Below are 288,358 nucleotides of genomic sequence, written 5' to 3' on the forward strand. Positions count from 1 at the left end.
CCCTTGTCCTTGGATTGGACAAGGGCTCGGAGGGGGAGGGGAAAGCTTGGCTGCCCCTCCCCTTCCGAGACCCCCCAATCCATGGACCATGCGGGCTGGTATAGTCAGGGTGCGGAGCCCCACGCGGCCGGTGCTCCGCATTCTGGCTATCCCAGCCTGCATGGGGGACAAGGGGTTAAAGAGGTCTGGGAGGGGGGACCCCACGTCGTTTTTTTTTTATATTTCCCACACTCAGAACGAAGTAAGTAAAACTCTTCCCACTTGGGGGAATCTATGAAAATAATACACTATTGTTACCTGTGCAAAAAAACACTGACATTTTCTGCATTTAAAAGACATTTTCGCCCTTGAAACTTAAAAATCGATTTTTTTTTTTAAAACTATAAGGTCTTTTTGAAAAAAAATTTTTTCCTCTTATTCCCACTGATCCCCTTAATATACCCTGGGAATTTGGTGTTCCTAAACTTTAGGCAGGCTTTGCTATTAGCCGTTAAAGTCGGCGGGTTTTTAAATGTTTACATTTTTCCTTTGAAACTTTAACATCGATTTTCTCAAAAACTATAAGGTCTTTTTGAAAAAAAATTTTCTCTTATTCCTCCTGATCTCCTTAATATATTCTCCAAATTTGAGGCTCTTAGCATTTAAGGGGGCTTTGCTATTAACCCTTAAAGTCGGCGGCTTTTTTATATTATACGGAGCGTTACAGTTTAACGCGAAATTACGGTAGCGTTTAATGCGAAATTACGGCATGAACGAAACGCGAAATTATGCGTTGAAAATTACGCTTACGGTATTTTCAATTACGATTTTAATGGCAATTACGCTACTGTAATTTCACATCGTAATCGCAAATTTCGCATGCGTAATTTTAGTAATGCGAAATTACGAAAATTTCAGCTCAACTCTAGTGTGAAGTCCTTAGCATCAACACCAGGGATCTAGTCTAAGGTCTGAGCGCTAGCACACGAGGTATTCATGACAGCAGACGAGGAGCAACTGACAAACAACTCCTTTTATGCTGGGAGCGCTTCTGCAGCGCCACCCAGCCGCCCAGCCAATCCGGCAGCTAGCTGGAGTCAGCTGACCGGCGAGTCAGCTGACTCTCCGTCTAGCTGCATAAAGGTCCTGCCGCCGGGCGCGCACACGCGTAGCCTGTGCCCTGTGTGCGGCCGAAGGACCTGTCTGTGACAGCGAGGCGGGGACCGCCGCCGGCTGACATGCGGAGGCGGCGGACATGCCGCTCTCCGCCACGGTGGCATCCCCGCCGCTTGTTACAAGGATCTTTATAATCCCTCTGTGCCCAATTTTGCTAGTATTTGCTTGTATGTACATATGTTTACTATTCCATTAGCATTTTAGAGCATTGATCTTTAGAAGTTCACCAAAATTATGGTTTTGTTTTGACATAACAGGATTTGTTTTATTTTCTCTCTGAATTCCTTGGTGAAGGGCAGTTAAAAGCCATCTTTCCCCTCTTTACAAGCCCAAGCTCTCCCTCTCCAGCAGTAAGCGAGGCCGAGGTTTTGCGCCACCTGTCCATGCAGAATGCTAGGAAAGCCTCGGGCCCTGACGGGGTGTTCCCAGCTTGCCTGAAATCCTGCTCACGGCAGCTGGCCCCCATTCTCACTTCCATATGCTCCAGGTCCTTAAGTCAAGGTCCCTACATGCTTTAACCCCCCTGGCGGTAATCCAGAGCTGAGATTTACCTGCTTAGAGCGTTAAGCCCAAAACCGCCACATGCTGCCTTTTCCTGGGTCCTGCACGCATTCAGTGCTGCCAGCGGGACCCAGGCTTCTCCCCGGCCGCCGGGATCCCCCTACCTTCATTCTTCTTCTTCGATCCCTGGTGGCCAATCAGGATGGCCGAGCGGCGTGACGTCAGGTGGCATGACGTTATCGGGGGGTGGGTAAAACAATGAAAGTGGACCTAAACCTTTGCACAGGGCACAAGTGAAACAGAGAACTGTGCCCTTTCTGATCCCCCATCTGGACCCAAATCAAAAAAGTGTGCATACATATATATATGTGTAACCATTTAAAAAGGGGTATTGTGAGTAGGAGTGTAATTTACATGTGTAATGGGAAATTAGCATGTTAAGTGTACTGTGCCTTTAATTGTAGTGAGACAGTGGAACTAAAATGGCGAATAGATAGGCCTAAAGCGCCCATATTGTCGCATAGACTGGTTTGCTAGGCAACCCAGTACACAGAGCAGGGAACCTTCTAGAAACAGGGAGGAGAGGACATAGGCAGAGGGGACGTGGCAGAGGCTGAGGGAACTGGTTGATACCAGTTGACCTCACAGATTGTTAGTCAGTCAGAAGGTGGCAGTGAGGGAGGAAGGAGGCAAGTGAGAGCAGCCATAGCAGCCACCCCATGAGGCAAAGTGGGGGCCTGGCGGCAGCATACAGACCACCAACAGTGCGGTGGGCAGCGGTGACAGAAACAGGCAGTTACTGGAGACCAGGGTCAGGTGCCAGCAGGCAAGATCTGAGCTAGCGCGGAAGGTGTGAAACCCTTTCAGATCAGAGGAGTATAGGCCTTGCGTCAGCAGCAAGCCACAAGTTGTGATCAGAAGGGGCCAGCATTCAGTGGAGGTTTTCTGAGTATAGAGACAGTTAACCCGAGTTGCTGAAGGGAATATTCTGATGGAAGTGATGTGACTAAAATCTGCCTGTCTGATAAAAGTTTAAAGAGACAGTAACATTGTGATGATAATCAGCTTATTAATGCAAGACAGTGCTGCCCTGCTGAAGAAACAGAGACTGTAACTAAGTATATGAAGTGTGAGTGCCTTTTGTCATCAAAAAAGTGAATAGCCTCTGATAGCCCCCTCAGAACAAATACAGCTCAGCCGCTAGCAGTGATCCTGACTCAGAGACATTTTTTCTGTCAGCCTGTTTGTAATGATCCGCTCAGCTGCCTGCGCAGGCAGGCAGCTTTTTGACCACTGTTCAGGTCTGCATTCTGCAGGTCTCTGGAAGAGAGACCTTTTGTCAGTTTTGCAGCTTGCTGCTGCTGAGGAATTTGCATACGTTTGTCATGCAAATTGCCTAGCCACATCCTTTGTAGGCTTGCTCTATATATACCATGTGATTCCACAGTACGTCGCTGGTCATAACGGTTTGTCCTGTGAAACACTCCTGGAGTGTCAGCCATGCTTACTGTTTGAAGATTAGCTTAGAGTAATTCCTGGGACTGCACTAGGCATCCTTGCTAGAGCAGTCAGGATTGTATTATTTGTATTGCCTGTTCTGTTTGTCTGTGGGGTACTAACCAGAGCAGCGGTTGTTACTGGTAGGCCCTTCTGTTCATCTGTCGGTCGTGCTTGGATCGCACTAGCCTCTAGCGGTAGCGGCTGTGGATCCTTCTACTCTCTTGCTGTACTTGGATCGCACCTGCTCTGGCGGAAAGAGCAGTGGATCCAGCTCGCTCTGTTTCTATACTTGGATCGCACTCGCTCTGGCGGAAAGAGCAGTGGATCGTATCTCTCACTTATTCCTGTTTTCGTGTATCTGTCTTGTCTGATACGAATGCTTGCTGGAGGCTCGGTGAGGTAACCGTTAAGCAAGCGCTCGCGTTCTTTGTTTCATGTTTGTCTGTCGGTGGTTAGTTAGGCGTGCTTGTCTCTGTTGTGCTTAACACGCGGAGACCGCGCGGTAAACGCGTTCGCTGTTGCGAATGAGTGCGGTATTCGCGTTTAGTTATTTTCCTTATCTTCTCATTGTATGATTTGCTGTGCCTTTGCTACTCTCGTCCCCTGTCTTGCTTAAACCTTGTGTCACCTCTGGCAATCGCCTCTCTCGCAATTGCGTTCCTACTTTGTTTCTGCTGTTGTGTGTGCACCGTCGCGGGTTGGTGACTAGATTGGTGCACATACATACATTCTGTCCCTGTGCTCATTCTCATTTGCAAATCGCTTCCCTTGCGATTGCGTTCTCACTTGGTTTGCTCTGTTGTGTGTCCACCGTCGCAGGTTGGCGGCTAGATTGGTGGGCATACATACATTCCTCACCTGTGCTTATTCGGTCTTGTGTCGCTGTTAGCAATCGCCATCTCTTGCGATTGCCTTCTCATTTGATCTTCATGGTTGTGTGTTCATCGTCGCAGGGTGGCGACTAGATTGGTGGACACACATACCCTCTGTCGCTTTGATCTCTCTCTTTCAGGGCTATCTTGCCCTGCGTATCTTCCCTTCGTACAATTCCTGTCTGGCGTCTGTGGCAGGGCAGAGGAGCTGTTCCTCTGCACTCCACAGCTCCACCTGCCGACAGGAATTTCCCTCTACAGGTGCGTTGCACCTTTTGCTGGGTCCCCTCAAGTTATACGCTTGTGGAGGATTTCCGCAGTGTCAGCGCACGTCCTGTGCGCTGATCACGGAGAGAATTCCACAATCGTTACACTGTTCAGTTATAAGTCATCAGTTCTTCAGTTGATGTGTTCGTCAGTTGTTTACTAAAAGCCTGATATAAAAAGTGAGTCAAAGGGTTATTTCTGTGTTACCTAAGTGCACTGCTTAAGAAAGAGAAAGTGAACAAAAGCCGTGGAGATAAAGAGAACCTGTCAGTGAAACGTAACTAAATCTGTTAACCTGTCAGCAGTAAAGGAGAAGATTGGAGGAGGAGTTACACTGCATCTTGCGTTACTAAGTGACTTACAGTGAGAAGTGGAATGACATCTGACAAAGATAAAGAGTCAACAGAGTGGAAATACAACTTTTGCAATATAACAAAATTAGAGCTTATTCAGCATAGAGTTCAAATAACATAAGAAAAGAGCGATATTAAAGAAGTGAGATATTGATGGTATAGCTGGGTGCATTGGTCAATTTTGTGTTTTATTTTGTTATCTTTTATTTCTCTAACCCTTTTTGATTATTTGATTCTTTCCTTTATTTTGTTTATTATTTTGGGATTCCCTATCCAATAAAGTGGTGCTTAAGAGATACAGTAGTTTGAGTATTACAGTATAAAAGAGCAAAAGTCTGAGAGATCTTCTGAGTAAAGTGAACATTCTTTTGGATGCCAAATTGCCAACCAACGAACTGTGGAAATTGCTTCAGCACCGTAGTAAAGAGAGTCACAAGCCCCCTAAGGTTTTGCTGAGCAATATAGCTTGGACTTGGCTACAAGGGACTGAGACTGTATAGGAACTGAATTGCCAAGTAGACCTGTCCCTACCCAAGCCCCTATACCTCAGTGAATGGTACTGTGATAAAAAGATGTTGTACTGTAAAGTGGTTGATGATTGTAAAAGAAGACCTGTTGTAGCTCAATTTTATTTAAAAGTTTCTGTGTAACTTTTTATCCCATTGCTTTTACCGGTGCACCGGCTGTGAAGAGGAGAAGATTGTATTTTGACCCGTGATGTACAAGGAAAGTGTAGTTTTGTGTTGAGAGTTATACTAGTTGAGTGAAGTTACCAGTTGATCACTGTTAGGTCACAAATAAATCCTTGATATTCGCATCTGAGTCAGTGTCTGGTGGATTCCTCTCACCCGGGGCTGAGTGCTAACGGATAAATTGGGTTTCATACCCCTGGCAAATTTTGACTTAAAGAGAAACTCCGACCAACAATTGAACTTTATCCCAATCAGTAGCTGATACCCCCTTTTACATGAGAAGTCTATTCCTTTTCACAAACAGACCATCAGGGGGCGCTGTATGGCTGATATTGTGGTGAAACCCCTCCCACAAGAAATAAGAAAAGTACGTACTTTGGCAGTTTCCTGTCTGTGAACCTAGCAGCATTGTGGGAAATAGCTGTTTACAGCTGTTTCCAACTGCCAAAAAAGCATGCAGCAGCTACATCACCTGCCAACAGTAAAAATGTCACCATGTAATAAATGTCAGAATGTAAATCAGGGGTTTACAATATTTTACAATGGGCAAATACTGACTAAATCATTTATACATAATTATTGTAAAAATGAAGCACTTTTTTATTACATTAGTTTCACTGGAGTTCCTCTTTAAAGTTACATTTTATTTAACCAGCAATTAATTTTTTGATGGGAAATGACATAGGTGTCTCCCAAAAGATTATAAGACGTAGAAGAGGCATTATTGAGGGGAAAGAAAAACCATTTCTCAGCTTTTATTTACATTTGAGCAAAAGGTGTCCATTCCAAAATTATTCATACCCTTCTCAATAATCAATAGAAAAGCCTTTCTACACAGGTATTTTTGCCCATTCATCTTTAGCAATGAGCTCCAAATCTTTCAGGTTGGAGGGTCTTCTTGCCATCACCCTGATATTTAGCTCTTTCCACAGATTCCCAATTTGTTTGAAGTCAGGACTCTGGCTGGGCCACTCCATAACGTTAATGTTGTTGTCTGCTAACCATTTCTTCACCACTTTTGCTGTGTGTTTGGGTCATTGTCATGCTGAAATGTCCACTGATGCCCAAGGCCAAGTTTCTCTGCAGACTGCCTGATGTTGTCATTGAGAATCCTCTTGTATTGCTCTTTTTTCATGGTGCCGTTTACTTTGATTAGGTTCCCTTGTCCATTGGTTGAAAAACACCCCCAAAGCATTAGGTTCCCACCAGTATGTTTGACAGTGGGGATGGTGTTCTTTGGGTTGAAGGCTTCTGCTTTTTTACGTCAAATTAAGGAAACATCATTGTGACCGAACAATTCAATTTCAAAGTATTCTTCTTTGCCCAGAAGAGCATTTGCAAAGAGAGAACAAGCTGGTGTTCAATACCACCAAAACTGTTGAGATGGCCATTGACTTCAATAGCTGGAGCACCACCACCCACCCAATCCTTATTGATGGGTCTGAAGTTAAAAGAGTTCCCAGTGTCCGCTTCCTGGGCACCATCTGAGTTGGAAGGTGAACACCATCTCAACCCAAAAGAAGGCCCAGCAGAGACTTTTCTTCTTACGACAATTAAAGAAGTCCGGCATGGCCCAAGAACTTCTACTCCGCCACCATAGAGTCTGTCCTCTGGTCCTCCATCCTCGTCTGGTACGCTGGTGCCACTGCCAGCAAGAGATACAAAATATAGAGGGTTCTCAAAACAGCGTAGAAAAGTTTTTCTGTTGAGCTGCCCTGTGTTTCTAAAACCATTACCGGGCATGACACCAGTCATGCTTGGCGAAGCACATGATTCTGATCTTTGTTGTGATATTTACATTTTTTTGCCATTATCTAAATTGGATTGTATGTTAACTTTTGAACATTCAGAATGATAATTTTCTATACTTGCGAAATTTGACAGACTTCCCACCAAGACTGCCTGGCATCCCATCATATTCCAGGTAATGTTTGTGGGAGTGTCAGATAATAAATCACTTTTTCTAACAGAAGTGTGTTCTGCAGAGTGCCTGCAGCCTGTACAGCCTAGGCAGTACATGCAGTATTCCTGCCAGCACTCAGACAGCAGCACAAAACAAATGCTTTGCTAAACACTTCTTTGTAGAGAGACATTTGGTTCAATAAGCAATATGAGGCTGTGGGTTCTAACATTCCCCACTCCCACATGCATGGGGCTTAAGGGATTCTATGCAATTTTGGAAAAACAAAATACCAGTAAGTTGTACATTACATATAATATATATATATATATATGTATGTGTATATATATATATATATATATATATATATATATATATATATATATATATATCATGTTTAAAGTGAACCTCCGGACTAAAAATCGACTCAGCAGCACTGAAAAGGCCTGGTGTTTCTTTAACAGTTTCACAGCATCAGAACTTTGTTTCTCTTATACAAGCCTCATTTTTAGCTGCACAGAAGATAACTGCCCAGGCTTTTTTCCCCTAATGCTGTGCAAAGCATGATGGGATTTCTGATGTTGTTCTCGTTCTATTGTTTTGGTGAAATTTTTTTTTTTTTTACATTTTGAATTTGACATTTGAAGCCTAGCGTGTGCAGCTGGGAGGGGTAATCAGGTCACAGGACAGTTGGAACTGTGTCTCCTGCTCCTTGTCACCTCCTTTTAACCAAAAAGATGGCTGCCCCCATGACAAAGATGGCAGCCCCCATGAATCACAAACATTTGCCTGTTCTTTTAAAACAGGATGGGTAAGAGATTATATTACCTATCTATTCTAATTAACATAACTAATGTAACTTGATGACAGTATGTTTGTTTAGGCGGAAGTTCCGCTTTAACCCTCCTTAGCGTATGTGTCAGGCATACTGGTTGCTGGCCTCAGGAGTCCCCCATGCATAATTAATGTGATACCATGCATGTAAAGCTTAAACTAGCATTAGGCTAGCTAGTACAAGGGTCCAGCTCCACCCGATTGCCTGCGATCCCCCCATTAATACATTACCCAGCCTGGATCCAGCCATTGAGCTGCCTTCCTGCACAGCTCTATGGGGAGAATCGGGTTTGCGCATGACGTTATGATATCGGCGACGTCATGTGCGATCCTCCCCATAATGAAGACCGGAGCTGTGCGTTTCGGCTCAGGTACACTTTAACCACTTCAGGACTCAGCCTTTACCCCCCCTTAAGGACCAGCACTGATTTCTGAGATCTGTGCTAGGTTGGCTCTACAGCCCCCAGCACAGATCAAATACCATGCAGAGCGACCAGATCCCTCCACCGCAGGATTCCCCCTCTCCCGCTCCTCCCTCCCTGCCCCGGAGATCGGAGCCTGCACAGGAACGGATCTGTCCTGTGCAGCCTCTAACAGGCTCCTGCCTGTCATGTGACAGAGATCCCCGGCCGCTGATTGGCCGGGGATCGCCGCTCTAGTACAACGCTGCTACTGTTAGCAGCGTTGTAAAAATGTAAACAAAGCGGATTATTTCCGCTTGTGTTTACATTTAGCCTGCGAGCTGCGATCGGCAGCCCGCAGGCTATTCACGGAGCCCCCCACCGTGAATTGACAGGAAGCAGCCGCTCACGCAAGCGGCTATTTCCTGATTAATTAGCCTGCAGCCGGCGACGCAGATGTGCGTCGCTGGTCCTGCAGCTACCACTTTGCCGACGCGTGTTATGAGTGCGCGGTCGGCAAGTGGTTAAAGGGAACCTAAAGTGTTGAAAAAAAAGCAAGTTTAACTTATCTGGGGCTTCTCCCGACCCCCTGCAGCCATGCTGTGTCAATGGCCACTGCGCCTGCGCAGCCCTGGCAGCACGCGACCTCCTTCTCACTCCTGTCACTGGGAGTGCCCTGCGCAGACGCACTACAAGAAAATGTCTACTGAGCAAGACGCTCCTGGCGCAGGGAGCGTGATTGAGGATGCATATAGCCAGGGCCACGCAGGCGCAGTGGCCATCGACTGGATCAGTCGCAGGAAAACAACAAGTCAGTTGCAGTGGGGGACCGGAGGATCGTTTTTTCCATGGCGCAGGCACAGTATGGCTGCAGGGGTTGGTAGAGGCCCCAAGTAAGTTAAACTTGCTTTTTTTAAACACTTTAAATTGCATTTAAATTGTTCTCCTTTCTCATTCCAAAAGTTGGGAGGTATGACAGTGTAGTATTTAAAGTGTACCAGAGCTGAATAAAATAAATACAACAAGCAGAGATATATGAGGTCCGGCACTGCATCAATTACCCGTTGTGGTCAGAGGAGGTTGTGGGGCATGGTGGTAATTACGGCCCGCCTAATGAACGTTTCGCTTTGGCAGCGTCTTCAGAGGCAGTGTGGTGTTTTTCTACTGCCATAAAAATAAAAGTGTTATAGATAACTGGGGCTTCCTCCAGCCCTATCCGTATGGATCGCTCCCACGCCACCGTCTCCAGAGAGATACGAAGAGGGCGCACTTCACACTTGCAGACTGGCTGCGAATAGAAGAAGTTACAAGATCTGCTACCGGAGCAGAAAGAATGCTGAGGACGGCGGATGGGGCTGGAGGAAGCCCCAGGTATGTATAACACTTTTATTTTTACTCAGCTCTGGTTTCCTTTAAGGGTGTTGTCTTTGATGTTGGGTTTGAGCCTTTGAGCAGTGGCTGCAGCGCTAAAATGATTTGAATCCGCCAGGAGAAAAGCGCAATATAGATATTCTGTGTCTTGTCTAGTTAAGCTAGGTACACAAGAATCTAGCCCAAGTATAGGACCCTCCTAACGTTGCCTTGATCCAGCCTAACAGATGACACCAGACCAACCTCCAGAAGTCGCTTGTCTTCCATCCTCCAGCAACAGACCTGTTGGAACCTGCTATCCTGTAGGCTAGTGATGAGTCGGTACAGCACTCGGCCCTGAACCGTCAACCGAGGAATCAGAGTCCAGATCCCTGCATGAAACAGCTTTACTGAAGCAATATAAATTTAAGGTATGCATATTGTTTTATAAGTAAGTGGGGATCTCCCGGCTTCATCTTTTTAGCGGAAATCAATCACTCTGTTATTATAGTTTCTCCCTGAGATGAATGAAAGCATGACCTCCCTAGACACTCTAGACATAAACAGTACTTACATATTATACCACACTGACAAATTCGGCAGCCTCCTGTTTTGTTTACTCCCCTGGCGAGATCGAACCATAATTAAGCTGAAGGTCTTAGCTTGCGTTTGCACCAGGTCCCGACAGAACAAGCTCGGCCACACTGTGCAGTTGCAGCGACAGCCCACACCTGCACAGTAGCATGGAGCAGCTTATACATGGAGGACAAAGCTGTGCGCAAGAAGCTCCATGCTACCGTGCTGACATGGGCAGTCAGTGTGCCTGTGCAGTATGACTGCGTTTATTCATGGACAATAAAGCGCTTAAACCAATCGACAAGCCCTTGTACAATAGGTTCAGGGGGTCCCAGTGCTGGAATGGCGAGCTCGAGGGGGATTCCAGAAGCTTCTGGATTATCTGGAGGCTTCACTCTACTGAGTTATTAAGTGTCTTGCTTTGGCCATTTTCCCCCCATAGGTACACTTTAACCACTTAAGCCCGAAGGGTTGAAATTTTTTTACATCCGAGCAACTTTCACCCCCCATTCATTTGCCAATAACTTTATCACTACTCATCACAATGAATTGATCTATATCTTGTTTTTTTCGCCACCAATTAGGCTTTCTGTGGGTGGTATATTTTGCTAAGAGCCACTTTACTGTAAATGCATTTTAACAGGAAGAATAAGAAAAAAATGGAAAAAATTCATTATTTCTCAGTTTTCAGCAATTATAGTTTTAAAATAATACATGCCTCCATAATTAAAACTCACGTATTGTATTTGCCCATATGCCCCGGGTATTTCACCGTTAAAATTATGTCCCTATCACAATGTATGGCGACAATATTTTATTTGGAAATAAAGGTGCATTTTTTCCGTTTTGCGTCCATCACTGTTTAGAAGCCCATAATTTATTAAATCATATTGATATACTCCTTTGACATGAATATTTAAAAAGTTCAGACCCTTAGGTAACTATTTATGTTTGTTTGTTTTTTTTTTATTATTGTAATTTTTTTTTTTTTTTTTAATGTAAACTTGTATGTGGGTATTTTTTGGTGTGGGAGGTAAACAGGGTTTTTTTTTTAATATATTTATATGTTTATTTGTAATTTTTTTTCTTTTTAGGTGCAATTTGCTATTTGGCCACAAGATGGCCAGAATCAAAAAGTCCTGGGAGCGATCGATCTCGCTCCCAGGCAGAAGAAAGGAGCCCAGAGCTCAGAAAAGCCGCAGCGTCTGAAGAGACGCTGTCGGCTTTTCTCCGGGGGGGTCCGATCAGCGAAAGGGATTTATAATCCCTTTCACTGATCGGTGGGCTAACGGGCAGCAGCGGGGGCGCGCACGGGGGGGCCCGCGGGAGCGCGCGCGACCCGCGGGAGTGCGCGCAGCCCAACTGGACGAGAAATCTCGTCCAGTTGGGCTTAAGTGGTTAAACACGTAGGCCGCTGACTACACAATATTCCATTGTGCTTTAACCTCCCTAACAATAACCCCGTCAGGCTCAGGGTGGAAAATAGAAGGCAGGAATGGTAATCCCAAACCTGAATCAGAAGGTCTATGTGGGACATTGCGGGCAGCAGGCGTTTCAACCAAGAGATTTACAGTTCAGCAGCCTACAGGCACATACGCTCTGGTGCCCTAAACCCTGGCCCTTAACCTCTTGCCGACCGCGTCACGCAGATGGGCGTGGCCGCGGTGGCAGCCTCAGGACCGCCTAACGCCGATTGACGTAAAGTCCTGGGGCTCTGTTTTGCAGGAGATCGCATGCAGACTGCGCGCATCTCCTGCTTGGGGGTCGGAGCCCCGCCCCGCCTTCAGTCTCCGAGCGGCTATTGCCGCTCGGGAGACTGTTAGACGGCGTGATCGCCATCTATTTACATGTACATCGCTGCGATCGGCAGCAGCGCTGTACTGGGGACAGCCGTGTCATACAGCTGTCCCCCTGGGGGGCAAGAGAGCGATCGGCTCTCATAGGCAGAAGCCTATGACAGTCGATCGCCGTAATTGGCTGGCTGTGGGGAGGGAGGGAAGAAATTTAAAGAAACTGTGTTTTTTATTAAAAAACACTGTGTGATTTTTTATTAAAAAACACTGACAAAAATATTTATACAAAAAAATAAATAAACATGGGGGGAGCGATCAGACCCCACCAACAGAGAGCTCTGTTGGTGGGGAGAAAAGGGGGGGGGGGGAATCACTTGAGTGCTGTGTTGTGCTGCCCTGCAGCTTGGCCTTAAAGCTGCAGTGGCCTATTTTACTAAAAATGGCCTGGTCACTAGGGGGGTTTAGCACTGCAGTCCTCAAGAGGTTAACATCAGCCACACCCCCTTTTATTAAATACAACTACAAGGTAATGCAGATATTACCAAAGACAAGTAGAGATTACCAACATATTACAGTTGTGTTCAAAATTATTCAACCACCAATGCTGTAAAGGGTTTTAGGGAATTTAGTGTACATTTGTAATTGTGTTCAGAATGAAATCTTACAAGGACTTTTTAAAGAACCAAATGCAACTAAAATGACATCATTTGTTTTTGTAATACAGTATTAAATGTTTTTTTTTGTGATGTCTTCATTGACACAATTATTCAACCCCTTAAAGACTACCACTCTTAAGAACAGAGGTTCATTCAAGTGTTTTCGATCATCAGGTATTGAAAACACCTGTGGATGTTAACGAGCAGCAATGAAGCATAATAAGCACCAATTAGGCAGATTTAAAATGACTGTGATACTCAGCTCCTTCTAAACATTTACTGGTGTGTTTACAAACATGGTGAAGTCAAGAGAATGGTCCAGAAAGACAAGAGAAAAGGTGATTTATCTTCACAGGAAGGGCAATGGCTATAAGAAGATTGCAAAGATGTTAAACATACCAAGAGACACCATAGGAAGCATCATTCGCAAATTCAAGGCAAAGGGCACTGTTGAAATGCTACCTGGTCGTGGCAGAAAAAAGATGCTGACTTTGACTGCTGTGCACTACCTGAAGCGCAAAGTGGAGAAAAGTCCCCATGTGACTGCTGAGGAACTGAAAAAAGATTTGTCAGATGCGGGTACTGAAGTTTCAGCTCAGACAATAAGCCGCACACTGCGTAATGAAGGCCTCCATGCCAGAACTCCCAGGAGTACCCCCTTGCTGTCTCCAAAGAATAAGAAGAGTTGATTGCAGTATGCCAATAGTCATGTGGACAAACCACAAAAGATTTGGGATAGTGTTCTGTGGACTGATGAAACAAAATTAGAACGGTTTGGGCCCATAGATCAATGCTATGTTTGGAGGAGGAAGAACAAGGCCTATGAAGAAATGAACACCTTGCCTACTGTGAAGCATAGCGGGGGGGAGGTCAATCATGCCAATCCGATTGAGAACCTCTGGTGGGACTTAAAGAAAGCAGTTGCAGCGCGCAAGCCTAAAGGTGGGTACACACGTCAGATAAAAGTCTTTGGAAAATGAAAGATCACAGACCAATTTTACCCCCTTTCATGTAGTATGAGAGCCATACCTACACAGTCTTTTCTATGGAGCTGAACTCCCCATCAGACAGAAATCTTTGCAAGATGCTGCACACAAAGATGCTGTACACACGCAACAGATCAGTATCTGCAAAAGATCTGTTCCTGCAAACCGCATTCATAGTCTATGATATCTGCAGATCTCATACACACCTTGTTTAACGGACAATTATCTGTAGACCAGATCCACCAGGTTGGATCTTCAGATCGGCAGATAATTGTCTGATCTGCAGATGAATGTCCATTAAACAAGGTGTGTATGGGATCTGCAGATGTCATAGACTATGAATGCACTTTGCAGGAATGGATCTTTTGCAGGGATTGATCTTTTGCAGATACTGATCTGTTGCATGTGTACAGCATCTTTGTGTGCAGCATCTTGCAAAGATTTGTATCTGATGGGGAGTTCAGCTCCATAGAATAGACTGTGTAGAGTATGGCTCTCATACTACATGGAAGGGGGTAAAATTGGTCTGTGATCTTTCATTTTCCAAAGACTTTTATCTGACGTGTGTACGCACCTTAAGAATGTAACTAAACTGGAGGCTTTTACCCATGAAGAATGGGCTAAGATACCCGTAGATCGCTGCAAGACACTTGTGTCAAGCTATGCTTCACGTTTAAAAGCTGTTATAACTGGAAAAAGATGTTGTACTAAGTGCTAAGAATTAATGTCACTTGGGGGTTGAATAAAACTGATAATGATGTGAGCACAGAAAAGACATTTGTGGTTATTTCATTATAAATGTTATATTTGTCTGACGTACAAGTGCCTCTTTGATTTAATTGTAAACAAGATGACTGAAATGATCAAAATCAATGTCAAACTGGCCAAAACACTCAATTTCAGTGGGGGTTGAATAATTTTGAACACAACTGTAGGTAGCCCCTTCAGTATTGGTTGGCAGGCATGTCCCAGCATTAGGTAGTCCCCTCAGAATTAGTTGCCAGGTGAGTCCCAGCATTAGGTAGACCCCTCAGTATTAGCTGCCATGTGTGTCCCTGTATTAGGTAGCCCCCTCAGTATTGGTAGCCAGGTGTGTCCCAGTATAAAGTAGCCCTTACAGTATTGGTAGCCGTGTGTGTCTGTATTAGTTGCCCCCCTCAGTATTGGTTGCCAGGTGTGTCCCAGTATTAGGTAGCCCCCTCAGTATTGGTAGCCATGTGTGTCCCATTATTAGGTAGCCCCCTCAGTATTGCTAGCCAGATGTGTCCCAGTATTAGGTGGCCCCTTCAGTATTGGTAGCCATGCGTGTCCCAGTATTAGGTAGCCCCCTCACTATTGATAGCCAGGTGTGTCCCAGTATTAGGTAGCCCCCTCAGTATTGAGTGCCAGGTGTGTCCCAGTATTAGGTAGCCCCCTCAGTATTGATAGCCAGGTTGTGTCCCAGTATTAGGTAGCCCCCTCAGTATTGATAGCCAGGTGTGTTCCAGTATTAGGTAGCCCCCTCAGTATTGAGTGCCAGGTGTGTCCCAGTATTAGGTAGCCCCCTCAGTATTGAATGACAGGTGTGTCCCAGTATTAGGTAGCCCCCTCAGTATTGGTAGCCATGTGTCTCCCATTATTAGCTAGCAGTGCCAATGTAGGTAGCAGATGTCCACTTGGCTAGCACATGAGTAAGTATCTGCTCAGCCTCCCCCTCCTGTGTGAACTATTTACCTTCTCTCCATTCTGCTACAGATTAGATGGTGCCTTCCTCCAGTCCTCTACTTTGATGCAGGCGGCCTCTTCTTGTGCTCGGCCGCCTGATGGCTTCGCCGCCCCCTAAACCTCCCAGTCTGCCACACAGGAATAGGGTCCATCCAGTCCTTCCCGTTGGTGCTCAGCTGTCTGATGGATCTGCCTTTCCCTACACCTCCCCACCTGCTACACACAAGAACTGCTTACACGGGTGCAGGGCTGGAGGTGGAGCATGTCGTTCTCGCAAAAAAGCAGCATAGTGGGTGAGTACACAGCGGCACTCATAAGGGGCAGAGGTTTAAAGGGGAGAGAGCGGCATTTGTTTGTTTTCTATTGGCCCTGGGTGAGGCCAGCCTCAAAGACCGGTGAGTGAGCAGGGGGCATGGGGAACTGGTGCTGCTGATAGCTATCACACTAATCATTATCTGTACCCTGGCCACTTCTGCCTCTCTCACACAGGCTGCTTACAGGCACATGCCTACAAGTAAATCTGGCCCTGCTAAGGCCGGTTCTAGACTTTTTGCCTGAGGCAGATTTGTGAGGTTGCACCCCCCCCCCTTCCGCACAGCACCCAGCAATTTGCACAGCATGTAATAGCTGTGGTGCGACCCAAAGAATAAACACCCCCAGTATAGGTTAGCCAGGCATAGGTGCCCCAATATAGGTAGCCAGGCAGAGGTGCCCCAGTAAAGGTAGCCAAGCATAGGTTCCCCATTATTGAAAGACAGCCTGCCCCCCCCTCCCCTCCTGCACCTCCCCTGCATGGAGTTCGCATCCCTGCTCTGTCCAGCGTGTCGGGTGGCGGCAGTATTTCACTCTGCAGACCAGCGTGACCACCACAGTGAACACAGGAGAGCGGGGTTTCCCTGCCTGCTAGCGTGCGTATACAGGAACTTCCTATATAAGTGCAAGCAGGCAGGGACACACTGCCGAATGGAGTAGAATGGAGCAACAACAAGGGACCAGGCCAGCTACAGGGGGCTGAAAGAGCCCGCGGATACGTTTTAAAGAAAATAAATGTCAACCTCCATATCCTACTCTCCATAGTTTTCCTTTAACCACTTGAGGACCCACCCTTTACCCCCCCTTAAGGACCAGCGCTGTGTTGAGTGATCTGTGCTGGGTGGGCTCTGCAGCCCCCAGCACAGATCAGGGTGCAGGCAGAGAGATCAGATCACCCCCCTTTTTCCCCACTAGGGGGATGATGTGCTGGGGGGGTCCGATCTCTCCTGCCTGCATGTTGCTGGCGGGGGGGGCACCTCAAAGCCCCCCTCCGTGGCGAAATTCCCCCCTCCCTCTCCTACCTGCTCCCCCCCGGAGATCAGGGCTGCACAGGACGCTATCCGTCCTGTGCAGCCAGTGACAGGACGTCCCCTGTCACATGGCGGCGATCCCCGGCCGCTGATTGGCCGGGGATCGCCGATCTGCCTTACGGCGCTGCTGCGCAGCAGCGCCGTACAATGTAAACAAAGCGGATTATTTCCGCTTGTGTTTACATTTAGCCTGCGAGCCGCCATCGGCGGCCCGCAGGCTATTCACGGAGCCCCCCGCCGTGAATTGACAGGAAGCAGCCGCTCGCGCGAGCGGCTGCTTCCTGATTAATCAGCCTGCAGCTGGCGACGCAATACTGCGTCGCTGGTCCTGCAGCTGCCACTTTGCCGACGCGCGGTATGAGTGCGCGGTCGGCAAGTGGTTAAAGCGATCCGAGCACCATCTACATAAAAACACTTAAAATGAACCTCTACCTAAGGAAGGTTCGTAACTGGCGGTGGCTTTGTGTGGACAGTGGTAAATTAACTTACCTACTGGGGCTGCTCCGATGCTGGAGCTTTGTATACTGGGAGACGAGCGTGCCCGGCCATTACGGCATGCCGAGAGATGTCGGCATGCAGCAGGGCTGGGAACGTCACATCTCCTGGCATACACCAGGAGCTAAGGAATGGGCTGGACTTGCAGCCCCTTTGAATTGGGGCTGTGATGCCTTCCTGGAGGTGGGGGCTACAGCGCAGCCCTGTAGGTATGTTAATTTACTACCCTTAGGGGGAGGTTCATTGTGAATATTTTTATGTGGATGGTGCTCAAGTTGCTTTAAAATAAACCTGAGACAACGCAAAAGGATTTATACTTACCGTATTTTTCGCCGTATAAGACGCTCCGGAATATAAAGACGCACCTAGATTTAGAGGGCAAAAAACAGGGAAAAATATATAAACTAAACCTGGTGCGTCCATATTTCAGAAGCGTCTTGTACATGACCTCCCCAAATGGTGTCCTCCTATGTCCCCGTGTTTCCTCCTGTATCCCCCATGTCTCCCCGTGTGTCCTCCTGTCACACCCATGTGTCCTCTTGTCTCCCCTAAGGGTCCTCCTGTCAACCCCATCTGTCCTCCTGTCTCCCGCAAGGGTACTCCTGTCACCCCCAAGTGTCCTCCTGTCTCCCCTATGTGTCCTCCTGTCACCCCACCATGTGCCCTCCTGTCACCTCTATGTGTCCTCCTGTCACCCCACCATGTGTTCTCATGTCACCCCACCATGTGTCCTCCTGTCACCCCATGTGTTGTCCTGTCTCCCCATGTGTCCTCCTGTCACACCCATGTGTCCTCTTGTCTCCCCTAAGGGTCCTCCTGTCACCCCCAAGTGTCCTCCTGTCTCCCCTATGTGTCCTCCTGTCTCCCCTATGTGTCGTCCTGTCACCCCACCATGTGTCCTCCTGTCACCTCTATGTGTCCTCCTCCTGTCACCCCATGTGTTGTCCTGTCTCCCCATGTGTCCTCCTGTCACCCCATGTGTTGTGTGATGTCTCCCCATCTGCCTCCGGTCTCCTTCATGTGTGCATCTGTGGCAGTCTCTCCCCTCTTGCTTCCCCCGCCCCTGTGAACAGCGGTAGCGGCAACAGCTTACCTCCTCCATCTTGCCCGCGGCGATTGAAGACATCCGGCTTCGCTGCGCGGCTTCCTCTAGTGTTGGCTTCTAATGACGCGTCATCAATGACGCGTCATTAATGGAGGTAAGCTGTTGCCGCTACCGCTGTTCACACGGGTGGGGGACCCGGAGACAGAAAAAGGAGGGGGGAGATGCAAGACGGGGGAGAGAGCCACAGATGCACACAGGCAGGGAATCCCCGATGACGGCGGGTCAGCGGTTTGTATCGGAGGACGGTCAGAAGTCGGGGATTACCTGCCTTTGCCGTATAAGACGCAGGAACTTTTTCTCCCCATTTTTGGGGGGGAAAAAGTGCGTCTTATACGGTGGAAAATACGGTACCTTGGGGTTCCTCCAGCCCGTTGTAGTCTGTTGGCTGCCTCAATTTCCATCTGGTTCCCTCTGTTCTCTCACCGTCAGCTCTAATAGTCACTGACTGCAGCGCAAGCGCTGCCCTAGCTATGTGACTTCTCCATTGGGGTGCCATGGCTGGGAGCCTTCTGCACCTGCACAGCTAGTCAAGGTTTGTAACTGTGCAGGAGCAGAATAATGCTCCCAGTCATGGTAGCGCGATGGAGGAGGCGCACAGCAGCGCAGTGGTGCAATGGATGGGATCGGAAAGGCATTGAGGGAGCCTACAGACTACACGGGGCTGGAAGAAAAACCCCAGGTAGGTATAAATTATTTATCATTTATGAGTTTGTACACCCAACTAAGGATATTGACAAGCCATGTTGTTTTGTTGTTTACTGTTACAGTGCCAATAAGTTCTGATCGGCACTGTTGTTGTGTTATTATATTATGCAAAAACCTAATACAAATTATTCTTTCAAAGTATAAATTATTTTGTGTTGATAATCTTTAAACCATTCATGTTTTGGAAGTCGTCTCATAGTTGCCCCTCTAGTCCACCTGTTAATAATTTAATTAAAACCAAAGCAACTGAATCTAATCAACAGCCCCCTCTGCTACTTAACTGTCGAGATCAATATTTCAGAAGTTTTATTGACTTGATGCCATACTCTGTTTTAAAGGTATTCTTTTCATTTTTCTGAGCAGTTTATAGCACAATTTTCATTTATTCCTGTGTCCTGTCTATGTAATCTTATGGTGGCCATACATGGTACAATTTTTTCATCCAATCTTACCATTTCTATGTAATATAAGGGAACTGCCTAAATTATCCTTTCAGTATATTCACTAAATTTACCCTTATACTACATAGAAATGGTAAGATTGGATGAAAAAATTGTACCATGTATGGGCACCATTAGCTTGTTTTGTCCTCTTCACTGTCCTCATGGCCTTCCAAGAACCAACACATCAGCTGGAACATAACCATTTGTAACTACCTAATACATTGTGCTACATTGTATTCCCAGACTCTGTTGCCTTTGCTTATTTATTCAATATCTGTTGACCTTCTTGCAACAGTAGAGTCCCGGTTATCCAGAACCCAAGTAACCAGCAGTCTCAACCAGCCAGCATAAATCACCATCAGTACTCACATTGGTGAAGGACAACTTCTTAGGCCGCTTCATAAAGACTGGGGTCTACAGTCCCCCCAAGGAACTGTACTACTTTCAATTACTGTATTTTAACATTGAATACAGAGTTCATGGTATGAACAGAGTAGGGTATAGTATTGTATTAGCTGGGCCCATTTTTAACCTTGAGTCTCAAGCAACCAAAAAGCTTGCTTATCTGGCTTCAGATGATCCCCGTCGGTGCCAGATAACTGAGATGATACTAAACTACGTGTAAGTGGTAACAATTGGTCAGTGATTGAAAATGTGTAACAGGCTTTAGAAAGTTGGGAGATATGCACTGACAAAGGACCTTGGTTAAACTCAGAACTTCCTCTCTGCTCTAAAAGATATGCAACAGCATAATAACCTTTAAAGAAAAACATTTCTTTGTTACAGCTGATACAATTCCTGAAATAAATCTGCAGTGTGTCTACTACTTGCTTTTATGAAAGCAGACATTTTGTTGACATTCTGTATTTACAAATTAGCTGCTTTGCTGTGGCAGAGCAGCTGACACAGCTGAGAGATCAAATTACAGTGGTGCCTAGTCAAAGATGAGGGGGAATTAGATAGGCTAAACAGGGAGCGCCCATTGTATCAGTCGGACTGCTGGGTAGATTGCAGTCAGGCTTTTTAAAATAGTACCATCTAATTGTGTTGCTCTGCTGCCCTATGCAGAGCAGCACACAGCCTGTTAGAGGAGGCAAAGGTAGAGGCGCGGCACGAGAGATCCAGGGGCGGACCTTCCGTATCTTCCTTCCAAGCCTGTCCCGTTCCTCGATGGCCGCCGCTTGTTTGTCTGACTGAGTGTCCGCTTTCCTCCCCTACATCGGGATTATCCTCACTGGCATTGCATGCCCGGTGCAGATGCCTCAGAACAGAGGCGACCCGCAATGGAAAGGAGAGTATGGCCTAGCAACTGTGCATATACAGGATGTAAGCACTTCCTGTATATGCGCGGTTATTAGGACACTGCTGTCCTCAACACTGCACGTTGCAGCTGATCTGAGGTCTCCACGCCAGGCATGCAGCGCCACGAAGGAGGATCCCGGTGTGGTGGAGGAGGGAGGCCCCCACTCGGTGAAGTAAATTAGCGGTGGCCGGGTGAGGGGCATACCTGGCTACCTATACTGGGGGCACTCAAGTCTGACTAACCTATTCTGGGGGCACCTATGCCTATCTAACCTATAGTGGGGGCACCTATGCTTGGCTAACATATTCTGGGGGCACCTACACCTGGCTAACCTATACTGGGGGCACCCATGCCTGGCTAAAGTATACTGGGGGCACCCATGCCTGGTTACCAATATTAGAGGCATCTATACCTGGCTACCTATACTGGGGCGAGGAAAGTCTTTTTGATACTGTGGTAGGGGGAAGGAATCTGCATCTGCCTTATTGTGCCTTGATTGGTGTGTGTGCGTGTGTGCGTGTGTGTGTGTGTGGGGGGGGGGGGGGGGGGAGTATGCAAATGACCAATCATGCTGTGATTTGGGGGGGGGGGGGGGGGAGTATGCAAAGTTTTGCATTTTAAATGTTGGTAGATCTCTGGGGCTTGGTAGCTCGCTAGTCGAAAAACTGTGGGCACCCCTAGACTAAACTCTCTAAATACATACAGGGTGCATTTCTCTGTGTTTTCCTTCTGTTCTGTGCAAGAGTTCCGGTCCACTTTAAAAGGGTAGTATGAAACTGTGAGACTGTAAATACACATTTACAATGTACATTTGTCCCAAAAAAAGGATGACTTTTTCCCCTGTATGGTATTGTACAGGCTCTGATTCAGGTATTTTTATTTGTATCTATTTGTTCATGTAGGCTATCGTTTAAGAAAGCTGATATGAAATTGCAACTAGTGTATAAAAATGAATGGTAATGTGTTTACCTGTATGTGAACTCTCTAACCTATATAGCATACTGCAGATTTGCTAGGTGTCTTTGTGGATGAACTGGATGCTGTTTCCCATGTAATGCACATTGCTCAGCCCCTGCACATGTTTCATACACCGATGTACACAGTACTTTCATCTCTTGCTTTTATTCAGGCGTACATGCTGCTGTGTGTACTTGACGCATGTTAAAATTATTACAGAAGCAACTAGCCTTACACAGAATAAGAGATTTCAGCCACACAAAGCAATCTTGGAAATATTCTTTTTTTCTCAAGCAAACATCCATTATATATCTCACAAACAACTCTCTCCCTATCTTGCATGCACTCCTCTCACCCACAGCTGTGTCAATGCACATTGTACAGGGTCAGACATCTGGGCTGTTGCCGGGCAACGCAGCCCCCCCACTCGCCACTTACCTGGCAGTGAGGCACCCCCCCTGCAGGCAAATCTGGAGGAGCAGCAGTGACCTCCACCCCCCCACTAATCTACAGCAAGGCCAGAACAGAGGATTAACCAGCACTGTGCCAGAGAGAACCCTGCAGAGCTTAGCAATGTAACTCTTTCCCAGCCAGAGAGGCATACAAAGCATAGCAATGTATAGCCTTCCCTGCCAGAAACAAAACCCTGCCGAGCGTGACAGAGTAACCTCTTCCCTGCCAGAAAACCGAGACACGTTAAAAGCCTGCTAGAGAAAAACTCCTCCTGAAAGCTGTGAGACGAGGAAAGTGTGCTTTCTGAGCCAGCATGTGCAGTTTCCCTCACAGCTAGGCATAGCAATCCACTCTATTTCTTGTATCTGCATGTAAATGTATTTCTAAACCAAATATATATGTGTGTATAATTGCACATACACAATATATACATACATACATACATTCACACACACACGCTCACACACATAGCCCCACACGAGCAATGAGGTGTGTATGAGATCATTAGTATTGGAGGGCGATAGTTATGTAGGCCTGGGGGATTGTGGGAGGACAGTCTGTTCTGAGCAGGAAGGGTCATAGAGCAGCAGGAGATTGTCACACTGCTGGCACCGCTAGGAGAAAGAAGCTGACGACTGGGACATCAAGAGCTTGGTGTGAACTGGTTGGGAGGGGGGAGAGCAATGGACAGTGATCACAAGCAAGGCTAGAAATATAGCACGGTGAGAAAATGCAGACAGCAAGGAGGAAGGGACAACCGAACATTGCTAGAAAAAAAGTGGTTTATCTCTGGAACTAGGCCTAAGATACATGGGGCAGGTTAGCTTGGGTAGTGGTACTGACAAAATGTTCTTCTTGGTTTGCTTGTTGTTATAAGATTTTTGCTAGACAAAGACAACATGTTTTCTAAAAGAGGTATACACAGTATACACTAAACTGAAAAGAGCAACATGTAAATATTGCATACTGCAGCTGGCCCAGCATATAAATGGGGCAGTCACCTTAGGCAACATAGTTGTTGACAGCCACATCATTACTGGTACAGTGCTGTCTATACAACATTTATTAACAATCAGGTTGTCACTGGCCTGAGGCAGCACAGATATAACGGGCACACAGTGAGAGAAGGATCAACTCCCATGTATGCAACCAGATAGGCCAATCAACAGGGACAGTGGATAACAGGCAGTGATGTCTGAAGAGTGGGGCGCCTCCTACCTGCTCAGTTGTAGTGGGTACAGTGCTGCTGTCACACTGTAGTAACTGAAAATCTGTGAAGCCACTGTTGTCAGCCACCCATATGAACTTAGGCTACATACACACTTGAGATAAAAGTCTTTGGAAAAGGCAAGATCACAGGCCAATTTTACCCCATTCCATGTAGTATGAGAGTATACTCTACACAGTCTATCTTATTGAGCTAAACTCCCCATCAGATACAAATCTTTGCAAGATGCTGCACACAAAGATGCTGTACACAATCAACAGATCAGTATTTGCAAAAGATCAGTCCCTGAAAAAAAATCCGTTTTTCCAAAATGCATTCATAGTCTATGATATCTGCAGACCCTCATACACACCTTGTTTAACAGATATTCATCTGCAGATCAGATCCACCAGGATGGATCTTCAGATCTGCAGATGATTGTCAGATATGCAGATGAATGTTAAACAAGGTGTATATGAGGATCTGCAGATATCATAGACCATGAACGCATTTTGCAGAAACAGATCTTTTGCAGGAACAGGTCTTTTGCAGATACTGATCTGTTGCATGTGTACAGCATCTTTGTGTGCAGCATCTTGCAAAGATTTGTATCTGATGAGGAGTTCAGCTCAATAGAATATACTGTGTGGAGTATGGCTCTCATACTACATGAAATGGGGTAAGATTGGTCTGTGATCTTGCCTTTTCCAAAGACCTTTATCTCAAGTGTGTATGTAGCCTTATGCTACGTACACACATGCGACAACAATCGTTCGTGAGAACGACGAATGAACTTTTAATTGATGAAAGAACGACCTAAGTAAAGTTAGTTTTAAAAGGTGTGTAACGATCTGATCGTTATAACGAACGTTACATCAGGTAAAGCAACTATTGCGCCTGCGCATAAAAATGAGAAGTTTCACGGAGAAATTGTGAAATGCGCATGTCAAGCCTAGTACGAACGACCGTTTCCAACGATGTACTACTTTTGCAAACGATCGTCGTTGGATAAAATCCGCCGAGACAGAACTTTCTTTTGTAGCGATTTGGCTCGTTCGTCGTTTGCCTTAATAGTTGGTGGTTCGTTTTTTGTAACGATCGTCGTTGGTAAAGATCGGGGAACGATCGTTACAAACTACTATAGTCGCATGTGTGTATGCACCTTAATACTATTAGCCATAGCCCCTGATATCCGTCCTGCGCCGCATGCGTGTACGCACCTTTAGGCTACATTCACACTGGAGTTGCATTCTCTGGAAAAACAGGATCTCACCAGAGGGGAAAGGTTATATGTTATGCCTGCGGAGCGACACATACAGTGAAGTATATAGTGCCAGGGGCGTAGCAATAGGGGGTGCAGAGGTAGCGACCGCATCGGGGCCCTTGGGCCAGAGGGGCCCCGAAGAGCCCTCCCTCAACTACAGTATTAGCTCTCTATTGGTCCTGTGCTCATAATTATCACTTCTATAGATACTGTGAATGGTGGTAATCACTAACAAACTGCTCCCCATCCCCTTCTTGCACCTCTGACACTGTAGTTGCCATTGGCAGGTTTTGGTGCGCAGTGGCAATTTGTTATGTATAGAGTGCTTGGGGGGGCCCCACTGTAAAACTTGCATCAGGGCCCACAGCACCTTAGCTACGCCACTGTTAATAGTGCATAGAAAGTTTCACTGCAACGGTCACTGCACATGCTATTCAGTAATGCACTGCATGCATTACATTATTGCCAACAGATCCATTGTACTGCTCTGCTAACGTGCCGATGTGAACATAGCATTGCAATTACTGTAATTGCATTGCTTTCGAAATGGCATTATATTGCCCGATGCATGGAGCCAGTGTGAAAGTAGCCTAAAGGAAAAATTGCCACAGAGCCAAGGTCTTTCTGCCTCAAGCAATATGACCTGTAGATTTAAAATCGCCCCTGCATTCTTCTGGTAATCTCTGAAAAATTGTGAATCACCAAAATTATAACGCTGCATTCTTACCTCCCTTTCCCCAACACTGATGGGTGCCTTGAGACACTGTTGCAAAATGTGGCAGGTCATCACTAAATATACATAATATACATAACCTAGGAAAACAAAGCAAACTGTAAATCACATAATTAGTCTCTGCATAACTTTTGGTCAAAGTAGATTGCAGTCTTTATGTTGGGCTGTAGCGCAGCTGACAGGAAAGCAGGCAGTCGATGAAAAGAGGCAGCTAAAAGAAGCAAGGCTTATTAGAAGGGGGCAAAGTTAAATTGGAGATCTAAAAAGGCATGACTAAAGGTGGGTACACACGTCAGACCATAGTCTTTGGAAAATGAAAGATCACAGACCAATTTTACCCCCTTTCATGTAGTATGAGAGCCATACTCTACACAGTCTATTCTATGGAGCTGAACTCCCCATCAGATACAAATCTTTGCAAGATGCTGCACACAAAGATGCTGTACACATGCAACAGATCAGTATCTGCAAAAGATCAATCCCTGCAAAAGATCCATTCCTGCAAAATGCATTAATAGTCTATGACATCTGCAAATCCCATACACACCTTGTTTAATGGACATTCATCTGCAGATCAGACAATTATCTGCCGATCTGAAGATCCAACATGGTGGATCTGATCTACAGATAATTGTCCGTTAAACAAGGTGTGTATGAGATCTGCAGATATCATAGACTATGAATGTGTTTTGCAGGAATGGATCTTTTGCAGGAACAGATCTTTTGCAGATACTGATCTGTTGAATGTCTACAGCATCTTTGTGTGCAGCATCTTGCAAAGATTTCTATCTGATGGGGAGTGCAGCTCCATAGAATAGACTGTGTAGGTATGGCTCTCATACTACATGGAAGGGGGTAAAATTGGTCTGTGATCTTTTATTTTCCAAAGACTTTTATCTGACGTGTGTACCTAAGCAATGCTAAAAGGACCTCTTTCACAGTGCAACGTTAAAGTCGCATGTTAGAAAATGTTTTAACGTGGACTAACGCACAGCAATATTAAGTCTGTGCAACATTCACGGTGCACACGTTGCGTTGTGTGTAACGTGTAGCAATATTTAGAAAGTGCTGCATGCTGTGCGTTTAGCAATAAATCTGTGTTGTGTGTGTTGCACATGTGCAGTAATTTTTTTTTAATGTAACGCATGCGCTGTTTTCGTTCCATCACTGTGCGACGAAAACGGCGCACCAAACGCAGGGCTAAAGAATGTACTATAACGTACAAGTTATAGTCTTTCAATGCGTTGCATTAGGGGCACATTATGCGACCTTAACGTCGCATCAAACGCAACGTCCCTGTGTGAAAGAGGCCTTAGGGTAGTAACACACTAGACAGAATCGCATATGCGGTTTCCACTATGAGCTATGGAAAACACATATGTGATTCTGCCTAGTGTGTTCCTACCCACAGTGTTTGTGAAGTATTTTACCTGCCAACTGACTAGGAGTCTTGAAATTGACTCAACACTGCCGGTCTTGCCTGGGGATACTACAATTTCATGTTTCAAAAAAATGCTGACTATTTTTGTGTAAATATCACACTTGCAGCTTACTTGTAATAGACATGGTCACACTGCAGCTTTCCTGCCCAAGCCTCCTGTGAGCTGTATCTGTCTCTGTTAGGGTCCTCTCTCACTGAATCAGTTGCCTCACAGCAGACAGAAATCATTGCTTCCCAACATAATGCAATGATGTTTCTATAATACATTTCCATAGGGTGCGGTGATCTCACACGCCTGATCTCTTCCAACGACGGGTCGTCAGACCCGCCCGCGGGGAGGCCGTTCTACCGACAGTTTCCCTGTGTGTACAGTCTGACGGCAGGCTGATAAGGCTGGTTTTGACTGATCAGCTCGGCAGAACGGCCGCCCCACCCCACCGCCGTTGGAAGAGATCAGGCATGTGTACGCGCCTTTACACAAAGCATTGTTTGCGTTCACTGGGCAATGTGCACGTTTAGGTCTCTTCCTTCACTTTTGGCTGAACTGCTTGTTTGCCAAACAGTTCAGCTACCCAGCTGCCGGCCACAAGCACCATTTGGCTGCAATTACAGGCAGCCGAATGGCAACATTTGGTAACACCATGAGTCAGGGTCGTGCAGAGGGCCCTTGAGTGGGGGGCCTCGCCCCCACCACCCCATGCACAGTAGTACCTACATGGGGTGGGGGACTTTCCCCCCAACCCCCTTGCCCTGCAGTGACATGTGACCTTAACCCCCCCTTCCCCCTGTTCTCCAACTGTCCCAAATCACCCCCCTGAGCCCCTCCGCTTGATACATATATTCAGTCAGTCACAAAAGTGCTGGCTGCATTCAGTGGTGTGGAGGCAGTGCGGTGGCCACAGGCACTGTGGCCATTTTGTCACTCCAGGTGAGAAAACCTGTGCCCCCCCCCCCCCAAAAAAAAATGAATCGTAATGCGGCAGCGTTTCACTAGAATATAATCGTAATGCAGCAGCGTTTCAACAAAAATAATCGTAATGCGGCAGCGTTTCACCAGAAAATACACGGATTGTGGAAGCGTTTCACCAGAAAATAATCGTATTGCAGCAGCGTTTCATCCAAAAATAATCGTATTGCAGCAGCGGTTCACCCGAAAATAATCGTAATGCGGCAATGTTTCACCAGAAAATGATCATAATGCGGCAGTGTTTCACCAGAAATTACACAATGCGTGCAGTGTTTCACCAGAAAATACACATAGGCAGGGCTCCACTTTCATGAGGCACAAAGGGGGACAGAAGGAGGCACAGAGCGACTGAATATGGCACACAGGAAGGAGGCACACGGGGACACAAGGAGGCACATGGGCAACAAAAGGATGCACAATGGGGGACAGAATGAGACACAAAGGAGGACAGAAGGAGGCACAGGAGGACAGAAGGAGGTACACAGAGGGGCAGCGGGTGGTACAGGGGGACAGAAGAAGGCATGAGGGCCACAAGGAGGCACAAAAAAGGACAGAAGGAGGCACAGGGGGAGTGAAGGAGGCACACGGGGACAGAAGGAGGCACAAAAGGGGGGGGGGGACAGATTGAGGCACAATGGGGGACAGATTAAGGCACAAAGGGAGACAAAAGGAGGCACAGGAGGAAATAAGGAGGCACAAAAAGTGGCAGAAGGAGGCATGGTGGGGGACAGAAAAAAACACAAAGGGGGCAAAGGGAGGCACAGGGAGACAGTAGGAGGCACAAATGAGAACAGAAGGATGCACAAAGGGGGACAGAAGGAGGCACAAAAGGGTGACAGAAAAAGGCAGAGGGGGATGTATGGGGACACAGGGAGGCAGAGGGGGACATACAAAGCCACAGGGAGACAGAAGAAAGCACAAAGGGGCACAAGGGGACAGGAAGGCGCAGGGGGCAGAGGTAGCACATGGGGACTGAAGAGGCACATGGAGACAGAATGAGGCACATGAGGACAGAAGGAGGCAGAGTGGGACTGAAGGAGGAACAGGGGGGCAGAGGTAGCACAGGGGGACAAAGAAAGGCACAAGGGGACATAATAAGGCACAGGGGGACAGAAAGAGGCAGTAGTGGCACAGGGGGACTGAAGGAGGCACATGAAGGCAGGAGGCACAAAGGGAGACAGGAGGCATAAAGGGAGACAGAAGGACAAACAGGGGGTCAGACATGGCACAAGGGACTGAAGGAGGCACAAAAGGAGGGACAAAGGGGGGGGGGGGGGGAGGCACAGAAGGACACAGTGGCAGCTGCCTGCAACTTACGCTAAGCAGAACACCCATGGAGGCTTAGTCAGGGGGCGTGACTTCTGTCAGGGGGCATGGCTTCATCCAGCAACATGGCGCCCCCAGGACCAATGGCACTCCAGGTAATGGCCTGTACTGCCTATGCCTAGAGGCTCCACTGGCCACAGGTTCCCCCTCCTCATTTTTGGCTAGAGGAGTATTGGCTGTCATGTGGGTGCTGAATGCAGATGCTGGGTGCCTTGTGCGTTTTGGTTGCGAGTACAGAGTGTCATGTAGATTTTGGCTATGGGTGGGTATTGAGTGTCATGCGGGTGTTGATTGCAGGTACTAAGTGCCAATTGAGATCTGTGTGCATGTATTGGATGTCATGTGGTGCAGGTACTGGGTGTGACATGGGTACGAATACTTGGTGCCATGTATGTACTGGGTGCTGGCTACAGGTGGGCATTGGGTGTTGCGTGGGGTTTTAAATGCAGGTACTTCGGGTGCAGGCACTAGGCAGTGAAGTCCTATGGTCGCACCTAATGCAACTTTTCTGCATCGGTATGATAGTATCATAGTGGAACGTGCACAGTGCGGTAGGACTCTAAGGGTCAGGGTTCCTTCCCACTGGCTATATTTCTAGCATTTGAAGCCTTTGCCAGCATTAGAAAAATGCAAAATACTTTATATAGCCTGTTGACGTTAAGCTTTCTCAACCAGGGTTCCTTGAGAACATTGCAGGGGTTGCCTTGCATTTCTCCCTGCCCGCCCTGAGCCCTGGCAGGTCCAGTGGCTTTAATAGATGTGATCCCTGCACGAGTGGAGTGGTCGTTAGTTACAAGGAGCGGGCGTAAGTTATCAGCGCATGCTACGCTGCACTACCGCAGCATGGTGTGCGCTGAGCTTGCGCTCCTCTCATTAAAGGAACACTATCGATACCCAAGTGTTCTAAAATGACAGTGTGCAAATAATGTCTAAGTAGCTGTGTAAACATTTTCCTACTTTTCATGTTAAATATCAGAGGCAAAAACTGTAATTTATTGAGGGTAGGATTTAGCTATATTGGGACAAATCAATTGCAGAAGGGGTGTCTGCTTCAATGCACAGCCAGAGTTGCATAGCAGACTACAGAAAGCAAATCTCAAACATATCAAACTCTGAAAGCAAAAACAGTATGAAAAGCTGTGACAATTAGTTACATTTCCTCTGCTCTCTTCAGACACTTCAGTCAGAAACACAGGAGCTGCAGCTGTTGGGAGCTCTCTTCTCTGTCACACACAGAGCTACACATAGGGCTTGATTCACAAAGCGGTGCTAACCTACTTAGCACGTCTAAAGTCTTTAGACGCGCTAACCAGGGTGCTAAGTAGGTTAGCACCGGATTTCTCAATCAGATCGCGCGCTAACTTTGCGCGCGCAAAGTTTTATGCGCGCAAAGTCCCATAGGCTTTAATAGGCACTTCGCGCGGAGCGCCCTGTGCTCTGTGCAGTACGCGCGTAAAGTTTTACGCGCATAAAGTTTTGCGCGCGTAAAGTTTTATGCGCGAAAAGCTTGTTTAGACGTGCTAAGGGGGTTTTCACAGGCGTGCTAACAGTTAGCACCGCTTTGTGAATCAAGCCCATAGAGTTAACTGATCAAGTGTGAGGGGAATTTCCCCTCTCCTCATGGCTCAGTCAGCCATCAGTTTTGGCGTCAGTAAACTTTGAATGTATTTTGCTAACAGTAAACAAAGAAGTTGTATGTATACACCAGTACTTAGCAGCACTTCCCAAACAATTCCTGTGTCAATTGAAAAAAATATGTGAATCGATAGTATTCCTTTAAGCTGCGCTGCTAAAGCAATCCCATTGTGTAATAATCACAACCTGTGTTGCGCTACTTGCATAGTGCACATCACCATAGTAACACAGGTGTCACCTAGGTAACCAGAGTTATGCTGAGTAACACACACTAAGCACTTGACACAAGTAAGGGTAAAATCACTGTGTGCTCTCTGCGCATGTAAACTTTACTGATATTTAGCGGGTATGGCCTATAATCCTTTATGAATAATGGCATTTAAAGGAGTTCTCTGGTGGTGCTAAAAAAAAATAAACACAGACACTTACCTGGGGCTTCTATCGGCCCCTGGCAGCTGTCATGTCCCACGCCGTCCTCCTACGATCCTCAGTTCCCCACTGCCCAACCGCTAATTTTACCACCACCAGAGAACCCCTTTAAAGGGAACCAGAGAGGATCAAGTATACATACCTGGGGCTTCCTCCAGCCCCATACGCACGGATCGCTCCCACGCCGCCGTCCTCCGCTGCCTGGATCCGCCGATACCGGGTCCCGTCATTACCGCCAGTCGGCCAGCGGACGCGGCCAATTCTCTGCATCACAGGGGGCTCCCTCCATACAGTTACGCATGTGGCTGCCTACGGGTATGGAGGGAGCCCCTGTGATGCGGACAATTGGCCGCGTCCGCCGGAAGTGACGGGCCCGGTACCGGCGGATCCAGCAAGAGGAGGATGGCGGCGTGGGAGCGATCCAGGCTTATGGGGCTGGAAGAAGCCCCAGGTATGTATAAAATCTTTTTCTATTTTAAAAATGCATTCCTCTCTGGTTCCCTTTAAAAACTACCCCGTTATGTTGGTATCCTTATCTTAAAGAAAACCTGTAACTAAAAAAAGTTCCCCTGGGAGGTACTCACATCGGGTGGGGGAAGCCTCTGGATCCTATCGAGGCTTCCCCCTGTCCTCCTGTGTCCCACGGCGGTCTCGCTGTGCCCCTCTGAACAGCGGGGATGTAAATATTTACCTTCCCGGCTCCAGCGCAGGCGCAGTATCGGAGATAAGTGGAAATAGCCAATCGCTGTTGGTCCGCTTTGCAGCGCAGACGCAAATCTTCTGCACCTGCGTAGTAGGGCGGACCCGTCAGAGATCGGATATTTCCCCCTATCTCTGTGCTGAGAGCCACAACAGTGCCACCCGCTGGAGCCAGGGAAGGTAAATAGTGTATATCAAGCCTTGTCAGGTTTGTCGAGCCAGGATTGCGGGAGACTTCGGGGGAGCCAGCGCTGGATTGCCTGCAGCTGCAGGGACGGGGGAAGCCTCATTGGGACCCTGAAGCTTCCCCCTCCCGAGGTAAGTACCCCCCAGGGGACTTTTTTTTTTTATTACGGAATCTCTTTAACCCTCCTGGCGGTCTAATGATTTCCGCCAGGAGGCAGCGCAGCAGTTTTTTTTTTTTTAAATCATGTAGCAAGCCCAAGGCTTGCTACATGATAGCCGCTGCTCAGCGGCATCCCCCCGCCCGCTTCGATCACCTTCGGCGATCTCCGATCAGGAAATCCCGTTCAAAGAACGGGATTTCCTGGAGGGCTTCCCCCGTCGCCATGGCGACGGGGCGGGATGACGTCAGCGACAACATTGGGAGTCCTGATCCACCCCTCAGCGCTGCCTGGCACTGATTGGCCAGGCAGCGCACGGGGTCTGGGGGGGGGGCGCGGCACGACGGATATCGGCAATCGAGCGCGGGGTGGCGGCGATCGGTGTGCTGACGCAGCTAGCAAAATGCTAGCTGCGTTCAGCAAGAAAAAAAATGAAGCAAATCGGAGAAAACCTCCTGCGCGGCTTACCCCGAACGTTACCGCCAGGAAGGTTAAGTATTTCTTGACACATATTTGTTACCAGTACACCACAATTGTGTAAATGCCCCAGAAACATTCCTGAGGCCATTTTCACAGCGTAACACTGCTTACCGCGCCACCTATGCGACGTTCACAGTGCGGCGTGCATTGCAGAATAACGGGTTGCAGTATAGTAATGCAATGGATGCATTGTGTTACTGGTAAATATGCGTTAACAGTAGAAGTGAAGCGTAATTTTCTTCACTGTACCCGACGTACTGCAAGCATAACTTGCGGTGCCACTGTTCTGATCCATTGCATTGCATTCCGGCTGTCACAGAAAATTCAACACAATGGCCACTGGAATATGCCTTATGCTTTGCAATAATAACACAAAAAAAAAAAAAAAAAGCTTATTCACGCATATTTCATATATACCTCTCTTCTTTCATCTCAAAAATTACTATTAAATATTAGTCCTAACAAGTTCAAATACAGGGTATGCATATCATGAACGACAACCTAGGGTCCAAGCCTGGCGATGCAAGGCCAGATTGTGTCCCCCCCCCGGAAGGTGAACTGCACCACGCCAGTTCACCAGTCACAGCTCGCCTCTTGCAGGCTGCTGGAGCCTGTATGCCAGCAGAGGCGCTACGGGAAAATGGCTACCGAAGCCCAGTACTAAAGTCTATTTGTGTCTCCAGTGCTGGGCTCCAGCTGCCATTTCCTGTAGCCCTGCTTTGCCTTGATGGTGCAGGAGATTTGTAGCTGGACTTGAATGATCAATCGGGGAGCAACGCTGGAGGCCTATACAGGAGTCTTCTTCCAGGTCAGTACATTAGTTTTCTTTTCAGGTGCACCATGACTAATAGAGGACTCTATCTGAAAGGGGACATTAAAGAGGAACCCTGCCTCATCTTTAACCACCAAAGGACCATAGGCTCATCCGTGACCATGCCATTTTTTACAATTCAGTGCTCTGCAGCTTGCTGCAGAGCCGAACAACTTTGCACACAAATGAATCCCCCCCTTTTCTGCCAACCAACAGAGATTTCTGTTCGTGGGCACTGATCGCTGCTGCAGACTTTTTTTTTAATAATTTATTTGTAATTTAATTTTAAATAAATCTGGCTATTTTTTAATTATTTTATTTCCCCCCCCTACCTTCGCCAATCATATCGATCCTCTCCCATAGGCTGATGCCTATGAGAGGGGATCGCAATCGGAGCCTCTCCAGGGGACAGCCGAGTGACACAGCTGTCCCCAGTACAGTGATGCATTAGATCGCAGCGCTGTACAATGTAAAAATATGGTGGTTTCGCTGTCTAACAGTCGGTTAGTGGTAATCGCCGCTGGAAGGCTGATGACAGAGCAAAGCTCCGTTACTCAAGAGGGGGATGCGCACACATCTGTGTGCACGATCCTCTGCAGACCACTCCCCAAAAAGTTTACGTTGAACGGCGTTACGCATTCCTGGGGGAGGTCCTTGAGGCGGTCGTAAGGTGGTTAATGGGGGAAACAATGCTTAATATATTTTTTTTTTTAAAGGGAAAAATTATGCTAATTATGTTTATTTTGTGTATCTTGTAAAAACGTTGCCCCATTATATTTATTTTCTTGGGAAACGCTGCGCATTAGGTGTATTTTGTGGGGTACGGTGCGCATTATGTGTATTTTGGAGGATATGCTGCCACAACATGTGTTTTATGTGGGGTACCGCTGCCACATTATGTGTATATTGTGGAAAATTGTGCCGAAATTTGTGTATTTTGGAGGAAACACTACCACATTATGAGTATTTGGGGGAATTTGCTGCCGCATTATTGTCTTGCTGTCTGAGGGTATCTGCCTGCTATCACTAGTGCCAAAGAAATCTGGCTGCTTCCATTTGCTGTTTGTAGAGGAGGACATTTCATCACAACCCAAGGTAATTATTTGGTTACTGAGGTTTTTTAATGTTTTGTTCAGCTACAAATTTTCTTCTATGTATAAGTGCAATACAGTACTCATGTAGGCTAGAACATGGAATGGTGCTTTATACCAGAATGTTCTTTTTTTAAAAAATATTCTGGTATAATGCACTGAGTACTGACCAACATGACACCTTTATCATTGCGCATAAAAGTGGAAAACAAAACTATAGCTGAGCATGGTTGATTTTTCACTTTAGCCTACTGTTCACTTGCTGTGTGAGAGGGTCTGCCTGCTGTCCCTGGACTGCCAAAAGAAGTCTGGCTACTGCTATGTGCGGTTTGTGGCTGGGGGGAGGAACGCTGTCTAAATACCTTTAGGGTCACTTTGCCTGTGTTTTGGGAGAAAACCCTGACCCACTGTCTTTGCATTACAGTTACATTACAATTAGATCCGCCAACATCCTGTCACGGCCACCCCATTTTCAGCACACACACTTGTTGCTATTCTGGTCCAGCCCCTCGGTCAAACTTCAGAACCCCATGTGGCCCTCGAGTCAAAAAGTTTGCACACCTCTGATCTAAACTGATGCATTACATGGTCTACATTGTACTGTAAAATAATGTTTACATTAGATGGCCGTTGTCTAAATCAAACCTTTATCATCAGTACAATGTCTGTACAGGTGCCCTCCTAGGTGGTCAACACAACTAAAGACAATAGCAATTGGACACAGATTTGTTTTAAGCCTCATCTACACACGTAGATGAGGCTCCGATCCGGTGGCTCGATTAGCTGCCGGATTGCCTCTTCCGCGTCCCCGCTCGCCCGCGCCGGATTCGATACCCGCTTGTCCCTGCGCCGCTTATCTTCCGCTCGATTCCCTGCCATTGTCCCCTCGCGGGGAACGAGCAGGGAATCGGCGGTAGCAAGATCCGACCTGTTGGATCTTATCAATCAAGCCACATTAGCGGCTCGATTGATAAGTCACATCGCCTCCACATCTCCCCGTGTAGACGGGGCTTTACAGGGCCAGCTGATTTTATATTTGTCCACAACACAAGACAGTCTGTGTTTCGCTCCCCCATAGAGGCAGTCATAAGCTCGGCATTCTCTTACAGCTGAACATGTAACCTGAAGAAGCAGGCTAATCCTACAAATGCATTGTATGTGTCAAAGTGTTTATTAATTTAAGATTGTTGTTTTATTTTGTCTGGTTAAGTGGCTACTACCTGCAGTGACTTGGTGCACCACCACTAGACCTACCATGCCTAATGCTATATAAAAACAGCCTTTCATTGCCACAAATAAGCTTTTGCGATTGCCTGGGGTGAAATCTGGCATGAGTACAGGAGTCCCCTGATATGCTCAGATAAATTAGGTAGCTCAGCCTACAGCAACCTGATGATCAGAATCTTTTAAAGGGTTACCTTTTAAAATGATAATGTATAAACTGTAGAAGACAATGGCATGTCATGTGACTGACATTTGGAGAATTCACAGACGTCATTCAGCAGTGGACTTACCGAAGCAGCCTGGTTTTCAGACACTTCTGTAGACTTATGCCGGGAATACACGATGCGTTTTTGCGTTCGTTTTTGCCATCGTTTTCGCTTTCGGTAGATTCTACTCTCGATTCACTGCTCGATTCCCCTCCCAATTCCTTATCTTTTCTTATCAATTACATTCACTTGAATGAGGAGAATCGAAACGAAAGTAGAATCGACCAAATCCGACAGGTTGGAATTTATCTATCAAACCCATCTATCTAAAGTAAAAACTTAACGTGTATTCCCAGCATTATGCTGCATACACACTTGAGATAAAAGTCTTTGGAAAATGCAAGATCACAGACCAATTTTACCCCCTTCCATGTAGTATGAGAGCCATACTCTACACAGTCTATTCTATGGAGCTGAACTCCACATCAGATAAAATCTTTGCAAGATGCTGCACACAAAGATGCCCATACACACTCAAAAGATCATTATCTGCAAAAGATCTATTCCTGCAAAAAATCCATTCCTGCAAAATGCATTCATAGTCTATGAGTTCTGCAGATCCTCATACACACCTTGTTTAACAGACTTCATCTGCATATCTGGCAATCATCTGCAGATCTGAAAATCCATCCTGGTGGATCTGATCTGCAGATGATTGTCTGTTAAACCAGGTGTGTATGAGGATCTGCAGATCTCATAGACTATGAATGCATTTTGCAGGAATGGATTTTTTTTTGCAGGAACAGATCTTTTGCAGATACTGATCTTTTGTGTCTGTACAGCATCTGTGTGTGCAGCATCTTGCAAAGATTTCTGTCTGATGGGGAGTGCAGCTCCATAGAATAGACTGTGCAGGTATGGCTCTCATACTACATGGAAGGGGGTAAAATTGGTCTGTGATCTTTCATTTTCCAAAGACTTTTATCTCAAGCGTGTATGAAGCATAAAGGTGGCCACTAATGATCCAATCTATTTCATACAATCTCACCAATTCGATTTAATATAAGGGATTGCCTAAAATATCCATTCAATTTATTCACTTAATTTACCCTTCTACTACATAGATTTGGTAAGATTGGATGAAAAAGACTGGATCATTAGTGGCCACGTTAAGGGATTTCTTTCCCATGCTAGCCATACACTATGCAATGTCTTTAATGGATCAGAAATGTAATTCAATAAGAACATTAAACACGATCCATGTTGCACACCATTTGAATGCAGGCTGGAATTATTAGCATCTCATTGACTGTCTTTAGGTGGCAGCATGCCTGGACTCACCCATGTTATAGTCCGTAATCCCTGAACTATATAGAGCTGAACTAAAGTGCTTGCTTTTTTTCCTCCAATAGTGGAGTTTCACTCTAATGGCATACAGTTATAAATGGTTTTATAATACCCACCAGTCACATGCAGGAAAATATTACATACAATCTCAGTATACATTGTAGTGGAAGGAAAATAGTCAGGTCATCAAAGTACAGAGTTTGAAAAATTACTGATCTGATCAAATTGTCCTGTGTGTCTCCAGACAGTCCCTCTTTGGGAACAAAGTCCCACTGACCCTCTTACTTCTGCATGTGTCCCGCTTTTCAGGACTGATGTACAGATCTGTGTATATCAATGTATATTTCTGCTGAAAACTGTGTTTGACTTTAAATTAATACACTTCTTAATTTCAAATGTTAATATGAAGAAAAACTAGTGATAATTTAAAGGATCAGTGTCTAAAATTACATCTTTTGCTTATGAATATTTAGTGGTATGTGTGGCTAGGGGTGTTATTACAGGTGTGGCAGGGGCATGTCCCCATTTTTTAATCACAAAAAGTTGGGAGGTATGGAGTAGTTAGTGCTGCCAGCAGCAGCCAGAATTTCCTATTTTAAACCAACTGATAGTACGGGCTTAAACAACTGTAACAAATGCCTGTTTTACCCATCCCCACTTACAGCAGGTGGCCCATCTTGGATGATGAGCTTCTCAAATTTATCATCTCACATCAAAGTGTAATCTGTAATACACGCATCAATTGTTTTGGCCAATTTGATCACTTTGATCATGTCTTTCAGAAATGTCTTGCCTCCAACATACCAAGTTGATCATTCTTATTAATTTTGGACAGTTTATCAAATGAATGGGTGATTGGTCATGTTGGAAAATCTACATCTAGCATGAGGGAGGAGAAGAGGACGTTGATGATTGCACAGTATTGATTCCAGATTAGATTGCAGCATCACTGCATGGACATTGTGTTAGAAAATCAATCACTACCAAACTCCTTTCCAATCAGGAAAGGCTGGATCACATACTGTATATATAGTGCATCCAGAAAGTATTCACAGCGCATCACTTTTTCCACATTTTGTTATGCTACAGCCTTATTCCAAAATGGATAATATTCATTTTTTCCCTCAGAATTCTACACTCAACACCCCATGACAACAACATGAAGAAGTTTACGTGAGGTTTTGGCAAACTTATTAGAAATTGAAAAAAAACCCTGAGAAGTCACATGTACATAATTATTCACAGCCTTTGCTCAATACTTTATCGATGCACCTTTAGCAGCAATCTTTGAACGGGATTTCCTGATCGCCTATCGCCGGAGGCTCGCTACATGATTTAAAAAGAAAAAAAAAAAAAGCAAAAACGGCAGCGCTGCCCCCTGGCGAGGGTTAAGCTCCATCAGGCTGGATAGGAGGCATCAGTGCACAGCCATTAAGGCCCCGTTCACACTTGCGGTTCTCTGCCAAACGGACCGGATGACCTGACCGGATCCGGACCGGAACCGTATGGTTCTGATCCGGATCCGGTCAGTTTGCATCAGGTGTTCATCAGGATGCGATCCGGATCCGTTTGGCAAAAGATAGTAGAAAAGGAATAAAAATGTTGGGGTCTGGGAGGTCAGCAGAAGGTGGACCTGTGGAATCAGGCCCTCCGCTGTTTAGCACTCACCTCCACCTCCGACATACTGCCAACATCTCCAGCACGTTTAAAATCACTGCTGCTCCACTCCAAAATGCTTGCCCATGTGTCCCCATCCAAAATCGCTGCTTCAATACGCATAGGAAGTGGGGTAGAACATCCAGATTTTTAGCCAGTGTGTTGTGCGCTCTCCGGTTCTCATTGGTTTGTATTGGCCGGATGGTGCAGTCCGGCTCCGCTCCGGATACGGCTGCCGGAGGAGCCGGACCAAAAAATAGCGCATGTTGGGTATTATGCCGGAGTCCGGATCCGGTCCGGACGAAACGGACGCATGTGAACGGACGCATAGGCTTTCATTGCTATGCCGTGCGTCCGTTCCGTCTGCGGTCCGGCTCCGGCACGGCGATTCCGGACGGCGACCGCTAATGTGAACCGGGCCTAAGACCCCTCCAGAGATGTTCAATCGGATTCAAGTCTGGGCTCTGGCTGGGCCACTCAAGGACATACACAGAGTTGGCTGTGTGCTTAGGGTTGTTGTCCTGCTGAAAGATGAACAGGACTAGGGTCTGAGTTCAAGACCGCTCTGTAGCAGGTTTTCATCCCGGTCTCTGTACATAGCTGTAGTCATATTTCCCTTTATCCCAGCAGCTGCCCAGTTCCTGCCTCTGAAAAACATCCACACAGCATGATACTACCGCTACCATACTTCACTGTAGGGATGGCATTCACACCAAGTGTTCAATCTTTGTTTTATCAGACCAGAGAATTTTGTTCTCCTCTCTCCACAGAGGATCTCAGAGTGACCAATTGGGATCTTAGTCACCTCCCTTATGCTAAGTACACACTATGAGATTTGCTGGCAGATTTACTGTGAGATCAATTATTTCCAACATATCCGATCTGATATCCAATCATTTTACAAATGTTTTCAGTTCACTTCTATGCAGTGGTGGACACAGCCAGCAGTGGGCCCCTGTGCAAAATTGTAATTGTGGGCCCCCTATGACCTGCGGCGTGGCTACAAAAAATAGTGGATAGAACCTGCGGCGCGTAGCGCCGCGGCAAAAAAATGGGCGTGGCAATGACCGGATGAGGGCGGAGCTAACTGTAACTTAAAGCGAACCCGGGGTGAGGGTTTATTTCCTTTTAAACAATACTAGTTGCCTGGCGGCCCTGCTGATCTATTTGGCTGCAGTAATAAACTGAATTACACCAGCAACAAGCATGCAGCTAATCTTCTCAGTTCTGACAATATTGTCAGAAACCCCTGACCTGCTGCATGCTTGTTCAGGGTCTATGGTTGAAAGAATAGGAGGCAGAGGACCAGCACGGCAGCCAGGCAACTGGTATTGCTTAAAAGGAGAGAAATATGGCAGCCTCAATATTATTCTCACCTCAGGTTCCCTTGAAAAGTGCAACGCAAAGACAGTGGGCCCAAGTTTTGGTGACCCTTTCCCCAGAAAATTCACATAATTGTGCAGGTTTTCTCAAGAAAATACACATATATGCCCAGAAAATACGTGCAATCATGTCAGCAGATATGCCCAGAAAATACGTGCAATCATGTCGGCAGATATGCCCAGAAAATACGTGCAATCAAGTCGGCAGATATGCCCAGAAAATACGTGCAATCAAGTCGGCAGATATGCCCAGAAAATACGTGCAAACAAGTCGGCAGATATGCCCAGAAAATACATGCAATCAAGTCGGCAGATATGCCCAGAAAATACGTGCAAACAAGTCGGCAGATATGCCCAGAAAATACGTGCAATCATGTCGGCAGATATGCCCAGAAAATACATGCAATCATGTGGCAGACCTGCCCAGAACATACACCTGCTAATATAAATAAAACAAAAACATTTACTCACCTGCAGCAGCAGACCTCCTGTCCCAGCCTCCATCCGGCGCGCAGTTCCCATGGGTGGTTGGGTGGATAGGTAGCCTAGTGGGTGGGTGAGTGGGTTGGTAGCCTGGTGGGTGGGTGGGTAGGTAGCCTGGTGGGTGGGTAGGTAGCCTGGTGGGTGGGTAACTAGCCCGGTAGGTAGGTAGGTAGCCCGGTGGGTGGGTAGGTAGGTAGCCTGGTGGGTGGGTGGGTAGGTAGGTAGGTAGCCTGGTGGGTGGGTTGGTAACTAGCCCGGAAGGTAGCCGGGTGGGTGGTTAGGTAGGTAGCCTGGTGGGTGGGTAGGTAGGTAGCCTGGTGGGTGGGTTGGTAACTAGCCCGGTAGGTAGCCGGGTGGGTGGTTAGGTAGGAAGCCTGGTGGGTGGGTAGCCGGGTGGGTGGGTAGGTAGGTAGCCGGGTGGGTGGTTAGGTAGGTAGCCTGGTGGGTGGGTAGGTAGCCGGGTGGGTAGGTAGGAAGCCTGGTGGGTGGGTAGGTAGCCTGGTGGGTGGGTGGGTAGGTAGCCTGGTGGGTGGGTAGGTAGCCTGGTGGGTGGGTTGGTAACTAGCCCGGTAGGTAGCCGGGTGGGTGGTTAGGTAGGTAGCGGGGTGGGTGGTTAGGTAGGTAGCCGGGTAGGTAGGTAGGTAGCCTGGTGGGTGGGTAGGTAGCCTGGTGGGTGGGTTGGTAACTAGCCCGGTAGGTAGCCGGGTGGGTGGTTAGGTAGGTAGCCGGGTGGGTGGTTAGGTAGGTAGCCTGGTGGGTGCGTGGGTAGCCTGGTGGGTGGGTTGGTAACTAGCCCGGTAGGTAGCCGGGTGGGTGGTTAGGTAGGTAGCCGGGTGGGTGGTTAGGTAGGTAGCCGGGTGGGTAGGTAGGTAGGAAGCCTGGTGGGTGGGTAGCCGGGTGGGTGGGTAGCCGGGTGGGTGGTTTGGTAGGTAGCCGGGTGGGTAGGTAGGAAGCCTGGTGGGTGGGTAGGTAGCCGGGTGGGTAGGTAGGTAGCCGGGTGGGTAGGTAGGAAGCCTGGTGGGTGGGTAGGTAGCCTGGTGGGTGGGTAGGTAGGTAGCCTGGTGGGTGGGTAGGTAGCCTGGTGGGTGGGTTGGTAACTAGCCCGGTAGGTAGCCGGGTGGGTGGTTAGGTAGGTAGCCGGGTGGGTGGTTAGGTAGGTAGCCGGGTGGGTAGGTAGGTAGGTAGCCTGGTGGGTGGGTGGGTAGCCGGGTGGGTTGGTAACTAGCCCGGTAGGTAGCCGGGTGGGTGGTTAGGTAGGTAGCCGGGTGGGTAGGTAGCCAGGTGGGTGGTTAGGTAGTTGGGTGGGTGGTTAGGTAGGAAGCCTGGTGGGTGGGTAGGTAGCCGGTGGGTGGTTAGGTAGTTGGGTGGGTGGTTAGGTAGGAAGCCTGGTGGGTGGGTAGGTAGCCGGGTGGGTAGGTAGGTAGGAAGCCTGGTGGGTGGTTAGGTAGTCGGGTGGGTAGGTAGGAAGCCTGGTGGGTGGGTAGGTAGGTAGCCGGGTGGGTAGGTGGTTAGGTAGCCGGGTGGGTAGCTATCTGGGTGGGGGGCCCGACTCCTATCCTCCCTCCCTCCCTCCCCCTCCCATCCTCACCTCGGGGGGCCCCCTCCCGATATGCGCGGCGGGAGAGCGAACGGCAAATGCAGGAAGTCTTCAGGGCTCTCCAGGCATCCGCTAGAGGCCCAGCCGCTGAGTCTCCAATATGTCTCCAACTGGAGACATATTGGAGACTAAGCGGCTGGGCCTCTAGCGGATGCCTGGAGAGCCCTGAAGACTTCCTGCATTTGCCGCTCGCTCTCCCGCCGCGCATATCGGGAGGGGGGCCCCCCGAGGGGAGGGAGGATAGGAGTCGGGGGGCCCCCGGGGGAATAAAATAATAAAATAAAAAAAAAAAATACTTAATGGGCCCCTGAAGAAAACGGAACTTCAGGGGCCCTCGTGCGGCGGCACGGCCGTATGTCCGCCACTGCTTCTATGGGAAATCAATCAGAAAGCAGTTCGGACAAGTTGGAAATAATCAATCTGACAGTAAATCTGCCAGAAAATCTCAGTGTGTACCTAGCATAAGTCCCTTCTTCCCGTTCACTCAATTTAGATTGCCAGCCAACACTAGGAAGAGTCCTGGTGGCTTTGAACTTCTTCCACTTACTGATGATGAAGGTCACTGTGCTTACTGAGACATTCAAAGCAGCAGAAATTTTTCTGTACCCTTCCCCAGATTTACGCCTCCAGACAATCCTGTCTCAGAGGTCTACAGACAATTCCTGTGACTTCATATGCTAGGTTTGTGCTCTGACATGAACTGTTAACTGTGGTACCTTACATAGACAGATGTGTGCTTGTCCAAATCATCAGCTGATTTTACCACAGATGGACTCCTATTAAAGCAAAACTGAAGTGAAGTGTATATGGATCCGATAATATTTCCTTTTAAGCAATACCAATTTCCTGGCAGGCCTGCTAGTCTATTTGGATGCAGTAGTATCGTAATAACATCAGAAACAAGCATGCTGCAGATCCAGTCAAAGCTGACAATAATGCAAGCAACAACCTATCTGCTACATGATTGTTCAGGGTTTATGGGTAAAAGTACTAGAGGCAAAAGATCAGCAGGATAGCCAGACAACTGGTATTGCTTAAAAGAAAATAAATATGGCAGCCTCCATATACAGTAAATCTTACTTCAGACTTACTACCACTACTACTTACTTATGATCAGGGGAAATATGATGCACATGAGCTCAATTTTGTGCTTCATGGCAAAGGCTGTGAATACTTCTGTACATGTACTTTTTTATGTTTAAACAATTTGCAAAGATCTCAAGTAAACTTTTTCCGTTATGTGGTGGTGTGTGTAGAATTTTGAGGGGGAAAATTAATTTAATCCATTTTGGTAAAAAGTCTAACATAACAAAAATGTGTAAAAAGTGATGCATATTGAATACTTTCTGGATGCACTGTATCAAACAAACAACAAACACAGAACATTTATATCGCGCTTTTCTCCTGGCGGACTCAAAGCGCCAGAACTGCAGCCACTAGGACGCGCTCTATAGGCAGTAGCAGTGTTAGGGAGTCTTGCCCAAGGTCTCCTACTGAATAGGTGCAGGCTTACTGAACAGGCAGAGCTGAGATTCGAACCCTGGTCTCCTGTGTCAGAGGCAGAGCCCCTAACCATTACACTATCCAGCCACCACTCAGGACATTGTTGTCCTGTGTATGACTAGCACCATTCCCGCTTTGTAGGAGATTGTAGTAGACTAATACAAAGACTGATTCTCAGGCAGTTATACTAACAGCATTATATAAAATAAATGTAGTGATATTTAATAAATACGTAACTGGACTGTGAGGTGTATTATTTTATCTTTGCCTGGAGTTTCGCTTTAATATGCATTCAGATTATGAACGATTTCTGAAGACCTGACAGAGCAACATCATGAAGAGAGTAGCATGAGCATGATGGTGACATAAACGGTGGAATAAAGATGATAAACGATATCATAAAGAAAGCCAGAATGTGTGAGGGGAGATAAGGGACAAGCAATGATGGAAGATAAAAGAAGGAAGGTGAGCAGAAAAAAAAAAAAAAAAAAAAAAAAAGAGGAAATGCATTTCAGAAAGGGGGAAGAGCAGGAAGGGAGGGTGAGAGGGAACAGAAAGCTGCTGATGAAAGAGAGGCAATACAAAAGAGACTAGTAGAAAAAGTCCTGATCACTGTCACCTTGGATTATCACGCTCCTCAGATAACACAGTGTTCAAATTCCACAAGCCAAGCACACAACGCATACGCAGCCATTCTCTCAGTGAAAGCACAAAGCCGGTTTTGGACAATACACAATTTATGAGAAATCCTTATTTACAATAAATAGTTTTAACCGCCGAGGTTGGTGGTGGTAGGGCTTTTAACATAACGCAAGTTCAGTGCAGCCGCTAGATGGGAGAAAGGGGTGGTTGTGCAGGATTAGGGGTATGTGAGGTAAAGGGAATGGGTCATGTAACCCTTTCCTTGACAGAAGCTGCCAATCCAGTTTAAGGCTGCTCTGCTCACATGGAAATAACAAATTAGATTTTCCACCCTCCCACCATCACTACCTCGCCCCTCACATACTCCCCATTTCCGCATAATTTTTTTTACATTTTGATACATTTAAAAAAATTTCTTATGTACAATTTTTGCTGGTTTTGTGAAGATAAAACAAAACGAGAGGAAAAAAAAAAAAAAGATAAAAAAAAACACAAATATCTTCATAGGGGAGGAACCAGAGGAGACGATGTTCCAGAGCTCAGGGGGAGACAGGGAATGCACTCGCGATGTAGCCGGTGCTGGCTCAGAAGGGGATCAATCCCACAGCGTTTCTTCTGGCTTCAGTGGAGGGAAGGGACTGAGCTGTGGATTTAAGAAAAGAAAGATTACCTGTAACTGGAATCCAAGACAAGCTTACGTACACATAAATGCAAATGAATTCAGCTGAAAACTAAAAACAGGTGTTGGTATTGCCTATAGCAACCACCTATCAGTTTTCTCTGATGAAGAGTAGAAACCAGGGCCACCATCTGCCTGGCAGCTAAAAGCAGCACAACAACAGGATGAATAAAGCAAAAATGGAGCAGACTGCAGAAACCAATCTGAATCCTTTTTATTGAATAAAAACAAAACAAACAAACAAAAAAAAACATTCATCACTCCAAATTTAATGCAGATTACAGTACATGCAACTTGGAATTGAGCTAGTCAAAACTGTCAGGAAGTGAATGGTATTATCCCAAGCTGCATACATGTTCCATTAAATTTGCATGCAACCTGAAATCATTAGCATCTTGCTTATAATCCCTAGTCAGCACATTCACCATCTCAACAGCTAGAACTGTATGTAGAGTAACACAGCAAACACATGACTTGGTTCTGCCTTTGTGGGGGTGGGAGTGTACCTAAACTTAGAGATCTACCTAAACTGAGGCACCGATAATTGAGACAATAGCAAGACAGCGTTACCAAATGTCTGATCCTACCCCACAGTGTGCTGATGCCCATTATTTTGGGGGTTAGCAAGGGTCTTAACAGCTCTGCACAACCCTGACCCTACCCTCCAGTCAATTATGTTATAAGGAGTTGTGCACTTCCACAACCCAGATGGGCATGTAATAATGGTATCTACCATGCTTCACAGCTGGCTGATTAGATGGGCAGCGCACATTATTGTAGTGGATAGCACTCTTTCCTTGCAGCACTAGGATTAAATTGTGAGCTCCTTTTGAGGGACAGTTAGTGACAAGACAATATACTCTGTACAGCGCTGTGGAAGATGTCGGCGCTATATAAATACTAAATAATAATATGCTCCAGGATCCTGCCTTTCTCCTTGCGCTGCTCGCAAGTTATTTATATAAATAAAACCAACATGTAAAAAGACACACAATAAGAAGCAAAGGTATGGTTCTCAAAAGGACCTGATCCCACAGTTGTGTCCGCTTCTGTCCACTTTTCAGCATCTGTAACATTGATGTGTAACTGAAAAGATGATTATTCTGAACAATGAAGACATCCTATTATTTCAAGTAACCTGTATATAATGCAGCTACAGACATGTCCCACCCACCAAACCATACTCCGTCCTTAGGTGGTTGCACTTTCTGCATCTATACTAAGCAGCCTTACCACTTGTTCCCTTTCTAAAATGTCAGGTTCACTCTAAATGAAGTATAAACTTTTAGAAATATGCAAGCTGCTTTGCTAATGCCTTATAAAAAGTGATACTTGTCTGGCTGTCACCCTGATCTTTTGCCTTCAGCACTTTCTGAGCCACTAATCTGTAATAAGCATGTGGCTGGTGACATCTGAATACTCATCCTGAGTGTGTGACTCACTGCGTTGTGGATCGGAATGATGATTGCTTTTAAAAACACATGTGCCTTCTCATTGTCCTGCATAGACATTTTCTTTTAGTAAGTATTAGGGCCCATTCATACTAGAGTGTATTGCCGGCAATTTCGGCAAAACGCTCAAGCGCTAGCGCTTTTTAAAGCGCTAGTGCTGTAATACCCTATGGGCCCGTTCTTACTTGGGCGATTTGCATTAATAGCCGGCGATTAACGCAAATCGTAAACCGTGTAAGCCTGCACCATTTTCAGGCGATTTCCCGGCGATCGCGTTTCAGTGCTATAGAAGCGCTAAACGCGATCGCGGGAAAATCGCTGCAGTGACCAGTGATTTTTCCTCGATCACGGAAAAATCACTCCTTTTAAGTGCAAATGGGGCCTAAGTTTATTTATTATTAATAATCTGTAACTAGAGTTTGGGCAGGCTACCTTCTTGTTTCAGCAAGGTATGGTCTGTGAAAGCTTAGTAAGCATAGAACTACCCAAATGTCACTTTTGCGTCCAACAAGGCTACTTGCAATTAATCATCTTATTTTTACACTGTGGTCATGTGACCTGAAATAGCCCAGCATGTTCTATGGGCAGGACAACCACTCCTGCTTGGCTGAGCATTACTAAGTTGCTCAGACTGCAAAGGGATGGGTTGAGACAGACTTCTTAGAGTAGATTGCAGAGGTGGCTTTGGTAGTCTGTGCTGCAGGAAGCAGCTGTGCAGGGACTCTTAACTGGCTACTTAAAGGAGTTATCAGGGATTTTTATAGAAAATATTTTATAGAAAATAAACGCTACTTACCGGGGGCTTCCTCCAGCCCCAAGCTCCCAGGACCTCCCTCGCCACAGTTCTGCCTTCAGCCGTTCGCCGGAGCTCCGACCCGGTCCCCGGCGATGACGTCAGAGCGACCTCCAGGTGCGGCGCTGTCAATCATCGGCGCATGGGCCGGAGCGGACTGCGCAGGCGCAGAACCACTGCACCTGCGCAGTCCGCTCCGGCCCACGTGGTGGTGATTGATTGAGCTCCGGCGAACGGCTGAAGGCAGAGCTGCGGCGAGGGAGGTCCTGGGAGCTTGGGGCTGGAGGAAGCCCCCGGTAAGTAGCATTTATTTTCTATAAAAATCCCTGATAACTCCTTTAAAACAGATTTGAAATTAGGAGCTTAGGAGATAAAACAAAGCTTTGCCTAGGAGTACCTGTACAGAACTAGGGACAACATCTGTGCCTATGGGTAGATTTTAAGACTGGAAAGTCTGAAGATTTAATGAGGAGGGTTTTCCACTGTCTAATTTGAAGATGCAGTAATGTTTAGCCCCTGAGATGTTACAGTTATCTGAAGAAAAGTAAGTCTCCATGGTAAGAGTTGTAAAATTTGGGGAAATTGTGAGTGTACCACTAGGAATGATCAATGAGATGCAAATAATTAGGAGTTCATGAAGGATTATATATATATAAATATATGTGGCTTGAAAATTAACCAACCAAATTGATCCTTCGTGGGACTCGATTGGTCTATTTTTGCATTCACAATGTATGAACTCAGGAATTATTTGCATCTCATTAATCATCCCTAGCAACACCACAGGAAAGCTGCACATATTTACTGTTGCATATTTAACATGCAGGGCTGTGGAGTCGGTACAAAAATCATCCAACTCCTCAGTTCATGAAACCACCGACTTCAACTCCGACTCCAGGTACTCAAAATGGCTCAGACTCCTCAACTCTGACTCCTTAGTCTAATTCTTACCAGGGTTGTGGATTTGGTACAAACATCATCCAACTCAGACTCCTCAGTTTATGAAACCACCAACTCCAAGTACCCAAAATTGCTCAGACTCCTCGACTCCACAGCCCTGTTAACATGTCTTCTTTAGTTGCTGATAATGGTTACCACAAACCCCACCTTATACTAGCCCTCGTTTTCTAGCCTGGTATTACTGTGAGGAGACAGACATCCCACTATGGGACAAGTTTAGTAGGCACCAAGCAGTACAAGCAGGGCTATGTAGTCAGTACAAAAATCATCTGACTCCTCAGCTTATGAAACGCAGACTTCAGGTACCAGAAAATTGCTCCGACTCCACAGCCCTGAGTAGAAGGCACAAGTCTCTACAGATCTTTCAATGGAGAGAGAGGCGTGGGAAGGTTAAAAAAAAAAACCATCAACAAAACACAGGCATTAACCACTTCAGGACCACAGGCTTACACCCCCCTAGTGAACAGGCCATTTTTTCACAAAACAAGGCTGTGCAGCTTTGTCAGCTTGCTGCACAGCCATAACACCACACAAATTAAATTTTTCCTCCTCTTCCTGTCCTTAGTAGGCCACTCTGTCTCTGATCGCTGCTGCAATCTTTTTTTTTTTCCATTAAAAAAGAGAAAGGCTTTTCCCTCCCTCCCCCCACTCCGTCCTAAACTAGCTCTGGCCAGCGATCTGTCCTCTTCCCTGCCTCTCATGGGCTTCAGCCTATGAGAGGGCTTTATTTCCGCTCCTCTCCAAGGGACAGCTGAATGTCCCCCGTACAGTGCTGGTGGAGATTGCAGCGCTGTACAAACGTAAACAAAGGAGTTTTTATTTCCCTTTTGGTTAAAAACAGTCTGCTAGCCATGATCGCGGCTAGCAGGCTGATCACGGAGCTCAACTCCATGACACGGCAGGGAACGATCATGCATGCGCGCGATCGTTCCCCGCTAAATTACAGCTCTAGTAATTGACGCAATTAGCGTTAGTCCTGGGGATGCCACCTTGCGACCGCCAATTGGCGTTAGGCGGTTGTAAGGTGGTTAAAGGAAAATGAGCTCCTTCTCACTTCCTCAAAAACTGCTTCACCTAATTATATTGTGAGGTCATTGCTAACATGAAGTCAACTAATAAGGCGTAGAGACCACTAGCAAAAACAGTGGCCCATACGCATTTCACTTTTTCTCCTGAGTTTTCTTCTCGGTGATATTTTCACACCTGGTCATAAAATGCATTTTATACCACCAACAAGCAAGAAAATACTCAACATAATTTTCATAGTACTTTTTCACCAACTTTTAGGCACTTCTTCAATGGTACCATGCTGAGAAGTTATTTTAAAGAGAATTTGAAAATGATCTCCTAGGAGATAAAACAAGAGAAAAAGTTAATTTAATATGGGCCATCTTCAGGATAGAAATACCAGTTATATGTGCCCTTTCTTGCACTCTAGTTAAGTCAGCATGAGGAGGAATTAAAAGATGTTATATCCCATCAGTTTGTTTTCAACCAATAAAACTGAAAAGAGACAAAACAGACATCAATGCATGCTAAAGTGGCTCAACTCATTATCCAAATATGATCCATTATTTTGAATGCTTGAAACGCTAGCAAAGAAATATACTCAAGTGGACCTGCATTGAGAGATTATGAACAACCCTAGGCAGACCAAATGGTAAATTCCAGTTGTTATGCTGATCTTTTGGCTACAGTAGTTTAAGCCTTGTGAGGTCATAATAATGACAGTCTGATGTCAGTACAGACATAAGGCTATGTTCACAGTGGGACATTGCAGTGCGTCAGACAATATAATTCCATTGCTAACGCCATTATATAGTAATATAGGATAATATATAGGTAATATAGGATAAAGTCCTCTACAAAGCTGCGAAATACAAACTGCAGAGAGCCATTACCGACGCAAAAAAAGATTATTCACAAAAACTCGAGGAAAAATTTTCTAACGCCGACTCATCCACAATATGGAAATCTCTACATGAAATTACCAGCTACAGGAGGAAATCTCCTCCCCCCTCACTACATAACCTGCAGCTTGTAAATGAGCTGAATACATTTTATTGCAGGTTTGACACTACCAACAAAAGCCAAACACAACAAGTCAATTTGCATCTCTGCCACAGGCAAACTGAACACTCTTCCTGCCAGCCAACGTCTCCACCCCCTGCGGTGCCTCAGCAACTACACAACACAGGAGGCCAGACACAATCTATTGACCTGTCCCCAGATGTGCATGCTCTAACAATATGCCAATCAGATGTAAACAGACTCTTTAAAAAACAAAACACCAGGAAAGCAATGGGACCAGACGCTGTGTCTGCGAAATGCTTGAATCTCTGTGCCGACCAATTAGCGCCTGTATTTACAGACATATTCAAAGCATCTCTAGAACTCTCAATTGTTCCTGCCTGTTTTAAAAGCGCAACTATTGTACCAATTCAAAAAAACCCCAAAACCTGCATGTTTAAATGATTACAGGCCTGTTGCGCTGACATCACTGGTCATGAAAGCATTTGAAAAACTGATAATGACTTATCTGAAATCCATCACAGATCCCCTGCTGGACTCTTTGCAATTTGCCTACAGGCCTAACAGATCCGCAGACGATGCCGTGAACATGTGTATGCATTATGTACTACAGCATTTAGATATCCCAGGAACCTACACCAGGATTTTATTTATAGATTTCAGCTCTGCATTTAATACCATAATTCCATCACTGCTGCACAGCAAGCTCTCCCAGCTACATATACCTGAATCTCTCTGCAAATGGATAACCGACTTCTTAACCGACAGAAGACAGCGTGTTAGACTTGGTAAACTCACATCAAGCTCTCTGACAGTCAGTACTGGTGCACCCCAGGGCTGTGTGCTTTCCCCACTGCTGTACTCACTTTACACAAATGACTGCATCTCCACAGATCCATCTGTTAAGGTTCTGAAGTTTGCAGACGACACAACAGTTGTTGGTCTCATTCAAAACGGGGATGAGTCTGCATACAGGCATGTGGTGGGACAGCTTTCCTCCTGGTGCAGCAGCAACAACTTGGAACTAAATGCTCTCAAAACCATGGAGATGATAATAGACTTTAGGAGATCTCCCCCCCAGCACCTCCCCTTAACCATAAATGGATCCACAATAACCCAAGTAGAGTCATTCAAGTTTCTTGGGTCCACGATCTCAAACGACTTAAAATGGGACAACAACACTGCCACTATTGTCAAGAAAGCACAACAGAGAATGTACCATCTACGGCAGCTGAAAAAGTTTGGCCTACCTCAAAATCTAATGGTGCAGTTCTACACTGCAATCATCGAATCAACCATAACATCATCTATGACTGTATGGTTCGGCTCCTGCTCAGCATTAGAAAAGGGGAGGCTGTAGCGCATCATCCGATCAGCGGAAAGGATAATTGGCTGTAGCTTACCTTCCCTGCAGGATCTTTACACTAGCAGGTGCAGAAAGAGAGCAACCAAAATTGCCTCTGACCCCTCTCACCCAGCTCACTCCATCTTCCAGCGCATGCCTTCAGGAGTAAGATTCCGGTCAATCGCTACCAAAACCTCTAGACACAGGAACAGTTTTTTTCCTCAAGCGGTAGCCATACTTAACCACTTGAGGACCCACCCTTTACCCCCCCTTAAGGACCAGCGCTGTTTAATGGGATCTGTGCTGGGTGGGCTCTGCAGCCCCCAGCACAGATCAGAGGGCACACAGAGCGATCAGATCGCCCCCCTTTTTACCCCCCTATGGGGATGATGTGCAGGGGGGGTCTGATCGCTCCTGCCTGCAGGCATTTAGCGGGGGGGGCACCTCAAAGCCCCCCTCCGCGGCGAAATTCCCCCCTCCCTCTCCTACCTGTCCCCTCCCCGGTGATCCGGGCTGCACAGGACGCTATCCGTCCTGTGCAGCCAGTGACAGGACGTCCCGTCACATGGCGGCGATCCCCGGCCGCTGATTGGCCGGGGATCGCCGATCTGCCTTACGGCGCTGCTGCGCAGCAGCGCCGTACAATGTAAACAAAGCGGATTATTTCCGCTTGTGTTTACATTTAGCCTGCGAGCCGCCATCGGCGGCCCGCAGGCTATTCACGGAGCCCCCCGCCGCTGATTAATCAGCCTGCAGCTGGCGACGCAGTACTGCGTCGCTGGTCCTGCAGCTGCCACTTTGCCGACGCACGGTATAAGCGTGCGGTCGGCAAGTGGTTAATGCTGAACCACGTTAGAGCTGCTAGGACTGAAAGTAATCAGCACAGAACTAAACATGAACAATTCTCACATTGCTTACTGCCACTATACTTATAATGTCCTTAACTTGTAATATTCACACTGTCTGTCCTTGTATTGTTTTTGTTTGTGTTTGTTAAGCAACTGCCAAGACAAATTCCTTGTAGGTGCAAACTTACTTGGCGAAAATAAATTGATTCTGATTCTGATTCTGATATAGTGGAATATGTCAGTATAATGCGGTGAATGCAGTGCGGCAACATATAATATGTCTGTTATCGGCTGCAGTGAAGCAAACTTTATATGTACTGTATGCTTCACACTACATATATCATGCGCAATGCGACTTTTCCCTTCCGCACCAATCTAGCTTTATAGGATACACATTGCATCATGACACTGAACATAGCCTTACCCTGTTCCATACTGATCCCTGCAATGAACTGTGTTGGCTTTATTCAGATAAGTGCCCATGCATTCCCCTGCTACGGAATGTCTCCCGTTACCACCCTCCCATTTCATAGAACAGTACAGGTCTTTAATGCGATCACTGGCAAGCATCTACAGAGAATGATCACAAGACATTGTTTCATGGGAGAGGTGTATGTACACATGGCTGCAGGACCATCCCACACGGTCAGTTCTGCTGCTGAGACATGCTGCTGCAACCCATCTCCAGTGATACAGTCATGTAACTAGCACATTTCTAGGACTTCAGGGGGGATTCCACCTCTAGTTGCTCATCCACTAAAGGCTGCTGGCTTTTTTGAGAAGCGAGGCCCAGCCCAGCCTGCTATCAAACAGCTTTGCAATTTTAGAAACCACTCGTGATTTCCTAATCATGAAAAGCCACCAAAAAAAAAAAAAAAAAAAAAAAAAGATTCCTTGAGCGATCGTAATTTGGCCCTACAGCCACTGAATGTGATTACATTGGAACCCCTGCCAAAGGATTCTACTGTTGTATTGATTCCATTGTTGTAACACACTGCTCTGCTGTTACCGAAAAGCTTTTGCCTATTGAAGCCGGAAAACTACCGAACTTCTACCGCACCTGTGAACATTTTTATGAATTAGCACACAAAAGTCTAAAATACCGAATGTGGTATTTTAACAACCAGATTTCTTTATCGCACAGCCTTTTATGAATCGAGGCCAAAGTCAGAACAGCAGACTGCTGCATGTCACTTCTTTCCACAGTAATTCATACACACTACTGCATTATTTACCGAGATATAATCCATGGAACAGTAGGAACACACACTGCCGAGGTGGAACCATGGATGTCAGGCTCTACAGCTGGAAGTGTCTCAATCATGTCTCCACAGCTTGCTAAACCTGTGGTTAAAGACTCACAGATAATTGAACCCTAATATCCAGGAGGCGGTGTTTATTCACATGACGTAACAGATGTCCATTCACAAAACCAACAACCATTCGAGGCCACGGCGGGTCCCCATTCTCAAGATATCTAACGGAATAGTAATAATCATTACCTGAAACGGCCCCAAAATACTTGGTGTTTTGAATGGACATCTGTTAAGTCATGTGAATAAACACCACTTTATTCGTTACTCAGTGTGCAGACCATTTAGATTTCATTACTGACTGTATACTGGTCCAGCACCTCGTATTCTGGTATGGTGTTAGACTAATATGCAGGAAGACACGGCCTTTACACATATCCATTAATGACGTTTTTAAATCAATCCTGTGAACGGTGCGGCATAATTCCCAACTGCATGCTTTGGTGTAATATTGCTCCTGCATTGATGGTGGAGTCCATGCTCAGAATTTACCTCACAACTGAATTTGCACCTCTAGTGACCTAGCCTCAGCAAAAACTACAGGACGCCAATTTCATAAAGCTGGAATTTATGAAGGCCGTCACTAAGGAACTGCTTGTATCCAAGGCTAAACTCACAGAGACGTGAATTGGCACAAGGAGCAAAAAATCTGAACCCACTGAGAAATGGAAAAACTCCAAGAGAAAATCCATTTTTGTTGAAAAAAAAAAATTAATGCTTTCAGTTTGACTTTATACATTGAAAGGATTAATGACAAACCTTATTTCAGCTTTACTAATTTGTTATTGTTTGTAAAAGACATTTTACAGTTTTTCTAACAGAAAAGTGTGCCAAAGCTTGTTGTCAATGCTTTAGTCCAGGTGTTACAAATGAGGAACAATGGCTTTTACACTGTGCAACTAATTACGTACAGCAATATGGGAGTTTCTGGACAGTCTTGTGGCAACAGACTGCTGGTTCTGAACGGATCAAGAAGGGCACTAGGGCTGAGCTCTGCAAAGCTCCTATATTCGGAATACAAATTTCCATTAAAACGTGCGGGTTGTGGCAAGGGGGCAGTTAACTTACCCATGTTGCCACCTATAGCTGATGCACTCCTTGTCCCTCCAATACTTCCTTCTTCCAGTTTTAAAGGAAAAAGCATTGGAAAGACTGTCTGCGATGGAGGCCGATGTGGTATAGTGCAAAGAGTACTGGTGCTATTGATTGTACAATCTTACCAACTGTATGTAGTTGAAGGGTAAACTGAGATAGTGTATGCTGAATGGATACTTTAGATAGTCCCTCATATTACATAGAAGTTGTAAGACTGTACAATCATGATTGTATCATAAGTGGACACCTTTAGGTGGCAAGGATGAGCAAATCCAGCTTAATTTCAGTTTTGGAAATTCACTGGCCATACAATATCAGCCATTTTCTATAGATTACATGTTAGATTTGATAAACATTTAATCTGAAGAATAGCTATTAAAAAAAAAAATCAAGGTTCTTAATGTTTAATCACTGGAACACTGATTGGGGAGAGGCCACTCTTTTTCAGACTGACTTGGGTGGGCGAGGTGGTGAAGCAGGCACATGTGGCCTGAGCTTCATATAGCTTTGTACTTCATAAACCAATACAAAGCTAGCAGTGGCAGTGCTCAGATCGACATCATGTCTACTGACATCTCATGGAATATCAACTAATGCACAACAGAACCCAAGTAAACACATGACATCAGTCAGATACTGATCATTAACCTGATTAATAATAATGTATGGTTGCACACTTATGCAGCACCCATCTACATTTATCGCAATTTACTCATGTGTAAATATGGGAAATTTAAAGCAAAGGTTAATCGTGAAGAGTCCTCCTCAAATCTATATTTATATTGAGAGAAAGTCGAAGGAAGCTTTCCACCTACATTTCCGTATACATACAAGTATGGACAGCCTGAGATCAGTTGTGTTAGGCCTCTTTCACACGAGAGGTTGAACTGCCTGATATTAGGCAGTTCAGCCTCCCAGCAGCAAGCACAACTTTGGTGCAATTTTAATGCATCCGAATGGCAGCATTTGTAACTACCTCTGGAGGTACAGACAATGGCCAGACGCTGTAGTACCGAACAAATAAGATGCTAAATGGTCACTAGAGGTATCTGGAGCTATGCAGAATGCAGCACATACGACAGGTACATTGTGTTGGGTCCAGTTATCAAACATGTTGATTGAGGTGTGCTTGATGGGTTAAAGTCTGGGGTATATGGAGGCCTGGGAACGAAGCTCAAAATGTGACTCAGAGATGGCAACCATCTTCCAGGCCACTGTCCGTAATCCTGTGAAAACAGCAGCCGTTGTGTCTGATGAACCCTTCTGAGCATGGATGCTGTCACCAGCCATCTGCTCTGGAGTCCCATTTGTAACGGGGTTCGCTGTACAGTTGTTTGACACACATCTGGAATCCTGGTTCATTTTGGCAGCGAGTTTCATCACAATACACATAAACCACAGCAACCCATGAACAGTTCAGAAACTGACATTTCCAAAACATTGTTGCCCTTGGCCTAGTAGCCATTGATTATGCCTTTTTATGACTTTTCCCCAGGACAGCCATGGTTGCTATATTAGCAACTTGCTGAAATTCCACCTTAGATATCCAAACTCAGTGCATGACATGCATTAATTTATTGGCTGTGAGCAGGGCCGGGCCGAGGCATAGGCTGGAGAGGCTCCAGCCTCAGGGCGCAGAGTAGGAGGGGGCGCACAATTCATTCAGCTGTCATTCCTAATTGTGTTTGAAGCAGAAAGAAATAAGAAAAGGGGATACATAGCAGTGACTGCAAGCCAGATAACTAGATATTAAGGTGTTGGGTAGGTTGTGGGCCCTGTGGCCCTCTTAGTCTAATGGCAATCAGTGTGTGATGGCTGAAGTGGGAGGGATGGAGGGGCGCACTTTGGTGTCTCAGCCTTGGGTGCCGGAGGACCTTGTCCCAGCTCTGGCTGTGAGTGCCTGATGCCAGAGCAAGGCACTGGTCATAATACCATGATCCCATTGTGTATTATTCCCTGTTCTTAAAAAGGTGAAGCTTGGGTCAAAATGTAAATAGTGGCTGCCTCGCAAGCGCTTTGAGTCCGACTGGAGAAAGGCGCTATACAAATACTGCCATTATAAATACCTAAGGAGAAGGAAACCTGACTTTCCACACCTTCCTCTGGTCCTCAGTTGCTGAGTGCAGACCGGACCCCTCACTGTAGGTAAGTATTTAACTTTTGACCCATGATTCACCCTAGTGACGCTGTCTGTGGGGCATAACATAAAATATCTACAAATGTACTCCCGACAGTGATAAAAAATAAAATCAGAGTTTATAAAACTTATACTCTAGTGGAAAGTAGATTGAACGGTTTGACTGGAGTTTCACTTTAAATTTAACAGAAGCCCATGTGTTTAATTTTCTGTAAAATGCTAGCTAAAATGGAATATTTAAATCATTCAGGCTGCAGCTACAGAGCAGAACGGAAACGGTGGCCAAATAGTAAACTGTCACAGCTCCCAGTGGAAATAGGCCCTAAAGCCTTGTGCAGACTTCAGTTTCACTTCAGGTGATAATCTGATAACTGTACCGGCAACCTGACCTTTATTCTACCCTTGTGCAGCATAAAGCTATGTGCTCACCTACAGATGGATTAGGGATGCGTGGCGACGTGATGAAATAGCAGATCCTCGATCCATCTCCCATAATCAAGTACCGTGAGAACAAACGACGGGGCAACAAGACTTCAAAGGTTTGTGGTAATTTGCGTGGGAGATAATAGGGATCGGAATGATAGTCTGTGATGGGTTCCGCTGTGGTGGTCGCAATTGCTGCATGTTGCTAAACATAGTTTATTCAAACTTAAATGATATTGCAAAAAGCAATTGTTGTGGAAACAGTCGCTGGTCATTGGTAAAAATCGCCACAAAAATGTTGTCGTGGGTACGGGCCTTAAGACCTCCTGCTGCTCCTCTTTAAAGGACAATCATATGGTTTGGCATGTCTGTACAGGGTCACTGTACAGCATGGAGGAAACCGTCAAGTCTGTATGTAGCTTAAGCATCATATGGACCATGCCACGGACTTTTTAACTGATTCTGATAATCTACATGTACTGTCCTAAGGGAAGAGAAGGAGGAAGATGGTGGCAACTTCCCTCAACATCTGGAGAGAGAAATGATGCTAATGCCAGCTGCTTATTATCTGTGTTCCTGGTTGACAAAGTCGTAAGATGTTTGTATAGACATCAGACTGGAGGCAGGAAGGATCAAAATTGTTTTTCAATCTAATTGTCTGCACACACCTTCCAACAGTGAAACCACATCATTACAGTCAAGAAACTAGCCAAATCTGAATCATGGGGTGACACTAAACTGGCATTGTTGAGTGGTTTATACACTTAACTGCATGAAATAAAATATACCCACTTAGTAAAGCACTTAATTCACATTCAGACACCAAATGTTTAGCCATTAGGCTGCTTTTCCACTTGCGGCAATCCGCTCAAAAAAGCGGATTGCTAGCGTTTTGCTGACCGCAACAGAACTGCGATTAGTATGTAAATTGCAGTGCTCCTTTTCCATCAGCAATTCATTTTTGCACAATTTCACAAAAGCAATCGTATGCCTGCACTATCATTGGTGCAATAGTGTTTCATTCCCGACGGTTCATAGCACAATTCTGGCAAGTGGAATAAGCAGGTTACGCAATCACAAATGCAGTGCGATTGCGCTTGCAAGTGGTAAAGCAGCCTTGAAACAGCTAATTAAGTTGTACAGTCTAAATATAATAATCCACCAATTTTTTTTTTTACTTTGGCTTTCGCCAAGGCAAGCCAGATTTCTCTCCATGTGCTCTCCCACCTGGGCAATAATATGAAAGCATAGACTGTACATACAGGGCTGGTTCACTCATGAAGCAAGGTGGAAACACTTGCATCAGGTGGCAGAAGTCACAGCAGGAGGGGGGTGGGGGTTGTGTGTTATATCCTTACAGCAGCAAAAAGTCTAGAAGCGGCCCATGTACATACTATAGCCTAGTTATTGCCTATACTAACACCCTAAGGACGCTACATCATGGCTACATGTTCAGTCACTCCCAAATGTGTGCTTAGTTTAAGAATTGACACACTGCAAATGTTTTTAGCTTTATTGCATCTGTCTTATAGTCTGCAGATACGGACACAGTTCTTTGCAATATTTTCCTAACTGCAAATTAGCAGGGCTGTGGCGTAGGTACAAAAATCATTCAACTCAGACTTATCTAACTTAACTTTATGAAACCACCGACTCCAACTCAGGTACCAAAATTGTTCCAACTCCAAAGGCCCTGCAAATTAATAGCTTCACTTTATCCTAATATTGTTTACATACATCCTTTTTAACTTTTTGGGGTTTTTTTTGAAGACAGAAGACATCCAGAGGCTCCTTATAGACAAGCTTTGGTGGTGAGTTCATCAAATCCCATTGGGGATATCTCTCCCTACTACCTCCCAAAAAATTCTTATTCTCTGGGGTAAAAGGCCAGTGAGGTATTATCTAGCAGTAAGTACAGGTAACCCGGTTGGCAGCCTTCGTTTCAGTGATTTGCTAAGTTCTGATGCTACTTGGCTATCCTCTATTGCAGTTCTGGGTGCAGCAGCATCTCTTTTGCCTGTTGTCCACCCTTCATAGAGGAAAACGGACAGTTCAAAACAGGTTCAAATGGCATTTATCGATGGAGTACCTTAAAAGTGTCCTTGTACAATACAATCTGATTTGATAGAATAGCACAGAATTATGAATAAACCGATACAATACATTATGAAATTCTACAGTAATTTTCTCTTCATTGATGTCACTACCAGCCGGTTCTAAGATCACTGTATGTATTGCCACACAGTGCAGTAGACACCGCTCTGCACACTCTTCTTTGCTGACATTTGGGTTCCACATTTACAATGTTCTCATTCACACTAAAAGTGAGGCCGCGCAGATACAAAGTTCCTGCTGCTGGTTGCACTTTGATATGGTGGATACAACTTACTGCATTCTGAAATGCACTCCCATATAGCCATCAGCAATGCCACGCACTATGCATTGCTCAGCACTGTTGCATATCTGACTAGGCCGTATAGATATTTGTGTCTTCTCTGATTGTGTTTGTGTGGTAATTTTAGAGCACAGTAACCATGTCCTCCTAGTAGAGAGCCTCTGGAAACTGAGGACAGCGTGCAACTCCACTTTCACAGAAAATTGCTATAAAGATATCAAGTGTTCAACAAGGCCATTGTACTTTTCAATTTTATGATAAAGTAATTATCCATTTCAGTTTGCAGCCAGCTAAGGATGACTGACTGATGCTGAAATTGCTCATTACCATAGTGGAATTCATACTCTCTTTTTGGAACTTAAGCCGGGTACATACTTTCAATTATGATTGGCCACTCGCTGACCAATTTTATCACCACCATGTAGTATGGGAGTTTACCGAAACAATTTGCTCATAGTATTATCCGTTGAGCCTCATACTACAAGGAGGTGGTAAAATTGGTTAGTATTTGGCCAATCATAATTAAAAGTGTGTACCAGGCTATAGACACAGCCTCCTAGACCCTTATCTTGCTGAAGGTATAATTAGTTTCACAGTGGCTGAGCTTTTTACTTATTTTCATTACCTGGACCTGTGACATGGCAGCCAACTCAGACACTTCCATATCACGGTTTCTGTAAAGGATCCTGCAGAATAACTGTTTTGCATGCGTATGTTTTAATGAATACATGAGGCAAAAAATATATCAGATTCACTTACCTGGGGCTTCCTCCAGCCCCTAGAAGCCTATGTATCCCTAGTCGCAGCTCCACAAGCAACTAGTCTAAGGTCCGTAGCGGATGAGCGAGCACATGGCCGCAACACATGACCTGTGCAGAACACTCTTGTCTGGGTTGGCGGATGCTACGGAGGGGACCCCAGGAGAATGGCTGAGAGCAGAGCTGCAGATGGACACAGAGGCTTCTAGGGGCAGGAGGAAGCCCCAAGTAAATCTGTTTTTGTTTGCCTCATGCATCTTTTAAGGTCAATTTTAGAGATGCAACAACAAATCTGTCAAATCCCTGGAATCTTTATGCAGATCTGGGATTTGAAAATTTGAATCTTACCCTCCATTTGTGCAATTTTAATCTTACAAATTTAAATGTTGCTGGTAGTGACAACTGTCGACTTCTAACAGTTGCACCCCCGCCACCAAACAAGCTGGAGAGAGACACAGCAAATGCAGATGAGAGAAGCGGCACACTGCCTGATAAGCTGCTTCTAGAGAGAGACCTGCTGCTGGTGGAGGCTCGGAGTGGCCAACCGAGGAGGGGGGCAATACAGAAAGCCATACTTATCAGGGGGCACTATACACTGAGGAGGGATTTTACCCATTTAAAGAGAACCTGAACTGAAAATAGTCAAAATAACCATACACAGGTCATACTTACATCCTGTGTAGTCTGCTCCTCAATCTCTGTCTCCTCTCCTGCATCCCAGTTGTCCACTGTGATCAATGGAATTCTCTGTCCTCCATTTTAAAAATGGCCATTAGCCAATAACAACTTCCTGGTCAGCACACTGTTAAACTGTAATATCACCCACTAGAGCCATAGGGAAAACATGGACATTACCTTGCACATTCAGTTGTAACTGACAGCTGCTGATACTGGATAGAACTGACAGTAACTGGTATATTTCAGTTCTGACAAAATATTGTCAGAACTGGAAGGGATCACTGTAAGAAGAAAACGGTGAGCTTCTGAGAGGAACTGACTCTCATCCGTACGGCGGTCGCCATCTCCACCGCGTATGCCGCAGGTTAATTTCCCGCTGTCAGCTAGCACCTGCTGAAGAACGCTCCAGACCATGTGAGCGTGATTGACAGCGGCACTCGCACAGGTGCAGTGAATGCCGACCTGGCGAGGTCAGCATCCGCACTGGAAGGCATCCCGGGACATGTCAGCCGCCAGGGGCTGGAGTAAGCCCCAGGTAAGTAAAGCTTATTTTGTTACTTTTCCCTGATGTTTCCTTTAATCACTTGCCATGCCTGGATCATACATTTCAATTAGTTATAAAAGATTTATAGAAGGTTTACTCGCGCAAGTTAAGAAGTTATAGAGGAATTGTAATGAGAGAAAACAAAGAAGGAGAAGAGATAGGGCAGCACTGTGGCGTAGTGGTTAGCACTCTCACCTTGCAGCGTTGGGTCCCTGGTTTAAATGCAAGCCAGGGCACTATCTGCAAGGAGTTTGAATGTTCTCCCCATGTCTGCGTGGGTTTCATCCGGGCACTCCAGTTTCCTCTCGCATCACAAAAACATACAGATAAGTTAATTGCCCCCCCCCCCCCTAAAAATTGGCCCTAGACTACAATACATAGACTGCATGATACGTACATAGACATATGACTATTGTAGGGATTAATTATGAGCTCTGAGGGACAGTTAGTGACTCTCTCATATATATATATATATATATATATATATATATATATATATATATATATATATATATATATAAAACTTTTTTCTCTTTTCTGGTGAGTGTGGTATAGAAAAAAAAAGCTGCCTCACACACTTGAATTCAATGGCCCTGCTTTCTGCTTTTCTTTCTCTTTTTTTTTTTGCACTTTTTTGCACGTGTGTGATCATAATTACAATGTATTCTGCCACTGATTAAAATCGTGGAACGAACGTGAAAAGTCATGTATGGGAACAGCAAACACACTATGGCAAACCAAAATCAATCAGATTATGCTGCCAATAAAGATTTTTTTTCAAATCTTATGCTGGGTTTATGCGCCGGTATCGAGCCAGCGGCTCAATGCCGGCGCGTCACCACTCGTCCGCACGGATCGATTCCAGCTCGTCCCCACGGGAGCTTCTTATCAGCGGTATCGATCCGCCACGATGATCGGACAAGTTGGATCTTATCAATCGAGCCATCAGCAGCTCGATTGATACAAATAAAGTAACCGTGTATGCCCAGCATTATGGCTCGACAGTGAACAATTATAGTAGAAGTGATAGAAATCTTTGATTTTTTTTTGATAGAACTACTTTTGTGGCCAGTTTAGTGTTATCACTCATGTAAATAAACAAAAGCTGTAGCATGGTCTGGCCAGTCCACTAGGGTAGGAGCTATCAGTCTTCCAAAATCCATTTTTGCCAATTAACATCAGTAAAACGTGATTTTTTTTTTAACTGAATCCTTTTCTAATTTGGAACCGTCTTACAGAACTGTACGTGGATCTGATGGGATTTTTACATTTCAGATTTGTTTCACAAAATAAAAAAAAAAAACAAGTTACAGAAAGGTTTAATGAGCTTACAATGTCACCAGATGTGGCATCAATTTCAAACCTTGTGTCCACATCTCCAGTAAATTCCAAGAACTAAACTTCTGCAGGGTGAGATATCATCTGGAAAAAGAGTTTAGCTTTAACTGGGTGGATCTTGGTTTGTTATGTCACATAATATGTCTTGCCAGATTTCTGCACTATGATGATATCCTAATTCAGACTCCAATTTTGTTTCATAATTGGGAGGCTGGATTGCTTAGTTTTATTAAAAGTAGAAAAGGCAGTACAGATGATTCCCAAACAAGAATAATTTCTCAAAAATTGTTAATCTTCTGATTTCTTCTATTTTATTTACCGTACTTTTTTACTAATTAGGAGTTTGAAATGTGAAAAATTGGTAACTTGAGCAAATTTCAATACGTTTAGCTTGGTTACTCCATACCTCATATGCAGGATTTGTTGCAACTGCATCACACCTCCCACAATCTTAGGTCTTACATTTTATTCTGTTAGATATCAATATTCCAATAAAAATACATATACCCTACTAAAAAACATAAAAAACAAACAAACAAGCTTGCTTCCTGTATGGTGATTGAAACTGAAGTCCTTAAAAACCTGTATGGTGTTTACTATAAAGTTCCAACAACTTGAATCTGGTTAGTGCCTTGAAATGTCCATCAGGTTGTATATATTGATTCATCTGATTGTACTCAATCCCAGAACAATCCATGTTAATTGCTTAGCTGGAAATACCATAAATGTCCATGTGCTGATCAATCAAGTCAGGCACACACAAACAATCCACATTTCAATTTTACATTTTTTGGAAATTCATAGCAAACACCATACAAGCAAGCACCCTACAGTTGAGTACAGGCAGTGAGCTTTTTTTTTTGGGGGGAGTGTTTTTTTTTTGTAGGGTACAAGGGTATAACTAGACTTAATAGGGCACCCCTGCAAAAATGATAGCATGGGGCCCCCTCGGTCCCCAAACGCATGAGGGTCACGTTATTGGGAGCCAGCGAATGGCAGCAGAAAGTGATCTGCTGTGAAGCAGCGCCTGAAAGCAGGAAAAAAAAATACACATGCTCCCTCTACTCCCTACTCACATGGCAGGAGGAGGTGGCGAAAAAGGAGGGTTTTTTTGCTAACTGGCTGCACTTGCAGTTGGGGAGAGGGAGGAGGAGGGCCTCCATAGTCCCTGCGATGGCAGGGGTGATTGTTACACCCGTGCTAGGGTATATGTATTTTTATTGGAATTTTGATATCTATTGGAATAAAATGTATATTTGAATACATTTAAATGCACCTAAGAGCTAATGCCCCTGTCAATTTACATATTATGTTGCTGGCAAGGTACGTATTATGTAATATGAGGAAGAACATATGTTGATAATTAATACATTTGGGCGCTGCCTCACTATCTCAAACTGAGGAGTCAGAGTCGGAAGTTTTTATACAAACTCTTAAAAAGACTCTGAAGCGAGTCTAAATTCACTTTTTTAACATGCAGTCAGAGTAAGAACTATAACCCCTGCTAAAACGTCACTATCCCGCAGCAAAACAAGGGGTTTATACCACCCCAAATCCCCTCTGCAAAATCCACAACTTTCTTGGTTGTGGATTTTGCTACTCCTGGAGGCAGAGCTTTCAGCTGCAGCTCTGCCTCCATGCGCGTCAATCGCCGCGCGGATCTCCACCTCTTCCCCACCCCTCTCTGTGAAGGCAGATTGAGAGGGGCGGGGAGAGACGGCGATCAGCGGGGATTGACGCGCTGAGAGGCAGAGCTACAGCCATAAGCTCTGCCTCATCAGGAAGCGCTCCCCAGAGGTAGAAGAGGGCATTTGGGGGGTATAAACCCCTTTTGCCACGGGATAGCGGCGGTTTAGCAGGTGTTCTAGTTCTTAACATGACTGCATCTACAGAGAGCGCCTTCTTAATCCTGAGTGGGGACAGGTCTAATCTCCTCACCTGCCTTCATAGTGGTTACCTGGACAGTAATCCTTGTTTGTGAGTATAACCTACCTATACTTACCTTCCATCCCCAATTTACAGTACATACTACACTATACTGGGCTCTCGGCGTCTTCCCTTATATTCTATCTAAAGATAAGTTTCATGACTATGTACTCTAGCACAAACTTCAGAAAATGACAGTGCTATTTAAATGCCCAGTAATTTAGTTTAAAGGAAATATCCAGGGACTATGGGGCCAAAATAAAAAATCCAAATCCACTTACCTGGGGCTTCCTCCCGCCCGTGGCAGGCAGGAGGTGCCCTCGCCGCCGCTCCGCAGGCTCCCGGTCTCCTCCATTGGCCGACCCAACCGGCTTCCTGATCGGGCCTCTTCAGCGCGCCACGCGGGCACGCTGACGTCATCCAGGCTGTACAGCGCAGGCGCAGAACTACTGCGCCTGCGCAGTACAGCCCGGAGGACGACCGATGATGTCAGCGCGCCCGCGTGGAGCGCAGAACAGTTATTGAAGCGCAGAAGAGCCCAACCTGGCAGCCGGCCTGGCCAGGTCGGGTTGGCCACCGGAGAAGCCCGGAAGCCTGCGGAGCGGCGGCGAGGGCACTTCCTGCCTACCACGGGCTGGAGGAAGCCCCAGGTAAGTGGATTTGGATTTTTTTATTTTGCCGGAACTTTCCCTTTAAGATGGAGATTCATTAGGATGCTATTTGAACTTTATGTCCTCAGCTGAGACTTTATGATATAAACTCCAACTCTTCAGTATATGATTTTACTGACTCAGACTTCTCTAATTTGCATATAACAAACTTGTTGATTGAAAGTATTTAACATAAAATGAATTTCATCACTGCCAAGGCTTATGAATTTTAAAGCTACCGTATTTTTCGGACCATAAGACGCTCTGGATCATAAGACAAACCTAGGTTTAGAGGTCAAAATCCAGGAGAAAAAAAATATGCTAAACCTGGTGCATCAATGGTGCAGGGGCATCTTGTGAAGGTTCTCCCCTCAATTATTTCCCCTTGTACATTTTGTGTTCTCTGTCCCTTCTGTGTCTCCTCTAGTCTGTTCCCGTGTCTGCCTTTACCCCATGTCATCCAGTCTCATTGTCTGTCACCCTGTGTCTCTTTACTCTCTATGTCCTCCTCTGTCCCTGTGTTTCCTCTGCCCTGCTGTGTTACCTGCCCCCGTGTCACATCCTTAATGGTTTCCTTCCTCCAAGCCTCTGCCCTCCCGTGTCAGACAACCTGGTGTCACCTGTCCTCGTATGCCTGTCCCCAATGTCCTCCTTCCTTATGTCTCTTCTTTCCTGTGTCAGTTAACCTGGTGTCATCTGTCCTCATATGCCTGTCCCCAATGTCCTCCTTCCTTATGTGTCTGCCCTTCTGTCAGCCAACCTGGTGTCACTTGTCCCCCTGTGTCACCTGTCCTCATATTCCTGTCCCCAATGTACTCCTCCCTTATGTCTCTTCCCTCCTGTGTCATCCAACCTGTGTCACCTGTCATATTGCTGTCCCCAATGTCGTCCTCCCTTATGTCTCTCCCCTCCTGTGTCATCCAACCTGGTGTCACCTGTCCTCCTTGCTTATGTCTCTGCCCACCTGTGTTGCCCGCCCCCATCTCACTTGTCCACAATGTCCAGCTGCCTGTCACGTCCCCCTGCCGCATTAAGTACAGGCATATGTGTCCTGCATCCCCTCATTATAAAAACCGCTGTATATGAAAGAAAGATCGATACTTACCAAACAGCTAATAACGCGTCAGGAGTCCCACGCCGAGATGAGAAGCCACGCATTCAGTTACCGATCACCGGGACTCGCTTCAGCTTAATCCAGCGCTGTGCAGCCAATAAGGAGTGGGAGCTGCATCACGCTCATCCAATCACCGCTGCCTGCTATTCTGACAGGAAGCGCTAGTGATTGGCCTCCGGGACCATCGCTTCCAGTCAGAATAGCAGGTGGCGGTGATTGGATGAGCGTGATGCAGCTCCCACACCTGATTGGCTGCACAGCGCTGGATCAAGCTGAAGCGAGTCCCGGTGATCGGTAACTGAATGTGTAGCTTCTCATCTCGGCGTGAGACTCCTGCCGCGTCATTAGCTGTTTGGTAAGTATCGATCTTTCTTTCATGTACAGCGGTTTATATGAGGGGACGCAGGACACATATGCCTTTACTTAAAGGGAACCAGAGAGGAACGGGGGGGGGGGTGAAAAAAAAGATTTTATACATACCTGCATACCTGGAGCTTCTTCCAGCCCCATAAGCCTGAATCGCTCCCACGCCGCCGTCCTCAGCTTCCTGGATCCGCCGGTACCGGGCCTGTCACTTCCGGCGGACGCGGCCAGTTGTCCGCATCACAGGGGCTCCCTCCATACATGTACGCATGCGGCTGCGCAGTTAGCAGCCACAAGCGTATCTGTATGGGGAGAGCACCCTGTGATGCGGAGAATTGGCCGCGTCCGCCGGCCGACTTGCGGCAATGACGGGACCCGGTGGCGGCGGATCCAGGCAGCGAAGGACGGCGGCGTGGGAGCGATCCGTGCGTATGGGGCTGGAGGAAGCCCCAGGTATGTATATTGCATCCTCTCTGGTTCCCTTTAACGCGGCAGGGGGATATGACAGGCAGCTGGACATTGCGGACAAGTGAGATGGGGGCGGGCAACACAGGTGGGCAGAGACCTAAGCAAGGAGGACAATGGAGACGGGAACACGACACGGGGAGGACGATGCAGGGCACCATAAACCACCTTTGTTGGGCACCTTTGTACCATAAGACTCAGGGACTTCCCCCCCCCCGCCCCCCCACCCCCCCCACCCCCATTTTGGGGGGAGAAAAAGTGCGTCTTATGGTCCGAAAAATACGGTATATTAAGAAAAGACAAGACACAGAACATTTTTATTGTGCTTTCCTTCTGGTGGACTCAAAGCACCAGAGCTGCAGCCATTATTAGGGTGCACTCAATAGGCCAGAGCAGAGTTAGGGAATGTTGTCCAAAGTCTGCTTACTGAATAGGTGCTGGCTTACTGAACAGGAAGAACCAAGATTTTAACCCGTCTCCCGTGACAGAGCATATGGCATCTGCTTTTAGAAACATGAAGTTCCTGGCCAGGAAGCTGACACTTTACCGTCAGCCATCCCAGCACTCTTTAATTTTCTGTAAATTATAACTTCTTTAAATGTAGGATGAAAAATTGTAATTTCATTTGGTGCCATTAAGGATGCATTCATACTACATGCATTGCATAATTTTGAATGTGAACTCAGTCCCAATACAAATATTTAAAATGATTCTAATTACCAAATTCTAGAAAAGTAAAATACTGTAACTTGCGGCCATCTTAAGTCTTGTGGAGGGGACAACACGTACGTCCACTTTTTTTCTGGATCAAGCTGTTGCATCAACGTTTAGCCTTGTACCTCTGCCACAGGCCCACACAGACTTTTCAGAGCGTTGGCCTAAGCCAATTTATCTGCTGCAATTAATATTGATAGCGGAGACAATATTAACTCTTCATAATCTATTTGTGGTGGAGGTGGGGTTCTGTCAGAGCAGGTAGGCATATACTGAACCTAGTTTAAATGTGAGGATTTAAGATCGCCATGAGATGCCAATAATCCCCCTTGCATGCAAACCATATACAGCTTGGTCTGCACACACCTTGGAAGGGACCTATACAGATGTTGGCTGTCCCATCTACTTACATACCCACTATTCTGGCAGCAGAACTGGCTCGCTACTGTCCAGGAAATGCTTTTGAAAAAGATTCTGAGGATCCCCGACAGGATGGACTAGTCCAAACCAGGTCAGAGCAAAGTACACACAATCTTGATTGACCAATCTTACAACCTCCATGTAGTATGAGTGCCAACAGATTTAGAATATTTTGAACCAATTGTAAAGGTAAGCTCTCAAACTACATGGAAGAGGTAAAATTAGCCAATCCAGATTGAGTGTGTGTACCTGGCTAAATACTAGGCAATTTAAAGCAAACCTGAAGTGGGAAAAACAACTCATGATATAATGAATTGTACATGTAGTATGGATAATGAATAAAACATTAGTAGCAAAGAAAGTTTCATATTTTTATTTTCAGTTTTATAGCTTTTTTCCCCCCATAAAACTGCATCAAACTGTTACACATTTAAAACCACACGTCTTTTTAGCTATAAAATAAAGCAGAAATAATGACCCTTTGAACTTTCCTGCAGTAAAACCTTATCTCAAGCAGTCTCTCACTTCTTTTCACAGCTGTCTAAGTGCTTCAAAAAATAGGACTGTAGTTAACACAGTGGGTCGAACAGCTCAGAGACGTTCTTTTGCATAGATAACAGAAATGTAACTCTTCCTGCACTGGAAAACAATATGAGACTATTCTTTGCTACTAATGTTCTATTTCTTAACTATACTACACATACAATTCATTATCTCATACGTTTATTTTTGCTTCATGTTTGCTTGACGTGATGGATATATGGGGAAAGAAAACTTGTCATAAGGCATTTTACTCTGGCAGAAATGTACATCTTACACAAATGCGTTAAAAATGTTACTTTTTTATTTGCTTGATATCTTCATTTCAACCTGCAACAGGTAGAAATTCAGTTTTCAGTCTTTATCAAAGTTGCCACTAAGCCATTTTAGGTGAGAAAGATAACGCATAGGTATTTACTTTTCTATGCCTATTTCATAGTGCGGGAGTCACCACAGTTTGACTACAGTATTTGGCTGTAATGCTGGGAACACACTATGCAATTTTCCAACACGTAGATGAGCTGATTCATTTCCAACAGGTCCGATCTGATTTTCGATTTTTTTTTTATCAATTTGTACAGAAGTGATGAAAAAACTATCGAAATCAGATCAAACCTGTTAGAAATTATCCATCAACCCACCTATCTGAGGAAAAATTTGAGATTTATAAGGTGATGTATCTGAATTATGTCCACACCGCGCGGAGGCTGACACAGGACAGGTAATGTATAAATGCACACCGGGGGAGCACATTTATACATTGGGTGGCAGCGGTGGGGGCAGAAATGACGGCACAGCCAATCCCCTTAAAGGACCACTATCACGAAAATCGTAACATTTTAAATACATGTAAACACATACAAATAAAAAGTAGATTTCTTCCAGAGTAGAAGGAGTCATAAATTAGTTTTCTTCTATATTGCTTTAGCTTATGGTAGAGTTAGAAATCTGACAGAACAGACAGGTTTTGGACTAGCCCATCTCTCCCCATGGGGGATTCTCGTGGTTTTATCTTCAAAAGCACTTCGTGAATTGCAGTTGCTCTGTTCAACTGCCAAAAAAGTGTGCAGCAAGCAATGAGGCTGGCCATTGTATAAATCCTTTTCAGGGTATGTCTGTGTCAGATTTCTACTACCTACTGTAAGTGAAGCAACATAGGAGAAAAGCGGCTCATTTTACTCTGGAAGAAATGTACTTCTTATTTGTATGGTTTACATGCATTTAAAATTTTAAGATTTTCGCGATAGTGATCCTTTAAAAGCTTTCATGCTGAAATCGGATGGGAATCAAACAGACAAATTTATCTCTAATCAGATTGGATTAGAGTTAAATTTGTCTGTCAAATATGTCCATAATCTCCTGATGTTATGGGCACCTTCAGGCTCCACAATTCTACAGCATTCACACTGAGCCGCTTCCCTACATAAGAAAGAACACAAGAAACAATCACCTTGCAGTGTACTTATTAGTCCTTGTTAGGGGACAACCTAGAGCTGCAAACTATGGATAATAGATTTTGCCTGTCTTGTGGATGGACTTTAACTTACCCCACTGCGTCAACAACACTACAGGTTTTCAGGATTTTCTCTCTGGAACCAAGCAGCTTGCTGTATTAGCCTTCTTGCAAGATAACAAAAATGAACTGTTAGGGCCCTTTTCCACTAGCAATCGCAAATCACAAACGTCAGCGATTGCGACTTTTCATTAATTTTGTTATGAGATTGTGATTTTTCATTAGCATTTCATTATCTCCCTTAAAATCGCTCCAGAAAGCGATTGCGATTTGCGAATCAAATCACTATAGTGGAAATTACTTATGGTCTCTATGATAAAGAAGCAACCCTAGCGATTTAAAAATCACTAGCGATTTGCAATTTTGCGATTTAGCTGTGCAGCGGAAAAAGAGGCATGAGGATAGTTTAAAAATCACTAGTGGAAACTGTTCATGTTTGCAATGGCAAAGTCTAGGAGTCAGATTTTCTTTCCTAAATTTCAATGAAAACAAGTTCCATGTGTCCCCACATATGGCAAAGTTGCAAAAAAAAACATCTTTCTCCTGTGACATGTGGGCTTTTACTGTTCAATACATTATGGATTAATAAAGTGGTGGTGGGGCCCTAATCATTCCTGTGTCATGTTGTGCTTGCAGCCCATGAAATGTACTGAAAGGAGCATTTAACGTGGTTTCAAAGTGCACATGGTGTGCAAGTCCTACAGTTTACATTAGAATCATCAATTCATGCTTTCCTGGAAGTTGGCACAACCCTTCTTTCCTAATAGGCTGGCTCCTGGAGGACTACAGGGCAATCAGAAAGCATTCAGACCCCTACGCTTTCTAAGTATATGTCAGCTCTGTGCTAAACGCATTTTCTTGCCTAAACAAAAAAATACTCAATACCCGATAGTGACAAGGTGAACACAGGATTTTAGCAACAAATATCACACTGACAAGTATATAGACCCTTTACTCTGTGATTGCTGCTTGGAGCTTTCTGTGGCATAATTGGACAAGCTTTGGGCACCAAGTTTCAGGGATTTTCTGACTGACTTCTCTGCAGAATCTCTGCGAGGTTGCATGGAGAAAAAAATAAGCAATACCTTTCAGCTCTACATATTGCTCAAGTTAATGCCAAATTGTTTTACAAACTGCATCTAAAGCAGGGGTCTCAAACTTGCGGCCCTCGATACAATATTTTGTGGCCCTCGCCGGCAAAAGCTTCCTTATAGTTCGCTTCAGTGCTCCCAAGTAATCCGCCGCATCCCCGCCGCTAAACGAGGGCTGCAGAGCCCCCAAATCACCCAGGGGGCAATCCGCCGGCATTTCCTGAAAGGGGCAGAGCTTTCAGCTTCAGCTCTGCCCCTCCTGACGTCAATCGCTGCACGGATCGCCGCCTCTCCCCGCCCCTCTCTGTGAAGGAAGAGTGAGAGGGGTGGGCAGAGGCGGCGATGCGCCGCGATTGTGAAATTCCTTATGCGGCCCAGCCTCATCCTGACTTTGCCTCCTGTGGCCCCCAGGTAAATTGAGTTTGAGACCCCGGATCTAGAGGATACCTGGACATGTGACAAGAGATAAACGTGTATCTATAGTGCTATACCTGCATACAACTAGGCGGTGTTCATTTTTCTTACTGTAAGGCTAAAGAACTCAGGTATGTAAATGACAGTTTCTATCCAGCCAGACCTAGTAGCACACACTGATGACTAGTGCAACGTTTGAGTGAAGGGAATAGACAAAAACAAAGTCCAATAGTTCATAAATGGTCATTCAACTAAAACAAAACCATTAAACCTATTTTTAAAGCTTTTAAACACACAACAACAGAATCTAAAAATGGGGTCTTATTTAGGAGTAGGAAGATAGATACACTTGTTTATCTCATCAGTTTACTTACATTTGAGGACCGAAAGGCTCTTGCCCCTCAAAGGATAACTGTTAGAAGAATAATATGGAGGCTGCATTATTTTTTTTCTTTCCTTTTAAATACCAGTTGCCTGGCAGTCCTGATTATCTAGTTGGCTGCAGTTGTGTTTGAATAACACCCGATATAAGCATGCAGCTAATCTTGTCAGATCTGACAATAATGTCAAACACCTGATCTGCATAGGCTTGTTCAAGGTCAATGCCTAAAAGGATTAGAAGCAGACCATCATCAGAATAGCCAGCACCATTGGTGTGCTGATCCCTCGTCGCGTACCTCTGATAGCTTCCCCAGTGCCATCTTCCATGTCCGTGTACGGATTTTGCCTCTCCCTCAGCGATGACATGTCCCCCGCCGATCGGCGTTGCTGAAACCAGGGTCACAGAGCGTCAACATCTCACTGCAAGCATTTTTTTTTAAGTTGAATTCAATACAATAACCTGTATTGAATTCAATATTTTAAAAAAATTGATTGCAAAAAAAAAAAAAAAAAAAAAAAAGGTTGAAAATTATTGGAAATTAATTGAACCACTTTTTGAAATCCTTTGGAATTAGAACGCCAGGGGGTTAATCTAATTGCCACAGTGTAGAAACTTTACACATGCCATGCTTCCGGATGTGAAATACACATCTTAAAAGCAGGAACCCAAGAGGTGAAATACAGCCTAAAGGTGCGTACACACGCATTACTACAGAGAACGACAGGTCCGTCAGACCCTCCCGCTAGGCGGTTGATAATCTGATAATAATCCGAACATTTGTATAGCGCTTTTCTCCTGTCGGACTCAAAGCGCTCAAGAGCTGCAGCCACAGGGACGCGCTCAAGAGGCCCCCCTGCAGTGTTAGGGAGTCTTGCCTTGAACTCCTTACTGAATAGGTACTTGACCTAGCCAGGATTCGAACCCTGGTCTCCCATGTCAAAGGCAGAGCCCTTAACCAGTACACTATCCAGCCACTACATAACGGTTGTTCTCCCGACAGTAGTGCGTGTGTACAGTCTGTCTGCAGACTGATAAGGCTGTTTCTGAACGATCCGCTCAGCACCTGTACGCACCTTAAGGTATTCAGGGGAAGCCTTGTTGGTTCCGCTCTCGCTGTTGCTGCCTGGGGAAGATCTCACTGCTTCTGCTTGTGAGTCTCCATTAACTTTGCTCTTATCGCTCTCTTATCACCTCTTCAAAGCAGGCGGTATTCTTCGTGCCATTACCGCCTGCTCTAATCTTTATGAATTGACATTTACTGACATGTGTTGAGGTAATTACCGCACAGGTCGGTAATTTACCTCGCTGCTTGGGAATTTCAGCTTTTCATGCGGTAACTGCTTTTATGAATAGACACTTTGCTAAGTGCTCGGTAAAGTCAGCTGTATTCTGCATTACTGCATGCGGTAATGCTTTATGAATGATAGCCATTGACTCTATCCTTGCCATGTTCATTCAGGGGGGATGCTGCCTCACTCACTAACTGGGAGTGGGGGATGCTGCCTAATTGGGAGTTGGGTGGGGTTGTCACTGATTGTTTGGAGGAGAGTGCTTCCTGATGGGGAGTCTATTTGAAAGGGGTAATGCTGCCCAACGTGGGGGTTGCTGAGTATTTGGAGGAGGGATGCTGTCTAATAAGCATCACTAGCTACTTGGGAGGAGGGTTGCTGCCTAATAAGGGTCAAAACAGCATTTCAGTAGTTGTTGCCAAGGGGTGCCTTGAAAAAAATTCCAAGCCATCAAGTTTGCCCTCAACCAAAAAAAAAAGTGAGAACCACTGTCTTAAAGAGACTCCGTAACAACAATTGCATCCTGTTTTTTTATCATCCTACAAGTTCCAAAAGCTATTCTAATGTGTTCTGGCTTACTGCAGCACTTTCTACTATCACTGTCTCTGTAATAAATCAATGTATCTTTCCCCTGTTCGACTTGTCGGCCTGTGTCTGGAAGGCTGCCAAGTTCTTCAGTGTTGTGGTTCTGCTATGAACTCCCCCTTCCAGGCCCCTCTATGCACACTGCCGGTGTATTATTTAGGATTAGAGCAGCTTCTCTCTTCTCTATTATCTTTTACAAGCTGGATAAATCGTCCTCTGAGCTGGCTGGGCTTTCACATACTGAGAATTACAGACAAGGGCAAAGCTGTTTACAGGAAGAAACAAGCAGCCTGAAACTTCAGTGCATGAGAACAGGGGAAAGAAACACACAAATGATCTCTTGAGATTCAAAAGGAATGCTGTATACAGCCTGCTTGTGTATGGATGCATTTTCTATGTGTGGACATACTGTACATCAACCTACTTCCTGTTTTGGTGGCCATTTTGTTTGTTTACAAACAAACTTTTTAAAACTGTTTTTCACCACTTTTAATGCGGCAAGGAGCGGCGAAATTGTGACAGAGGGTAATAGGAGATGTCCCCTAACGCACTGGTATGTTTACTTTTGAGCGATTTTAACAATACAGATTCTCTTTAAGGCATATATTAACTGAAGGGGGCCACAACTATATCTTAAAGGAAATACTATACACAAAACTGGGAAAAATCGCAACATTAAGTCCATCAATGCTGTGTCACTTCAACATGGTAAGAATCAGCCTGTAATACCAGCTTTGTTTATTCAAGATTTACTGCAATCTATCCTGGTCTATACTTGTGTAAACAGGAATAAGACATAAAAAACTAACTAGCTCTACCCAGCAGCACAGATATAACAGGCATATTCATATTCAGTTTGATGCTTTACTTAGAGATAAGAGACCGAAAAGCCCTACCACTAATAAGCAATGCTTGGTGAAATTTGCTTCTTAAAACAAGGAAATTTGCAATACTTCAGCTATAAGTGAACATTTGTGGTTACCCACAATGCACCACTACTGAATATGCAAATTATCCCTTTACTCTGTTGTACTGGTCCAAGCCCTATCCCATATAGCCATATCAATCCCTGCAATGTACTGATGAGAGCCAAAAGCAAGAAGCAGGCTGTTTACATGTGGGGTTGGTGTGGCTGTGTAATATTTAAAGCTATAGGCTTGCATACACCAGCGGTTCTGGATGCTTGCCTGGCTTACAGAGGCGAAAAGGGATAATTGGTATATTCAGTAGTGGTGCATTGTGGGTAACCACAAATGTTTACTTGAAACAGAAGAAAATTTGCAATAATTCAGCTATAAGAAGGCAAATTTCACCAAGCATTGCTTTACTTAAAATCTGTTTTTCATGCATTGAGTGCACTAAAGTATTCAACAATTAATGCACATCGGCAGCATTCAAACCTACATAACAAATAGCCAAGTAATTATTTGCAGATTTCCTGGTTGCATACCCATTGTGCCCCTTTACAATAAGGTCAACGAAATGCAAAGAATTCCAAGTTAATGCAGGTTAATGCAAATTGTGTATGCAACTTTATGCAGCTTGAAAGTTGACCAATTAAATTCTACTCTTGCAGGATTTAATTTGAAAATGTTCAAGCAGCATACATTGTCATACATTTGCATAATCCTGAATCAATGAATGAATTATTTGCATCTAACTGACCATCTCTATTAAAGATCAGCTCACCGGGAGGTTACTATGATTTGTTTAATGCTCTTTTAGGCCTGGTTCACATTATAAATCGCCAGTGCCATCGCAAGCGCTGATCGATTCATAGGGTTTTTTTTAAGCGCTTTTACAAGCACTGTCAGAACGATTTTCGCTTAGAAAATCGCTTTTCTAAGCTCTTTTGTGGAGCAATTTTTTTTCACTTCCTGACTAATGAACTCTGACCCAGAAATGAATAAATACAGTGTATTTATTCATTAAAGCGCTCGGGAAATCGCAATTCAAAACTGTTTTCAAATGCTTTGCAATTTCCCTATACTTTCTATTGAATTGCAAATGCTCAGAAAATGGTGCAGGAGAAGCATTTGCAATTGGAGAGAAAGCTCAATGCTTGTGTGAGAACACTCACAAACTAACATTGCACTAGCGCTGCTAAAGCAATTTTTAAAATTGCCAGCGCTAAAAAAAAGAGCGAAATCTCTTTTAGTGTGAACAAACACTTAACTCCACTTATCTAGATATACCAGGGCAGTTGCGATCAGGCTCAGTCCCCTACTGAAAGGCACATCTCGGCATGAGCATGTTATACGGGCCAATCTAGACAAGGAGAAGAGTATTTTCCTGACTGTTTCCTGGGCTACGACTGCTGTTGAACTGTATTAGAGAATATATCATAGGATCAGTCAGCAGAACTTTTCAGAAAGCAATTGCTCATTTTAATTGTATGCAATTATCTCTAACATGCAACAATATTGAAACTAACCATACACAAAATCGTACAGGCATTTTGTGAGTGGCGATACACTAAGGATATCTGTGCACTTTGTTTAATTATACTTTGTCTTGATTAACTAAGCACCTAAGCACAGAGCCGGTTGTGTTTGCCGCCTGAGTGTCCTGTTGCAAGCCGTTTTGAGTGCAGTCTCATACTTTTTGCAGTACTAAGTTTGAATGTATGCTGCCCACGAGTCTCATGCAGGTTGTTGGTAGATTCCGACAAGTTAGTTTCCCACTACCTTTTTCCTTTAGCACAGATCCCTGCTCTTTTTCCCATCTCCAACATGTAGTCTAAGCTTTCCAGCCACAATTACGAATGCTTAAAAAAATTATAGGAAGGGTCACTAGTGGGAGGGATATAGAGGCTGCTATACTTCTTTCCTTTTTAAAAGGGAGCCTGAAGCAAATTTAAAAATAAAAAACAGGTACTCACCAAAGGAGAGGGAAGACTCTGGGTCCTATAGAGCCTTCCCATTCTCCTCCCAGTCTCTGCATTCCCCCAGTCGTTGACTGCTCTCTTCCACATTGGGTGCGCTTCGGTAATCTTCTGAAGCACTCGGGCTTCCGAATATGGGCTGCTCCATATGGCACAAGCACAATATAGAGCCTACGGTCCGAGTGCTTCCAAGGACTGCTGAAGTCTCCCTTGGCGGGAGATTCAAACGGAGGAGCCTGCGGGGAACGAGGACACCGGGAGGAGAAAGGGGAAGGCTCTATAGGACCCAGAGCCTTTCCTCTCCTTAGGTATCTGTTTTTTAATTTTTGAAATTGGACTTTTAATTTTTAATTGATTTTCTCAAAAACTACAAGAAAAAAAATGGCTTTTAAACTTGTATAAGCAGGTACAGGGGGCAGGGGTGACTCAGAGGAGGACACTGGAGGCACAAATGAGGTATAGGGGACAGAGATGGCCAAGTGTTCCAACTTCAAAACAGATTCAAGCTAAGAACGAACCTACAGTCCCTAATCTCATTCGTTAACCGGGGACTACCTGTACATCACATCAGATGGAGAAAACTGGACATTCAAACAGATCAGTTTTATGTTGTAAGCTCTTTAATCTGTTGTACACCGAAAATCGCATTCAAGTGTTTTTACTGAGATCTTCCTTTTCTATACCAATCTCAAGTGCTGAAAAGAATGGTACATGCAGTGCATTTGATTTTCTCTGGTCTGCTTTTGGAAACAGCCCTTAGGCCTGGGACCTACTTGCTAGCATTTAAGAGCAATTTTGCCAAGCATTTTTTAAAGCAATTTCAGAGAATGCGATTTTGGGTCTAACATTCTCTGAATGAAATTGCTCTGGAAATGCTGCATGTACTGTGATTGCGATATTGCCAAATTGCAATTGTTTCTGTGGGATCGCATCATTAGGCTTTCAGTAGCAAAGCGCTTTAGGAATCACAAGCAATTCCTAGAAAGCATAAATCACTTCTGAAAGCGCTCTAGGCCTTAGAGCGCACAATCTCATCTTGCTGAAACAAAGTCACTGTACCTCGTATTTTTACTATGAAATTATTTTGTTACCAATAATGAACAAGATTACGACCTCTGACAGCAATTCTCAGATTATGCAATACTACCCTTGCTCATCTGTGATACACCCTTGACTACTGAACCATGTGCTTCCCCAGAGTCCATGATGTATTGCTTCATGACCAGGCTTGTTAATATTCATAGATCACAGAGAGACAGGAAGTCCAAGGCCCTTCTGGGAAGTGAAATCAACCTGGGAAATGGAAATTCTTAGATATACCAGAGCAATCTGAAGGGAAAGATAACCAAACCACCTGTGACTGCTAGACCAGTGTCCTACATGCTGTGTATGTATTAACTAGCTGAAAATACAGGTAAAAGCTGCTGTTGAAAGAATCATGAAGGTGTAACCATGACATGGATTGACTACCTAATTTTCAACATATCTGCAGGAACATTATGTTATTACACAAAACACAGCCCCAGTGTTTGACAGACACTGGAAGTAGTGCAGGGTTTGAAAATAAATTGCTCCTGCTCTGTGCAGCTAATTTGCTTAAAGTGAACCTCTAGACTAAAAATCTACTCAGCAGCACTGAAAAGGCTTGGTGTTTAACAGTTTCACAGCATCAGAACTTTGTTTTTCTTACCCAGGTCTCATTTTTAGCTGCATAGAAGAAAACTGCCTGGGCATTTTTACCCTGATGCTGTGCAAAGCATGATGGCGATTTTTGATCGTGTTGTTCTCCATCTGCTGTTTTGGTGCGTTTTTTTCTTTTAATTTTGAATTTGGGATTTGAAGCCTAGCGCACAAAGCTGGGAGGGGTGATCAGGAGACAGGACCGCGCACTCATACCGCGTGTCGGCACAGTGGCAGCTGCAGGACCAGCGACGCAGTATTGCGTAATCAGGAAGTAGCCGCTCGCGCGAGCGGCTGCTTCCTGTCAATTCACGGCGGGGGGCTCCGTGAATAGCCTGCGGGCCGCCGATCGCGGCTCGCAGGCTAAATGTAAACACAAGCAGAAATAATCCGCTTTGTTTACATTGTACGGCGCTGCTGCGCAGCAGCGCCGTAAGGCAGATCGGCGATCCCCGGCCAATCAGCGGCCGGGGATCGCCGCCATGTGACAGGGGACAGCCTGTCACTGGCTGCACAGGACGGATAGCGTCCTGTGCAGCCCCGATCACCGGGGATGAGCAGATAGGAGAGGGAGGGGGGAATTTCGCCGTGGAGGGGGGCTTTGAGGTGCCCCCCAGCAACATGCCAGACAGGAGGAGCGATCAGACCCCCCCCTGCACATCATCCCCATAGGGGGGAAAAAAAGGGGGGCGATCTGATCACTCTGTGTGCCAGCTGATCTGTGCTGGGGGCTGCAGAGCCCACCCAGCACAGATCACAAAAAATAACGCTGGTCCTTAAGGGGGGGGGGGGGGGGGGGTAAAGGGTGGGTCCTCAAGTGGTTAATGGACATGTACCAGTAATATCAAGGAATCGAACCACACCTGACATATGTATACGGATATTGCTGGATTGCTTTAGAGAAACTACCATAAGATTTCCCCCCCCCCCCACTCTCTAAGTATTGTTTTATCCATCAAATAAATGAGAGTTAAAAATTCATGTAAATGGGGAAAGTAGGGATTACCAATCAACAATTCGTAAGTGTTCTAATGATAAAAAAGTAATAGCCCAATTTGACTGTACATCCGGTTATAAGTATATTCTATTTTGCTCCTTCATTTGTATATTGAGGCATCATCTGAAGCACATTTAATATTTTGATGGTACAACTATTACAGGTTTTCCATTGTTTACGATAATTCTCAACTTTAAAAAATCAAAATTATTTGTTCTGTACCAGATCGGCAGAGCTCTGCCGCTTGGTCATATGTTTATTTAAATGTCAAACTGCTTTACACTGACCACATAATTTGTAATCTAGCTGTGCAATTTTTCCAATATCTGTCTTAAGATAAGGGTACAAATGTGCAAATTATACTATAGCTATCTTCATTTTGGTATTCATCTCACTACCAGATGGTCCAGCATTATAATCACATTTCTTCAATGTACATAAGACTGGATTGCTAGCCTATCCTGTTGTCACCCTATTAGGTTTGGTTCACACATAAAAAGAGAGCACTGTGGCGTAGTCGTCATCACTCTCCCCTTGTAGTGCTGCGTCCCTGGTTCACATCCCAGCCAGGACACTATCTGCACAGAGTTTGTATGTTCTCCATGTCTGTGTGGGTTTCCGGTTTCGTCCCACATAAAAAAAAAAACATACAGATAAGTTAATTGGCTTCCCTCTAAATTGGCCCTTGCCTACAATACATACACTACATCAGTGCCGTCCAACTGGCGGCCCACGGGCCACATCCGGCCCGCTCATCTCCGTGAGCTGCAGGCATGGCTTCCGCTATGGGCGCCATGCCTGCAAACTCATATCGTGCACTCTGCTGTGTCCCCCGGCTGGCGCTGCCTCAGCTCAGACCTCACAGATTGCGGCGACTGAAGAGAGCAGAGTGCGCATGGTACCCGCATACACGGAGTACGTCACATGCGGAAGTGTCATCATTAGTCACTTCCGCATGTGAAGTTCCTCCGCGCGGGTGCTATGCGCACCTCTGCCTGCTTCAGTCGCCGCGATCTGTGAGGTCTGAGCTGAGGCAGCGCCAGCGGGGACAAGGGACGGGAGAGGACGGCACAAATCGTAACGGGCGAGGCACTGACTGGACACCTCGCTATCTAACTGGGGGACACCTGTCACTACGTCAGCTGGAGGGCACCTGTCACTATCTAACTTGGGGGGCACCTGTCACTATCTAACTTGGGGAGCACCTGTCACTACCTCAGCTGGGGGGCACCTGTCACTATCTAACTTGGGGGGCACCTGTCACTATCTAACTTGGGGGGCACCTGTCACTATCTAACTTGGGGGGCACCTGTCACTACCTCACTTGGGGAGCACCTGTCACTATCTAACTTGGGGGGCACCTGTCACTACCTCACTTGGGGGGCACCTGTCACTACCTCACTTGGGGGGCACCTGTCACTATCTAACTTGGGGGGGCACCTGTCACTACCTCAGCTGGGGGGCACCTGTCACTATCTAACTTGGGGGGCACCTGTCACTACCTCAGCAGGGGGGCATCTGTCACTATCTCATCTGGGGGGACATCTGTCACTACCTCATCCGGCCACACCACAGCATCCCCGCCAGCCCGGCCACAGCATCACTGCAAGGCCTTTCAGCCCACACATCATCCCCAATGCGGCCAAAAACAGTATAGCCAGGCACAGCAGCCAGTAGAGGAGAATTTAAAAGCCAGGTGAGAGGTGTCTACCATATTAAGGGGGCATTCTGCCTATTTATGTGAAATGCTGTCTATTTATGTGCCTCATGATTGCTGAATTTGTCTTGTTGGGTGCCTTATGATTTGTTGGGGGCATCATGATTGCTGAATTTGTCTTGTTGGGAGCCTCATGATTTGTTGGGGGCCTCATGATTGCTAAATTTGTCTTGTTGGGGGCATCATGATTGCTGAATGTATCTTGTTGGGGTCCTCATGATTGCTAAATTTGTCTTGTTGGGGGCATCATGATTGATGAATGTATCTTGTTGGGGGCCTCATGATTGCTGAGTTTGTGTTGTTGGGGGCCACATGATTGCTAACTGAGAGACTATGGAAAAACTGAATCATTATCATATGAGACAATAGCATTAAACCTACTTTTTTAGCTTTTTAAAATGGAAAATAAAGCTGGGAGGTTCTAAAAAAAAGAATACATTTTTCAGGAGTAGGATGGATGAAATTGTTTATCTTCACAGTTTATTTTCAACTTGGATTTTCCATAATGTTCATGTATGAGTTAAAACGTTTGTATGTAGTTTAAATTGCTGTTGCCACTTTGCGATAAAGTGACTTTTGGGTTGCAGTGTGGGCACTCGTCCTCCAAAAGGTTTGCCACCACTGTCCTGATCTAATGTCCCACATTGCTAACTTCATGTAAATTAGTCTCCACCCGTGGCCACACCCACATTCTGCTCCATGGCCACACCCATTTTTTGGCGCGCGCCGCTCTACGCACAATGGAACCCTTTTTTTTCGGCGCCACACAACTTCAAATGCATTCTTGAATTGCTTTTTGTGGGGATCTGCTGGCAAATTCATTGCGTGGAAAGTGCTGCCAATCTAATTGTCCTTTAATTGCATTTTTTTCCTGGAGGAGTCCTGTGGCTTCAGCAAGAACCTTCGGCCCTCCACCATGGGGTCTGAAAAAAAAATGGTCCTCCATGCCCATGAAGTTGGACAGCACTGCACTACATGATACAGACATGTGACTATAGTAGGGATTAGATTGTGAACCCTTCTGAGGGACAGTTAAAGTGGAACCGAGAAACTTTTACACATTGCATATTTAGATTCCTTTCATATAGTTTATAGGGCATTCCTCAAGCCAAATACATTTTTTTGTTTTGTTTTAATACTTTAATTCCCTATAAACTAAACAAGCCTCGCCCACAGCTTTTCAGAGAGCCTTGGCACTCAGTCCCAGGTAGCATGGGCTTATGGGAGCTCAGTCTGGGCAGGAGGAGCAGGTTACTAGCCAGAGATTTCAGAGGCGGAGGGGAGGAGGGAGGAGTGAAATTTTCCACAGGCTTAGGGCTGAAGATGCTATCAGCTTGCCTCAGTGTGGTGTGACAAACAGAACATGGCTGCTCTCATTGTTTCACAGCAATAAATGATCAAACTTTTGAAGCATTTTTGCAGCTAGATTTGCTGTGTAAACTATCTAAACTTTAGATAAGATATATAGACAAGTTACTTGTTATAGCTAGTTTTTCATCTCGGATCCGCTTTAAGTGACAAGACAATGGCCTCCATTCACTAAGCTTATCTCCTGTCTTTAATAACGTTTCTAGAGTTTCAACGTGGTGATGAGGCATGTTGTATTTTACCTCAGGCAAACCAAAAGTTAACTCTTGTCTAAGTTAAGGAGAGATCTCTAAAGTTAACTCTTCAATCCTTAAAATAACTCCAGAATTGTGAAGTTAAAGACAGGCCCTATATACTGCATGTGGAAATAACTACAGAGGAGGTAACTTAAAGCGGAACTGCAATATAGAAAAAAAAAATAAAAATAAACATACCAGTAGATTCTAAATAAATTCTTATAAACTATCTGTCTGTATGATTTTTGCCGCTCCCCGCTGCTGCAATCACTGTATTTTGTAATTTTTATTCATTTCCTGGTTTCAGCCAAGATGGCCGCAGTGCCTGATAACTTCCGGGTTACTGCTCCTCATTAGTATGTATTTTTTTTTTTTTTTTTTGTGGTAGCGTGCACGAGAGGATTACAGCACTGCACATGCGTAACTTGTCCTCTCGTGCACTCTCAATCAAGAGCACAGCTACCATTGTGAGTACACTTGTACTGTTTGTAATAACCTCCCTAGCGGTTAAGCGGTAAGAAGGAGCCTGGCTCGTCCAGCTAACAGTTGCTGAAAGTGGTATGGACGAGCCAGGCTCGTGAACGCAGCCAGGGAGATTTGTAGCAGCTGATACACCCTCCCTCCACTGTGCATCCCTTCCTCCTCCTCCTGTTCCCCAGCGTTAGGCTGTAAACCCCCCCTCCCTCCACTGTACATTCATTCCTTCTGATTCCCCAGCGTTAGGCAATACATCCACCCTCCCTCCACTCTGCATTCCCTCTGATCCCCCAGCGTTAGGCTGTAAATCCCCCGTCCCTCTGCTGTGCATTCTGATCCCCCAGCGTTAGGCTGTAAATCCCCCCTCCCTCCACTGATCTCCACCTATTGTGGGCAGTGTCCCTGGCAGCGCAGTGAATAGGGCAGGGGATGATTTACTCACCGAGGCTCTTTCCAGCGATGACTGAGTATTCTTCTCTGCATGCAGCTCTGGGCTATTGTAAACAGTACACGCGGCTGACTGTATACAATAGCCCAGAGCTGGATGCAGAGAAGGATACTCGTTCATCGCTGGAAAGAGCCTCCGTGAGTAAAACACCCCCTGCCCTATTCACAGCGCTGCCAGGGACACTGCCCACAATAGGGGGGAGATCAGTGGAGTGAGGGGGGATTTACAGCCCAACGCTGGGGGATCAGAAGGAAGGAATGTACAGAGGCCTGTCTCCTCCTCGTTCATGTGTCATATCAGCGCTCACGCTGCGCTGAAGGAACGAGCGTGGAGTGGCACTGGTGGGGCGGAGAAAGGGCGGGTACCTGGCCTGAGGGGAAGTAAACCATTTTGCAGGGAGAGGAAAACTGACTCGTCTGCCTGATTTTAGCATCGACTTATAAGTCGATGCTGTTTACCGGCAGAATCTCGGGATGGAGAGAACACACAAAAAGCTCCATAGGGCGCACAGACAGGGCCGGCCCGCCCATGAGGCGGGGTGAGACGGGTTCCTCAGGCGGCAAGAAGTGGAGGGGCGGCACCAGATGACGTGGCTGTGATAGCGGGGGTAGCCAGAGCCGCGGTGAGGGCAGCTTGACCTCTCCCTCCCTCTCCCCGGGCCGCCCTCCATGCTCCCCCCTCGGACTGCAGGCAGCAGAGTTAGCGCACAGGGAAGCGCTGCTGTACACAGCTGTTACTCACCTCCCTGGATCCGATCGCCGCTCCCGCCCTGCTGGTCTCCTCTCTGCCTAGCCAGCTGATACACACGCGGCTGCTTCCTGTGTAAACAGGAAGCAGCGTGTGTATCAGCAGCGGCTACATTGCAGAGAGGAGACCAGCAGGGCGGGAGCGGCGATCGGATCCAGGGAGGTGAGCAACAGCTGTGTACAGCAGCGCTTCCCTGCGCGCTAACTCTGCTGCCTGCAGTCCGAGGGGGGAGCATGGTGGGCGGCCCGGGGAGAGGGAGGGAGAGGTCGGGCTGCCCTCACCGCGGCTCCGGCTCCCCCCTCTGCCATTATGAGGGGGCACCTACCTACTTAACCTATACTGGGCAAGCTACCCATCTATCCTATACTGGGGGGCACCTACCTAATCTAACCTGTTTTGGGTGCAGCTACCTATCTATCCTATACTGGGGGGCACCTACCTAATCTAACCTGTACTGGGGGCCAGCTACCTATCTATCCTATACTGGGGGGCAGCTACCTATCTAACCTATACTGGGGGGCAGCTACCTATCTAACCTATACTGGGGGGCAGCTACCTATCTAACCTATACTGGGGGGCAGCTACCTATCTAACCTACACTGGGGGGCAGCTACCTATCTAACCTATACTGGGGGGCAGCTACCTATCTAACCTATACTGGGGGCAGCTACCTATCTATCCTATACTGGGGGGCACCTACCTAATCTAACCTGTACTGGAGGCAGCTACCTATCTATCCTGTACTGGGGGGCACCTACCTAATCTATACTGGGGGGCAGCTACCTATCTAACCTATACTGGGGGGCAGCTACCTATCTAACCTATACTGGGGGCAGCTACCTATCCTATACTGGGGGGCACCTACCTAATCTAACCTGTACTGGGGGCAGCTACCTATCTATCCTATAATGGGGGGCACCTACCTAATCTAACCTGTACTGGGGGGCAGCTACCTTTCTAACCTATACTGGGGGGCAGCTACCTATCTAACCTATACTGGGGGGCAGCTACCTATCTAACCTATGCTGGAGGGCAGCTACCTGTCTAACCTATGCTGGGGGCAGCTACCTAATCTAACCTGTACTGGGGGCACCTACCTAATCAACATATACTGAAGGGCAGCGACCTAATCTAACCTATACTGGGGGGAAGCTACCTATCTAACCTATACTGGGGGCACTTATCTAACCTGTATTGCGGGCACCTACCTACCTAGCTAGCCTATACAGGTGGCAACTATACTGGCTACCTATACTGGGGGCACCTACCTAACTAACCTATACTGGGGGTACCTACCTATCTAACCTATGCTGGGGGCAACTATACTGGCTACCTATATTGGAGGCACCTACCTAGCTAACCTGTACTGAGGGCACCTACTTATCTAACTTATACCGGGGGGGGGCGCCTGCCTATCTAACATACTGGGGGCAACTATACTGGCTACCTATACTGGAGGCAACTACCTGGCTAACCTATACTGGGGGCAACTTTACTGGCTCACCCATGCCTGGCCACCTATACTCAGGGGGGACCTATAGCTGGCTACCTATACCGGGGGGGGGGGGGGCGCAATTTTTACACCCTCGCCCTGGGTGCATTTTAGCCTAGAAACTGCACTGTTGCCGCCGGCCTCCGAGTCCGACGACTCCGAGCTCTGCGGCCTCTCCTGTCTCCTCCAAGGCTGCACGCTGGTGATGCTGCCTAGTGCCTAAGCCTGCTGATTTGATGGCGGCGGCTGCCGCCCGCTCTGCTGCCCTGGCTGCGGCTGATTGTCACGGTCAGTCACTGAGCAGCGAGCGCCGCCGACGTGACGATGATGATGATGAGGCTGGCTGGCTGCTGCCGGCCGCCGCTCACTGGCCCAGCGCGAGATCCCTCAGATCCGAGATGGAGCATGCCCGCCGCAGACCGCAGCCGTCTGTCCCCTGCCAGTGCAGGATGCATGCTGGATGCGGATGCCCGCCCTTCGCCGCTGCCAGACCCGGAGGGAGACCCAATCCCTGGTGAGTCAGTCACACTTTGCTGCGTCACTCAGGCTTTCCTTCACGGACACGGTCGGTTGTGTGGGGGATGTAATGTTATGTAGAAATATTGGGGGGGGGGCCTTTACGATCTTTGCCTCAGGCAGCAGAAAGTCCAGGACCGGCCCTGCACACAGAGGTATGTCATCGTTAAAGGTACATACCCATATTATCACATTGTATTAAAAAAAGATCCTTCAGTTCCGCTTTAAGGACTGAAGTGATAAGATAACTCACTGTGAAAACGTATCTCTACACCTTAATAAGGCAAGCTTCTTTAGTGAATGAACACTGGAAATACAGATCGATGTGTAGAGGTAAGTTTTCTCTTGCCTTATCTCCAGCAGGATCTTAGTAAATGGAGGTCAAGATCTCTGTACAGCGCTGCGGAAGATATAGGCACTATATAAGGAGTAAATAATAATAATAATAAAAAAATAAATAAAAGTGTCCAGTTCCGTTCTGTTTTTGACAGTTGGCATCAGTTTTGTATGTTTCTTTGGTTGTGTTCACACATAAATCTATACATTTCTGGTCCACTTAGTTTTGTCTTTGTTTTGTATGGGTGTGTTCACACATAAAAGGTGTACAGTTCCAATCCAGTCAGGTAAAACGAATGCTGGGAATACACCATGAGTTTTTTTGACACATAGATGGTTTCGATAGATAATCTCCAACAGGTCTGATCTAATTTTGAGCGTTTGCCTGATAATTTTCTCATAGAAGCGAATGGAATCGATCAGAAAAACGATCAGAAAATCAATTGGCCAGTAAATCTGCTCCCAAAACTCCTGTATTCCCAGGATAAGAAAATTGCTGCGTAACCGACAGATTTAGGTGTGAACCAAGCCTAAGAGCGTCTAACGCTATAGAAGCAATATCCAATTGTGGTGAGAAAATGAGCAGCACCAAGAAAGATTTTTTCTTTTTCATCTTGGACTTCACTGACAACAGAATGTACAGTCGATTTAGTCAATTTAAAAACATACCATGGACCAGCTGTAAAACAAACCTTGACAATGCATTTTAGACATCAAACATTAATAAAGTACAAACAGATAAACACTTTAGAACATCTTGGGTATGTTTTTGGAGTCAGAGTAAAAAAACATTTTTTTCACAGCACACCATGACATTGTTAAGCCTATGTCTCACCTCACCCCATTGACTCCGCTGCTCCTGATGACTCTGGACATGCCACTCCCCCTAGAGGGAGGTGACTGTGAAGTTGTCCTCTGGCATGTTCTCGGGTCCCATGAAGCCACCTTTTAGGTTTGGGGGTGAAAGCACTGGGGGACCCTGTGGGGGAAAGGCTGGGTAACGATAAGTATCCTGGAGCTGCACCATGGAGTCTCTCTGCACAGGGGAATGGGTAATATCATTGATTAAGGGGCAGGGATATGAGGCTCTATGATGCCCTCTTACCATGTCCAGTGTCTCTTTGTCTCTTTTAGGGCTTGGGATATGAGGACTCAAGCAGGACACACCTTCTGCTCGCCTGCCCATAAAGTCTGAGAGTAATCCTCCCTTACCATCATAGGGAGGACTGCGGGGTGGATACCAGTAGGCAGCGTTCTTGCAGCTGGGAGGGTCATAGCGGTGGTGTGTTGTGGGTTGTGGAGTAAGTTGTTCCCTACAAGAGGGTAGATGGGGAGGCAAGCTGTGTTTCAAGGGATCACAGGATGCATGTGGAGGGGGCACAAGTTTTCTTCCCTCCCCTGGCCGCAGTTCAAGCGTAGGGGAGCAGTTAGGGGAAAAGGGAGAGTCTTGTAGAGGGTGATCATATCCCAGTCCATGTGGAGGTGGATGGGGGACACCAGTATTGGTGCTGCCAACAGTAGGGAGATGGGAAAAGTGTTTGCTAGCTTCAAGCTCTGTGGAGGGAGGGCCCAGCCCAGGAGAGTCACTCTGGAAGCCAAACGTGCCATCTGAAGGGGTTGATGGATTCATGGAATATGGTCCAGAGAAATCACAAGGAGGTTCCCTCTCACCCACCCCATACGCCCGCGAGTGGGAGGGCAGAGGTGACATGCTGCTGTCTCCACTATAGCAGTCCAGTCCTAAATCTGATGTGTCCTGAAAGAGGGAGCTGACTGAGGTGGATTGTGGAGGAACAGGGGGCTTTGGGGAAAATTTAGCTTTGCCTGAACCCCTCTCTTTCTTGTTTGCTGTGCAATTTCCACCTCTTCCCCCTCTTGGACCCCTTGGGCCACCTCCTCTCTTAGTGGGGAAGCCAGCAGGGGGAGCAGCAGCAGATGATGAAGATGATGAAGGGGAGGAGGAGGAAAAGCCAAGGTGATGGTGGTGGGATGGCTCAAATATATCCGTTTTCTTCCTGCGTCCTCTGCCAGGTTTAGCGGCTTGGTGAAAGAGGACAGACTGATTCCAGCTATAACCTGGTGCAGATGAGGTGTCATTCCAGTCCATCATCAATTTTTCAAGGCTGGAGAGGCTGGACTGGCCTTCACTGGATGATGCTTCACTATTGGCTCTACGGTAGCCAGCACTAGGTTGAGTATACTGAGTACTATCAGAAGAGGACTCCGACATGTTATCAGTGTTTTGCTTGGCTTTTTGTGGTGTATAGTTGCTTATGTCCAAGATAACATTGGATTCAGACATGTGGCAGTCAAAACCAGGCCCATAAAGCTGCCCAAAGTTATCAGCACCCCAGTCTGACTGTCCATAGCCCTGTCGAAATCCCCATTGGCTTGATGCTACCGATGATGGGAAGGTTCGGCTGTTTTCACCAGGAAATAAAGGCCCAGACGCTTTAGGCAGCATGTAACCTGCAGGTGAAGAAGTGCCAGAGCGACTTTCACTTCTCAGTGGTGGAAATGGGGGCAACTCTGATGTGTTGAAAAAGGGACTTTTAGTCACATTAGACCCTGAACCTGTTGCAGGCAACTGCTGCTGCTGTTGACTGAAGCTAGCGCTACTGTGGGCACTTCCTGGGGATGATGGAAGGCTATTACCACCACCACTGAAGGAGAAGCTGCAGTCCTTATTCCCCAAGCAGTCAGGTGGACCAGGGTACTGCTTGTTTGGTGCAAAGATTCCATGGCCTGGTAAATTCTGTCCACTAGATCCTTGGAAAGCTCCAAACTGAGAAAAGCTTCCAGAATGCTGGGAGTTTGGAGAACGTGACAACAGCTTTTGAAAGGCATCAGATCCACGGCACTCCTGTTGGGTAAGTGGCCCATAATTTGTATTCCCTCTGTTAGGAGGGAATGGTTGTCTAGAGGTTGCTGAACTTTGGTATGGTGATTCTGGGTTATTAGATTTCCCACCCCGTGAACTAGGGTATGACTGTAGTGCTCTTGGATTGGGAGAGGCTGATGATCCAGAGAAGGCAGATGCAGATTTCCTTGCTTCTTGTCTTTGTGCAACAGAAGAGAAATCTACAAGATCAGATGAATCATCAGAGTCCAACAGAGATCGGAAATAACCTGTAAAAAGCCCATGGCGGTCCTGCCCCCCACTTTCACTCTGGGAAACAGATCCAGTACTAGCATAGTATCCTGGACGGGATGGTGACCCGTCATGCAAAGCAGAAAAACTTCTGTGCTCATTTCCTTGATAGTTACAAGGTCGGGCACCTGACTGACTGTTGGAAAGCTGTGACATCCACTGACCACTTTTACCTTCACCTCCCCAGTCTGACACACCTTGATAGCTAGGTTCTTCTCCCATATCACCAAGGAGAGCACCATTTTTTCGAGATCTTCTCTTGCGCTTGGGTTTTGCATTAGGGTCTGGCTCAGGCTTTGGCTGTCTACGCTTTCGTGGTTTTAAAGGGTCAACAGGTCTTGGTTTTGTCTTTTTCTTCCCAATGCCTTCAAAAAAATCACTGAAAGAACATCGAGATAGCTCTGCATTATGACTATTGCAAGCACCTCTCCGGCCTGGGCCTCCACCACGACCTCCTCTACGTCGATAACCTTGTACTCGGTGAAGATACTGAGATATATTGTGGGTTTCCGGTGCTTGATGTACTGACTCCGGCAATGTTGGTGTCCAACAGCGAGGAGGTGACATACGTGCTGCTCCCTGATTCTGCCGGTTGAGAAAAGCAAGCTTTGCCAGTACATCACTGTATTCAGATTTGCTGTCATTGGTGTCTGCCACATAAGAAGGCTGAGGTGATGGTAGCTTTTGCTTTCTTCGCCTCCTTTTTTTCACAAACTCTCCTTCTGAAACTGGTTGCAGAGGCATGGGAGTAGGTGGAGGCGGCAATGTTGGTTCAATAGGAGGTGCTTGAGGAAGGGCTGAAGGTGCATCTCTAGCTAACACCAAATTCTTGGGAGGCCGACCTCGCCTTCTCTTAAGAATTATTGGAAGTTCACCAGGTGGAAACACCATTACAACATTGCGCCCATTGTTTTTCATCTTTAGAAGAGAGGTAGGACCTGGGCCGGATCCCCCGATTAACTCTCCCCCCTCCACACTAAGAGTGCTGCTGAAAGAAGATACTTTATAGCTTGTCTTATTTCTCCTTCCCATTGGCATTGGAATTCTGGCAATCCGAACTACCATCTTGCGTATGCCCCTACGTTTTGGCTTTGGTGGGGGCCCTTGCTGTACATCAACCACTGTTGCAGGTGGCTTCTGAATTGCAGGAACTGGAAACAGCGCACTTTGTTCATTAATTCGGTAAGCTCTGGGTTCTTCTGGAGTGCGATGATAAGGAGGCATAAATGCACGGGACAAACTACTCTCAGATGCTCTTGGCCTTCCAGGTCTTCGTCGGCGACCTCTGCCTGGTCTATCACTTCTGCGGCCTCTGAGACCAAACCGATGACCACCTCGATTAGAAAATGGCATTCGTCTGAGGGTTTCTGAAGTTTGAGTAAAGAGAGGTAGCATCCATTGCATGTCTTCTATTTGCTGCTGTACAGTATCTTCCGTTTCTTTGTATTTCTCTTCCACTTTCATACACTTCTCTGCCTCAATGTCATCATCTGAAGACTCCTCTTTATCATCCTGTCTCGTCACCTCCTGTTTCTTAATATCTAAAATTAGTTCCTGACTTTCAATTATTTTATCCTGCTCAACTTCATCTTTTAATTCTTCTTGGCTTTCTGTTTTGCTTGCTAACTCGCCCTCCAGATCCTCAATCGATGACTCCTCCTCTTGTTTGCTTTCCACCTGCTCCTCTGCAGACTCAGACTCAGAATCTTGTTTAATTTCTTCTTGCTCCTCACATGAGGACTCCTCACCCTGTATATTAAGCTCCTCCTCAAGCTCCTTCTCCTGTTTACATTCCTCCTGTTCCTCAGCAAATTCCTCTTCTTGCTTACTTTCCTCCTGTTCTTCCCCAGATTCCTCCATTTCTGTTTCATTCTTACTATGCTCATCACTTGAGGACTCCTCTTTATTATCATTTTCATGTATGGTTACATTACTTGGACTTTCCTCCTCTTTATCACTACTCACATCTTCCTCTTCCTTTTCTTGTACATTGTCTGTAGGTTGTGGCTCCATCCATGCAAGAGCTGCAAGCTCTCTAAGAACATTTGAGCTGTCAGATTCAGAAGGGTCTGGGTTGGAAGATACAAGGTTTGACTCTTTATCAAGCGTCTCTGATGGTTTTTCTTCAGGGCTTCTAAGTCCACAAGCAAGGCTTTGAGAAGAAAAAAAACTGTATTGTAATCCTGGCTCCACATCTTCAGGCTCTGATGGAGGGCTGGTAACATGGCTGTAATTAAGGCGAACACCACTGGATCGCAGGTCATTTGATAATTGGCTAAGGTCTTTCATGATATCCATTAAACGTACAACTGGCTGAAGATTGACACGACCATTGCCACATTTGCTTTTTAATAGGGCAATTATTCCATCAACACCTAATTTGGGTGTTCCTGCTGATGAACGGCAGAAGGATTTGCTTGAACGCCCCCAAGACTGCTGTGATTTGGTGTCTTCACCTTGGTTTTCTTGACTGCCAATGGTGGTGTCTGAAAAAAAAAGAGAAAAAAATATGGTGGCTTAACTCCAAATGATATTTACTTTATCGAAAACACAAGTTATTCCCATATGGATGGAGGCATGCTACTGGGGAACTATTATTTACATAGCGCCAACATATTCCGCAGCACATTACAAAGCACAGTAAGACAAGGGGAACATAGATACAACAACAACAAAAATGTACAACAGAGTCCCAAGCAGCACACATATTGTGACAAAAGCCGTAAACATTAGGAGGATGAGCCTGCCCTTGCGAGCTTACAGTGGTGCCTGATGGTAATTCACCCTCCCATTTCCATGGAACACAGGAACAAATTAACTAACCAGCCCTGCTTATAAGCACATCTGCTTATGTAAAGTCTTGAGAGTGATCAGAATAAAATTCAAAACCAGTGACTTTGAAGTCAAAAGATTGATTTAAAACAGGGTTTCCCAACTCCCAATTTCTTTGTCCTTAGGGCCCACCAACAGTTCATGTTTTATTGAAATTCACAGAGGTAGTTAGTTAGGACTACTGATACACTAATTGCTGCATTTGTGGATATGTGATGTATTCTACAAAACATGCACTGTTAGTGGGCCTTGAGGACAGGGTTGGGAACCACTGGTTAGACTAATCAGAGCTAATCCAGTCAATTGATTATTCTGATTCTTTACCCGATTGGAAGTTGATTAATTGGAAGCTAAAAGGAAAAAAAAAAAAAATCTTTTCACACATGAATGATGGTTCCTCTGCCCAATACTTTGTTCCAAGCAAGTTTCTGTGGGCGCCTGGATACATCAGTTAGTCAAATGCACCTCTTGTTCCACCTATTTCTTTAGACTGTAAGCACCCAAAGGCGTATTTTGTATGGATTCTATTTTGTATCAACTCTGTATTTCGTATATTGGTGTATACCACTGTCTGTATTATTTTGTACCCCATGTTTGTTTCTTACTTTGTACAGCACCATGGAATATGTTGGTGCTTTATAAATCAATAATAATAATAATAATGGAGCAATGTATGCAGGACTAATACGGGTTTACAGAATGTCCAATTGCTCAGTGAATAAGAAAAGAGTCACTTTCAATCTGCTGAAGAATGCACTTCTGATTAAGGGGGGGGGGGGGTCACACTTGTGTCCATGGAAAAACGAAATTGTTTTTCGGTGGACAAATCTGCAGTGTTGACCGACAGCCAGCTGAGAGTAGCTGACTGTGAGCAATAGGGAATCACATGCAATGTTCAAAGAAAATGCAGCAGTTCCACCATTTTTACTTCCACAGTGAGAAAACACTGCTCCCACCGCTCTGTGATTGCGCATTGGTTAATATTATGTGCGTTTTCACATTGCAAAAAAACCCATGCGATTTTTAGCAAGTGTGATCCCAGCTTAAAGGGAAACTGAGGAGAGATGAATACGAAGGCTGACATTTATTTCCTTTTAAACAATGCACATTGCCCCGCAGTCTTGCGGATCCTCAACCTCTAAAAAGTTTAGCTATAGACTCTGAACAAGCATGCAGATCAGCTGCATGCTTGTTTCAGGTGACAAATACAGACATTACCGATGCCAGAAGATCAGCAGGATGCCTGGAAAATGATAATGTTTAACTACCCAACAACTGCATCACACCGATAGGTGTGAACGCGGCGGCTCCTCCAGGACCACACAACACCAATTGACATTCATTCCTGGGGGCGTGGTGTGCAGGGGATTGCGCGCTCTGCTCCATCATCAGTCTCCCAGCGGTGATCACCGCTAGGAGATTTTTAGATGGCAAAACCGCCGTCTATTTACACTGTATGCCTATGAGAGCCGATCGCTGTCGTTGCCTGGCGGGGGAGGGAAGTAGGATCTGAATAAAAATAAAAAATAGGCATATTTATTAAAAAAAATAAAAAACAAACATCCCAGCAGTGATCAGAGCCCACCAACAGAAATCTCTGTTGGTTCTGTTGGTGGGCAGAAAAGAGGGGGGTGGAATCACTTGTGTGCTGAGTTCTACGGCCCTACAGCGAGTCCTTAAAGCTGCCGTGGCCTGAATTGTAAAAAAATAGCCTGGTCACTAGGGGAGTGTAAGCCTAGAGTCTTCAAGTGTTAAAAAGTAAATAAAGATGACCTCTATATGCCTTTTACTTTAGGTTCCCTTTAAAACATAATTTGATCTTTTTAATCTAACCATTCATTAACCAGGAGTGAAAAGTCCTGTGTGCCAGCCACAATGCTGGGTGTTTTTAGCAAACACATTTCACAGCAGAGTATTCCATTACCTTATAGAGATTGATATGGATTCTGCCATTTTTACTGTATTTTCTGGACCATAAGATGCATGTTTTTCTTCCCCCCCCCCCCCCCCCCCCAACAAAAAAAAAAAGCTGGGAGAAAAAGCCACTGCATCTTATGATCTGAATACACTGCCTGCCTGCATTTAAACAGACCCTTACTCTGCATTCTTCTGGCTCTGCCGAGTTCCATATTATCCTCTGTGGGCTCTGTGCTTCTTTCTGCCGCCCCTTGTGGTTTCCGGATCAAGCACAGAGAAGGTTATTACACCAGGATCAGTTTCCTGCGTGGAAAGTCTGTCACCCCATGCAGAAAATCCACCCCCAGACTTCCATTGGGTCCCCACTGTGAGTGACTGGCAAGATCTGACAAAGAAGCTCTGCCCCCAATCCGGCATTCCAATGTCAGTCTTGCAAGAGCATGGTGTCCCCATGTATAGCCATATGCTTCTGGAGCCAGGCTGTGAGGAAGAGATGCCGACAGAGTAACAGCTGCCCCCGCCGGAGCCTGTCCATCGGCAAATCAGCATTGCAGAAGGCAGTAGCGGCAGCAATAAGGCAGATGAGGAGGGCGGCAGTCCAGAGCTGGATGTATCCGCGGATCAACTACAGCAAGACAAGCTGCTTCCCATGAATGACCAGATTTGAGAGCTACAGACAGACAGTACAATACAGACTGTGGTACTGCCAGTTGGCGACTGCCACCTTACTCCATCCATCAGTGCTGCATTGGGACTTTTAAAACCATGCTCCGATTGACTTGTATTAAAATCGCAGTAAAATAAAAAATAAATAAATAAATCACAATTGTGGCAATTTTGCCATGATTTTATTGATGCAAGTCAATGGGAGCATGTTTTTTTTTAAAAATGCCAGCGCAGTGCTGACAGATCCAAAAGAGCTCACAATGTGGCTCAGGCAAAGCACTTTTACCAGCAAAAGCTGTGCTGCGAGTCAGGGGCAGGTATCACCACTACAGATGTTGCGAACGGTTCGCCTGCGAACGGTTCCAGGCGAACTTTGGGTGTTCGCGTTCGCCTGCACCAGGCGAACTTTTGCGAAGTTCGATTCGCCCCATAAAGCTCTATTGAGCAAAACTTTGACCCTCTACATCACAGTCAGCAGGCACATTATTGCCAAACACACTGCTCTCACTGCTGGAGGCCCGCCCCCCTCCCTCCTCCAAGCAAGGTCCTTATACCATTTGACTCACTTGTCTGCCTATACTAATTAGTTAAGGGACAGCTGCTACCCACCTCCCTCCACCCACCTCCCTCCCTCCGTATTCCCACCTCCCTCCTACCGGAGGGAGGAGGGTCTCATCTGCCAGGGAATTCCAGTATTTCAAAAGCCAGCTTATATACCGTGGCTGGGGATTGAACCCAGGTATCAGTGTATGGTAGGTAACTCCCATATCCATTATACCACCAACACTTCTAGCTGAAGCTAGCTGAAGCTAGCCTAGCATGTACAATGTATGCTCAGTCCAAAAGAAAAATAACATTTATATCATGCTTTTCTCCTGGCAGACTCAAAGCACCGGAGCTGGGGATTGAACCCAGGTATCGGTGTATGGTAGGTAACTAACATATACATTATATCACCAACACTTCTAGCTGAAGTTAGCCTAGCATGTACAATTTATGCTCAGTCCAAAAGAAAAATAACATTTATATCACACTTTTCTCCTGGCAGACTCAAAGCGCCAGAGCTGCAGCCACTAGGGCACGCTCTATAGGCAGTAGCAGTGTTAGGAAGACTTGCCTAAGGTCTCCTACTGAATAGGTGCTGGCTTACTCAACAGACAGAGCCGAGATTCGAACCCTGGTCTCCTGTGTCAGAGGCAGAGCCCTTAACCATAACACCTTCCAGCCACTGCTTAAGGTTATGTAGCACCATCCAGCCACTGCTTAAGGATATGTAGCATGGCCTTGCCTTTCGTGTTCAACAGTTGTCCAAAGAGAACCCCAGATAGCCAGGTAGATTCATCTCTCTCTTTCTTTCTCGCTCTCTAGTAGGGATGGTCACCGCTTTCCGCGGAATTGTATTTTTGCGCATAAATGGATTGAGCATAAATGGTACATGCTAGGCTGGCTTCAGCAGGTAGTGTTGGTGGTGGCAAGGCCATGCCTGGCTACATATCCTTAAGCAGTGGCTGGATGGTGTAATGGTTAAGGGCTCTGCCTCTGACACAGGAGACCAGGGTTCAAATCTCGTCTGTCTGTTGAGTAAGCCAGCACCTATTCAGTAGGAGACCTTAGGCAAGTCTTCCTAACACTGCTACTGCCTATAGAGCGTGCCCTAGTGGCTGCAGCTCTGGCGCTTTGAGTCTGCCAGGAGAAAAGCATGATATAAATGTTATTTTTCTTTTGGACTGAGCATAAATTGTACATGCTAGGCTAGCTTCAGCTAGAAGTGTTGGTGGTATAATGGATATGTTAGTTACCCACCATACACTGATACCTGGGTTCAATCCCCAGCCACGGTATATAAGCTGGCTTTTGAAATACTGGAATTCCCTGGCAGATGAGACCCTCCTCCCTCCGGTAGAAGGGTGGAGGGTGGGGCCAGGTATTAGAACTCTTGAAACATGTATTCTAACATTATTCCAGCCAGTAGAAAATTTTGAAGTTCGCATCCCCATTGAAGTCTATTGCGGTTCGCGAACTTTTTCGCGAACCGAACTTTTCGCGGAGGTTCGCGAACCGAAAATCGGAGGTTCGCGACATCTCTAATCACCACATAGAGATTGTAAGCTCGCAAGGACAGGGTCATCCTCCTAATGTTTACTGTTTTTTGTTGCAATACTTGTGCTGCTTGATACTCTGAAGTACATTTTTTTGGTTGTTCCCATTGTTCTCTTATTGTGCTTTGTAACGTGCTGTGGAATTTGCTGGCACTATAGAAATAAAAAAATAATAATTATAATAGAGATCATTGTCAAAGGCACTCCCTTTTATTCAGCTCAAAGTAAAAACTTTGTATGTGTGGATAATTAATAGAACATTAGTAGCAAAGAAAGACAGCTTAGGGGAAAAATCTTCACAAGACGCTCCTGCACCATGGACGCACAAGGTTTAGTATATTTTTTCCCTGTTTTTTGTCCTCAAAACCTAGGTGTACCTTATGGTCCAAAAAATACGGTAATTTCTTTTAAACCATAATACCTGCCTGTCCTGCTGATAGTTTAGGCCTTACAAACTTCTGAACCACACATCTCAAACAAGCATTCAGCCAGTGTTGTCCGAGCATCTGGTCTGCATACTCTTTCTGCATCAGTGGCTAAAAGTAATAATAGGCACAAGACCAGTATAACAGCCTAGCATTGATTTAAAGCAAATAAATATGGGTGCCTCCATACCACCTTCATTACAAGGTGAATTTATAGGGATCCTTATGCCTACAAAATAAAATCTGTTTTACTCACCTGGGGCTTTTACAAGCACCCGTGCCCTCGCAGTCACCATCAGATCCTCCTGTTCCCCACCGCCAGCTACTTCCACTTTCGGCAGACAGTGGAATTTTATAAAATGTTTGATGAAAAATCTGCAGAGAGCTAGGACTGTCTACTTCAGGGCTGTCCAACTCCAGTCCTCGATGGCCACAGCCATGCCAGTGCTAAGAATGGACTAAGAAAGGGAGAAACGTGTTCTTCTTGATGAACCTCATCTTTCCCGATTCAGTCCAATTAATGTGTGAGGACCTCTGCCCTCTGGGACTAGAACTGGATAGCCCTAGTCTACTTCCTGCTTGCATGGCTTTACTACCGCTAACCATTGAGGGCAGGTTTATGAAAACAGTGCTTAAAGAATTTGAAAAAACTTTATGCAAATCAGTGGCAGAAGTGGTGCAGTTGCTCAGAGCAACCAATGACAATCGCTGGTCTGGACAGCGGCTCCATTTTTGTTCCAGCTTTTCTTTGGCTTTCACAAATCTGCTCCTCTGTCCATGTGCTGAGCCCTTGACTGGCAGTCAACTTGGACATAACCCATCTCTGTTAGGAACCTTGTCGAATAACTGTACATTTGCAAGGGTAAACCATGAACTTTTAATTTACAGAGTTGAACTAAAGGGATTACCATAACCCACCAGTTATCTTCAATGTCCATCTTGATCACAACTCTTGTTCTTGCTTGCAATACCCATTCTGCATTTCAACCCTTAATTAGGACTGAATTAAGAAACCTACACAATGGCCTCTATTCACAAAAATATTCATAAGTGACCTATTTATCACCTTTTTGATAAAAATAACATTTCAAGCACATTTACAAGTAAAATAATCACTCAAAGTTGTTCCTTATTAACCTAATTTCAATACTACTTTTCTTACCTTAATTATATTACCCCTTAGCTGGCTGCAGTGTTCACCATGAACTTACCTCCATCTATATTAACCCCTCATCTACCTGCGCTACCAACCTCACCCGTGCTTGACACAAACAAGCACAGGCATTTGTTACACAAGCTCTAAAAATAAACTAAAAATGTAAAAAAAAAGTAATTAAGTGCACTCATTAAAGCAAGGCAGATCTCTCCCTACAGCATACATACATACATACTTACTTTCTTGCCTTTCCTGCTTTGCACTCCTCCCGCTGTACTTGTGGTCTCTGTAAGGAAAGTAAATGTAATGAAATGATAAATAACAGATAAGCTATGTAATGGGGAAATCTGACAGAGAAAAAAAAACTGGAACATTTATAAGTATTTTTTTTTATTAAGCCAAATCTATTAAAAAAAAAAAGAAAATTCTAAAGCAGCTGAATAATCTACCTATTCATGTAAAAGGAAATCCCATAATTTTCTTTCCAAAGTGTTGAGGTAATTAAATTCTGAGTTTCCAACCATAACTCTAAAGGTGGCCATACACTGGTCGATGTGCCATTAGATCGACCAGCTGACAGATCCCTATCTGATCGAATCTGATCAGATAGGGATCGTATGGCTGCCTTTACTGCAAACAGATTGTGAATCGATTTCAGCCTGAAACCGATCACAATCTGTTCAGCTGCTCCTGCCGCCTGTCCCCCCCCCCCCCGTATACATTACCTGAGGCTGGCTCCCGGGCGTCTTCTCCGCACTGCACCGCACCGCTGTTCTTGCTCCATCCCGGCGCTTCCTGTGTTACTCCGTGACCAGGAAGTTCAAATAGAGCGCCCTCTATTTCAACTTCCTGGTCACCGGAGTGACACAGGAAGTATAAGCGTACACTGGGACATGCGGAAATGCGGTGCAGCGAGGAGAAGAGGACCCCGGAGCCAGCTTCAGGTAATGTATACATGCTCGGATCGGGCCCGAATCGTACGCCGCAAGCGACGCGCTCCTACCGCCGGGCGATCGAGGGTAATTTCCCGCACGGCGCGATCGACGGTCCGATCCGATTTCGGGAGGGAATCGGATCGGCGGGTGCGTTTAGCGCAAGCGATTGGCAGCAGATCCGATCCCAGGATCGGATCTGCTGTCGAAACGGCCGTGAATCGAGCCAGTGTATGGCCTGCTTTAAGAGTGGTTAAAGACCAGCAAGATTTACGTGGGCTACTGAAGGATTGTGTCATATAAAATGGTTTTAAGTCCTGCTACAATAGTGAGGAAGCATATGGGTGTCAATTATTGTAAAGCCACGCCCATTACTTATTTCAACTTCACCACGTGACCTCCACACTTACTGGATTATGCATCAACAGCTGATATGTTAAGTGATGTGGCTAATGTGTTATCCAGTCAGTCTGTGGATGACACAGGACACTACTATGTGGGGTTGAGAAAGAAGGGTATGCAAAAGCAGGGGAAAATCCAGGAAAGGGGACAACAATAATAATGCTATGCAACCCCAAGCAGTTCTAACCAATTTATACACACTGTCCAAAATTAAAAAAATTTTATGGAGTAGTCTTTATCTGTTGATAGCTGATTGAGCTACGTGTAAAAACAGAGTTTTTAAAAATTACTTTAAGCGTGCTTCAAATAAGTTTTGTGTAGGTTGTGTATTAACGCTTTTTATGCCCAAAGGCCAGTTTCCACTAGGAGCGGTGCGATGCGGCTACATAGCCGCATCGCACCGAGTATGTGCTGAAACACATGCATGCCAGTGGAAGAGTTTCCACTGCATGCATGTTGTGCAGAGCGATCAGAGAATCTGCAGCATGCTGCAGATTCTCGCACGGCCGCATCTGCGTCCCACCTCCTCCATTGACTTCCGCATCAGGAGATGCGGAAGTGATGCGGCCGGCGGTGGAAGTGATGCGATGTGGCTAGGTAGCCGCATTCGCATCACTTTGTAATGGAACCCGGCCCTTATAGCTCAAAGAGTGTAGTCACAGTTATTTCATACTTCTAACACTTGCTAACAGATACTGCAAACTGCTAAAGTTCTCTGTGTTGCAAATTATAGTGGCAATGCTGCACATACCAAGCTGCCACAGTCTATTGTAGTGACAGCTGATTTAGTGCCCCTGAGACATTGCATGCAGCATTCTTTAATATGCAGTTTTCAGCGAACACAGTGAATCCAGTGTAGGAGAACTTGGCGCACAGGGAGTAACTTCGGCGTCGTCAAAAGACCTTTAAAACACAAAATATTTCATTCCCCACCATCAATGGTGGCCTGAAGGGGGGAATAGTACTCAACACGGACGGGACTTGTGCAGCGGCAGGATCAGCCATATACCAGCTGTATCCTGCGCCCAAGTCTACCGGCGCCGATTCCTCTCCTACACGTGTTCAGATCGAATACCTGTATGCACACTCAATTAATTTGTTACATGTCCTCTGCTGTAAATGCTAACTCTTTAGCAACCCCCCCCCCCCCAACTATGGTATCTCAAATTAAAGACAAGGAGTAGTTTTTAGACCAGGGTTGCAGGATTGTTTTCCTCTGATGTTCTCCACATCCTTTTGACAGCTAAAACAATTAAGATTTTTTTTTGGCCGTCAGCCTGTTTATATAAAAATCCCATTTTCTGCACCTGTCTAAAGGTACCCCATACATCTAGCGATGACAGGCAGATTCGAGCAAGAGACAAAACTCTCGCTAATTGATTAGGATTAGAGAGAGATCTGCCGGCTGCCCATAAACCCCAGGCCGATTCCCGATCAATTTCATGTTGAAATTGATCAGGAATCGTTCTTGTGACACCGCATCCAGCCACCTTGCCGACACTATACCCCTAACGTTTAACCACTTAAAGGGACACTTAAGCCTGGAAAAAAAAAAAAGTTTTACTCACCTGAGGCTTCTACCAGCCCCCTGCAGCAGTCCTGTGCCCTCGCAGCCACTCACTAATCCTCTGGTCCCCCGCTGCCAGCTAGTTTTGTTTTTGCCAATAGGACTGGCCACATTCCCGACTGCAATTAGCGCTATTGCTGGCAGCAACACGTACAAAAATATGCGTTGCCGCGTTACCAACGCATACATACGCGGCAACGTGCATTTTTGTACGCAGTGCGGCCCGCAATAGCACTAATTGCAGTCGGGAACGCGGAGAAAGCTACGCGTGGCCAGTGCTGTTGGCAAAAACGAAACTAGCTGGCAGCGGGGAACCAGAGGATGAGTGAGTGGCTGCGAGGGCACAGGACTGCTGCATGGGGCTGGTAGAAGCCCCAGGTGAGTAAAACTTTTTTTCAGGCTTAAGTGTCACTTTAAGGTGACCAGGCCATATATTTTTTTATTTTTTTTTTACAAAATATGCCACTGCAGCTTTAAGGCCTCGCTGTAAGGCCGTACAACTCAGCACACAAGTGAACCCACTCCCTTTTCTTCCCAGGATTGTTTGTTTATTTTTTTAAAAACATTTTTAATTAACATTTTTAATTTATTTCCCTATCCCTCCCTCTGCCAGCCTATGACAGCGATCGGCTGTCATAGGCTTCAGCCAATGAGAGCGGATTGCTCTCCTGCACATCCCAGGGGGACAGCCGCGACACACGACTGTCCCCAGTACAGCGCTGCTGTAGATCGCACGTTTCGCCGTCTAACAGTGTCCTAGCAAAGCCCCGTGAACCGGCAGGGACCGATTGCACATGCGCGCGCGTTCCCTGGTAAACTGCAGCTCCAGGACTTGGCGCTAATCGGCGTTAGGCGGTTCTGGGGCTGCCGCCGCAGTCACGCCCGACGGCATAACGCGTTTGTTAGGTAGTTAACTGTAGAAAACATTTGCAAGGGAACATCACCAGGCTCCCTGCCAAATGTGCTCTTTGCTACTCCATTCTCAACAGTCCCTTCTCCATCAACCACCATCATCAGCAATTACCAGCTCACCTTACCAGCAGGAAAGTAAAGGCACCAATTCATGATATAACCTTGATTGTACAATTTTACCAAATCTATGTAGAACAGAGGTGCCCACACTTTTTTGGCTTGTGAGCTACTTATTAGCAAGTCAAAATGATCTACCTTCGTACAATTTGAGGAGCACACTTGTATATACAGAATGGAAAATGTAGTGGGATAGGGATCTACCAAGAAGTCCTTCTTGGTAGATCTACCAAGAAGACCTAATGGGCACCGCTATAGAGAAAGAATAAAGGAAGTACTTTGTATGGATACTTTGGTCTCTCATATTACATAGAAATGGTAAGATTGCAGAGTCAAGATGGTCTCATTAGTAGTCACCTTTAGCAACTTTAAAGAGCATATGCTGGAACTTCATTTGAGAAACAATACTGAAACATTTCAATACAAGATTGGATACAGTTGCCAACATCTCAAATCAAAGCCAGTCACACCAGGCAACTTTAATCAAGATGTATATTATGGTTGAAAAGAGCAAGGGAGGCTTAAAGGACTTATGAGGCAAATATTAGAAAAAAAGTTAGTTACCTTATTGCAATATCAGACCTCAGGGCAGACGATCAGTGCTTCCCCTGTCACTGCCATTTTTATTCTGATTCACCAGCGGTTCTTTGTTATGCGCTCGTACGCGAGCCCGCTCACCAGCGGCTCCTAAGTGACTCTCTGCTCAATATGAGCAAGCGGCTCTTCAGCGATCGTGCATATGACAGTTCTAGTTAAGCCAGCTCAGTGTTGCTAGTGTGTGCTGAGGGGGCGCTGCCCATCATGTGGATGGTCACGAGGGGGAGGCCCACGTCATAATCACTCCAATGCGCACAGAGCGAGGACGGCCCGCAGACAGGGCTGGAAACCTGCGCAGCTGCACCAGCGGTATGCAAACTGCGCAGGCGTTTGTTGTTTAAAGCAGCAATTCTTATCCCATCAGTTCAGGCGACCCTGCAGAGGGTCAGGGCCTGTAATGAATCCTGGATTTAGATAACAGAGCGCCTGACACTGACAGGGGAAGCATTGATCATCTGCCCTGAGGTCTGATATTGCAATAAGGTAACTAACTTTTTTTTCTAATATTTGCCTCGTAAGTCCTTTAAGGTAGCCATACACTGGTCGATTTGTCATCAGATTCGACCAACAGATAGCTCCCTCTCTGAACAGAGAGGGATCGTATGGCTGCCTTTACTGCAAACAGATTGTGAATAGATTTCAGCCTGAAACCGTTCACAATCTGTGGTGGTGGTGCTGCCCGCCGCTCATACCCCCCGCCGCATACATTACCTGCTCCGGCCGGCGCGACTCCCCCCGGTCTCCGCTGTCTTCTTCTCCGCTCTGGTCTGGCAGGCTTCACTTCTTCCTGTCTGGGGGAAGTTTAAACAGTAGAGCGCCCTCTACTGTTTAAACTTCCTGCCGGGACAGAAAGAAGTAAAGCCTGCTGGATCCGGAGCCCAGCGCTGAGACGGAGCAGCGGTGACCGGGGGGATACGCGCCGGCGGAGCAGGTAATGTATTGCAGCTGTATTGCGTCGGTCGTCGGGCACTTGAAACGCCGCTAGCGACGCGCTCCCTACCCGCGGGCGATCAACGGTAATTTCCCGCACGGAGCGATCGACGGGATTGATCTATTTCGTAACGAAATAGATTGAAATTTAGCGTTAACGTTAATGATTTGACAGCATATCTAGCAATGGTCAGTGCAAAGCAAACTGTGTGCAGCTTGGAACTGGGTAAAAGGTGCATTTGAGGGGACAAATTCCAAAATGCATACAATTTGCTTGCAAGCCAGAATTACTGGCAACTTGTTGATCATTTCTACTGAAGTTTTCTCATGACCCAATCTCCCGATTTCTATGCCCCATAGGAAAGAACTGCATGCGAATTGCAGGAACATTAACCACTATTCCACTAATTATATTTCTAGGGAAATCCTGTAGAGGCATTTCCAGGGGTATTCATTCCTGTGCCAATAGATGCATTTCCAAGGATATGAACCACTATGCCTCCAGGGACATTTTGACAGCACTTTCAGTTGTTAGTGCATCAGTAAGCTAGGAAACCTGTGCTTCCATTAAGGGAACTTTGTGGCTCCTAGCTTGGACTGACTGGCTCTAGATACCATCATAATGCTCACCTTGTTCGTGGGTGTCTGCATGCCTGGGTCACTCTGCGGCCCCTCTCAATCTCTTTTGGATGAGAAGTACGCTTCTCAGCAGGAGGGTCTCCATTTTCCAGGCTGGAAGGAGCAAGGTCAATAGAACTGACATCTAAAGGAAAAACAAAAAAGATACACCTTATATTTCTGAAAAACACCTGCACCTGGAGCTGTAAAATGGAAATGACAAGAAGTTTGTAATACATGTGTGCATTTGTTTCAACAAGCATGGAGCTCTTTCAGACCAGAATCCAGGCAGTTAGGTGCTCTGGATTGACAGGCTTTACCATGGACAGCTTTTTCCCACTAGAGCTGGATCTCCAATGGCCAGCTAGAGCTGACAGTGTAATGTTCAGTCCTATGGTCTGTTTGGAGTCCGGGGCAGATGTGTTTCTAACCATAGGCTTCTATGGGAAAGGCATCCGCTATTCGAGAATTATTGTGCAGGTTCAGTGCCTGTTTTCAAATGCGGCAAGAAGGACACAATAAAAAAGGGTCAGTTTTTCACTTTAGCGGGAATGGTGCCGAACTGGGATAAGAGATGCCAATGACAGTTTTCTGCAGCAGGGATTTTCTTGTATTTTAAAGAGGAACTGCAGTAAAAATAACGTAATGAAAAAAAGTGCTTATCCTTTACAGTAATTATTTATAAATGATTTAGTCAATGTTTGCCCATTGTAAAATCTTTCCTCTCCCTCACATGGCGACATCTCTACTGCTAACAGGTAATGTTTGTGGAAGGAGATGCTGTTTTTTTCCCACAATGCAACAAGGCTCCCACAGTGTGATGTCAGTACCTAGGTGCTAACATCACACTATGGGAGGTGTTTCACCACAACATCAGCCATACAGAGCTCCTGATCTGTTTGAGAAAAGGTAAAGATTTCTCATGGGAAAGGGAGTATCGGCTACTGACTGGAATACATTTCAATCCTTGGTTACAGTTCCACTTTAAACACCTTGAAATGGAACAATGATGTGAACAAGAACCATTAAAAATAATAGATTTCATTTTACTACTTCATTTTGGAAGCTTTGGTAATGCAGTGAAACATAAGCACTGAGGCTTATGTGAAAGAACATGGCGTATGTGAATGGGTCATAAATGAGTTGCTTACTTGTCACATATTGGAGGAAATGTTGCCTTACTTTTTTATGCACAGTACGTTTTTATCTTCGTACCGATTCTGATCCTATTTCCTCCTTCTACCTCTTCCTATTTATATTTCTTGCCTTCAGTTTCTCCCTCTATTCCTCAGTCCCCTGCAGTCTCTTCACTCCTGCTTCTCGCTTTCCTGTTATCTGTATGTCAGTATCCAGCAGAGTGGTGTATATATAATGTGGATCCCTCCTCCACAAACTGACACAAGTCCTCACCTCAGGGCTGTATGCTCTCCTCCTCCTTTCCAACTTAATCCCATGATCTCCTCACACCTTCCCTCAAGGCTTCATGCTCCTTTAAATTCACATTTCTCCAACTCGCCTCAATCCCCAAGATCTATTTAGTCTGTCAATTTTTTATGATCTCCCACCTCCTCACAAGTTCAGTCCACACTACGTCCTGCTCAATAAGAGTTTTTCATACTATTGCCACTCTGAATGTGTATGAATTTATGCCTGAACAGCTGCAAGCTGAAACTAAAGAAATAAGTCATACTGGACTCTGTGCACCTGCACACACAAGGGTTATGGCTAACAAAGATTTGTGCGTCTTGGTTTAGAGCAATACATAGAAGCCTGACGGCTTATAAAAGGGTCTGCTAAATGCTGGTTACATGCAATGCAACCTAGTGTAGCTAGTGGTATGTGCTGTAATAAAATGCTACCCTTGTATGTCAATGCCGATCTCCATATGACACAAAGAATAGGTCTGCATCTTTAAAGATGCATGTATATCAGTCATTTCTGTAATTAATGCTCATCCTTACCATATACAAGCACACCTGTCATGTGTAAAAAAAAAATTGGGAACCATCATTGTTGACTTGAAAAATGCTAATTATCTGGTTGCACGAGTCCCTGCCAACAATTATTTTTGAGTCATCCATCTGAAACAAGTAAGATGATCAAGGGTGTCAGGAGTGGTTGAAGGATATGCATACTTTTTCCAGGTGAATAGTCTGCACAGCATCAGTGCAAGAACTAGCATTTCTTCTTAGGTGGCAGGCAATACTACTGCTGAAATGTATCACAGGACAGTTATGCTTCAGCAAGGTATTCTGTAAAAGGCTAGAAGTTACAATGGTATCCTCCATTACCATAAAAACACAAAAAGGTTAAAGTGCAACTGGACGGTTTAGGAGGGGATTGCTCTATGCAAGCTGGGAAGCGTCTGTTTGCAATGCTGGTAAGTATACACAAACACGTGTGCTGATAAAAAAAATATTAAGATAACTAGTCTTTATGGAGAAAGCAGAGGAAACAGCTTGACTATCTTAAAGATGGTATTTTCAGGACAAGCAGCTCTTCACTGCTATGTGATGATGAACATTCATTCAAAAGGAATTAAACAACGAAGAACTCTCTCTGTAGGTACAGTGAGCACAAGCAGATAGCAGATGCACAGGTAAATACTTTACAGTACTACTGCAACACAGGTATGTTTTATACAACGAAGACCATTTTCCTCATGGGTGTATGTGCTGTAAAATGGTTCCGAAGCATACACCTATATAGTCAGACATCAGGAAGTTTGCTCGTGTCACAGCTGAGTGTATGTGTGGGGGAGGGTAGAGGGCAGACAGATGGTGCAGTGATGAGAGGAGGGAACAGGCATTGGATTCCAGGCACAGGACTAATTATAGCTGCCCTCCTCCCAGAATGCTTTGAGGCAGAGAGCACTCAGCCAGGGAACCACATCCTGGCAAAGCATTCCCTTTCCAGCCAGAAAGCCCTGCAGACCTTGGCATTCTGACCAACCTCTTTCCTGCTTGAAAGCAGCATGTGACAGTGTAACTCTTTCAGTGCCAATGTCGTGCACTGAAGCCCTTTTATTTACAAAGGCCCTGCTCTATGTCCATTGTTAATCAACAGGATAGCAATACTGATTTCTGAAATTCACGTCTGCTAATACTAGAAAAATACATACAAGTGTTTCCTAGGAGGGCAATAAGCCTATTCACTTTAATATTGAGATCTAAGTAGCTGACATTAAGCTAATGTGTATAAAACTAATTTATTATGTAATGGTTAATAAATTAACAGGCCATACTTTTGTACATAGCCGCACTGTGCCTGTGGGATTCCAATTAATACAGCAGAATAAGCGGTTATGGACATTTTAGCATGTTAAAAAAAAAAAAAACTGTGCCACCTCCTCTCTACAACATTTTAGATTGTAAGCTCTTGAGACTGTTCATTCAGTTTAAGACCTGTTCAAATCAGGAAGTCCAGCAGAGTGAGCGGCTTATACATTATAAATGTAATTGAGTTTTGGAGATGGCAAAGGTATTTATTTATTTATATAGCACCGACACATTGCGCAGTGCTGTACAGAGTATATGGTCTTGTCACTGTCCCTCAGAGGGGCTCACAATCTAATCCCTACCATAGTCCTATGTCTATGTATGTATCGGGTAGTGCATGTATCATAGACTAGGGCCAATTTAGAGGGAAGCCAATTAACTTATCTGTATGTTTTTTGGGATGTGGGAGGAAACCGGAGTGCCCAGAGGAAACCAACACAGACACAGGGAGAACATACAAACTCCTTGCAGATGTTGACCTGGCTGGGTTTCAAACCAAGGACCCAGCGCTGCAAGGCGAGAGCACTAACCACTACGCCACCGTGATGCCCACGTGTTGCACAAGTTACCCATGGAAATAGTTTCTCACAAATTTGTGTGGTAGCTGATGAAAATATTTTTTTCCCACTAAAATATTCACCAAGGTGAATGTAATCAGCATGAAGACTGTAAAAAAGTTAGTTTGCGCAGAAATGCTTTCACCAGTCGATGCAAGTGACAGGTTGCTGAAGAGATGTAGCCCAAGTTTATAACCGGTAAGAAAAAAAGAAATAATAAAAATGAATCCACGAGACAAGATTAAGGTTACAGATTCCTCATCCTTGGTGAGCGATGCGCACCGATTGATGAGAGAAAGTTGAGAAGCAGGTTCCTCACCTCCATGTATTATGGATAGAGAGTGACCATAGTGAATCACTATGCTAGTGTAGGGAGATCACATCTTATGTAAAAGTGCAGAGGAAAATCTATTCTTCCCACCAGATGTCTCTCTTTGCTTCTTTTCTCACTACAAAGGCCTGCACACTAACTCCTTCCTTCCCTCCCTTTCTGTCTGTCCTGTCTCCTCTGTCTCTCTCATCCTTTATTTATCTGCTTCCTCCTGTGTGCACAGATTAGCTGCTCCCCGCTGGATCCGGGATCTGTCAGACAGGCAGATAAAATACACAGCTACAAACAGAGAGGGGGTGTGCAGATACTCAGCATCATTATACAGCTCAGCGTGTGCATTTTCTGTACAGATACTAAGTGCCACTCTCTGTTCTAACAGGATGCCGCTGTACCGGGCGTTACATGAGGTAGGGCAGAGGGAGCAGGAGCATGTTGCCTGGATACCGAATGTGGAAGTGGGTCATGCAGCAGTGGGGACATGGTGACATCCAAACGTGGAGGGCTCACCATTAACCCTTAGTCTATCAAGCTCCTCATACACTTACGCTGGAAACACAAAGTTAGCTGATACTCAGGTAAAGGTCTAGTCAAACGGAATAGTAAATCAGCACAATGAAAGGCAAGATGCCACAGATTCTCATTCTCTACATAAGAAAGAGAAAGCACTTCTGCTGTTTTAACATATACCTTAGATGGATTTAAAGTTCATAAAAAAAATCTCTACTAAAGAAATGTAGAAAACCTAAGCCAGTGACACCCTTACGCTCTAAAGGTGGCCACTAATGATCCAATCTTTTTCATCCAATCTTACCATTTCTATGTAATATAAGGGAACTAACTGAAGTATCCATTCAGTATATTCACTCAATTTACCCTTATACTACATAGATTTGGTAAGATTGGATGAAAAAGATTGGATCATTAGTGGCCACCATTAGTCACACTACAGAACGACGTCTAACGCAGAAACCAGTCCCCGTTTGTGCTGGAACGGAATGTGATGACTGTTTGCAAAGTTGCATACTGTCAATACTGTGCATCCCCATGAAAGCAATCCAGAGCAGACCAAGCACTTGTTATCATGCTTGCACAGCAGATATCTCTCTGACAAAAATTATTAATGAAAACCAGTCATGGGAAAAGCATGGTCTATGTGAAAAAAAACTACTGCAGCAATATGTGCTGGACACACATTACTGCTTTACAGCCCACTTTCAAGCTTGTTACAGTGAATGTTGTCACAACTTTTGTAAGGATTCACAGTAACCCCTAAACCTCTAATGAGCATGTGCAAGGGTGACTTCTGGACTTCTCTGGTGCTGAGGCTACATTTTGTTCACATAATCTACACAAGACAAACGCATCATATTAGCTGTAATCCTCCTTGGTTTATCGTACACGCCATATACCAGGTGTGTGGAGTTTTAAGAGGATTGATTTTCCTTCCCAATGCCAGAGCATTCCTGGATTTTTTTCTCTTGAGCCTGTACATCTATAGACACATTATGTGTGCAGGAAGCTTTTATTCCTAGCTGTCTCTGGCTAGAAGGTGACAAGGTCACATTCTCCCCAGAGCTGACAGTGACATCATTTGACAGAGGAGGGGTGTTAGTTACTGACAAGGTATTGTGTTACCATAGGTACGACTGAAATGTGCAGAGCTTAGCAAGGAAAGGGTTACACTGCTACGCTCTGCAGGGTGCTTTATGATGCAAAGCTCTCCAGATCTCTGTGTGTAGGAAAAGTGATTGCAGTGAGAGAAGTGACAGGAAAGGGTTACACATTGCCACACTGCAGTGAATGGTCTCTCACAGTCTGACCTCTCTCAGAGTAATCAGTTCAGTGATTCGGCTCTGCCGGCTAGAGATGGCTATGCTGCTGGAGATTTCTAAATAGAGAGCAGATGGGCCCCAGCATAGCTGGCTTGGCCAGTCATAGTTCTGATGCGGAGAACAAAGCCATAGAAGCATGTTCTTTTCAAAATGGACTTTTGTAGCATTTTCACAGCTAAAGTGGTTATTTTAATCACGATCCACCAACAAATGTACCCTCCTGATCTGTGAACTCTGTCTGCTGAACATGGATGGACGACTAAGATCTCAATCTTTTGATTAAAACAAATGTATTTATCTTTTTCCAAATAGAGGGAAAAAAAACAGACAAAAACACACTGCAGCACATCCTGCATGGGCCCACACACCTGACCCACAGCCTTGCCTGACTGAAATATCAAACAAACAACAAAACACACACATTGCAGCACATCCTGCATGGGCCCACACACCTGACCCACAGCCTTGCATGACTGAAATATCAAACAACAAACAAAACACACACATTGCAGCACATCCTGCATGGGCCCACACACCTGACCCACAGCCTTGCATGACTGAAATATCAAACAAAACACACACACTGCAGCACATCCTGCATGGGCCCACACACCTGACCCACAGCCTTGCATGACTGAAATATCAAACAAACAAAACACAGAACATGCAACCTGACCCACACAGTTTTCCACTTCTGTACTGTTAGGGATTCACCACATGCATAAAAATGATTACCCTCTGCATCATCCAGCCCCAACTAACAGAATCAGCACTCACTGTCCACCATCCTTCCATCGCATGCAGTTAAACATGGGCTACACTAGGAAAGATTAATCACTTGCAATCAGGGGATTTATCTCCTTGTAAGAATTTGCTTCATTTGCAGTATAGGATTTAAATAAGGGCTTGTCTTAAGTGTCATGCACACACTAGACTCAACGCTCGGGGCCGTGTCGGGTGAGCATCTAGCATGTAGAGGTGTCCCACACAGTCGTTTAATTCAGTATTCTGGATCTGTAAACGCAAGCAAAGGCTGAGGCAGATTGAGTTCAACCCACCCACTGGAAGCTGTTCCATTATGCGGCATGCTCTCTCTTTCCAAACCCCCTGCACCCCTCCTGAATTAACTCGTGACCACAACCATTGCCCTAGGAATCAAGTTCCAATCCCGATGGACACTAGTTATAGTGCATATTTGTGCAACCTTTAGAGTCTACAAAGTACAGTTTTCTGTGAGTGTTACCCCATTACACAATCAAGGGCTCATTAATGATTATAAGGTGGTATTACAAACAAATACAGACTAATAATGCAATAAAGAGCTGAGAACAATACTTAAAGGTGCAATGACAAACACTGCCAACATGGCATCTCTTTGAGGCAAGGAACACACTTGACTGTTTTCGTGCGCGTTTTCTGCACAGAAAAACTGAGAACTCATGTTAATCAATGGGCTAGTCCACACTTAATATCTTGTTCGCACGCAGAAAAAAAACTGACATTCTGCATCCTGATTCTGCACATTTTGTCAGTTTTCTCTATCAATTACATCAGCTGCCGTGAAAAACCGTGCGCGTTTTACTGCATAGTAACACTTGGTGTGCAGAAAAAGTATGCAGGAAAACGCGCGCAGAAAACTGAGAAACAAAAGTGTGTTCCCTGCCTTAGAAGTAGCGGGCTAACTCTTTGGGGTCACAGAGGTGTTTGCAATTGGCCAATCAAGGGGATGGTTACACATCAACTTTAGATAGCCAAATCCAACTATTTTAATGGATAGAGATATTCCCCTGCTTTCTGGCAGACATGGCCAAAACCTTTACATCAGGGGTCTCAAACTCAATTTACCCGGGGGCCGCAGGAGGCAAAGTCAGGATGAGGCTGGGCCGCATAAGGGAGTTCACGTGTCCCCGCCGCAAAACGAAGGCTGCAGAGCCCCCAAATCGCCCCGGGGGGCAATCCGTCGGCATTTCCTGGAAGGGGCAGAGCTTTCAGCTTCAGCTCTGCCCCTCCTGACGTCAATCGCGGCGGATCGCCGCCTGTGCCCGCCCCTCTCACTCTTCCTTCACAGAGAGGGGCGGGGGGAGAGGCGGCGATCCATTCGGCGATTGACGTCAGGAGGGGCAGGGCTACAGCTGGAAGCTCTGCCCCTCAGCGCAGTCGTGGATGTTTGCGCGGTGGATTTGGGGGGCTGCAGCCCTTGTTTAGCGGCGGGGATGCAGCGGATTACTTGGGAGCACTGAAGCGAACTATAAGGTAAAATGGGCAAATATAGTTCGCTTCCGTGTCTCTTTTGCCGGCAGGCAGGGCCGGTTTAAGCAACAATGGGGCCCCAGAGCAAAATAAACCTGCCCCCCCCCCCCCCCAACAGATACCCTGGAACAAAAATCGGCATTAAGGGACCTTTTTTGCAGCTGGTATAGTCAGGGTGTGAAGCCCCAATCGGTCGGAGCTCCACATTCTGGCTACCCCAGCCTGCATGGGGGACAAGGGGTTAAAAAGTTTCAGGAGGGGAGACCCCACATAATTTAAAAAAAAAAAAATTCCCACACTCTAAACATAAAAAAAGAAATTGGGAAAATAGGAAAAAATGCCAGGAATCTTCATACAGCCATATTGCGGCTGTATAGCGATCCCTGGCCAAAGCGCTGCGGCTGCATATGGACCCCCTGGAAACCCTGTCAGGAAATGTATTGCTCTTTCTTTTGATACATGTAAAATTACACTACCGTTAGGCTTGCTACTAAAAGTGACATTTACCGCATTTAAAAGTATACTATTTTCCTTCGACACTTTAAAATCGATTTTCTCAAAAACTATAAGGTCTTTTTGAAAAATTGTTTTTTCCTCTTATTCCTAATGATCTCCTTAACATATCCTGCAAATTTAGGGTTTCTAGCATTTAAGGTGGATTTGCTATTAACCATTAAAGTCGGCGGGTTTTTAAATGTGTATTTTTTTCCTTTGCAACTTTAAAATCGATTTTCTCAAAAACTATAAGGCCGATTTGAAATTTTTTTTTCCTCTTGTAGCCACTGGGGGCCCCTACAAGCTCTGGGGCCCTGGGGCCACAAAATATTGCATCGAGGGCCGCAAATGGCCCGCGGGCCGTGAGTTTGAGACCCCTGCTTTACATAAAAGGAAAGGTGCTGTCAGGGAACCAATCACTTCATCTTCTGTTACCCACTTCCTACCTTTCCCACCAAAAATGCCCACTGACATTCAGAGTGCACCACAGAAGCTGCACACGCTGTCCTTGGCATGATCTGTGCTGGAAGGTAAAGGTCAGCTTAGGAAAGCACTGTGAGCAAAAAAGTCAGTGCTGAGCCCATTTGCAGTGCCTTCTTGCTACTGTGGTACACCTCTGCAAATCACACATTGAGCAGTTGATTTTGTTATGCAGGAGATTTTAGCTTAGTGTTATATTCATCTTTTCAATTGCATGTGTCATTCTTGAGTAATGGCCACTTGCAGATAAACTGTGAGACCACATTCCACAGAGATGGTTTACTTTCCATTATAATATTCTTTGTAAATATGCTTTATTATAGAATTAAGAAAGGCAGAGAATAAGGTTTCACAATCCAAAGGATGGATCCACACTCAGACTTGCTGGAACTTTATAAAAACCTTTATTGTCCCATCACACACACGTAATATATCTGACAGATATTACCAACAATCGTTTGGGGCCAATCCAGTCCCCTTTGTCAAGGCATGGGACAGACAAAGGGGAACAGATTGGCCCCGAAATGATCAATGGTTACACGGTCAGATATATTAAGTCCTTTGGATTGTGAATTTGCTATGGCCTAGGGATCCTGCACCAGCATCCACCCCCCACAGGGGTGCTGTTCCCCCAGAGAAGAAAGTTTGTCTCCAATACAAACTAATAAAGTTATAGTAGAACAGCACCTACAAGACATTTGTTGTTATACATGAAAATGCAAAAAAGAAAAAACGAACAAGTAGACTATAAGAGTTTCAAAAACAGAATGTACATTATGTGTGAAAAAGTGCTATAGCCACTTTAATCTACATGCCAAGAGGAGAAGAGCTGGGCACTTAAGACTTCAATGCTTACCATCAATGGTTAAGACACAAAGCAGACAGACATTAGTAGGGGTAGGTGTACGCTGTGTTGGGCTACACTACACTAGCCACTGATTAACAGAATGCCATTAAAAAGATCTCTCAAAGCTACTCCTGAACCTGGTTATAACTATTCTAGGTAACCTGCTAGAAAACAAACACCCATAATTTGTTGGTTCATAATTCTGCACAAAGCAGGAATAAATATATTGCATCGTCACACCTCAATTGCTTCTCTGGGTTTATTGCAACTGCGCGTTAAATTACACATTAAGTACTGATCCACCTATCAGGAGGGATGCTGGCAATACATACAGTAAGTGAGGTCTGGAGTTTTCACTCACAATAGTTGGCATACAAGGCAGCTTTCACATTATGCAACCTAAGAAAACTACAGAGTAATAACAGATATGTCTCTAAAAGCAGAAAATACACTATTTAACCACCCTGGCGTTCTATTAAGATCGCCAGGGCGGCTGCGGGAGGGTTTTTTTTAAATAAAAAAAAAACTATTTCATGCAGCCAACTGAAAGTTGGCTGCGAGAAAGCCCACTAGAGGGCGCTCCGGAGGCGTTCTTCTGATCGCCTCCGGCGGCCAAAAGTAACATGGAAGGCGGCAATGAGCGGCCTTCCGTGTTTTGCTTACTTCGTCGCCATGGCGACGAGCGGAGTGACGTCATGGACGTCAGCCGACGTCCTGACGTCAGCCGCCTCCGATCCAGCCCTTAGCGCTGGCCGGAACTATTTGTTCCGGCTGCGCAGGGCTCAGGCGGCTGGGGGGGACCCTCTATCGCCGCTACTCGCGGCGGATCGCCGCAGAGCGGCGGCGATCAGGCAGCACACGCGGCTGGCAAAGTGTCGGCTGCGTGTGCTGCTCTTTATTTCATCCAAATCAGCCCAGCAGGGCCTGAGCGGCACCCTCTGGCGGTAATGGACGAGCTGAGCTCATCCATACCGCTAAGGTGGTTAAGGCAGCCATACACTGGTCGATTGCCACCAGATCGACCAACAGATAGATCCCTCTCTGATCTAATCTGATCACAGAGTGAGGGATCTATTGGCTGTCCATACACTGCACACAAATTTGAATTTGTTTCAGCATGAAATCGATTCAAAACCTGTGATGCCGCCACTGCCGCTAGCCTCGCCGCCCCAGGTCACTCCCTCGGCTAGCAGCAATAAAATTATCTGTCCGCCGTCGCGAGTCCCTGGGATCCATTCAGTCACACTTCTTTTGGTGTCCTCCATGTCCTCTTCACTTCCTGTCTCATCCTGTGGTAAGCAAAAGTAGAGGGTGCTCTACTGTTTGAACTTCGGCTTGTGACAGGACGTGATAGGAAGTGAGGAGGACATGGAGCAGAAGGCCAGCCGGAAGAAGCGAGACTGAATGGATCCCGGGGACTCGTGCCGGCCAGACATGTGATATTGCTGCCACTATGCTGCGTCGGTCGTTGCTGAACTAAACGGCACTAGCGATGCGCTCCCAACCTGTGGGCGATCAAGCAAAATTTTCCGTCGGAACCGATCGACTGAATCAATGTCAGATGGCAAATCGGTCGACCAGTCAGCATTTGCGTTATCAATTTCACAGCAGATTCGATCATAGCGATCGAATCGGCTGTATATCAGTGGAAATTCGAGTTAGTGTATGGGTACCTTAAGCCCCGTCTACACGGGGAGAGATTGTGGCGATCTGCCGGATCGCCTCTTCCGCGTGCACGGCGCGTCCCCGCTCGGCGCGCGGGAATCAATACCCGCTCGTCCCCGCGCCGCGCACCTGCCGCTCGATTCCCTGCCATTGTCCCCTCGCGGGGAGCGACCAGGGAATCGGCAGTGCTAAGATCCGTCCTGTCGGATCTTATCAATCGAGCCACATCAGCGGCTCGATTGATAAGGAGCATCGCGGCCGCATCTACGTGTGTAGATGCGGCTTTAAGCCTAGTAAATGAGATAACCAATATCAATTGTTTACCATCTTGCTGTGTGACTCCTTAGGTCAGATGCCAGGAAAGATCTAAAAATCCCTCTCCCTACCACAGCCACTGGCTTTGAACTTCTTGTTATAGCACAAAATTTTGGAGCTTTGCTCTTGCGCCATGTCACTGGTCTTGTAAATAGCTCCCGGTCCCCACTGACCAGCACAGCACTGAAAAATATGCTACTGAAATAACCGCTATATTTTCTTTGGATGCTGTCACTAAAATGACCAAGCCACAACAAAACTGCTTTTTCACAAGGCAAGCAAAAAGTTTTCTTGTAAACCACAATGTGCATGCAATAAAAATAGCATTGAGGTCCAAGCAGAGAGCTCTGTCCATAGTCACTGTTTTTTAATTTGGTCAAGCAAACATTACCTGAAGAATACGTGGTTTAAATTTGTGTGTGCCCATTATAAAATCTTTCCTCTCTCCAATTTACATTCTGACACTTATCACAGGTGGGGACATGTTTAGTTTTGCCATACTAATGGTGTGTACACACTTGAAAGATAAATGAAAGATATCAGACCAATTTTACCCCCTTCCATGTAGTATGAGAGCCATACTCTACAGTCTATTCTATTGAGCTGAACTCCCCATCATATAAAAATCTTTGCAAGATGCTGCACACAAAGATGCTGTACACATTCAACAGATCAGTATCTACAAAAGATCTGTTCCTGCAAAAGATCCGTTCCTGCAAAATGCATTCATAGTCTGATATCTGCAGATCCTCATACACACCATAACAGACTTCATCTGCATATCTGACAATCATCTGCAGATCCAACCTGGTGGATCTGATCTGCAGATGAATGTCTGTTAAACAAGGTGTGTATGAGGATCTGCAGATATAGACTATGAATGCATTTTGCAGGAACGGATCTTTTGCACAAACAGATCTTTTGAATGTGTAAATCATCTTGCAAAGAGTTTTAGCTGATGGGACGTTCAGCTCAATAGAATAGACTGTGTAGAGTATGGCTCTCCTACTACATGGAAGGTGGTAAAATTGGTCTAAGATCTTTCATTTAGCTTTCAAGTGTGTACACACCATTAGAGCGTTCTATGCACAGAGGGAGATATTGCTTTTTTGGCAGTTGGATAGAGCCGTTATTGCCCACAATTCAACAAGGTTTTCAGAAAGCAAACTGTCAGGACCATGGCCCTGAGAACGGTGTAGGAGTGAATTCATTACAATACCAGCCATACAGTTGTTCCTGATGAACTATTCGAAAAAAGGTAAAGTTTCTGTCTGACACTAAAGTTTGCCACACGATACAATAAAATGATCCGATTTTACAGCAATTCGATAAAAACGATCGGATCTCCCAAAAACATCGAAAGCTTTTTTTTTTTCCCCATTCGACTGAAAAATGCTATCGGATTTCCCGTTTACTTCCATTTTTATCGATCCGGAATGCCAGATATTTTTCTTCAATCTTTCTAAGGATTGTATGGTGTGTGTTAGATTGTCAATTTATTAATATACACACCCTAGCAATTTTGTCAGATTTTCCAATAATTTTTATCATAATTGGGGAAAAATTTAACATGTGTGTGGTACAGTGGTCATATTTTTGAAATGTTACAATCAGTCAGAAAAATGTATTGCAATTCTTAAATTGAACAGATATTTAAAAAATTGTATGGTGTGTGGCCACCTTAACCCAGATAGGTTGTAGATCTAGCAACAGCACCCCTAGTGGCCAGACCAAAACGCGCCCATGTAATATTTAAATGAATAGCACAGAAGCAAAGGATAAGGACTTAGGGTCCTTTTACAAGGGCAGCTGACAAACGGTGAAATCACTGCCTGTCAGCTGCTCTCCTGCACCGGCCGCGCGCTTATTATGTGAGATCTCACTTCTGCCATAGCTGTGCTCACTCGACATGTCGCGTTTCTCCGCCACCTAATAACGGCATGGTGTTACAAACTCTGCAATTTGGCTGCATTTAAATTGCACCCGAATTGCACTGGCAGGAAGCAGACGAGTGGCAGAACTGCTTAGCAAACTCACAAGGGCGGCTGAATTGCGCAAGGGTCAGTCTGTCACTTTGAACTAAAGAGGCTGATGCTATGCTGGACATTATCCCAGCAACATTGCCCCCTAGCGGCAGCCATTTTTCCTATGTTTGACTATATCCAACATTGGGCCTAACTGGAAAAAGCCAACATGGGACATAGTCTGACATGGGATTGGAAAGGGTTATTACAGCGGTATAACCTGGACTACATTGGTAGGCTTTCTCGCAATGGAGACAAGTACAAAGCTCCTTCCTATCTAAATCAACTTAGATACAAGATATCATCCTACATGGAATCTCGTCACCTGATACCTCAGGTGACATTGCAGGACTGAGGTTGTGGCCAAAAAGCAGCACAGGAGTGACGCCATGTAGCGGGCTTAGTAAGTGGGGAGGAACAATGTTCTTGGCCATCACTCAGCCAAAACCAATAACCACTGGCTGATGGCCACTATACATACACTGAATTCTCAGCAGAGGAAGTAGGAATCAGCCACCTCGCCCTGTTTTAAAAGCACTGTGAACATGACTGGTCAATTCTGAAGTGATTATTCGGCAAGTGAAAACTTGATCACTTGTGCAATTGGTTATGGCTTAGAATTACAATGAGTACTAACCCTACTTGAGATACACTGGGCAAGCAGAAAAACTGACAGCCAACAGATTTGTGTACTGGGTTGAAGAGGAAATTGCACAGTATGGACAGCTATATTTCAGATCTAGCAATTTTTTCAGTCTTACAGCCTTACAGCCCACTGAGGTTACCAAGAGACATCTTCTCAGCAACTGGGAAAGTAAAAACTGCTAACACACCTACCAAACACCATATACACAGATTAATGCTCCACAGATATATATATATATATATATATATATATATATATATATATATATATATATATATATATATCTATATCTATATATATATCTATATCTATATCTATATCTATATCTATATCTATATCTATATCTATATCTATATAATCTATATCTATATAATCTATATAATCTATATCTATCTATCTATCTATCTATCTATCTATCTATCTATCTATCTATCTATCTATCTATCTATCTATCTATCTATCTATATATATATATATATATAGATATCTCCTTGCATGTTCGTCCTTTAAAAATGTATGTAGCGTGATATTTAGCAGCTGTTTACTAATATTTGTGGGGGGGGGGGGGGGAAGAGAGTGGGGGGTGGGGGATGCTACCTGTCAACTTGGATTGCTCTCTGCATAGTGTTGTGAAAGTACATTGCATATTTGCCTGCTATTATATATACACATCATTTGAATTTGCCTGTCATTTGGTAATATCTACATGTCACCGATATCTGCTGGTTAGGCATTTGCATATCACTGGAATCTGCCTGAATACAGTACTGATTTTTCCCTGCTGTATTGATGCACTTAAGTGATGCCCTTTACTTGACCCAGCTCACATTCTGTCAGGCCCTCGCCTCCGCTTGGCTGTAGCACGCCACACATTTTCTTTTTTAGCCATAGCACACTGTAAGAGAAATTTCTTTACATATTATATGGCACATAGTTTATGTCAAGTGGGACATTTTATTTGGCTAAATATGATAGGCGCCATGTACCTAGGTACAGTTATGCGCTTTGAGTCCTATGGGAGAAAAGCTCTTTACAAATGTTATTGTATTACTGTATTGTACAGTTGGCAAAAGTTTTGTTTAATTTTAACTAGTTTAGATCAAAACAGTCTCAACAGTAAACTGGCTCTTTGTTGAATAAGTTTGAGCGCCCTGAGTGTAGCCTACTATAGGTACAAGAGAACTTTCTGTATTAATGCTATTACAGTGACAGACATTTGATTTTAGCAGGTTTACTTTTTCAGTACAATCAGTATACAAGGTAATATACACGTGATTAACATCCATATTTCTACACGATGGTCATTGTCACAGATCACAGCATTATCTAAAAAACAGTCCATATTGCAGTATTGGTGCACAGTTCACTGAATGTACTCAATGGAACCATGAATAGATGCTTTGTTAGCAATGCACACACACACACCTGGTCCACACTAGGTCCGGAAACGTATCCGTGGCTGCGTTTTTCAAACCTGATGAAAAACGGAGTCCCGGATACTAATGTTCAAAATAGCAGCCAGCCTCACCCAAGTAAAAAACAGATCAGTCTGCATTTGCGGGGACCCGTTTTCAAAACCTGAACGGAAGGTCCGGATCTGCTGCATTTTCACGCAACGGATCAGGACCACGGATACACGCAGGGGTAGTGAAAGCAATGAGAAAACGCATCTCCAGCTCCACAGGCAAAAAACTGATGTGAAAACGGATAGCCTGAGCTTTACGATTGGCCCAAAAAAATCCTCCCACTCCTTCCTAATGATGGAGACGTTTTCTGTCAGGGAAAAACTGAACGGAAATTGATGCAAAACTGATGCACTTTCATCAGTTTTCAGTACGGTGGTACTTCCCCTAATCTTCCCCTGATCCGGACTGCAGTGTCCGTCCTGCAACTGTGTCTAGTGTGGACCTAGCCTTACACAGGATCTTATAGGTTTAAATACTCAAATATAGAACAGTGTTGAGTTTACATATAGCCCAATTTAAGTAGATTTTTTTTTCCTTTTCTTTTAAAAAGAGTATTGCCAGGTTGAAATGGACATTAAACTAAACAAGTTATAAATATGTTTAAAATAACTAAGAGGTCCAGGAAATGTTAGTGTTAAAAAACAAGATTATAAACACAATCATAACGCTTGAAATGTGCAAGGTAACTTCCAAAAGTCAGGTCAGAGCTCTTCAACTATCCTTAAATATTACAGTAGGGGGCACAATGTTCCATGTGTATATAAGCCATTCTTGTTTTCAGTGTAAGGGCAGGGGCGTAGCAATAGGGGGTGCAGAGGTAGCGACCGCATCGGGGCCCTTGGGCCAGAGGGGCCCCGAAGGGTCCACCCTCTATCACAGTATTAGCTCTCTATTGGTCCTGTGCTGGTAATAATCACTTCTATAGATGCTTTGAATAGTAGTAATCCTTAACACACTGTTCCCCATTCCCTTCTTGCACCTCTGACACTGGGGTTGTCCTTGGCAGGTTTTGGTGTGCCGTATCAATTGTTATGTATTGAGTGCTTGGGGGGGCCCCATGTAAAACTTGCACCGGGGCCCACAGCTCTTTAGCTACGCCACTGTGTAAGGGGAAATTTGCATATCATTAACTACTCATCTTTATATTGCTTATAGCTGCTGCCGCCGCACTTGGAACTTGATTTTAAACAGGATATTTGTCACTTATACACATTTCCTTGGCAGTTCAGAAAATGTGGAAGGCTTATTTACAGATTTTTTATTTTTTTTTTTTTTTTTTTTTTTTTTTTTTACACACACATACAAAATATAATAAAATATGGACCGGAGAGGCCTGATCCAATATTCTTCTCCCCACCACAGCCACAAGCCTTGCTCGTTGCAATACAAAGCTATGAAGCATATTATCCTAACGCCCCTACCTGATCTCACAAAGAAAGCCTTTTCATATTTAATGTTCAATTAACAAAATTATCAAACAATTGATCCAGATCCACAAGAAGGTCCAGAAGACAGAGCCAAGGAACTAGCATATTAAAAAGCAGAGGTCAGAAACGCAGGCTCAGTATTCGAAGCAGTTTATTACAGGCGTGCAGCACTCAGCGCCGTCATAGCAGCTATGCTGTGCTGCTCGCCACACCTAACAGTAAATCGGGGCTCCGGCAGTTGTCAGACTCAGAATTACTTCTCCCTTCGAGTTGCGACAATTTGGGAGGGAATAGATTTTAACGCCACCAGGGAGTTAAAACCGCTAGCGCTTTAAAAAGCCCTTGGCTAATGTATTTGTATGGGTTGGATCACACTAGAGCGATGTGATTTTTTTCCCCAAACGCGGGTCCTGCAGAATTTCTGAGGCGATTCAGCCTCAATGTTAAGTATAGGAAAAGTAGAAAATCGCTCTAAAAAGCACTAACTGCGATTTTCAAAGGTTTTTTTATTTTTTGCAAAAGTTGTTCACTTCAACTCAAACCGTAAAAAATAAATAAATAAAAAATATACACCAAACTCTGCAAAAAATGGCTTAGTTCACATTGCACGCGTTTCCAGCTGCGTTTTGGGAACGCGTGCAGGAGGCTGACACGCACGACATCAGACAGTGCATAGAGTGCACTGTCTGATGTTCACACTGCATGCGTTCCAGACCAGTGCGGTCTGGAAACGCATGCTGCACGCATTTTTTACAGAAATGCACGGCTGACCCAGTCACTTCAGTGAATGGGATTAGCCACGCAATGCATACAAACGCAGATGGCGTGCGTTCATATGCGTTGCATTCCGAACACACGGCAGTCCGCGTTTGTAAAGTGAACAGGGCCAAAAATTGCTTCTAAAAACACTTAGGCAGGGAACACACTTGACTGTTTTCGTATGCGTTTTCTGCACAGAAAAACTGAGAACTCATGTTAATCAATGTGCTAGTGCACACTTACTGTGTTTTTCACGTGCAGAAAAAAAAACTGACATTCTGCATCCTGATTCTGCACATTTTGTCAGTTTTCTCTATCAATTACATCAGCTGCCGTGAAAAAAAAAAAAAAAAAAACACGTTTTACTGCATAGAAACACACTTGGTGTGCAGAAAACGTACGTAGAAAACTGAAAGACAATTGTGTCCCCTGCCTCAGCGTTTGCGATTACGCTAGCGATTTTTGGTGTGCACTGGCCCAAATTTCCATTCAGTAAGTGCTTTTATACATACATAAATACCTGAGAATCCTCTTGAGAAGATAGACCAGTGCAAAATCTGTCAGATTTTGTCTACCTACTGTAAGTGTCAGCCACATAGGAGAAAAGTAATTTATAGTGCATCTTATGCTGAGAGAAATTTACATTTATATGCACACATATTTTACATTTAGCAATTTGTCACAACAGTTGTCCTTAAAGTCTTGGACAGGCTGGGGGAATGATCAGAACATATGTTTGGGTTTAATATTTCCTACTAGGCTGATCTCCCATTACCGGGGCCCCAGCGCTGCAAGGAGAGTGCGCTAACCACTAAGCCACCGTGCTGCCCAGGAAACAATCCCACCAGGGCACAGCATGAACTTTCTGAGAAGTGAAATTTTTAAATATCACACAGTTGAGCTCATTCACACAAATTTGTGTATGTGATACAGACACACAGAATGCATCGGGCCTCGGCACAGTAGAACCTTAAATTGAAAACGTGTCACACGATAAAAGGTTCCTGGCCATGTAACATCGCAACACACACGGTACTGTGAACGGTAACACAAGTCTATGGACTTTCCTGTTACCATACACATCGTACACTGTGTGCTGTGCGCAATAACTTACAGCAGGGCACCAGGGCTGTGGAGTCGTGGAGTTGGAGCAATTTTGGGTACCTGAAGTCGGAATTGGTGGTTTCATAAACTGAGGAATCTGAGTTGGAGCCGGATGATTTTTTTACAGATTCCACAGACCTGCAGTGCACACAGCGTGAATGAGCCCAAAGAGGTCTTGCCTAATGTTATCATTAGGTAGGTTTGCACAAAAGCAGATGAACAATTCTGCAAGCAACAAGCTACAGTCAGTCACAAAAGATTTTCCAATAAATGTCCATGGACATTAGCACAAATTCATTAAATTACCCAGGTCATGTTCCCTGAAAACACATTTTAAAATTACATTTTCGACTTGAAGGCTAGGTTCAAATATTACCACCAACACAGCTCACATCAGTTTTGCAGTTGCCCAAGAGCAGATAGCAGAAAAAGACACTGCACTCAGCGTCTGCCAGACATGGTACCAATGAAGCATTGGCGTGCATAGTTATAAAAAATCAGTTAATTGATATCAGTGTTACCCCCAGAAAAAGCAAGCATTTACTTACCTACAGGGGGTTACATTGTCAAAACGATTAGCCAGCTTTCCATGAGTTGCCATTAATTTTGTATGTCTATCTTTAGGACACTCAAAAAGCTTGCTGTGCAGTGATGGCATCCTTCTCAAAGGGTTAGAGTCTTGGCATGTAGAGGATTATACTATGTTAATATAAAATCAAGCTTTATGAACTGGTTTTATATTAAGGGCAAGTGAACTTGTGATGTAGGAGGCTAACCAAAGGCATAGCAGGCCCTGTCCTCCGTATAAGGTGACATGTACAGCACTACGCAAATGAATGCTCGTAACTGAGGAAGCTGTGGCCTAGCTGTTGCTCCTGCACGTAAAGACAGGAAAGGCTGAGGAGCGAAAATCAGCAGCTTTCACAGAGATTGCTATAGAGATTTTGCCATTGCAGGGCATGCAGGAAGTGTAACTGAACCTAACCACTCAAGTTCACTTATCCCTATATATAAGCACACATGAAGTGACGAGAATATGGTGGCTGACATGCATTTCCTTTTAAGCAATGCCAATTGCCTGGCTGTCCTGCTCACCTCTCTAATATTAGAGAGCCATAAATCCTGAACAAGCATGTCTGACTGGATAAGTTGCATGCTTGTTTCAGGTGTGTGATTCAGACACTCCTGAAGGCAAAGATATCAGCAGGACTGCCAGGCAACTGGTATTGATTAAAATGAAATAAATATGACAGCCCCCATAAGCCTCTTACTTTAGGTGCACTGTAAGCTAGTGTTCATATGATCTATGCACACATGAATAAGAATATAGGGAGACAATGTAGGGTGTGTTGCACTCTCTAAGCTTTCCACTTACTTTCCTGCATGAGAATTCTTTCATTCTTGAATACCGCTGTGTCCTTTTATCCACGGGCACATCTTAAAAATAAAGCAAAATCCCCAAAACATACCATTACATTAACACAATCTAATTAGTTTTTTTTCTGAGGTTATCTTCTTAGTTCCTGGCTTCAACACCTGCAGACAGTGTTACAAGATGGTAATAAAGATTTTCTTTATCGCTGTCTGTGTTCCTACTACAAAGCTTCCCATTTTGATGACTGCCTGACATGGAGACAAGACACAAGGAAAAATGCTCCCTAACACGATAAAAGCAACAGTTAAACAAGAGGAACGAAAATCACTGGCGCTCAGGTACACACTGCAGAGCAATATGTTTCGGATCAAGGCCTAATGGTCCCATTTCAGGCAACAAAATTTGGCCATTGGTGTGACACTACAGTGGCAAATGGAGTTCCTCCATCCACCACCGGGAGGGTTACTATGGTTACACAAGGCTTCCCTGATGCTCTGCTTAAAAGAACATGTCCCAACAGATTGAGATTTTTGACAGGGAATAATCTTTCATTCTTTCTCGCAGCAGATGGTCAGCTGAACAGCCAGTACTGGCCATTCCTGTTGACCGAAAGATCAGGTCTGTGGGCACCCTTGGTCTTGCAAAAAGAGCTAGCCTATACGGTATAGCAATATTCTCTGCAGCTATCACATGAGCTATGATTGTAAGAATTCTGATTTCAGCAGTTGCTTTTGGGGGTGACATTTCCCAGCTGACAGCTGAATTGTCACCGGCTTCTATCAGTATTAGTGATCACTGAAAATCTTAAAAAAAAAAAAAAAAAACATTTCCAGCAGTCCAGGAAATTAAATCCAAGTGAGCAGCTGCCAATCAATGAGCTGGCAGCTGCTTAATAACTGCAAGTTTAGGAAGTTAAGAAAACCTGACAGAGGGATATGGTGGCTGCCATATTCATTTCCTTTCACACAATACCAGTTGTCTGGCATCCTGCTGACCTTTCATGTTTCAGTAGTGTCTAAATCACACAGCTGAACCAAGCATGCAGCAATTTCAACATCTGATCTGCACCAGTTTAGGGTCTATGGCTTAAAAAGTATTAGGAAGAGGATCAGTAGGACAGCCAGACAATTTTCATTGTTTAAAATGATAAAAATACGGCAACCTCCATATTCCTCTCACTTCAGGTGCCCTGTAAAGAGTTAAGCCGGCTGGCTGACTGACTGAGCCAGTCGCAGGCTACTGCGAATAAGTGCACCCTCATTTCGGCACATGCACAGTTGCAATTTTGACTAACTGTGCGCAATTTAGGAGGCGCGGAGCAACTGGGAGGGACCAGGATGACTACAGAGGGCTGGAAGTAATCCCAGGTAAGTTAAACTGAGCACCTTAGTGACCCAATCCTCTCCTTGGCACGTTAAGGGTTTTGCTCGTCACTAATCAGGGCACTGAACTGACGCTGCAAATAGTGAAAGCGTCCTCTAATCCACAGTACAGTGTCAAGACCAGTATCTCAAAAAGTGCAGATCACCTGATTGCAATGAGAAAAAAAAAAACAGAAAGCCTTTGCTAAATTAGCCCATTTACCTCTACACAATTCCTCATTTACTGCTTCCATGAGCAAAACTGGCAAAGAACATTTAATACTATTTTTTTTATGTGGAAGACATGATGTTTTTCCTTTAACATAAATCAGCGAACATTACTTCTTATAGAGAGAGTGGTGAGAGAAGCACGGCACACCTTACTGCTCTGCAAGCCTTAGAAAGCAGCCAGGAATACCAAATCAAGTCCATTTCCCATGTATTACTGGGGTCAGGTGAGCAGCCAAAGCTACAAATACCCAACTTATAGTGTTAGTAAGTAACTTATCTTGAACTGCTCAGAAAGAGTCAGCAAAGTAGATTGACATGGGATTGTACTCAAACTAAAATTTACGTACCTACTCATAGGCACATAAAGCTTTTGAAAGAGTTTTTGTTAGTTAAAACCTGCCTCATTCACGCTGGAGTGTTTTACTAGCAATTTCAGCTTGTTTGTAGATCGCTAGCAGTTGAAAATGCACTATGGCAATGCAAATCAATGGTAGTGTTTACACTATGATGCCAGCGATTAACGATTTGCTGAAATCACAAACCGTGCATGCAGCATTTTTTAGCGATTTTGGAACAATTGCATTTAAATGTTAAAGAATCAGAAAACGCACCAAAATTGCTTTCTTGTACAGCGAAAATTAAGTGGAAAAAATAGCTTTACAAAACGCTAGTGATATTGCGATTCCTAGTATGAACGGAGCCCAACTTTCAATGCAGAGAGCAGTAAAAGTATACGCTGCTAATCGGCATGTGTAATCACTGCCAGCTAGAAGCTCTCTGCCTTGTCTCTTCACCCTGCTTCCCACTCCCTCATCTGCTAAAATGACTCAGCTGTTGCCACACATGTATTCAGCAGAGGACCGGAGGGGGGCAGATTGAAGAGACAAGCAGAGAGCTTACCCTGGCCAGCAATAATTACATTTGCCAATTTAAGTAGCACAAACTTTTACTTCTCGCTGAATTGAAAGTAAACATTTTTACATACAGGGAGTGCTTTCAGATGTTTTTATGTACTTTATCTAAAAGGTGCCATACGCTTGTATATGGCCACCAGATCGACCATCAGATCCCTTCTCTGACTGAATCGGATCAGAAAGGGATCTATCTATTGGCTGCCCACACAATGAACACATATTTTAGATCAATTTTAGCACGATTTAAAACTAAATCTGTGGAGCGGCCACTTGCCTCGAGGCCTCCCTCCATCTGTGCGCCCCTCGACCAGTAGCAGAGCTCTGACCTGTCTGGTGTGTGCCCTCCCGGGTCCGGTGGTTTAATTTAATGTGGTGAGTCTCCCCCTCACTGTGTCCCTTTTCTCTTCTGTGTCATATGCCAAGCTAAAGTTAAAACATTCGAGCTCCAGCGTGTATGCTGCCACAGTTCTAGTGTTTGAGCTTCAGCTTGTGGCACACAGGCATGGGCTCACAAGTAATTACGAGTATCTAAGCATTCACCACTGCGCACTTCCTCCTTCCGGCTTGAAGGAGGAAGTTTGCATAGCGAGGCTTGCAACACGTCCAATGGGATGTGTGCAAGCCATTTGGAGCGCACGACATACCAAGGACTTATGGGTAAATGACCTCTTATTTCCCTGTCGCACACCTGAAGTAATTAAAGCTCATTTAAATCACGAATTCAAGAGCTTAGACACTCAATTACTCGTGAGCCCATCACTGGCGCATGACACAGAAGAGAAGGACACGGAGGAGGAGATCTGCTGCATGAAGTTAAAACCACTGGACCTGAGGGGAAAGGTGAGTAATGCTGAATTAAATGGCGCTAGTGTTGGAACCACGGCCGATCGTGCAAAACATTCCGTCCTGCCCAAATTTATTGATTTCAGGAGGAAATCGATCAGGCAATGTTTGCGTTACTGATTTCAAGCAGATTCCTTCACAGTGATTGAATCTGCTGTATATCGACAGAACACATGGGCGAATTTAAGTCTTGCTTTAGAGTAGGTACTTAAATGTTTTAGGGTGTTTAATCCAACTTTAAAGTAAACCTAACTAAGCCCAAAGATGAACAAGGCAATAGCAAAATCGTTTTTCTTAATAGACAGAGGTCTTTTCCTCCTCTAGCATAAATAAACAAAGACACTCAAAAGGTAGACCTGGTGGAATTAATTTTCCAGCCAAGATAACTATGTAAATTGCTCACCACATACTTCCCATGAACTATGTCAAGTCTCCTCATACTGACCTATTGTTACTATTGTTGTGGAGGGATGCTGGGAAATGTAGCCTAGCCTCTACTGTTCCTCCTACTTTGGTTATTACATGGCTACACCAGATTGATTCAAACATCAGCTGAAACCAGAAAGGAAAGGAAGCAATGGTACTGCAGTTCCAAGACCAACTGGTACAAGAACGTATTCTGTCTGACATGTTTCTATACACAGTTTCTATTCGCTCATCAACTGCAGTTGAACTTGTTTTGCTCAGTTCTGGGATAATCATCTGGGTTAAATCATACTTTTTAAGTTCAGAATATATGAAGAAAACTGTCATGTTTGTTTCTGCTCTTTTTGCTTCCACTGAGATTTCTTTTTCCTTAACTGTTAAGGGGCATTTTTTCTACTAGCAATTGACATGCAATGCAATCATTTTAGATTAGATTAGCACTGCCATTATTATTTAGTATTTATACAGTGACAACATCTTCTGCATGAGGGAACCAATTAACTTATCTGTATGTTTTTTAGATTTGGGATGAAATTGAAATGCCTGGAGGAAACCCATGCCAACACGTTAAACCATACAAAAACGCCTTGCAGGTAGTGCCCTGGCTGGGATTCAAATCGGGGACCGAGAATGCTATCCACTATGCCACCGTGCTGCCCACTGTTTCCTAATGTAGCAGATGTACTAAGTCTGTTCAACAGAAGCATCTGAAGCGCCCACCCTAAAGAACATGAAGACCTATTTTTCAGAACTACAAACGTTCCAAGTTTACACATACCAGTATGGCAAACAAAGTATAGCCCAGCCTAAATGGGAATAGTCAAGCAAAGACAGTACGTAGACGTGGCTGCACACTCAATAGCATCCTTAGTGGGATGTTTGTTTTGCATGGCAGTTACTTAAAGAATAAATCGTCATGGCAGGCCATAATCTGGCCCAAAACTTTGTAAGTGCCAGCCACTGAACTTCAAATGAACGTCAATTGACCGTGGAGTAGGACAGGCAGCGTGACGGCTATCATTGAAGCGGCATGTTTTTTCCCTCTTCTTATGTACATACATTGTTTAAATTAAACAGTCGCAAGCCTCTCATAAAACTGAATATCAAAAACAAAAATTTTGACTATTTTTCATTTCCTAATCAGAATCCTTGAGCTGGGTGCCTAGAAAATGAACACCTCCCACCATAACTGGCAATACCACCTTCAATACTGTATCGATTCACAACTTTGGGGCAGATTTATCAAAACCTGTGCAAAGAAAACTGAAGCAAACCTGGTGCAGAATCAGGGAAGGTGGCCAAATTAAAGAATCTGAAGGTTGTTTTTATCATCTGATCAGATGTATCATCCATTCCTGCACCAGCTTTATTCTTATTGCATAGCACTGTTTTTGATATTTCTGCCCTTTGTGTATCCTATACACTGCCAGTTCCCTATTCAAAATTGTCCACGAAAACTAAGATTGCATGAATCACAAATTAAAGCAAACCTGTAACTTAAATATTTTAAATGCTTACCCACATAGAGGGAAGCCTCAGGATGGTTCAGAGGCTTTCAGTGTACTCCACGTATAAGACGTACTAAGCATGCCTGCACCTGTAGTACAAAGCATCTTGTGGAGGACTGGCTTCGGCTTACTGCGATCTCGTGCATGAGCAGTACAGCTTACTGTGTACTCACGTATGCAAACTATGGTTACACGCATATACACGGAGGGAAGCGTAGCCATGAGAAAAAAATTAGAAAAGTTCTTGTTGGATATATTCGTTAGGACTGCACAGCAGCGGTGGGCTTCAAGATAGATGGGGAAGTAGTGTTTAAATCTGGGTTTCCTTGTTCGGAAACCCGGATAATGCCTTGCACAGCAGTTCAGCACCATTATGATTGGAGAGAGTGACAGAGTTGCGTTCCACGTCACGCTTCGTCTAACTCCAGCTTGGAAAGAGGAAGAATTAGAGTCACGTAAAACACGATGTGGAACCCAACTCCAGGACTTCCAGATTATAGGCACCCATTCTCACGAAGACAAATGTACAAGTGGAAAAACCCTTAAGAAAACGCTTTGCAAAAATGACACTAAACAGAAACTGAAGTACTTCATAATGCACTGAAGTAATCCAGGACAAAATTAACATATGGATCATTGTAATCATCCGGGGGTCTTTGCAAAGTCTGAGCTGGAGAGCCATCAATCCCCGCCCAAAGATTCCCATTTGACCAGATCAATAGACTAATGGGGAGCCCTGTTTGGAAATTCAAAGATGCTTATGCCTAGGGCTTTCAGTCAGCCTTGTGGCAGTACAGTGTTGGTGGCCTCAATCCAAGTAAGGCCCCGTTTCCACTATCGCGAATCCGCATGTGTCTTGCGTATGCGGATTCGCATAGACAGTATAAGTGAATGGGCCTGTTTCCACTTATGCGTCTGCGGGAGCGTTTTATTGTGCAGAGAAAATCTGCACGGAACACCCTGCAGAATTCGCCTGCGTGTGGAATGCAGGCGAATCGCACACAATGTATTTAATAGGGAAATCGCATGCGTTTTCTCCATGCGTTTTTTGCCGCGAATTCGCATAGGTACCAATGTAAATTCACACAGGCAGTGACATGGTTAAAATCGCATATACCCTCACCTATGCAAAAAACGCATGCGGAATCGCATCCGCATGCGATTTCATCAGCGGTGGAATCCAGGCGATTCCGCACCGCAATAGTGTAAACAAGCCCTAAGACTTAAGATGTTGCCGGAACAATTCAGACAGCTGTACTGACACGGAGTATGTCAAGAAACATTCAAGAAAAATGCAATTTGTCTTGTTTTCTTTTCATGCGTTTTCTTCAGGTTCTCTTTTCATGTGAACAAAATTGTGAACCAGCCCATTGATTTACATGAGTGTATTGGGGAAAATGCAGAAAAACAGTGTTAACGGAGCAGATTGGAAAAGTAAAGTAAAAAAACAAACATAAAAAAACCTAGTTTAACTTACCCAGGGCTTCTTCCAGCCCCCTGTAGTCATTCTGGTCCCTCGCCATCGTTTCACTCTTCATTTAGCCGCTTTCCCCTCCAAAAGCTGCATATACCTCCTCAATCAGGCTACCGTAGATGAGAGAGCATTGAGCACTTGCGCAGGTTATACAAATTGTAACTGTGCATGCAGTATATGCTCCATGGCTGCACATGCATAGTGGCCGGCGACTGGCTGAGTCACCCAGCTTTCTGGGGGTTCAGAGGCTAAAAGGGAGCAGAGCGGAATGATGGCGAGAAATCAGGACGACTAGAGTAGGTTAGAAGAAGCCCTAGGTAAGCTAAACTGGGGATTTTTTCACTTCACATACTGTTTAAGGGATACCCATGTATGACTAGACTTATTTAATTAACAGAAATCATATCTGTGAGCTCCCTTGTTTGGGCTTACGGACAGTAAGTACAGCCTGATGGTATTACCCCAACAATTCCTTATTGGGAAGACAAAAAGAAATTACAGTAGTAAGTTTTTCATTCTCATTACCTCACCGGCTGGAAGCTGCTCCATCATGCGATGTGCTGTAGGTCCTTCTCCCCACTCCATAGTAGTGGTACATGTGGCTCGGCAGTAGCCGAGGGATGTGCCTGTATGAGCTCAAGTCCAGAGCGGTCAACCCAATGATAGATCCAGATTGCTTCAGGAAAATGCTATAATGCATGTACACTCACCTAAAGGATTATTAAGAACACCATACTAATACGGTATTTGACCCCCTTTCGCCTTCAGAACTGCCCTAATTCTACGTGGCATTGATTAAACAAGGTGCTGAAAGCATTCTTTAGAAATGTTGGCCCATATTGATAGGATAGCATCTTGTAGTTGATGGCGATTTGTGGGATGCACATCCAGGGAACAAAGCTCCCGTTCCATCACATCCCAAACATGCTCTATTGGGTTGAGCTCTGGTGACTGTGGAGGCCATTTTAGTACAGTGAATTCATTGTCATGTTCAAGAAACCAATTTGAAATGATTTGAGCTTTGTGACATGGTGCATTATCCTGCTGGAAGTAGCCATCAGAGGATGGGTACATGGTGGTCATGAAGGGATGAACATGGTCAGAAACAATGCTCAGGTAGCCCGTGGCATTTAGATGATGCCCAATTGGCAATAAGGGGCCTAAAGTGTGTCAAGAAAACATCCCCCACACCATTACACCACCACCAGCCTGCACAGTGGTAAGACATGATGGATCCATGTTCTCATTCTGTTTACGCCAAATTCTGACTATCGAGACATCAGACCAGGCAACATTTTTCTCAGTCTTCAACTGTCCAATTTTGGTGAGCTCGTGCAAATTGTAGCCTCTTTTTCCTATTTGTAGTGATGACTGGTACCCGGTGGGGTCTTCTGCTGTTGTAGCCCATCCGCCTCAAGGTTGTGCGTGTTGTGGCTTCACAAATGTTTTGCTGCATCCCTTGGTTGTAACGAGTGGTTATTTCAGTCAACGTTGCTCTTCTATCAGCTTATATCAGTCAGCCCATTCTCCATCCTCTAGCATCAACAAGGCATTTTCGCCCACAGGACTGCCGCATACTGGATGTTTTTCACTTTTCACACCATTCTTTGCAAACCCTAGAAATGGTTGTGCATGAAAATCCCAGTAACTGAGCAGATTGTGAAATAATCAGACCAGCCTGTCTGGCACCAACAACCATGCCACACTCAAAATTGCTTAAGTCACCTCTCTTTCCCATTCAGTTTGGCGTTCAGGAGATTGTCTTGACCAGGACCACACCCCTAAATACACTGAAGTAACTGCCATGTAATTGGTTGATTAGATAATTGCATTAATGAGAAATTGAACAGGTGTTCCTAATAATCCTTCAGGTGAGTATATGCATCTTAACAGGATGAGGGAAGCAATGAGTTTAAAGGCCCATACACACGTCGCATTTCCGCGAACGACGGGTCGTTTGAACGTCCCGTCGTTCGCCCGCTAAATCGGGCGTGTGTACAGGCTGTCGTTCGCTTGATAAGGGTGAGTTTGAGCGATCCGCCTGGCGGATCGCTCAAACTCGCCCTTATCAAGCGAACGACAGCCTGTACACACGCCCGATTTAGCGGGCGGACGGGACGTTCAAACGACCCGTCGTTCGCGGAAATCCGACGTGTGTATGGGCCTTAAGAGTGATAGCAGCTCTAGAGAAGACTGTGCTGTCAGTTCTAACAAGTCTCCACATATGAGAAGTAGGAGTAGAAATGGGCCCATGAAAACCTAATGGTAAACTATACTGATCTGAGCACAGCATATGACAATGACAATATCCTCCCGCAACAAAACAAGACCTGTTCAAATTCACTGTCCCACTGCAATTCACAGTTGCAAACTAAGATAGGAATCACAGCTGAAACTGGGATGTTTTAAAATAAAAGATTTAAATCTTTGACAAGCAGCCTCACTCTGTAGCTAGCAATCTGAATGTGCATTATATCTGTAGTGCAAAAAAAAAAAAGGAAAAAAAAATTTTGTAAACCAAAGTATATGAACATATAGACGCACTATTAACATTACTGTCATCTATGAGAAAAGCTATCCTACAGGGCATGAAAGTTGTATATCTGTTACTCTAAAGAAATCATGAGCATGCAGAATACTGATGTTACATACACATACTAGTAATTTATACACAGACAAATTAAGCTGAGCATACTAATACAAATCCTATGCAGCACAGCAATCCATACTTTGCCTATGGGATAAGAAACTGTATAATAAAGCAGCCTAATGTGCTAGGGACCAATATATAATGCACTGAAAATAAGGTCCTCCGCTCCAGGCATGGTGCTGAAGGTTATTCTAATGGATGTTGGATCTGAAACAGATCCAGGGACATCTGTTCCACCCTGTAATTATGGAGAGCCAAGAGGGAGAGAGACAGAGGGAAAGAGAGATTAGGAGGCAGGAAGATAAGGCCAAGGAGAGAGGGAGGAGAAGGAGAGAGAGTGAGTGTGTGTGCCCTCAGCAATTCTGCTACACAAAAACACACCACACACATTTTTACAGCTGGAATGACACAAAAAATACCATCATTGTCCCTGCAGAATTCTTACCTCACAGCTATTCATCCACCTCACACTGTTTACCAACACACAGCGCCTGTAAGCCTCTCAAAATACTTCACTGATCCTATGTCTTTCTTCTGCTGCTAAATCACCTATGTTGTGAAGATATCCACAAGCCAGAAATGCTACTCCAGACAGATCAGGTGAGGATAGAATGTCTACAAATACCTCTCAGACAACACTGTCCTCTCCTAGCTGACAAGCCCACACCAGAGGTAATACAATTTACAGGAGCGTTTGGTCATGCTGAGCATGAGTAAACAAGATGCCAAATTAGGTCAGACTTGTATAAGGCCTTGTTCACACTATGCATTTGCTGAAATTCCCACAGCAATGCATATGGTGTGCAATAAGCAAAGTCATCAGAAGTGCATAGGCTGCACTGACATTCTCAATATGGGCAGCACAGAAGTGCATTATTAGAATGCACTGCTGCATTTATTTGATAAACTGCAGTGCAGACCAATTCATGGTTAGTGAATGGAATCAGCACTCCAATTGAGAGCAACACAGGTGCCATGCGTTGCAAATACACAGCCCTCTGCATTGCATAAAATGTAGGAAGTCTAATGTTGTACAAGGCAATTTGGACAGAGCTTTCCCTTTAAACCAAGTTCCATACACTTTCAATAAAATAACTGATACAAACACATTGCCTGGCGCCCTAAAATCCTCTGAATCTAAATAGGATTGTCAAAACATTCCTAGGATATAGATATATATTTTCCTCGATCTTTAATAGTCCAAAAAATTCACAAAATTGATGACAATTATAACCATTTAATACCGGTGATCAGAAAAACAAAAACCATAAGACACATTTCCCCCCTCTTTTTGGGGGATAAAAAGGGCGTCTTACGGTATGAAAAAAATATGGCAACTCCTTTTTTCCCCAGAAACACAAGGTGTTAGTTGGCATATAGACAGATCAGGGACGTTGAAGTGCAGGTCAGTCAGGATGTCCTCTCCAGCTAGTTGCCTAGGGACAACCAGGGCTGTGGAGTCTGAGTAATTTTTAGGTACCTGGAGTGGGAGTCCAATTTTAAGGTTGGAATGAATAAAGACTAATTGTGCAAAGCATCAACTGCCACTTCACGCAAATGAAAGTAATGAGGATAATCCGAACATTTGTATAGAGTTTTTCTCCTGTCAGACTCAAAGTGCTCTAGAGCTGCAGCCACAAGGGCGCACTCTAGAGGCCACCCTGCAGTGTTAGGGAGTCTTGCCTTGAACTCCTTACTGAATAGGTACTGCCCCTAGCCAGGATTCAAATCCTGGTCTCCCATGTCAAAGGCAGAGCCCTTAACCAGTACACTATCCAGCCACTCGTGACTAAAGTAAGTCAGTATACAATGAAGTGTACAGAAATATCCTCTACCATAGCATTTTTACACAGAGACGCTAGTGTAGATTCCCAGAATTAGGCTGTATGTTGTTTAGCTGTGCGTTTCCATAAATCTATATTACCCAGCTTTAGGTAAGGCTCCCTAGTAGAATCCCGTGAAAGAGGATTATTATTATTGATTTATAAAGCGCCAACATATTACGTGGCGCTGTACAAACTAAGTAACGAACATGGGGTACATAATAAATACAGACAATGGTGTAAACAATATACAAAAGAAAGAATTGGTGACAAAATACAAAACGATACAAAATACAGAATACGAAATAGAGTTGGTAATGACAGTGCTAAAAAGTGACATGATGAATAAATGTATAAGGATTTCCAAGACACTAAAGGGGGAAGAGAGCCCTGCCCTAGCGAGCTTACAATCTTGATCCTACTGTCTTTAAGCCCCATCTACACGATACGATTCTTTGTACGATTCAATTACGATTCTATTTACGATCCGATTAAATCCGACATGTCCGATCAGGATTCGATTCAATTCGATTTGCTATTGCAAAACAATGGCAAATCGAATTGCATTGAATCGAATCCCAATCGGACATGTCGGATTTAATCAGATCGTAAATAGAATCGTAATTGAATCGTACAAATAATCGTATCGTGTAGATGGGGCTTTAAAGGGACTCCGAGCAGTGCAGAAACTATGGAAATATGCAGATCATTTTAAAGCTCTCTTTCTCCTCTTTCCAATGATATATAAACTGCTGCCCTACACCTTTTAGTTTTCGCTATTTTCGCGATTGAAATTGCCGCGACCGCGATTTCAATCGCGAAAATAAAGAAAACTAAAAGGCGTAGAGCGACGATTTAGGTGTCGCCAGAAAGAGAGCTTTAAAATGATATCCATCTTTCCATAGTTACATTGTATTACATAGGACGACTTTTTCTGCTGAATGGAGCTGCTGACACTGGGGAAAGTGTCGTCCTGTGTAATACAAGTAACTATGGAAAGATGGATATCATTTTAAAGCTCTCTTTCTCCTCTTTCTGGCGACACCTAAATCGTCGCTCTAAGCCTTTTAGTTTTCTTTATTTTCGCGATTGAAATCGCGGCCGCGGCAATTTCAATCGCGAAAATAGAGAAAACTAAAAGACGTAGGGCGGCGGTTTATATATCATTGGAAAGAGGAGAAAGAGTTTTAAAATGATATGCATCTTTCCATAGTTTCTGCACTGCTCGGAGTCCCTTTAAGTAAATGTACTTTGTAAAGCTGTGCATAATATGTCTGTACTATACAGGGAGTGCAGAATTATTAGGCAAGTTGTATTTTTGAGGAATAATTTTATTATTGAACAACAACCATGCTCTCAATGAACCCAAAAAAACTCAATATCAAAGCTGAATATTTTTGAAATTAGTTTTTAGTTTTAGCTATTTTAGGGGGATATCTGTGTGTGCAGGTGACTATTACTGTACATAATTATTAGGCAACTTAACAAAAAACAAATATATACCCATTTCAATTATTTATTTTTACCAGTGAAACCAATATATCATCTCAACATTCACAAATATACATTTCTGACATTCAAAAACAAAACAAAAACAAATCAGTGACCAATATAGCCACCTTTCTTTGCAAGGACACTCAAAAGCCTGCCATCCATGGATTCTGTCAGTGTTTTGATCTGTTCATCATCAACATTGCGTGCAGCAGCAACCACAGCCTCCCAGACACTGTTCAGAGAGGTGTACTGTATTCCCTCCTTGTAAATCTCACATTTTATGATGGACCACAGGTTCTCAATGTAGTTCAGATCAGGTGAACAAGGAGGCCATGTCATTAGTTTTTCTTCTTTTATACCCTTTTTTGCCAGCCACGCTGTGGAGTACTTGGACGTGTGTGATGGAGCATTGTCCTGCACGAAAATCATGTTTTTCTTGAAGGATGCAGACTTCTTCCTGTACCACTGCTTGAAGAAGGTGTCTTCCAGAAACTGGCAGTAGGAATGGGAGTTGAGCTTGACTCCATCCTCAACCCGAAAAGGCCCCACAAGCTCATCTTTGATGATACCAGCCCAAACCAGTACTCCTCCTCCACCTTGCTGGCATCTGAGTCGGACTGGAGCTCTCAGCCCTTTACCAATCCAGCCACGGGCCCATCCATCTGGCCCATCAAGACTCACTCATTTCATCAGTTCATAAAACCTTAGAAAAATCAGTCTTGAGATATTTCTTGGCCCAGTCTTGACGTTTCAGCTTGTGTGTCTTGTTCAGTGGTGGTCGTCTTTCAGCCTTTCTTACCTTGGCCATGTCTCTAAATATTGCACCCCTTGTGTTTTTGGGCACTCCAGTGATGTTGCAGCTCTGAAATATGGCCAAACTGGTGGCAAGTGGCATCTTGGCAGCTGCACGCTTGACTTTTCTCAGTTCATGGGCAGTTATTTTGCGCCTTGGTTTTTCCACACGCTTCTTGCGACCCTGTTGACTATTTTAAATGAAACGCTTGATTGTTCGATGATCACGCTTCAGAAGCTTTGCAATTTTAAGAGTGCTGTATCCCTCTGCAAGATATCTCACTATTTTTGACTTTTCTGAGCCTGTCAAGTCCTTCTTTTGAGGAAGTTGCCTAATAATTATGCACACCTGATATAGGGTGTTGATGTCATTAGACCACACCCCTTCTCATTACAGAGATGCACATCACCTAATATGCTTAATTGGTAGTAGGCTTTCGAGCCTATACAGCTTGGAGTAAGACAACATGCATAAAGAGGATGATGTGGTCAAAATACTCATTTGCCTAATAATTCTGCACTCCCTGTATTAATAAATTATTGCCACAATGTCCACACAGCTCGCTAGACTGTCCGTGCAATTAAAAAAAACAAACAAACAAAAAATACACAACCAATAAATTACTAGAAAGTCTATACTGTAACCGATTAGAAAATAAGTCTGTTCTCTGTATGATTTAAACATCAGACAGGCAGTCATAATGCGTTTGGTATATGTAGTGACTTGATATAAGCAGCATTTGACATATAAAGGAGAGACCTATGAGGGATAAACAAGCCTCTGTAATCTCACACCCTGCTTGTTCTGCCCTAACACCACATGGCCAGCACTCCACCCCCTTCTAATCCGACCTGGAGCAGAAGAGGGCAGAGCAGGGATTCCAGGCCTCCAGCCCTTGGGAGATGGGAAGTAGAGAATACAGTCTTCTCCAGCACATGTGCAGCAATGTCCAGATACAGGAGGGGAGGGGGAAGAGAGGGAGAAGGTAGCCAGGAAAAAAAGAACTGTGTAAGCAAAGAAAATGGGGAGCTGCAATTCTAACAAAAATAACAAAATAAATGAGAAAACATGAATAGACTGAGACCTTGTAGACGTGAAGGGTATATATATAAAAAAAAAAAAAAGTATAAGAGGTTAGGAAAAGATAAAAAGATACTGAATGAAACAAACTTAGTGAAGATTAAAGCAGAAGGAGAAAGGGGTGAGAAACAAGTGATAAAATGGGAATATACAAAAAAAAAAAGGGGAGAGCTTGGGGTGGAATTCAAGACACAGACAGGAGAGAATAAACAGAGCGAGAAGGAGGGGGGGTTTAGAGAAGGGGGAGTGTGGGAGAGGAAGAGCAGAGGGAGGGAGAGAGATCCGCCAAGACATTATCACCTCTTTCCAACATCTGAGACAGACCAGGAATAACCACACAGGCACACAGGAGGGAAACAGGGAGGAGGGGAAATGAGCTACACTGACACTATTCACATGCACACAGCTAGGTAGGGGTTATGCTGTAGTGCTTCCTATAGAAGGGGTCACACTGAAAAGCTCCCAAAAGGGATTTAAATTCCACACCATATGCCCTAAGTGATCTTTCTGGGGGCTGGGCAAGGTTGTGCCAAGTAAATATGCAGAGGTGATAAGCCTGTATAGCCAGGACCCAGCAGAGTGAAACAGTACAGTTCACTCTTTTCCTTGGTGAGCCCAAGCAGGGAAGAGCCATTTTCAGAAGCAATGAAACCCCATAAGGCAAGCAAATAGGATTTCAGAATTTACAACTCTGAACAGTAATTGCAGATCAATATGCCTTATTAGTATCTATTATTGTGATTAACGAGTCAGATGTGACCAGACCCAAAATATTTCTGATGGTACCCATACAATTTTACAAGAAAAACTAAAAAAAAAAAAAAGACCTCCTTGATCATTGTTTGATTAATCAATTAATTATAATCTAATTGTGAAAGGTTATTCTTTATCTAATAAAGGGTGGCAGAAGGACCATTGGCAGGAGTGATGCATGACTGATGGCTGCATAGCTTTGTACATTGTGCAGTACAATGCAAGCTGTAGTAGCATCAATACTACAGAGTAACAGATCAATACTACGGAGATCAGATGTATTATTTCGTATCAATTGATGCAAGGCAGTATACTGCACAGTATATGGCTGCCTTTATCTGCATTGAAAATTACAGAAAGTTTTAATTCTACTTCAAAGTTCAAAACAGAGCTCATTTTCGGTCACAGAAATTGAAACCATTTACTGGTATTTGTATCAGTATTTCAAGGGATTATTAATACACTTTTTGCACAGTTATCACATTTAAAAAGTTAGCTACCTTTCCAGTATTTAGACTCTTTATCATTGAGCCTACAGCACTATGTAATAAGGGAAACCACAATAATGTTCTGTGTTGCCCTCTGCTTAGAAACAAACATCACTGTAGATGCAAAAAAAGTATCTCAAAAACTACATACAGCCATTTGGGAACTTGTAAAACTGCAAGTCAAACAGCATGAAACATTGTTTTTAATGACAGCTGAGCCGAAATTCTAGTTTTTATAAACTGGATTATACAGAATAACAAATGAGATTGCAGAAAAAACAAAAACATACCTAGCACATGTTGCTCACAGCTCCTGTTAGCGAGGCACTGTACATGAATGCACAGTGAAAAGGAAGTCTAAGGGTCCATTTCCACTGGTGCGGAGTATGCAGCGTCTCCCCGCATCCGTGTTGCACGGGGAACACTGCTTATTCCATCAACAGCATGCCATCCAATTTGCATGCTGATGCGATTCTGGATGGCATGCTGCCGTTTACCGCTGCATGCATCCGAATCCCTATACCCACTGTGGCTTCGCCACAGATACCGCGTCCTATTAGGAAACAGATGCAGCAAGTGGAAAAAGGTCCTAAAAGGTGTGTGCACACAGAATTTGTGTTGCCCATTAGGACTACACTCAATACTATGGGTGACTCAGTGGGTCTCAATTCATAAAGCCAACATCATGCAGTAAAGCCACAAAACATTACCGGCTGCTTTGATGTGGTGAAAAGAGTGCGGAGGCTGTGCAAGACTGTCCTGGGAGTGGTGACTCACTTAAGCAGAAGCAGTGAGAGCTGTGACTGACAGGAGCAGGGAGCCAATAGAAACAGCCCTTGTCTCATGCAAGTTCTAATGATCGGATCTGATGAAACCTGCAGGTTTCTCCTGTGTGTCTAGCTTTTCTACCCCCAGACAGAAGCAGAGAGATCATGAAACAAGAGGCTTCCCCTGCGGCCATTTGGCCGTTAAACCTCTTAGGTTCCTGTTTGCAGATGTGGAGGAGCTAGTGGGGAAATCACCTAAGCATGGCATGTGTAAAGTCTCTTGGAAGTTCTTTTAGCTGTGGCAGTTAAATAGAATGTTAAAAAAGACTAAAGGCTAGTACACACTAGCAATTTTGATTGACCAATGATTGCTCAATTTTACCACCTCCATGTAGTATGAGGGCCAAACAGATTTTCAATTCTATGCAGATTATATAGGTAAATGGTCATACTACATGGAGGTGGTAAAATTGAGCAATCATTGGTCAATCAAAATTGCTAGTGTGTACTAGCCTTTAGACAGATTCAGAGCAAACAGAGGCAGTATAACAAACATGAACATTCTAAAAGGATGCCTCTTACTATTGTAATGCCCTCACTGCATGAGAACAGCATGTAACACCACAGAGACGCTCCCACTCTCTTCTGCTGTTACGAACAGGTTTTTGTCAATGGGCTTCTGTAATTTACCGAACTTCTACCGCACATGTGAATTTTTAATGAATTAGCACACAAAAATCTAAAATACTGAATGTGGTACGGTATTTTCCCGACCAGATTTTTATGAATCTACCACATTGTTTACCAATGGCAGGGCTAATGGACTCAGCTCTCCATTGACACTTAAAAATCCAGCTTGACAGACTATTAAAGGACACATTAAGTGACAAGAAAAGTGAAAATACTTACCTCAGTAGTGGGACACCTCTGGATGGTCCAGACTGTTTTCAGATCCTCCTACAGATCACCGTTGCAGTAGAGGGTCTCTATACATATTCAACAAAAGCTTGTCAAATAGGTGTATTCTGGCCATGAGTGCAGCTGTGGATGAACACATCTAGACTGGGCATTCACAAGCAAGTTGATGAAAAGCTCCTGCATGGAAGGTGAAAGTACAGGCGGCTTCAATCCACCCAGTCTGTATATGCTCGTCCCCAGTCAGGAACACAGCCAGAAGATTAAGAGGGACCCTCTACTAGATTGGTGGGCTCTAGGAACCTCTGGATCACTGCTGTCCAATTTCATGGACACGAAGGGCCAAATCTTTACACATGACAATGCATGGTGGAGGGGCAGCTACAATAAACTGATTTATGATGGTACCAATAGGTGGATAAAAAGACAGGATTTCCCCCCATAAACCACATTAGGGAGAGTTACTCTGTAAAATTGGTATTTGCGTCCCTCTCCCAGTTAGTGCCCTGATATCCCTGCTGTCAGTGGTAGCACCTACAAATAAACATTTACACACCATTCAAGTAGCTTCTCTCCCATCCTTCAGCATCACTCCCCGGTTTTCATTGTAGCAGCTGCAGATGCAAACCTTCCACGCTAGGCCAACCAGTACTGAAGTTCCAGGTGATGTGGTTAGACTGTATCACTCCATATCATCTGGGCCCTCAACACAGCTGACAATATACGGTACTTATTGCTAGGTACAAAAGCATCAGTGTAACGTAGTGTACAGATCACCTCTCGCCCCCCACCCCCACACAAAAAAAACACACAATTAGGCTTTGTATATGGATTAACCCTATTCATTTCATGTGTGGAGGTAACCCCAACCCCCCCCCCCCCCCCAAATTATCACAGGGTGGGTGTTGTGCTGGGCAGTTTTTTGCACTCCACACCTGGGTGTAACCACTTCAGCATTTATGCTACCAGCCACTTCTCCCGCTGCAAGAGGAATTTGATACATGTTATGTGTAGGTTTATAGTTAATGGAAAAAAGCACTTTTACTTTTTATATATAAAACTTTGGATCTTCCTTTTTGTATACCAATAGTCTGTTATGGCCCTAGTCTTTTTCGGAGATCCATGCATCGATTTATCCAACATTCCTGTTGGTGTGGAACGAGACAAGACAAGACAAACAACATTTATATCGCGCTTTTCTCAAAGCGCCAGAGCTGCAGCCACTAGGGCGCGCTCTATAGGCAGTAGCAGTGTTAGGGAGACTTGCCAAAGGTCTCCTACTGAATAGGTGCTGGCTTACTGAACAGGCAGAGCCGAGATTCGAACCCTGGTCTCCTGCGTCAGAGACAGAGCCCTTAACCATTACACCATCCAGCCACCAGAGCTTCCTGTTGCTCGGTACCTTACGGTATACAGGCGCTGTACGGGGACAGGTGGGAAACAGGTAATGCAAATATGTATCAATTGATAAGAATTAAAAAAAAAAAAAAAAAACAACACAACAATGTGTGGTGGTGGGGCGTTATTACACTAATATACTCTTACCTAGCAATAGGTACAAAAGTTTTCAATTTCATCCAACTTCAAGAGACATGTACTAAATAATTGTGATTTATTAAAATAAGATAATTTGTGTGTAACTGTGTGAACTGGAAAAAAATAAATAAAAATTGATTCAATTTGATCAAAGGACACAAACACAAGGGTGTTTTTCCTGCAAAAAATGCTGCATAGAGATCACACTCTGAACTGGACCATTAAATCTGTAAAAGTTTTGTTAACGTTAACGTTTTGCAAGACTGCATTTCTACAATCACACAATTTGCAACCAGCACTTATGTACTACGCAGAAGGAGAAAAAAATTGTGCCTCGACCAGTCTGTGCTAATGTCAGCTACTGGTCAGCACCATCAATAAAGACTTTATATAATGTTGATTTCAAATGTTAAATCTGACCATTGACGGTTGGTTAGCTTGAATTAAGTCTGGTACCCTAAAACAGTGGGCTGATGCAGAGCAAAGCCAGATTGGGCGTTTTAAATGAAATCCAAAAGGAGAGCTAGGTTTTACTAAAAGGTTATTACTGGTGGCGCCGACCAGCCGCAGAGATTGCATTTCTACAACTGAACAGAATGGAGCAGTATCTGGTGTGTATGGCAGTTGTCAGTGGACAAGCACATGAACACAACCTCCCTTGACATGCTGCATTTTTCATAAAGCGTTTCACTTGAAAAATCTCTCTCTCTCTCTCTCTCTCTCTCTCTCTCTCTCTCTCATGACGACACTTCATGAAGACTTCTGCACTTATTTCTGGTGGAGAGCAGTGGCTAGATATACTGTAGGGAGAACATGATAACCGTAGTTGAGTGAGTAAAAAGAAAACAAAACAAAATGTACATGTTTTATTTCCAGGTGTTTAGGCCTCATTCGGATCATTTAGCACAGATAGCTGTGTGATCGGAACACAATGCGTACGATTGCACGCCGTCTGTGCTACTATGCGCTGCAGATTTCATTCACTACAGTGAATGGATCTGTGCTGTGATTCCTGAAAAATGCATGCAGCAGTACATTGGCGCATCTCACTGCTGCGCAGCGCATATGATGGGAACTGTAGAAGGGTTGTCAATGCCCTACCATTCTTGCGTGTCTCACACTATATGCGCTGCCAAAATGCATGCAGCACGGTGGCGTAGTTGTTAGCTCTCTTGCCTTGCAGCGCTGGGTCCCTGGTTCGAAACCCAGCCAGGGCACTATCTGCAAAGAGTTTGTATGTTCTCTCCGTGTCTGCGTGGGTTTCCTCCGGGCACTCCGGTTTCCTCCCACATTCCAAAAACATACGGATAAGTGAATTGGCTACCCCTAAAATTGTCCCTAGACTACAGTACTTACACTACATAATATAGACATATGGCAATGGTAGGGATTAGATTGTGAGCTCCTTTGAGGGACAATTAGTGACAAGATATATATATATATATATATATCTATATATACACACTGTACAGCGCTGCGTAATATGTCGGCGCTATATAAATACTAAATAATAATAGCCTGAGTGTGGCCTAAAGCTGTTATTGTGGGAAAGAGCTGCTCGATTTGGTTAATACACTGAACACCGTATTGATTTTTTTAAACCACACAATGTTTGCTTAGCAAGATTCTATGTATTTTCTGTAGCTTTTTTTTCTGTTTAGATTTTTACATATCTTTTTCCTTATGCTGGATACACACCATGCGTTTCCGCGTCGAATGCGTCCGTCGATATGCGTCGATTCGATTATTTCCAAACGCATTTCGATGATTTTTAGGTCGATTGCCATGTAAAGTATGGCAAATCGACCTAACGATCCATCGAAGCTTGAATCGGACATGTCGGAAATAATCGACGGACGCATCGAACGCGGAAACGCATGGTGTGTATCCAGCATTAGGATGATGTGTAAGACATAAGAAGCAGTAAGGCCCGAGACACACAGCGCTTTTCTGTCCATCAGCTCTGTCTGAGCACCCATAGACTTGCATTAGAATTCTCAAAAAAAAAAAAAAAACGAAAAAAAACATGATCGCAGCACTTTTACTGCGATTTTAATGCAAGTCAATGGGAGTGCTTTTTAAAAAATATGCAGACAGCACCGATTGTCAGAAAAGCGCTCAGAAAGTGCTCAGTGTGTCTCAGGCCTTACTGCTTCTCACGTCTTAAAATGGCAACTAATTATACAATTAGCTGAACGATCGATTATGAACAATTCTTCATATGAACAATCGTAAACGATCGTTTGGGACCACAAATGGACAGAAATCTCATAACCAACCTGATCAGATGAATGAGATTGAACCGAAATTCAGATCGGTTTCATTAATTTAAACTGATTGGTTAGGAGATTTTTGTTTATTAGTGGTCCCAAATGATCGTTTACATACGAAGAATCATTCATAATCGATCATTCAGCAAATAGTATAATTAGTGGCCACCTTTACACATCATCCTAAGGAAAAAGATATGGACTTGTAAAAATGTAAACACTGTGAGCGCTCATAGTGTGTCTCAGGCCTAATGCTTGCTTGAGGCTCAATCATATGACAAATAATATGCTAGAGCAGTAAGATGTGGCACAATAAAATGGTGACAACCTTGGGTCAGGGGGTGCATATTATTTCGGCGCAGCTCATTTCGGCGCAGGGAGAGCCGAATGCCGTCTCTCCCCACTGTCGCTAAACTCCGAGGCGGCGTTAAATACTATTCCCCCTCCGAGTTGTCGCAACTCGGAGGGAGATGTAATTCGGGGTCTTGCAGCTGCCAGAGCCCCGAATCACCGCTACCCGCCCCGTGCAGCATAGCATTGCTGTTATGACGGCGCCCAGTTTCAATGAACTGATCCGTGGGTCAGGTACTTCTTCCCATTATTTTGGCCCCTCCTACAACCTGTATGATCATGCAAGCTTTGCTCTAATGTAACACCCATGGTCCTAACAAACTGTCTTTAGGGACCATGAAATGCTCAATTATACCACTTATTTTTGGCAACCTAAGAGATGAGAAGTTCTGCCTGAATCTGTGACTGCAAACAGCTAATCAGAAGCTCTGATGATTGGTCATGAAGGAACATCCCTTCGTAGATGGTTTTAAACAGGAGTTGACTGCAACAAACGGGAGATCTAGATTAATGCCCATAATCGTGTTTTATGTAGAATTCTGGTTATCTGTTGAAAGATAGTATTGTAAGAAATAACATTTTATACACAATAAGCTGAGGTGAGCAATTCTAAAACACACATGCTTTAGACCAGGCTTTCTCAACCAGGGTTCCCTGGAACCCCATGGTTCCTTGAAGACTCTGCAGGGGTTCCTTGGCATTTTACCCCATCGTGGGGGAAGTATAATAGAGCACACTATAATAGGTGGTACTGTAACAAGAAGCACTAAATTGGGGGGTCAGGAGACAGTATAATGAGTGGCAGTGTAATAGGAGATAGTGAAATTAGCCGCCCAACCTACTTAAAGACCATGCCTCCTGAAAAATAAATGTATGGGTTCCTCGAGACCAAAAAGTTGTTTGCAGGGGTTCCTTGAGATCCAACAGTTATTTACAGGGTTCCTCCAAGGTAAAAAGGTTGAGAAAGGCTGCTTTAGACACTACAGAGCATAAAATTTCTAGTACCCAATAACTTAATCATCACAGGAGGAGACTTGGGTGTGCTACTTGCTTTGACCACTTGGTGACAGTTTCAGTGCCAGGGCTGGCACTGCAATGTGACAAACAGTGCTGCCCACCCTAAACACAACATACACTATTCACTCTCCATGCCCTGCACTCCTCCTCAATGTACGTACTCCAGGGCTCCGTGTTATAGCAAACAACAACCCCTTCTTGTAAATTCTGGGTATGGAAAAGTGACAAAAAGATTGGCAATGGCAAACTGTTTTCCATTCTGCCAGTTTCCACCAAATGTCTTCCTGACAGCTTAGGTAAAAGCTGTAGATCTACCTAAGCAAAATATTAAGCCTAGCACAAAGCAAGAGACCCTGAAAAATCTCAAATCAGTCGCTATGACCTGTAGAAACAGGAGAACCACAGACGGATGGCTAAAAAATTCCAGCATGACCTAGCTATTAAATTTTCATTGCAGGTTGGTGCCTCCGAGCACTGCTTGAGACATTTTGCCACAAGAACCATTAATCTTGTGTACACCGGTCATTTCACACAACTTGTGTATCGTCTGCAGTCCTCCAGCTTGCTTGCATAGCAGATGTCACACTACAGTAGAATCTCTTTATAGTAAACTCCAAGGGTCCAGAAAAAGTAGTTTACTATATCGGAAAGGTCATATATTGTATAGTTATATAAATGCAGTTTCTGGAACCTGAAGACTGAGTTTACTATATCCAGAGGTTTACTATAAAGAGATTCTACTGTATAAACTTTCATATTTCAGCAGGTATGTGGTATCAAAATATATGGAAGTCAGGCATTTGAACTAGCTAGGTTACAAATATGTTGTCATAACTAAATGTACCAGAATGTGCCTTCCCATAACTCTGCACAGGAGGGATCCCTGTGACTCCTCGCTGCATGAGCAATTCCTGATCCACTCCTGCTGAAGGGCCACAAAAGGCAAGATGCTACAAATGGAATGCATGCATATTGCCTCATGATACCACACAAAACATTAAGAGCGCAGGACAGCCTATGACATTTTGCTGCTCTCTAGAACATAAAATACCAGTCTACAAAAAAAACAATTGTTTCAGGTCACATGGTGCAATGGGATACACCAGAAGTCAGATCAGTTACTGGGCACTCACTGTTCCACCAGTCCACAGCAATCAGCATTTTAGAAGAAGAAAAAGAAAAAAAGAAAAAAGAAAAGAAAAACGTGCTGGCTCCTTCATGCAACATGGTGGAACCAACAAGATTTTCTAACTAGAAAAACATTAATATACACCTGTTTCTATCAGACAACCCAGCAAAAACTGAGGTTTGGCTTCCAATGAATTTAGAGCAGTTCTTGCTATGGTAAAAGCATTGCTTTTCAGTGCCATGCTTGAGTAACATATTTAGGTAGAGATATTTGCACAGCTGACAACAGTTACCATGGCACGTTTTCAAGGCCAGTTCAGTCATTGAGAGCTGTCCAGCCCTGACTAATGCCTATGTAGAAGTCACAGCACAACTGCAGAAAACCCTTACACAAACTAAGTCACAGCTAACTATAGGAATTTTGCTGAATAGAAATCAATGCATGTATTAAAAACACAAGCTACAACAGGGCTGGACAAATGAATGTGCAACTCAGCAGCCAGTCGGACCAGACCAGGAGCCTGCAACATTTTTTTTTCTTTTTAGAAGCCAGCTAAAAAAAAAAAAAAAAAAAAAAAAAAAAAAAAAAAAAAATACACTAGCTATTAATTTTAAAGGGGCCCTGGCTCCCAGGATTTATTCAGCAATAAGCTGCTTGGCTTCCTGCTTCCCCCAAACCCTGACTAAGAACCAGGGCTGTGGGGTCAGAGCAATTTTGGGTTCCTGGAGTTGGAAGATTCATAAACTAAAAAGAGTAGGGTGATGTTTGTACCGACTCCACAGCTTTGCTAAGAACAATGAACTTCCTGTGCACTTTACAGGTAACTCGTAAGGGCTGGGACCTACTAGAAATCGCAAATGTCTCTCAAAAACACTAGCAAGAGTGATTTTGCCACTGAAAAAAAAAAAGGAAAAAAAGCTATTTCCAGGAATCCGCCCGGCGGATCGCTCAGAAGCAGCTGTATCAGTCCGCCGACAACGCGTACACACGCCGGACTGTCGTTGGAACGCCCACTCAGCGGGAGGTGACGACGGACCAGTCGTTGCCTCCAGTCCGGCGTGTGTACGGTGTACGGGCCTTAACACTAGTTGGCCAAGGGTCCTACCACACCCCAGTTTTAACATTTTTGAGACAAACTTCAAAAATATATGAGTGTGAAAACCTGTTCTTGCTGTGAAACCTGTTCTTGCTGTGAAACAACCCTACCTTCAAATTCACATTGGTTTAAAACTGGATATGGTACTGTAGATCAGTATCTAACATCTGTTCAAAGCAACAAGCAATTCACTGAACACATTCATTTTTGTGCATTGGGATACTAACTCGTCAAACATCATACACAGTATAAGCATTCAGATTGCTATCTGCCTTTAAAACATCTAAACAGTTTTAAAAGTGTACCCGAGTCAAATCTTGAATACAAAAACACATACCAACCTAAGAAGAGGGAAGCTTTGGATCCTACAGAGGCTTTCCACGGTATCATCCAGTACCCTGTTAAAGCTTCGAAAACCTCCAAAGATTACAGTCATGGGCTTGTCCGTAATCTGATCAGGGCAGCGCTCCTCTTTAAGCACAAGCAAGACCGCACTGCACCTGCACAAGTACGTCTGCACCTGCGCAGTAAGTTGGAGCCGCTCGTGCCAGAGGAGGAATGTAGCCCATATGTTATGAATTGTGCCAGGTGACAGCGGGGGACCAGAGGACACCATCCAGAGGATCCAGAGGCTTCCAACTTGTTAAGTATTTGCTTTAAGGCAGGGGTCTCAAACTCGCGGCCCATTTGCGGCCCTCAATACAATATTTTGTGGCCCTCGCTGGCAAAAGCTTCCTTACAGTTCGCTTCAGTGCTCCCAAGTAATCCACCGCTAAACGAGGGCTGCAGAGCCCCCAAATCGCCCGGGAAGGGGCAGAGCTTTCAGCTTCAGCTCTGCCCCTCCTGACGTCAATTGCCGCACGGATCGCCGCCTCTCCCCGCCCCTCTCTGTGAAGGAAGAGTGAGAGGGGCGGGCAGAGGCGGCGATGCGCCAAGATTGTGAAATACCTTATGCGGCCCAGCCTCATCCTGACTTTGCCTCCTGCGGCCCCCAAGTAAATGGAGTTTGAGACCCCTGCTTTAAGGGGTTCTGAATTAACTTACAAAATCCCTGGTGTAGAAGTGCATAGATCCTGATAGATACTTAACCAGCGCTCACATTTGCTGGACATTTCTATGCTGCAACCTAAATGATTAAAGTCAAATTTGTAAATTACAGACTGTACCATTCACTACAGACTGCTCTCACAAATATCACTACTACACAGTATTTAAATAACATGGCAGCAACTGTGCAAACAATGCCTTAAAGTAGGGGTCTCAAACTCGCGGCCCGCGGGCCATTTGCGGCCCTCGATACAATATTTTGTGGCCCTCGCCAGCAAAAGCTTCCTTATAGTTCGCTTCAGTGCTCCCAAGTAATACGCCGCATCCCCGCCGCTAAACGAGGGCTGCAGAGCCCCCAAATCGCCCAGGGGGCAATCCGCATTTCCTGGAAGGGGCAGAGCTTTCAGCTTCAGCTCTGCCCCTCCTGACGTCAATCGCCGCACAGATCGCCGCCTCTCCCCGCCCCTCTCTGTGAAGGAAAAGTGAGAGGAGCGGGCAGAGGCGGCGATGCGCCGCGATTGTGAAATTCCTTATGTGGCCCAGCCTCATCCTGACTTTGCCTCCTGCGGCCCCCAGGTAAATTGAGTTTGAGACCCCTGCCTTAAAGGGAACCTAAACTGAGAAGGATATGGATTTTTCCTTTTAAAATGATACCAGTTGCCTGACTCTCCTACTGATCCTGTGTCTCTAATACTTTTAGCCACAGTCCTTCAACAAGCATGCAGATCAGGTGCTCTGACTGACGTCAAACTGGATTATCTGCATGCTTGTATCAAGTGTGTGATTCAGCCACTATTGCAGCCAAAGAGATCAGTAGGACTGCCAGGCAACTGGTATTGTTTAAAAGGAAACATGCATATCCCTCTCAGTTAAGGTTCCTTTTAAATAGGGAAATGTCACCATTCTCGTAGTGCTCAGGGAATCAGTCACCCTACCCGGCATTCCTTTTGCTGTCCTGTTATCTTTTATCAATCGTACCAGCCAGCTACAAGTTAAGCCTCTTACACACGTGCAAGGGCTGTCACCTGTTGAGATTGGGACTCTGTGTTTGCACAGACGTACAATGAATGTTATCCAGTAACCAATCCCTCAAGCGACACCGTAGGGCAGACACTGTACAGACAGGTCATTAGCCTGTAAGCCAGCAATGTGTTCTGTTTCAATGTGGGCGGAGTTGGACAGTTGTGGTGTTATGCGGTGCGTGGGTTATCAGCCACCTCAGCAGAGATTTGTCTAGCATGAGTAAAAAGCTCATCACTCAGCAACAGTTCAAGACTGACTTCTGTACAGACATCACAAGCCCAGCGACAAGCAATGGCTCTGTTGCTATGGACTGGGGAGGAGAGACAACTCGCTACTGCGTGTAGTTTGCAAGGCAGCAGAGGCAGTGTCACAAGGGCGATTCCAGAGAGATTTCATGTGCTGGCAAAAGATCTCTCTCCAATCGAAGAGAGATCTTCTGATACATGTGCACCTTTAGACTTTCACACAAGATTGATAAAGATTATTTCGGTATGATGAAAAGTGTATACACAGCAGCAGAGTAGAGCACAGCAGAACATTTGTTCAGTGTATTACAGTCTTGTAAGTCTAGTTTATAGTTTTCCAAACCAGTCAAAAAGAGGACATATGGGCTTGAGATATACATGTAGTAGGCTGCAAGTTTTGATATGCCCTTAAAATGCTGCATTGTGTAGCTGACTGGGCCACATCCTAAAACACAACCTGTGTGCAACAAGCATGCCATATACCGTAATTATTTTAGGACTAACAGCATTTTTACAGTTCTCTATACAGACCTAAAGGGAAAAGCCGATTTTATTGCAGATGAGAAACATGCATCCCACTGTAACGCAGGGACAGACAGCTAGGAGTTAAATGACACTGGCAGGTGTGCAGGGCTAGAGTGCTGAATTCTTTCCCAGCTGCTAATATGGCCGTTACTCCTGCTCCTATCAGCACACACCTGGCAGGACAGTGCTTAGTCTGACAATGCTGCTCTCAGCTCACAGGAGCTGCATTGTGTACAACCTGACATGGGAAGGAGGAGAGGAAAAGGGGACACAGAAGGACCTGTGTCCAACGTAATATGAAAAAGTGCCAATTACAGAAATATTGCACAAACCCAAGCTTTGCAGAATGAAAGCAATACGGTTAACTCTACCATGCACAGAAAAAAACCTACGGTACTAAAATAATGGACATTTTCTACAGTCAATCAATTTGATCAAATCAAGCAAACAATTATTTCCCACAGAGTTGATTGATTACAAAATTAAAAGAAAGAAACGGAAAAAGTAACAGATCAATACACTGTAAACAGGGCTGTGAAGTAGGTACAAAAATCATCCAACTCCTCAGTTTATGAAACCACCTACCCAAAATTGCTCAGACTCCTTAGTCTAATTCTTACAAGGGCTCTGACTCCACAGCCCTGACTACAAATATTCAGTTATAACTCCTCTATATTTTATAACTGCACAAATTACGTTTTAATACTCTGATTCTCTGATTGATAGTCTATCATGGATTTATTCAATCAAGTACTGATTGCCTCCATGAGTAATTTTATTGTATAGTATATGACAACTTAAAAAACCCTGCGACTTTAAAAAGAAAGTCAGATACTTACCACGGGGGAGGGAACTTCCTGCTCAAGACCATCGCTTGATGCACTGACCCTCTGGAAGTTGGCAGCCGCCATACCATCTGTGCACGAGCGCGGATGCACTGCACAGGACCCTTCACATCTGCGCAGGAGCATGAAGCCACTTGGGCTATTTTCTAGAGGTTCTGGGGGGCCCAGCGCTGGAACAGCAAGGTGAAAGCTGACGGAAGAAGTTTCTGGGTTATCCAAATGCTTCCCTTTCAGGTACACTTCAAACAGTTCTGCTCAATTGCAAAAGCACCCCAAACCATATTTAAACATGCTGATAAAGGCTTAAGAATCTGCATTCTTTTAAGCTATGTTAACACCCTAAATTCCCCTTGTCTAAAACGATTGATCTGTTGTGGATGAAAATCTAGAGTGTACAGGTGATCTCCAATGTCTTTAATGCTAGGTACACACCATACAATTTTCTGTTAGATTCTTCTGTTAGATTTACCTGCAACTGCAACATGGAAAAAAGCTATCTGGCACGTAAATCTAAGAGAAAATCTAACAGAAAATTGTATGGTGTGTACCTAGCATTAAGTACTGGACAATGTTATAGTCTTATCTGTGGTCTACCTGCCCTGCCTTCCTACTCCATAGAACTGACCATGCTGCTTGGCAAGGACAAACTGCCTACTGAATCACAACCATTTCAGTCAACAGAAATCTTAAAGCAAACCTGAACTGAAAATTAAAAGTCAAAGTAAACATTCACACATCATACTTACCTCCTATGCAGTCTACTTAATCACTTTGTCCTCTCCTGCGTCCTGTTTGTCTACTTCGATCAAAGGATTTCTCCATCCTCCATTCTGAAAATTGCCGTTACTCCATAACAGCTTCCTGGTCAGCACACTGTTTAACTGTAATATCACGCACTTGAGCCATAGGGAAACATGGATATCAACCTTGCTCATCAGTTGTCTTTTCAGTTATAACTGACATCAACTGATATTTCAGTTGTGGCAAAATCTTGTCAGAACTTTAAGGAATCATCGTAAGAAGAAAATGGTGAGCTTCTGAAAGGAACTGATGCCAAGGTCAGCATGTAAGATTCATTTGCAGGTACATCATGTGTCCATTTTAAATTTCAGTCGGTTTAGGTTCCCTTTAAAATGTGTACATGGCTTTAGTATTAATGGACATGTAGTTGTGGTGAAGAGTAAAAGAAACCAGGGAATTTGTGTCAGGATTTGTAAGGAAAAAAAGCAAAAAAAAAGCAAAAACAAAAAACACCAAAAAATTACAATGAGAAAAAGTTGAAAGACTACTACATGATAAATTGAGTAAGAGGATGCAAAAGCTGAAGAGATACAAAACAACCTACAGGGTGGCTCGTTTCCCACTGTCTCTCCACAAACGCAGAAGGCAGAAAAATAGTGGTTAAATATCAAGGAAATAGAACAGCCATTTCAACATTTTGTCTTTAGTTTTCAAGATAGTTTTATAGATGCGCCCTCTTAGTTATTTCTTCTTTTCCAAGCACTATTTACAGGGTTGGTATTCCAAACACCTCCAGTAGTACATTCTGCCCCAAAGGGATAAAAAGGCCACATGGTAACCATCTGCATAGCCCCTCACATAATGACACAAACAGCTCAAGCGAGGCGACATAAAAACCATATAAATCTATAAATGAAGGACACTATATCAACAGCATTCAGAAACACATGATGCCATAAGAGCCTTCGTGTAATGAGGGTACAGCATTAAAAGGAGTAAAGGTGTTTAAAAGGAAGGGGTGGATTTAGAGGAGGAGAAAATGTGTGATCAAAATGTGAGTGTGATTATATGTATAAAAAAAAAAAAAAAGAAGCAGAGTTGTCCCCTTACTGACGTAATTAAACACTTTGAAGTATTAAAGAAATATGCAGGAATAAATATCTATACAGAATGAATTTACAAAACTGCGAAGAAAAGAGACGCATCACAGGAAGCACAGAGAAAAGCTGAGTGCAAGGGAATCAAAATGAGAAAAGTGCAGAGAAAGCACAAAGAAGAGAAGAGCAAAGAAAGCAAATTGAAGAGGGGAGAAAACAGAAAAAAATGAAGGGGTGGGAGTGAACCAAGAAGTGCAGACACCACAGAGGTGGGCTAAAAGGAAAGGAGAAAAAAAAGCCATGGAAAAAAGAAGCAGCAGCCAAGGAGACTAAGCAGCTGAACTGGAACGGGAGATGTTGCAGCAGATTTGGTGATCCAAGCAGAAAGAAGGAAGAGTATGAAAACACGCAGGGGGCGCAGTTAAAACTAGATGGGAATAGGTGTAGAAATCATGGACGAAGGGAGAGAATCAGTAGTGAAAAATTAAAGAGAAGGCAGGGGAAAAAAAAAAAAAGAAAAAAAAAGAAACCGCTTAAGACACGTAACAGGGAAATGTAATAAAGATGGCAGGGAGAGGAGAGAATGGAATGAAGCAAACATATGAGTTAAAAAAAAAATAAGTGCGAGAGACACAGAAAGGAGTTAAGAGAGGCAGCAGTTAGCAGCAGGCAGGGGACCTGGCAGTGCCAGCCCTCAGCATGTAACAGAGCACAGATGGGGGAGAGGGAGGGAGAGAGAGAGGGAGAGAGGAATAGCATGTTGTTCAATCTCCTTTCAGCGTCCAAATCCTACTCCCCCCTCCTTCTCTCCTCACTCTCGCTCCCTCTCTCCCCGGCTGCAGGGCTGGAATTTTCCACTGGTTTTTTGCACATCCCTCAGCCTCCAGGAATGCGGCTGGCTACTCTCTCCATGCACAACCAGGGGAGAGGAAGCCAGGACACCGGCGGCTGTAAGGGGGTGGAGGAGAGGAGGTGGCAGGACACAGCTGGCCAGCCCCCTGGAAAGGAGGCTCTGACTGCTCAACACATGTGCTTTCCTCAACCAACCCCCATAAATAGCCCCGGAGCTTACAGCCACAACTAACTTGGAGACCTGACTAGACAGATGCAATTGCATTAAAGAAGACAAAACTTGAGTATCAAACGGAATGAAAATATTTCACAATAAATGGTCAAACTATGGCTTGTGATATGAAAATTTCTGGTTTACAACTCCAGCTCAAAACCATGCTTAGTAGCAAAGCATACATGCAATACTTCAGTAATTAAATATTAAATGATTAGAATAAAGCAATCAGAATCAAGATCTGTATTACCATTTGGAGCACCAGCAGAAGCTATGGAGAGCTTGTGCAAACATGAGCACTGAGCTCTGTTGTGTGTAAGAAATGAGTCAGACAAACTCTGCTATGCATGCGTCACATAACGCTGACCTCATATGCAGGCCACTAAGCAGACATAACTGATACCAGCACACATGTTCCTTTCAAATACATCCCAGGGGTAGAATTCACTGTGTCCATAATGTTGCAGACTGTACCACATGCAAACCACATTCCAGTGCTAGACCAAATGAGACCATTTTCAAATGACATCTGTTTTTCTCCATATAAATACTAGTCCTAACAACAGAGAAAGCTAAGCAGAAACAAGACTTCATAAAGACCACAACCATACAACCAGTTGTAGAACCTCAGTATTGTTCCTTCGGACAGCTGTCTTTTGTATTGTTTTATAAGCTACAGGATCACAAAATTGCGGTCATCCGAAACGTTGCTGGTGATTGTTCCAGGATACAGTTTTAGCAAAAATCACAGAACAAATGTGCTCCTTGGCTACACAACCAAGCAGCCTGCTCTGTTTTACAGAGAGGGGAAGGAGGATGAGCAGTAGGACCTGGGTAATGGGCAAACAGGAGGCATGGAACAAATGTGCTCCTTCATAGATGCTCGAATTATAACCCAGTATGGAGGACTGCTAAATAGCGCGGTGAGACATTTGTAATAAACACTAAGTTTTCACCTAAAGGTACCCCATTAACATTACAATCTCCCAAACGATCGACTGGCTGACATTCATTTAATCACACAAACGAGGGCAAAAGAATATAAAATCTGATTCAATGTTTTTAAAGAAAAACACTAAAAATGCAGAGCTTTTGTTTTTGTGCTTTAGGCTCCTGTTGCCCTGCTCTACAAACTGCTCTTAAAGAGGAACTCCAGTGAAAATAACGTAGTAAAAAAAGTGCTTCATTTTTTACCATAATTATGTATAAATTATTTAGTCAGTGTTTGCTCATTGTAAAATCTTTCCTCTCCCAGATTCACATTCTGACATGTATTAGACAAGACAAGACAAATAACATTTATATTGCGCTTTTCTCCTTGCGGACTCAAAGCGCCAGAGCAGAGCAGCAGCCACTAGGGCGCGCTCTATTGGCAGTAGCAGTGTAAGGGAGCCCTTAACCATTACACCATCAGCCAACTGCCATTACATGGTGACATTTTTACTGTGGGCAGGTTATGTAGCTGCTCCTAGCTGTTTTGGCTGTTAGAGACAGCTGTAAACCGCTATTTCCTGTCTGTGAGCCTTGTTACATTGTGGCAGTTTGCCCAGAGTACCGTGGTACTCAGAGCTTCTTGTGGGAAGGGTTTCAGCACAAAATCATACAGCGCCCCCTGATGGTCTGTTTGTGAAAAGCATTATATTTCTCATGTAAAAGGGGGCATCAGCTACTGATTGGGATAAAGTTCAATTCTAGGTTGGAGTTTCTCTTTAAAGAGGAACTCCAGTGAACATTTTACTGTTGGCAGGTGATGTTGCTGCTGCATGGTTTTTGGTAGTTGGAAACAGCTGTAAACAGCCATTTCCCACAAAAGTTTGAACTTTTCTTGTGGGAGGGGTTACTTGTGGGAGGGGTTTTACCACAATATCAGTCATACAGTGCCCCCTGATGGTCTGTTTGTGAAAAGGAATAGATTTCTCATGTAAAAGGGGGTATCAGCTACTGATTGGGATAAAGTTCAATTTTTGGTCAGAGTTTCTCTTTAAATCTCCGTATCATTGATGCAACTCTTAGGGCCTGTTTCCACTACACGCAGATTGGATGCAGAATTGATGCAGAAAAACTGACTCCAATGAATGCCTATGGGAAAATCTGCATCAGAAAAATCGTATTTAGTGGAAACAGGCCCATAGGCATTCATTGGAGTCAGTTTTTCTGCATCCAATCTGCGTGTAGTGGAAACAGGCCCTTACCGAAACCAGAATCTCTAGCTACTCAGTAAAGACACTTGGAACAGCTGGGCAAAGTACATAGGGGAAGAATAAGAATACGGAAGACAAATCAGGTCAGGACCAAAGCGTAACTGTTAAAAAAAACCTGAGACCAAAGGTGGCCACACACCATACAATTAAAAGATCCAATTTTTCACCAATTCAATAATTACGATCGGTTGTCCCGAAAAATCGAGAGCTTTTCTTTGTTTTTGATCGATAAATCCGATCAGATTTCCCATTTTTAAAAATTTTTGGAGATTGGACATGTACATTTCAGACCAACTTTATCAAGCATTGTATGTTGTGTGTGATAGATTGTCAATTACTTGATGTACAGATCCAATCTTTTTCTGAGCTTTCATTTTATACATGATTGGGGAAAAAATTGAACATAGGTGTGTGGTACATGGGTCAGATTTTTGAATTGTTACAATCCGTCAGAAAAAGTGATTGCTATTCTTGAATTGGAACAGATATTTAAAAAATTGTACGGTGTGTGGCCACCTTAAAGTGAACCTCCGGACTAAAAATCGACTCAGCAGCACTGAAAAGGCCTGGTGTGTCTAACAGTTTCACAGCATCAGAACTTTTTGTCTCTTATCCAAACCTCATTTTTAGCTGCACAGGAGAAAACTGCCCGGGCTTTTTCCCCCTGATGCTGTGCAAAGCATGATGGGGTTTCTGAAGTTGCTGCTCTCGTTCTGCTGCTTTGGTGCAAATTTTTTTTTTTTTTTTTACATTTTGAATTTGACATTTGAAGCCTAGCGTGTGCAGCTGGGAGGGGTTATCAGGACACAGTACAGTTGGAACTGTGTCTCCTGCTCCTTGTCACCTCCTTTCAACCAAAAAGATGGCTACCCCCATGACAGATGGCAGCCCCCATGAATCACAAACATTTGTCTGTTCTTTTAAAACAGGGTGGGTAAAAAATTATATTACCTATCTATTCTAATTAACATAACTAATGTAACTTAATGACAGTATGTTTGTTTAGGCTGAAGTTCCCCTTTAAGGGTCGGTTCACACTTGCTTCAAAGAGATACATTTTTAAAACTGTGAAAAACGCAGGGAGCAGATCTTATGTTAAAAATAGGAACAAGATGATCATGGAGGCGGCACACCTTACCAAAGGAATGGGTGCATAGCCTGTAGGTGGTAAGCCAAGGCACCCGGTACATCAACAGTCAAATATGGATTCAGGCTAGCACACCGACTACAGGATGCAAACAATTCTATTTATTGCTTCATCAGCTCCTATGCATTCATACGTGCTGATGAAGCAATAAATAGAATTGTTTGCATCCTGAAGTCGGTGTGCTAGCCTGAATCCATATCGGACTATGTTAAAAACAGGATACGCTTCCACTTGGACCGCGAGACGAAACAGAGTCTGGACTTGGCACTTTTTTCCTGGACTGGAAAATGTGTCCAATAAAAGCCTAAGAGAATGAACACAGTCCGCATCCGCGTCGCGTTTCGCCCCGCATCCTGTTGCCGCCATGACACCATAGTCAGGCGTCCTGCGGTCTATCAGCCCGGTGGCCAGGGGATCTCCACTGAGCTGCAAAAGACCAATGGAAATGCTCAGCAACAGGGATAATTCTCATTGGTTCATGTTGAAGCAATGAAAATTCTCGCTGTTGCTAGGCAGAATTGGCCTTCTGCAGCTTATGGAGAACCACGTGCATCTGCTGGCATCAGAGCTGCTGAAGGGACTGAACGGCGGCGACTGGCGGAACAGGTAAGTGGTGATGCGCACTGGCCGACGTGAACAATGCTGCAGACGCGGAATGGTCGGGTATTTTATTTATTGTATTTATAAAGCGCCAACATATTACGCAGTGTTGGTATTTTGCTGCATGCGGATGCAGAACGAAACGTACGCTTACCGTTTCTGTTCTGGAACCGCACCAATGTGAGTTGACCCTTATAGAACACAAGGATTATACTTACCTGGGGCATCCTATAGCCCCCTGTAGGCCGCCTGCTTGCTCACTGTCCTTCCAATCCCCTCTGTTCTCCTGCAGTGGATTCTGCAATCCGTCTAAGCTGTGGGCTACTGCACATGCATTACCCAGCCCGTGTGTACCCCCCTGCCCCCCCATCGCTGCGCAAATGCAGTTACGTTCTTAGAAAACTGCACAAGCCCAAAATGCTTCCAACTACTGAAGCACAATGCACATTTTTTTCACATGCACTGGCCACAACTACATTACAAGTCGTCGATTTTCAGTTTCAACAAAAAGGACTTCTGCACCATAAGATAAACAAATTCATTTTAGCACTCAAACATAGCTGGACTTAATCGCAGCCAGACCTAGCAGCCAGTTCAAAAACAAATTCAGGCTAGATTCACAGTAGGACATTGTGTTATGATGCGACGTTAAGGTCGCAATGTAAAATTACAAAGCAACGCACCAAAAAAGTTGCTACAAAAAAACTTAATGCTGTGTTACCGTCGCATACAGTAGATACAGTAGAGCATACAGGCAATGAAAAGTATGCTTCCCTGTATCTCTAAACGTCTGCATTAAGAGGTAACACACTGCAGCAGTGTGTTACAATAAATGCAACATTTACTACACATAGGATTAACACTGCCGTGCGGTAACCTGCGTTATAACTGTATAACACAGGACAATAACGTCCCACTGTGATTCTAGCCACAGAGTACGAGTGGTTCAGAGTAACCTTACCCAAAAAGAAGGGGCTCCGCATACAGGCAGAAATCCAGTGCTTATTAGGGCAGCAGATGTCAGCTGAAGGCTCAAAGCAGTCTTCTCACTAGCTAAAACACACCTGCACTACTCCTCCATCTGCAGCCAGTCATTTCTACCTAAAATGAACTATATACTCCAGCCCATACAAAATATCCAAGGGAAGTCTCATGACAGCTGAAAAAAAAAAAGATAATTTGTAAAATTTAAAATACACATGTATTAGTTACACATTCCCCCAGAGTATAATGTCCTATTTTTTCCCTATGTTCCTGTTACTTACAGTAGGTAGTGGAAATGTGACATATCTGACATGTTTTGGACTAATCCATCACTTCGAGGGGAATTCTCAGGAACTCCTTTATTTTCAAAAGCCCTCCATGGATTTTACAGGGGCATATTCTAACTGCCAGAATAGCGTGTACAGGTGAACTCCGGCTTTCCAGGACCATTGTGAAGGCCTTTTCTGCGAAACATTTCTATAAAGCATAAAACAAATTGAGAATACCCCAAGAAAGAGTTGAACTAGTCCAAAACCTGTCAGATTTTTACTACCTACTGTAAATTTCTTGTATCCTATGTAGCTATCACTTAAAGTGCATTTTACTCTGAAACAAAAAAAAATGTATAGCTAACACACAAGTATTTTAACTTTTGTTTTGCTTAACATTTTAGTAGGAGGGCTTTTTGGTCCTTTGTAGCCCCTTATGCTGCATACACACTTGATAAAAGTCTTTGAAAAAGGCAAGATCACAGACCAATTTTACCCCATTCCATGTATTATGAGAGCCATACCTACACAGTCTATTCTATGGAGCTGAACTCCCCATCAGATAGAAATCTTTGTAAGATGCTGCACGCAAAGATGCTGTACACATTCAAAAGATCAGTATCTGCAAAAGATCTGTTCCTGCAAAAGATCCATTCTGGCAAAATGCATTCATAGTCTATGACATCTGCAGATTCTCATACACACCTTGTTTAACAGACTTCATCTGCATATCTGGCAATCATCTGCAGATCTGAAAATCCATCCTGGTGGATCTGATCTGCAGATGATTGCCTGTTAAACAAGGTGTGTATGATGATCTGCAGATCTCAGACTATGAATGCGGTTTGCAGGAATGGATCTTTGGCAGGAACAGATCTTTTGCAGATAATGATCTTTTGAATGTGTACGGGCATCTTGCAAAGATTTTATCTGATGGGGAGTGCAGCTCCATAGAATAGACTGTGTAGAGTATGGCTCTCCTACTACATGTAAAGGGGTAAAATTGGTCTGTGATCTTTCATTTTCCAAAGACTTTTATCTCAAGTGTGTATGTAGCATTACACACTCCAATGAGTGTGTAACATGTATTTTAAATGTTACAAATTTTCATTATAATCGTCATTTAATTATGGCAAACGTAGTTCAAACGTAACTAACAGCTGCAACCTATAAGTGTTACAACACCGTAGAGTTCCACTCACTAAAAACAAACATGGTATAAAGCTACATACATTAAATTACACTCGACTGTGGAGACCGCTAAATAATGCCTCGGCCAAGAATCTAACATGAATCCAGCACGTGTAAATCATCCACTCAGTCTCCTAAAGGCCCTGCATGCCAGATCTTCAGTGATCCCTGATGCCGACCGGAGGAAGGCTAATGAGGATCCAGAGGATCCCCTTTTGTTAGACAAGTATTTGATTTTGTATTTAAAGAGTTATCAGGCTAAATTAAGAAAATAAGCGCTACTTACCCGGTTTTTCCTCCAGCCCCAAGCTCCCAGCATGTCCCTTGCCGCAGCTCTGCACGCAGTCGTTCGCCACAGCTCCGTCCCGGTCCCCGGCGATGACGTCAGGCCGACCCCCTGATGTCATCGCCGGGGACCGGGACAGAGCTGCGGCGACCGGCTGCGTGCAGAGCTGCGGCAAGGGACATGCTGGGAGCTTGGGGCTGGAGGAAAAACCGGGTAAGTAGCGCTTATTTTCTTAATTTAGCCTGATAACTCCTTTAAAGTGGACATATATTAAAAATACAAGATTTCAGAAATAAAATCTATTTTCTAAATTATAATAATAAATGGCAGCTTTTTTCAGCTGCATGATGACAAATATAAAATATTTTACGTTTATTGGAGGAACCCCTCCTTTTTTTTCATATTGCCGGGAACTGATGGAGTAGGTGGTGTCCAGCAAAGGTGGAATTGCTGATGGCTGCCACCTGTATAACCCTAGTAATGAAAAGAGAAGGGTGAAAAGCAGGCACTGAAATGCTCATAGGCTTGAATGAGTGTTTATCATAGTATGTGTCAGAGTGGCGCAACTAAACATTTTGAATTAAAAAAATGTTTGGTTTGGGTCCGCTTTAAGCATGGGAACACTCTAAAGTTCTGGAATGTGGATGCAGCAGTTCTAAGATCTCAAGCAGGGAGAGTTGTTCGGTGGCGAAGAGTGGTCTCAATCACTGTAGGGGGGAGGGGGGGGGGGTAGAGAAATATAATGATTTCTTAAAATCCCGATCCCGGCCTAGAGACAGTACTCATACTTCTGTATGAGGCTTTATTTTACATTTTCAAAGGACTTACCCAAAACCTTTCTAGGAGAACGTCTAGTATATTGGAATTTACTTTTAAGCAGAGATGTAAGTTAATGCTACGCACCCAAGATCCAAACCCCATGGCACGATTTTTCAGACAATTTTCTTGCAACAATCTATTTTGTGATATCACTTAACATTGTTTAACAAAAATTCATCAAACAATGTTCAACAACCTATCACCACTTGTTGCGATCGTTCGTATTGAATGACCATCATGACTGATCATTGGACGAGCGATTGTTGTGATCGTCATTGCTGCTAACATAATTATCGCGATTGTTCAAACATTCGCTCGCCGTTTACGTGATCTCTGAAGATGCATCGTGAAACAACTCTTCATCGCCGATTCCCATTTGCATCTTCACATAGGTACTTGGCTTTAGTCGTTCACACAAGAAAGAAGCATTCTCTCTCCAGTAACAGGAATCAAAAGCTGGGAAAAGGTCATGCTTAGTAAAACAACCTTGTGCAACACAGAAATGGGAAACAGCCCAGCAAAAGAGAAAATAAACTACAAGTTTCACCATTCACATACATCAACTATAAAGCAGGCCGCCTTACAATTTGCGACCTGATAAAATGCCACCCAGGAAAGCACAAATTAATTGAAACTGTACTGCTGAAATAACATTTTTCATAAAATACATATTCTTAGTTTGAGCATTTGATACACTGAACTATATTTAAATTATATTAACTATAGGGGTTTAAACAAGATGCAAATCACACGGTTTTTATTTACATTTTACAGAGGAACACAACTTTTTAGGAAATAGGAATTGTAATTGCAGGCAACTTCTTTTGCCCAAGCTCTTACTTCGAATGACACCTATTGCAATAGGGAAACTGGTGCTTTTCTCGTACAAAAGCACATCACACATTTTTTTGACATTACAGATATTAGAACTGCATACTCAGCTGGTTAACAAGTCGTGACTTCTAAAATCAACGTTTGTTCACATTTTGTACAGCAAAGCAAACTTGGGAAAACATTACAAATGTTTTAACTGCTCCATGTGTGGCTTCAATAATTTCCTGTACACCAATAAAAGTTAACACACCAATTACAAAACCTGCTGGCCACAAAAAAGGTAAACATGCCATAGGAAAGTCCTTATCAGTGGAGCATGTCAATAAGATGCAAATAATACCATCCTGCATGCAAATATAAAGCTGTATGCAGTTTTGAATTGGGCCAGATAAAATCATCAAAAAGTGAATTTGATGGGCCAAAGTCCAAGGTTTACGGTATGTAATTTGCGTTCCATAGACCATGTTTACTTATCAGTCATTAAAGCTATAGTTTACTATCATTTTATTCCTATATATTATAAAAAACATTAAATTCATTTTATGTGCATTACACAACCCTACTTTTTTCCAATTAGTATTGTAAAAAGATATGACTGCTTCATGTAGCCCCATTTCCTGGTAAGACAACAGTGCAATTTTACTTAAAGAGACTCCGTAACAAAAATTGCATCCTGTTTTTTATCATCCTACATGTTCCAAAAGCTATTCTAATGTGTTCTGGCTAACTGCAGCACTTTCTACTATGACAGTCTCTGTAATAAATCAATGTATCTTTCCCCTGTCAGACTTGTCGGCCTGTGTCTGGAAGGCTGCCAAGTTCTTCAGTGTTGTGGTTCTGCTATGAACTCACCCTTTCTGGCCCCTCTATGCACACTGCCTGTGTGTTATTTAGATAAGAGAGAAGAGAGAAGCTGCTCTAATCAGCTGGATAAATCGTCCTCTGAGCTGGCTGGGCTTTCACATACTGAGGAATTACAAACAAGGGTAAAGCTGTTTGCAAGAAGAAAAGAGCAGCCTGAAACTTCAGTGCATGGGGGAAAGAAACACACAAATGATCTCTTGAGATTCAAAAGGAATGCTGTATACAGCCTGCTTATGTATGGATGTATTTTCTATGTGTGGACATACTGTACATCAACCTACTTCCTGTTTTGGTGGCCATTTTGTTTGTTTACAAACAAACTTTTTAAAACTGTTTTTAACCACTTTTAATGCGGCGAGGAGCGGCGAAATTGTGACAGAGGGTAATAGGAGATGTCCCCTAAAGCACTGGTATGTTTACTTTTGAGCGATTTTAACAATACAGATTCTCTTTAACAGAAATGCATGCTCCTCCTAACTCCTCACCAACAAGAGGCAGTCCTCAGGTACATGTCAGTCTCTCTGTGATCATCTGAACCATCCCACCTCTTCCCTGTGCTGGTAAGAGATTAATAGTTTATGGCAAGCACTGCAGCTTTAAAGTGTACCTGAGCCGAAGTCCCAAACAAAATGCTTACTAAGAAGAGGGAAGCTTCGGGATCCTGTAGAGGCTTCCCATGGCATCCTCCGGTCCCCTGTATGCTCTGCATTACTTCAGTGGAAATGAGCCCTTAGGCATTTCCTTTTTGACACGATTTTCGGCTCAGGTTATTTTAAATCTATAAATACATTTACCATGTTTACAGCAGTATAAGACGCTCTGGAATATAAGACGCAACTAGGTTTAGAAGGCAAAATCCAGGGGGAAAATATATATATACTATACCTGATACGTTCATATTCCAGGAGCATCTTATAATGCTCTCCCCAATGGATGTCCGCTTGTGTCCCCCCTTCTGCCCCCTGTGTGTCCCATTCTGTCACTAGGTGTCCCTTTACGTCCTCCCTCCCTCCCCTGCATCTCGGCTCCCCCCGTGTATATGCATCAAGTGGAGTCTTACCTAATCCATGGAACCCGCTGAGATCACAGATCTATTCACATCCACGCCGCTCCCCCTAGTAAAACGGCTTGAGCCGATCGCGTCATCAGCACCAGTCATCACTAGGGGAAGCTGTGTGGGACAGGAGAGGTCTGTGATTCTAGAGGTCTGTGATTAGGTAAGCCAGCAACTGGTACAATTGATACATATACACGGGGGGGGGGGGGGGGGGGATCAGGAGTGAATGCGAACACACGGACAGAAGGGGGGACTATGCAGGGAATCCCCGGGGTGGCCGTGGTTTATATATCGGAGGGCGTTCATAAGTCAGGGAATCCCCGACTTCGCCTTATAAAGGTGGCCACACACTCTACAATAAAAAGATCAGATTTCACAACAATTCAATAAATATGATCGGTTGTCCCGAAAAAAATTCAGCTTCAACTGAAAAATCTGATCAGATTTCCTTTTTTTTTTTTTTATCGATCTGGAATGCTGGAAATTTTTCTTCTATTTTTCTAAAGATTGTATGGTGCGTGTTTATGAATATACACACTCTAGCAATTTTCTCCAATAATTTTTAGAATTGGGGAAAAATGTAACGTGTGTGGTACATTGTAATATTTAAAAAAAATATGACCAATCAGTCAGAAAAAATTGATTGCAATTCTTAAATTGAACAGATATTTAAAAAATTGTGTGGTGTGTGACCACTTTAAGATGCAGGGACTTTTTCCTCTCCATTTTTTGGGGAGAAAAAGTGCGCCTTATACGGCAGCAACTACAGTAACTCCTCGATCACATTTTTATTAGTTTGTTTTAAGGTCCTTGGCAAAGTATAAAGTTAATATGTCAGTGTACAAATACGTTTTAAAAAATGCTGTAGAAATACCACACGGCTACACAGTGTCACATAACAATGAAGGCAGTTTACGTTAACATTTTTAGATTAACCTTGATAAATTTCATTTTTATGTTACTTGGGGTGTATGCATTAAACTCATCGGCAGTTTCCAGCTATTCAGTCTTGCAGTGGGTACTTAGCTGTAGGTGAAAAACCCTTACAAGGCTTGGCGCAATTAGCCCTGAATTGGAAAAAAAAATCCCTCCCCGACTGCAGATGGCAATCAGGCAATAAATAAAATATCTTCATAAGATAACACTGCAAACACTAATGTTAGCAGATGATCTTAATAATGTAACTAATGTAACTGCATATGTGGAGAGGACAAAGCAAATTCACAACAGTGAGATGCCTGGACTTCAATAACTTGTGCGACAAGATGCAATAAAAAGGTAACTCCATCAATTCTGTCCAAAATTTCCATGAATCAATGAATTGCGCATTCAAGTTGAAGCAAGTTTGGTTGCAATTTGTATGCAGATAAAAAAAATAAAATGCAGTTGCAGCCAATTTTTAACGGTCTTGTTTCAATCTGCATACAAACTAAAAAAATGTAATCATTACTTATCATCTGTGTGGGTACGGATAACAATACAGTATCACTAGAAATGATCAATACCCTAGTAGGTGGGTAGAAGGGATGATCCCCTTGTTCACCGACCAACTTTTTATTGGTTGAGGGACTTGCAATAGTACCTGCATAAAGGTAAATTGGTTGAAGTTTTTACAGCAGCATAGTGCAGCAGTGGATTTTAAAGGGGTCCTCCATGGAAACCCTAAAACTGGTTTTCCGCAACAGATTTTCACAGAATCCACCCACTCGTTAATTCTGAAGACCCAACATAATTAAACTGAAGGCATATACTCATGTTAAAGTCGACCCTTTCAAGGGGCACTATGTTGGAAAAAAAAAAAAAAAAAAAAAAAAAAAAAAGAACACAAATGTATGCATACATTCTTAATGTGTATGCTGCGCAGTGTTCTATTCAAATGAAAATTTTTATTGCATTAACTTCTTTAATCTACTAACTTTTGCAGTAAACGGATGGGCTGCAGCCTTCCTGATATGCTTTGGGCCAAAATATCCCTTTTATAAGGGATTCTTATTGCTGAACTAATTTTTTTTTTCAAGGCATGTAAAGGTTTATGTGTGAGGAGGGAGCAGTGGCACAGCCCAACTGTTTCTTCGGCCTCATGGCGTCTTTGACGCTACATAATAGGGCAGCACACTGGTTAGCACTCTCACCTTGCAGCGCTGGGTCCTCGGATAGAGTCACAGCCAATGAGTCTCTGCACAGAGTTTGTATGCTCTCCCCGTGTATGCTATCCACCATTTATTGTTAGTTCCATGCAATTTCGCCATTCTGTCAGCGTGGGCCTAAAGAATTAGTCTTACTAGTAAGCATAGGTGCTAAAGCTAGACAGACACACACTCACCTCAACGTGTGCTTGATGGGGCAATCAATCGATATCTCCCTAACTGGAAATCAATCTAGGCATAGTGATCATTAAATCCCGTTGCACTATTCCATTTTCATTATATTTCATTAGGAATCAGTTCAAACCCAGAGAGAAGCCAATTAAATTATCTGTATGTTTTGGGCTGGAGCAGGAAACTGGATTTTGCAGATTGTAATCCATTCAAGTCTGGGGATAACATACAAACTCCATACAGATTGTGTCCTGGCTCAGATCTGAACCAAGGACAGAGCAATGCAATGGGAGGGAAAGTTATCCGAGCCACCATGCAGAAGAAACATGCTGACATCTTCCCCTTTCCAATTCAGATTGATAAAATGAACATATCAATTAAAAAAGGTCTCAGTGTCTGACACACCCCTGGAAGAAGTGCCCAAAGAGCTAAACTGACAGGCTATTCCTAAATCCTCTATGTACTGGTATGTGTTAATTTATTGCACTTTGCATCTTGAGCAGTTTGTACTTTACAATACTATATTAAAAAGAGTTTTGTTCCTGCTTACATTTCAGCAGAGTCAGAGTTGGAGGACATTTGCGCCTCAACTGCCTCATTTGCATAGATAAAAGAGTGGTGAGTGGTCTATCCAAAATAATCAACTTACTAGTCTTGTTTTTGATGCACCAATGACAGCTTAGAACCTGTACTGCTTTCGGAGTCCAAATTTGGTTGAATTCCTTTCACTATCTCTATTGGGGAGGCTATACTAGGTTAAATATTCCAATAGATTCACTGAATTTGAATGAATAGTAATCAATTGGCCTAAATGTTTGACCACCTTCCAATCAATGAACAGTTTGTTGAGTAAATGGATGAGGCAGAAAAGAGGCACCATAGTGACAAAGTGTAGTAAATTATTTAGGCTACCCACTTTTATATTATCGTGGTTTCAGCCTCAAAAACACTTTCTATGTCTATATATTGCTTTACATTGGCATGTTGCCCTGCCTTCCCAGTGAGGTCATAGCCCAGGCTATTTAAGCTATACAGAATATGAAATTCTCCTCCTAGAGCACAGGTGTCGAATTTCAGGCCTGGAGGGCCAGATCCATGCCAGGGTTTAGGATGGACTGAGAAAGAGGAATGTGTTCTACCTGATGGACCACACCTTTCCTGATTCAGACCTTTGAATTAATTTGCACAGTGCCACAAATGTGTGAGGACCTCGGCCCTCAAAAGACCCGTTTGACATCCCTGTCCTAGAGCATTCTGGGACCGCAGGTATTTTTTTGTGCTGGCTTTAGAACACGGAAAATACAAACATTCCACAGAGATGCACCGGACAGCAGTAAACGTGTCACCACCTGTGATACATTTCAGAATGTAAATCAGGGTGAGGAAAGATTTTTTAGAGTGGGCAATCACTGACTAAATATTTTATAAAGAAATACTGTATTGCAAAGTGCAGAAGAGTGGCATGCTATGGAAAGCTGTATAACAGCATACTGCCTCCACTATAGTATAGTGCTAGCAGTGGCATCTGTTTGACTGAGTTCAAGTGAAATAAAGGGATACCGGTATGACGGTATACAGCAGTTTGATTTTGCATGGTAATCATACCATGCACAATCATGTTTTACCGGTTTTCGGGGGCGGCACAACATAGCGGCGGGGATGTGATGTAGCGGCGGGCCCACGAAAAATGGCGGGGATAAATACTCACTTGCCGGCGTGTCCTGCACACGTGTACTGCCTTCTTCCTCCCTGTTCTTGCGTCCCATTTCCCTGAAACAGTGCCCCCTGGGTGCTGTTATAAAGAAAAGGAAAACAAGAACAAGTAAAAGAATAAAGCCAGTACACGCCTGCAGGACCCGCTGGCAAGTGAGTATTTGCAAGCCCTGCCGCTGCGTCCCCCCTCCCCAGCTCTCTATACCGCAGGCACCGATCCTTGCTACCTATGCTGCAGCCACCTACTACTGGCTACACCTATTCCTATCTAGCTATGCTGCGACTACCTACTACTGGCTACACCTATTCCTAGCTAGCTATGCTGTGGCCACACCTATTCCTAGCTTGCTATGCTGTGACTACCTACTACTGGCTACACCTATTCCTAGCTAGCTATGCTGTGGCCACCTACTACTGGCTACACCTATCCCTGGCTACCTATGCAGCGGCCACCTACTACTGGCTACATCTATCCCTGGCTACCTATGCAGCAGCTACCTACTACTAGCTACACCTATCCCTGGCTACCTATGCAGCAGCTACCTACTACTGGCTACACCTATCCATGGCTACCTATGCAGCGGCCACCTACTACTGGCTACCTATGCTCTTGCCACTACTAATGGCTGCACCTATCTCTGGCTACTTATGCTGCGGCCACCTACTACTAGCTACATCTATCCTTGTCTACCTATGCTGCGGCCACCTACTACTGACTACACCCATCTCTGGCTACCTATGCTGTGGCCACTTACTACTGGCTACACCTATCCCTGGCTACCTATGCTGTGGCCACCTACTACTGGCTACACCTACCCCTGGCTACCTATGCTGCGGCCACTACTAATGGCTGCACCTATCCCTGGCTACTTATGCTATGCCCACCTACTACTGGCTACATCTATCCCTGACTACCTATGCTGCGGCCACCTACTACTGACTACACCCATCTCTGGCTACCTATGCTGTGGCTACTGGCTACACCTATCCCTGGCTACCAATGCTGCGGCCACCTATTACTGGCTACACCTATCTCTAATGCCACCAGGACTTTTGCAGGAGCAGGGTGAGCCTTTTTACAGTTTTACCCGGAGCCCCAAATCTCCCGGCGGCTCAATTATATGTATGCCGAGGGAGTGGGGTGGCACATTATTTAATGTAAGGGGGGCCTGATCCATATAATTGTATAATACTGTGGTATTTTATTTTTTTTTAGACTGTTATACCGTGGAATTTCATACCGTTGCAACCCTACCCATGAACTACAGATAAGTCTCAACTAAATGGCTGCTTCAGTGACAAGATTCAAAAGAAGGACCGCTTTCGGTTTGGGCATATTTACTGGTGTGTCCATAAGAGTTTTTAACAGGGACACAGACCAAAATAAAATCCTATTTTCCAGCCAAATGGCATGAAATAGTAGCCAGATGGCATGAAAATTAGCCAGGTGAGGCAAGATAAGAGTATACAGGGCCGGCGCTTCTCTGCACAACTCTTCTTACAGCATAGGTGGAGGTGAGCCGAAGACAGCCGGGTGCTCACCAAAATTAGCCGGATGGAGCACCTGGCTAAAACAGCCTGGGGAGCACACTGAGTGGTGTTTGAATGACACACCTGAAACAACCATTGCAACTAATCCAGTCAGACTTCAGTCAGAAACATCTGATCCGCAAGCTTGTTTAGGGTCTGTGGCTGAAAGTATTAGAGACCGTTGATCAGCAGGACAGCCAGGCAATGTGCATTGTTTAAGATAAAATATGTCAGACTTCATATGTCTGTGTTCCCTTTAAGGCTGCTTACACACCAAGACGTTACAGGCGCACGTTAGTGCGCCTGTAACGCTCCCCCAACGCACAGCAATGCAACACAAGTGGGCTGTTCACACAGCCCACGTTGCGTTACATGTAACGCTGCACGTTCTCCGCAAAGTGCAGCATGCTACGGCGTTGGAGCGGCTATAGCCGCGTTAGACTGTTTGCACATGCGCAGTGGGGGGCGGAGAGGAGGCGGGGAGAGCCAGCTACAGTAGCCGCGCACATGGCTACTTAATATTCACTGCACTGGCGGGCGCTGATTGGCCGGCGGGACCACGTGATGCGGAGTGTCTCGCTCCGCATCACGTGGACCCGCTGGCCAATCAGCGCCACTCTAGGAGACATTATAGGAATCGAGCCGCCTAACGCGGCTCACTCTACAGTCGGCTCTTGCAGCACCATACGTTGTGTTAGGTGCACGTTATGCGACCTTAACGTAGCACCTAACGCAACGTCTTGGTGTGCAAGTAGCCTAAAGGGAAACTGTAACGAGAGGGCTATGGAGGCTGCCATGTTTATTTCCTTTTTAACAAGACCAGTTACCTGGCTATCCTGCTGATCCTCTGCCTCTAATACATTTAGTGGTAGACCCTGAACAAGCATGCACCAGAAGAGGAGTTTGACATTGTTAGATCTGACAAGGTTATCTGCATGCTTGTTTCTGGTGTGATTCAGACACGTCTGCAGCCAAACAGAGGCAAATGGTATTGTTTAAAAGGAAATAAATATGGCAGCCTCCATATCCCACTCATTACAGTTGTCCTTTAAGGTGCCCATACATTACTTGATTTACGGCATAGATATCCTGCATTTTCTTCGATCATAATGATCGAATCTGGCAGATATCAATGCCATGCCACAGCTGCTCGATCATCATTTCGATTGGGTAGGACGATTTGTAGGTGTGGGTGGATGCAGGGAGAGGGGGGTCCCCGACAGATGGAGGCAGCAGGACGGATTTACATATTGGATATCTGTGTGCACTACAATAGATCTAACGATCAAATCTGCTGCCCCATCTGGTCACCATTAGGATAACAATGCCAGCTAAACACAACCTGTTAAAATCTTGGGCCAATGTAATCTGTTTAGGCAAAAATTAAACCTGCAAGATTTTAACTTGGCCAATTTCCTGTGATATTTAAATTAAGTTATTTCCTCGTATACAGAAAGCACTGACGAGATTATTTTAAATGGCACCGATTAATATCATTAACATTGAAACTGCAAATTCAGTTTACTACTCCTTATGAACCAACATATACCTTTTTTCTATCTACCTCCAACTACCTACTTTACAGCTATGCCTTTCTCCTATCCACTACCCCCTCCTTTTTCAGCTTTCAGCCTTATTCAGGAATATCAGCCCTGTCTCTCTCCTCCCCCTCTCCTCTGGGAAGCGGCCTACTCTCTGATGCCTGCTGTCTGTCAGGTCCTTGCCACATATTTTCCGCTGACCCCCAACCGCTCCTTGCTGCAGCAGAGTGGGAGGGAGGGGGGAGAGAGCGCCAGCACAGGCTCCAGGGCACAAGAGAAGAGGAGGAGAGAGAAAACCAACAGGGCTCTACCATCGATCTGATAACTGAGCTTAAGCTGGCACCTCTCCCTTCCTGTGCAGATAACACACAAAAACTGGTAACAAGTATCCATTGCAAGAGATCATGGCAGACAGAGATGTGAACAGCAAAATCTAGTGTGAAGGCTTTGTATATGGGATTCAATCACGAAAGCACAGTAAACTTTAGCATTGCTGCATCGCAGATGAGTTAGGCATGTAAACTGATGAACACCTTGCAAATTAAGCATATGCGCAAGTCAGATCACCATTTAAAGTGCAAATCTCCTTTTTGGAACCTTTAAGAAAGAAAAACTTTTGAATGGGCTTATAATTTATCCATTTTACCAGATCTGTGGAGTTGGAGCAATTTTGGGTACCTGGAGTCGAAGTTGGTGGTTTCAATAAACTGAGGTTATGATGATGTTTGAACCAAATCCATAGCCTGTGTAAAAAAAAAAAAAAGACTTATGGTGGCCATACATGGTACAATTTTTTCATTCAATCTTACCATTTCTATGTAATATAAGGGAACTGCCTAAATTATCCTCTCAGTATAATCACTTAATTAACCCTTATACTACATAGAAATGGTAAGATTGTATGAAAAAAATTGTACCATGTATGGCCACCATAAGGAGTTGAAGTCGAGGAGTCGGAGCAATTTTGGGTACATGGAGTTGAACTTTTCATAAACTGAGGAATCTGAGTCAGATGATTTTTTGTACTGACTCCACAGCCCTGCATTCTCCACAGCCCTGCATTTTACATTTTAAATGTTCAAACATTGGTTCCTGCACCAAAGAACTGAAATTGTGTCAATTGTATCAGGTGGGCAGCAACTATGGCTTTTCAGAAAGGTGTAGAATTTTTCCTTCACCAATTGGGTAGGCCAGGGATACATAGCCAACATTTCCAATCAACCGTAATTTTGAGCAGTCTATGGAAAGTGTGATCGTGCATATTGGAAAATCCCTGTCAAGCAGACAGGCACCACCAACTGCGTAGTAGTGTAGTAAATGACGAGTAGGAACAATGCATACAGGTACACACGCTGGGTTAAACTCAGCCGAGACAGCCGTTAAGGACAGTCTCGGACAAGAATGCAGCATGTGTACCGGAGTCCCCTGACATGCTAGATCTTTAGCGACAACACCTAAGATCACCATTCACCTCACATTGCCAGTCAGAAGCCACTCAGTCGTGCACCACACATCATCCCCACTCCTCAGCAACACACTCATTGCTTCCCTCCAGGCTAGTCTGTACAGCGCTTGGCCCCAAACCTTTGCCCAATTGCTTCCAATCCACAGCCCTTGGTTAAACTATATAGTTCAGCCATATTCAATACCTAAACATGTATAAAAATATGATTGTGTACAATTACCAAACCAGACGGTCTTCAACAGTCTTTCACTAAAATAGAATAAACTGCAATCTAAGGGCATGTTCAGATTGCCACCTGAAAAGCAGCTTGTGTCGTTCAAATGACTTCAAACACCTTTCTGATACTGCCTAGAAGAGCATCTCAAGTTACTTTTGTAAGCAGTTGCGTTTAGAATAGGGAGTACAATGGCAACAGTCTCAAAATTGTACATAGCGTCTGGGAACACTTGATCCACAGTGTCGCTTCACTCGATGACAAAACAACAATAGAAAACATTGAGAGATGAACATTCCAATTCATTCCAGTTAAGAAGTGGTCGAACCCTAGCGATAGAGGAAGAGGGGGGGGGGAGGGGTTAAACGATAGAAACCAGCTGTCTGAACTGGCTTTAAGAATACAGAATAGGCATCTTATGCTGGGGATACACGGTACGTTTCTGTACCGTGTATCGACCAGCTGATCCGGCCAGCTAATAAGATTCAGCTGGTCCATCACGCCGCTCGACGCCACGCCTGCTCGATCCCCGCCAGCGGACAATGGCAGGGAATCGAGCGCTGATAAGGAAGCGCCGTCGGGAACGAGCAGTAAACGAACCGCGCGGACGAGCGGGGACGCGGCTGGGGTCGATCTGACGGCTAATCGACCCGTGTATTCCCAGCATTAAACTTCATAAAGGACCCCCGGTGAACTTTTTTTTAACGGTTTCTCCTGGGAGGGCGGAGGGGAGGGGGTTTGAAGAGGCAGCCATAGATTAATAGATGGCCACCAGATTTCACCATTCGATAGAACTCTCACTGATTTAAATCTAATCTATTACTGCCACATACAGTACAGATTTCCAATAGACTTCAGCATAAAATTATTGAAAACCTGGACCCACCAGTGCCTGATGGGCCCCCTTGTCACCCCCAAAGTGTTTGCCCATGCTGGGGAATGGAGAGTTGGGCAACGCTAACAGCCAGGGGTCTGTCGGTCACCATCGAATTAGTCAAGATACCACCATGCACCTGGCAAGCCCCTTTCCAAGATTTTACGATTGATCACTTCTGGGAAATACATAAAAATTACATTTAGGCAGCCATGTGTAGCCAACTTTAAAAGGAAACCACAGACAATTTTTTCTTTCTTTTTTTCACATACCTGGGGCTTCCTCCAGCCCCATGCGAGTGGATCAATCCCGCGCCGCCGTCCTCAGCCCTCTCCAGCTACGGTACCGGGTCCCGTAACTTCAGACAGTGTCGGCCAGTCTGCACAAGAGAAGTGCGCTCTCTACGTATCTCTCTAGCAGCTGCCGGAGATATACATAGAGAGCGCACTTCCCTTTTGTCAGACTGGCTGAAGTTACGGGACCCGGTACCTAAGAGGGAGAAGGCTGAGGACGGCGGCGTGGGAGCGATCCGTGCGCATGGGGCTGGAGGAAGCCCCAAGTATGTATAAAGAAAAAAAGGTTTATTTCATCGTCTCTAGTACACTTTAAGGTGCTCAACAATACTATCTTCTCCAGTTTTAACAAATCAATTTAGTAGAAGGGTAAATTGATGGAATATTCTTTGAATGGATTCTGTGGACCCTCATTAACCTCCCTGGCGGTTAATTTTTTTTGCCAAATTGGCAAAAATCCTTTTTTTAATTTTTTTTTTTGTTTCATGTAAAGCTACCAGAGCTACATGAAACACCACTAGAGGGCGCATGTGTCCCTCTAGTGCGATCGTCGCCGGCATCTATAGCAAACAGGGGAACGCGTATATAACGCGTTCCCGTTTGGCTTCTCCTGTCGCCATGGCGACGATCGGGATGACGTCATGGACGTCAGCCGACGTCCTGACATCAGACACCTCCGATCCAGCCCATAGCGCTGCCCGGAACTCATTGGTCCGGGCAGCGCAGGGCTCTGGCGGGGGCCTCTTTCGCCGCTGCGTGCGGCCGATCAAGCTGTGCGCGCGGCTAGCAAAGTGCTGGCTGCGCGCACAGCAATTTACAGTATAAAAAAAAAAATCGCCCCACCAGGGGCTGAGATCTCCGTCTGCGCGGCATAGCCCGAGCTCAGCTCGGGCTTACCGCCAGGGAGGTTAACCACTTTATCCACCACTACAGTATATCTACGTCTTCTGTGACTTCATCTAAGCCACGAGTCAGTAGATATCAGTAGATATACGTCTTGTAGCAGAAGTAGTGCTGTGCAGGATTGGGCTTGCTCCTGTGCATATTTCTGGCACTATCTGATGAAGCACTAATTGGGAATATATGTTTCCTGAGCTAATGAGATTGATTTTTACCATTAAAAATACTTTTATTTTCTCAGTTAATAGTGAAAAATACACTGTAGCATTATTTCAGAATCAATTATCTTCCCCATAAATTGTGACAGGAACATAATCTAAGTTTTGGGATAAGCGGTAAGAATAGCCAAACAAAATTTGTGTTTTTATCTACAGTAGAACTTTTTATTTTTAAACTGGAATTGGTAAAACTGAGAAGCAATGAGTTTTTTCTATTTTTTTTTCCCATTGAAATTCATAAAAAACAAAATTGTTCGAGGGAAAAAAAAAATGGCATACAATGAAAGCCTGGTTTGTCTTGAAAAAAAAACAATATATATTCCATTTCTGTGCCATAAGTAGGGATAAACTTATTTCTGATTAAATAAGCACATAGCTAAACTGTCAAAACTGCTCTGGTCCATAAGTGGGAAACAGGGTCTGGATGCGAAATGGTTAATTAAGATTGCATGGTTAATGGCCAGATTAACAAACATCCTTGTTTCAAGGATTAAGAGAACCTCCACAGAAGGTTATCTGGTTTACTGTACTTACAATTTCTTAAAGGGATACTGTAGGGGGGTCGGGGGAAAATGAGTTGAACTTACCCAGGGCTTCTAACGGTCCCCCGCAGACATCCTGTGCTGCACAGCCACTCACCGATGCTCCGGCCCCGCCTCCGGTTCACTACTAGAATTTCAGACTTTAAAGTATGAAAACCACTGCGCCTGCGTTGCCGTGTCCTCGATCCCGCTGATGTCACCAAGAGCGCACAGCGCAGGCCCAGTATGGTCTGTGTCCGCGCAGTACACTCCTGGTGACATCAGCGGGAGCGAGGACACGGGCGTGCAGGCGCAGTGGTTTTCTGACTTTAAAGTCAGAAATTCCAGAAGTGAACTAGAGGCGGGGCTGGAGCATCGGTGAGCGGCTGCGCCAACACAGGATATCTGCGGGGGACCATTAGAAGCCCCGGGTAAGTTCAACTCATTTTCCCCCGACCCCCCTACAGTATCCCTTTAATATATGCGTTAAAGGTTGCCCAGATTGTCAGTGCTTAAAATATTCTCTCTCTCTCTATAGTAAAGAGATACAAGTATTACTAAATCTAATCATGATATATTTTATACAGTTAAGATTTAAGGAATCTCTGAGGTAGTTCATGGTAGTACAGGTCTTTAGAACAAGCTGACCCCTTTGGCCACCTGTCACCTTGGCTTAAATAGAACAGCTCAAAATGACACTCAGTCTTCTCAAGCTAACTTCTGCAGCAGACAAGTAATGACAACAGTGACACATGACTCCTGAGTGAAGACATCTTTACTCACAAATGAGACTTGAGAAAGTCAGGATTGGTTCACACAATACCTGACAAAGCTGAAGCAACAGTATATAAGACAGGCAAAAGCCTAGTACACACATCCATTTTGATTGGCCAATTTTTCCAGCTTCATGTAGTATGAGAGCTTGCCTACACAATCTGCTCATACTATTCTAAATTTAGTGGCACTCATACTACATGGAGGTGGAAAGATTGGCCAGTATTTGGATGTGTGTTCCGGAAAATAGAAGTCCTGTAAATGGTTTGTTGTGGAGTCCGTCACGTTGTGGTGTTGGTCGTGCACTTTGTTGGATGTGTTTACGTACCTTAAAGGAAATCTGTAGTGAGAGGAGATAAGGAGGCTGCCTTATTTAACTTTCAAATAATGCTAATTGCCTGGATGTAAGCCTGATCCTTTTAGCTGCAGTAGTGTCTGAATCACACACCTGAAACAAGCATGCAGCCAATATAGCCAGATTTTAAATCACAGCACCTTATGTTCATAGTCATTCTGGGTCAGTGGCTTAATTATTAGGCAGGGTCCACAGAAAAGCTGTGATGTGTTCATGTATGCTGAAAGAAGTACTTTTAAGTACTTTTTTTTTCCCTTCCACATGAGAAACTGCAAAACGTAAAATTTTAGAAGTGCGATTATCTATGTGCGGTGAATGCGTTTTCGCACATTCACAAAATGCATTTGAATTTTAATAGGTGTGAACCTAGCCTCAGGATATTTTCCCACTATTATCCGATGCATTGCACATCCAGAAAAATAGGATTGCAATGATGATCATGATACATTGTAGCAGCGCTTTGCTGAGCCCTTAGAAACACAGGATCAGTAAGAAACAGGCATAGTTTAAAGGACAACTGAAGCGAGAAGGGTATGGAAGCTGCCATATTTATTTACTTAAAGAGTCTGAACCTCATAGATAGCAGGGGCTTGTGTGCCCCTGCTAAAACGCTGCTATCCCGCGGCTTAACGGGGGTCCCTTCACCCTCAAATCCCCTCCGTACAGCGGGGGAGCGCTTCCGCATTGGGGCAGGGCTAACCGCCGCAGCAGCCGCGTATCTCCGCCTCTCCCCCACCCCTCTCAGTCTTCCTTCACTGAGAAGGGCGGGGGAGAGGCGGCGATGCGCGTCTGATAGACGCGACTAGAGGCAGGGCTGCAGCCGTTAGCCCTGCCTCCAGGAAAAGAAGATTTACGACCAAGTCTACGCCCAAGGTTTGTGGGGGTGGGTTTGGGGGTGAAGAGACCCCCGTTTAGCCGCGGGATAGCGGCGTTTTAGCAGGGGCACACATGCCCCTGCTAACTATGAGCTCTGAAGCGAGATTTATTCTCGCTTCAGAGTCTCTTTAAAGGGGAACTGAAGAGAGAGGTATATGGAGGCTGTCATGTTTATTTCCTTTTAGACAATACCAGTTGCCTGGCAGCCCTGCTGATCCTCTGCCTCTAATACTATTAGCCATAGCCCCTGAACAAGCATGCAGCAGATCAGGTGTTTCAGTGGTTCAGACTTATAAGTCTGATCTGACAAGACTAGCTGCATGCTTGTTTCTGGTTTTAATCAGATACTACTGCAGAGAAATAGACCAGCAGGGCTGCCAGGCAACTGGTATTGATTAAAAGGAAATAAACATGACAGCCTCCATATACCTCTCTCTTCAGTTCCCCTTTAAGCAATACTAGTTGCCTGGCTATAATGCTGATCCTCTGCCTCTAATACTTTTAGCCATGGACCCTGAATAAGCATATGCAGCTCAGGTGTTTGACATTGTCAGATCTGACAAGATTAGCTGCATGCTTGTTTCTGGTGTTATTCAGACACTTCTGCAGCCAAATAGATAAACAGGGCTTCCAGGGCAACAGGCAATATTCGAAAGGAAATAAATATGACAGCCTCCATATTCTTCTCACTTCAATTCTTTAAAAAGAAACAAATATGGTAGCATTTATATCCCTTTCACTACATGGCTCCTTTAAAGGAATTCCGTGGTAAAGAAACTGTATACAGCTTTACTTACCTGGGGCTTCTTCCAGTCCCTAGAAGTCTGCGTGTCTTTTGTAGCAGTTCCGTTGTGCTCCAGCTGCCAGCCCCATAGTGGATCTGCACAAGTGCGGACATGCGCCTCTAGCGATCTCACTGCTTGGAGCATTCTGTGCATGCGCAGTAGCAATGTGTATCGGTGATGCACTACAGGGCTGACAGCTGATCACTGAAGTGATCTTTCAAAGTAGATTATAAGCACAGAAAATATTGTGGAATCTGAATGTTATTAACTATATATACAGTCAAAATGTATACATTTCAGAATCTCAAGTACATAAGAGGATGAAGAAGGTTGTATTGAGAAATTGTTACATCTATGAAACAAACACACTGAAAAGCTGTGCCACACACATTCAGGTCAACAACCATAGCTGCACCATACTTGAGCTGGCCTGTAATGAGTGGAAGGAAGATTTCTCTTCCATCTTAAAGGTGCAAACAATTCAAAGCTATTGCTCATTGGCCTTTAATATTATAGTTCCAGAATGGCCTAAGTACAATTAACCCTTAGATTGCCAGCTAATTTCTTTAAAAAGCTACACGCCAGTGCCAGCCATGTTTGAATTGTGTTTATTAAAGGGAACCTGAGACGAGAAGTGTCTCAGGTTCCATACTTACCTGGGGCTTCCTTAACCTCCTTGCCGGTTATCCCGAGGTCAGCTCAGGGTAACCTGCGCAGGAGGATTTCACAGGCCCCGCTGGGCCGATTTGCATAATTTTTTTCCTACACGCAGCTAGCTGCGTGTGGTACGCGATCGCCGACGCTACCCACCGATTCGCCCGCTACCTTCCCCCCCCCCCCCAGAACCCTGCGCAGCCTGGCCAATCAGTGCCAGGCAGCGCTGAGGGGTGGATCGGGATTCCCTCTGACGTCCATGACTTCGGTGACGTCATCCCGCCCCGTCGCCATGGCTCCCGGGGAAGCCCTGCAGGAAATCCCGTTCTGAACGGGATTTCCTGCTTACTCTGATCGCCGGAGGCGATCGGAGTGGGTGGGGGGATGACACCACTCAGCGGCTATTCGCTACATGATTTGAAAAAAATAACTTTAAAAAAAAGTGCTGCGCTGCCTCCTTGCCGGCGGGAATTGGACCGGCAAGGAGGTTAAGGCCTTACACAGTAAGACGTTGCATTTGATCTGTTAAGGTCGCATAACGTGCCCTCAATGCCACGCATTGAAAGACTATATTTTTGACGTTATTTAGCCCTGCGTTTGGTGCGCCGTTTGTCGCACAGTGATAGAACGAAAACGGCGCATGCGTAAAAAAAAAAAGAAAACATTACTGAGCATGTGCAAACAGTCCAACGCAGCTAAAAACTTGTATAACGCATAGCATGCAGCACTTTCATTTAACGTGCAGCATTAGACACCAACGCGACGTCTGCACTGTGAACAGCCCATTGATTTTTCATTGCTGTAAGTTACTGTGCGTTACATGTTGTAATGTGCGGCTTTAACGCCGCACTGTGAAAGAGCCCTAAACACCCTTAAGGCCGCTTGTCCCTCGCTGTCTCCCTGGGTGGTTCAAATCCCCAGTAATTCAGCCCAAAGGCCTGGCCAAGTCGTGCATGCGTGGCCCGGCCAGTTGTGTTCCTGGGAGCGTATGCAGGTGCAGATTGCTCCTAGAGACAGGAGCACACCTGTCCAGGCCGCGCATGCACATATCACCACTAGAAAGAGAATTTCTGGTAAGATTTCTATAATTATGCATCAACTTAGAATAATAAGCATATTTCAAGTTAAAGTTGATGGGAAGCGCCACCTAAAAGAAATTAAAAAAAAAAAAAAAAAAAGGAGAGGGGAGGCTCTGGGTCCTATAGATCCCTCTCCTGATGCCCGTTCCAGCTCAGGATCCCCCCTAGCTGAAGTAACAATGGTTTTAACAGTGTACTGAGAGGGTCAAATCAATATAGCTGCGCAAACAGAGTTATGGGCAAAATGATCACCACTGACTACCTGGAAAAAGTGATCTTTTGGCACACTATAGTGTAAGGCCGCCATCACACAGGAGGATGAACTACACAATTGTAATACCAGCACCGTCTTGTCTATATACGGCTGCGCCAGAACTGACTCCATTTGGCGGGGAGGAGGAGCGCACCTCCCCAACGTCTGTGCCACATGCTAGCAAGTACCCAGCCAGTGCACAGGAGCAGCTACTCTCAGACTACTAACTGTGTTAAACAATTTTAAGTGGCATAAAGAGCTCAAACAAAACGAAACCACTAATCGCTTCAGAGCTTGAAATCACCTATCGTGTCAATTTTCAGTGTTGATCACGACTCTACCAGCCATCTATTGTCCACAATATGGCGGATTAAAACCTGATCAATGTTAAAAAGGACCACTATCGCGAAAAAAGTAGACAATTAAAATCTGACAGAACGGACAGGTTTTGGGCCAGTCCATCTCTTCATAGGGGATTCTCAGGGTTTTCTTTGTTTTCAACAGCATTTGCTGAACAGCAGTTTGAAGTCTAACTGACAAATAAGTGTGGAAGTGAGTTGGGAGATGGTATCTTCCTATTTTGGCAGTTAAACTGCTGTTCAGGATATTCTCTTGAAAAATAAAAAAACTCTGATAATCCCCCATGAGGAGATGGATTGGCCCAAAACCTGTCTATTCTGTCAGATTTTAACTCCCTACTTTTTTAACAATCAAAATGGTCCTTAAAGTAGTTTTTAAATCAAAAGTGAATTTGGCCACGTTGGAAGTTTTCCATGCGAGCAGGTAGGGGATGGATGGAAACATAGTGCTGCACTGCATCGAGCAGTACAATGCTTGCAGTTCAATCAATGCTTGATAACACCTGGTGGCACACAGATGTACAAGTAATGCCTAGCATTAGTAGATTGGAGCTCTGATGGTCCAGAGGCAAGGAATGTGCTGCATCAGAGCTCCAGTCTACTAATGCTAGACAGTGCTTGTGCATGCCACCAGGTCTATGGGGAGGATAAAAGACAACTGAAGTGAGACAACTATGGAGGCTGTCTTTTTTTTTTTTGTTAACAATAACAGTTGCCTGGCAGACCAGCTGATCATTCTTCCATTAGTAGTGTCTGAATAACACCAGAAACAAGCATGCAGCTACTCGTCATATGTGACAGTCAGAAACACCTGATCTGCTGCATGCTTGTTTATGGCTAACAGTATTAGAGGCAGAGGATCAGCAGGGTAGCCAGGCAACCATTATTGCCTAAAAGGAAATAAATATGGACAGCCTTCATAGGCCTCTTGCTACCGTTGTCATTTAAGATGCAGTTTTGTGGACCTTTTTCCTTCTACACTGCACGAGTTTGGAGATTATGCCTAGTACACACCATACAATTTTCTGTTAGGTTATTTTCTGTAACGTACTGGTAGAGACTGGTCATTATCTCTGGTGCATTGGCTTCTGGTTATCTCCTGCCGAGTAGAATAATGCCTAATTGCTAGGCAGATAGATGGTTAGATAGATAATTTCTAACATGTTGGAAATTATCTATCTGGCAGGTAAATCTATTGCTGGGTACACACGTTGCGATTTCCCGCTCAATCCGCAGGATCGATTTGATTTCCGACACGTTCGAGTATGCAAAATCTATGCCTGTATCGATCAAAACGCGATCGAACATGTTGGAAATAAACGATCCCGCGGATCGAGCGGGAAATCGTAATGTGTGTACCCAGCATAACAGAAAATCTAACAAGATTGTATGGTGTGTACCTAGTATAATGCTGGGAACACACTGTACGATTTTCCATGCGATAGATGGCTCAGATAGATAAAATACAGCATGTCCGATACTGCTCCCGATCTTTGCGCGCTCGATTTTCCATAGCAGTGAATGGAAAAAGATAAGAAAAACTAATGAAGATAAGAGAATCGAGCGCAGAATCGTGCAAAAATAAAGATCGGGTCGTAAAACAGCATAAAAAAAAAAAAAAGGTAACATGTGTACCCAGCATACGGATTTCAAACTACTAGCCGACCTGCAGCGTACCATATGCCGCATAAGGGGGTAGCGGGCAGGAAGGGAGTATTGGGCACAGCGGCGAGGAGGGGGGGGGGGGTAATCGGACCACCCCCTGCCTCACCTGGATCCCCCATGTGCGCTCCCCCTCGAGCTTAAGCTGAGCAGCAGCCGCCGCCGTTATTAAGAGGCTGTGGGCGGGGAGGACTCACCTCTTCCGCGTTCCAGCGTGCGTTCCACTGTCGTCACTTGCTGCAATGCCGCCCACTGTATTGTAAGTGGACGGCATTGCAGGAAGTGACAACAGTGGAACGCGGAAGAGGTGAGTCCTCGACGCCCACAGCCTCTTAGTAATAGCGGCGGCTGCTGCTAAATTTAAGCTAGAGGGGGAGCGCAGATGGGGGACCCAGGTGAGGGAGGGGGTATGACCCCCCCCTCCCCACCGCTATGCCTAATACCCCCTTCCTGCCCGCTACCCCCTCCAGCTCGGTCGGCAAGTGTAGGACCGCCCCTGGGGGCAGGTCGCTACTTCTTGCTTGGACTGGCCCCTTCTTCTGGCTTGGACCGGCCTTGGGGGCAGGGCGATACTTCTTGCTCGAAGGTTGAGGCACGTAGATAGATATTCTTAGAATGTCTTATTCTGATCCTAGTGTAGGTAGGCCCTGTATTACCTGTAAGGTAAATTTTAAGATTATACTGTACATACAGAGACATCCCATAAACAGGCACCATGCAATGTGATGAGCGGTGGTCATGAGGACTCCTGCACATACATGCCTGCTCCTTCCATGAGTAAAAAGCAAGTCACCTCAAGTATGCCCATACACACTTAGGCAATTAGCGGGCGTTTACCGCTAATTGCCGGCGATCACTAGTGCTTTTTAAAGCACTGGCGCACTGCTAAGTATATAGTACTCATATCACTGCCACGACCACCAGCGATTTGCAATTAGCGCAAAACGCAAATGTGCTACATGCAGCATTTTTCGTGTTTGAACTATTGCAATGTATTTCAATCGCGAATGCTCAATAAACTCAAAAAGCTAATCTCTAGCGTTTCGCGTTCTCAAGTGTGAACAGGGCCTTAAGGTAAAATGGCAAAGGTATTATCAGGAAAAGTTGTACAATTGCACCATTGATTGAGCACACCGCAATTTGTAAATAGGATGGCAGTGCAATTTTGACATTAAAGCGGAATATAACCCTGCATTTCAACTTTGCTCTAAAATATTATTTACTGCATATTATATGCAAAAAGCATTTTTTTTTTTACTAGACCAGCATTGGAAGGGTTAAACAGAGGTTTAAAGTTCCGTGGAGAGAACTGCAGAAGTTCAGATTGTTACATTCTATTTAGTGAAATGTATCTATTGAGAAATGTTACACACTCTTTGGCTGTCCTCCAGCTCCTTCTCAGTCAGAGAGATGAGTCACATTTAACACTTAGATACATTTATGTAAACAAAATGTATCTATGTCAGCTTTGGATGCTTCTACAGAAATCTCCAGGAACTTTAAAGCCCTGTGTAACCCTTCCAATGCTGGTCTAGTAAAAAAAAATGCTGTTTGCATATAATATACTGTAAATAATGTTTTAGAGCAAAGTTGAAATGCAGGTATTCCGCTTTAAAGGGAACCTTAACTGAACGGGGGGTAAAGAGTTTCACTTACCTGGGGCTATTACCAGCCCCCTGCAGCAGTCCTGTGCCCTCGGCGCCGCTCTGGAATCCTCTGGTCCCCCGCTGTCACTTAGTTTCATTTTTGACGACTCACCAGTCGCCGGCCGCCATGCGTATTATTGGACGCATTCACCAATGCAATCAGCGCTATTGCAGACCGCAACGCGTACAAAAATACGCGTTGCCGCATTACGCACGCGTAGATATGCGGCAACACATATTTTTGTACGCGTTGCGGTCCGCAATAGCGCTAATTGCATTGGTGAATGCGTCCAATAATACGCATGGCGGCCGGCGACTGGTGAGTCGTCAAAAATGAAACTAAGTGACAGCGGGGGACCAGAGGATTCCAGAGCGGCGCCGAGGGCACAGGACTGCTGCAGGGGGCTGGTAATAGCCCCAGGTAAGTGAAACTCTTTACCCCCCGTTCAGTTAAGGTTCCCTTTAAATAAAGACTGAGAAAAGATGGAGAACATTTTTTGGGAGGATCTTCAGCGACTTTAGTAAACTGGCCCTTAATGAGAACCTGCAGTGTTAGGCATATAGAGACTACCATATTTATGTCCTTTTAAAGGGAACCTGAAGCGAGGAAATTTAAAATAAACACATGACGTAGCTGCAAATGAATATTACATGCTTACCTCACCGTCAGTTCCTCTCAGAGGCTCACCATTTTCTTCTTACAGTGATCCCTTCCAGTTCTGACAATATTTTGTCAGAACTGAAATATATCAGTTTCTGTCAGTTATATATCAGCAGCTGTCAGTTACAACTGAATGTGCAAGGCAATGTCCATGTTGCCCTATGGCTCAAGTGGGCTATATTACAGTTTAACAGTGTGCTGACCAGGAAGCTGTTAGGGGGTAATGGCCATTTTCAAAATGGACGGAGAAATACATTGATCACAGTGGACAAATGGGACGCAGGAGAGGAGAAAGATTAAGGAGTAGACTACACAGGAGGTGACCTGTGTATGGCTATTTTGACTTTTTATTTTCAGTTCAGGTTCTCTTTAAGTAATACCAGTTGCAATTTAGGTACTACTAGAGTGAATCGCACACCTGAAAAAAAGTATGCAGCTAACCCAGTCAGACACATCTGATCTGCATACTTGCTCAGGGCCTATTTCCACTAATTCTGCACCAGTTTTTCTGCATCCAGATTTCTGGATATGGTTATTTAGGGCCTGTTTCCACTACATGCGGATTCTGAATACAGAAAAACTGACTCCAATGAAAGCCTATGGGTCTGTTTCCACTTAATGCATACATATTTTCCCATACAATGAACACGTTAGTAGAAACAGGCCCATAGGCATTCATTGGAGTCAGTTTTTCTGCATCCAGAGTCCGCGTGTAGTGGAAACAGGTCCTAAAAAGAATCAGAGGATCAGCAGGACAGCCAGGCAATTTGCATTGTTTGAAAGTAATAAATAGGTCTGCCTCCATATCCTCCTCACCTCAGGTGCCCTTTAACATCAGATACCAGTAAACCACTTTGGAAGTTTGAGCAATTAACCATTTGTGGAGCAGGTCACTGACAACAGTATGATGATGCAGCTCTCAGATATTAGCCCCAAGCGGTAAAGCAGACTTGAGTGATCTGATATAGTGATCACCAAACTAAAAGGTAGCTATGGGTCAGTAGGCCATAATTTGGCACAATCTCATTTTTAGATCAGAATTCAGGATTTAATAAAGACCCTTTTCTGCCCAGAACAGTGTCAAGAACTACCAAACCAATTCTTCCTGACTTCCTGTCAGAACAGTTGACATAGGCATGCCCCTTATCCAATGCTTGACCGATCACTTAACATATGCCAAACTAAAGACGTCAAGAGTAGCAAACAACAGAAAATTTCCTCAACATGCAAATCTTCATTGAACTAAGAACCAATACAGTTTTCTTCCAAGAATTTTTTTTCAGCCAGGCAGCATGAAAAAATAGCTGGGTGGGGTGCAAGGGGGGCGGGAATGCAGGGCAGGTGCAACTTTGCTTACAGCATAGGAGGCAGCGAGCCTATGACAGCCAGATGGTCACCAGAATTAGCCAAGTGGAGCACCCGGCTAAAAGATTAAGGGGAGAACACTGCATTTAAGATATTAGAAAAAAAAAAAACCTCTGCTTATCAATAGTAAAGAATATACCTACCCCAACACAAATACCAGCACTGAAGGATGTCTGCATGTGCAAGCATCACAGGTGAGACACGCATCCAAATAGTAGTAGATACCCAACTATAACTACTAGAATTTTGTGGCACTAGCCTTTACATGCAAGGGAAAAAAACTAATGGGTAATGTGCACACTAACAGGCAAAGAAGAAAAAAAAAAAAAGGCAGAAATGCTGAGTACTTTATGGCAGGGCTGTAGAGTCTGTACAAAAATAATTCGACTCCTCAGTTTATGAAACCACCATCTCCGACTCTAGGTACCCAAAATTGGCCGACAACTCCAAATTCACTCCATTACAAACATTGGCTAATACCTACAAATATTACAATTGTGCAGGAAAATAGCAGATCACAAAGAATGGCAAAGGACAACATTGGCATACAATGATATGAGCATTGCAGCAGCATTTACAAAAAACAGCTTGAAACATGATGGCTTTAGGTTCTTAGTGGTAATGAGCAGCCATGTAAATTATAGATCAAAGGCAATAACAAAGAAATAGTCCTGCAGCTGTGAGCCTACCATTAATGCCAAGGTTACCAAAGAGTTAAAGTGAATGTTTACCTATTTAAAAACCAAAAAGTCAGATACTCACCTAAGGAAAGGGAAGGCTCGGTCCTAATGAGCCTTCCCTCTCCTCTCCCGATGCCCGGTCCCGCGCAGGATCCCCCGTGGCAGTATTCGACCAGTTCGGTCAAATACTGCCACTTCCGCATGCCGAAGGGGACTTTCAGAAGCATTCGGGAGCACTCGGGCTCCCGAAGACGGGCCGCTCCATACTACGCATGCGCGTGCGTGCGTAGTATGGAGCGGCCCGTCTTCGGAAGCCCGAGTGCTCCCGAAGTCCCTGCGGTGGCGGACGCGAACGGGGGAGCCAGCGCAGCACCGAGGGCACCGGGAGAGGGAAGGCTCATTAGGACCGAGCCTTCCCTCTCATTAGGTGAGTATCTGACTTTTTGGTTTTTAAATCGGTAACCACTGGCTTTAAGGTAGCCAAACATCTAGCGATGATGGGCAGATTCGACCAAGAGAAATCTCTCTCTAAATCGAATCTGATTAGAGAGAGATCTGTAGGCTGCCCATACACCGCAGGCCAATTCCCAATCAATTTCATGCTGAAATCGATCCAGAATCGGCATTGTGACACCGCATCCAACCGTCTCGTCGTCCCAACGCTGTCCGTTAATGTTAAGTGCCCCCCCCATGCATGTTATACATTACCTGTCCGCGACCTCCGATATTCCCCGATGGCTCCGGGCGCACTCTATTCTTCATATACATGCACCACGTGTTTGCCTGCTAACGTGCCCGCGTGTAGGACGTCTGATGTCACACGCGCGCCCTTACTAGTAGAGTGGAATGCGCCCACAGCAGCGGAGGACAAGTGGAGGCCGTGGACAGGTAATTTATAACATGCACGGGCAACAGGGGTGGGGGGAGTTCACTTAACATTAGAGGGGCAGCCCTGGGAGTTTAGTAGCGTTTGATCGTCCCGAAATTGCTCGCCGTTACTGCCATGCACCCAATCGACCAAGTCGGCCCAACAGCTTGTTGCATACATGATCGACTTATGTGACCAATTCGCACTATCCGCTTCGATTATAATAATCGAAACGGATGGTCGATTGAATGCCAAGTCGCAGGATGTATGGCTACCTTAACAATGATCTTGAGAAGATCCAATGTCAATAGAGATCATATAAACCCAATGACCATGAATGTAGGCAAAAGTGGACTAAGGCCCTTGTATGCTGCCTTGCCATGCAAATCTATGGAAACTTGCACAGTTCATGTGATGCAACATGGTGCGCCAGAAGTATCCAAATGTCCACAATGCTGATGCAAAGGATGCAGTGCGTTACCGTACCATCCATGCCTACCATAGATTATGCAGCATTGCAAGTCTATGGGCAACGCAGCAAGTGTGCACGAAGGGAGAGCGTTGCGACATGGCTATGCGCGTGGACCAACGCGAATCCCAGTGACGTACTACCTGCCCAGCAGGGAGCACATGCCTAGCTGGGGGCGGCGCTATGCATATTACCCTGTCGCCGCAGGGTTATACGAAGTTTGTTTTCTGTGGTGCATCGCACAGCTTTAATTATGTTTGCAACCGGCCTGAAAGAAAAATCTGACTTTTGGAGCAGCAGCACCCCCTTCAACAAGGATAAACATGAAATCACTTGACTCCCAGAGCGGCCCGAGTGGCGTTCTTTGGAAACAGAAGTGACGTTATCCAGTTACCGGAAGCCACATCAATCCAACTGAACAGAACCAACTCTTCGACCCGACCAGCAATGTGAATATTTTACCAACCATTATCATGGATGAAGCAATGCTGGGAATATCATGTCAATTTGAATGACTAACATTTGTAAAACAGTTAAGCGTTCTTCTCAAGTGCTGTCTGTTTTAAAAAACTTAGGAAGGGGAGCCACAGGAGGAGCCAGTGAGAGAACTAATAATCTGCAAATAAAATAACATTGCATAATCGAAGGACTCCTGAAGATTTGTATATGACATAAAATAACCCTGAAATATCAGGTGTTGCGCAGGCAGTATCAATCGGATACGGAAGAACATACTGCATGGACCAAATCTAAGTATAATTGAAAGAAAGTATAGAAATATACAAATAACAATGGGATAAGTAAATAATAAAATAGCAGTAACTGCTGCTCACAGGCCACAGCACGCCATCAGTGGTCCATGCCTGCATGCATTTATGGTCATCGGGTCCATGTTATCACAGGATCATTTGTTTTGGGGGGCGTTTTGGTAACCTGTTAGGTCTGCTGCACACCAAGAGCGGTTCTGAGCGTTTTTAAAAGCGCTTGCAGGGGGGAAACCGCTTGGCTAATGAAAGTGAATGAGATGGTGCACACCAGAGCGGCTAATTTTTTCCCCAAACTCAAACTCGGGTCCTGCAGCACCTTTGCAGTTTTCTGAGGCGATTCAGCCTTAATGTTAAGTATAGGAAAGTGGAAAATTGCTCTGAAAAAACGCAAAATCAGAGTAGTTTTCCAGGCGTTTTTGTTACAGTAGCTGTTCAGTTACAGCTGTACTGCAGCAAAATATAAAAAACGCTCCAAAAACTGCTAGGCATGTTTAGAAAATCGCTCTGAAAAAAAAACTCTTCAAAGACCGCTAGCATTTACGGATCTGCTAGCGGTTTTTGGTGTGCGCTGGCCCTTACTTTGGAATTAACAGTAGGCTCACAGCAGCAGGAATACCACCCATTCAGTATATGCTCCTCTGCTTCCTGATCATTACTAGGGGTGGTCAATGAGAGCCAAATAATTACATATTAATGAATGATTGTGCAGACTCCTAAAGCTTGAAAATGGGCCATTAAAATTCAAGCTGCATAAACTGGCCTACAAAATTTGCATAATTCTGCATCAACTCAAATGTATTTGTATCTCATTGACTATCCCTATTCATTACCACTAGAAATCCCAAGCTTCATGTTTCAGGCTGCATGCATACTGTTCTACATATACTGTGATGCTGTTACTACTTGCGTAAATAAAATAAATAAATAATGTGTTCGTCCCAAGTCTAACACGACTGTCACATTTTGAAAATGTGAGTAATATTTGTACTTGTACACAGACAGGTTAATGGTTTTGTCCCTATGGATGGGGAAAGGGGTTATGCAACAACCACTTTAGAAATTACATACAATAACAACAAGAAGTCATTAAAAAATAATTGAGATAATAATAGAGAATTTCAGTTGTACAGACCATTTTTTATTAATTTATTTACATCCAAGAGAGTCACAGAAAGTACTTTCAGGGTAAAGTGGATTGCTTATACAGTAAGATGTGTTTACTAGATATACTTATGATGTAAATGCCATGTACAGTAATTATGTTGCATGTTCCCCGACAACACAATCACAAAAGCACATTCTACAGCAGTGCTTATCAAACGCAACATCAAATGCTGACATTACTCTATTAGATCCCAATCAAAACGCAACAAAAGAGTTCAAAATACTTAAAGTATAAACAAAAGTTTAAAAAACAAACCCCAAAAAAATAAATTAAAAACGCTAACACAGGGATTGGCAAATACCAGGAAAGAGGAATTTTTTAATAATATATATATATATATATATATATATATATATATATATATATATATATATATATATATATATATATATATATATATATATATATATATATATATATATATATATATATATATATATATATATATATATATATATATATATATATATATATATAACTCCTAAAGTTCTTCCTAATTGTCAGTGAAGCCAGCTTTAGAAAAATTTCTGGCTCCTGGACTGTAGACTACTTCACAAATTTGGCTGGATAGTATAATGGTTAAGGGCTCTGCCTCAAATCTCGGCTCTGCCTGTTCAGTAAGCCAGCACCTGTTTCAGTAAGGAGTTTCTTGGGCGAGACTCCCTAACACTGCTACTGCCTACTGAGTGCGCTCTAGTGGCTGCCTCGCAAGCGCTTTGAGTCCGACAGGAGAAAGACGCTATACAAATACTGCCATTATTAATATTTTCTTACATGCAGTGTAGTGTCAGTGCTTCTGACACTACCCACTAGTAGTGATTGTCACTGAGATGCAAATACCCAGTTGATGCAATAAGCCAATTGTATGAAAATGAATGCAGTTTGAAAAATGCCCAATTAAGGCCTCTTCTCCACAAGCTGCTGACAAGTGGCGAATTCACCGCAGGTCAGCTGCTCCCATTCACTGACTGGAGGTTTGATAGCGCTCGGCATGGGCGACGGAAAGGTTGCATGTAATTGCAGCTGAATGCCGCTTGTGGTCGGCATCCGCGAATAAGAGACCTAAATTCAGCTTGGTCCATTTTCTAACAGCATAAAATTAAATAAAAATTTGCATCAATTTGGGATTATTTGAATCTCAATCATGCCTTTTCACTAGTGATAACCAGTTTTGTTAGAGGAAAAAAAAAAAAAAAGAAAAAAAAAAAAACATGTGCAGAACAGTTCCATTGTGATGAAAAGTCCAAGTGTCAAAACATGTAAAATGATCTAAAGAGGCCAAAAAGTACCATATTTTTAGACTATAAGACGCTACTGACCATAAGACGCACCTAGGTTTAGGCTTCTTGCACACAGGGACGTTACAGGCACACGTTAGTGCAGCCTGTAACGCTCTCCCAACGCACAGCAATGTAACACAAGTGGGCTGTTTACACTGCCCACGTTGCGTTACATTGTAACGCAGCAAAGTGCTGCATGCTGTGCGTTCTACGCGGCTAAGCCGCGTTAGACTGTTTGCACATGCTCAGTCATGTTGGGGAGGAGGGGAGAGCGGCCGGGCACATGGCTAATATTCACTGCACTCAGTGACCTGCAGTGTTTACTTCCTGGAGCGGCCGCTCTGTGCGGCGATTGGCCGGGAGGGACCAAATGATGCCACATGCGCCCAAGAGTACGCATCACGGACGCCAGAGTGAGCTGCACAACGCGGCTCACTCCGACGTCCACACCAGAGAGCACCAGGCGTTGCGTTAGGGGCACGTTATGTGCCCTATAACGTCCCCTAAACGCAACGTCCTGGTGTGTAACTAGCCTAAGATGACAAAAACCAGGGGGGAAAAAATATATACTAAACCTGGGGCATCCATGGTGAATGGGTCACTTTTTTCTCCTTGTGTCCTCCAGTGTCCTTCTCTATGCCCCTTTATGTCCTTTGTCCCTTGGTGTCCCCGTGTCCTCCGTTTGTCCCCCCCATATCGTCCTCTGCATGGGCACAGTACAGGGAGCCCCCGACATAGCGCCGGGTTGGAGATTCGTATTGGCAGGTGTTCACAAGTCAGAAACTCTCTGCATTTGGACTATAAGACACTGACTCCCCCCCCCATTTTTGGGGAGCAAAAGGGAGTCTTATAGTCCAAAAAATGCAATGTTTTCAACAAAAATACAACAAAAAATGGCATTGGTAGCTTTATGTACAGTGCATACTTGTTACATACATGTTTAGATCTACAGGTACCCAAAGTACAGGGAGAAAAGGAGACAATATTGAGATTTTCCATGCTCTAATCGCAATCAAAATGTGTCATCTAAAAATTAGACATCATTTGAAACAACAGACCAGACTACTCCTCTGGTCACTAATGGCAACAACTCTAGTTTTCAAAGTGCATCTACATATCTTTATTTGGTAGTTTCTCTCATAAATCAAGCCGTACACTGGCACTAAAAGGACCAATGCTTGACATACATCGATTTTTTTAGCCAATTCAATCAATCATTTTCACTCAACCTTTCAGATATCCACCATAATATTGGTTTGCTTTCAGACCCCTTTCACGCATGTAGCGTCACAGTACCAGTGTTCTCCCCAAGACCTATCGGCTAATTTTGGTGAGCATCAGGTTGTCATGGCTCTCTTATCAGGGCAGCAAAAGCAGAGGTGGGGCCATCCAGCAGAGCAGTGATTAATAATTAAGGGGAGGATCACTCACTGGCAGCTTTCTGGACAGGCTTGTAAGCAGCACCAGTGTACAGTGCTGCTGCCCCCTAGAGTTTGCTGCCTAAATTACCATCGTGCAAACCTGAATCATGCAATTCAGGCAGCAAACTCTAGGCTGCAGCAGCACGATTCACTGGTATATTAGACCATCGTCCCCCAACCCTGTCCTCAAGGCCCAACAACAGTACATGTTTTGCAGAAAACCACAAACATGCACAGGTGAGGAAATTAGTGTCTCAGCATAGCTGATTAACCACCTCTGTGGATGTCTACAAAACATTCACTGTTGGTGGGCATTGAGGACAGGGTTGGGGAACATTGCATTAGACGATCTTTCTCAAACACTCTCCCACTGCTGCTGACAATAGGACTGGAGAGCTGCAAGTGTGTGCAGGATGCACACACTTGCATATAATGATTCGTAGCTTTCCTGTCTGGCCTCGCCTCCTCATGCTGCTGCCATACCAGAGATAAGCTTCTCTTGTCTGAGGTGTGGGTGTCTGTCTGTACGTTTGTTTGCATCTGTGTGCATGTCGTGTGCGTTTCCGCATGTGAATGAATGTGCACACAGCAATCACGTGTCAGAGGAGTACACTGATACTCTGCAAGGGTACTGAAGGAGCACTATCAATTGGGTGGAGACATGGAGGCCCAGCCAGCTCTGGGGCTCTAGGCAATTTCCCAGTTTGCCCCTATGGAACTGCTTTGCACCAATGGAAGCAATGGCCCCTGTATTTCCCTGTCTCACCCCATCCAGCTAATTTTTCATGGCAACCTGCTGGAAAAAAAAAATTCTGGGGAAACACTGCAATACTATCCCCCGCTACAGCTCATCGCAGTAGCCATTAGTCTATATGAGACAGGCCACAGTACCTGCGGTGGGCGCAAGTGCTCCAGGTGCCACAGGGCAACACAGAAGCTGCAGAGGGTTACAAGATTGAGAAGACGAGATTCTTTGGAAGTCCAGTGTTAATTCTACTTTTTTTTTTCTCCCTCAACAGTCGCACCACAGCTATAATGTGTGGTGCAAATTTCCAAGGCCATTGTGGTGAAATCACAGCGCCACAGTTTGCAACAAACTTCAATCGATTTCAGGCAGTTTGTAAACAGTGTGCTTGGACATGTTGGAAAATCTCTGTGAAAGTGCGTGAGGAATTGATGGTTGCATGGTGTTGCACTGCAGCAAGCAGTATAATATTTGTGGTTTGATCGATGCTTGACAGACATCTGCTGAAATCTAATAAGATGAAGCGTAAAGCATGGTAATGAATTACTATTCAATTGAGTGACTTGAAATATTGTACCGTAATAGACCCATGTATGCCTACCCTTCTCAAGAAATTAATAAACAGACTCATTTTTAAGGTTAGTTAACAGGCACACTCAGGTTGACCTATCCCACCTGTTCATTTCTGTAATGGAAAGAGGGCATTCAGGTAAAATCTAGTGCTCTAAGAAGACACAAAAAAGTAGCAATCAGCTGTGATTATCCAGTGTCAATAACTACTGCTGCAGAACACAAAGAAGAATATATGCTACTTCTCATAGACACAGGAACTGTTGTACGATTCAGTCACATCAAACATACATACATACACGAGAGAGAGAGAGAGAGAGAGAGAGAGAGAGAGAGAGAGAGAGAGAGAGAGAGAGAGAGAGAGAGAGAGAGAGAGAGAGAGAGAGAGAGAGAGAGAGAGAGAGAGAGAGAGAGAGAGAGAGAGAGAGAGAGAGAGAGAGAGAGAGAGAGAGAGAGAGAGAGAGAGAGAGAGATTAGACAGTGCTTTGCTTGCTGTTAGAACACACAGTGAGCATAGAATGTGCAAACCATTGAGTGTGTGGGTGGCTGGAAGGTTGAAGGTAGATGGTAGAAATCAGTTATCTCGGTCTTAACAATGAGCTACCTTACAATAACCATTACATCCGATTTTGACACAGGCATCTAAAATTACCTCTGCAACAACATTAACCCCGACTAAATGTATTTATGAAAGAATATAAATACAGATAGTATTGTAACGAGCTGCAGCCTAAAATAATCTAATTGTGAAAAAAAAAAGGAAGCCTTCAATTCTAAAAGCCTAATAATTAAAGCAGCAACTCTTCAACAGGGCTTAATATTAAGCCCAAGACACACCTGCAAGTGTCTAAAATGACACAGGAAAACTTTTAGTAAAGGATGCAAATAGAAAGCCAGACAATCACAAAGAAAAAAAAAAAACAACGCATCCACTATTTAATACTGCCTTTTAAAATTAAAGAACAGTCTTGCACACTAAAACATGGATTTCATTCGATATAACAAAAACGCATGCAGCATTTATTTTATTGCAAGCATAGCTTAACGACATATCTACACACATCCTAGCTCGTAAAGCATATACCATATTAATAAACTCAGTAAATAACCAGTGTTTGTAAGCTAACAAAAGAAAGATTTGCACAGATACAGCTTTGCTGAACAATGCTAATATCAAGCAAGCCAAAGAACACAGTAATACGCTACAGCTAATCATCAGCAGTATAAATTGATCTACATATTTGCAAAATCCACATATACCTATCTACACAAAAATGACAGCTGCCAAATGAAAAACAACCAGTTACGCTATAATCCGTAAATAGTCATAATTTCAACATGAACATTCACTTACTTCTGACTTGCCTCTTTCGTTCTACCACCTCAAGCTCCTGCAGACTGTGTAAATGTAAATATGTATATATATGAGTGTGATATTTCCCAGGTACCTCCCCTTCACGGTGATTGGCTGTAAAGCCCTCAGTGTCATTGTTTTGCCTGGGACACAGACACATTTTATATAATACACACAAAAAATAAACAGTTTAACACAGGAAAAGGGAATCTGCAAGCTATCTTGTTCAGTGCATTTTGGAATAACAATTTCTCTAGCAAGACTTCCACAGAGAAGACATTTACATCACAATTAATATTGAGAATGCTGCATATTCTCAGGAATATTAAGCAAACACTAAATCCACAGAAATTATCAAGGCACTGCAATGCAATTTTACTACCATTATGAGAACAAAAAACAAAATAAGACATACAGACTGACCATTGTTCTCTACCCTGCTATACCTCCAAGCTCTGTTTTACCAAAGGGGTTAAAGGAAAGGGGAGAAATGAGAGGCACTCAGACAATGAATGTCACCTGAGCTGGGACACATGTCCCCTGACCCTACGCCCCTCCTCCATTCCTGTGAGGGCATAATGGCACCTTTTAATTAGCACCGAGGGGGAAGGGAGGGGAGTTGAGGGAAAAGATGACATGCTATCAGACCTTATTTATGGTACATAAATAAACTGCAGTAAAACAATGATGTGAAGGTGACAACTAGATATAGAGGTGATCATGAGGAAATGGAGGAGGCTGCAGTTCTCATCAGATAACAAAGCAGTTGAATAACTGTGCTTATCACTGACAGCAATAAAAAGGCAGATTTGTTCAAGAGTATCTATTTATATAGAGGAACACAGCAGACTGTGATGCCAATGACTGCAGACTTGTAAAATGTATACTATCAAAGATTGCATATACAGATTTCATGGACCATAAACATATGTAAGAAGGCAATGAAACTATAGTATCTAGAGGGTGTGTGCTGAAAGACACACGGGATTACACTAAGGTAGGATTTAATAATTAAAAAGAAAAACTCCATAACATGGAAAGGCCTGCGCACTCGTCATTGCACTAGCGTCAAACAGAAAGATGTGCAGTGAAAGACATGCACTGAGCCTTTCAGATGCAGAAAGTGACAGACACGTCACATGTGTATATACCATTCCAGGCGCAAGATAGAGCTCCCCTCGGGGATCGGGGAAACGAGACACACAGATCTATGGACAGAGCATAGCGCAAGTAGCCAGAAGACAACTGGCAAGAGAAAATCCAGGCACAGAAACTACAGGAGAGAGGATAATGGAATGGGATGAGTGTGGACTCAGAGGAAATAAGAGACAGATGCTGCTGTGTGCACATCATCCGCTGGATTAGACACCCCCGGGTATACAGAGTGGAGAAGAGGAGAGACCCCTGAGAATTCCTCCTGCTGACACGTACCGCAGCCGTGCAGGAGAGAGTGGCTTCTCCCGGCCGTGTCTGCGCACTGTCATGGCTGGACACTGGCCACGCTTATTATGCTCTGGTCCATGGCGAGCTCCGCGCACACACACACACACACATACATACACAGCGCACACACACACACATGCCCCGGGATAACCCTCCAGCAGTGGCCGCCTCCCCCTCCATTCCACCCTCCCTCCTCGGTGCCCTCTATGCCCACACTGACCGCTCCCCGCCGGCTGCTCTCGGCCGCTCATGGCTGCTCCAGGTCCGGGTACGCTCAGCATGGTCACATCATCCCCAAGCCCCGGCTCAGTACTGACTCCCCGCAGGGGGCGGTGTGGAAAAGGTTCAGCTTCGGCTCCCCCCACAGGCTCTCCACAGGCGGCTGGCTGAGCTGTGACAGCCCGGAGTCCCCGGTGTGCTGCTTCTCCCCTGCTGCCGCTCCCGTCTCCACAGGGCTCCTGAGTGACTCGGCGCTGGCGCAGTAGCCTGCACAAGCTTCACGTTCTTAACTCTCGTGCACGCGTGGCCAATGCTCTGCCAGGTAGTCCGGTATTTCCCCGGTCTCAGCGCCGCTCTCCCCTCTCCGCCGTATCTCTGCGTTGAGAGCCTCTGAGCCACCTCCGCCCGCCGCTAGCACCGCCCCCCACTCTGGGCCGATGAGCATGCTGGGGCATGAAGTCCACCCCGCTGGGCCTCTCACAGGAGGAACCGTAGTTTGATGGGAAATGTAGTCCGTGCAGGCGGATGAAATCTCTGCGCATGGGCAAATAATGTTTGGCGAGGGAGCAGAATAATTACGTAACTCTCATCACAGAATGCCGGGAAATGTAGTGTGACTTGGAACTATAATGTTCGGGTAAAAGAATAATGGAAATATTAGGTACTATTTAGTGAACTCACTACTTCTGATGAGAGCGATACAATTATTTTAGAAAGGCACACCTGGAGACTTTTACGTGTTTTGTGCGTGATGGGATTTGTAGGCTCTTGGTGGTCAGAGGCACGCTGGTCTGTGTAGTTTATGTGGTTGGACAGCAGTGCACAGTGGAAGTTGTAGTGTGTAAGAGGAAGCTGTCTGCGGAGTGCATGCATACGGCCAGATTTGGCTCCTTGGGGTTTGTTTGTTTTTTTTAGTTGTTTTTTTTTTTAAATCTTGTAAAGCCGACTTTTTATTTGCATTTTTCTATACCTTTGGAGGTTTCATATTCATAATGTTTAATACTGGGAGTATGCACTTCAAGTAAGTCTGGCTTGAGAGGCAGGAGCGTAGCAATAGGGGTTACAGAGGTTGCAACCGCATCAGGGCCCTTGGGCCCTCCCTCAACTGCAGTATTAGGGCTACCAGACAGCACCTCCAGGTATGTATGGAAGAATGTGGCATCCAGGAAACTTACCAACCAGCACAAAGACCTGTCCTGGATGGCCATCCGAGGGGGGCTGCCCCTGAGGACCTTCATGCATTCCAGGAACCTGTGCAGATACAGATACTGCCCCTTGTGCGTAGTCCAGGAAGAAACATCGCTGCACATTTTCTGGGACTGCCCGTACGCACAGAGGCTGCTGGACCCCTTGGGACAAGAACTGTCGGGTGTTATGCCAAGAGAAGCGATTACACACTGCGCAGTGATGTATGGACTTTTCGACGGAGATCACTCAGAAGAGAAGATCAAGGAAGCTTGGCGCATCATGTGCTGCTTTAAGGACGCCATGTGGTGCGCCAGGAACAAGTTTGTACGACGGAGGGAAATGATGTCCAGGGAGGATGGTCGCAGACTGATCCACAGCCTGCTCAGAGACTACAGCCTCATGGACTCTCTGGAGGAGCCGGACGACGACTGATCTTCACAGGTTTGTCCTGTCTCCCCTCCTCTCTCCTTCATGTGTGTTAACCCTCAATAAAGCCTCAGGTACACCCTTACCCTACCCCTCTTTTCCCCTACCCCACCTGTCGCTTGTTGATGGTAAGTATTGGTTAAGCTGTGGCACCTCGGAGGACGTGCGGATCATTGCACTTGCTGTGCACTACACGTCAGACAAGGGGCCACAGAGAAAGTAAGCATGAGCCGGCAGGGGCATGCAAGAAGGACGGCTAAAGGCACTTTGCCCACGGTCGTCCTTGTGTATCTCCCTCCCGGTAGATACTTAGCCCATGAACCCAGTTGGCAACAACTGGGGCAGGGGAGCCCTCTCATGCCTTCGGGAAATGAGAGGCCCCAAGTGGTCCCCGAGCCTCTGGTGAGGGGATAAGGGTTCCACTCCTCTCCGAACCTCGGTTCGGGGGGGAAGGGAACCCTTGGGTCCTTCCCTTTGAGAAGGACCCAGAGGGTGCCGCATGCCTGGTTTTGTGGCAGTGTTATAAAGGCACTGTCATTTTTCCCAGGTGTGCGGCTTTAAGCCCTAGCATTCAGGGCCCCTGTCGAAAGGCGGGAGCCAAGGAAGCACAAAAAAAAATTTAGCTCTTTATTGGTCCTGTGTGTGCTCATAATAATGACTTCTATAGATAGTTTGAATAGTGGTAATCATTAGCAAACTGTTTTCCATCCCTTGCACCTCTGACGCTGTAATTGTCAAGGCTTGGTGTAATTGCCTTCTTAAAACAGAAGGAAATTTGCAATAATTCAGTTATAAATGAACATTTGTGGTTACCCACAATGCACACCTACTAAATATGCAAATTATCCCTTTCCACCCTTGTTAAGCCAAGCAAGCATCCAGAACTGCTGGTTTATAGCAAGCCTATAGCTTTAAGTTTTACACAGCCATATCAAACCCACATGTAGACAGCCTGTTTCAGACTTTTGGTCCTCATCAGTACATGGCAGGGATTGATAAGGCTGTATGAAATAGGGCTTGGACCAGTCCAACAGAGTAACCAAGCAGCTCAGGGTGACCCAAACTACTAGGAATGTATAGGGGGATGAAAGGAACCAAAAAGCCCTCCTACTAAAAAAGCAAAGCTTGGTGTAATTGCCTTCTTAAAACAGAAGGAAATTTGCAATAATTCAGTTATAAATGAACATTTGTGGTTACCCACAATGCACACCTACTAAATATGCAAATTATCCCTTTGTAATTGTCAATGGCAAGTTTTAGTGGGGGGGGGGGGGGGGGGGGGTTTACACTGAATGTAAAACTTGCATCGGGGCCCACAGTTCCTTAGCTACGCCACTGTTGAGAGGAATATGCATGTTGAGCGATGAGTTAGGAATGGGATGAAGTAAACTGTTCATAAAGGATGATATAAGCGAATTTTGGCTGTGCAGTGTCAGCTACTTGACTTCAGGTGGCCATACACTGATAGATTTGATGCAATGGGGTGAAAATGAAATGGTCGCGCATCTAACCAAGATGCACCTGATAAATACTCACTGCATAGGGCTAAAAAGCCTCTCAAAGGCACAAGTGTGCTCATTGCAGTGGAACAGGTGCATTAAGAACTAATGCATCTCACAATACAAACAATGGAAGCAAATCCATGCGTTACACATTATCCGTGGGACCTTACCCTTCTCTTATTGAGAGAGACATGTGTTCCACGCTGCAGAGCATGTTAGCAGGGACGGCTCGTGCAGCCTTTTCTCGGGGTCCCCACCCTATCTAAGTTTAAAATCACCCAACAAGATAAGGGTAAGGTCCCCGGATAATGTGTAAAACGCATGGATTTGCTTCCATTGTTTGTATTGTGAGATGCATTAGTTCTTAATGCACCTGTTTCACTGCAATGAGCACACTTGTGCCTTTGAGAGGCTTTTTAGCCCTATGCAGTGAGTATTTATCAGGTGCATCTTGGTTAGATGCGCGACCATTTCATTTTCTCCCCATTGCATACACTGATAGATTTGAAGCAGATTCGACCATCAGATAGATCTCTGTCAGATGCCTGTCAGGTCGAATCTGATGGGAATCTATCTGATGTGTGCCACAAAGTAGGAACAGACTTCCGATAGATTTCAGAAAATTGATCTAAAGGCATAACTGCACCATTAGATCCAATGCAACTTCTATGGGCCATCGATCTGCTGCCAGCAGCAGACCGACCTATATTTTCCATCCTGATGTTTAGATTTAATCGGCCGCAAATTTGATTGGTGGTGTTATCAGCGGAAAGTTGGTCCTGTTATCGATCAGGAGCGGTTTGGACACATACACACAATACGCCTACACAGTTCTGAAGCCCTCTGCCACCGTGTCCGTGCTCCCATCACTGACAGCGCATGTGAGGGCTTTCGAACTGAGCAGGCACGCAAACTGCACAGACACGGCGGCTATTGCAGACTACTACTTCCTGGGCAGGAACAGTGACCCAGTAGAGGGTCGGGGCCAGGTTCAGACACTTTACACATGACTTGGAGGCAATCGGAGTAAAAAAGGAGGACGCAGTCCGCATCCCAGCAACTTTATACAGATAAATAGATATTTACTTTTTCAGCATTCTCACCTCGGCTATCCCTTAAATTTATTTATTTATTGTATTTATTAAGCGCCAACATATTACGCAGCACTGGAAAGGAAAGGAAACTAGAGATAAAAAAAAAAAGTTGTATACATACCAGGGGCTTCCTCCAGCCCCATGTGCAAGGATCACTCCCACGCTGCCGGAGGACGGCGGTGTGGGAGCGATCCGTGCACATGGGGCTGGAGGAAGCCCCAGGTATGTATAAAACCTTTTTTTTTGTCTCTGGTACACTTTAAAGCGATCTCGAGCCGAAGCTCGGGTTCAAAATAAGATGGTAACCTGAAGAAAGGGAAGCCCCAGAATCCTATTGAGGCATCCCTTTGTGGTATAATGTCCCCCGTCGCTGAATACGACTCCCCTCCGCATTAAAGCCGCACAGCTTCTCTTCCTGCAGCTTGGCCGCGCGTGCCTGCATGCGTAGTAGCTCAGAGCCAGCGGCTCCAGCTTACGCGGGTACACTTTAAGCATGGCCAATTTTGATTGGACTGTGATTGGTCAATTGTACCACCTCCATGTAATATGAGGGTCAACAGATTTTGAATACTATCAACAGATTGTGTAGGTGTAGGAAATGTCCATACTACATGGAAGTGGTAAAATTAGTCAGTGATCTGTATGTCTGATGCTGGGACTTTCTTTCACATGATATGGTCCTGTCCACTTATACAGGTATACTGGGCTCAAGTGACAAAAATGTTAAGCAAAGTCTTCAAGACCCATGTCAATGCAGACCCGAAACCACTACTACTGGAAATTGTAGGAGAGATTATTAATTATAGGAAGGGGGTTATTCTATGGTACACATGTTTCTACACCCAAAAATTGGTGATACTAGTTCTAGCTTCACTTCATATGTACAGTGATGGTTGTCACTGTGACAGACTGCATTGAAAGTGGGTGGTGGGGGAAGGATTCAGGTTATTTCTGTACCTGTATTTTTTCTGTTTTCTTTACCGAAAGTTCAATAAATTAAAAAAAAACAAAAAAAGTCAGTGACTGGACAATCAAAATTGAATGTGTGTACCAGGCTTAAAGCCCCATCTACACGATGGGACATTGCAGCGATCCGGCGGCTCGATTAGCCGCCGGATCGCCTCTTCCGCGTGCCCACCGCGTCCCCGCTCGCCGCGCGTGCGCCGGCATCAATACCCGCTCGATTCCCGCTCGTCCCCGCGCCGCGCCGCTTATCTTCCGCTCGATTCCCTGCCATTGTCCCCTAGCGGGGAGCAAGCAGGCTGATGCGGCTCGATTGATAAGGAGCATCGCGGCCGCATCTACGCGTGTAGATGCGGCTTAAGTTTGACTTTCCCTCATTTTTCAATCTGTAGGAAATATCCTGCAAAGCTTATCAGATTCAGAAATGAAGGATTACTTGATACGCCTTAGTTAATTAGTCATTTGTTCAAGATTCTGATTACCTTCATGCAAAAGTCTGGTTCCGTCAGGCCTGGAACCCACTACAAATCGCAATCGCTAGCGTTTTGTATGAGCGCTTTGTAAGCGATTTTATGAGCGTTTTCTGGTGATTTTGGTAGCGATTTTAAAAGGTGGCAATGATTGTGTAGCGATTAGCGTTTTTAATTCTGATTGGCCCTTTCAATTAATTTTAATCTTTTTACAGTGTGCAGTAATTTCAAAACGCTAGCAAAATCACTCAGTGTAGGTTTTGATGAGCGATTACGCCAGCGTTTATATACTTTACATTTCAGAAACGCTAAAAGTGCTGCATGTCCTGCGTTGGCAATTTGTTAATTGTAATCCTTCCAGTGGAATTTGGCCCATTCATTAACATTAGCTGAGCATTTTGAATCGCTTCCTAAACGCTCACAAAATCGCTTTAGTGGGTTTCAGCCCTAACTTCTGATTTCAAATTTAAAAAAAAATTACAGACATTACATACATTTTTTTTTTTTAATGATTGAAAATGAATTGATCATGGTATCACTATCACACACTGCAATCGATGAACAACTGATTCTGTAGTGAGGGAATTTCCAACAGGAGAAAAGCACTGTCAAGAAATCGCATATGCACATACTTCTAAATTCTCAAAAATCCATTAGGTAACAATTAACTTTTTCGACCTGACCTAATTAAAGTTTTTCGATTATAGGCATAGTATCACTTTAGTAATTTGAAAAAAAAAATTGAATTGATATGTGGGTTAGTCAAAAGCAGAGACAATGTTTAAACCACATATATAATTAAGGCCAGGAACTCACTTGTTAAAATCGTAGGCCGTTTGCCACAATGCTAATTCGAAAGTTATGATTTCTTATGAGCCTGCTGTGTTTTCAGGAAACCTTTCCAATTGTATATAGCATTTAAAAAAAAAAAAAAAGATACAACCTACACTACTTTTTCACGCATCATCTATGATTTCTCATTGAAAATCACAGGCTACTACGGTATAAAAAAAGCCTGAAGACATACGTATATATCATGTGGAAAATGCTTGTGAGGCGTCATCATCATTTCTTGCAGACACAAATGTGATCACCTGTTTCTCAACTCTCTGCTCTGTTGCTAAGACATCTGTTCTCTCAAAAAGGTTGTTTGCGATGATTTCAGGCGATAACCTGATACCTGTATAGGTGTCCCCTGGAAACTGCATCCAACTCGCCTTAGGGAAGAGCTACAGTGCCTTGCAAAAGCATTCCTTGCCTCCTTGGCTTTGTACCTATTTTGTTACATTGCAACCTGTAATTTTAATGTTTCTTGATCTTATTTTATGTATTGGATCTGCACAAAATAGCCATAGTTGGTGAAGTGAAATAAGAAATACATTTAAAGGACTTACGAGGCCAAAATGGCTAACAAAGCCAAGTACCTGCAAGATGTTTAAATGCACGGAGGACGCCGTCCGCGCCCTCCGTGCAGTTCCGCCGGGTTCCCTTCCTGAAATTGCCCCCCGTGCCGATCGCGACCCCACAGGCTGGGTCGGGCTCTCATGCCGCTCCCAATATGGCCCCCGGAGCTGGCCGCGGCTGCGCAGTCCACATTGCCGTGAGTGCGGCAGCGTAGCTCTAGGGCCAACCCCCCGAACCACGCACTGTAGCGTGGATTGGAGGGGTTGGCCCTAGAGCTGCGCAGCCGCACTCGCGGCAATGCGGACTGCGCAGCCGCGGCCAGCTCCGTCAGCCATATTGGGAGCGGCATGAGAGCCCCACCCGGCCTGTGGGGTCGCGATCGGCACGGGGGCAATTTCAGGGAGGGGACCCGGCGGAACTGCACGGAGGGCGCGGACAGTGTCCTCCGTGCATTTAAAATCTGAATTTGCCGAACTCTGTTGATTATTAGTTGTATCTTCTGTATTGGGAGTCTCAATACGTTGTTCGCCGTCTGGATCTGTGCCCCTAGGTATATTAAGTCCTGAGTTGGAGTTAAATTGCTCTTGGTTAGATTTATTATCCACCCAAAGTCCTGAAGAGTGGTGATCAGAATCTGGTTGTGTTCCTCTAGAGTTTGAACATCCTCTGCTAGCAGCAGGAGATCGTCTAGGTAATGGAATAATCTCAGGTTCCTTAGTCGCAATAACTCCACTACTGCTACCAGTACCTTCGTAAAGGTTCTGGGTGCTGTTGAAATTCCGAATGGTAAACAGGTGAACTGAAGATGTGTCTGGTCTATTGCGAAACGGAGGTACTTCTGGAACTGTCTGTGTATCGGAATGTGCAATTATGCGTCCTCCAGATCCAGGGAAAGCATATAATCGAACTTCCTTATAGACTGTGTTACTGTTTGAAGGGTCTCCATCTTGAATTTCTGTACGTTTATTGAGCAGTTTAAGTTTCTTAAACCTAACACCGGTCTCCAATCCCCCGTCTTCTTTAGTACCAAGAATAATGGGGAGTAGACTCCCCTCCCTCTTTCTCTTTGAGGTACTGGTCTCACTCCTCTCTTCTGAAACAGAGTGTTCACGTAATCGTACAGGATCTCTCTCTTCTCTGTATGTTGCAGGATTCTTGTTTGTACAAAATGATCTGGAGGCGGACCCTCTTTGAACTTCCAACGATGTCCACGAGTCACAGTGTTGGCTACCTATGGATTGTGAATGTGTTCCGTCCAAACCTGACTGAAGGACCGAAGCCTTCCGCCAACTGGCCAGTTTCGGACGGACACACCCTCAAAAGGGCTTCTGTTGGCTCGAGGAAGCATTGGAAGTCTTTTGCTTAGTTAGTCTCTGAAGGTTGTTCTGGGAACTCTGCCAGTTTCTCTTATAATCTCGCCCCGGCCTATAAGACTTGGCGTTCTTGAAGCGGTTATGTTGGAACCTAGTATTTTGTTGAGGAGTGTCTTCTCGATCTTCTCTCTTGGGGAATTAACCCCGATTTTCCCCCTGTGACTCTCCTTATAGCTGAGTCCATTTCATCGCCGAAAAGATGCTTGCCATCGAATGGTATCTTACACCAGTCTTGACGCAAGGCTAAATCAGCCGCCCATCCTCTCAACCATAGAGCTCTCTTAGCAACAACAGAGAAAATCATATTCCTGGCTGAGCATCTTACTATGTCCACTGCTGCTTCGCCGATAAAATCGGCTGTAATCTTCAAATCTTGTAATGCTGAAAGAATAGCTTCCTTGTCCGTGTCGGCGAGGATGGCCTCCTCTATGTTTAGATTCCGGGCATGTAGGGCCTTTGCAACTGCTGTCAGGGCCACTGCTGGTCTAACTGAACCACCTGACGTTGTGTAAATTTTCTTCAACTCACTGTCAACTTTCCTTTCCAAAGGATCCTTAAAGTTTGTAGAGTTCTCTCTGGGCAAAGTCATATGACGTGCCAACCTGACTACTGACGCGTCAACTGTTGGAGAATTATCTAGATTCTTCACCTCTTCTTCTTATAGTGGATAGAGCTTGGAGAATCTGTTTCCTAGGGGGGGTTTCTTTTCCACCTTCTCCCATTCCTCCTTTATTATGCCCTTTATTTCATCCATGAATGGAAATGGTATCGTTCTCCTCTTGAGATGCGTGTAGTACTCCTTTTTCTTCTTTCCCCCTTTCATCCGTCTGCTCCTGGTCATCCTCCCATTCCAATGCTTCTCGCACTGCCCTGACATAAGGCTGAACCAGTGCGAAGTTGAACCCTACCGCTAATTGATCACGTTCTGGTTCAATTTTCTGCTGTGGTGCTAATGTACCCGTAGATGTTCCCTCTCCTGGAGGAAGTGACTCCATATATTCTCTCATGGAGTCCTGAACTGCCTGTCTTATCATCTCCGAAACATCCATTGGCTGTTGAGCGGGTTCTGTAGGCATCTCTCCAAAACACTTGCTACATACAAGTTTTCCAGGCAGCACCTCCTTTCCACAAGCCCAACATTTCTTTGGGATCTGATATGAGGTTACATGTTGGTCTATAGGTGATCTGCTCCTCTCCCGGCTTTGGCTGGTGGAAGCATGTCTCTTAGATTCTGATTTGTCCCGAGATGACTTCTTCTTGTGAGATTTTCTGTGGCTGTCAAAAGAAAATATTATGATTACTCTTCAGCTCTTTCAGGTATTTAGATAAGAACCTACCTATGAGCCCCCTACCTCTCAACCTGTTGCTGGTCTGTATCAGGCGCTTTGGGATCCATAGTGCAGCCAAAACAAGGCTGTGGAATGAAAGAAAGGATAGAGAGAGTGAAGTGTACCAGCAGGCAAAGTCACATTGATATAGATTATGCAGCCATATTATTTCCCAAACCACTTACTTTGTAAGTTTGGTAATTATGTGCCCGTCCGGTAAGGGTGTCAGGAAGCCGATGCCACGCGTGACTACTGCTGCGGAGACCGGCGCTGTTCTAAACACAGCGCCGGCTCTTATAGGGGAGTAGCACCGCCCCCTCCTGGCGTCCTGGCTACCCAGCGCCCCCAGCATCTGGAACGCAGCGCTCCAGCAGCCCTATAGCATGCTGGGGCGCACGCCAGACCACCCGGAAGTGTCCTGCACGCTGGGACGCCGGCCCCCTAGAACACGGAGGAGAAAAGACACAGGGAGGAAGGATCCTGCAAAGACTACACGCATTGAGCGTGAGAAACCGGAGCTACAGGAGCAGACACTTCGGTGCGTACACTGCTACCCCCAAGACCAGCAGAATGGGGTAAGAATTAGGTTAATTTATAACCTGTAGTCATCGCTAGGAGAGCCAGCCTAGCGGGGGGCTGGAAGAGCCAGCCGAGGTAGGGGAAAAAATATAAAAAAGTTCTGAGCACAAAGGCTCCATAGGTCTTCCTGAGGCGAGTACGAGGACAGAAAAAAGACTGGGGAGGTGGCTCAGGTAACAGCTTTTATAGATATTGGTCCTCCAGGGTAGAGTGGGCGGGGCATCTACCCACAGGTGTTGACATGGAGGCATAGGGAAATTACTCTATGAAGACCAAGGAACTTGCCAAACAAGTCAGGGACAAAGTTGTTGAGAAGTACAAGTCAGGGTTGGGATATAAATAAATAAAAATCCAAAACTTTGAATATACCTCGGAGCACCATTAATCCATCATCTTCAAATGGATAAAACATGGTACCACAAAGAGAGGGCTGCCCACCCAAACTCACAGATTGGGCAAGGAAGGCATTAATCAGAGAAGCAGCACAGAGATGAAAGGTAACCCTGCAGGAGTTGCAGAGTTCCACACTAGAAACTGAAGTATCTGTCCTTAGGACCACAATACTCCCGAAATGAAGAAGGCGCTCTGGTCAGGAGAGACTAAAAAATATTTCCAGCGCACACAAACTCAACACATCCCGTCACCCTAAGAACACCATCGCCACAGTGAAACGTGGTGGCAGCATCATGCTATGGAGATATTTTTCTGCAGCAGGGACTGTGAAACTGGTCCTAATCGAGGTAAAGATGGACAGTGCTAAATACAGGAATATTCTTGGCCAAAACCTCTGTCAGTCTGCCAGTGATTTGAGACTGGGACGGAGGTTCACCTTCCAGCAGGACAATGGCCTAAAAACAGGGCCGCGCCTGGGCGGGTGCATTGCACCCAGGCGCCTCTCTCTGACAGGCGCTGGCGGAAGGCAAGGAAGGACAGGTAGAACAGTGTCGCACAGCGGGAGGCGGCTGACAGCGGGCGGAGACTTACCGCTGTTACAGCCACCGGAGGGAGCGCTGATCTGTGTGCCGCTAGTGTGGTCTACTCAAGCCCACACTAGCGGCACACAGATCTCCGGTGGCTGTACAGTGGTAAGTCTCCGCCCGCTGTCAGCCGCTGCCCGCTGTGCGACACTTTACAGATTCCGGAGGGTAGAGCCAGGAAAGGGGGCCCCAAGGTGAGGGAAGGGGGGGGGGGACTTCCCTCCTTCTCCGCTACTATGCCCATTGCCCTCCTTCACTGGCTGTCTCCCCTCCTGGAGACACCTACAAGCCTGGCTGCATATACTGGGGGCACTTACAGACCTGGCTACACTGGGGAGACCTATACACCTGGCTGCAAATACTGGGGTACCTATACACCTAGCTGCATATACTGGGGGCACCTATACACCTGGCTGCATATACTGGGGAGACCTATACACCTGGCTGCATATGCTGGTGAGACCTATACACCTGGCTGCATATACTGGGGAGACCTATACACCTGGCTGCATATACTGGGGAGACCCATACACCTAGCTGCATATACTGGGGGCACCTATACACCTGGCTGCATATACTGGGGAGACCTATACACCTGGCTGCATATGCTGGGGAGACCTATACACCTGGCTGCATATACTGGAGAGACCTATACACCTGGCTGCATATACTGGGGAGACCCATACACCTGGCTGCATATACTGGGGAGACCTACACACCTGGCTGCATATACTGGGGAGACCTATACACCCGGCTGCATATACTGGGGAGACCTATACACCTGGCTGCATATACTGGGGAGACCTATACACCTGGCTGCATATACTGGGGAGACCTATACACCTGGCTGCATATACTGGGGAGACCTATACACCCGGCTGCATATACTGGGGAGACCTATACACCTGGCTGCATATACTGGGGACACCTATACACCTGGCTGCATATACTGGGGGCACCTATACACCTGGCTGCATATACTGGGGGCACCTATACACCTGGCTGCATATACTGGGGAGACCTATACACCTGGCTGCATATACTGGGGGCACCTATAGACCTGGCTATACTGGGGACACCTATACACCCATAGGCGCCAGAGAAAATCTTGCACCCAGGTGCCAGGCACCCCAGGCTCACCCCTGCCTAAAAGCATTGTGCTAATGCAACACTTTACTGGTTTAACCACTTTATCCACCACTACAGTACACAGTGGTGTAACTAAGCAGCTATGTGCCCCTAGTGCAAGTTTTACATTGGGGCCCCCCAAGCACTCTATACATAACAATTGATACGCCGCACCAAAACCTTTTAATGGCAACTACAGTGTCTGAGGCGCTAAAAGGGGATTGAGAGCAGTTTGTAAATGATTGCAACTATTCAAAGCATCTATAATAGTGATTATTATGAGCACAGAACCAATAGAGAGCTAATACTGCAGTTGAGGGAGGGCCTCTCGGCGCCACTCTGGCCCAAGGGCCCTGATGCAATCACAACCTCTGCACCCCCTATTGCTACGCCCCTGACAGTACATCTAAGTCCTGTGACTTCATCTAAGCCTCAAGGACATAGATATGTCATGTAGCTGAAGCACAGCTGTGCATGGTTGGGCATTGTTCCGGTGCTCACCTCCGGCACTATCTGCTGCAGCACTAATTGGTGAAAGGGAATATATGCTCCCTGAGCCAATAAGATTGATTTTTCCATAAAAAATGCTTTTATTTTCTCAATTCATAGTGAAAAATATTAACTGTAGCATTATTTCAGAATTTATTATTATTTAATATGTGTAAAGCATGGACATCTTACACAGTATATAATCTTGTCACTAACTGTCCCTCAGAGGAGCTCACAATCTAATCCCTACCATAGTCCTATGTCTATGTATGTATCGTGTAGTGTATGTACTGTAGTCTAGGGCCAATTTATGGGGAGCCAATTAACTTATCTGTATGCTTTTGGGATGTGGGAGGAAACTGGAGTGCCCAGAGGAAACCCATGCAGACACAGGGAGAACATACAAACTCCTAGCAGATGTTGACCTGGCTGGGATTTAAACCTGGGAACTAGCGCTACAAGGCGAGAGTGCTAACCACAGGCCACCGTGCTGCCCAGAATCAAATACCTCACCATAAATTGGGACAGGAACACAATCTAAGTGTTGTAATAAATAGTAGAAATAGCCAAACAAAATGTGTTTTTTATCTACAGTAGCAGTTTTTATTTTTAAACTGGAATTGGTGAAACTGAGAAATAATGTGTTTTTTCTACTGTTCGATGGAAAAAATTACATACAATAAAAGTTTAGTTTGTCTTGAAAAAATGATGTATATTTCATTTAGGTGTCATAAGTAGGGATAAAGTTATTGGTGATTAAATAGGGACATAGCTAAAATGTCAAAACTGCTTTGGTCCATAAGTGGGAAACAAGGTCTGGATGCAAAGTGCTTAAAGGGAACCATACATCATTTTTAATTATCAGGACAGCTCAATAGCAAATTAAAAATTGATCCTAAAAATGTGGTTTATTATTTTAAAAAAAATGAAATCTTATGTAATTTTTTTTACATTTAAGGGTTAATTACAGGCAGAATCCTTCTACTTCCTGTATTTCCTCCATCAGTCCACTGATCACAAGCAACAGAAGATGGAAGGCAGATTAGAACTCACCTAATTAACCATCAGCTTAGATCAAACAAACCCATTAAGCGTTTGGGATGGGGAGGAGTCTTCCCTGCTATGCTTCAATCAGATAACGTATGTCACGCCTGATGAATTTCACACCTAGCCTGGATAATGGGAGTGAAAGGGGAGCAGGGGGGTTAGCTTCTCAAACATGGCAGCCCCTTCAGCTATTTGAAACTTGTAGCTATTAAGATCCTTTTAAGGCCAAACAATTAAATGTGTCGGAATGACCTAGTCAAAGTCCAAACCTCAATTCAATAGAGAATCTGTGGTCAAACTTGAAAGATTGCTGTTCACAAGCCAAAAACATCTAACATGAAGGCGCTAGAGCAGTTTTGCCTTGAGGAATAGGCAAAAATCCCAGTAGCAAGATATGGCAAGCTAATAGAGACTTATCCAAAGCGACTTGCAGCTGTAATTGCCGCAAAAGGTAGTACGGACTTTAGGGAGGTAATGTGCACGCCCAAAGGATACCCAAGGTGACCTAATGAGATAGACATGTGTATGTACAGTGCCAAGAAAATAAATAACTATGGAGCAAAGAAGACAACAGCGGCTTCATTTTGTGCGAACAGCTCATTGTATGGCTTACAGCGATAAGGAATGTACAAATCTGCTGGGTGATGTAGTGGTGGGTGCAGGGGCACTGATTGCCTATCAGTGCCCCTGCACCCACCTCTACACCACCCACCAGGTGCATGCCTCACCTCTGTAAGCCATACAATGAGCCGTTTGCATGTTTGAACAAATAAAGCTGCAGCAGTGCTGGAACATTGTCTTGTTTGTTCCATGTGTATGCTAAGCTATTAGCCCTAAGCACGCTATTCACGGCTTATGATGGGGGTGGCCACAGGTCGGGGACCTCCTATGGTAGTGCCAGTGCCACTAACATCTTCTATCCAGTGTACACAAATAACTTTGCTATGTTCCTTTTATTTCTCTGCCTGAAAGAGTCAGCATTCAGGTAAGACGGGTCTCAAGACGGGACCAAGTTGTACTATAGCATATTGCTCACTGATAAGGAATTACAGCCATAAAACACTTTCCTGGCAGAGAATGTCTTCTGAGAACTGGAATATATAAAAAGGTCAATAGTTCATATACACTGCTCAGAAAAATAAAGGGAACACAATGTAACTCCAAGTGAATCACACTCTGTGAAATCAAACTTTCCACTTAGGTAGCAATACTGACAATTAATTTCACATGCTGTTGAGCAAATGAAGTAGACAATAGGGAGAAATTATAGGCAATTATCGAGACATCGCCAATAAAGGAGTGGTTCTGGCCGATGTTTTGGGCACTTTTAAATGCTGACGGTGCTTTCACTCTTGTGATAGCATGCGACAGAGTTTACAACCCACCCAAGTGGCTCAGGTAGTGCAGATCATCCAGGATGGCACATCAGTGTGGTCTGTGGCAAGAAGGTTTGCTGTTTCTGTCAGCGTAGTGTCCAGAGCATGGAGGCAATACCAGGAGACGAGACAGGCCATTACATCAGGAGACATGAAGGAGTCCGCAGGAGGGCAACAACCCAGCAGCAGGACCGCTACCTCTGCCTTTGTGCAAGGAGGAACACTGCTAGAGCCCTGCAAAATGACCTCCAGCAGGCCACAAATGTCCATGTGTCTGCTCAAACGGTCATAAAGAGACTCTATGAGGGCCCGACGTCCAGAGGTGGGGGTTGTGTTTACAGCCCAACACTATGCAGGACTTTTAGCATTTGCAATAGAACAGCAAAGATTGGCAAATTCACCACTGGCGCCCTGTGCTCTTCACAGATGAAAACAGGTTCACACTGAGCACATGTGACAGAGCCTGGAGATGCCATCGAGAACCTTCTACTGCCAGCAACATCCTCCAGCATGACCGGTTTGGTAGTGGGTCAGAAATGGTGTGGGGTGGCATTTCTTGGGGAAGGGGGCGCACAGCCCTCCATGTGCTTACCAGAGGTAGCCTGACTGCCATTATGTACCGAGATGTAAAACCACATGCTGCTGCGGTTGGCCCTGGCTTCCTCCTAATGCTAGACCTCAAGTGGCTGGAGAGTGTCAGCAGTTCCTGCAAGACGATTTCATTTATGTTATAGACTAGCCCGCCTGTTCCCCAAACCTGAGTCTAATTGAGCACATTTGGGACATCATATCTCACTCCATCCACCAACGCCTCATAATACAGTGTATGATATTTGACAGAGAGCTTAGCATGCATGTCTATATGAGGATCACTGAGATAATGGGAAAAGTGTGTCAAAACCAGTGCAAGCAAAACTGGAAATGCTGCTCAGAATCCTTGGCCTGGGGCATCTTCTCCACTCTTGTACCCGCTTTGCTCCAGGTTTCCTTGCACTGGCTTTGATAAATCCTCCTCAATGTTCCATTAAACATTCAGACGGCAAGATTGTAACGTGTGTACATAGTTTTAGTTCTTGCTACAATCAACACATCACTGACTAAAGGCCCGTACCCATGACGTGCTTTTCCTGGCGATTTTTCCTGACAACCGGCGATACTTTGAGCGATGAGCGATCATTTCCGTGATCTCATGATGTTGGTACAGGTATGCGATCATGCAAATGTCATTTAGCGTCACGCGACGATGACCGTCACGGTAGATCGGATCTGTAACCACTTTAGCAAAAATTACAGTATATCTACGTCCTCTGTGACTTCATCTACGCCACGAAGACGTAGATATATGTCTTGTAGCTGAAGCACAGCTGTGCACGATTGGGCTTGCTCCTGTGCACACCTATGGCACTATCTGCCACAACACTAATTGGTGAAAGGGAATATATGTTCCCTGAGCCAATAAGATTGATTTTAACCATTTTAAATACTTTTATTTTGTCTGCTGTTAGTGAAAAATACACACTGTAGTATTATTTCAGAATCAAATATCCTCATCATAAATTTGTGTGTTTTGTTATAAACGGTAGAAATAGCCCAAAAAAAAATTTAGTTTTTTATCTACAGCAGTGCTTTTTATGTTTAAACGGGAATTGGTGAAACTGAGAAATAATGTGTTTTTTCTACTTTTTTCCTCTTTTTCTCATTAAAATGCATAGATAACAAAATTATTCTAGGGAAAAAATGCCAAACAATGAAAGTCTAGTTTATCTTGAAAAAAAAAAAAGATATATATTTCATTTTGCTGATTAAATAGGGACATAGCTAAAATGTCAGAACTGCTTTGGTCCATAAGGGGGAGGCAAGGTCTAGATGCAAAGTGGTTAAGATCCCTGACGACTCTACGCAAAATACCGCTATCACTTGACTTCATGTTCATGCCCGTTGTGATGTCACGCAAACCCGCTTGCCGGAAGATGGATCGTGGAGCGCTTGTGAGCCCTTGTGAGGGGGATGTTGATGGATCCATCTTCCTCCTTTTGGGTGGTAAGTATTAAGCTTTGTAGTAATTTGTCGCTAGCAATCCGAGCAACAAAGTAGTATGAACTGCTAGTTCTCATCATTTTTCATTGCAACAAATCAGTTGGGGTACTTTCACACTAATGGTGGCCACTAACGATCCAATCTTTTTCATCCAATCTTACCATTTCTGTGTAATTGTAACGATTGCAGAATTATTTCCGTGGTCAGCACACAAGATGCGCGCTGACACTGCGGAAATCCTCCACAAGCGTGTAATTTAACAGAACCCAGCTATGGTGCTATGCACCTGTAGAGGGAAATTCCCACCGGCAGATGGAGCTGTGGAGTGCAGAGGAACACAGCCTCTGCCCTGCCACAGATGCCAACTGGGAATTGTACGAGTTTAAGCAATGCAGGGCAAGATAGCGCTTAGAGAGAGAGAGCACAGAGATAGAATGTATGTGTGTCCACCAATCTAGTTGCCACCCAGCGATGGTGAACACACAACAGCGGAAACGAAATGGGAACGCAATCGCAAGAGTGGTGATTGCCAATAGTGACACAAGACCGAGTTAGACAGAGCATAAGTGTAGCAAGAAAGACATAGCAAATAACAATGATCAGAACGTCAAAGAAAATAACACGCTAGCTAAACGCGAACTCTGCACTCATTCACAACAGCGAACACGTTAAATACACAATCACCGCGCGTTAGGCGCCCAGTGATAAGTGTGCCACCCTAACTAACCAATGTAACACAAACACAAAATAGAGAACGCGAACGCTTGCTAAACGGTTACCTCACCGAGCCTACAGCAAGCGTTCGTACCAGACAAGACAGACAGAAGGAGTAGCCAGCAGCAACCGCAGCTCTGGCCTACACTCCCAGACAGAGCACAGAAGGAACCACTACCGCTAGAGCGGATGCGATCCAGACAGACAAACAGATGGAGCAACCAGTAGCAACCGCTGCTCTGGCTTGCACCCCTAAGACGGAACGATTTCCTGTCGACCGCCGCCGGCGACAAGACAATCGTAACAGATAGACAGTTACAAGGCAAAACAGATAATACAACCTGACTATGCTAGAAGAGAAGCCTAGTGCAGTCCCACGGAATTACTCTAAGATAATCTTAGCAAACAATAGCAAAGGCTGATACTCCAGGTGAGTTAGCAGGAACAAACCATCATGACCAGCAAGGAATTCTGGGAGCAAAAGGCATTTATACTGCAAGCCATCAAAGGAAGCAGCTAAGCAATTTGCATGACAAGTGTATGCAAATTCCTCACCAGCAGAGCAACTCTGAAACTTGCAAAATGAAGACAGGTCTCTTTTCCAGAGACCTGCAGCATTCAGACCTAAAGAATGGTCAAACAGCTGTCTGCCTGTGCAGACAGCTGAGCAGATCATTACAGTAATGTAAGGGAACTGCCTAAATTATCCATTCAATACAGTAACTCAATTTATCGTTATTTTACATACGTTTAGTAAAATTGGATGAAAAAGATTGGATCATTAGTGACACTGTAACGTGGTGCTACTCAAAGTCTATGATCAGTTTGTACCTCATCAGTTGATGGGATGCAACAGATTCCGATGTTACAATACTGAATGTGCAGAGTGGTGCTAGAATCACAATCATTGACAGGCACGTTGTTAGTCAATGAAGCCACATAGGGGACAGTTGCGTCTTTGCATTCTTTACGTCACATGTCACCACAAATGTTGTTTTTGGTTGCCTTATCTCTGTGTAACGGTTGTGGAACTTTCGCCGTGTGCGCTGACACAGCGGAAATCCTCCACAAGCGTGTAATTGCAGGCACCCAGCAAAAGGTGCTACGCACCTGTAGAGGGAAATTCCTGTCGGCAGATGGCGCTGATGAGTGCAGAGGAACCAATCCTCTGTACCTCCACAAATGCCAGACAGGAATTGTACGAAGCGCAGAACGCAATCGCAAGAGAGGCGATTGCGAATGAGATTGAGCAAAGGGACAGGTTGTATGTGTGTGCGCCAATCCAGTCGCCACCCCACGACCGCGCACACACAACAGCAGATATGAAATAGGAACGCGATCGCGAGAGGTGCGATCGCCAGACGTGACACAAGGCAGATCAGAATAGAATACGAGGGTAGCAAAGGCACAGCAAATAATACAATAAGGAGATATGGAAAACAACAACGCTAGCTAACCCCGAACACCGCACTCATTCGCAACAGTGCACGCAGTTATGCGCGATCTCCACGTGATAAGCACAATAGAGACAAGCACGCCTAACTAACCATTAACAGACAAACATGAAACAGAGGACGCGAGCGCTTGCTTAACGGTTACCTCACCGAGCCTCCAGCAAGCGAAGCAGACAAGACAGACACACGAAAACAGGGAGAAGCGAGAGATAGGATCCACAGCACTAGCGAAAAGTGGCTAGCGCGATCCAGGTACAGAGTAGCAGAACAGAAGGATCCCCAGCGCTAGCGAAAAGTAGCTAGCGTGATCCCAGAAGACAGAACAGAAGGATCCCCAGCGCTAGCAAAAAGTAGCTAGCGCGATCCCAGGAGACAGAACAGAAGGATCCCCAGCGCTAGTGAAAAGTAGATAGCGCGATCCTAGGAAACAGAACAGAAGAGATAGCTAGTAGCAACCGCTGCACCAGCTATACTCCAAGAACAGAGATCAGAACCATTTCCTGTTGACCACCATAGGGACAGGACAATGGCAACAGGTAAGACAAGACAGAACAGGAAATACGGATAATACAACCTGACTGGGCTAGAAGGGGAGCCTAAAGCAACCCCCAGGAATTAACTATACTAGATAGCAATGGCTGACACTCCAGCAGTGTCCATCAGGAACAGACCATAGAAGGGAAATGTCCAGCAAAGCATTCTGGGAAACATAAAGCTCTTATAGTGCCAGTCATCAAAGAAGGCAGGTAGGGGATTTGCATAACGAATGTATGCAAATTCCCCAGCAAGAGAACAGACCAGAAACTTGCAATGGAAAGACAGGTCTCTGTTCCAGAGACCTGCAGCCCACAGACTAGAGGAATGGACAAACCGCTGTCTGCCTGTGCAGCCAGCTGAGCGGATCATCACAGTACCCCCCCTTCTAGGGATGGATTCCAGACATCCCTCAAAACTGGTATCATCACAAAACTCTAACTGAAGACTCATGAAGGTCAGGACAGCCCGACAAGGCCCAATTCCAGAGTCAGTCCATCCGAAACCGACCTCATCGGAAGCAGAAGCCACCGAAACATGCCCATCAGCACTGCAAGTCTCAGCGTAACACCCATCAGGACTGTGGACACCAGAGAAGAAGCCATCGACACCCTCCAGACAATACCCACCACCTTCCAAGGAGCGTCCAAGAATACCAAACCTGCCGCAATACCTGTTCGAAGTGTCCCTTACAACACCAAAGCCATTGCTGATCGTATTCAGGGCACCAAGCAAAACCTTTCCCGGAATCTCCCAGAACGCCTTGAAGCTCCGCAGAGATCCCAAGAAGCCAGAACGCTCACCAGGCTCACATGGAGAACCACCAAGAACCCCTATGGAACCTATGATCATTCCAGACTCAAAATTAGCAGGACACCCATCAAGATCAGGACTTTCAGGGACGACTTCTGGGCATGCAAGCAGGCAGGCTATATCAGAACATGTCTCCACTGAGGAAGCATCTGAGTACGCTGGTAACCGAGGCACACTTGGGCCTTCTGGGTCACAGAGCACATCGGGGTGCACTAGTACAGGAGAAACCTCAGGACATGTCAGGGAACTGCAAACCTCAGAGTCCGACACGACAAGACCAAAACCAGTACCGGGCAGAAAATCATCACGAGTAAAGGTCACAGGTACTGGTCTTTCAAAAGAAGACTCGGACTCAAATTCAGAATTTTCTGTAACTGTAATATCATCATTGACTACACATGAATGAAGCTCCACAAGAGCTGCAAAAGTAGTCAGCAAGGCAGCAATGCCTACTGAAGTGGGCAACACCTCAGAAGGACCTGGGGGGCAGGAGACATCTCCTACAAGTTCTGCACCCTTTGGGAGGAACTCGGAGACCTTCAGATCATCAAACAAGACCTCAGAAACATCATTTTTCAAGTTGTCTAAGAAGGATTCTGTACTATCCATGTTACAGGGCAAAACTGGAACTTTATTTTGAGAACAGGGCAGATGTCCCAGGGAAGGTTCCACCATAAACTGAGACTGAATTTCATCATCATGAGTGGAACGTACAGGAATATTCACTGGACCACACACTGACTCCCTAACTTTAATCTCGCTGCACCCAGAACTCTGCGTAGTAGTCAAACTAGCTTGCAACTCCAAAACTGCAGAAAGACAGGTAAAAATAGCAGCAATACCTAGACGAGCCTCTAGGGGCAGGGCAGGAGATATTGTACAAGGCAATATTGACTCATCCAGAGTACTGGGTGGAGAGTCAATACTTTCTTCAGAATCAGACTCGCAAATGTCAATGCAAGTGGACATCATGCCTTCATTCATGGTACAGGGCAGGTTCAGAGACAGCTTCTCTGGACAAGGCAAAGAAGCTTCAGCCTCAGATTCGCAAAACCGAAGCGCTGTCTCACTCTTAGATTCGGCTAACAATGTCGAATCCGAGGAGTCAGAACGCAAAATTTGCGGATCCAAGATCGCTTTAGGTTGCGAAACTGACGCTTCCATATCGCAAACCTCCGCGATCTGCGGAGCAGACTGCAAGGCATCTAGGACAGAAACACTGGAGCAACTGTCATCAGGCAACAGGCCTGCACAGGTGCGAACAGAATAAGACATAGATTCATTTGCAAAAGAAGTGGCGACAACAACAGGAGAAACTTTATTAGACACATCAATAATTTTCTTAAAGTAGCATAACTTAGGAATTTTCCCCATGGCAGGCTCACAAACGGACAATCTTAGAGAACCTGAGGGAAAAAATCTGTCTTCCTTAGACACAGGACCACACAGACCTTTTGCAGTCATACGTGCGGTGGCGACATCAGACCGCACTGGTTCAACTTCCACACAAGCAACTGCTCTGAACGACTTGCACTCAGACTTCAAACACTCAGTTGCTTTGGGAAAGGGAATGCATTCAAAACTCACTTTCTTTAAATCCAGAGGATTGGAACAATCGTCCGCTGACAATGTGTTTTTAGCAGATTGAAGCGCATGTAGTTCATCCAAAATCATTCTCCACACGTCAAACAGCGGAGTCACAAAGTCAGAGATACATTCACCAGTCTTGATTAACCACCCTGGCGTTCTATTAAGATCGCCAGGGCAGCTGCATGAGGGTTTTTTTTAAATAAAAAAAAAAATATTTCATGCAGCCAACTGAAAGTTGGCTGCATGAAAGCCCACTAGATGGCGCTCCGGAGGCGTTCTTCTGATCGCCTCCGGCGCCCGGAATAAACAAGGAAGGCCGCAATGAGCGGCCTTCCTTGTTTTGCTTAGATCGTCGCCATAGCGACGAGCGGAGTGACGTCATGGACGTCAGCCGACGTCCTGACGTCTGCCGCCTCCGATCCAGCCCTTAGCGCTGGCCGGAACTATTTGTTCCGGCTGCGCAGGGCTCAGGCGGCTGGGGGGACCCTCTTTCGCCGCTGCTCGCGGCGGATCGCCGCAGAGCGGCGGCGATCGGGCAGCACACGCGGCTGGCAAAGTGCCGGCTGCGTGTGCTGCTCTTTATTTCATGTAAATCGGCCCAGCAGGGCCTGAGCGGCACCCTCTGGCGGTAATGGACGAGCTGAGCTCGTCCATACCGCTAAGGTGGTTAAAGTGCACGCAGACTCAATGCATGCATACAAAACTGCTTCGTTTTTAGAAAGGTAATGATTGTAAAACGATCTCCAATCACCTTCCAATTCATAGACCAGGAGCTCGATCTCCCATTTCTCAAATGGGGGCTCCCATGCACACTTAACAAAGGATGAACAATCATAGTGCGCACAGTCTACAGATGAAACTGGAGCAGGAACAGAACGGGAATCTTTTACCTCTTTATTGGGATCAATTAATTGGTGTGTGTGTAATTCATCCAAAATGATCTGCCACACATACATCACCAGATCCACAACACACTTGTCACATTCATCAGAATCAATCAAAAGGCACACAGAGTCAAGACAATCGTTCAGGACATCCGTGCTTTTTGCGATGTAAAAATCGCAAAAGGCTTTCCAATCCAAATCAAATTCCTCCACCAAGGCCCCGATTTCCCATGAGGCAAATGGCGGTTCGAACAACCCAGTATCTAAATAATCTCCATATGGGTGGGGATCAGGAACGAGTACAGATTTTTTAACTGCTTTAATATAGTGTGCGATCCTACCTATGGCAGGATCCACATAAGCTTTGGATTGGGGCAAAAAACCTGGAAACTGATCAGCAGATGCATTATAAACATCATTATCATACTGCATGGTTTTGCCCATTTCAGACTTGACAGAAATAACCTCTCTATCTGTGGTTGCCATGGGCAACGGATCTTTCCGCTGGGAAGCCTTCCTAGATCTTTTACGTTTAGACTTAGAGGCTTTGGATGGCTGTTTTATGGATGAAAGAGATGGAACAGCTGATTGAGCTGCTGACAACAACTCATTAAGGGGGTATGGTAATTGAGGTAATCTCAGCCAATTGTGAATTAAAAAGGCCAAGAATTCCAGGGGTCTTTGACTCAGGGTGGTATGATCTAACACATCATAACCCCACATTGACATTCCGCCCCCCAACAGAATGTAGACCATTTGGGGGGCCCAGGTAGACACTGGGGTGCATTGGAATTCAGGGTTCGCTAACAGTTTCGTACACTCAGACAAAAATTCATCTGCTGATTCAGGTTCAAGTTTTTTAAATCTCTTAAAGAGCCATATTCGACAAAATCGTACAAATCGGAAATTCCGTCTACACTGGGGTTTTGGGTTGGGCTGGACATTCTGTAACGGTTGTGGAACTTTCTCCGTGATCAGCGCACAACGCGTGCGCTGACACAGCGGAAATCCTCCACAAGCGTGTAATTGCAGGCACCCAGCAAAAGGTGCTACGCACCTGTAGAGGGAAATTCCTGTCGGCAGATGGCGCTGAGGAGTGCAGAGGAACCAATCCTCTGTACCTCCACAAATGCCAGACAGGAATTGTACGAAGCGCAGAACGCAATCGCAAGAGAGGCTATTGCGAATGAGATTGAGCAAAGGGACAGGTTGTATGTGTGTGCGCCAATCCAGTCGCCACCCCGCGACCGCGCACACACAACAGCAGATATGAAATAGGAACGCGATCACGAGAGGTGCGATCGCCAGACGTGACACAAGGCAGATCAGAATAGAATACGAGGGTAGCAAAGGCACAGCAAATAATACAATAAGGAGATATGGAAAACAACAACGCTAGCTAACCGCGAACACCGCACTCATTCGCAACAGTGCACGCGGTTATGCGCGATCTCCACGTGATAAGCACAATAGAGACAAGCACGCCTAACTAACCATTAACAGACAAACATGAAACAGAGGACGCGAGCGCTTGCTTAACGGTTACCTCACCGAGCCTCCAGCAAGCGAAGCAGACAAGACAGACACACGAAAACAGGGACAAGCGAGAGATAGGATCCACAGCACTAGCGAAAAGTGGCTAGCGCGATCCAGGTACAGAGTAGCAGAACAGAAGGATCCCCAGCGCTAGCGAAAAGTAGCTAGCGTGATCCCAGAAGACAGAACAGAAGGATCCCCAGCGCTAGCAAAAAGTAGCTAGCGCGATCCCAGGAGACAGAACAGAAGGATCCCCAGCGCTAGTGAAAAGTAGATAGCGCGATCCCAGGAAACAGAACAGAAGAGATAGCTGGTAGCAACCGCTGCACCAGCTATACTCCAAGAACAGAGATCAGAACCATTTCCTGTCGACCACCATAGGGACAGGACAATGGCAACAGGTAAGACAAGACAGAACAGGCAATACGGATAATACAACCTGACTGGGCTAGAAGGGGAGCCTAAAGCAACCCCCAGGAATTAACTATACTAGATAGCAATGGCTGACACTCCAGCAGTGTCCATCAGGAACAGACCATAGAAGGGAAATGTCCAGCAAAGCATTCTTGGAAACATGAAGCTCTTATAGTGCCAGTCATCAAAGAAGGCAGGTAGGGGATTTGCATAACGAATGTATGCAAATTCCCCAGCAAGAGAACAGACCAGAAACTTGCAATGGAAAGACAGGTCTCTGTTCCAGAGACCTGCAGCCCACAGACTAGAGGAATGGACAAACCGCTGTCTGCCTGTGCAGCCAGCTGAGCGGATCATCACACTCTGTTATAATGCAACACCCCATTGTGAAACTAGCCTAAGGCAAGATCACCGGTCCAAAATGGGCTTTATTAATTCAAAGACATACTTTGAATAAAACAACAGCACTGCCCCGCCTACAATATAGAAGGGACTCACTATGGTGCCAATTCAGCTGCGTAAATGATAATGTTTCAGAGTTTGTACTGCCATCATCCGGTCTGGTCATCAACTGAAATATTATGATTTATTCTGCTAAACTGGCATCATGATAACATCCTGATTCAAAACTTCTTGCTTTTACTGATGGCTAACAAGGTACAATATTCTACTGTTACCTAAGGAGAGGGAAGGCTCTGGGTCCTATAGAGCCTTCATGTTCCGTACCAATTGTTTGGAGACTGCTAATAGGGGAGCCCAGGAAAGGAATGGGAAGCCTCTATGGGACCCAAAGCCTTGCCTTTTCTTAGGTATCTGTTGTTGTTTTTTTCACTTCAGACTCCCTTTAAATACTGCATGCTTTCTTGTTCTTCAGATCTTTTGTCCCTGAAGTATATTGGATTACTGGCTATCTTTCCTTATAAATATTTTTCAACTTGGCCCATATGCAATTAAAGAGGAACTGTAAGCTCAAAATAATTTATTGCCAGCAGGTAGCCTATACCCAATTTATAGATGAAAACCCAGTATTTTCTGCTAGAAATCCAGCATTTTGCTGGAATCACACCTTTAAGTAGAAAGCCACGCCCCCTCATGAGGCTGCTCCGCGGCTGTATATTCATTAAGCTTGTGCGCACTGCCTTCTGGGTAGTGACATCATGGGTTGCTAAGGGGAAAAAAAAACAGCAGTCCTCACTGTTATCAAGGTGGGACATGTGCACGAGGCAGAAGAAGTTGATCTTGCAGCCTCCGATGGGATGATTGATCATCCCTCTCTGCCCTGTGAAGCTGCCGCTGCCACTATCAGGTCAGCGACATGTGTTTAACTCTCCTCATCCCAGCTGGAATCCCTCTTGTCAGCTCTTCCTACAGCCTCCGATGATCTTATAGCTCTGCCTGCATGTCATGTGCATTCAGGGTCGGACTGGGACACTAAGGGCCCACCAAGGAAGTTTCAGCCCGCCCCCCCCCCCCCCCCCCGATCCCCTCCTCCTCGCACCCCCCCCCCCCCCATTTTGGGCTCACATACACATGTACTCTAGAAATTTTGCATGAGTTTATGGTAGGGAAAAGATTGTGAGCACTTCTGAGGACAGTCTCCAATAGGGATATGTCCACATGCGGCGCGCGCAGCGCGCCGCAGCGAAAGTAAATGGGTGTCACCACGCACTGGAACATCGGCGTGGTCACGATGAGTCATGGGCAGACTTAAAAAAAAACAAAACACAACATAAGTAGCGGTGTTATTCACAGAGATTAGGTCCGACCAGATACATTTTAGATAAAATATTCAAGTAGTTACATGCCTCATGATAATTCATCAAGTAGTCAAATCGCAGCAGATTTTCCGACAAAATGCAATCAGGTTGGCGGCAGATACCCCCACAACATGCAATCAGGTTGGCGGCAGATACCCCCACAAAATGCAATCAGGTTGGCGGCAGATACCCCCACAAAATGCAATCAAATTGGCGGCAGATACCCCCCCAAAATGCAATCAGGTTGGTGGCAGATACCCCCCCCCCAAAAGTGGGCAACAGTGACCAGAAAATCGTAATTTGGGCAGCAGACACCTGAAAATCGCAATGTGGGCAGCAGTGACCAGAAAATCGTAATGTAGGCAGCAGAGACCTGAAAATCACAATGTGTGCAGCAGACACCTGAAAATCACAATGTGGGCAGCAGACACCAGAAAATCGCAATGTGGGCAGCAGTTACCAGAAAATCGCAATGTGGGCAGCAGACACCAGAAAATCGCAATGTGGGCAGCAGGCACCAGAAAATCGCAATGTGGGCAGCAGGCACCAGAAAATCGCAATGTGGGCAGCAGTCACCAGAAAATCGTAATGTGGGCAGCAGACACCTGAAAATCGCAATGTGGGCAGCAGACACCTGAAAATCGTAATGTGGGCAGCAGACACCTGAAAATCGCAATGTGGGCAGCAGTGACCAGAAAATCATAATGTGGGCAGCAGACACCTGAAAATCGTAATGTGGGCAGCAGTGATCAGAAAATCGTAATGTGGGCAGCAGGCACCAGAAAATCGCAATGTGGGCAGCAGTGATCAGAAAATCGCAATGTGGGCAGCAGTGACCAGAAAATCGTAATGTGGGCAGCAGTGATCAGAAAATCGTAATGTGGGCAGCAGTGACCAAGAAAATCGCAATGTGGGCAGCAGACACCTGAAAATCGCAATGTGGGCAGCAGTGATCAGAAAATCGTAATGTGGGCAGCAGGCACCAGAAAATCGTAATGTGGGCAGCAGTGATCAGAAAATCGTAATGTGGGCAGCAGTGACCAAGAAAATCGTAATGTGGGCAGCAGGCACCAGAAAATCGCAATGTGGGCAGCAGTGATCAGAAAATCGCAATGTGGGCAGCAGTGATCAGAAAATCGTAATGTGGGCAGCAGTGACCAGAAAATCGTAATGTGGGCAGCAGACACCTGAAAATCGCAATGTGGGCAACAGTGATCAGAAAATCGTAATGTGGGCAGCAGGCACCAGAAAATCGCAATGTGGGCAGCAGTGATCAGAAAATCGTAATGTGGGCAGCAGTGACCAGAAAATCGTAATGTGGGCAGCAGACACCTGAAAATCGCAATGTGGGCAGCAGTGATCAGAAAATCGCAATGTGGGCAGCAGTGATCAGAAAATCGTAATGTGGGCAATCAGTCACCAGAAAATCGTAATGTGGGCAGCAGTGACCAGAAAATCGTAATGTGGGCAGCAGACACCTGAAAATCGCAATGTGGGCAGCAGTGACCAGAAAATCGTAATGTGGGCAGCAGGCACCAGAAACCCCCCTCCCTCACCTAGGGGCCCCCCCTCCAGAATTGTAGCCAGCGGCAGCAGCGGGGATGAATCACTTACCAGCATGACGAGATCCATAGCTCTGCGTGCCGCTGGCTGGTCTGGCCTCTCTCTGTTTCCTGAACTGACTGTCCAATCACGCTCTCGCAGTACTTCCTGCGAGAGCGTGATTGGACAGTCAGTTCAGGAGCCAGAGAGAGACCAGACCAGCCAGCGGCACGCAGAGCTATGGATCTCCGTGTCATGCCGTTAAGTGATTCATCCCCGCTGCTGCCGCTGGCTGCAATTCTGGAGAGGGGGGGAGCGCGGAAGGGGGGCCCCTAGGTGAGGGAGGGGGGGGGAGGCTTCCGCCCCTCCCCGCCGATCTGTGCACAATGTCCCCCCTTCCTGCGCATAGCCCCCCTCCTTTTTAGCACTGGGGCCCCCAGGAGGCGGGACGGCCGGGGCCCACCGATGGGACCATCGGTGGTTCGGTGGGCCTGTCCGAGGCTGTGTGCATTCACCCGACATGCAGGCAGAGTTAGAAGATCAAAGGCAGAGCTGACGAGAGAGGGATTCCAGCTGGGATGAGGAGAGTTAAACACATGTCGCTGACCTGATAGTGGCAGCGGCAGCTTCACAGGGCAGAGAGGGATGATCAATCATCCCATCGGAGGCTGCAAGATCAACTTCTTCTGCCTCGTGCACATGTCCCACCTTGATAACAGTGAGGACTGCTGTTTTTTTTCCCCCTTAGCAACCCATGATGTCAATACCCAGAAGGCAGTGCGCACAAGCTTAATGAATATACAGCCGCGGAGCAGCCTCATGAGGGGGCGTGGCTTCCTACTTAAAGGTGTGATTCCAGCAAAATGCTGGATTTCTAGCAGAAAATACTGGGGTTTCATCTATAAATTGGGTATAGGCTACCTGCTGGCAATAAATTATTTTGAGCTTACAGTTCCTCTTTAACTTTTTCTCCTGAGTTTTCTCTTAGGTTATATTTTTAGACTTGTCAATAAAATGCCCTTTAACCAGTTCACCCCCAAGGGTTTTTACCCTAACGGACCAGAGCAATTTTCACCTTTCAGCGCTCCTCCCTTTCATTCACCAATAACTTTTTCACTACTTATCACAGCAAATTGATCAATACCTTGTTTTTATTGCCACTAAATAGGCTTTTTGGAGGCGATATTTATTTTCAGTAATACCTTTTCTTTTTATGCATTTTAAAGGGAAAAACAAGGAAAAAAATGAAAAAATACACGATTTCTCCATTTTCATCCCCTATAGTTTTAAAATAAACACTGCTAATGTGCATAAAACACACACATTTTATCTGCCTATTTGTCCTGGTTATCACAATATATAAATTATGTCCCTAGTGCAAAGTATGGTGACAATATATTATTTGGAAATAAAGGTGTATTTTTCCTATGTTGTGTTTTTTGTTTTCTCATTGCATACTACCAATGAATTCAAGCCCTTATTTGCAAATATAACAGTAGTTCACCCTCATAGCATATATATTTTAAAAGCTGAGTCCCTAAGGTAACTATTTATGCATTCGGTTTTCAATTCTGTCACTTTTGGTGTTTTTTACAAGTGTTTTATTTTGGTACAGAGTATATGGAAATAACAGTTTTATTGCTTCTCATTCAGTTTGCCAAAAAATCTAAATCAAATGACATATGCATAATCTCTCAAACACCCCAAATTATCTTCTCTTGCTTGTCACGGTTAAAATGATACCCTATACACATCATCAGATAGTGTTTTGGCCACATAATACACTGTTAATCATGAGCAGCACAATGTATTTTTCAAGGCCATTTTTTGCACCAGAAACAATACAGTCATACTTTCCCAGCAAAACCCCTGGTGTCTCAGAACATTGGATATAGGTCATAAATTATACCATTCTGAAAACTAGAGAACCAGACCTACCCAAATATACATATTTTGTAACATTTGCACTTTTGCGGTTTTGATGAAATTGCACCGTAACTTAAAAAATGTTTTTTTTTTACAGTTTTCTTTACTTTGGCATGAAAAAACAATTCAAATGACATATGCATAATCTCTCAAACACCCCAAATTCTCTTCTCTTGCTTGTCACGGTTAAAATGATACCCTATACACATCATCAGATAATGTTTTGGCCACATAATACACTGTTAATCATGAGCAGCGCCAATGTATTTTTCAAGGCCATTTTTTGCACCAGAAACAATACAGTCATACTTTCCTAGCAAAACCCCTGGTGTCTCAGAACATTGGATATAGGTCATAAATTATACCATTCTGAAAACTAGAGAACCAGACCTACCCAAATATACATATTGAGTAACATTTGCACTTTTGCGGTTTTGATGAAATTGCACCGTAACTTTGAAAATGTTTTTTTTTTACAGTTTTCTTTACTTTGGCATGAAAAAACAATTCAAATGACATATGCATAATCTCTCAAACACCCCAAATTCTCTTCTCTTGCTTGTCACGGTTAAAATGATACCCTATACACATCATCAGATAGTGTTTTGGCCACATAATACACTGTTAATCATGAGCAGCGCCAATGTATTTTTCAAGGCCATTTTTTGCACCAGAAACAATACAGTCATACTTTCCTAGCAAAACTCCTGGTGTCTCAGAACATTGGATATAGGTCATAAATTATACCATTCTGAAAACTAGAGAACCAGACCTACCCAAATATACATATTTTGTAACATTTGCACTTTTGCGGTTTTGATGAAATTGCACCGTAACTTTGAAAATGTTTTTTTTTTACAGTTTTCTTTACTTTGGCATGAAAAAACAATTCAAATGACATATGCATAATCTCTCAAACACCCCAAATTCTCTTCTCTTGCTTGTCACGGTTAAAATGATACCCTATACACATCATCAGATAGTGTTTTGGCCACATAATACACTGTTAATCATGAGCAGCGCCAATGTATTTTTTAAGGCCCTTTTTTTACCAAATGCAACAATGTAATTCTTTCTTCTCAAAGCCCCAGGAGTGTAAGACCATTCAATAAAAGACACAAATGTTACCATTCTGAAAACTAGAGACTCAGGCCTACTCAGTTGAAAATAGAATAATTTAGGTGAGGCCTAAATCACTATCCATAACATGAATGACAGATACATTGGAACTCACCATTGCAGGTCTAGCAGGATGGAGAAAGGCCAGAGGTCATACGCCAAGGAAAGCCAGTGGTCAGAAGATGGGGGGTGGTCTGCAGAGTAAAGTCCTGTGGCAAACACTCTCGCCTTGCAGCAGCAAGTCCAAATGGGAAAAAACTATTTGCAGGTTGTAGGAGTCTTGGGTTTCCTCTAAGCTTCTGGGTTTCCTCCCACACCCCCAAAAAAGGTGGTAATGTTAACTAGTGGTAATTGTGAGTTCCTTTGAGGGACAGTAAGTGGCAAATAAAAGTAGAGAGGAAAAAGTCCAGTGAAAATTTAGGGTAACGAAGAAAAAAAAATAAAATAAAAAATAAAGTCTAATAGCTGCTGAGGGTATGGTATGCCTCAAAGCAGCCGGAAACGCAGAGTCCCGGCTGTGAGGGGCACTTTGGGCAGTGGTATCTGCTGTCTTTCCGCCTCTTGTGCTTGGTGCACACCCGGCATCGCTTCTGTGGCTTCGCCTTAATTGGGTTCGGGGGGATCAGGGCAGGAAAATGTTTTCCCCTTAGGCGAACTGCTCCATCCAGTTGCATTGGATTGTATTCCTCCATAAGGTGTACGCTTTCATTGATCAGCGATCTTAAAGCTTGTCGCATAAACGGGAGGTAGCTGTCACCGTGGCATTTCTTTTTATAAAGCACAAATGCGTTGTGCATGGCCATCTGCAGGAGGTAAAAAAAAACTTTTTTGTACCAGGCCCTCTTTTTTTTTTTTAAAAAAGTAGTAGGAGAGCATTTGGTCCGCAAGATCCACCGCACCCATATTTTTTGTGTAGTCGACCAATGCCATTGGCTTCTCGATCTGCTCTCTGGAGGTTGTGACAGGAACCACTTCTTCAGTGTGGATTGAAGTCAGGACCATGACGTCTCTCTTGTCCCTGAATTTTATAGCCAGGAGCTCACCACTTCTGAGACTGTGTGTTTCCCCTTTCGATAATTTTTTATTAACCACCTGTGGTGGGAGGCCTTTGCGGTTTGGCCTCACTGTCCCACAGGCACCAGTCTCTGCAGAATATAAAAATTTGAAAAGGGGAATGCTGGTGTAGAAGTTATCCACGTACAGATGATAGCCTTGGTGGAGGAGTGGGTTGGCTAGTTCCACCACAATTTTCCCACTGGTTGGCATGTATGGTGGGCACCCAGCTGGTTGCAAATGGCTATCTTTGCCCTCATACAGAAAAAAAGAATAGGTGTAGCCAGTGCTGCTCTCACAAAGTTTATAAAATTTTATCCCATACTTGGCAGCCTTACTTGGGATATATTGTTTTATCCCTAATCTGCCATGGAAGGGTAGGAGGGATTCATCCACTGCAACCTCTCTCTCTGGGGTGTACACCTCGCTAAATTTTGTACTGAGGTGGGTGAGTATGGGCCTCAGCTTAAAAAGCTTGTCATGGCCAGGATCACCTTTGGGGACATTGTCCGAATTGTCGGCAAAGTGCAGGCACTTCATAAGAGCCTCATAGCGCTGCCTGCTCATGGAAGCTGGAAACAGGGGTGTTGCGTGCATAAAGTCCTTAGACCAGTACAGTCTTATTTCTGGCTGTTGGAGTATGCCCATGTGTAGTGTTAGGGCCAGAAACACCTTTAGCTCAGGTATGGTGGTGGGCTCCCATTTCTCAGCCAAATAGCAGGTGGGCTTCTGGGCAATATACTGCTGTGCAAACAAATTGGTTTGCTCCACAATGTGCTGCAGCAAATCATCACCCACAAAGAGCTGGAAGAAGTCAGCAGGCCCGAAGTTGTCAGTGGGCACTAATATTTCGCTTGCCCCTGTAAAAGGCGGGATGTTGGGTGCTACAAGGTTAGCGGGTGACCAGGTGCCCCGAATTATGTCCTCAGGTACCGGTGGGCGTACCTGCCTTTGCCTGGCTCCCCTTCGGCCTCTGCTGCTAGCTGCAGCAGTGCTACCCACTGAGCCCCCTGCGGTGGTATCTGAAGGGCCCTGGACAGTGGTTCCCCTCTGGCCTGTGCTGCTAGCTGCAGCTGTGCTACCCACCGAGCCCCCTGCGGTGGATTCTGAAGGGCCCTGAACAGTGGACTCATCATCCCTCCTGAAGCGGCGAGACGGCTGCCCAACGCTCTCTGAACTGTCAGAATCTGACTCAGAGCTGCTGCTCGTTGGGTGCCATTCGCTCCCTGAATCGTCCCCACTGCTGCTGCTCTGCTGAAGGTAGACGGCTGCCTCCTCAACAGAATACAGTCTCCTCGCCATAGTAAGCAAAGGGGATAGATAGATAGATAGATAGATAGATAGATAGATAGATAGATAGATAGATGGATGGATGGATGGATGGATGGATGGATGGATGGATGGATGGATGGATGGATGGATGGATGGATGGGATGGATGGATGGATGGGATGGATGGGATAGACAGACAGACAGACAGATCGATCGATCAACCAAGCGATTGATCAATAACAGAAAGATTTTTTTTGTTTGTTTTTTTGTTTTTATATGAAGATGAAAAGAAAGAATATAGATAGAAAGTATAGATAGAAATATCAGAGTAAGGGTAAAAGAGGGGTGAAAAAGTACAGAAAAGTACTAAGAAGTACTAAAAAGTACTAAAATAAAACAGAAAACCAGTAAATGGCAAAGGAGGGGGAGGATAAGGGGTTAATAAAAAAGTATGGGGATAAAATTTTATTTAAAAATATAAAAATCCTACCACAATCACAGTCTTTCTCCCTCACAGCTCCTGTCACCTCTGAATGCTGATTGACAGCAGTGTGAGGTGACAGATGAGCTGGGAGGGAGAAAGCAACTTTGTTTACATACACTACAGGACAGATCATTGTTACTGGCTTGTAACAATGATCTGCCTTGTTACTGGCACTTGATTGGCCCAGGGACCATGTGATTCCCTGGTCCAATCACCAAGCCGCGGGACCCGACGTGCGCGCGCAGCGGGAGCGCGCCCGCTCGCACACAGCAGCAGAGTTACAATGTAACTTATTAAAACGTCCTGTTGCCATTAATAGCGGCGAACATGACGTTTTAATGCGTTACATTGTCCCTAAATGGTTAAACCACCAGCAAGCAAGAAAATACTCAGAATAATTTTTACAGTGCTTCTTCGCCTTCTTTTTGGTACTTTTTTTATTAGCAAATACTAAAAAGTTATTTTAAACAATATGAAAATGTATCTCCCAAGAGAAAACGTAGGAGAAAAAGTGAATTGCATATGGCACCTTGTATTAACCTTGTAGTAAATGTTGTTGCTAGATTAAAAAAATAAACTGATATTGTAAAAAAAAGAAAAGAAAATTAGTAATCTCACAAAGTTAAATAGGGACAACTTTGGGGGATTTTTTTTCCTTGTAATATGCACAAATATTTTTACAAATATGAGGAAACTAGATAATGGTGAGATAACTTGTGAGGAAAGTTTAGTGCATCAGGGCTTCTGTGTAGAACATTTACCTAGTAAAAGTAGAAGGTGGAATTCTTTATCAGAATACCTGTTCCTGGTAAGTGTTTCAAACTATATTGAACCCATATGACCAGTGTGACAGCCAGGCAACTAGCTTTTACAGACGGAGGGGAGATCAGTAGTTGTGCATCTGTGACCGTCTTGTGGCAGGTTTACTTTCAGGTGCTTAGGGCCTGTTTCCACTACACGCAGATTCTGGATGCAGAAAAACAGACTCAAATTAATTTTTATGGGCCTGTCGTTTTTTTCTGATGCAGATTTCCCATAGGCAATTCGTTGGAGTCAGTTTTCTGCGTCCAGAATCCGTGTATAGTGGAGAAAGAACTGATACATTTTAGAAGACTGGCGATTTATGAGGTAAGCAATAGATCTATTATTGCTAGTAGAGAAGATGGTTATTAATATTTATATAGTGCTGGCATCTTCAGCACTATACAGAGTGTATAGTTATGTCACTAACTGTCCCTCATGGGAGCTCACAATGTAATTCTTAGTATAGCTGTATCCCAATGTTTTTACTACAGAGTCAAACCTGGGAGTCTAGTGCTGCAAGGCAAGAGTGCCAGGCACTACAAAACCATGCCACCTGATGGCCCCATGACTAATATTCAGATTTAGGGGGAGCGTAGTAAAATATACATACTTACCTTACTATTGGCTTGTCCAGAGGCTTCTTGGATCCCCATAGAGGCCAATGTGCCAGCGAAGGGTCCCTCTTCTGGCCACGCTCCTGGTTGTGGAAAGTGCATCTGATCAACGCATGCGCAAGAGATGTCCATACATGCAAAGTAGAACAAAGGCACTTGTGCATGGCTATATCCCTACATGCACAAGCACTTTGTTCTGCTGGGCCTGCACAGACCTTATTCATGCAGCAGGAGCTTGGCCACACGAAAACCTATCTAACAAGCTTTTGTAAAATAGGTTTACATTAGAAAGACCCTGCGCCGGACAGTGGGCTGTTGGGAAATGCGGAAGCCACTAGACCAGGGCTTTTCAACCTGTGGTACACGTACCACCAGTGGTACTTTGCTGTTGGCCAGGTGGTACACTCCAAGTTTGCTTGTCACGTAATTGCCCGCCTGCCGCTTGTCCTGGTCCTGTGACATACGGAGACAGCCAGGCGAATAGTGCACAATGACGGCAGGTATACTTCAAATACAGAAGTAGTATACTTCAAATACTGGAAGTGAACAGTGATGTCACTTTATTGTATTTGAAGTATACTTGCCATCACTGTGCACCGTTTGCCTGGCTATCTCTTCACTGCGGCCAGATTACCACTGATCTGAGGTCTGAACTATTCCGCAGGGCAGCACAACAAGGAGCGAGCAAGGGAGAATTAAACTTTTTGGTGAGTCACTGCCCAGCTCTCTGGTGGAGGGAGGAGGCTACCGATATTGGCTGTTTACCTGCAGACTGCCAATAATGGCAATCTGTAGGCTATCAATATAATTTTAATCTTTTTCCCCACCAATGCCTCCTGCTATTCCCCTCCCATATGCCCTCATTTTCTTAAAGTGTACCTGTAAGAAAAAAGTGCCCCTAGGAGGTACTTACCTCATGAGGGGGAAGCCTCCGGGAACCCCCGAAGATCTCCTTCTCTGCGACTTTCCGCTCGGAGTCCGGTGGAAACAGCTGAGCCTGATCAGGTTAGATCTACTGCGCAAGCACACTGGTGGTACGTGAATTTTTTCATGCGATAGAAGTGGTACAGTTAGTGAAAAGTTGAAAAGCCCTGCCCTAGACTATCTAGAGGCTACTACTGAAATCAGTATCTGACTTTTTAACTTTTTTCCTTTCAGGTAAGCTTAAATGAGAGTCCGTCTGCAGGAACTTCTGCCCATTAAATAAAGCCGCTTGGCAATGAAACAATAACTCCCAAATCTGATTAGCCCTTACAAAGTATATCTTTAGTACCTTAAAATTCAGATTCTTGCTGAGCCAATTTTTTTTTTAACTCAGCATACAAGTTTTGTTATGTGCGGATCATCTCTGACTTAAAAAAAAAATAACCATGCGTACAAAACAGGAACAAAAAGGTCACTTATTTTTGAAGGTTGTACAAAATGAAGATAGGAAGTTACTTTTGGTAGGTGGAAGGAATAATATACGGTAAAGCTGGCCACTAACGGTCCAATTTCTAGCGAAAAATCGTTAGAGCGATCAGAAATTCTGATCGGATTGGTTGTAAATAATCTCCATTGGTGGACACAATCGATTATGAACGAGTGAAAGAAATGTCGCCCGAATGAATTTTCGTCGAACGAAAATTTGGATTTTCTTGGTGGTCGTGATAGATAGGAAGCAATGATTGGTTAGTTGATGGTGTAGTGAACGATTTTTCGTCCAATCAGAATTTCTGATCGCTTGAACGATTTTTCTCTAGAAATTGGACCGTTAGTGGCCAGCTTAAGTTATTCTAATCTCAGGGAGGTCTATCTGTTAAAGCCCTAATTTCTTCCACTCTCCTTGCAATAGTAACCTATAATAAACAAATTTTAAACGTGGGGTTTTTTTTGTTTTGTTTTTTTTAGAAAAGTCTCAACACAATAGAATTCTACTGGAAATTGTGTGTGTTGAGCATTGCGTGGGAACGCACATCTGTATTGTGAACGGTAACATGAAAGTCTATGGACTTTTATGTTACCATGTGGATTGCACACTAGGGGCTTGATTCACTAAACTGTGATAACTCACAGCACGGCCGCACTAGCGTTTTTGCATGCAAATGCGAATTTTCACGCGCAATTGCACGCAAAATTTTGCGATTGCTCACGAAAACGCTACCGCGTCATAGCTGACAGCACCACACATACTGTCAATAAGCCTTGGGCTCAAAGAGGGAAGTTGTTAAAGCATCCAAAACTAAATCCTATGAAGAAACCTGGTTTCTATTTATCACACATTTGCTTCAGTGACATTCAGCCACTTATTATAAATGGAAATATTGTAGAAAGGGTCACAGACTTTCGGTTTTTAGGAGTTACTATTAAAGAGGACCTGACTTGGGGGTCTCATATTGCTGAAGTAGTGAAAAAGGCACAGAAGAGGCTATATTTTTAAGGGTTCTTAGAAAGAATAATATTCCTGAGAAATTGTTGGTGTCTTTTTACCGCAGTACAGTGGAGAGTGTCCTAGTCTACTGTCTCAGTGCGTGGTTTTCTAGCTGCACAGTAGCACAGAAAAAGCAGCTTCATAGGGTAATTAAGGTTGCCCAGAGAATAGTTGGCTGTTCTCTCCTTCCATTAGAAGAATTATATACTTCTTATTGTTATAGGAATATTAAGAAAAATTTAAGCGACATCTCACATCCAGGACGTGTTATTTGAACATCTGCCTTCTGGAAAACGTTTTAGACTGTTAGGCTTGGAGGTGTAATCTCCACAGTCAGCATGCAACACATAAACTGACGTGAAGGAGGTACACACACCAGCACAAGGGATCAGGATATCCCCAGTTTAGTGGAGGAGAGGACTGACTCCAATAGGAGATTGTGGTGCACAGAGCCGGTGCAGATCCGAACAGCCACAAACACTTTCGTAATAACGTCTCAGCGCAAAGTAGCGCTGAGCGCATAAACCAGGACTGAGGAGATCAGGACAGGTAGACAGAATGAACGCTTGCTTAACTAGCCACTATTTAGTGACAGCAAGCGTCCACAATAAGACAGACTGGAATGAGGCAGCCAATGCGTTTGCAGCGATGGCGTGCCTCACAAAGACAGGACAAGATAGTCAGGAAATAGCAGGATCAAGATAGATGAACGTAACACAGACAAATATACAATAAGTATGTTTTCCTAGCGTATTACAATTACAGCTATCAATGAAACTATTTGTAACGTTTGACTAACATATGTATATATCGGCAATGAACCGATATATGACATAAGCAGGAACACTGACTAGCACTGGAGCAATACAGGGAACAGGACTCAGAAGGATTCGCTATCTCTTCGCAGAGATGAACGCAATCCACAAGCAGTAACAGGACAGGATTCAGAAGGATTCGTTATCTCCTCGCAGAGATGAACGCAATCCACAAACAGGACCAGGAGCAGGATACTAGCTCAGCACGGGTGCTCACGATACGCGCAAACTACCAAAACGTGCTGGAAGGCTGCCTAACTGAACACAGGAAATAAACAGTTCGTGTACGTATATATCAGCGACACTGATGTATCAACGTAACACGAATACAAGGAAAATAACAAAATGCGCAAGTATGCGTATATATTGGCGATGAACCAATATGACACAAGACAAGCAGAGTAACAACTTCTAGAACAAGAGCAGAACTAGGAGGACTCGCTGACCCCTTCGCAGGAGTCAGCGCAGTCTACACGGACTAGGAACGAGGTGGGGCACGAGCAGAGTAACAGACAGAATCTGAGACTATGGTAGCCCATCAAGCATTGCAGGAAGCAGTTCTTTATACTGAGGTCATCCAATGGGAGCAGACCTGCAGATTCCCACACAAGTGAATGGTAATTAATCACAGGCTGACAGCAGGAAAAGGCAGACAATGATATGCAGCCTGCAGGAAAGGGATTACCCCTCCATTGCAGCAGACAATGTTTGTTTACACAAAAACATATTAAACTGTCATTAACTTCAGAGCGACTGCAGATGGAATCAGCAACTAGTTTAAGTGCAAACCAAACTATGCAAGAAAATGCATGTAATGACATCAGAACTGCTTGGGTTACAATACCACTGCAGCCAGCAGTAAACGCTGCAGACATGATCATAACATTACCCCCCCCCCCCTTAAAAGCGGATACCAGACGCTTTTCAAAACTGAAATTCCCAACAAAACAATCTGACTGATAATTCATGATGACCGGGACAGCCCGGCAAGACCAAATTCCAGAATCAGGCCCCACAAGACTGGACCCATCAGAACCAGAACCTACAGAACCATGCCCATCAGTACTACAAGCCCCAGTGTGACACCCATCAGAACCATGATTTCCAGAAGAAAGCCCTCCGAAACTCCCTGAGCGATACCCACCGCCTTCCAGGAACCGTTCAAAAACGCCAAAGCCTTTGCAATGCCCACCGGGACTGTCTTTACCAACACAAAACCCACTATTGAACCAGTCCAAGGCACCAGGACAAGTTTTCTCAGAGACCTCCCAGAACACCTTGAAGCTCCAAAGAGATCCCCATAGGTCAGAACGCCCCTTAGGCTCACATGGAGAACTATCAAGAACCCCTATGGAACCTAGGGCAATTCCCGAGTTAGGGCCACAAGGACAAACATCAAGATCAGGGCTTTCAGGGACCAGAACCATCTCTGGGCATGCAGGCAGACTGGCAACATCAGAACATGTTCCCACTAAGGAAGCATCAGAGCACGCTAACACCTTAGACACACTTGGGCATTCTGGCACACAAAGAACATCTGGGCACACTGGCACAAGAGAAACCTCTGGGCATGTCAAGGAACTGTGAGCCTCAGGGTCAGCGAAGACAGGACCAAAACCAGGACTGGCCAAAAAAAAATCATCATGACTAGACTTCGCAACTACTGGACTTTTACACGAGAATGCAGGATCAGACTTAGATGTCGCTGATTCCAGCAAAGTCAGTAACAAATCAGATTCAGGGGCACTAACAAGACAGGACAAATCTTCTGATGTATGCACTGAACCAGATAGGGACTCCACAACTACCTCTGGACTGGACAGAGACTCATCTAATACACTGGATTGGAGCTCATGAGGCGCTGCAGAACAAGTCAGTATTGCAGCAGCCCCCACTGGACTAGGCAAAACTGAGAAATTCCCTGGACAGGAAGGGGACTCTGGAACCTCTGCCACAGCGGCCAGAGAACCAGAATATTTCAGGATACAGGGCTGGGTTTCAGGAACACTCATTAGACCGGACTGAAATTCTGAAATTTCTATTATTTTGACCAGAGAATCAGAATTATCCATGTTACAGGGCAAGACTTCTGAAACATTCAGAGGACAGGGCTGGAGTTCCTCGGTTGTTACAACACTGGAGAGGGACTCAACAACATTGGTTAAATCAGACTGTGTACAGGGCAAGGTATCTAACACACTTGCTGACGAGGACAATATTTCAATGGCTTCTGCTTCGCTGGGCAGAAATTCATCAAGTTTTATTAGAGCAGACTGTAATTCCAAAACAGCTGCTAGACAAGTGAATATTACTGCAACACCAACTGAGGTAAGCAGTGCCTCAGACTCCTCTGCTAGAGAGTTTGAAGTATCCAAAGTACTGGGTGAAGCATAAGACTCTGCGACCACAGCTTCACTGGACAGGATCACTGAACAGTCCATATTGCAGGGCAAAACCATGGAAGCACCTGCTGGACAGCATAATGATTCTGTGACCTGAGTTTCATTGGAGAGATCTACTGCACAATTCATGGTACAGGGCAAATTTACTGGAACATTTTCTGAACACGGTAATAATTCTGCGATTTCGGATTCACATAGCAGACGCTCTGAGTTATTCACGAAACTAGAGTGAGGTGTAGAAACAGGAAGATTAAAACACAATGTTTGCGCATCTGAATCACCATTCAATTGTGAAATTGGAAAATTCAGATGCTGGGGTTCTGAGGTTTCTGGACAGGATTGCTGGGACTCGGAAACTGATGTAGTGCATCTATTGGCATCTGCTGGATCAGACAGGAGTTGAACTTTATTAACACAGGTAATTTCTGCAGAAGTGTTTGCAGAGACAGGCACGATTTTTCTGGTGTCTGTTTCACTGAACAAAGACTCATGAGTACTGGCTAGGCTGGACTCAGAAGTCAGCAGGACCTCTGGATTCTCTGCTGAGAAATTTGTGCAGGGCAAAGTTAAGAAAGTATCAGTGGCTTCGGTTTTACTGGGAAGTAACACTGAGTTATCCATGGTACAGGGTGGAGTTACAGGAACATTCACAAAACATGGCAGGGATTCAGTAACTGGAGAAGTGGGACAGTCTCCAATTGACAGTGTGTCTTCCCTGGTATCAACTGATTGAATCGCATAAAAATCGTCCAAAATCATTTTCCACACATCGATCAATGGAGCCACAAAGTCATACCCACACACACCAGTTTTTATTAGGTTATAGGCAGACTTAATGCATGCATTCAATACTAATTCACTTTTTGCACTGTAAAATTGACAAAATGAACTTGAATCATTCTTCCATTCATTGACCAGAGCTTCCATCTCTCCTTTCTCAAATGGAGGATTCCAAGCATACTTAACAGGCAGATCACAGTTTGCAAATGTGGTTATGGCAGAAACATACATTGGATTATTTAGCAGGTGATTGGCAGATTTCTTATTCCTAAGGATCTCCAATACCTGTAGCAAGTGTTGGACTGTAGTGTATGCAAATTTTTCTTGCTGCACGAATAGATTGATTTGTTCAATACTCTGTAATATATCCTCATAATCATACTCAGATAATTCTTTTAAACAAAAATCTTTATTTTCCCTAGCCAGTGATGAAAGTTCATTAGTAGTTTCATAAGTCCATTTAACTCCCCTGAAAGACAATTGCATTTCATTATCTGTTAATGGCAGAATCTCATTGCAGGTCTGATGCGCAGTCGCTAAAGATAACGATTCTGCAGATTGGACACGTTTCTTAGAACGTTTGCGTTTTGCCTTTGACCTTGCTGTTTTTGGTGATTTATTCAAAGCTGCAGGAAAATTATCAGTAACATTTTCTGCTTGCTGATCATTTTTGCAAGCAATTGAAGGAGCAGCTGATTGGCCTGCTGCCAGGAGTTCATTAAGAGGAAAAGGCAATGGATCTATGCGCAACCAATTGTGAATTACAAAAGCTATAAATTGCAAAGGACTTTGTCTAAACTGAGTGTGATCTAAGACATCGATTGCCCAATCGAAAAGTTTGCCCTTAAAAAGAGCACAAACGATCCAATCAGACCAGGTAGAAATTGCAGAAGCCCGAAAGTCGGGATTGGCCAGAACTTTAACCAATTCTGATATAAATTTGTCTGTAACTTCAGGACCAAGCTTTTCAAATTTTTTAAAGGAGCAGGACCCTTGACAAACAGTGTCATAATTTCTGGAAATCCTTCCCACAATAGGGATTGGTAATGGGGCTACCATAATGTTAGGCTTGGAGGTGTAATCTCCACAGTCAGCATGCAACACATAAACTGACGTGAAGGAGGTACACACACCAGCACAAGGGATCAGGATATCCCCAGTTTAGTGGAGGAGAGGACTGACTCCAATAGGAGATTGTGGTGCACAGAGCCGGTGCAGATCCGAACAGCCACAAACAACACTTTTGTAATAACGTCTCAGCGCAAAGTAGCGCTGAGCGCATAAACCAGGACTGAGGAGATCAGGACAGGTAGACAGAATGAACGCTTGCTTAACTAGCCACTATTTAGTGACAGCAAGCGTCCACAATAAGACAGACTGGAATGAGGCAGCCAATGCGTTTGCAGCGATGGCGTGCCTCACAAAGACAGGACAAGATCGTCAGGAAATAGCAGGATCAAGATAGATGAACGTAACACAGACAAATATACAACAAGTATGTTTTCCTAGCGTATTACAATTACAGCTATCAATGAAACTATTTGTAACGTCTGACTAACATATGTATATATCGGCAATGAACCGATATATGACATAAGCAGGAACACTGACTAGCACTGGAGCAATACAGGGAACAGGACTCAGAAGGATTCGTTATCTCTTCGCAGAGATGAACGCAATCCACAAGCAGTAACAGGACAGGATTCAGAAGGATTCGTTATCTCCTCGCAGAGATGAACGCAATCCACAAACAGGACCAGGAGCAGGATACTAGCTCAGCACGGGTGCTCACGATACGCGCAAACTACCAAAACGTGCTGGAAGGCTGCCTAACTGAACACAGGAAATAAACAGTTCGTGTACGTATATATCAGCGACACTGATGTATCAACGTAACACGAATACAAGGAAAATAACAAAATGCGCAAGTATGCGTATATATTGGCGATGAACCAATATATGACACAAGACAAGCAGAGTAACAACTTCTAGAACAAGAGCAGAACTAGGAGGACTCGCTGACCCCTTCGCAGGAGTCAGCGCAGTCTACACGGACTAGGAACGAGGTGGGGCACGAGCAGAGTAACAGACAGAATCTGAGACTATGGTAGCCCATCAAGCATTGCAGGAAGCAGTTCTTTATACTGAGGTCATCCAATGGGAGCAGACCTGCAGATTCCCACACAAGTGAATGGTAATTAATCACAGGCTGACAGCAGGAAAAGGCAGACAATGATATGCAGCCTGCAGGAAAGGGATTGCCCCTCCATTGCAGCGGACAATGTTTGTTTACACAAAAGCATATTAAACTGTCATTAACTTTAGAGCGACTGCAGATGGAATCAGCAACTAGTTTAAGTGCAAACCAAACTATGCAAGAAAATGCATGTAATGACATCAGAACTGCTTGGGTTGCAATACCACTGCAGCCAGCAGTAAACGCTGCAGACATGATCATAACAAGACTTATAAAAACTAAGACAAATAGACTAAAGAATAGTTTTTATCCTTCAGCCATTTCTATGTTAAATGCTGCTAAGTGGCCATGTTGATAAGGGGTGTGTGCAATGTAATGTATGTAGGAATGTAATGTTATGCTGTCTTTGTTTTTTGCTGGAAAATTGCACTTAAGAATTTCGTTGTACAATTTCGGTTGTTACAATGACAATAAAGATTTTCTATTCTATTCTTTCTTAACTGCTGCAAGAAAACTTTTAATTAGAGAATTAGAAGAGAGTTATTGAAAAAGACAGATGAAGCAGTAGTATGACTTTTGGAGTATTTAATTTTAGCTCTTTATCTAGACCTAGCTGTATGAATTCCAAATTGTTTGAAATGCAGTGATTGATGATACAGTCCTGTCTAGATTTGTTTGGTATATGGAGTCTGATATTTATTTCCTTTTAAACAGTGCAAATTACTTGGTTGTCCTGCTGATTCTCTAATACTTATACCTAAAGCCTCGGACACACGGACCAACCTGCTTCCTGATTATCATCTGATTTTAGTCTATTGGATGACAATTAGGCATGTTTACGCGCACAAACGACTAGACAAGTGACTGATAACAGGTGGTTTGCCCGATCCAACCTTCGGATCACACCACTGTTGGGCTGGTATCATGCAGTTGGTTGCATGTGTACAAGTCATTTGAACGACTTGTACTTGTTTTGAATGCCACTGTATCGTGCAGTCCGTCATGCGCATGCACAGTATACGCAGTATGTAAATGCGTTGGTGGTTTAGTCTTCTAGACGTGTGGACGTAAAGGATGTGAGGTTGGTCAGGTCGTATGATTGGTCATGCTCTCGTTGGACATATGTACGCGCCCATAGACCCCGAGCAAGCATGCAGATCAGATGTTTCTGACTGAGGTCTGACTGGATTTTCTGCATGCTTGTTCCAGGTGGGTGATTCAGACACTGCTGATGCATAAGAGTTGAGCAAGATGCCAGGCAACTAGTATTGTTTAAAAGGAGATGAATCTGTCAGCCTCAATAACCCTCTCATTTCAGGTTCCCTTTAAATTTGAGCAAAATTTTTGAAGTTACTTGTGTTCAGGACTGGAAGAGAGAGTTTACAAGTATTTTTTAATAGAAAAAAATGTATTGCAGTGCCGGGGCATAACTAGAAATCATTGGGCCCCCCCGTGAAACTTTGGATGGGGCCCTGCACCCCTCTGCATGCCTGTGTCTTGTATGTCTCCAACGCCACTGACAGGAAGTAGAGTGAGCAGCATTGGAGACATAGAAGACATAGGCACGCAGAGCACCATCACCGCCTGGAAGGCAGAGGTGAGTTCCACGCCTACTGTCCCCGCCGCTGCCATAATTTCTTGAGGGCAGAGCTGGGAGCGCTGAAGGAGGTGACCAACTCCCCCCTTCCTGCCGCTGTGTGCCCACTGCCCCCTCTCCTGCACTGCACCCCCCTCCTGCCGCTGAAAACTGCCCTGGGTGGGCCCCCAACAGGCTCAAGGCCCCCCTCTGCGCCTGCATTCCGTGCAGGAGCTATTGCTACGCCCCTGTGGCAGAGAGTCAAGCAGACAATTTCAGTCACCTGGCTTTTTGATGAAATACTGCCACTTGATAGGGAGGATCTCTTTCTTACAAGTTTCTCCATAGCATATGAAAGGAGCAGGGGGAAGTTATTATTTTTAGGGCAATAAGCCGCCATCAGCATTATAACTACCTAATTGACCAATACCTTTCTCAGTACTTTGCAGATCAAGTTGACGGGTCAGAAGTCCCAGCTCTATTCCCTAGTTCTGACTAAAAGCATCCACTGCACCTAGACCCCAGCTGGCATCCAGAAAAACAAGCTGTGCACCAGAAAATTCTTCCTGTTGGCAAAAAGATCTACTAACCATAGACCGTTTTTTTGACTGTGCACAACCAATGAAATTTCTCTTAATTTAGTCACGCCAGGTGAGAGTCTAGACATTCCCTTTAACCTCTGAAAACAGAATTTCGTCATTTAAAGAGGATCTGTAACTTTAAAAACATGTTGAAATAAGCATGCCATTGGAATCGCCTTGCTGTCCTGGCCCAATCCAACCCATTTTCGCTGCTCCCTGCTGAGATCCTGGCCCTATAAAAACAAATTTATAAACTGTTTACTAACAAGCAATATGTCCGGAACTACTTCACACTGCTGAGCGCTTTTTGATTAGTGCTGCATTTGTGATTTTAAGAACACACTCCCATTGACTTGCATTAGGCAGGGGCTACACTAGTCTTTCCGTTTTCTGCTCACATTTTTCTGCAGAGCACCCGTTTTATGTACAGCATGTGTGTTTGTATGCAGAAAAACACACACTTTTTTCACAGGAGCTAATGTAACTGATAGAAAAAACGCACACAATGTGTAGAATTATGCTTATGTCAGGTTTTTTTCTGTCCAAGAAAACACATTGAAGCGTGAAGTAGCCCAATGATTAACATGAGTTCTCAGTTTAAATACATTTTTCTATGAAGAAAACACGTACAGTAATAGAGAAGTGTGGCGCCTGCCTTGAAATCACAGGAAATTGCAGCAATCACGCTTAAAAAAAAACACTTTCATAGCGATTTTGCCACAATTTTAATGCAAGTAAATGGGTGGGTGTTTTTAAAAACGCAAAAGCAGCACTGACAGATGGAAAAGCACTCTGCGGTATGTCTCAGCCCAAGGTTTTCTTGCCAGACGCCAGTTACAAAGTCAATGTGCACTCAAAGGTTAGTGACTCTTGACTGACCTCATCAGCTTTTTAAATCAGAAGTCCATATTTGTCATAACTTCAGAATGCAAAGGTATCTGAATGAATAGTTCAGCCAGATGAAGTCTTCATTACTCAGAGGCCAAATAATGGATAAATATTTTTGGGACCCAGGAAATTTAAAATAACAATCTGTTATGAATGTAACATTTAGGATAGCCATGTTTAGTATCTGTGCAAATGGTGGAACTAATTAATCACTCCATCTGCATGTCCATATCAGAGTGGTCAATTGAAATAGGCAGCAAGATGGATAATAAGGGTTCTTCCTCTGTCTAGAGCTCAACCTAACAATTTAAGCCTCTAAAGGGCTGTGTTTGCTTTCTGTCTATGCTTTTGGACATAAGAGTAAGGTGATATAGAGCTGATAGAACTGATATTTACCAGCTGTGACTGTAACTCTAAGGAACTTGATCAGTACTACAGAAACTTGTGTATTCCTTTAATTATTGCTTTTAATTTACTGTGGGACATTTGTTTGCTATCTTTTTTATTTTTTGTAATCGTTAATGCACCAATTTTGGTATGCCCATGTTCTGAGTATGTGCAATATTAAACCTGCCTCTGTGCACTACCAAAGATATATTGTGTGTCATCCCCATTGGGTCCTACCAAAGCATAAAGACAGGGAATCTAGGGGCCTCTTAATATTGGCTACAAACTTCTAATTAGGGCTAGGCCTCAGTCAGCCTTCAGTGAGAATAAATGGCAGTGGCGGCTCCAGATTAAAATTTGAGGGGGGTGGGGGGGAGGGGCTTTTGGGTTAAAATTGGTCAAAAGCATAAATCGAACATGCTGGAAAGTCTCGATCAGATGTGCTCGATTGGGTGTGTGACGGTAACGGCATGCAATATTGCGATGGCTGACATACGCAACAATGCCCCAACTGCTGGCCCTCCAGTGCCTGTGCTCTGTAAATTCTCCCCTGTTTGCTGTATCACGTGGCACCAGTAGAGGCACTTGCAGTTACGGCGGATAGGCAGAGAGTCGCACCACTGGACAGGTGAGAATTTACAGAGCACTTGGCCAATTCCTGATAGATCGGAAATCGGTCTGCAGTGTATGGTCAGATAACAGATCTCCCTCTAATCAGATTTAATCAGAGAGAGCTCTCATGGTCGATCTGCCCATACATCGCCTGATTTATGGGCACCTATCCTGTTTAACAATACATGATGGCAGGTATGTGGATGTGTGTGGAAAGGGTCATCAGCAGGAACAGACAAACATAATGATTGCTTGCCAATCTAATTGCTGCCCCAGCAATAGCAAACATTCACACAGGTTAGACAAGACAAACAGGAAGGAATGTAACTAATAGCAACCACAGCTATAGTTACGTCCACAGGAACAGAAATAGTGGGAATACTACCAGTCACCAATGTGGTGAAGGCAGTCTCCAAGCTATCAGGAGAGGAAAGACTTCACTGTACCTCCGCGGGTGCAGTGAACGTCCAAGCAGGCAAGGCAAGTTAATGAATAATATTCAAACTTCACACAAGGAACCCAGCAGTCAACTGAACACTAAGAGAGAGCCCGACACTCGGTCCCGGTGTCGCCGGGAGCCGTTTTGGAGCAGGGCCTGGGAGATGGGCCAGAAGGACGCCGAGGGACCTCCCGAGACCTACGGTGGGCTGGAAAAAGCCCCAGGTAAGTTCAGATTTTGATTTTCTTTACTGCTCGGAGTCCCTTTAACATTGAGGCAGAAATGCTTTAGAAATCTAAAAAATGCTGCAGCCCCTGAGTTTGCGTTTGTGGAAAAAACGAGCCGCTCTGGTGTGCACCATCCCATTCACTTTCATTAGCCAAGCGGTTTTCCCGCTGCAAGCGTTTTAATAAACGCTTCAGAACCGCTCTGGTGTGCACCAGCCCTTAGGCTGATTGAAGGCTGCAAGCTGACTGTGAATGGAAAGTACTCTCATTACAAATACATGCCAAATTATGCAACAACATGCATGTAAGAAATCCAGAGCTGGCTGGCTGCAGTTCAACTGCAGCAAGCCATAGGTGGATTCATGACAACATCCTGAGCTGCTCTGAACTGCAGATGGCAATGAGACTTATTACAAATGCAATCAAAACTAAGCAGCCAAATGCAAGCAGAGGAATCAAAACTGCTCGGTTGCAGCTCCACTGCAACCAACAGGACATGCTATAGGAAGGATCCTTACACTCCCAATGCGATGCAACAATATTTCTAGGGTACCTTCACATGGGGTGGTGCAGGGCTTGTCGGAATAACGCTCAGCATTTACCAGACCAATTTCGTTGTACTGTCCGATTGCACCGCATGTCTAACAAACGGGGTGTGACTTCTTGACACCCTTAGGCACCACTCCACCAGTCTGAGTGGGAGAGTCATGCCTAAACCTGCGCAAGTAGTTTTAGGTTCACCTGTGTTGCACTGCCAACAGAGATAAGAATTTTTTCACTACCCATTTGACAACTTGAGGACTAGAGATGGACAATAAGATTCTAATAATTTCCAGCTTGCATGCAAATTTGAAGCAATTTGCATGCAGCATTTCGAAGCTTTTCCTCAATCCCATTATTCTCTGGATGTAAAACCTAGTTTATACTCCTACATTTTTAGTGTTTACAAAGGGGAATAGGAGGTCATGCCTTTTACTCATATTTAATGCAGCAGTTCCAAAAAAAATCCCTTTGGAAATATCAGCCACGCTACCCAAAAATCTGTGCACAAAGTACACAGCTGCCAGCAGAATGAGAGTTTTTTTCCTCTGCACAGAGCCATTACCTTAGATAACACAACTTATCCTTTTGTTCCCTCTTGTGGTGCACAGGGAGGAGGTGGGCAGGGTCAGACCTACTTTCACAAAAGATAGGCTGGTACTCCCTCCCAACTCCTCCCTGACTACCTGCTGTGGGTAATAAAGTAGAGGGAGGTGTTTGGACAGCTCTAGTCTGCTTTTCAGTCCTGCCAAGCAGTGTCTGACATTAGCACAGGATGTCAGCAGGTAATAACAATGTAATGCAAAAATGCCTTATAATAGAAAGCAGAAAGTTTTGCTGTGCCCACTGAGGCCAGCTCTTAGATTTAGTGAAAGCAGTGCAGGACACACTGATATACTGCCAGTAAGATTTTTTGGTGAAGTGGTCTCTTCCCAACATACAAGTCCTTTATTAGGAAATTGGACAGTCACAACACAAGCACCATAGAGGTTGATTCACAGAAGAACATTAATCTTAATGTGTGCAGATAGCGCACGTTAGGATTACTGGTATTCACACAATTTGCATAATGCGCTATATACATGTACCACTTACGTTGCTTGATAAAATTGCTTAACTGGTAATCTTAGGCCCCATTCACATCTAAAAATAGCGAAACGGTAGCGTTTATCGCTAGCGTTTTGCGCAAGTAATTTTACCGTAAGATCACTGGACACTTCCGCGATTTCAGAGCGATCACGGTTAGCGCTTTATAAGCCCTGTACCGCAATCACTTCTGAATCACTCCAAAAATGCTGCAGGTAACACATCTGCGATTGGCACTAATCGCAAAATGCACACGATTGGCGCCAATAGCGGCAGTGAGAACAATACCATAGGGTAACATAGCACTAGCGCTTTAAAAAGCTATAGCGCTTTAGCGATTAGTGGGAATTGCCCGCTAATCGCTTAAGTGTAACATGCGCTGTCTAAGGATGGTCGCCCCTAACAACAATTCAGGACCAAATGTTCACCCCTCCCGAGGAGGGAAGCACAATAGTAGATATTAGCAGGATGAGAATTTAAGAGGTGTCTTGCCTCAACAAAGGTGTATAGACTTGAGTTTACGGTGTAGCACAGTGTTTGCAAACTCAAGTCTAGTGCTTTACTACTTTGGTGCTTCTCATCCTGCTAGCTACTATTGTGTTACCCTCTTTGGGAGGGAGAAGCCTTTGGTCCCAAATTATTTTTAGAAAGGGCGACCATCCTTAGAGAGACCCTTCTAGTGCAAGATGGGTGTTTCCCACATGCGCAGAGGGTGGTTGCTATCAGCAACCCTGGTTTGTGAGTACCTGGTTAATCTTCTTTAACACACATTTAAGTGTGAAACATACTACAGTATATTGGGCTCCTGACATTCTTTTGTGGTTTTTTTCTCCAAGCTCACATGAGCCACCCACTCACCTCCTATATTAACATTAACATCCTTTCGTGAATCAATCCCATAGTGACTGGATGACAAATTTAAAACCATAAGTTCAGTTCTTTACCATAACCAAGGTTTTGTGCATCTCTGATTATGATATATTGCAAACAATGTCCGAAACAAAGAATAAACTGGACCTGGCATTATGGATTCCATTTTCCTGGTTGGAAGGTGGGAAAACTGAGGCACTGTGTCTGATTGGACCCCCAAATATTCCTTTTTGGTAGGGGATTTAATCCAGCCTTTTTCATATTTATCTACCTTAAAGCGGTATTGTCACCATAAAAATCAAATTTCAACAGCAACTGGTCTGAGTGTATTAAGTGATAAATATGCTAATCCTACATTCAAAACTTTTTCTGATGTTATGGTTTGGAGTTATCACATACTTTAGGAGCACTGGCCCTAGTGCCAAACAGTGCCAAAAAGTTGAATGCTGGGAGTTCTTTTGAATGCTGGGAGTTCTTTTTATCTATAATATATTCCTCCTCTTCCATTTATTTCCCTGCCTAGCTGATGACTTGTGTTTACAAGCAAGGCTGAGGTGACTCAGCAATTGGATGTGTAAATAAAAAAAGACTCTGGGAGGAGGGCAGCTAATAAATACACAATGAGCAAGAGAAAGGATAGGGTGGTGGTGGGGGGGGGGGGGGGGGGTCGGCAACAAGAGTCAGGGAGGATATGATGTCAGCATTAAGCTTGGCAAGATGGCCACTGCCTAGAGTAGGATTCTCTGCTTTTCCTTTATAAAATTCACAGGAATCGTTACGTGGATAGCACAATACATCTGTTATGTAAGTAGAAGTAGTATTTATCTACTTATATATGTGTTTTTTATTTCTAGGTTAGCATGGGTGTCGCTTGTTCTTTAAAGAATGTAGATGAGATCTTACTATCTGGATGGGAGTTTAAAGCAAATGTTCTCTTTAAAGACTGATAAGACACACCTCAAGTCAGTCCAACTGTTGGACTGACTTGAGCTGCGTCTTATCAGTCGTTGGTCGCCTCTTATTAGTGATAACGCCTTGTCGTCTTGACAAAAGTTGTCCAACTTTATTTGACAAAAGTTGTCCAACTTCTTCAAGTTGTTTGATAATCATGCATTTAAAAGACTTTTGTTGAGCGTGTGTATGTGGCTTAAGTGGAAAACAGTATGTCATAAAAATATGGAATAAACACCATCCCCTGCATCCTGTAATAAGCCACCAACTCCATCATGTATAAAAATCAGTGGTGCTGCTGTCAACTCAAATAGAACAATGATGAACTTCTAGTGCAGAATTGCAGAAAACTGTGTTTGACCCAGACTACTGCTATGAGATATTTGTAAACATTCTGATGAATTGTATTGTGATGGCTGGCATATGTTATATCTATCGACTTCTTTTTCAGAAGATGTATGGCTTAGGAAATAGATTCAGTCTTGAACTTTTTATGGAAAAAGATTCTTGTTCTATTCCTGCATATTTATAATTGGGTGGTTAAAACTGTCTGAAATGGGTTCCTAAGCAAGGATGGAGTAAAAACTGCCTCTGCTCTCTTACCGGAACCTATGTGTAGGTTCTGGAGGTCATGATGTGCCTTCCAGAAATTATAAAAAACCAGAGAGACCTCAGGAGCCCTATATAGGGTAGTGTGTCAAATAGATCCGGGTTTCAACAACTGCAACCACGGTGCTGAGCCTGTGGAGAGAACTAGTCCGTCTCCACTTGGAACACATGTGACCCTAGGATCCAGGTGGTCGCTCGCCAGAAAATAAAAATGTGATCAAATAGATACTACAGAAGTGGTTACTATTGACACTGTTCCCCATGGCGGTAAGGACTGTGTTCCCAATAAACATTGTTTTCTTGAGCCATTTTGCTGTTGGTTGACTTCTGAGCTAAGCAGCCTTTCCCATTTTAAACTGTGTTTAAAGACATTTTATCACACTGAACTATTTTCTTACTGGAACCTGTTCCTTAGCACCATTCTGAAACAGAAGCTCAACCACAACTATAGCTTTCTAAAGCATTGGGGATTGCTCCAAACCTGTTACTTTGAAACTGGAAGGCGCATAGTTCCAGAAAATCTAATTTGAATTCTTGTTCTATTATGCAAAGTACAATGGGTTCAAGGAAATCTTTTTTACACTGCGGTAACAAAATCTGGAAAGGCACTGCCCAACTAGATAGTCATTGTTGAGGCTGTGACTGCTTGGCCTCCGCTCCAGCCAGTGGGGGGTTAAACAGAAATCCTCAAAGCTGGCCTTTTATTATTCACTCACCATTTGAATAGGTTTTCAATTGATATTACGATCAATGTAACTATTATTTTTCGACTGACTAACGATCATCTTTGCAGATCAGTCTTTATATTGATTTTACCCCTTACTATCAATCGTAATATTGACTATTGATCGCAAATGTTTAAATCTGCATAAAAGGGGCACTATGGCAAAAAAAACTGTAAAATTTTAAATAAGTGCTAACAGACAAATAAGAAGTACATTTTTTCCAGAGTAAAATGAGCCATAAATTACTTTTCTCCTATGTTGTTGTTACTTACAGTAGGTAGTAGAAATCTGACAGAAGTGACAGGGTTTGGACTAGTCCATCTCTTCATAGGGGATTCTCAGCAAGGCTTTTATTCTTTATAAAGATATTCCCTAAAAAGGATTTAAACAATGATGCTGGCCAGCTTCCCTGCTCGCTACACAGTTTTTTGGCAGTTGGACAGAGCAACTGCCATTCACTAAGTGCTTTTCAAAATAAATCGTACTTCTTATTTGTATATGTTTGCACATATATTACATTTTAAAATGTTTCGCTATAGTGCCCCTTTAACTTACAATCCACTAGACGTCTTGTTTAATCGACTGTCTAATTGGGTACAAAAATTGTTCAGTGCATGGCCAGCTTTACATTACAGTAGTTCACGTTTGGTATTTTGGTACTCATTGTTGATCCCGTGTGTGTGTGTGTGTGTGTGCGTGCGTGCGTGCGTGCGTGCGTGCGTGTGTGTGTGTGTGTGTGTGTGTGTGTGTTCCAGCTCATAAGACAGAGATAGAGCCTAGCACAGTTTATAAAGGCAGAGCTTCATTGTATGTCTCAGATACGCTTTTTGAAGCCCAACTTAAACGGATTCCAGAAATTGTTCTAACACAGTAAGTATCCCACTTTAGGTGGTATTTAAGACTCCTAACCATATGGCTAATGCTCTAACAGTAGAAGTAGCTGCTAAATTTGGGGCAAATGCAATCAGTAGATGCTTTCTATAATTTCATTCTTTCTATTTGACATTTTTCTCCTCACCAGTATACTAGAAGGAAATAATGAAGTCTTTAGAAAGTTAAAATATCACCAAATTTATGTTAGGATTTTTTTTGCCAACTTAGCATCACTACCATCTATGGTAAAGTCTTCTGGTTAAATCTTTTTTTTTTTTTTTTGTTAGGCAGTTATTTAAAATAAGTCAAGGATATGGAATACAGAGTACATAGATATGCCAACAGAATAACAACTAGGAAAGCACACACATTGGTATCTATCCCTGTGACCAGTCAATTAGATGTCTTTGAGTAGTAATACCTAAGATTATGGCCAGAATCTTAATATGACCAATGTTTCAGAGCTAAAAAAAAGTAAGGAACACCTTTTTTTCGAGGATTTGCAAATAAATATTGTTTACCTAGCTCTTTGCATTCTAGGGAAATTGACTCTGATGTGGATGTGTGTTCCCGGAAAGAAAACCCTTTCTATCTGCTCTTCTCCATAGCTTTTATCCTGGACTGTCTGGGCTGGTCTGCCTGACCCAGTGTCAAAAGTAGCCCTAAATGGCCTCTTCTCCTCCTAAACATCACCTACCTCATCTTTATTCTGTTCATCCTTTGAGCAGAACTTAAATTCTTGGAGGACCGAAATATATCTTGTCGTGAGATACATTCATCTTCTGTTTAAAACAGGAATTTCCTTCCTCCTTAAAGTGAAACTGAAGTTAGAGAAATACAGAGACTGCAAACTTTATTCCTTAATAAACAAGGTCAGTTTCCTTACTATTGTGTTGATGTTCTGCCTTTAATTAAACGCTCTGACTCCACCAGCTGCATGCTTTGTGAAGGTGTGTGGCTCAAAAGCAATTAAAGCTCAGAGTGACAGCCATACAACTGGCACTGTATATAAGGGAATAAAGATGACAGCCTCTGTATTCCTCGCACAGCATGTTCCCTTTAACTTCATTCCTGCAGGTATGGCATAATGGCTTCGGATATGAGAAGGAGAGTTTCCTGCTGCATGTACCAATGACCCTACACTGGGTCCTTCCCATGTTTTAGCTTTAAGGTCCTGCAATAAGTACACAGTACAGTATACAAAAGAATCACCCCCTTTAAAATATGCAGCCTCAAATTGAGACACACATAACCAAAAACTTTTCAGCAGTATTTACTCAATGCACTGTTTCAACGTCCGAGAAAAAGATATAATCGTAACAGTTCAGAAAAAAAATAAACAGAATCACTGAGATGAATAGAGGATCACCCCCTCCTTCCAAACATAAATACATGTAAACTCAATAAGGGTTAACTAATCACCTTCTCCATTGCACACCAAGCTAACTGGCTTCCACCTATGAGCAATTGCAATCCTTTTGATTAGTTCAGTATAACAAATGCTATTCTTGGAGTGTACCAATATGTGGAAGTGAGAAGGCACCATCAAAAGATATTGGGGGTAAAGTTGTGGAGAGGGACAACTTTACCCCCAGTATCTATTACCCCCAATAAAGAGCTTTTATTTACATTTGAGCAAAAAGTGTTCAGTCCAAAATTATTCATACCCTTCACAATAATCAATATAAAAGCCTTTATTGGCTATTACAGCAATCAAATGCTTCCTATAATTGCAGACCAGCTTTTTGCATGTCTCCACATGTATTTTTACCCATTCATCTTTAGCAATGAGCTCCAAATCTTTCAGGTTGGAGGGTCTTCTTGCCTTCACCCTGATCTTTGGCTCCCTCCACAAATTTCAATTGGATTTAGGTCAGGACTGTGGCTGTGCCACTCCAAAACGTTAATGTTGTTGTCTGCTAACCATTTCTTCACCAGTTTTGCTGTGTGTTTTGGGTCATTGTCATGCTGAAATGTCCAGTGGTGCCCAAGGCCAAGTTTCTTTGCAGACTGCCTGATGTCATTGAGAATCCTCATGTATTGCTCTTTTTTCATGGTACCGTTTATGTGATTAGGTTCCCTGGTTCATTGGCTGGAAAAATACCCACAAAGCATTAGGTTTCCACCACTTTGCTTGACAGTGGAGATGGTGTTCTTTGGGTTGAAGGCTTCTCCTTTTTTACGCCAAATGAAGGAAACATCATTGTGACCAAATAATAAAATTTTTGTTTCATCTGACCATAACACAGAAGACCAGAAGTCTTCTTCTGTGTCCACATGAGCATTTTCAAAGGCCAAGCAAGCTTTTGTGTGCCTTATCTGGAGAAGTGGCATCCTCCTTGGTCTGTATCTGTGGAACACAGCAATATGGATTGCCTGCCTTGAGACATTGCCACCAGCAGAGCCCAGATTCACCAGGATGGCCTTGGTGGTGATCCTTGGATTCGTTTTCACCTCTCTTACTATCCTCCTGGCCAGCACAGGTGTCACTTTTGTACAGCAGAAGGAAATGGCAGCGCTTCCAAACAAACGCTGCACCTGAATTGACTACCTGCACAAGTATGCAGAGCTCGAATAACGGGCAGATTACACACCTTGCATTCAAAACAGGTACAGTAAAGGGGGGCGTTAGCTTCAGCATAAGTTGTGCACAAATAATCCCTAATAGACTTCTCCAACGGCGGTGACGTGCCCCCACAGGAGAGAAACTAACCACTAATCTAGCAGTGAAACATATCAAAAAGTGAAGCATGTTCAAACAGTGAAACATATCCAACAGTGAACCCTAGCTAGTCTAAAATTCAAAACATTATCCTTACCTCGTGCAGCTAGCCATAAATGGTATACACATTTGTTCAAAAGACAGCAAGCAGTGGGCAGCGCTCACAGGCTGCAAGTGAAGTAAAAGCTCCAGAGATATTCCCAGCCCCTTGGGGCTAAATACATACCTTGAATACAAATCAGATGCAAATTATGTGCTAACACTAATCTAAATTCTAAAATTTGAATGCAAGCTGACACCCCTGGAGGCAGCTAGCCTGAAGTATACTTAAAGAAAACCTGAACTGAAAATTAAAAGACAAAATAAACATACACAAGCCATACTTACCTCCTGTGTAGTCTACTCCTCAATCTATTTTTCCTCTCCTGCGTCCTGTCTGTCAACTGTGATCAATGGAATTCTCAGTCCTCCATTTTGAAAATGGCTATTACCCCATAACAGCTTCCTGGTCAGCACACTTCTAAACTGTAACATCGCCCACTTGAGCCATAGGGAAACATGGACAAATCAGTTCTCCTCTCAGCTGTAACTGACAGCAACTGATATATAACTGACAGCAACTGATATATTTCAGTTCTGACAAAATGTTGTCAGAACTGGAAGGAATCACTGTAAGAAGAAAATGGTGAGCTTCTGAGAGGAACCGATGGCAAGGTAACTATGTAATGTTCATTTGAAGTTACCTCATGTGTTTATTTTAAATAATTTTACTCAGTACAGGTTCTCTTTAAGTTTTGTACAGCAGAAGGAAATGGCAGCGCTTTCAAACAAACGCTGCAACCTAAATTGACTACCTGCACAAGTATGCAGAGCTCGAATAACGGGCAGATTACACACCTTGCATTCAAAACAAGTACAGTAAAGGGGGGGGCGTTAGCTTCAGCATAAATTGTGCACAAATAATCCCTAATAGCAGAGGCGTCCGAGCCATTAGGCAGCTATAAATTTTCGCCTAAGGCGACAGGAAGAGGCAAGGGCGCTTCTGCACTGAGTAGTGAGAGAAGAAATGCCTCTCAGCTGACTCAGGTGTCAGTTTACACAGCAGCAGCAGCAGCGGGGCTGACTGGACTTCAGCTCAATGATTCAAAGAACCACAGTAATGAATGAGTCAGTGAGAGAAGGCACTCATCCTAGTCAGGGATCCGAGGAGTACAGCATCATCAGCTCCTGAGTCCGACTCCTGAGAATTCAGTCCCTCTCTCTCTGCTACTGCTAACTGCGTGGATGTAGAGACTGTGTAGCAGCCAGGCATTGCCTTCCCCCCAGGCCGCCTTTCATTCAATGATTTAGGGTTGGTCCTGTGTCTGCTGTATTCAGGTTTGTTGATGTAAGGCAATGTAAAACACTAGGCTAGCTGATAAAAGTGCAATTAGAGGGCAGGCAAGCTGGTAAATATACACAGCATGATGTAGAACTCGTCTGGAGGGTCAGTGGGAAAAAATCTGTCTGGTCTCTCCCCATTGTTATAATGACTGCAAGTGCAGATAAGGTCTTAAACAGGTTGAAAAGTTTTGACAGTCCCTAGACTCCAGGAGGGCTGCTTGCTGACTTGTGTAAGAGACTGGCAGGGACAGCAGTCCTATTACCAGCAACTAGTCTCTGTGTAATGTGGGACTGCAATACAGATAAACTGCTCCATCTCAGGCTATTCTCAGTCTCACTCCACTCCTCCTATCTCTGTATGTGTATAGTGTATGTCTACTGTGTGGTGTGTGTGTGTGTGTGTGTGTCTGTGTGTCTGTGTGTGTATAGTGTGTGTACTGTGCTGTGCGTGTCTAAAGTGTGTGTGTGTGTGTGTGTGTGTGTGTACTGTGTGTATAGTGTGTATGTTGTGTGCAGTGTGTGTACTGTGTGTGTGTACACTGTGTGTGTGTGTGTGTGTGTACTGTGTGTGGTGTGTGTGAGTGCATGCCGCAATAAGTATATTTTATGGAGGAACGCTCTGCTGCATAACAACTATTTTCTGGTGAACCCATGCCGCAATAAGTACATTTTCTGGTGAAACGCTGCTGCATTATGATTTTCGGGGGTCTTGGGGGTGGGGTTCACCACAGGAGTGGTGTTCACCATGAGGGGTACGGGGTATGGGACTGGGGGCAATCACGGGGGGGGGGGGGGGGGGGGGTCCCACAGGATTTCTCGCCTGGAGTGACAAAATGGCTAGAGACGCCCCTGCCTAATAGACTTCTCCAACGGCGGTGACGTGCCCCCACACGAGAGAAACTAACCACTAATCTAGCAGTGAAACATATCAAAAAGTGAAGCATGTTCAGGCTTCAGGCTAGCTGCCTCCAGGGGTGTCAGCTTGCATTCAAATTTTAGAATTTAGATTAGTGTTAGTACATAATTTGCATCTGATTTGTATTCAAGGTATGTATTTAGCCCCAAGGGGGTGGGAATATCCCTGGAGCTTTCACTTCACTTGCAGCCTGTGAGCGCTGCCCACTGCTTGCTGTCTTTTGAACAAATGTGTATACCATTTATGGCTAGCTGCACCAGGTAAGGATTATGTTTTGAATTTTAGACTAGCTAGGGTTCACTGTTGGATATGTTTCACTGTTGAATATGCTTCACTGTTACATTAGTTTGAGGTTTTAACCCTTTTTTTGGACACTTTTCACTGTTTGAACATGCTTCACTTTTTGATATGTTTCACTGCTAGATTAGTGGTTAGTTTCTCTCCTGTGGGGGCACGTCACCGCCGTTGGAGAGTCTATTAGGGATAATTTGTGCACAACTTATGCTGAAGCTAACGCCCCCCTTTACTGTACCTGTTTTGAATGCAAGGTGTGTAATCTGCCCGTTATTCGAGCTCTGCATACTTGTGCAGGTGGTCAATTCAGGTGCAGCGTTTGTTTGGAAGCGCTGCCATTTCCTTCTGCTGTACAAAACTTAAGTATACTTCAGGCTAGCTGCCTCCAGGGGTGTCAGCTTGCATTCAAATTTTAGAATTTAGATTAGTGTTAGCACATAATTTGCATCTGATTTGTATTCAAGGTATGTATTTAGCCCCAAGGGGCTGGGCATATCTCTGGAGCTTTCACTTCACTTGCAGCCTGTTAGCGCTGCCCACTGCTTGCTGTCTTTTGAACAAAGGTGTCACTTTTGGCTTCCGACCACATCCTCTGAGGTTTTCAACAGTGCGGAACATCTTGTATTTTTTTAATAATACTTTGCACTGTAGCCACTGGAACGTGAAAACATTTAGAAATGGCTTTGTAGTCCTTTCCTGACTTGTGAGCAGCCACAATGTACAGCCGCAGGTCCTCACTGAGCTCCTATGTCTTAGCCATGACTGTCCACAAACCAACTGCAGAGAGCTGCTGTTTTTCACCTGTTGAGTTGATTAAAACAGCTGTTCCCAATTAATCAGGGTAATTAGTATGCTTTAGAACAGCTTGGACTATTTGGAATGGTATAGAACTTTGGATTTTCCCACAGACTGTGACAGTTTGTGAAGGGTATGAATAATTGTGGACTGGACACTCTTTTGCTCAAATGTAAATAAAAGCTGAGAAATGTTTTTCTCCACAATAATGCCTCTTGCACATCATCTTATTAACTTTTGGGAGACACCTATGTCATTTTCTATCAAATAATTATACGCTGGTTGAATAAAAGTAACTTTAAGTCAAAATTCGCCAGAGGTAAGAATAATTACGGGCAGCACTGTACATATGGGAAATAATACTAATATCTAGTTGATTTGTTAGGTTTAGTAAGCAATATATGTACACAATCTACATACCCTTCAAACCAAATGTGTATGCAATTCTATCAGTGTACAGAGCAGAAGTAACAAAAGATTACACATTGCACCTGGTTGTGTGGACTGGGAATTATAAATGGTTTGGAACTCTGTGATATGTGATTTGCAGGATTGTTTCACTCCCGTGGCACTGATCAGTGTAGCAAAGGCACTTAAGGTAAGCTTATATGTCCCATTATTAGATTCTAATGTTATTTTTTTAACAATAACAGAGTCTGTTAATTTACGTTGAAAAAAAGATCACTACAGGTATAGTTAAAGAGGAACTGTAGTGAAAATAATATCATTAATAAAATTGCTTATTTTTTTACAGTATTAATTGATTGATTATTTAGTCAGTGTTTGCCCACTGTAAAATCCTTCCTCTCCCTGATTTACATTTTGAAATGTATCACAGGTGTGGACATCTGCCAGGTGATCTGTACGGAATGTTCGTTAATGAGAGTTCTATGAACAGAAGTGAGATATTGATTGTTTGGCAGTTTGGAAAAAGCCATTATTTCCCACAATGCAACGAGGTTCACTGACAGCAAATTGTCAGGTCCATAGTCCTGACATCACTCTGTGGGAGGGGTTTCACCAGAATATCGCCATACAGACGTCCCTGATGATCTATTCGATAAAAGGTAAAGATTTATCCCGGGAAAGGGGATGTCAGCTACTGATTGGAATAAAGTTCAGTCCTGGGTTAAAGTTCTTCTCCAAAAATACAAGATTCGACATAGAAAATGTGAACAGTTTCCTATAAAACAGATTAATTGTTACATTGCACAGTTTCTTATATGCTGTCCGGCCACGGATTGGTTGCTTCAGGTAATCATCCACTCTATTTATTGGTCTTTTTATTTATAACAATTCAGAGAGTTTTAGAAAACAAATGTACTATAACATTACCATTGAACAATGTACCTCAAAGAATGTTAGTACATAATAAGGTCAGAGAAGACCATATAAGCAAATGGAATCTGCCTTAACTGAGGAAACTGATTATATGTTCAAAGCTTCGCTACATTGCTAAGTACAACACTGGTAAACATTTTATCTGTTAAGGAGAAGTAAGAAGTAAACAGAGAGAACAGTAAGGGAATGATTGGGAATAGTATCAGGAATAAGAAGGGGTGGGGGGGAAGAGACAGGGTACTGTGTGTATGCGCTGCAAAGGTGGGACTACGTTTTTTGGGATGTGGGAGGTACATAGAGTGCCTGGAGGAAACTCGAACAAATCTTATTTTTTACGATGTAGAGGTATTCAGGAGAGTGGTGGAACTTGTAACAATAGTGCCATGTTTTACAGGAACTCTTCAGGCTGGTTTCACACCGGTTTTACACTGATAAATGGCATAAGCGTTGTGGCTTGATGCCATGGTCGCATCACACCGCAACGTCAAAAACAGCCTTAAAGGATTAACACAGGCTCTCTAGCACTCACTTCCTAAAATATTCATTGTGCGGCCATGTATTGATAAAATACGCTTCCGCACATGCGTGCCCCAACGATACTGCAGGATTTTTTTAAACATAAGCCCAGCGCCTTAGACTTATATGACTTCTGGTCCACCACATGTCGGCGGTAACGTAGATATGCGCTTGCGTCACGTTTGCGGCAATTAGTCACTTCCGATGCATCGTGTCGATGTGAAAGGCCCCATAGGCTTTCAACGGCGTAACGTTGGTCTGTGGTGAAAACAGGCCAAAGCACTGTGCCAGTGTGAAAGGGGCATCAGTGTTTTTTAAAGAGGAGATCATGTTTCCTATATGCCAAATATTGATGACTATTGAGAGCCATGACAAAGGATACAAGCTAAAGCAGCTTTAAATTGAAATGTGTTAATCCTTTTTTTCCCCTTTAGAAACATGGTTTAGAGCAGTGGTCCTCAAACTAAGGCCCGCGGGCCGAATGCGGCCCCCTGAGGCTTTTTTACCGGCCCCCATACACAAAATGTATTACTTATAGATGCGGTCAGCTACATCTTTAAATATTGGTGGTCCACATATAGAATAGCAGTGCGGGCACCACCCATTCACATGGAAGCCAGAAAGCAGTAATTTGCTGGTTTCCAATCAAATTCCACATCAGGTGACACTGCTGTCCAATTGGACTGCAGGTTGTCACCTGGGTATGCTTCACTGTCTGTCCCGCAAAGACATAATTGTATGTATACTCTGGCCCCCCAGTAGTCTGAAGTATGTTGACCTGGCTCTCGACCCAAAACGTTTGGGGACCCCTGCTTTAAAGTCTTGAAACTGTTTTCTTGAGATGAGTGACTGATAAAGGATTTGTGTGCAATGTCCTCCCTTATTAACCTCCTTGCCGGTCTAATTCCCGCAGCCGCGGGAAGTTTTTTTTTTGTTAATCATGCAGCTAGCCTAGCGTTAGCTACATGATGCCCCCCTCCCTGCGACGTCCCTCCCACCCCTCCGATCGTCGCCGGCGCACTTGCCCATAAGGAAATCCCGTTCTGAAAGGGATTTCCTTTAGGGCTTCCCCCGTCGCCATGGTGACGATCGCGATGACGTCATTGACGTCGTGACGTCAGCGGGAGTCCAGATCCACTCCTCAGCGCTGCCTGGCACTGATTGGCCAGGCTGCGCACGGGGTCTTGGCGGGGGGGGGGGATTCTCTAACGCGTCGGGTAGCGGCAAATCGGCGGCGATCGCAGGTAACACGCAGCAAGCAAAGTGCTTGCTGCGTGATTTTAAGAAAAAATTATGTAAATCGGCCCAGCAGGGCCAGAGCAATCCTCCGCGGCGGGTTACCAAAATCAGTCTTATCACCCGAACGACAGTCTGTACACACGCCCGATTTGGCGTGCAGACGGCTGAACGTCGGGACGTTCAAACGACCCGTCGTTCGGAAAAATCTGACGTGTGTATGGGCCTTAACAGAGTCAGATTTTTGGCACAGGTCTGTAGATCCCGTGTCAGCCAGCACAGTGCTAAATAGGCTTTGTTGATACAATACCTGCGTGATGCATTGAATTTTAACTTAACACTTCCATTGCTGTGCAATAGGAACATGTGCAACAGTGTTTTTTTAATCTGAAACACCGGATGTGAAAATAGCTCAATTTAAAACAATAGGACTATCCCACACCATCTCATGATAAACTGCAGTGCACAGCTCAGACACTGACATAGATTTCACACATGTCATGTGCTAAACGCCGGCGAAGTGTATAGCGCTAATGGAGCAGCGGGATTCCAAAGATGGATGGGCACCACGTGGTGGGCAACATAGGACAGGTAATGTATAAATGCACACATGGTGGGCACATTTATACACTAGGGGAGCAGCCATGGGTAGTCACAGCAGATCCAAAGTAAAATCCACTGTGACCATTTCAACAGTTCCTACCACTGTGTTGTAACAGACATCTTATACATAGCATTGCTATCTATGCACCGAAAGCACAAACACATTGCCTCTGCACTGAAAAACTGAAAACACAAACTTACACTAAGCTGGAATTCTGTTAGTAATAAAAGCCCCTAGGTTGTCAAAAAGGAGGATCTTAGCTTCTACTATGGACTGCAGTAATTTTGTACTAGGCCAAATCCCCACATCAAAGTTCCCTCCTTAGAATTGGAGCTTTTAACCCCTGTGACTGTCTAGAGTGTTATATATTAGAACAAATGTTTTCATATAGATGGAACATTATTATAGACAGTTATCATTAAAGCCCCAGCAGTTGTTCCACAGAAGTTCCCTTTGGTAAGTTCCTGTGATCTAGGATCCATTTACAAAATCTTGCAGGAGAGTAGGAGCTCCTAAAGGGGACCTAAACTGAGAGATGTGGATTTTTCCTTGTAAACAATACTAGTTGCCTGGCAGCTCTGCTGATCTCTAGCTGCAGTAGTGGCTGAATCACACACCTGAAACAAGCATGCAGCTAATTAAGTCTGACTTCAGTCAGAGCACCTGATCTGCATGCTTGTTGAAGGGCTGTGACTAAATGTATTAGAAACACAGGATCAACAGGATAGTCCGGCAACTGGTATTATTTTAAAAGGAAAAATCCATATCCTTCTCAGTTTAGGTTCCCTTTAAAATTATTATTATGGTATAACTGAAACAGTGTAGACATATTGTGGGTAGCTGAGAAAAATTGTTGTGTTGAGCTGCCACACAGCCTAGAGCAAAGCTGGCCACGCACCATACAATCTTGATTGTATAATCTTGTCCAATTTATTATATATACAGTATATAGCAAGGTGGACTACGTGAGGCATCTGTTCAAAGTGTTCAAAGTACATCTGCACAGTTTACCCTTCTCCTTAATGAAAATGTAATAGTCTATAGGCAACTTTAGAAGTATGGGAACTTATGCAAATAGAACCCTTCAGATAACAATAAGCACTTGTGAGGCATTCCCTGTTGAATGTTTATGGCATGTTTTCCACTGCACAATATTCCCATAAGTACTTGGAGAAAGCAGAAGAATAGGAGAGGAGAGGCCATTGCTGACTTCCTTTTCAGATATTCCTCTTGCCTTGCTGCTGTGCTGATCCTCTGTCCCCAAGTAATGTACAAAGAAAGCATTCTCACTTCATTCTGCCTCTGTTGGCTCCATGCTTGATGCAGATGTTTGATTGCACCATAACGTTAGGACCTGTTCTCACAAAAGCATTAAGAAAATGCCAGAGATTTTAGCTCTGTGCACAAATGGGCATTTCAAAATGCAACTCAAAAAATGGGTATTTACACCTGAGTATTATCCCAATGTTCTGAAATGCTTCAATATGATGCATTTTGTTGCTGCCTTCCCTGTGAATAGGTCCTTGCTCTACTGAAGCCAGATGGTCAATGTCACAGTCATGCAGGGGGCATTATGACAAAGGAATGAAGATGGCAGTCTCCATGTGCCTCTCATATTTCCCTCTAATGAGGCAAGTTGAGCTTTTTGCCCCAGGCGATGCTGTAGAGCAGTCAGAAGGGGGTGGTGATTTTACTGATCTCTGTCACAGCTGGCACAGTGGAAAATCTTCACTTCAGAGCAAGTTCTTATCACAGGTGTGTCCTCTGTATCTGACTTTCACACCTATAGATTGCAAGCACAGAGAGAACATGTTGAAGTCAGGGCGTCTTGTAGCCATTTTGGTGCTCCATGCAAGACAACCCATTGTTACTCCTGCTTCCTATCCCTTCAAAAAAATATTTAGAATTCCTAAATAGAGATGGGCCGAACGGTTCGCCGGCGAACGGTTCCACGCGAACTTCGGTGGTTCGCGTTCGCGTCCCGCTGGCGAACCTTTGCGGAAGTTCGGCTCGCCCCATAATGCACCTTGAAGGTCAACTTTGACCCTCTACATCACAGTCAGCAGGCCCAGTGTAGCCAATTAGGCTACACTAGCCCCTGGAGCCCCACCCCCCCTTATATAAGGCAGGCAGCGGCGGCCATTACGGTCACTCGTGTGCTGCCTGCGTTAGTGAGAGTAGGGCGAGCTGCTGCAGACTGTCTCTCAGGGAAAGATTAGTTAGGCTTAACTTGTTCCTGGCTGGCTGCATACCTGTTCTGTGAACCCACCACTGCATACCTGTACTGTGAACCCACCACTGCATACCTGTTCAGTGAACCTGCCACTGCATACCTGTGCTGTGAACCCACCACTGCATACCTGTTCAGTGAACCTGCCACTGCATACCTGTGCTGTGAACCCACCACTGCATACCTGTTCTGTGAACCCACCACTGCATACCTGTGCTGTGAACCCACCACTGCATACCTGTTCTGTGAACCCACCACTGCATACCTGTTCTGTGAACCCACCACTGCATACCTGTTCAGTGAACCCACCACTGCATACCTGTTGTGTTCAGTGAACCCGCCACTGCATACCTGTTCTGTTCAGTGGACCCGCCACTGTATACCTGTTTAGTGAACCCGCCACTGCATACCTGTTGTGTTCAGTGAACCTGCCACTGCATACCTGTTCTGTGAACCCGCCACTGTATACCTGTTCTGTTCAGTGAACCCGCCACTGTATACCTGTTCAGTGAACCCGCCACTGCATACCTGTTGTGTTCAGTGAACCCGCCACTGTATACCTGTACTGTTCAGTGAACCCGCCACTGCATACCTGTTCAGTGAACCCGCCACTGCATACCTGTTGTGTTCAGTGAACCCGCCACTGCATACCTGTTGTGTTCAGTGAACCCGCCACTGCATACCTGTTGTGTTCAGTGAACCTGCCACTGTATACCTGTACTGTTCAGTGAACCCGCCACTGCATACCTGTTCTGTTCAGTGAACCTGCCACTGTATACCTGTACTGTTCAGTGGATTGCTGAATTTTTTAGGCCGCTGCTAGCAGCGGCCGCTGTAATAATTTTTCTGGTGCGTGTACATGACTGCCTAATTTTTCTGGCTGCACTGCGGGCAGCTGCAACAACAAAAGAAAAGGCATGTACATGTGCCCATTCCCCTTCGTGATCATTACCTTGCCGTGGTGAAGGGGCTTGCGTATCACAATGAAGCAATGACCGGCGCCTCGATGAATGTCTCGGGGGGCACACAAAAGATAATAAGGTCGTTGCTTCATTGTGGTCAGACCAAATTTGATCAGCTGGACAGTCACTGTTCTGTCATTCAGCTACATCAGCCAGGCGACCATATGGGCTGTAAAGCCACCAAAACCTGCACTCTCGCCATGGTGCGCACCAGTCCAGCACGGCCATCACTACACAAACAGCTGTTTGCGGTGCGTTACACGGTGAGTTTGGTGTGTCAGTGTGAAGCAGTACCTTAATTACACTACCTGATTGATGTATACACATGCAAGATGTTTTAAAGCACTTTAGGCCTGTCATTTAGCATTCAATGTGATTTCTGCCCTTAAAACGCTGCTTTGCGTCAAATCCAGATTTTTCCCCGGGACTTTTGGCATGTATCCCACTCCGCCATGCCCCCCTCCAGGTGTTAGACCCCTTGAAACATCTTTTCCATCAGTTTTGTGGCCAGCATAATTATTTTTTTTTTCAAAGTTCGCATCCCCATTGAAGTCTATTGCGGTTCGCGAACTTTAACGCGAACCGAACTTTACGCGAAAGTTCGCGAACCCGGTTCGCGAACCTAAAATCGGAGGTTCGGCCCATCTCTATTCCTAAAACATAGACTATTACTTAGAACAGAGTAAAACTACAGCAGCCCATACCATAACATACCTCTCTCTTCTTCCATGTGTTAGCCAACATTTGCATCCACCCTATTCCATTTCCAGTCACCCATGTTCAGCCCACCCTTTGGATAGCAGTTTGCTTTGCGAAAGTCTGGCCCTGGGTACCCCAGTATTTATAATGAGGGGCATTCATGTTTCTCACCATTTTTTCTTCAGAACCTTCATGGGCATTCCACCTTTCCTCTTCGTATATTGCAGGTTTAACTTAATATTATAGGAACTATATCACTCACTAGGTAGTGAGTGAACAGGTTTTTCTGGACACTTTATATTAGATTGTAATATCATCAATATATAGGTGGTGCTGAGGTCTAATGACCATGCTAGTTTAAAGTGAATGTTTACCGGTTTTAAAAACAAAAAGTCAGATACTCACCTAAGGAGAGGGAAGGCTCGGTCCTAATGAGCCTTCCCTCTCCTCTCCCGGTGCCCGGTCCCGCGCAGGATCCCCCGTGGCAGTATTCGACCAGTTTGGTCAAATACTGCCACTTCCGCATGCCGAAGGGAGCTTTCGGAAGGCTTCGGGAGCACTCGGGCTCCCGATGACGCGGCCGCTCCATACTACGCATGCGCGAGCGCCCTCTATGACGCGCTCACGCTCAGGTGAGTATCTGACTTTTTGTTTTTAGAAACGGTACCCATTGGCTTTAATGTTGATTACCTGGTTAACGTTGTTTTTTGTTTTTTTTTTAACTTTGACTGTTTTTAATGTTATTGCTGATAGTTATTGTCCCAGTGAAAATATTATATTTTTCAAAAGTTTTTACCTCAAAATTGATGCTGTTTCCTTTAAGGCCCATACACACGGAATACAAATCTCTGTACAGACACATGTTGAGTGATGGCTTGTGAGACGGTTTGTTCATGCTTACGCTGCAAAAGACAAAGACTGTCAGCAGACTGTCTGCAGACACAGCCATGTTTGAGCGATTTAACTGGTGAATCACTTGTGACTTTTGTCTAACAAACCGTTGCTTAAGGTGGCCACTAATGATCCAATCTTTTTCAACCAATCTTACCATTTCTATGTAATATAAGGGAAAGCCTATAGTAGTCATTCAATATATTCACTCAGTTTACTCTTCTACTACATAGATTTGGTAAGATTGGATGAAAAAGATTGGATCATTAGTGGCCACTCTTAAGGCTCATACACACGGGGTACGGCCGTCGCCGCAACCATGTGGCACGCGCGTGTTGCGGCGACAGGTCGCCCGTGTGTATGACGCGCACGCCCCGAACCGTCGCCCGTCGGAGCTGTCGCCAGGCGATTGACATGTTCAAACACCGGCTACAGCTGTCGCCGCAACTTCGCCGGAACTGTCGCTAGTCCCGCGTGTGTATGCGGGCTAGCGACAGAAGACCTACGCGAGTGAATGGAGCATCCGACCGGGGGATGCTCCATTCACAAACAGCTTCCGCCGGCCGGATGCTCCATTCTGCCTTTCTGGCGAGACGTGTGGACAGCTGTCACCGGCAGGGAGCTTTCGCTCCCTGGTCGCGTGCGCGCATGCAACGGGGGACAATTGTTCCCCGTGTGTATGTAACTTTAGTCTGTTGGTGTCCTGTCATGTGTACGAAAGTGTTCTACAGACAGCAGAGTCGCTTCCATAGTACTACTACTCAGGGCCGGGCCGAGGCATAGGCTGGAGAGGCTCCAGCCTCAGGGCGCAGTGTAGGAGGGGGCGCACAATTCATTCAGCTGTCATTCCTAATTGTGTTTGAAGCAGAAAGAAATAAGAAAAGGGGATACATGGCAGTGACTGCAAGCCAGATAACTAGAGATTAAGGTGTTGGGAAGGTTGTGGGCCCTGTGGTGCTTCTTAGTCTAATAGCAATCAGTGTGTGAGGCCGGGGTGGGAGGGATGGAGGGGCGCACTTTGGTGTCTCAGCCTTGGGTGCTGGAGGACCTTGTCCCGCCTCTGCACTACTATATGTAGTCTGGGGCAGACAGCTTCCATCGTGACTTCACTCTTTCTGTTGTCACGTGTGTACAACTGTCACAAGCTCCAATTGTCGCTTTCATAAATATGCTGTTGTCTCTTTTCTGTTTGTCATTGCCTCACAACTACAGACAAATGTATGCCGTGTGTATGGGCCTTAAAAAGAGTTAAGTAGGTTGAAGTGGTGTGATGTTTGAGGGTGGAGGCTTTGTGCAACTCCCATCTCTGGTAACCCTAACCTGAATCTTTTACTTGAACATGAAACCCTAATGCTGGCCACACGTGTCAGTTGTGATTGTATGATTACACTTTAGTTTTTTTCTGGCTATTTATTTTCATACATGTGTCATAATAAAATTCAAATTTATGTTAACACTACCCTCTTAAGGTGGCCACACACCATACAATTTTTAAATATCTGTTCAATTCAAGAATTGCAATCAATGTTTCTGACTGATTGTAACATTTCAAAAATATTACCAATGTACCACACACATATGTTCAATTTTTCCCCAATTATGATAAAAAATGATTGGAAACTCTGAGAAAATTGCTAGGGTGTGTATATTAATAAATTGACAATCTAACACACACCATACAGTCTTCATAAAAATCAAAGCAAAATGTACAGCATTCCGGATCGATAAAAACAGGAAATCTGATCGGATTTTTCAGTTGAATGAAAAAAAGCTTTCGATTTTTTTTCGGGAGATCCGATCATATTTATCGAATTGCCGTACGTAACGGTTGATGTCAGCACGCAGAGAGAATCTGATTATTGGCGATCTGCAGTATCACCAAGAATGCAGATATATACCCGATTATTGATGATCTGCAGTATCACCGATAATCCGATATATTGCTAACCTCTGGACACCAGTAAAAGAACACAATAAAGACAGTATTATCACGGAAGTGTGGAAATATCCACCACACGGCAATTCCTCAGAGGTGTGGTTACCTCTGAATGGGAACCCCGTGAGTGAGATCCTCTATCCAGGCAAAGTGAGGAATCTCGACCCCTAGCAGTAATCGTCTGCTTGGGGCAAGCGTCTTGGAGAGGCGAGCCTCAGAGATAACCCTCCAGTGGGAGACGTTCCACTGAAGGGAGAAAGGTCAGACAGACAAGGGTTCAGCAACAGAGATGACGGCAGCAGTACAGGAACGGAAGGCAGAAGAGTAATCGGTAATCAGGCAGTGGTCGGCAACAAGGATCAGATAGGCAAAGGTACAAGATCAGCAAGAGATAGAGTAGTCAGGGATAGCCAGAGTCAAAACACAGATCAATATACAATAATATTCCTAAGTTAAGGTGTGAAATCCTTAGTATCAACACCAGGGCACTGCACTAAGGTCTGAGCGCTAACACAGAAGTGTATTCATGACAGCAGACAACTTGCTACTGCCCAGCAAGTCCTTAAAGAGAAACTCCAACCAAGAATTGAACTTTTTCCCAATCAGTAGCTGATACCCCATTTTACATGAGAAAGACAATGATTTTCACAAACAGACCATCAGGGGGCGCTGTGTGACTGATTTTGTGCTGAAACCCCTCCCACAAGAGGCTCTGAATACCGCGGTACTGCTGGCAAACTGCCACAATGTAACAATGTTTAGAGACAGGAAATAGCTGTTATTAGCTGTCTGTAACAGACAGAGCAGCTAGAAACAGCTAAATAACCTGCCCACAGTAACAATGTCACCATGTAATAAATGTCAGAATGTGAATCTGGGAGAGGAAAGATTTTACAATGAGCAAACACTGACTAAATCATTTATACATAATTATGGTAAAAAATGAAGCACTTTTTTTTACTACATTATTTTCACTGGAGTTCCTCTTTAAGTAGCTGGAGGACTACTCAGCACCGCCCCAGAGCCCCAGCCAATCAAGAGACCTCTGAAGATCAGCTGACTGGAGAGTCAGCTGACCCTCCTACGTAGGAGGTAAAACTCCTGCCTCCTTGCGCGCGCACGCAAGACCCTTTGCCTCTGGACGTTGGATGCTGCCCGGCGTGGCGGCGTTGTCTCCGCTATCCCTAACACCGTAAAATCGGATCATTTTATTGTATTGTGTTTGGCCACCTTTAAAGGGATTCAAGTATCATCACGTAAATTCTTAAATCCACATTCACACATTTAATATCGGTCACCAAAAATGATCTTTACAGATCATGTCAGGTGGCAGCTACAACATAAATTCTGCACAGACACACTTCTGGTCTCCTGGTCAGGTAGTATCTACTGCTCTATAGAGAGGGAAAGGGGCAAATTAGGAAGAGATGCCCTGTTGTATTATGTAATATTTTGATACAGAGTAGTGAGAAGCCTGTAGATGGTCCAGAAGCTGCTGGGACCATCTTCTTCTTCTTCATGGCCACCCTCCTGTTCATGAACGAGTGAAGGAAAGCAGTGAAAGAGCAGGTTTGTTCTACTGGGCTTACGGGGACCATACGAGTACATGTGCAGTATGGATGTGCTTGTACATGGACGGGAGCGTAACCACCAACTCTTGTCAAATATGTTCAGAGCGACCCAGAGATGGAACAAAGGTCTTGAGGAGGTTCGGGGAAGCCTTTGAACTATTCAGAAGCCTACTACTACTTAGGTAAGTATCTATTTTTTAACTTTTATTTCATTTCAAGTATGCTTTAAGGGTCTACAGTGTGGTGTGATGCATCAATCAGTGTTCTATGAACTTGATAACCGCAATACCAGTTATAAACAATATAAGGCCTTCTAGTTATTTTTATTAAGCAGCAGATCTTGAATTGTGCAATCTTCAAGTGTGAAATGGAAGAAGCATTGATCTTTTGCAGTTGTTATCAGTTAAAAATTATTTGACATGAAAACATGTAATACGTAATAATTAATCATCATAATATTAGTCTTGTTAATATACACCTTTTTGTACAATTATTTCTACCTGAAAGATAAGTATAAAAGTAGAGATGGTCAATGAGATTCTAAAAATGTTAAGTTAATGCAGTTTTATGAAAATGTTAAGTTGCAGCCATGAACTTGATCATTCAGCTGCTGAATTTGATCCAAGGCCAAGCTTCAAAGATTTGTGGAGAAAATAAATAAATAACATGACAATTGCATCAACTAAAAAAATGTTAGCATCTCATTGACCATCTCTATATATTTTTAATAAAGATTCTTGTCTAGTTGTGATACCTACCAGGCTTGGTTTATCCTCACACATTTACACACAGCAGTTAAACACCATTCATATAGGAATGTTGAAACGCACAATCTTTCTTTTCTGCCACCTGTAACAAGATTCAGGGAAAAGATGTAACAACACAAAATACAAGAGCTGCACTCATTTTCTTTAATCAATTTACCACACTGTCACCTTTGATTTCAATTAAGTGTCAAGTCAGAAGCAGACTAAATTCAATGAAAGCTGCAGCTCCACCAATTTACTTGTGCATGATACAGCAGAAGTAGCAGACGTAGGCCTCTTTTCCACGAAACAGTGTGCTCAGCAAGCAGTTGCCAGTCAGCAGTGAGAAGTTACCCGGCAGTAGTGAGCAGTAACCAGGCATCAGCAAGCAGTTGTGGGAGTTTGAGAGGCATGCTTCACAAACTCTCACAACTGCCTGCTGCTGCCTGATAACTGTCCACTGCTGCCTGGTAACTGCATGATAAGTACACAGTTCAACTGTCCGTGGAAAAGAGGCCTATGACTGAATAGCCTGCCAAAACCAAAGGGTTGGTTGACACCACAGTTTATGATGTAACCATGGATTTACGCATGTTATTTTATGCTGTAACATTTTACGCCGTAAAGTCATATCACTCTAATTGTCTCTTCTTTTATATAATACATACAAGTAACAGACGAATGAGCTGATGGTGTAATATTTGCAGGGCCGGTTCAAGTAACAATTGGGCCCAAGGGCCCCCCAACAGACACCCCCGACCAAAAAGCATCATTAGAGGCCCTTTGTTGCAGCCACATTTCTCTCCTGGGCCCCTGAGCTGGCTGCTGACCCTCCCCCAATCACCACTTAATAGACTCTGCAGAGTCCCTGGGGAGCTACAGTAAGATGGGGAGGGACACCTTGGGGGCCCCTACAGGCTCTGGGGCCCTGGGGCAATTGCCCATTTTTTCCTATGGTAGCTCCGGCCCTGAATATTTGTGTGTGCTAGTGCGTTATCTCCTCGCTTTTCCATTATTTTATGGGTTCCATAGTTAGAGGAAGTTACGGTAAGTTTTGAGTGGTAACCTCAAAGGATTCCCCTTATCTCAGTTATGTATTTTGACTATTCTGCCCTCAAAATTAAAGACATAGCAGTGTCAAAGAAAATTGTATCTGTCTCAACTAAATCAGTTTCGTTGAATTCTGTTTGGCCATCTTAACAAATTCTAAAGGCCATTTTAATGTTTAAAAAAAATAAATGTGTGTAGATTTTCTTTGCCAAGGTCAGTGGGTGTGGAGGAATTGACCTTGCAAGCAGCATGTAAATGAACTAGTATGACCTCTTTACTTAGTTGACTGATTTACCTGGGTAAATTATAAGTGTACAGCAAGCATCAATTTGTTGTATATTGGCATGAGTTTCTAGTTGAAATTAATTCATCAAAAGCATAAACCCTGGTAAGTGTAACAACTGCGAAATTATTTCCGTGGTCAGCGCACAAGTTGTGCGCTGACACTGCGGAAATCCTCCACAAGTGTGTAAATTGAGACAACCCAGCTATGGTGCTATGCACCTGTAGAGGGAAATTCCCACCGGCAGATGGAGCTGTGGAGTGCAGAGGAACACAGCCTCTGCCCTGCCACGGATGCCAGATGGGAATTGCACGAGTTGAAGCAATGCAGGGCAAGATAGTCCTTAAAGAGAGAGAGCACAGAAACAGAATGTATGTGTGTCCACCAATCTAGTCGCCATCCAGCGACGGTGAACACACATCAGCGGAAACGAAGTGGGAACGTAATCGCAAGAGTGGCGATTGCCAATAGTGACACAAGACCGAATCAGACAGAGCACAAGTGTAGCAAGAAAGACATAGCAAATAACAATGATCAGAACGTCAAAGAAAATAACAAACGCTAGCTAAACGCGAACTCCGCACTCATTCGCAACAGCGAACGCGTTAAAGACACGATCACTGCGCGTTAGGCGCCCAGTGATAAGCGTGCCACCCTAACTAACCAATGTAACACAAACACGAAAATAGAGAACGCGAACGCTTGCTAAACGGTTACCTCACCGAGCCTACAGCAAGCGTTCGTACCAGACAAGACAGAGAGAAGGAGTAGCCAGCAGCAACCGAAGCTCTGGCCTACACTCCCAGACAGAGTACAGAAGGAACCACCGACACTACCGCTAGGGCGAATGAGATCCAGACAGACAGACAGATGGGGCTACCAGTAGCAACCTCTGCTCTGGTTAGCACCCCTAAGGCAGAATACAGAGGGAACCACCGCCACTACCGCTAGGGCGAATGCGATCCCAACAGACAGAATGATTTCCTGTCGACCGCCGCTGGTGACAAGACAATCGCAACAGATAGACAGTAGAAGGCAAACAGATAATACAACCTGACTACGCTAGAAGGAATGCCTAGTGCACTCCCAAGGAATTACTCTAAGATAATCTTAACAAACGATTAGCAAAGGCTGAGACTCCAGGTAAGTCAGCAGGAACAAACCATCCTGACCAGCCAGGAATTCTGGGAAGAAATGTTTTTTTATACTGCAAGCCATCAGAGGAAGCAGCTAAGCAAATTGCATGACAAGTGGATGCAAATTCCTCCCCAGAACAGAAACTCTGCAGCTTGCAGAGTGGAGACAGGTCTCTTTTCCAGGGACCTGCCGCACTCAGATTTACAAAATGGTCAAACAGCTGTCTGCCTGTGCAGACAGCAGAGCCGATCATTACAGTAAGCAAATCAGTGGTTAATTTGATGTGAAATCTGTTTTTATGACTGATATCCAGTTTGTTAATTGATAGGACTAGAATACCTCCTGCTTGTAGTTTGCCTCTGTTACATTATCTACTCTAATGTAAGAAGTTTTAAATCAGGATGATACCATTTATCGGCTAACTAAAAATGAATAAGAATAAACAAGCTTTCGGCCTTGCAGCCTTCATCGGGCTTACATCCTGTTAGTTTGCAGGCTGGTGGTACAGACAGCTATATACATGCAAAATCAAAAGGGAAAACAGATTTTTTTCAAGCATAAATGCATGTCATTAAAATGCCTTAATTGAAACAGAACATCTAAATGGGGTTAGAGGTTGCTAGCTAAGATAAGGATCCTTGTTTACTCCATGCTCACAGACCTGGGAGTTGGACTGGCACAGAGGTATCGTAAATTCTGAGTTCACAAGGTCAGCTATATAGGCTGAGAAAGAGTTCAAATATCATCAGCCTCCTACCAATATAAAAAGTTTTTGTCTTTATTCAAGCCCTTGTCCACAGCTTTGAACCAATTTATACATTTTGTTTCTGCTATTAATCGATCATGTGACGTTTTGAAGCCACCCTTCAGGGCAGTGACTAAGGCTACTCTAATGTATATCAGAATATCTTTTAACCTTTGTGTTACAGCCAGTTTTATCTGGTCCAGTGTTGGTCATGGAGAGTTGGTATACCTTTAATGACTAACTGTACAAGATTTCCTTGTAGGCTTTCAAAACTTCTATACACACAATGTTGAATCCGTTCTTAAATCGCACCACAAATTTGCCAGAGATTTGCATCGCACCTTGATGGTGCAGTGCGCTTATAAAGTGAGGCATCCAGTACCATTTAAGAGTGCCTCGCTTCCAATATTGTGCACATTGTCCTGTTAGCTGCATGCAGTGCATTGCTGTGTTATGATCAGTGTGACAACCCTATAGGACTATCATTGCATTTGTGTTGCTCTGATTCGACGGGATGCAGTAGCAATAGTTTGAAAGGGCCCTAAGTTTCTTCTTCAGGCATGATACAGGACTGGATCAGAACCATAGCCTAAGACTAAGTTCACACTGGGTGTTGCTTGCCCTTTAAAAACAGGATTGCAACAGAAGGGGGAAGAGGAATTGTGCAATATACATGCATTGTGACAGATACAGTGAAATATAGTTACTGAAAAGCATGCTTCACTGCAATTGTAGATCCACAACCGCACAGAATGCTTTGCTTTATTCCAACAGATCCGCTGGTCTGCACTGCTAACACACTGTTGTGAACATAGCATTACAATATAATTGCAGCATGTTAGCAATGCAATTTATATTGTCTGACACACTGCACTCCCCCAGTGTGAACACAGCCCACTGGCGCACGGAGGGGGTGTTCCGGGTGTCTGGAACACCCCCCCCCCCTGCACCGAGACCGGAAGTGGGTTGTGTGCAGCGGGGGGGGGCCTCGCTTGCTGCTGGCGGGTGGAGGCAGGAGTACGGGCCTCACGCTGCGGGGAGAGAGAAGACTTCCACTTACAGTGCCTGTATCCTGCGCAGCCTCTATGTACTTCCTGTCCTGGCCGGCGTCTGTTGCTATGGTAACAGCGCCCCCAGTGATGACGTACCGCATGTCATCACAGGGGGAGCTCTTACCGATGCGACGCACGCCGGGAGAGGCTGAAGGTAGAAGCTGCGTTCAGGATGAAGGCAGGTAAGTGGAAACTCCTCTCTCCCCGCACCTCTCCCCGCCCCCCCCCCCCCCCGCCTAACTAACTTATACTGGGGCATATACCTATCTAATCTATACTGGGGGACATATACCTATCTAACTTATACTGGGGGACATATACCTATCTAACTTATACTGGGGGACATATACCTATCTAACTTATACTGGGGGACATATGCCTAGCTAATCTGTACTGGGCATATACCTATCTAACCTATACTGGGCATATACCTATCTAACCTATACTGGGGCACCTACCTATCTAATCTATACTGGAGGCATAGGCCTATCTAATCTATACTGGAGGCATATACCTATCTAAGCTATACTGGGGACATATACCTATCTAACCTATACTGGGGGACATATACCTATCTAACCTATACTGGGGAACATATACCTATCTAACCTATACTGGGGGACATATACCTATCTAATCTATACTGGGGGACATATACCTATCTAACCTATACTGGGGGACATATACCTATCTAACCTATACTGGGGGACATATACCTATCTAACCTATACTGGGGGACATATACCTATCTAACCTATACTGGGGGACATATACCTATCTAATCTATACTGGGGCATATACCTATCTAATCTATACTGGAGGCATATACCTATCTATCCTATACTGGGGGACATATACCTATCTAACCTATACTGGGGGGCATATACCTATCTAACCTATACTGGGGGACATATACCTATCTAACCTATACTGGGGGACATATACCTATCTAACCTATACTGGGGGACATATACCTATCTAACCTATACTGGGGGACATATACCTATCTAATCTATACTGGGGCATATACCTATCTAATCTATACTGGAGGCATATACCTATCTAACCTATACTGGGGGCATATACCTATCTAATCTATACTGCGGACATATACCTATCTAACCTATACTGGGGGCAACTATATGGGCTACCTATACTGGGGGGGGGGGACCTAGAGCTGGCTACCTATACTGCGGGCACCTATACCTGTCCCCACGTTGGGGGCGCATTTTACGCCCCCACCCTGGGTGCAATTTAGCCTAGAATCTGCTAGTATTTGGCTCCACCCACACCATGTTTTGGCCACGCCCACACGCCGCTTTCAGGAATCCCCCCTTGGAAATCCTGGATTTGCCCCTGTAGCCTTATGGTCGGCATGCAGGTTCTTCTACTATAGTGATTCAGGTCACCATTAGAGTATTGTTATCTAATCTAGGGCCGTTTTAGGGTTCGGGCCAAAGCCAGGAATTAACGTTGTATTGCTTAGAGGGATGGTCTGGTAGGATGAACCAAAGGTTTGTGTGTGTTGGGAGAGGGGAATTCCATTTAAAGTTTTGCCATAGGGTCTATTGATCTATAATGACACTCTTAAAGAGAACCCGAGGTGCGTTTAAAGAATGTTATCTGCATACAGAGGCTGGATCTGCCTATACAGCCCAGTCTCTGTCGCTATCCCAAACCCTCCTAAGGTCCCCCTGCACTCTGCAATCCATCATACATCACAGCCGTGCTGTGAGGCTTTGTTTACATCTGTAGTGTCAGTCTCAGCTGCTCCCCCGCCTCCTGCATAGCTCCGGTCCCTGCCCCGTCTCTTCCCTCCAATCAGCAGGGTGGGAAGGGATGCAGGCGGGGACTGGAGTTCTGCAGGAGGCGGGGAGAGCAGCAGACTGACACTATAGAGATAAACACAGCCAGCTCTGACAAGCTGTTTGTCAGCAGCGTGGCTGTGATTTATGAGGGACAGCAGAGAGCAGGGGGACCTTAGGGGGGTTTGGGATAGCAACAGAGGCTGCGCTGTATAGGCAGATCTAGCCTCTGTATGCAGATAACATTCTTCAAACCCACCTCGGGTTCTCTTTAATCATATGTTGTGTCTGATTGTGGAGCTCCTCAAACACCCAAAAGACTATTTAATGACAGGAATAAGGCAGGGAGCTCACTTGACCAAGCATTTTTGCAGTAGATTTGGGGGGATTTGTCATGGTTTTGTGCAATCGTGTTTTTCATCATTTTGGAACTATTGTAAATATAATATATAGTCACTGTTTGCAATTAGAGTTACTCCTTAAATACCTTTCATTCTGAGGCCCAAAAGCCATGTCAGATATTTCCTACATTCTTGTGTTCCTGTAATTGGCAATGAATTTCAGCTGCAAATTATCAGCCACAGCCAGCGGTGAGACACCTGCACATCCTCACTGACATCACTGCACTAGCAGGAACTGACACAGCCTTCACTCCATCTTGGTCAGTGGGTGGGGGCAGCATATGTGCAATTAAGTCTTTCTTTCTTTTTTTTTGTCTTCAGAAAAGAAAACAAGTCTGTACAAGTTGAAAATGTGTGTGTGCAATAATGAGCATTTCCAGTGATTGGAAGGGTTAGTTATTGTGCTCTAGGGGAGTCCTGTATGACCTGATAGTTGCCGATTGTTGCTAGTGATGCTTGAAATAGACAGCCTTCCCCCTACATACACACACAATCACAATTCTTGTCTTCTGCTTCTTGTTTATGCAGATGATGCCAGCCAGCTGCATCCTCACTACCTCTTTCCACTCTCTCTTCCTTATGCATTTACAGCTCCCAGAGGTAGAGAAGGCGGCATGGGGCTGGCACTCTGTTTGTTAAGGGAAAGGGCTGGTTTAATGCCAATCTGTCTCTGCACACACAGCAGAAAAAATCCAGTCTGGGAGTTAAAGGGAGGGGGAGAGAGGACTTTACACAAGAAGGGAGGTGTGAAAACATCTGAATCAGCTGAGAGGTGTCTGTAATATAACCCCGAGAGAGGGAGAAGACGACAGAAAGAGATACTAAAGAAAGAAAGGGGTGAAGAGAAAAAATGATGCCTTGAAAATACGGCAAACATGGGGTGGCAGAAACACAAAAGCTGAGAAAGTGACACAAACGAAGCAAAAGATATCAAGAGGCCAGTGCCTGCTACTATATAACATCGTTACTGTCATTCCTTCATTTCCTTGTGTGAATCAAGAAAGCAACGTTATGCAAAAACATCAGTAGCCAGCTGTTCACCTAGGCTGCTGTATTAACCACTTATTTTCAATACAGAGCAGAAGTTCTTCAGTCTATATGTGAAGGGAATGCATTACAGTATACACATACAGTAGCTAGCTTTACTGACTGACCTTTCGTTTGTCACATGAAATTAGGCCTTTGCAGGTTACCAGGGTATTTTCTAGGCTAACTAGCTCTCAGGGCAAAAGTATCAAATTAACCCCCAGAAGACTCTGGCAAATTGTTGCGATGTGGTAGCCAGAGGTGCCCTCTAGTATAAGCACTCAGAAGCAGACCCTATTATAGGTAGCCATAGGAGCCCCCAGTATGAGGTAGCCAGATGTAGCACCTCAGTATAGGTAGCCAGAGGAGCCCCCAGTATGAGGTAGCTAGATGTAGCCCTCTCAGCATAGGTTGCTAGAGGTGCCCCCAGTATGAGGCAGCCAGATGTAGCCCTCTCAGCATAGGTAGCTAGAGGAGCCCCACCCCCCTCCGGTATATATAGCCAGATATGACCCTCAGTATTGGTAGCCAGAGGATCCTCCAGTATTAGGTATCCTCCAGTATTAGGTATCCTAGTATCCAGTATTAGGTAGCCAGGTGCAGCCCCCCTCTCCCCCCAGGAAAGGTAGCCAGAGAATCTCCCAGTATTATTTAGCCAGACACAGTTCTTCCCCCCACACTATAGATAGCCAGAGGAGCCCCCTGTTAGGTAGCCAGATATAGCCCCTAATCCCCCTAGTATAGGTAGCCAGATATGACCCTCTCCACCCTCATCATGCAGAGAGTGGAGGGATGGAGGGGAAGACCTCTCTGAAGATCATGCAATGAGATGGACACACGTGATCCATATTCCCATTCTGTGTCTTGGTCTCCAATCGGGGCATAACTTGAAGCAGGCCCCCCAACAATAGAGCAGAGCGGAATGATACTTTACCTTCTTCCAGCAAGGTGAATCACTTCACCTCTTGCTCCTCTGCAATCTCTGTATAGGCCCACGCTTCTTCCCCTCCACACCCACTCTTCTCCCACCTCTGCCACTTCACCCATGCGTCAACTCTCCTGACCTATCCCTACAAATTGGCCTGTTGGTCACACGAGTTGGAACACTACTGACCATCCCTTCCTCCAATACAGGGGTCCATCATTCAGATCAGATGTTTTTTGGCTACACTTGTTATGATGAAGATCATTATGGCCACATTTGTTTTATGTCTCTTGCAAGTTGGACCTCCAGGGTGTGCACATTGTAAGTCCCCATCAAAGTTTTGCAGTGGGGGCCCCCATGATTTGTTATGACCCTGACCGATAGCAATAAAGAACAGAGTTAATTGTAGGCTCTGTGTTGGGTTGCTGCTGTTCTTTCTCAGTTTAGCATCATCATGCTCTTCAGATTGCAAAAGGGTGGGACTCACACCAAACTCTTTGAGAAGATGCCTACAGCAGTCACCATCAGTGCTCCTGGCCAAGTACGTTAAAGGCACTTTCATGTTTTGCACATTGTGTTGTAGAATAACCTAATGCATTACTGCATGTGAAATGCCTGCATTGCTGCGGATCGTGTTATTCTAATGCACTGTCTACAGTGTAAGTCTGATTAATGCGTGCAAAAAATGTGCACATTCCAGAGCAATTGATATTGCTATAAAATAATGTGAGCATCTCAGTCCTCTCCTATAATTTTATTTTCTAAGCGCTTTGTGATTTTAAAAGCTTTTGCTAATGTTATCCTATGTGTGTTCACACTGGAGCTATGTGATTTTGTAAAAATTCCCCATATAATTGCTTTAGAGTAAGAGCTTTTAAAATCACTAGCACTTAAAAAGCTCTTGTGAATCTGCCCTAAATAGTTCAGGGCTGGTTTAACCTCCTTGGCGGTAACGGGGTAAGCCGCCGGAGGGTGCCGCTCAGGCCCTGCTGGGCCGATTTGTTTAATTTTTTTTTTGCTGGACGCAGCTAGCACTTTGCTAGCTGCGCCAGCACACTGATCGCCGCCGCCCCGCGCACGATCGCCGCTATCCGTCGCGCCGCACGGCCTCCCCCCCCCAGACCCCGTGCGCTGCCTGGCCAATCAGTGCCAGGCAGCGCCGAGGGGTGGCCCGGGACTCCCAATGACGTCCCGACGTCAGTGACGTCGGTGATGTCATCCCGCCCCGTCGCCATGGCGACGGGGGAAGCCCTCCAGGAAATCCCGTTCTTTGAACAGGATTTCCTGATCGGAGATCGCCGAAGGCGATCGAAGAGGGCGGGGGGATGCCGCTGAGCAGCGGCTATCATGTAGCGAGCCCTGGGCTCGCTACATGATATAGGAAAAAAAATTTTTTTTAAAAACTGCTGCGCTCCCTCCTGGCGGATTTTTTTATACCGCCAGGAGGGTTAAGCATCAGTAGGGCCCCATGGCAAAGGAAACTTTTGGTCTCCGCTAACCTCGCCCCCAGCAAATTCAGCAATCAGAGCCTTTATCCAGTTGCTATCCCCCCCACCGTGCCCGTCTCACCCACCAACTCTACCATGCTCTCTAAGGCTCCTGCCATGTTTGTGGCTGGATTACAACTCACCTGTCCCACCGTGCTGCTCTGTTCGTGTTCCCTGTCTTCATCCCTTCTGCCTGCCTATCCTCAGTGACCCGGCGCATATCATCCTGATCATGTAGAAGAGGCAGCCAGCGGGGATGAAGACAGGGAGCATGGACAGAGCACTGGGACAGGTAAGTTGTAATCCAGTCACTGACAGGGCAGAGATCCCTGGGGAGCAATCAGGTGCAAACCTGGGGGTGTCCGGCAGCAAACAGGAACCTGGCAGAGCTCGGGGCCTTGAGGCAATTTTCCTCTTTGCATTAACGGTAGCCCCAGTCCTGTACACAGGCCCTTATTAGGCTATGTTCACACTATGCATGTTACATTACTCCTGTGCTACAATATGGGCATAATGCAATATGCACTTTGCACATTAAAAATGCGCTTATTTTATTGCATGGTAAGTTACTATGAAACACAAGCACATTTACATAGGTTATCCAGAAATACAGTACAATAATGTACATAAAGTGATCCCTTATCCACTTGAGGACTGTAGGCTTAAACCCCTTTAGTGACCATGCCATTTTTTATAAAATAGGCCACTGCAGCTTTAAGGTCTCGCTGCAGGGCCGCACAACTCAGCACACGAGTGATTGCCCCTATTTCTGCCCACCAACAGAGCTTTCTGTTAGTGGGCTATGATAGTTCCCAGGATGTGTTTTTATTTTTTTGCAAATATTTATTTGTTTATTTTTCTAATAAATGTTCTCTTTTTTTACTTATTTTTATCCCAGTCCCTCCCTCCCTCCCCCCGCCAGCTAATCAGTGCAATCGGCTGTCATAGGCTTCAGCCTATGACAGTGGATTGCTTCCCTGCCACCCAGGGGGACAGCCGTGTCGTACGGCTGTCCCCACTCCCCAGTACAGCGTTGCCTTAGATCGCAGCACTGTAGACTGTTATTAGACGGTGGTTTCACCATCTAGAAGTCTCCTATCGGCGATCGCTGCTGGGAGACTGATGGCGGAGGGGAGCTCTGTCATTCATGTGGACATGCAAAATCGCAGAAATCGATGCCACAAACAATTCCTAATCAAACGAATTTTGGTCGGTCGGGAGCGCGTCTCTAGTGCTGTTCGATTTGCTGACTGATGAAGCTACGCTCACCTGTCCATGGTGCGGTTCTAGTCTCTTCTCACCCCCAGGCTAGTTCTTCATTTCTTCACTCCCAAATCCTGGGCAGTTGTGTGATGTCCCAAATGCAAGAGGCCAAATACCAGCACCCTTAAGTAGTGGTCACATAAGGTAGGTGAAATGAAGCTTCAGCTACACCGCAAGGCCCAGAGGGGGAACTGGGGACCTGGCAGACACGCACATATTTTCAAAAGATTTCATGCTAAAATCAATTGAGAATCTGTGTAGAGGGATTCAAGCAGATACTGTAGATCCCTCTCTAATCAGATAATGATTGGAGAGGGATCTATCTGTTGGCCATATCCACCAGTGTATGGCCACCTTAAAGGATACATCCAGTAATCTAAAAAATAAAAGTTTCACTCACCTGTGGCTTCTTTCAGCCCCTAGAAGTCGTGACCCGCAGCTGTGACTCTGTGGAAGTGCAGAGCGCTCCCTTGTGATGGAAGCGTGATCATGAGAGACGGAGATCGCAATCTTACGGAGGGGAGAGCGAATGTTTAGCTCAGAGCGGAACTGCGCCGTGGGACCTAACAGACTTCTAGGGGCTGGAAGAAGCCCCAGGTGAGTAAAACTTTTATTTTTTAGATTGCTTATTTCTTTTTTTGACATCAGCTTATTAGAGAGATCCTGCACAGATAAGCACAGATAAGCTCTGCTGCTACACTAGGTTAAAAGTTGAGGTTTAAAGGGAGCGTTTCCACTGGTGTTTTAGATGCGAAGTGATCGCCGCATTGCCTCGCATCCCTCCGCTAGTACTTCCGGTTGTCTTTCGTACAACCGGATGCGGTGCATGCGGCTTCCCGCCGGCGGCTATGGGGACTCGGATGTGTGCTGCAGAAAACTGCAGCATGCTATCCATAATTTCCCTGCATTGCGCCGGATCGCATAGGTAAATTTGCTTCAATAGAAACTACTCCATTGACGTGAATTGGTTGCATTTTCCTTGCGTTGCGATGCGGAGCGGTTTCCGCATAGCAACGCGTCTAGTGGAAACGGGCCTTTAACATTTCTGACTGTTATGAAATATAAAGAAAATGCACCACTTGACTCTTGATGCATCGTTATCTAATAAGCTGCTCATTGCTGTAACATGCAGCAACAAAAATGGCACACTGACTACATCATTCAGACATCTGGAAAACTGGTGTGGTTAGAGCACACTGCACACTCACATGTGACTGATATTGCTTATCTTAGCACCTCTGCTAGGTCTGCAGCAAGCCACTGATTGTGCATTATTGTGATTTAGCAATTGGGTACTTACGGTAATTTCATTGTACTCAACATAATTAGAGTAAAGGCTTGTGGGGTCCTCACGCAAGGTCAAATGAATGCAGATTTAACAAACACATCTTAATGCATCTCCCCATACATACAGCCAACATTAACCTTTCTGCTAAACAATGCTTGCAATGCACACACATTGCGAGTCAGTGCATCAGTGCCTCTCAGCATGTACAGGAAGTGGCTCCGTACAGAGATGCTGCTGTGAGAGAGTGCAAGCGGTTTGTACAGT

At 44.7% G+C, this 288,358-nt stretch overlaps 1 protein-coding gene across 2 annotated transcripts; it reads right to left on the reverse strand.

Annotated features, from left to right (window-relative positions):
* Window positions 1-44,888: 44,888 nt before the first annotated feature.
* AHDC1 (AT-hook DNA binding motif containing 1) lies at window positions 44,889-202,400 on the reverse strand. Of its 2 annotated transcripts, none has more exons than XR_011026297.1 (5): window positions 201,934-202,400; window positions 106,297-106,429; window positions 100,449-100,495; window positions 88,799-93,600; window positions 44,889-45,454 (listed from the first exon to the last, which is right to left on the reverse strand). XR_011026297.1 is itself a non-coding variant. In XM_068269256.1 (5 exons), the coding sequence occupies exons 1-4, from the start codon at window positions 201,992-201,994 to the stop codon at window positions 88,850-88,852; spliced, it is 4,992 nt and encodes a 1,663-aa protein (XP_068125357.1). In that variant the 5' UTR covers window positions 201,995-202,400; the 3' UTR covers window positions 44,889-45,454; window positions 88,804-88,849. The 2 variants fall into 2 exon arrangements, 1 of the variants encoding a protein (XP_068125357.1); XM_068269256.1 differs by having other exon boundaries at window positions 88,804-93,600.
* Between the last annotated feature and the right edge of the window lie 85,958 nt (window positions 202,401-288,358).

The sequence above is a fragment of the Hyperolius riggenbachi genome, chromosome 2 (genome assembly GCF_040937935.1).
Source record: "Hyperolius riggenbachi isolate aHypRig1 chromosome 2, aHypRig1.pri, whole genome shotgun sequence".
Taxonomy (NCBI): Eukaryota; Metazoa; Chordata; class Amphibia; order Anura; family Hyperoliidae; genus Hyperolius; species Hyperolius riggenbachi.

Coding starts and splice junctions, on each gene's coding strand:
- AHDC1 (XM_068269256.1), bottom strand. CDS start 201,994: ATGCTGAGCGTACCCGGACCTGGAGCAGCCATGAGCGGCCGAGAGCAG. Junction 106,430..201,933: donor AGAGCAGCCGGCGGGGAGCG/GTCAGTGTGGGC, acceptor TTTTTCCTTTAG/ATGTCAGTTCTATTGACCTT. Junction 93,601..100,448: donor AAAGCAGGAAAGGCAAGAAA/GTAAGTATGTAT, acceptor TTTTTTTTTCAG/ACACCACCATTGGCAGTCAA.